Consider the following 288,358-nt stretch of genomic DNA (forward strand, 5'->3'; position numbering starts at 1 on the left):
CAGCAAACACATTTCTTCCATTTGCAACAACTTGATTACTTTTAGCCAAACTTTACAACTAGTTGTTATGAAAATTGCTGCAAAGAGATTTGCCTTTAGTCTAAGTGATAATGTCTGGTGTGCATTATCAGAAATGAATGGACTTTATACACCAATGGCTGCAGTATGTGGATTAAAAACTGATATTACTGGGTGATAATGCACACCTAAAATAGAAGTTACAGTCACATAGCCCAAAAGTTCTTTCATATTGAGCTGGCCTAATTGCCACTTGGTACAAAAGAAACTCAAAACACAGGATGACATTCTTTATTTCGCAGTTCATCACAACAGCAAGACATGAGTCGAGAGAGCAGTGGTTTTATTGTTTAAATATCCTGTTTGGTGAATTTGATAATTTTAAAGACTGGGATGCAACAGTAGAAAGAGTAGAACAAAAGAAGGAGGATATAATACACAAGGAGGTGACACCAGAGGAATTGAATGATTTAGACTAGGCTTGTTTTCTGCAAATTTAACTTTTGCTTCATCACATTCCCTCTTAAATTACGCTTTGCTTAACTTCTCATGAGAATCAGCAAATGCCACTTTCCTACACTACTGCAGAGCAAGGTGGGTCCACTTTTTGTGAAAATTATTTAATAAAAAAAAAAAAAAAACATGATTAAAGTACTAATTGTCACGGTGCCTCTGTCAGGATCCTCCCCCCTCCCCTCTCTGCTTGGCCTAATTCTGCGCAGCTGCCGCCACTCATCTCATCAGACTGCCATACCTTCTTAAGGAGCTCTAGGACCAGCATTCAACGCGAGTTCGTTGCCCCTAATGGTGCATGTTCAAGCCTCCCGTGAATCTTGTCTGATTATCCTCTGCCTCTCGCCTCATGCCTTTGTCCTGTTCCAGGAAAAACCCTAACCCACGAGTGAGCGGTCAAGCGGATGTGTCTAGTAACTTCCATCCACACTCACCTCCTGCAGTGGAATGCTGTTGGATTTCACGGCTCCTCTCACGCCACGTTCTGGTTCCTCAAGCGGTGCCTCCTGTCCTCGTCTGGTCTCGTATCCACGGACTCCCTCCAGCCACGTCGCCTCTCTGCCGTACCAAGACTACATCACCAGCTGAATCAATAAACCCACTTCTTACCATAACTCACCTCTTGTCATCCTTCCGGGTTCCAGCATCTGGGTCTGCCTAGCCTAGCCAGCCATGACACTAATAAATGATTTAATTTTTGTTTACTGTTCAAGCGATCATTGGGGAAATTGGGATAATGCTCTTCAAGGTGTGCATTTTCAGAAAATTATTGGACTTCACAACTCGTTGGGCATTATCCCTTAATCTACACCCTGCAGCCAATCAGGATCAAGTATTCACCCGGACCACAATATAAATCAGTTTTAACGCAGGTACATGCTTTATTTTCATGTCTTTCACGTCTTTACAGCAAATCCATCTTCTATTTCTCTTTGTCAGTCTCTTCCAGTCTCCAGTGGGTTTTAACAGTTTTTATCGTAAGAATTATAAAGTAGACAGAGAAGTACAGGTAACATTACAACAATCAATACAAAATAAAGTCCTGTTCTAGTTAGGGAAGTATAAATCAATTCTACCTAAACCTACAGATAATGGTAAAAGCTAAAGTACATTTTCTGTATAATAGAACTTGAGTTAAATTTATTCCTGACTGTAAAACAATTAAGTCTTGGTAACTTGCTGTAATAAACAATCCAATGTTCAAGTACTTTTGAAAATTTTATTACAAAGCATATGCATTTAAAATACCTTAAATGACTTAAAAGAAATAAAATGTTCAACAGAACTTTGTATTTTTATACAGTTTTTGTTACATTTTTTTAGATATCTGTATCCAACAAATACATGTTAGTTACCAAGAACCCAGTTAATATTTCATATATACACAAAAATGCTTTAAGCAACATATATCGACTTTGACACAAAAGGTCCTTTTAAGCTTTATGTTTGGTTTGTCGTCCACATAGCCATTGCTTTCTTTCAAGTCCGAGTCCTCATTCTCCGTGGTGCTGGTCGGGGTGTCCCACTACTGGAGTTTGGCTGAACACACCCAGAGGTGACGCAGACACCTGGAGATCCCCTCAGACCTGCATGGCCCCTGAGTCCAGGCTGGCCTACGTGTCCCCTCTCACCTGGTTTGCCAGGTTGGCCATCAAAAGCTCTACCGGGGCGGCCACGCTGACCTGGGATCAAAGTGAAAATGAAAAGACTTTGGTTAGGACTGTTTTAAGAGTTTTCATGGGAACTTCCAGAAAAAAGTAATTCCACTCTTTGGCAAATCACGCAAACCTTCAACAGTGAAAACCTTTATTTTCCTGGAAATTATATGCAGACTTCAGACAAGCTGTGACTCAAGTCCAGACATTTTCTAAAGCAGAATGATGCTCTGCCATTCAGGTGGATCCTGATTTATGCCTCATTTTGACTAATTTAAACAAGAGGATGTTGAGTATCAAATGTACCCAATGGTCCTTGATCTCCAGTGTAGCCAAGAATGCTGTAACCCTTGGCTCCTTTGTCACCCCGCTCTCCTCTGCTACCTGCAATCCACAAAGACAAAATACTCTCAGCAGAAACGTTGCCAGCTTTGAAACCCTGTATCACAGTCGTGCAGATATATCGTATCCAAATAACCGTAGTACAATCTCCAAATGTCAGTCAGATCTGAGTTAAAATAAAATTTAAAAAAATTTGGATGTAAGTTTGCAGTTGTAACAGATCCAAATCCAGCAATAATCAAGAAAGAAAAGCAGTATAAAAGCTGATAAAAGAGAAACGCCGACCTAATTGAACTATTTTCTTTTCAAACATATATATATATATAATTTATTTATTTTTTTGCTTTCTTCCAAGTATGTAAAAGGGGCTTTCGGTTCTCTTTTATTCCCTAGTATAAAATCCTGTGTAAAAACTGAAAATGAAAAGAAATAGGGGACTAAAAAAAAAATTTTGCAAAGAGTTGACAAACAGCTCCCAAGGTTTAGTATTTTAAGGTGAAAAAAATCGGATAGATTTAGAAAACACATAACTAGAACTTACTGAAAACAAGTTTTGCAGGTTTTTAAAACTGCATTTTCCAAATTTGCTTCTGAAATATGAGACTTTGGATGTTAAAAGACACAGGTTGACACATTATTTATCAAATGTGGAAAAGTTTAAAATTATTTTTCTATGGCTACAGTTCATTTTAGGCTAATATTGGAAAGTTTGTGATATTTGTTGATTCCAAAACCAAGACACTTCTCAGCTAATGAAAAATAATTTCATTCCTTAACAATTTTCCAATATCAGCAGCTTTAAAACAAAAGTGCTCCACACAAATGGCATCTTTGTAGATCTTTTCCAAATAATGGAAATAGGAGAAGAAAAAAGATTAGTAAGGATCTTGTGTGTTCTTCCATTGCTGCTTCCCAAAACAACCCTGTGGGAGTTGCTGTTTTTAGGATCTATTACTATGAATTCGTTGCTCATGTTTTTCACACCTAGTTCTCCTTGGCGGCCTGGCTCTCCAGCTTCTCCATAGAATCCTGGTGGACCCATTTCTCCATCAACACCATCAATACCAGGCTCCCCCTGACAATAAGTCAAGACGCAAATGTTCTTATTTCACCCAAAAACCTTGAAATGTTTTACTTCTATACAGGTGTTTACTTTTCTAAGGAAATATAGTGAAGTTCAAAATAGCTTACTTCAGACCAACTCGTTACAAAAATGAGTGAATTAAGTTTAAAAGAAAGGAAACATTGTTCTGTATTGGTGCATCACTCTCTCTGGCAGTGACAGCTAAATCAGAGTTACTGACCATAATCTAATAAAGTGGAATATTTTCATTTTGTAATGGCTTCAAGAAAAAACACAGTCTCTGATTAGGAGCTGTGGAACATGAACTCGTTCTACATTGTGTAGTAATGTGGAAAAGGCTTTCCAGCCCAAGACAGCCAAAAATCAGTCAACACAGACCAAGTGTCTAGTCTGATGCTACTTATTTGTCCTCATGGAAATGTGGAAAAAGATGGTTTTCATTCCAACATTTCTGTCAAATACTTCAGCTTTCTCAGTCTAATCCAGACCCTCACAATATGTTTGCATGTTGCTAAGCCAGTGAGCACACACTGAGCAATTTATGTATGTACAGCACTCAGACTATGGTGTGGTTCCAAAGGTTTGCAGAGAATGGAGAAAGAAAATGTCTTCATAGTCATTCTGATGCATCTAAAACATCTAAGCTGTAGAACTCACAGGAGGTCCTGGCTGTCCTTTCTGTCCCGGAGGACCCGGGGCACCCATGGGAACGTCTCCATAAAGAGGACAAACAGCAGCACATGTTCTTTTCACTGAGTTTGCAAAGGTGGACATCTGCTCCAGAACCACTTTTTTACAGACTTCGATCACATGCTCAGCTGGGAGTGTCTGGCCCTGTGGAAGAAATCGTCACCACATCCATCACTGAAGGTGACCTTGCTGAAGGACGTCGCATGCTGAAGCTTCAGCTGCAACCCAAAGTAGAGTGAGAGAGTAAAGCAAGACGTGTTTCCTGAGGAGTGCTTAGAGTTAACAGCCACACTAAATGGAATTTTGTTGATTTCCTCTTTCATAGAGATACATAAAAATGTGATGAAAATCGTGTTTTTTTGTGCTTTTAACACGTTCCTAGATTTATCTCATAATGGAGGACAGATATAAAGAAAATTAAGCCTAAAACTGCATTTCTGAGCTACCTGCTCCACTCAATTCTGATGCATCCACTTGGAGACGACTAGATCCATGTATGTCTTCGTTTTCCTTATCTGAACTGGCATCTGGCTCAAAACTGTACGCTGGATAGCTCCAATATTGCTCACATTCTTGTTGTACCGCTATTGTTAGGTTGGTGGTGTGAGGGGCTGTAAACAAATCTCCAAGGGAAATTTCCAATGAACTCCTGCCACGCCACAGAAACTATGTCTCAAAAAATGACATAAGTTTGATTTTGGCTAAAATTATTTAATAAAGTCATAATTAAAAGACCACTGGGAACAGTTTTAAAATAGACCAAAAGATGATCATAGTGGGACTTTTATGGAATATCTACTAAAAGATTGTTGCAACTAGCATTTTTTTAAGGCAAATTTCAGATTTGTCACTTCCTTGACAAAAAACATTAAAAATTGATGAAACAGCATTTATGCAATAGACAAAAGAAACTTTACTCCTAGAAGTGATTTAAAAATATATATATTGTTTTTTTCTGATATTATTGGTCAATATTAACTTACTGGAGGGCCTGGGAGCCCTTGAAACCCATCCGGTCCACCTTCACCTCGGACTCCCTTTAGTCCAACTGGACCAAAACGACCAGTTGGGCCTGCAGGGCCACGCTTTCCTCGTCCTCCCTGAGGACCTTGCTCTCCTCTGTCTCCAATCTGCATTGTCAAGAGGGTAACAAGTTATATTACATCACATAGATGAGAATAGAGCACAACTGACAGAATTGTATAAAAGGAAGTAACGTGATGTTGTTAGGTATGAAAACTGAAAGTTATGAGATTCACGTGGGCCTGCTCTGACAGCATATAAATGTCTTGTGTAAAACAAAATGGGAATCTTTTATGTCAGTTTCAAAACAAAAACCAAATCTGGAACATACCATTTGAGAAATATGCAAGATTCTTTTTCGGACAGTGGTGGGAGTTACCGTTCTTATCGCATCTGCAGATGCCCTGAATATGCAAAGAATGCTATTTGATGGGCTTATATTAAATTTTCCCAACTATTGACTCTGAAAACACACTGGAACACGAGGAGGATATTTCAACTGATATAAAAGCAGAAATCCAAAATCTACAAACATGCCTGACTGCTCATGTTAATAACACAGTTCATTGCAGTTATCATGTTTGGTCGAAAAAGGCCTAAATGACTGATGTATTTGTTTATTCTTCCTAAGGGATTCATAATACATTTTACAATTTGGGCCATGCATGTTCTGTTTGCAGGAGATCTTTTTATTTTTTCAAATAGAGTTAACAATTGTTTAATACATAAACAATTGTTAAATACATAAACAATTGTGCACTGTGACTGAATCCCAACTTACCCTTCCTTTGGGTCCTTTAACTCCTTTTTCCCCCTGTAAAAATAAAAGGAGTCTTGTTAAAAAAAATCAAAAAAATGACAGGAAGATGAGCACTGAAGTTTGGACTTGGCTGTACCTGTGCACCCTTGGCTCCTTTTATGCCCTGGATTCCTGTTTCACCCTGTGCAAGGCAAATCAAATGCAAATAATTTGAGATAAATTCCCTGCAAGTTGTGAGATGGACTTTCACAGATGTGCTTTTTACTTACTAAGAAGAAAAGCATGTATTAGATCAAAAAAAAGTGTTCAGATTCATACGGAATGTGATGATAATGCAAAACATTTGTCTAAAACAATATTTTTTTTTCTTGACCTGATAGGAACCTAATGTCATTGCAGCAACTGTTTAATATAAATTTTCTAAAAAGAAAAAAGCTTTTTTTTGGATATTAATGACAAGTAGCTAGCAGACAATGACTAATATTTAAGAAAATTAGCTACATGTCAGTCTTAAAAGTTAAAGTAAAGTAATAGACGTTCATTTGCAATCAGGGCTTGAAACATTCACTTTCATTCCATTAAATATGGACGTGTGGCTACAACCCCTCAGTAGCAGACTAAAGACGTGCTTTGTGTTTTTTACTGTCAATGCTGCTGCAGTCAGGCGACTGCCTGTTTATTCTCCAGCAAACGTTTAACTTGAAACATGTGATTGCCATTAATAAAGGGTGCATTTTAGCCAAGACCACTGCGGTTTCCAAGTCTTAATCCGTTTGTTTTGATAAAGAGAAGTAATAAATGGAAAAGCAAAGTGTAAGAATAATAGTTTCAAAATGAGCACCAACTCTCCTCTGAAAGTTCAAAATCCAGTGTTTTTGTCTTTTTCTCACATCTGCACTGTTTAAAAGTCACAAAAAGAAACTTTAAATCGTTGATGTGACATAATTTCTATTATTAGAATCAAAATTGGTCGGAGTTTCTTTTTATCATGATGTCCACACAAAAAGTGAGTTTTTTACGTGACATTTTTATGCTTTTAAGATGTGCATTTGACTTAATTTATTGGAATATCAATAAAATCGAAAGAGTTTCAAATTGTGGCCTTCTTCTTCATTGCAGCTGATTTGTGGTAGAGATTCAAATTATACCGTCGAAAACATGTCACATGATCTATTCTAAGCCTATAATATCATGGAGCAGGGGAATGTCACTTCATATCCAGAAGTGAAGTTGGTAAAAGTCTTTCAGCCACTTCTTTTTTTAACTACTTGTTTCTTTCAAAATACCAGCTGAAAAAGATTGTACTACTTCACTATAATTACATCTGTCAAGTATGGCTCTGTTACAATTTTCTGTATTTTTAATCAGTCATTTTCTGAATAAAGTTGTGTTTTTGTTCTTTTTGGGGATTTTTCCCTGAAACTTTACTACTTATTTTTGCTCTAAATTTGTGCATTTTGCTGTTGTATTTGTTTAAATGTAGACCTACACTGATCTGATCAAGTATCTGTAGTTTTCTTAAGCTTGGTTCTTGTTACATATGTAGAATCGTAAGGAGATATTCAGCGCATGTTACCATCTACCCGGCATAACACATGAGGACACTAGCTCTAGTGCAAGACTCTTATAGATGACAAAACAATGATATTTTTCTTCTGCTTCTGTTTAGAATTTTTTTCCAACAGATTTGTCTGCTGCCGCCGGGGGATAACTGCTTTGTTCTTAAGAACTAGACTTTGTTTCCAAACCAGGAAAAAGTCTTTGTTTGGCACTGGAACACAACCATAGTTCTGCTTGGCTCAATGACACAGCAAAAAATCCCCCAATTGCCACAGTAATTGTGCCATAAAATGGTCCTTTTGCTCTTATTTTATATCTCTAACGGGTAATATGTGTAGGATAGGATGTATTACCTTTGTTCCAGGTTTTCCAGGCACACCCACGTGACCCTGTAAAAAGACGACATTTTCTGATAACTTGTAGACAAATGTATCTGGGGCTTAGAAGACCTAAGAAAGTTCATTTGGCGCACTTACAGTAGGCCCAGGTGGGCCAATAAATCCAGGTCTTCCTGGCTTCCCTGCTGAACCCTTGTAGCCTCTTGGGCCCTTGAAAATAATAGCCAGTCTAAAGGGACTGCATTGTTCCTGTTATTTATCTTTAAGATGGCAAACTTTTTCACGATTCAAATATGTTGTGTTCCTAACTTCAGCTGTTGAGATGTCTAAATATTTGACTTACAGTTCGACCTTGGGGACCCATTTCTCCTGTTGACCCCTGGGCACCTTTTTCCCCCTGTAAAAGACAAGTGGCAATAAAGGAAACTGCCAAAGTAACTCAATTGCACACTTTTTGGGGGTTTAAAATGAACCTTGGCTCCACTTTGTCCGTGCTTTCCAATGGGGCCTTGTGGTCCTTGATAAGCCTGCAAGCAAATGATGACATTTACAATCCTTTGCCAAAATTTAACACAAATTTGTAACTATGAGCTGTCAATACCTCTATTCCGGGATCACCATCTCTGCCAGGCAAACCTGGATCTCCCAGAATACCCTGTACGTGCAGTTAGTATTACAATAATTAGCAAATTTGAGTGCTCTTTTACTAATGTTGTACTACATCCGCAGTAAATTACTTTTGCTCCAATAGTGCCAATTCTGCCCACTGGTCCAGGGACACCCTAGTTTTTAGAAGAAAACACAAATAACATAAAAATTCACTTTAAAATCAACTGTGTTTTAATTAAGTTATAAAATGGCACTCTTCTGTGGTTTTTACCGGCTGTCCTTTCTCTCCAGAAGCTCCCCTTTCTCCAGGATCCCCCACAATGCCCTGCAAAACCATTACATGTGACATTTCAAACCAAATTTTAATCATACCTCAACATGCAGCGTACAGAAAAGACTTTTCTGAAATAAAAGGTGTTCTTCAACACATAAGAACGGTTTATTGAATTAGTACAGACTCGTCTTTAATTTGTCAACTTTTGGTGTTACAGTTAAATCCTTCAGATGTCAGAAAAAAATCCACCCACGTGATCAAATGCTGTGAAGGTGAATGCCACTAAAGAGTTATTATAATAGTTTTAACCCTCCGGTCGTGTTCGCATTCAGCCCCCTACTTTAGTGTTCCCGGTCAAAATTGACCGGTCTGTTTTAACTGGTCTTAAATTAGCACACAAAAAAAATTTCACCACCAATTTTTTTATTAAACATTCTTTAGTTGAGAAAAACATTTAAAAGTAGTGTCTAACGACAATTTGTAGATGTAAACATTAAATAACATCAGTGAAAATACAATTGGGCACTAAAATGAACTACAAAATGAACATATAATACAAAAAATAAATGGAAAACCAAACACCAAACTCAACAGGGTGTGTGTGGGTATGTGTGTGTGTGTGTGTGTGTGTTTGTGTGTGTATTCATGCACATGAGTGGCATGTGACACTCAGGTCAGAGTGGGCCTTGCAAACATAAGCATTACATTTGCAGCATGTCAGGCTCGTTTTGATGTCTCTAGGGGCACAGAGGCCACAACGCTTCCTTTTCTGGCAACACTCCAGCTAAAATCAACAGACCTATGTAGGCTTGGAGGTCTACCAGGTCGATTTCTCTCCAGGTGTCCCCAAACACACGCTTCCCCTCCAGATTTGTCATCTCAAGTATAATTCCCTCAATGGACTCTGGTAAAAAGAGTTGGAAGCTGGACTTGATGTCATCCACACGAGATGCTGCATAACGCGTTGGTCCTGGTGTCATCTTTATGATGTTTTCCACTCTCGCTCTACCTCCTCGGTCCTGGGGGGATGATGACCAGAGCAAGTGTCCACTTTTGGACTGAAATGTTTCCTCAGGTGCCTGTTCTTCAGGTGCCTTTCCCTCTCCATCTGTTGACTGGTCAGTCTCCTCAGAGTCTGGTTCAAAATCTGTGATGTCTTCCAATTCCGAGACATCCTCCTCTATCTCTGGTTCAATTTCAGTGCCCTCTTCATCATGCCCAAGAACCTGGACCAGAACCTCTTCCACAGAAAAACGCTTCAGTCGTCTACTCATTGTGCTCAGAGTAAAAGGAATGCAAGGCAAACATCGAGCTATATATAGTATGGGGTTGTGTAAAGATGATACATTGATTAGTCTGGAAGGTGTGGTTCACGTGTGATAGGTACAGAAGCGTGGGAAAGAAATGGGTTCACATAAAAGACACCTGTCTAGTCTGTGTAAACATATGATACATTGATTAGTCTGGAAAGTGTGGTTCACGTGTGATAGGTACAGAAGCGTGGGAAAGAAATGGGTTCAAAAGACACCTGTCTAGTCTGTGTAAACATATGATACATTGTATCATTAGGAAGTTGGTTCACGTGAGAGGATCGGCACATAAGCAGAAAGACATGTGTACCCACAAAAGAAATTGTGTGTGTGTGTGTGTGTGCGTGTGTGTGTGTGTGTGTGGGGGTGGGTGTGTGTGTGTGTGTGTGTGTGTTAGAGAGTGTGTGTGTGTGTGTGTGTGTGAGAGAGTGTGTGAGTGAGCTGGGGCAGTGTGTATGGGGATGTTTTCTGTATGTTGAATGAATTTACTCTGGATACCCATTCATTTCCTATGACGGTCACTTTTGACCGGGAACACCACAGGTGTAACAAGGTTGATTAAAACACTCAAAATTGAATGAAATAGGTGATCATCACTTTTATATGTTCAAGTACACAGTGTGAAGGATATCATAAGGTCTTGAGGTAATCAGATGTAAAACATAATATTTATGAGTATTATAAGTTGTAAAACGGTCAGATTTGACCCGAACACGACAGGAGGGTTTAATAAAGCTTGAGCACATCTAAAATGAGCTTTTTGCCATTCCTCACTTGACGATGCAACAAGGGGTCAAACAATGACCCACCTGCTTTCCTCTTGGTCCCGCCCGACCTGTTGCACCAGTGGGCCCCGTTTGGCCCTATAATACAAAAAGTGTATAAAAGAAACCGTTACCAGTAATTAAGAATTATTTTAAACCTAAAAGTTAATGAGTCAAAGCAAAAATAACGACACAAGGACCTTAATGCCTTGAAATCCAGGAATCCCTCCATATCCTTTGACACCTTTAGTACCCTTCAAGAAAACCAAAACCTTATCAGTATTATTCAATGGTTTAAAAAATACTTCTCCATTCTCTCTATAGTATTTACAATTTCTCCTGGTCTTCCCGTTTCTCCAATGTCTCCATGAGGTCCTCGAACTCCCTTTGATTATAGAAAAAATGTCATATTTATTGATGCAAATTAAAATGAAAAATGATGCTAAAACTGTGCAACTTCAATAACTTTCTGAAAGTTCTGAATCAAAGCCAGCGTTACCTTGAATCCTGCTGCCCCCTTCAGTCCTTTCAGTCCCTTTGGACCTCTGTCACCCTATAAACACAACAGTTTCCATAATATTCATATTATTGTTTTTTGCTGGACTGTTTTTTGCTTAACAAACAGATCAGCCAAATTACCACTTGGCCCCAAGGTCCTCTCATCCCTTTCTCGCCTCTGATTCCCTGTTCACCCTACGAACATGTGTACAAGAGGTTTTTATTAATGTTGTTGAGCAAGACTGAAAAGTGACACCAGCCATTTTCACACAGCTGTTGAAGGATAAACATCCAATTCAGGCGCCTTTTATTCTGCTTCAGCTTCTCTGATGTCTTCATTTACAACACAGACAAGAGACAGACATTCCCATTTATTTAACATTTTCACACACGAAAATATGTCACAAAAAAGGCCAGTTCCATCCAATGCAAGAATGTATAAGAGCTGATGTAAGGTATAGCTTTTTATTTAGCAATAAAAAAAGTCCTAAGACAGTTTGGATATTTATAATGGAGTACACGTCTACTCAAAACTCCAACGACAAGCAAAGCTTTTTCGGCATTCCATGATGATCTGAATTTAAACCAGCCATACCTACTTCAACTTAAAAACAGGTCACAAGCTTTAAAAACACTGATTAGAACATAATTACTTTTTGGTTTAATGCATGACAAGTCAACCAGTTTTACACTGCACAGAGATGCACCAGAAACTGTACAGAGTGGCTTTTTAAAGGCGGCTATTGATAACATTTTGTTGGCCAAAAAGATTACCTTTGGTCCAGTTTCACCAATGTTGCCATAGTCTCCTGTGTTTCCCCGGATTCCCTGAAAAAATAACAATCAGGATTTGAATGTTGCAGGCGTAGATGTGTAAGGCCAAAGTCTTGAAATGAGTTTCATAAGAAATTGTTATGCCATTCGAAGAGATTTGGCGTTATTCATCAGAAAAAAGGAAATTCTGTACAGAAGAAAAGCAACAAAAGGAAATACTTTTATATTTCCATAAATCAAGTCAGCATTTGTGCATGATATCCAATCATTTTTGTCAGACTAGTCAGTTACATTATTCTTTTTCTCTTTTATTTAATTTTATTCAATTTTGTTTTATTTTATTTGCACATCCTTTGTAGATCATTTGGTGAGTCTAGATTGCCCCTAGGTGTGAATGTAAGTGTGAGGCCCTGTGATGGACTACCAGACCGTCCAGGGTGTGTCCTGGCTTTTCCCAACAGTATCTGGGATAGGCTCCAGCAACTCTGTGACTCCAAAAGGATCAAAGTGGGTTTAAAAGATGGATTAATGGATGGCATTCATGCTCCACACTTAACTGTCTTGACTCCAATAATGCAATTGCATCACTGGGCTCTTCATTTGGACACCTTCCCAACAATCGGTGTTTTGTTGAGTCAGCCTCAACAGTGTGTTCTAGTTGCCCAGAACTACCCCTACCTTATCTGCTCCCATACCTCAAGCTACTGTATATATAATAGTCCTCTTTCATTAAAACCAAAAGTTAAGTTACCTTTTATGGAGTTTTGTACTCACCTGACACTGCCCCATATTGCATAAATTCTCTTTTTCATCACTAAAGCTAGCAGCAGTGTCAGACATGTTATCAATTACCTGCTTTAAGCTTGTTCCTATAATACTCAGCTCTCTAGGCAGAGAGATGATTTTCTTTCAAACCACACAGAACCATACTCCAGTGAGTGCAGCTCTCCATCTACATTCCCAGCCCTCTGCAACCAAGTCTGTGTGTTTAAGCTTTTCCCTGTCACAGGCCATTTCTACAGAGTTCTTACAGGGAAGTGTGAGGTCCACGAAAGACACAATCTTCTGCATATAGGATGTTCTGACTCAGACCACAACACCATATCTGGGGTTAAGTTTGTGGTGGCAATATTTAGAGGAACTATGAGCTTGAGTCCTAAGTCTGCTCCAAACTGCTGGTCTATAGTTTCATCCAACTGACCAGTAGCTGTTGTTTTCTAGGACATAGTTTCTGCAGAGTGGTAAAAGTTCATTAGAAATTTGACTCTAAGTTAGTGAAGAGCAAGCCTGCCCCCACTTCCTGTCACCCATTTGTTTACACGCTCTCCCCCTAGCTCACAGACCCTCACACCCCCAACTTATTACAGGTGCAACAAAAATGGCAAGCAATGTCGGAGCTATCCAGCCGTACCGTTTTGAGCCAGATGCCAGCTCGGACGAGGAAAAGGAAAGTTAATGTATCTAGTCGTCAGCAAGAGGAAAAACTCAGAAATGCAATTTTCAGTTTACTTTTCTTAATACATTTCCTCCATCATTTCAAAAATACCACGAGAACATGTTAAGAACAGCTAAAACAGAATTTTTCTTGGAGCCGGTCTTCAAGTGAATCTGCCTCTGAACACAACAAACATGATAGCCTGTCGCCTGGGGACATGGAATATCTGGGGACATGGAACATTATCATAACTATAAATTGGATAAAGTCATACTTTTTGCTTTAATTTAGTGTTCTGTAGTATAACTAGATAATTAGATCGAACTTTTACAGATCGAACTATTACAGAAAATGACTGTAAGGTCAAGATGCATTTGTTTAAAAAGCTGTTTCTGATTAAAATGGGCTTAAATTAATTAAAAGTAAAACAATTTCTTACTTCAAATCTGATGGTTTATGTATTTTTATACTATTTGGTCGAACAATATTTTTTTTAAAGTGTCTTGTTGTTTATATGATGGAATTTACACTTGCAGCTTTTTTTAAATCAGAATCTTATTAGTCACTTAAGTGAAAAGTAGGCAGAAAGCCTTCTTTATAAAAACAACAACAACATGGATCAAAATTAATTTACACAGATGTTGACTCCTTCAGTAGTAAATGCAAAACTGTTTTCCACTGGCCTGCATTACACCGAGCCCTCAGACAAATTTAAAGAGGCCAGAAGGCCTTTAGTTTGTTGGTTTATTTGACAATCTCACCTAACGGTGTATGTCAACCATAGTCAGCTAGGCAGAGGTTAACCTCAGAGATGGCATGACCATGAACTTTACAACATTTTTGAGGCAGGAAAACTCAGGCAAACGAAGGACCACCCACCACCTGAAATGGGCAATCCACATATCTGTGCCAGCAAATGCCCTCCTTGGATGCCAGTAGAGAAAGAGATAAACAATTCAAACCTTTTTGAATCCTGAGCTGGCAAAGGGCCAAAACCCCAACCAGTTACATGTGACAGATGTTTGCTCTCAGATGAGTTACAGCTGCAATTCAAGACATGAACATGCAGCATTTACAGTTCTGGAAAAATGCTTTGGGTATGTGTTGGTCTTGAGGTCCACATGTGTTTCCTGGTGCAGATTCGGGGATTTCTCTTAGCTCCAGGGTAAGTTGCATGCCAAACCATTAAACATGAATTAAATGTTCTGAAAAATATCCATGTTTTTGAACACATTTTTCCTGTTTTTAGGGTTTTCGGGATGTGGCCAACAGTGATAACTGCTGAGCATCAAAGGAATTAAGGAGGTATAAATGATGACATGGGCATTTTCATGTCTGCAACCCCAGAAGGGGAAAGATGAGAGAGTTTATGTTAATTTACTTTTGTTTGTGGATCTGTCAACTTTAGCTGAGTATTCTTTTAAGGGTCAAAGGGTTTTGTTGTTTAACATCAATACAGTATTCTTTAGGCAAACTCATGTAGATTATGTACAAAAGAAATGCAAAAACAAGACTTCTAAATGGGTTTAGGAGGGTTAAACAGTTACTGAACTCTTGGGAGAGTATAGCTGTTGCTTAACCACTTGGTTTTCCTATGTATGGGATTCATTACTACTGGCTCCCCTTTTTTCCAAGTGGAAAAGCAAAACCATTAGAAATCTTGTGAACTTCAGCCAGTTTGAGTTAAATCTTATATTCTAAACCAGCAGGGCATGTGTTTTAAAACAGATGTGGTTCCCCCACAGCTACAAAAATAAATTGTGTCACATCAACGTAAGGTTGAGTTTATCTTGGATCCTTCCCAAATCTTCAAAAAAATGGACAGAAGAGTGTTCAAAGTATCAAAGGAGTCCCTTGGACACTGTTGCCAGGAGCTCCTGCTTCCAGATCTGTTTACATCCTGCCCTGTCTCAGTTGCTGCTGTCTCACATGGCGACACCCACCTACAAGTCATCTTAATGTTCATGTTGAGAATGTCAGACCAGTCTATTTATTTACCCAACTGCCTTGTCTTCCTGGGTCACCTGTATTTCCTGGAAGACCCCGGTGACCCTGCAGAAAAGAAAATGTCAGCACAACCACAGCTTGGGTTTGTATTCGTGTTAATCAAATTCCTTCCATAGGTACACTCACCTTTGTCCCAGGGGGGCCCTGAATGCCAGGTTGTCCATGCAAACATTTGCAAGATGCTCTTCGACCTGTTAAACCTATTTCTGCATACCCTCCACACTGCCATAAACATACAAGGATCAGGATGGCTGGGAATCTTCCTATTCCATAAAAAGCGGTTGATAAGTTGGTGACTCACTGCACTGGAAAGCTCACAGCAGCCTTCGGAATAGGCCTGCTCTGGGTCACAGGACACTTTCATCTGCTGGAGATCCACCTAAAAGTAAAAGAATATGCATGAAAATTTAAAGCTGTGTCAAATCAGAGGAAAATGTATGTCTTAGTTTTGACGTACCAAAGTTGAGCGGTCTCCTATAGCCCTCTTGACAATGGAAGTATATCCTTGGCGAATGACAGGTCTTGGCCCATCAACAGGCTCCACTCTTACCTCCTCACAGTCTATCAGCAGCCTCACCTGCCTGCCCTTCACACTCAGAGCCAGCTTATGCCACCCTCCATCAAATAACTTTTCCATGCCGTGAAAAGACCGCAACATGTGACTCCCATGGGGACTGGTGTAGAAAAAGTCTAACAAGCGTGTGTTGCTGTGGAAACGCAAGCCAACTTTCTCTTGTCCCTGTGGGTCGCTGACTTCCCACAGATTCCATGATGTCTGAGCAGTGTCATTTGTCACCTTAAATGTTGCAATGATGGAGTATTCGGAGGGAAGTCCGTCTGGATAAACATCCCTGTGACACAAAGCATAGATTCAGGGAGCTGAATAACTTTAAACAAAACCTTCTCTGTTAGAGTTGAGGGCATTTGTGAGGACATACAAGACATAAGTGAACTCTATTATATATTTTGGCTTTGTTTCAGGAAAACAAATATTTTGGGAAATTTGTTTTCACATGAACTTTAAATTTGAAAAGTATTTGTATGTTATTAAAAAGCTTATCAGATTTCTGCAATATTTAAAAATGAACAAATAAACTCCAGTTATGTATTTTTGCCTGTCAATAAATGACACTACAGTCAACCAGAAAAAGCTAACAAAAGATACAGCCACTGAGGAAAAATTCTCAGCTAAAGGTTAAAAGGTTTAAAGCTGGGGAGAGCCAAACAAACAAGCAGAAACTTTAACAGTTTGTCAGTCTGCACAAAGTATACAAAAACACACACAAATAAGCATATATCCTCTTTTATCTCTTCATCTTCAATTGAAATTAAAGTAAAATTTGAGTGCACTCAGAGGTCAAAGGATGGGATTCTCAAAGTAATATTCAAACTTTTCCCAGTATCTGATGTCATTATAGCATGTCAAATGTTAAGGTTTGTGTTAAAACAAATTGAAAAAGACTAGACATTAAAATGTTTTTGTGACAAAGTAAATTTTTTTTTAGCTAACACAGTAGCTTTACTGTAATAAGAAGAACAATAAGCTAAAAGAACGAAACCTTTGGTTTCTGGAGGAAAAATAGAGAAAGTTTTTATTGTATTTGAAAACCTGAAAAGGCAAAAAATTAAACAAAATGAATCAAACTTTTACTGCTTCCTTAAACATATAATTTATAATCAAAAGAGGAGTAAACACTTCACTGTACTGCCAGTCTTAAAATATTCTTCTTTTCCATCCACTCTGTCCACACCTTTCATAATCCAGGTGTATGAATGACTTTAGCTCACATTCTTCCACTATTACATAACAATGACAACTGTTGAAACAGTTTTATTTAAATGCCATTTTAGTTATTTTATTCATTCTTAATTCATCTTTTCATTACACAAAAGACTCATTTGTTCATGAAACATTTTCACAACTTTAGCACATTACGTTTTTAATAATGTGTTGAAAAAACACAATTGCAATGTGTTGGATGGTTGCACTCTTAATTGGAATGCAATCAGTCACATGGTGGATGTCCTGCAACAGATGTAAATGCTTGAAATTGGATCCCTTCTTTTTTTCTTTGCTATTTTTATGTTTTTCAAGGTATTCCACTCCTGGAACAACATATGCTAAAATTAGATCTTGAAAATTATCCAACAATTTTCTTAGAAAATAAATTCAGGTCATTTAGGGAAAAAAATCTTTAAGCTAGAAAAATTACATTAATTTTAAAATAATTAAATATTACTAAAACATTGAAATGCTATACCATCAAAAATCTACTTTTGACAAATACCAATACCAGACAATTTTGTCTGACTATAGAGATTGTGGGTTAGTGCCTTGTATCTGTACCCGTGGCAGCTTTAGTTCTCAATAAATACATTTTCTGTTATAAGGGTCAGTGGCTCTTGTTTGAATGTGTACCTCACAGCCTTTTGTAGCTGGATGGAGGGGTTTACACGATAGGCAACAGCCTCTGGTTGCGATCCATCCACTCTCCTCACGCCAGTTGCCTCAGGCACATGAAACTCCTCCAGCAGATCAAAGCCTTGCAGCACAAAATCAATTTACTTTGACATCGCATCCATCATGCATCAAAGGAGGTGAACTTCTTCAGAATTTTATTCACATCTTTACACATGATCTCAACACAGTTATTATATTGTTATCCATCAAAAACAACTACCATGACATTTCTCCGTGAATTTAGCTTTTTGTGTTCAAAACTCTGAATTCTTTGTGTTGCAGTTTAAATTAGATTTGTGGTCTGAGAAATATTAAATAATCCTATGTAACCATTCATATCATAGATGCATACATTTCTGAGACCAATATCTCATTTCTATGATCCAAACTTCCCTCAAAACCCATTGTATAGAACTTGGTTTGTGTTTTCTGTCCTTTAGTGGATTCTCATACCACTAGGAGCAGTGGAAAGGCTTTTACTAATCGTTTCAAAAGAACAGCTTCCATGAAATAAAAAAAAAATACTTTTGCCGGGAAAATGTTTTGCAAATTTTAGAACTTTATGGTGACTATAACTCATCTATTGTTCTTAATTATTTATAAAACAACTTGCTGTATTGATTAAAAATGCTAAATTTGTTGATAGCTAATCATTTATAATGCAGTAACACCATGTTAAAATGTGTGGATCAAATTTGAGACACTGGGTGAATAAGATCCTTTTTTTGAACAATCATGTCAATGTTTTTGCATCTTGAACTAACATTGTTGTGAGCAAAAACTCACCAAATCACCCAACGTATCCTAATTTATACTGTCTATATCTCATAGAAATTACATGGCTAATATTTAGGGATTTAATCAAAGGGTTTAAAAAACATCTTTATTTAAAAAAAAAAACTAATTTATTCCTATTCTTTCATGTGGTGGGCTTTACAGCAGCTTTTTTGTTTGTTTGTTTCTTTCTTTCTTTTTTGCTTTCCTCATTCAATTAAACACATTTTGTTGTTGTGAAACACAGTCAATGTAGATTAAATTGACTGGTTTAATAAAAATGAACACTTTGTTTTTTTAAGATCTCAACGGCTTATCTCCTTGGGTAAATTCAGCAATGGCCTAAAAGTGGTCCCACCTAAACTGACAGAAAAATAAAATAAAAATACCACTGCTGTCAGCATAGTGAGAAACGCAGGGATGAAAAGCACTGACATCTGCTGGTCCTACTCTATTAGTGCAGTCAGTGTTTGTGCTAAAAGTAATAAACCCCATAAAGACCAAGTATCCTCTTAACCCTTGTGCTATCCTATGGGGTCAAGATGAGCATTGACGTGTTCTCCCTACCATGACAAAGGTGGATAAAGGTGAAGAGGATTTCATGTAATCCATGAAAACCAATGAAGATCACAAATCATTAAAGAAAAAAGTTCAACACACTGTCTTGTGGGGTCTAGATGACCCAACTCCCAATGTTAAAGTGCCTAGGATAGCACAAGGGTTAACAAACAAAATGCATATGTTTATTAAGTATGAAGTGCTTTTGAAACCCAATAGAAATATAGCAGGGTGCTTACCGGTAACTGTACACATTGCAAGACAATAAGAATACAAAGGAACTTACTGGGCAACGTCTGGGCCCGAGTCAGTCCCAGGTTGAAAATGAGGGCTGCAATCGCCAGCACTTCTTTGAAGGGTGGCATTCTTGATTTATGTAAACCCAAGAGCTATGGTTGCCTGTGATGCAAAAGTCCAATAAATCAGTCAAACTGGATGAAGATTGATTAGGACTTTTTTTTGTTTCTTTTTTTTTATTTTAGAAAAGAGAAGTCTTGGAACAAATATAATAAATGCAATAAAAACATAGATACAAAAGATAGTAGAATACTAATTTAAAAAAATACACAATGCTATTGTTTAAAAACGAAAATTGTGGTTTATATGAAATGCTTAAAAATCAGAAGCTTACAGAGTTATTATTTATTGCAACATCTGTCTCATGTATCATTGTTAGGGAAATAGACTATATTTGAGGCATTCTGTTTGCCTCAGATCTAGGGTGGTGGGGCTTTTTATGTCAAAATATTTCTTTGACTAATAACTAATAATGACAGGTGAAGTGCTATTACACGTTTTTTGTAGACCCCAGACATAACAGGGTGTCTTTTGCCATCTCTCTAAAATATATATATATATATATATATATATATATATATATATATATATATATATATATATATATATATATATATATATATACACATTTATACACATTTAACAAGCAAGTCCACTGAAATGCTTCTCTTAATTTGTCAATTGTTTCAAATATGTTTGAGCACTGCAAAATTTAACCTAAGATTAAATGAGCAAAAGTGTCAAACCCTGAGAGAACTAACAAATATTTTCAATACTCTAAATTGTTTGGTCATTTTTCTTGTCATTTTCCCAAATGTTATGAACTCTTGCAGGTGTTCACTAACATCATTGGGCGCTCTTACAGGTCTGCGTGTCAAATTAGCTCAATCCTAACTCAAACTATAAGAATACCATACATTTCTGAACTTGTTCTTTTTTGTTAGGGAGACAAATTAAAACATATTTTTTTACTTAATATCTATTTTATTTAACATACCTTGGGCAATAATTTCAAAAAAAGTTTTCTTTGACTCAAAGGGATGCATTTATTTTATGTCCTTAATGAATACAAATAAGTCATCCAGCTGCTGCAATGACAGTATCAGCTTAAAAATCTTATCTGATAGAAACACATTATTTACCTACCTTAAATATGTTTAAACCTATAGAAAAACTGCTGGAATTACTCACATATTCCTGAAAAATCCCAGACCTCCTGCTGAAGGATCTTTTTCAGTTACTTCTGTGAAGATATACTCCACTTTAAAGTGACATCCAGTGCAAGTGGGGCTGAACAGGAGGCCCATTCTGACCCCTGAGCTCCGCTCCACCTGCAGATCCTGAGGGGATTTGTGTCTTCCCATAGGCCAGTTATGCTGACATTCAGGGACATGTTAGTAATTCTAGAGCTTTGACATCAACTGAAGACATGAAAAATGAAAAAAGGCGACAAGAACAAAGTGCAAAGTAATTGGATCTGGTCTAAATTAAATAAGTTACTCAAAACACTTCGTAGAAAGTTTTTAAATATTACATTTTGCAGAATAATTTTAATTTTTTAAGTGAAATTTAAAAAAAAAACTTAAAACGGTCACATAGTTTGAGTCTATGTTGAGTCCATGCTGTATTTCACAGTCAAACACAAGATCCTGTGCAAACATTCCAGCAAGACTAGATCAGCAGTTTCAGAAGAACTTGCAGGGGAAAAGAATATTGAAAACTAAAAGCATTACAAAAGAAGCATAAACACAAGTAATGAATTTAAAAACAGCTGAAGTAAAGAAACACGAGACAACAATGTAGTCGCCAGCATTTTCCGGAGGCTTTCTGCAAGCAGGTTTATTACAAAGTAGTTTTACAGTAACAATTTCAGCTCTACCCAAATTAACCATACATTGACATGAACACAGAGAATGGCTACATGGAGTGGCACTTCATGAAGGCCACACATTGCAGAGCAGAGGTGGATCTGAGGAAGGGCTGCAGCGGCTGACAGACAAACATGACTTGAAAGCTTCAGGATTACACGGTTTCTGCTACTCTCTTCTAAAAAGGAGATTTTCCAAGGTTTCTGCAGTGCTTACAAGGGCTTATTTTAGCATATTGCATTGCACATTAAATGCAAGTTGGTAGTATAACATACCACTTAAATAGGTAATTGCAGTGCAACTCCACACATCAAAAACTTAAATTACAGTACGTCCAGTAACTCTCCAAGCGTTAGCCTGTGAACTGTCCTTCATTAGTGTGATGAAATGTTAATTAACAGTTCAACAGGGTCATTCCTAGATTTTCTAGTGTTTATGAAAAATCGACAGGATTCACATAAATAAAATAAAATACAATAAAAAAACATTTTGATATTTTCACACAAAAATAATGTACATGAAAAAAATACAGAAGGCCTTTGACATTCCATTCTCACTTAACGTAAAATCATTTTGCCTCTTAACAGAATAATTTACATCTTTGCAACAATTTAAATAACACTCAGAACATTTGCAGTTTTTCAGTTAGACATCTCCAGTGTCTATTTTTTTATTGGGGTGCAATTAGCTCTTGGGCTGCTTGTCTTAAGGCCGCTTGGATACCTTGGCCAGTTTGCTTGTGGGAGTGGATCTTCTTTGGGGAGTGGGAATTTTGGAGGGTTTCCCTCCTTGCTGGCGAGCAGAGGATCGAGGCGTCCCTCGAGCGGACTCACCGACTGTCTCAGATGCATCAGAGCACACAGACTGGATATCTGAGATGTCAAAATCGGAGGCATCACTTCCTCTGCGACTGCTTCCTCTGCTTCCGGCTTTACTTCCTGGTCGGCTTGAACTTTTCTTGGGCTCTACAAACAAATTCCCAAATTGATTACAAGCTATGACCAAAAAACGCTTAAAGGAATCTTTAAAGCCCCCACACCGATCATCTCACGATCTATTTGGAATCGTTCTCAGTGGTCTTTATATCATGATTATGCTGTTTTTAGCCAAAATAAAATAAAATAAAAAACCTGTCTTGTTTTTCAGGAGTTCGTTAGAAATTCGCTGTTGTAGGAAGAGGCGAGGATCGACCCAACCCCCTTCCCCTCCCCGTTCTAGAGTGGAGCGGAGCAGAATACGAAGCTTGTGGCCCCTCCAAGCATATTTTCTACATCACAAATAAGCACTTTAATAAATAACTTTTTTTGTCCACTCCATAAACATGAAAATAATGGCAATATAATTACTCTTGATCATAAATAGAAATATTTGTATCTATACATATTGTACCTTACATGACACATTGAATCCAATTAAATGTGAAATTAGTCAGAAAAAATGTCTTTAGTTGCACAATAGAGAGTGGGAAGAAGCAAATTTATATTATCTTACCCTCATTATACTTTACTTAGCTTTTTTAACTTATTTTTTACACAGTTGTTTTATTCTGTCGGTTTGTAACTTATAATTAAAGAGCAACTTATATGCATATCACAGGACAAGTATCAAAATGGAGTGCTTGTTAAATTTATTTGAATAACGAAATACTTAATATGCAATTTTAAGCTTAATTTCATTCAAATAACAGTATGTCCTCCATCATTAAAAAATGTTACAACACTAGGTGAAAAACACAATTTTCATCCGTGTGGGTCTTTAAACCTGCAGCAATGCTGTTATTAAAAATAAAAATCTAAAAATTATGCTCACCTCCCGCCATTTGTGTTCGAGCTTTCAGCACAGCAGCGTTGATCAAGGTTCCCTCCTCAGCCGACTGAAACCCTTTCCCCGATAAATAACCAGGAAGACGCAGTTTGCTGCCCTGTACTGTTGTGCTCTGTAAAAGACAGACCGTAAAGTACTTGGATAGTTTTTTTTTCTCTTTCACAAAAAAATAAGATTTACTTTTTAATGTGTGGAGGACTGAAACTGCCATTACAATAAATATTAACAAGAACAAAAAAATTCAGGGGGGTTTGAGAATGATGTAAAATATTTTTAAGAAAAAGAGGAAATGATTTCTATTAGAAATAAGACAAAAATGATGGAATCCCAGACAAATGATCAGAATAAAATCAACTTCAACAAACACAAGATTATGAATAAAATCAATTTTAACAAACACAAGATTAGATAAATAAAATAATTTTAGGTTAATACTGTATTCTGTATTAACTGATTCCCGAAATTCTGTAGTTTTTACTGGCCATTTTCTATACCATTTTTTTTTATTTCTTGTCAGTTTTAATCCTCCATAGTGAGACACAACAGCCAGGACCCAGTGTGACATTGTTAGTTTTAGATTGGACAGAAATCTGAAGACATTTTACAACATGTAAGCATGTTAGTGTGTGATAGTTAGCATTTGTATAAAGTCTGGCATAACATGTTAATGTGAAGCTGGAAGCTCTTCTAAGCAGACATAGACCTTTAAGTTTAAAACTTTAACTGAAATCTGCATTTGTCAAACTTGTTAGAGTGAGTCAGACATGCAGTTAAAACTAAAATGTAGGAAAACACTTAAAATCCTGACATATTTCTTTATGCTTATGTGTTAATTTGATGCTCTGTAGCAGATTTCCGTTGTGTTACATGACTGGAAGGTTGCTCGTCATGTGCTGGTTATGACTATACCTCAGAGGATGAACCTTGGCTTTCAAAGGACTCTGATGATTTAAGAGGAGTGGAGGGTTTGCTGTTTGTAAGCCATGGCTTATCATAATTGCGGGTTATGTGTTGGGGAGTCTGAGGAACAACGGCAAATCAAAACACATGGATTCACAAATCAAAAACTACATGGAATACTAGATGGAGAAAGAAAAAAAGCAGAAAAATAATCAACAGGATGATGAACTTAACAGAGTCAGGTACATGAGACCAGAACAGGGAGGGATTGCTTGAGAGTGCAGCACTAATCTGTGGAGAGGCTGGAATCTCTCGAACCTTGGCTGTGTTGGTTGTTGCTTGGTTCACCGGGATGAGGCAACTCTGACTGGAGGTGGATCTATTGGGAGAGGCTCCCCTGGACGACGGCCGAGACCTGCGTCCTCTGTAGCGGAAGCTTGCCATCACCTGCGTAGTTCCTTCTGGGAGGATGAATTTCTCTCGTAGTTCTACATTGGTCCGGCCTTTTGCTGAAAAAAAAAAAAGTCCAAATGAGCCAAACAGCATAAAAATACTAACTTTGGTGATGAGATGGTGATAATGGTGATGATGATAATGGCACTTTATTTTTCCTGTCAAGTCTGGATTTTCCTAATAATTTCACATTTTAATGACCCACTCCAATGAAAATCATGTTTTTGTTATTTTTTGTGGCTTTTTTCTTGAAACGGAGGGCATATTTAAAATTACATTTCTGAGTATTTCTTTATTAAAATTCTTGTGAATCAGGAGCAGTAGAAAAAGATGTAACAGTGATGTGGGTGCTAAGATCAGCAAGCCACAAACTCCCAGCTCCATACCATTCTGATGCATCCACTTGCAGACACCAATCCCTTAATGTCTTTGTTTTCCTGAGCTGGAATCTGGCTCAAAACTGTACGGCTGGATAGCTCCAATATTGATCCCCTTTTTTATGCACCGCCAATGTTAGATTGGAGCTGTGAGGGGCTGTAGGGTAGCCGATGGGATGCCCTTGCAGTCCTTCCCACAACTGGAAGGGAAATTTCTAATGGACTACTGCTGCTCTGCAGAAACGATTTCCTGGATAACAATAGAGTTTTTGGGCCTAAAAACTGCACAATCATAATACCACCGGGAATGCTTTGAAAATAGAGCAAAAGCTGATTGGAGTGGGTCCTGAACAAATCAATACCATCTAAAGACCTAATTCCACCAAAAAGACATTTAATTAAATCAAATACATATTCCCTCTCTATTCTAAAATTATAATACAATCTATATCTTGGAAATAAAGATATTTCCAAGATAGAATTCTGAGTGCCAAGTTCCAAAGGATTTCCAGGAAACTACTCAGTAAACATGGTTGAAATTATTAGGATGCAGACTTAAATAAAGTGCTAACACGCTGTGATGATCTTCTTTTTATTAAAAAATAATTTAAAAATATTTTTGTCCGTACTGTCTTCTCTCTTCTTCTATAGTAAGCACCATAATAGTATGTCCTGAAGAATGTAATGACTAAAACTGTCCACTTTTTTTAAAATCATAAATATATACAAACATACAATAGTTATGGTTTTACTAAAAAAAATCATGCGATTATAAAAAACAACACTGTTAGATAAAGTAAAAAGTGAAATAAGTATAGTATTAACTCTACGTAGTAGTATAAAAATACAGCATTTTTCTTTAGCAAGGACTGTGGTTTACATGTGTTCTTCTAATGTAAACAGAAAGTCTCCTCAGAGACTTTAAATGCAATCTACCTGGTAACTTCAGAAAGATGCTTCAACCCTTAATACATGCTGAGAAAAAAGAAAGCAGCTTTTGTTCCTATGAAGTCTAAAACACTCGTGCCTCAGTGAGAATGACAGCGGTTGATGTGACTAAGACCAACAACTGCATGCATGAAAAGCAGCCACAGCTGTGTGAAGGCGAATTGTGAGCGCGGCCTCCGTCTGCCAGTGCCATTTTCTCACAATGAGCGCTCACGCAAAGCCACGCTGCGCCAATCGGACACACCAGGACCAACAAAAGCAGCACACACTCAAATGTGCAGACAGACATACCACTGGTGGGTTCATGGAGCAAGGAGAGAAAGTGTGATATTTGCCAACCTATAGGAGACTGAGTAATTGAAGAGTTTGATTCCGAGCGCAACATTTTGCTCCCGTAGTGATGAACTAGAAGAAACAGTATCAGGTTCAGCAGGAGGGTTTAGCAAGAGAGACAGAAAGGGATTATTGAGACAGAAGACAGCAGAAGGGCAGACTGCTAAAGCTTTTGCAGAAGAGGGAACACTGATTTTCCTGTCTGCAGGTACAAACATAATAATTAGTGATTCTCAATATTGAAAAAAACATTCCTAAAAGATAATTTGAGGCTTTTATACCTTTTTTTATATGTTAAAAGTATGGATAATAAAGTTATTTAATATGTATTCTCAAATCCTTTGAGCTTGTTTCTTTGAACTCACCACGACAGGGGTCGTTCTTTACCAAGAACTCATCCAGAGCCATCCAGCCTCCTCCTACTCGCACCATCACCGTGCTGCGCAAAATTCGCACAAGGCGCAATTGCTGAGAGTCTCCAAACTGCAACAGGGGAGGTAAACAGAGAGGGTAAGACAAGAACTTTGACCTTTCCATAAATGTGCTCTTACTGCAGACTAAGAGCTGTGCAAAACCAGAATCCAGAAATTAATTCAGATTATTGTATTAGGATTTTTTATGTCCTTGTGTCAAATAATGTAATTTCATAATTTTCCTGTTGGGTCTTTAAGGTTACTTTTCTGGTTTCTAAATTGCACTGATCAGACATTAAACACACCATAGAGTTCCACACAAAACATTAATTGGGTTATTTTTATAGACATGATTTGTAATTAGGTTTCTGTTTTTTGAGGGAGTGCAGCTCCCTTTTATTATTGTTATCATGACTATGTTATTATTTTGTTATTATTTATTTAACATTAATATTATTTATCTAAAACACACAGTCAGTCAATGTGGAGCCTGGATGACTTTCTACCATGATTAAAAATATTAATGTAATTATTATGTATCTTGTAAAAAGTGTTAGTTACATAATTTTCCTTTTTGGATTATTGTTAAGGTGAAATGTATCTACTTGTTACAATTTGAAATCAGAATTTAAATTTATCGTAAAGCTGGGCAGTAAAACATCCACAGCTTTGAATACTGGACACCAATTTAAAAAAAAAAGTCTATTTGTTTATTTTGATTATACAAATCTATACAACAAATAGGGTTTAAGACAAGAAAACAGCGGTGGACACATGATTACACCACTAGAGGGCACTAGTGTGTAACTATATGCCCACATTTAATCAACCACAAACAAGAACACAGCAAATTATTGATTAAAATGACTCAAGCTTGATGGAAGAGATGAGACGTGTATCAGCCAGTTGGATGTGACCATGAGAAAACAAACATCAGTTGCACGTGACAATCACAGCAGCATGCTTTCGGTCAAAAACGTATTTACATCATGATCAGGCACATCAATCTTTTGCAATCTTTGTTGCACGTTTCTACAGCTATGACCAGAACACTCGAGATGCATTGAGAATGATGCAGATCAAATGCGGCTGGCTGTAGCCACACACTGAGAACAATATGAGGAGATGGTTCGAGTCTTCTCTGTCTAAGCCACCACAGTGCAACATGTAGACAAACACTGATGACCCTCTGCTGACGTTCTGAATTATGGTGCTCTTTAAACTGGTCTTGCACTTGTATGATTATCAAAATGATTTAATGCAACTGGTGGTTTCTAGTGATCAGATACATTTAAGGTGATGATGATCTGAATAGAGGCAGAACAAACAATAACCATTTACCAGAATACAGCTTTCCAAAACTGCAACGTGTAGGTGGGGGGTAAGATTTTGATTTTCCCTGTTTGCTACTGTCTCATCGCCGATTAAGGAGTCATGTAAGCAGTGAACCAGACCAAACTGTCAAAAGAGTTATTTCAAATTCAATTTACAGGAAACATTATTGCAAAGTAGTACATAATAGTATTCCTGTCCCCTTCTCACGGACAGGATCAGAAATCCTCTTAGGGCAACATGCAGTATGTAAGGAAGCATTACCTCCACACAGGAAAAGCAACTTTACTGGAACCATTAAGACTCCCCAACTTTAAAAATGAACTGATCAGTAAAGTAGCTGACACGCACATCTGGGTTTTGTCAAAGTAAATAATAAAACCAAAGCACAAGGCAAGCACACCAAACGCATCATTATGTGCTTAACAAGCCTGCAAAAAAATAAAGCATGGCTGAAATGATGCTGGCAAGCCAACATTGTCATTTCTGAAACTCAAAAGCAGATAGATATAGATTTGTAAAGTTTTTTTTTACATTAAAAAACCTGAAAATTGTTCTGTTATGACAAAAAAACAAAACTAAATATGTTAAACTAAACATTGTTTTTTTTCAAACAATTTACATTAAAATTTCTAACACTAATCAAACAAAGCATTGGATGAAAAATGTAGATGATGCCTTGTAAGTCTTGTTTAGAGAGTGGGGCATTATTGGATTCTACCTTTGAGTTCCAGTCTAAAAAAAGAAGGCAGGACTTTGTGCAAAAAGTGTTAGCTGGACAGCAAACATGGTAAATGCAGAGGGAAGCAAGGATTGCAAGGACCAAAGAATAAAGAGAAGGACATTCATGAGTACCTGGTTTCCAAGGTAGAACTGGTGGTGTGGAAAAACAGCAAGAAACACATGAAAAGGTTAGCATATATCGTCACAGTACATTAACACTTACCTTCAGAGTCATCTTTCAGTAAAACCAACACTTTTTATAAAACAAAAAAAAAAATGATTAGCTCTTACCCTGTATTTGTTTGCTCCAATTTGCTCTACCTGGAATCGCTTTGGACATTTGCACTTTGCCACTTGGCGTGTAACCTAAAAATACAAAAATCTAGTAAACTTGATCGCTTGTTAAGTAATAAAACTATTTAGAAAACTGTATGTGGTACCTCATCTTCAATCTTGTCAGCATCTGTTAGTGGCTTGTAAGCATCTTTGTTGGGATGTAGCGCAGCTACAAACTCGTAATAGTCAATGTATCCGTCACCGTCTCGATCAAAAATGTCTGCCACAGCGCTCATCTCCAGACGACTGGTAGGAAATTCTGTGGAGGAGTCGCAATTAATCCCTGGTTTACTCTGCTGAGTGGTCAGTTTGTGTGCTGGACACTTACTTGATGACAAGATACCCTCTATGAACTCCTGCCGGGTCACTTTGCCATCTTGATCTTTGTCAATGCGGCGGAAGAAGTCCATGACCCGAGACTTTTTATGGTTCATCCATCGCATGTAGCGCTTTCGCCACACATCAAAGTCAAAGTTGGCAAATTCCTTTAACTACAAACACAAGAAATGAAGGCGGTTATGGAGTTACAAACAAGAGCCTGAACATCCAATGAAACTGAAAGACAAGTTTACCTCCTCCAGTCTGTCCAAAGCATCATTCAGTTTCCTCCTTCTGTCCAAAGCCAAAAGCCACACATGCTGCCATTTGGAGACCAGCAGGTTGACCCGTGGGTTCTTGGTTTCTATGGGAGTTTGTGTTGTTGACGCATACATTGCTTGAGTGGGAGAGCGTTTTCCTGTAGTGAAAGACATCAAAGTTACCAAGAGGAAAAAATTATTTCATCCCAGGTGTCAAACTGAGTAAAGCAAGGATGTTGCATCACCCTGCAGTGACTCAGCACTTGGCCAAATGGCTCGGGGCCTGATTGGTAAGAGGAAATTTGTGGGATACATACTTCCAGTTCTTCCTTTGTTGAGCACAGGAATCTGAGACTGGATCGGTGGCTCTGCAGCTGCCTTCCTTTTGTGTGTTTTGGTGATTTTATCAACGTCTGGTTGCTTCCTGGTCATTTCTTCCATGAAGACCTTCGGATCAGAAGATCAAGTACTAGTTTTAAAATAGCCACAAAACCCCCTGGAGTTTTAGGCAGTTTTTTCTGTGTTTTGACTTCACCTGATGCTCTGCTATAAGGGTTTTGATCTCTTCAATTTCCTGAGGCAGTATCTCCATGTCTTTATTGCTGATGTTGGCCTCGGCCCACTGCAGCCAATTGAGAAGAGTCTCCAGCAGCTCCTGCGTGGCTAACAGTTCTTTGAGGGCCAAATTCAGTCGTTGCTGGTGTTGCCTGGCCCATGCCTGCACCTGAAACAAGGCATCAAACACGGTACTCAAACCAAAAACAAGCAGAACAATCCTGAAAAAACAAAAAAAAACTGTCACAAACCTCTTCAAAGCGGGCTTTAATAATGGTGTTCCAGTGCTTGATGGTTGTGATGGAGTCTGGATGGCAGATGCTAATAATGGCCTCCCCCATGCTAGTCGCTTTATTCACAGATACTCGCTTTTCCTCCAACTTTTTCATGAACTCCTTCAAAAAACAAAAGAAAATAAGTTTTTTTTTCTATTTGGATCATCTTCAACAGCATAAAAAGTAATATAGCTCATGCTTGTTTTAATAACTGAGCAAGGCAGGCTTATTTCAGTCAGATGAGATCATAGGTAAGAAAAATATCTACTGGACAGCAATTTTGGCACAAAGGATGATAGGGGAGACAAGCAGAGCTATGACTCTTTATTCACGGGAAAGACCTAATTACAAAGGAATGCTGCCATGTTTCGTTTATTTTGTCAAATTAAAAGCTGTCAAACATGCAATTTCAGTAAGAAATGTATTTCATTTTTTTATATCAAACGGAAAAAAAATCTTTAACCTTTACCTTATGTTGTTCGATTTGCCCCAGCAATGTTTCCTCTTCATCAGGCAGACTGCCATGGAAACGCAAACTCTGCTCTGCTTCAGCTAACCACTCCAGCAGGATATGAACTGTGGAGTGGAACTCCTCTGCCTGCAGCCAGAAGACACATAGCAGTCAGGTTTGCAGCAAATGTATCTTCCATCTGATGAGGCTCTGCAGTACCTGGCACAGGGCCTGCTCCAGTCGGCCCTGCTTGGACACAGAGAGGTTGCACACTGTCTCCCAGCGAGTGCTTAGCTCCTGCATTTGGACCTTAACCCATGAGGAGTCATCGTGAGTGTTTTCTATCAGCTCCCTCGCTGAGCGTTTGAGAGCCTGCACGCCGACTGTCCGCTTTCCCAGCTCCTTTTGGAAAACCTGACATGATAAGATACAAATCTGGGTTCAAAAGCTGCCATCCCTGATGACACCAAATAAAATGGTTATCCCAAATTTTCTGTTTATTTTCAGGTGTAAAAATGAATAACAAATACTATAAAAACCATTATGGAAAAAAAAGACATATATGTTGCTTGTCTGGAGTTTTACAGTTTCACTTTACTTTCTTACAGGCATCTTTAATGCACAAACCCATGAAAGTATAGACTTTCAAAGAGAAGCTAATACAACAGCATATGTTTTGTTGTTTAGTTTTGGTCTTTTTATTATGATTATGCCGTTTTTACCTTGCATCGTTTTTTAAAACACAGTGTCTGCAGAGCGATAGTAGTTCTTTAAAACTCGCCTCTGAATTGTGGGTGGGACTGTTGGTGTGGGGCAACCCCCCCTTCCCATCACCCATAACTGAGCTATCTGTTTACATGCTCTCACGCTAGCTTCCAGCCCATTCCAACCCCAATTTAACATTAACAAAAACAAAAATGGCGAGTACTGTTGAAGCTATCCAGCTGTAAAGTTTTGAACCGGATGTCAGCTCGGTCAAGGAAAATAAAGACGGTTATAGATCTAGTCTCCTACAAGTGGATTTATCAGAATAGAGAGGAGCAACAAATACGCTCTTTATCAAACAGCTTTTTTTTCCCGTCTGCTTCAGATTCAGAACAATTTGCATAAAGAAATACTCAGAAATGCAATTTAAGCCTAATTGTCTCAATATGTGTTATCCATCTACTGAAAAAGGCCATAAAACACCAAAAACCCAGTTTTCATCTGAGTTGGTCTTCAAGAAAATTAGCTAAAAAAATGATGAAGGCTGTGGGAACTTTGGCTCAGTAAGTCTTCCTACCTTGTGGTTGTCTATCAAATGAAGAACCAGGTCTATGTCTCCATGGACGGGCTGGTCTTCAGCAAGCTGGGGCTCCACTTTGTAAAGCCAGTCGATGAGAGCCTGGAGAGCGTCTGTAAACTGACCGGAGAAGAGCAAGGCCTCCTCCAGCTTGTTTTGTCTGCCAGACAGAACATTTAAAAGTTCTTTAAGAGTTTGAAAGAGCCTTAAAAGTAATCTGTCTGGGTGTGGCGTGTCCTCACCTTTCAACTGACTTGCCACAAACAGTGTCCCATTTGTCTCTCAGCTCACACAGCATGTCATCCAGCTTCTGATGGTCATCTCGCAGCGAGGTCTTGTCTTTCAGAGCTCGTCCTGTTCGAGCAGTGGTGTCATACACAGAGTGCTTGCTGCCCAGAGCCTTCTGGAATTCCTGTTATCCAAAGGAAATGATGTCAGCCATGAACCATGTACAACTGTTAAACACATTTAACTAAAGTTGGCATGTCAACAAGTAAATTCATTTGATTTTGTGTCTGTTAGGTGTTCTGTGAGGGAAACCCCCAAAGCCATTGCTTCCTGAAGATTAAACGTATCCGATCTCTGATAGATTTGGTTCATCCGAGGATTATGACAGCCTAAACCCAATCTCTCTCCATAACACTGCAAACATAACCAGGGGGAAGAGTGACACCAGCAAATGACTGGTTCATATATTCTGAAGACATCAGTGTTGCCTTTAAAAGTTTTTCTCATTAGTGTAAAATAAAGAGAGGCTTCATTTTTTTAACACATTAACACAATTTTAAAGTGTATTATAATGTTCATTCATCACAAAAAAATTTTTTTGATCCAATCTGATTATTCGTCTAAAAACCTGCGCTCTGGACGTGTGTGTGTGTGAGTTCTCACATTGTTATGTCACAAAGTCAAGTAAAACCCTTCAAGGAAGAGTTTGCACTACCAGCACCGCCCCCAGGCTAACACACACACAAACACACCCACACACAAACACACACACAAACACCTACTTTACCAACCACCATGCATATTATAAAAAGGAACCATAAGAATAATTCATAAAGTAGGATCTTATGAAAATTTTACTCTACAATTCAAAATGAATAAAAGTTACAGATACAATAAAATATAATACAATGCAAATATATTTATAAACCTAAAAAAGCTGCTTTCACAGAAACAAAAAAACTGTTTACAGAAAGTGAAGAGGAATTTTAATAAGAAAAAAAAGACAAAACAAAAAAAAACAAGCTTGTGTAGGGATAACATAAAAAAGTCTGTGTTTTGTAGCCTGTGGGGGTTGAAGCTGTGAAATATCATTGAGGAAATTACGGACAGAATACAATGAATATACGTTTCTTGTCAAAAAAGACGTGATATTCCAATTTCCATTAAAAAATGTGAACATGATATTAAATTCTGTTACCTTGTGCTGAGCCAGCTGAGTCTTGATTTTGTCTGGATCGTTGGCAATTTCCACTTCAGAGTCCAGAGTTCTCTCAGACTCATCCAACCACTCCATCAGTTTGTTGAAGGTTTCGTGAAACTAATCAAAATAACAAAACATTTTAGTTTTTTACAAGGTGCATCACAGCTCTACTCTTCTCTCACACAAATTAGGCTTTCAGGCTTAAAGAACAGAATTATCCAAATCAAAATAATTTACAATGCAGGAAGCAGAATACCAAATGCCCATATCATGCTGTTCCCTGGGGTTTCTGATATTTATTTGTTTTTTTTAATTCTTGTAAATGTTTGTTTGTGACAGAGGATAAATATGCACAGAGTTGTACCTGCTTCGTCCTCTTTCTGGCGTCATCCAGCAGACGGCCTCGCTCCACAGACTTTTGCACCAGCTTCTCCCAGCGGCCCTGAACGCTGAGCAGCAGGTTCTTGATCAGAACCACATCCTTCTTCTGGCTGAAGTACTTTAGATGTGTTCCTGCTTTGTCCAGCTCAATAATGTGCTCTCTGTGGGAGTTCACCTCCGTCACAAACATCTGCACAAATAAACATTAAAGTTAGAAATAAGAGTTGCAAAAAAAACAAGACTTTTTATAAACAAATAAGATAATTATTCAGTACGCCTGATTATCATCAACAGATAATTTCCTTTCAAATGCTTTGCAGACATCTTGGCAGCACAAATATTACCTTATGTTCATCAATCTGAAACAAGATAGTCTCCAAAATGAGGGAAGCAGGGGAGACCATGTTCAGGGTCTGCTCTGCCTGAGTGAGCCAGACCATAAAGTCCTGGAGGGAATTATGAAAATCTGTGGCCAACTTTAACGCTTCTTCTAGTTTGTTCTGTGGACACAAAGCACAGAGAAAGAAGGTGATAAGTATCAAAAAGCTCCATGTTGTGGTGCACAGAAGCTGCCTGGTGAGTGGAGGATAACATCTCTGGAGAGGCTGATGGCCGTGATGAGGTTTTAATTGGAAAAAAAGAGGCATCCACACGGAAATACTTCCGTTCATCAGAGCCAAGGCCAGTGGCTCATCACAGAGGAGTAAACACTTCTTCCTCCCTTTCATTAATTCTAAATCTTAACTTAGAAATTTTGAAGTGTATTTAATTTTTCTTTCATGTTTGTGTTGAATAAGACAAAAAATTAAAAAAATCTGATGTTACAAACATCTTACAACATATTGCAGTTATGCCTAAAATTCCTTTCCACATCACTTCAGCTCTTGCACTCAGATGGAAAAAAATATCAGCTTGAAATAATAAATGGTTGAAAACAGCATTATTTTTACTAAGAGTATCACATTTAAGCAGCTGGCCAGCAACAGGATTTATCTGACTTTTAATTCCAGGAATCATGGCCAAAGTAAACAAGCACCAAAAGCAAAATTTTCAGCAAAGACTGAAACTGTCAGAATAAAAAAGTCCATATCTGGAGTGAGAGAAGAAAAAGGCAGTAAGGGTTTTTTTTCTCCTAAGAAATATATCAATTTATCTAATTTGTCATAAAGAAAGAAAATGTTATTTTAGGGTTTTCTTGTGTAGCTCTTTCTTTAACTTCAGCATTTGTCAGTTTTTTTGAAGGAGCTTTTGTTCCACTTTCAGAGCTGCTTAAACAATTATTTACAGTGTGACCACATCCTGTGTGTCACTCCACATATACGGGGCGTTCAGGAGATGATGGGACAAGGTTTAAGGGTTTGTCAGAGACCCCTCACAGAGAAGCGGTAAATCATTAGGAACAGTGAAAACCCTACATCATCTCGCTTCCTACCTTCCTCTCAGCCACTTTGGCCTGTACTGCTTCCCATTTCTCCTTCAGATTTGTGAGGTCTTGCTCTGTGGTGCTGTCTGAGCTCTCAGGTGTCAGTGCAAGCAGTTGGGTGCCCTTGTTGAGCAGCTCCTGATAGAGCTCCTCCTTGGCCTCGAGGGCGGAACACAACTCCTGTGACAGGAAAAAACAATGCATAAAGTAATTCCTAAATGATAAGTAACTTGTTCAGTTGGACTTTAAAGACCCACTTCAATGAAAGTTGTGTTTTTGAAGTTTTTAACTTTTTCTTGTAGCTTTTTTCTGATAATAGAGGACATGCAGAAAAGTAATTAAGATTAAAACTGTTGTCTGAGCTGGCATGTGGCTCAAAACTGTACAGCTGGACCGACATTGCTTGACATCTTTGTTACACTGTTAATGTTAGCTTAGAGTTGTGAGGAGCTGTAAGCTAGTGGGAAACAAAATGAAGCGAATGAAAACAAACTCCTGCCACTCTGCAGAAACCATGTCCACTGGGAATGCTTTTACATTAGATCAATATATGATCGCAGTGAGTGCAGTCAGTCCAAGTTTGGTCCAAAAACGGTGAAAAAATGTGCAAAGTAGAACATGTGGAGGTCAGAGAAGCATGTTTCCCACAAGCCTTTAAACAACAGTCATTAGTTTGATAAAAGTTCCAATAAAGTCTCAGTTTAGAGTTTCATTAACTGTAACCACTGCTGCTTCTGAAGAGAGTTCTTGTTCTCGTGTCCCCCTGACTGAGAGCAAAAACAAAGATGGGGAACATTCCTGGGCTCTTTGTAGCCAGACATGGCTGAATCCATTTGAAACGCCTACAGGGCTTTTTGTGATCTTCTGCATGGAAGTGTAGGTTTTGAATTTTGTAGTGTCATTTAATTTTCACACTTTGGATAAAACACAGAAAAGACATCTCATTGCCAGCCTGCCATCTGCATTCATATTGTTAAACACATACCAGATGGGCGTTAAGCTGCTCCCGGGCTGTGTCTGGTAAGCCTCCCACAGCCTTTGATGCCAACAGCTGACGTTCTGTGTCTTTCAACCATTGCTGCATATCTTCTATCTCACCATGGAAACCCTGGGCCTGCAACACAATGCAACCTGGGTCAGGACAAAAGGTGTCTCACACACACACTCATTGTTGGAAATCTGACACTCAGAGAGGAGCATATCTGAGCAATTAATTCCTTGAATTCTATTAGTTCTCTGAAATGGATGTCTGAGGTGTTGGGAAGTATAAAAGCAGAATGAACAATGACAACTGAATCATTGGGACTGTTAGAACCCTTCTGTGGGTCTTCAACTTGAAAATGGATGCTAATAATAGCTGAGGGAAAAGTGGAGTCAAAAGTTCCCTTCCTGCCCTCAGATCCAACATGTGGTGTCATAGATCCGTGTGAAACTCCACAGGATGCATGGGGGGATTTTTCAGGGTTTAAACTTTACAACTTTGACATGACATACCTATACGTATCCTGGGGAGGAACAAATGAGTCAAGGTTTTTTTAAACAATAACTATAAAACAGGTTGTTCAAATGTTGTGAAATGAATCCTCATGCCTGAAGGAGGGAAGACTCCAATTGTTGCTTCCTCTGCTCGGTCCTCTTCAAGATGGCTTTCCACCGCTGGTTCAGGTTCTCCAGTTTACTCTTCAAGCTGGAAGCTTCTTCTCCAGCACTAGACTCCACCAGTTCGTTACCTGCCTTGTTCACTGTCTCCACGGTTGCCTTATGAGCCATCACGTCGGCTTGAAGGATCTGCAAAAATACCAAGAAAATAAAACAACATAGTGCAGGTTTTGGAGGATCATGTCATAATATAGTTTCTTTTTTAGAAAATGCAAAGTCAAAAAGTGAATTATGTTCTAGTTGTGAACTGGAGAATGTTACTTTCTACAGTAACTGAATGCATCATCACTGCGGGATGAGAGTGTGCCACTAAATTAGCATTTTTAAACATCAAAGAAATATATACAGTATGTGAAATACTTTTAATTAAGACATCTAAATCTAATGCAAAGTTAACTTAACTAGAAGGAAGGGGATCAGTATTAACTGCCTGTAGAGGAATTCCATGTAATAAATGAAAATTAAAGGCCAAAAAACAGTGTAAATGGACAGGTTTTTTTTAGCTTGTGAAAGTATAGATGACATCCTGACTGCTCTCTGAAATTACATATGTTTTAGTAGAAGCAAAGAGCTGTACATTAAGCTCCAAAAAGACACAGTCTGGAAGAGGAGGTACAACAGAAATAATAGGGTCCCTCTAGGAGCTTAATTCTGTTTGTTTTGCATTAAAAAAATGTAAGCTAGAAAATTGCTCCAACTTATAAAAAATACCACTTTGTATAAGGATTGTAGGAGTAAACTATACATCAGCAGAGATTAATCTTCTCCAGTCTTGTCCCATTTTCAAGGATTACGTGAATGTATGCAACAGCTTGTTTGTTTACTAAAGCAGCTGTTTTCAACATGGCTAAAAGACACATCAAACAAGTGAATATTCGTCGTACGTTGTGCTTGGCGAGCTCGATCTCAATGGCTTTGGGGTCCCCTGCAGACTTTTTCTGTTCGCTGAGCATCTCCTCAGTGTGGCTCATCCAGGCCAGAACCTCATCCAGAGCATGCTGGAACTGGCCCAGAGCCAAAAGTCCTCCCTCTAGTTTGTGCTGGATCAATGACAGTTTGACCCATTAGACAGTGAAAGAATTTGACATAAACACATTTAAGATTTTAAAAAATGCATTTTTTTCTGAAACTATGTTAACATTTTTCACATTTTTTAAAAATTCCTGACCTGTCGGCTGATGATTTTTTCATCCAAGTTGTTCCACAGCATCTTGAGTTCGGCCATTGGATCTTGAATGGTGCACCGATCAGCCTCTTCTGTCACCTTCTTTAGCAGCAGGCCTGCTTGGTGGTTCAACCGCTCCATCTCAATCTGCAGCTGGTATGCCTCCCCTTTGAACTCCTGACAAACCAGAACAAGCGGTGGTAAACTCAGTCAGAAAAATATAAAGCAAACCTGCAAAAATGATCTTTGCCTTTAGTAGGTTATATTAGTCTTCAGTCAGATCAAAGGAAATGGGCCTTTTTTATGGACCTTTTGTAGCTAGACATAAAGAGAGTCTTTTGTTTCAGATAAAGCATTCAATATAAACACAGGTGGTGTTTCATATAGCTGCTTCGCCTGCTAACAATGTAGTGAAGATAAAGAACTGGGTCAGTGAACCATTACAGAAAGGGATTATCCTGCTTTCTGTGTTTGAAATGCCATCATATACTTAAATACAAACACACACACGGATGTACCTTGAGCTCTGCGATCTGCTGCTTGACCGTCTCCAGATCTGTGCCTACAGGGGACATTAAATCCAGTTTGCTCTCCAGAATATCCACCCAGTCGAACATCCCCTGTGAAGAAAACCATTGTTACTGACTAAAAAACAGGAGTCAAGTTTCAACTTGCACACTAAATCTAACAGCTTGTCAGCTTGTTTGTGCAGTTCACAAATTACATGAATAAAATTAATTTTATAGAGCGTTGAAGATGGATGTCATGTACTCAAACTAAATTCAACCAAATGCAAAGAAGACTTTTTCCCATATTATAAATAGATCTCTGAAAACATGCATATCAGCTTTAAATGTAAGACAAACATAAAGCAAGATTGTGGTTGGTGTTTATTGGGGCCGAATCGTATAAAGTTGCGAAGGTTGATGGCTCTGCGATCTGTTGTGTCATCTTGACGGCTTAAAAATAATTTGGCTCAGTGTGTTTAGTTTTTAAAGATGGTGTATGAGTCAGAATCTGCCATCACTATATTGAAAAAGGAACTACATCCAGGTTTCCGTGTTTGTTTAGTGTCCTGAACATCTGGCAGAAACATCTGTGTTATTTAAATTACCTGCAAGCCATCTTGAAACAGCACAGCAGCCTGCATGGCCTCTTCCAGTCTTTCTACTCTCTCCTTCCAAGTCTTACTGAGATTTTCCCATGCTGAATTGACCTGAAAACGACATTATACACACGTGCTAGCAAATGAACCCTGCAGAGTATGAGTAGGAGACATTTTTGCAGCAAATTGCATTTCATTATTTTGATTCACATCTTTTTTATGTTAAATGTTACCTCATCAATACTTTTCTTTATGACAGGTTTGTCAGGCTCCCCGCAGGCAGTCAAAAGCTCCGCCCCCTGATTTCTAACCACATCAAGGTCTTCTTGCAGCCCATCAAGCTCTTCCTTAAATCCCTAAAACATTTTAAAAAGCATTTTAATGAAAGAAAAGACAGAAAACTAGCTGATTCTTCAAGTTAATCTGAATTTAAATCACTCCACCTCCACAAATTCCTGTTGCTGCTTGACGACAGAAGGGTCCACCCCGGGTTCCTCCAGCTCCTTCAGCAAGTCCTGGCTGTCTTTGATGGTGGCGATGAGAGCACAGTGGTCACACCAGAACTTTTCTGCCAGGTCCATCACATCCAGGAGCTTCACCTCTCGCTCCTCAAGCAAGGCTTGAATATCACTCCATAGGAAGACCATTTGGTCCAGTTTGTCTTGTACGGCTGCTCATGGAAAAAATGTCATAAAAATGATAACTTAGATTTGGATAAGCAAAGCATTAAACAGAATCCTACTAAAAATATTTTTGGTCATGATGTCAGCACAATGGTCTCCAAACCTTTGGCTGATAGGTCCTTGTCTGGTCCTTCGGATCGTGCGATCATCTCTTCACCTCGCTGCTTCAGAGTCTCATAAGAAGGCTGTAACTTCTCCAGGTCCATAGAGACAGCCTTGTTTTCATTCATTTGCTCCTTAATCTTCTCTACTTCTACCGAAATGGAGGGAGGTTTGCGGAGCCGTTCAGCGATCCGCTCCAAGGATTCTATCATGGAGTCAATTTTATCATGGAACTGACAAAAAAAAAAGAATAGAAAATTACACACCTTCAATGCATATCTCATCAAACATCAAAAATAGCATACTGAAAATAAAACTTAATAGATTTTCATCCTTAAAAACTTTTTAATGCAAAAGTGTGTCATTATAGTAGACAATATGGGCTTCATAGCGTGTTCTCGCCTAGATCTCATTATTAGCTCCTGACCTGTGTGGATTTGGAGATGGCTTCATCCAGAGTTGCAGCTCTCTGAGTGACATCAGCTTTGAGTTTGGTGTATAGTTTGTCAGAAGCTGTGTATTTCTCTCTGATGGGTGCACCCTCCACTGGGCTAAGTTCAAGAAGCTGAGGCCCCGTCTTATTCATCTTGTCGATATGTGGCTTGTGCTCGGCGATCAGCTCTCTCATTTGCTGGAAAACAAATCAGGTTCTTTGTTGAAATCTTTTTTCATTTTGACAAAAGTCCCAAAAAGAAGCTGCCATGCTGGCTTCTTACTCTGAGCTCTTCTTGCTGTTGCCTGAGTGTATCAAACTCAATGGCAGGCGCAGGAAGCTGGCCAAAGGACCTTATGGTTTCCTGAAGCCATGGCCACAGCTCCTCATATGTCTCCCAAAACTGTGTGGCCAGAGACTGAGCACGCTCCAGCTGCAAGTAGCGCTCTGAATTCAGCTGACTGATGATGCCATATTTTTCCAAGATGGCCTCAGTCTTGGCCTGTTTAAAAAACAGGCACCACATTTAGCTTATGTGCACAATTTTTTTTAATATAAGTTATTGTTTCAGAATTTTAAGCCAATGTTTTTACCTTCAAAGCCTCTTTTTCCTCTGCGTTTTTGCTGCTCATGATCATCTTTCCTGTTTTTACAATCTCGTCCACAGCATCTTTGTGCCTCATGATGTCCATAGAGAAAACCTGTTAAACCAGTTGGGTCAGTTCAGTGAACACACACACAAAGACCCATACTCATGCTCCTGAAAGCAGACCTTTTGTGCTTGGAGTTGTGCCGTTGTCTGGTCCTGCTCTAGTCTGATTTCACCCATTGACAGCAGCTTTCTCTCAGCTTCAGTCAGCCATAAGAGCTCAGCATCTGCTGCTTCCTCAAACTATAGGAATACAGAATAAAAGTTTTATTTTTTAATGCAGTTCAACTAGGGGGAAAAAAAGCTCACTACACTTGCCTGCTGTGATTTGAGGATGTCAGCGTCGAGCTGGTCGACCTGCCAGGTGATGGCGTCGCACACAGCTCTATAGCGCTCGTTATCCTCTTTCATCAGCTTGTCCAAACCCTCTCGGGTGTGCCATGGGATCAGGTCCAGGAGGGAACCGCTCAACTCATTCAGCTTGTCCACCACTGGTTTTTGGTCCTTGGTTTCTTTCAGCAAGGCCTGAACAAGAAGGGAGATATTAGACAAACAAAAACACTAGTGAGTGATCATCTTTTAAAGTCCGTCTTTAGGAGTTAGGGAATTTTTTAAGCATAAAAAGCCTTGCCTTTTGCCTATTTTGAGAGTGAATGAGCTGCTCGCCAACAGGCTCCTGTTCAGCAAAAAGGCTTATCTCAGCTTCAGCTTTTTTCAGCCAGGCGCTCAGGTCCTCATGAGTGTGCTGCAGCTTGGAGGACAGACTCAAAACCCGCTCTAGGGTCTTCAAAACGCTGTCACTCATTGAGTTTATCTCAGCATACTTTGTTTTTATTCCATCCAGTTTTCCTTGAATGGTCAGAACTTCATCACCTGCAAACCAAAAAAACAAATAAATAAACAAATCAGTTTGGGTTGTGGGATATAAAATAACAATTTCTTGACATATTGGCAGATCTAAAAAATGTTTTATGAAAGTGTTTTTATACACAATGCATAATTTATTAAAGATAATTGCAATACATCCTAGCCATGTGAGGGCACACCCTTGTATCCATTAGGATTCAAGAAAACTGGAGGATAAGGTGTAAGTACAGTATTTCACTTCTTGTTTCCACTTAACATTGGAACCCTGGAGAACCCGCGGGGTCAAATTTAGCCACTGTTTTATTTAATTGCGTTTACTTTTTTATTTTATTGTTTTATTTTCCTGTTAATTTCTGCCACCCAAAATAAACAACAAAACAAAAATATGTCAAATTAACTTAATTTAAGTGCCCAAAATAAGATTGTTCTTGGATTCTCCAGAATAACTTCTTTTGAATTAAAGTGTTCAAGAAATCTTGGTTCTTTGACTAATATAACAAAGTATCCATTTCTGATCCAACATTTTACACATTTTACTCTTAGGATGACCTGAAAATTTTGCTTTTTATGATGCTAAGTTGAAGTTGAAGTTGAAGACTGTTGTTCTTTTAATGTGACTGCCTAGAAAACAACTATTAGTTGTATCTTTAAATTAGTTGAAGTTGGCTCATTAAAACACGAGGAAATAATGAAGACGAGCCTGTTGTTTGTTTCAGCAGCTCCACTCCATTAAAGATGGCTTGATCAACATTCTTCTTCTGGAACTCAATCTCGCTTTGAAGGGTCTGAAAAGAAAAACGTCGGTCACAGAGAAGAAAAAGGAGAAGATCCCGCACAAACAAAAGAAAGACTCAAAACGAAACAAACTGAAAGATGACTTATGTAAAGAAAAAGACAAAAACAAATCATGGATGGCCTGAGGGGAGCTTTGTACCCGTTGTTCTGCCAGTTGCTTTTCAAGCGTGTCTGTTTTGTAGTCCTCCACGGACACTTCGCTCAGCCTGGAGTGCACCTGGTTGAGCCAGTTCATGAGGGCCACCTCATCCTCTCCAAACAGCTGGGCGTTTGCCAGAGCCTGGTGCAGCATGTCTGCTTTCCTCCTGCATCGCTCCTGGAGCTCTATATAACCGGCCTGAATGTTTTCCAGTTTGCATTGAACAAACTCTTTATCGTCCACAGAGGTCACGGTTTTAAGCATCTGACCCAGACTGACAGCCTGAAACAGGTCTTTACTGTGATTCATAATCTCCTCCTCTAAAGCCTGACCATGGGGCGTGAGAAATGGAACAAAACAAACAAAAAAGACAAAATGTAAAACAGATAAAAATGGGAGATGATGACAACTCAAATTAAAAAGCAACAAATGACAAAAGTAGCATGAAATAAGCAGGGAAGAATCGAACAAAATCAAATTGCATCTAAACAAAATTGGTATTTTTTTACATGGAGCGTATTACCTTATGCTGAGAAATCTGATCCTCTAGCTTAGAAGTCTCAGTGCCAAGTGGCTCAGAGTTGGCGAGGTGTTTTTCTGTCGCTGCCAGCCATTCACTCAAAGGCTCCAGAGTCTCATGGAACTGCTGAGTGACCACTAAGATGCTTTCCAGCTGTCTTTGCCTACCACATGTGTAAAAGCACACAAAAGGGTTGGAGAGACATTACACTGAATTGTCATAAGAGAAAAAAGAAAACTTCCTGGAGGTTTGGGGTAAATTTTCTTTCACTAGATCTGATTTTCTGTGGTTTGACCATGTTGACAAAAATAGTCTGAGACGTTGAGAAGTGGTTTATTGTGAGTTCAATTAAAAGATGAGTCACCCCTTTGAAGGTCACTTCAGCGTTCGCAACACAAAATGATAAATTGCCTTAAAATCAATTTATGATAAAACATTTAATTTGTTATATTGCAAGTTCTCTCTATTTAACTTTAAATCTTCTTGTAATTCAAACACACTGTCATGAGCTCGGTCTCAAAGCTTGTAATTAAGAAACATAATAAATAAAACCCATCCCTGTTTTTTGTGGGACTTTGCAGAACATGTCCCCCCTTTTTAAGCCAACCTACAGGAAGGACGAGGCCTAAATAGATTTTTTTTTATTATTTGGCAGCTTTGCACAACAGAAAGACAGTGAAATTGTTAAAGACCGCGACAAAACCTGCTGACGAGCCAAACAAAAAGAAAAATAGACTTGAATAGTGTCACCAAGTCCTTTTTTTTAATGTGCGTGTTCTCAAAGAAACCCAAAAAAGTGACTGCTATATACATGCCTAAGTTTGTTTAAATTCCTTTCTAAGCTATACAAAACAGACAAGTGAAGTTTCCAAATAAAGACAAAAGGATAAATGTCATTAACTTTACAACTTTAGGCCACTGAAAGTATTTGTGTTTTAATACAGACCTGCTTTCAGCTTTCTTTAGCAGAGTGTCCCACCTCTGCCCTAGGCCTTCAATCTCTTTTGCAACCTTTTCCTTATCCACGGACTCTCCCAGTTCTGCAACCTTTCCGCCCTCTTTTTTTATGAGCTCTACGGTCGGCTTTCGGTCATCCAGCAGTCTCTGCAAGAGCTGTCAAAGGCAAACAAAGCCGCAGAGTTACGAGTGTTGTTGATTTGATCCCTTCGAAAAGGAAGTAAATCTAGCAGACACAAATTAGGTGCCCACCAGGCAATGACTGTCAATTAAATAAGATGAATGACAAAGCTAAAATTATTTGTAAACGTGTCGATTTGGTAACTGTTGGAAAAAAACTGTGTTTGATTGACTTCTTACCTTCTGCTCTTGTATCTGGGCCTTCACCACTTTGAACTCTGCGGACGGCGGTTTTTGGTTGGCTACAAGCTCTTCTGTGTCTGTCAGCCAGCTGAGCAGGGACTCGAGAGCATCCTGAAACCTCCCACAATGCAGCAGGGCTTCATGCAGCTGAGCAGATCGTTCAGCGATCTGCACAAAGTCAATTTTTGACTTAAATAATGAGATTCAATGATATGCGGAAGCATAAACACGTGACGATCAGGGGACCGTTGACCTTTTTATTGAGGGTATTCCATTTGAAGTTGGTGTCTTGTAGGTCGTCCTCGAGCTTCTTAGTGCTCGTGCCGTTAGCAGCGTTCTGGATGAGGCTCTGGCCAAGGGAGTTGATATCCTGAAGTTGCGTCTGTAGTGGTTCAATGTTCTCTTTCTGGAGAGCCTTAAGAATTTAAATGTGATATATATTAGTGGAAAGAAGATAGTTTTCTTTTAAAATCATGAGAAAGAAGAAGTAAAATGGAAAAGATTAAAATCTGTGCATTTACTAACAAATTTATAGACCTTAAGATCCATTAAGACAAAAATTGTGAATTGAACATGTTCTTGCGGCCTTTTTCTAATGATGGAGAACATTTATAAGAAAATTTGGCTCAAAATTGCTTTTTTTAGTATTTCTTTTTTTCAAATTGTTGTGAATCAGGAGCAGACATAAGTTAGCTCTTGTGACGCAGAAAATATGCTGGGGGGCCAAAAGCTTCCTGCTCTGAGCTTTCAATAATGGGGAGGGAAAAAGGGTTGGTGTTGCTTTGTGTCAATAATTACGCAAACAACTTACAATTTCTAATGAACTACAGCCATTCTGCAGAAACTATGTCCTAAAAATTAGATTTTTTGGCTAGAAATTATATTATCATGATTAAAAGGCCACTGGGAACACTTTGAAAATAGATCAAAAGATGATCAGAGTGGATCTTTATAGCAACTTTAACCAAATTTGTCATACAGATTATTTTTGATCTTAAAAATAAAAAAACACAAATGTGTGATTGTTCTGCATGTCATTTATGTCTATATTTTGCTTTTAAATGAAAAAGATTGTTCTTGATAAAGCATCCATTAAATTTTCAATCTTTGATCTCATAGTTCTTTTGGTAAAAATCCAGCTGATGCTACCTCCTCCATGATGTCAGGAGACCTTATAAACACACTTTATCAGCTAAAGTACAAGAAAAATTCCAGGCTGGACAGCCAGGTAACCTTGATTACATCCCTCTTGTAGCCAAAACTGTGACTTTTTGAGGTAAAACTAGCTTTGAAGGGATGTACTATAAACAGAAACATCCCAGAAACCGAACAGAGAAACATTCAGGAATGAAAGGAGTGGCTATTTTGGGGCACCTGTGAAAAGAAATAACCCGTGGGGTCCATTTCAGTGCAGGCTGCAATGGCACTCAGTAAAGCCTCAATGTCATGCTCCTCTGTGTGCTGGAATGTCTGTATGCTGTTAGGCAGACAAGCCTCCAGAGACTGCAGAAACTCCTCCAGCTCTTCCAAGTTGTATTTGGATGCTGCTTGTTGCGAGGTACATGGATTTGTTTGCTGGCAGCTGGCTGTGTGTAGAGTTACAGAGTTCCTGTGTGTCTCCGGCTGTGTCACCACCACACTAACCAACTCGCAGTCATCCTGAGGTGACACATCCTCAAACAGCTCTGCCGTGGAGAGCTCATCATAGTCGGTTAGAGTCCTGGATCGCCAGCCTGAACTGTCATTTTGAGTTCTGGCGGCCGACCCTGAAGGTGACCTCGCAGTGGAGTATTGATATTCTCCATTGCTTACAGTTTCCTTTTCATGCAGTTTCACAGTGGCAGATTCTTTGGGTTGTGGCTCCTGAACCAAACTGCTGCTGTGGTAAAGAGGCTGCTTCTCTTTTACAGGAGAGAAAGGAAAGTCCTCTTGCCCTGAGCTCAGTGACCGTCTCGTTTTCAGCTCCCCGGACGTGTGCATGGCCTCTGAGGATGACAGGCTTCGTGTGCCGGGGCCCGATCTTTTGTGGGGTTTGTGCCGGTCCCTCTCTACTGAGGGACTGTATAGCCCCGAGTCCTCTTCAGATGTCAGTGAGCTGGTTTTACTCTGTCCTCTCCTGCCATTGATCAGCCCAGGCCTCTCCACACTCCCTGAGCCCAGCGTCCCACTGCGGCTCACACACTCTCCCAAATTAGCCGGGGCAAAAGTCCGCCACGATCGCCGGTGATGGGTTTGTTCTTTCTTGTCTCCACCTTGAAGACGAGACTTCGGAAGCACAGTATCACTCACCCTCATGACATTCCCATTGAGTTTAAGCCCATCAAAGACTGCTCGCTCATCCAGTATGGCAGGCTTTCTGGTCTTAAGCTCGAATGAACTGGAAGCTGAGAGTCCCCCATTGACACACAAACTTCTGACCTCTAAAGTGCGGTATGTGTAAGGTAAAGTGCCTGTGAAGTGTCGAGAGGAGAGGCTGCCTTTGGAGCCCGAGTCTATCTGTTCATTAAGCCGGACCGTGTCATAAATTGACCTCTGTGGCACATAGCAGTCATCAATGTTCAGGTCCTCTTCCTCCCCCTTCCCAACACAGGAGGGGTTTTGTCTGAGGCAATCTGGTCTGCTTAGTGGTTTACCCATGATGAAACAACTGTCAGTGCTCAGGTCCAAGAAAAGATTAAAGATGGATGCAAATCCTTATGAGGTACAGCAGAAGTTGATCAAGAGCACTCAGAGCACGTTGTGAAGGAGCAGAACTTGTATGAGCAGCAGCTGTGTGAAAAGAAGTGTATTTCCGTTAGAAAATGACTAATTAACAAATGAACGATGAGCATTTTCCCTTGTTTTTGAAAAATAAATCCACAATTGATTTCAGGATTAAAAAAAACACATCCAAGTTCAGAGTGGAAAAAACAATCTGTGTAAAAACGACTTAAGACACCAATATGCCAAACTCAGAATAAAAAAGCCCCCAAAAATGTAAAACCTTTAAAACTCCACATAAAAACCAGGATTTATTAAGAAGAAAAAAATGTCAAAAAAAACTGCATAGGCTTAAAGCAGAACTTATCCCTCAACTCCAAAGTGATTTTCTTTTCCAGAAATCCTCGGGTCAGGGCAAAGTGAAAATATCCACAAACAAATCCAACAAGCAGCAGGCAGTTCGGAGGAGAGCTGGTACTCTTAGATAAACAAAAAAACCTGTCCTTCCTTTCCCATCGCTCTCCTCACACTGTCAGACACCCTCCTGGCAGAAGGCTTCAAGCCCCGCCCCCGCTCATTATTCCGACAACATCTGCCACAACTCCATTTGTGCTCAGAGCCGCTCCGGCACAAGTTGATTGGTGGACGCATGACCCTCTTTTCCCGTTTCTAATTCTCCCCTTATTTGTCCTCTGCGCGTATGACTTCACATCTGAGCCATTCTCTGCATCGTGACACAGTCACTAACTTTACTTCATTTTTCCCCTCAGAACAGGGGGTGCACAAAGCCTCCTCCAATTCAAACACACAAAATTATACTGACCGACAGGCAGCAGCGGCTCCCAGCAATGACATCATGCAATCCTGAAGACAGACTCACATTTTTGCTTTTATTCTCGCCTCAGCCTCTGTTTTCTTCTCGTGAATAGTTGCCTTGGACCCTGCAGATATCCTTAATTACTCTGGTATGCCGAAGGAGGCACAGGTCCCAGGTAATTTAACACCAGGGGCTCTGCCAAGTTCACGATGGGGCTTTAACGTCCAGCAACTTGGGCTGTAGAAGAATCAGTGGGATATGGGAGACCATGAAAGGACTTTATGGCTGTTTTTCTTTAGCTATCTGTAGCTTGCTGAGTACCTGGACTTCTTCCATTTCTTTGTACACTTGAACGTATTAAAGAATGGGGAAAAACTAAACCTGATAGTGTTTATGACATAATTAGATGCAATTTGGTTTAGTCAAGAAACCAAATCTCTTGGATTTCAAGGATATTTTGCTTTCTTTTTCTTTACCTTTCTCCTTTTTTTGTGTGCTTGTTTTTCGTATAAGCTTAAATGGTTGGATCTACTTGTCATTTCAGGACAAAGGATGTCATTTCAAGTCTAGAAAATGTATTCTTTACTATAAACAAAGGTAAATAAACCTCAGTAAATAACACACAAGTTTCCCCCCAAAAAAAGAATCAGAATGGATTAAGTGAGAATAGCACCACACAGGAACAAACAGTTTCAGAAAATATCACTAGTAATCAATGTTTTTCTATAGTTCTTTATTTATCACTAATCCTGATTTACCTGTTATTATTTATATGTGTGACTAACATAAGTGTCTATCAACACAAGCAGTTAACAACTGAAATATCATTACATTCAAATATTAGGGGAATACTTTAATGTCTCATAATATTAACCCTGGAGAACCAACAAGCCCAAAATGGCACCTCCTTTTTTTGTTACTTTTTTCCTATTATTCTGTTTTTATTTTTTTATTTTTTGGCTGCTGTTAACTGCTGCTTCCCAAGATGAACAAACAACAATCAAATGTATTTCATTCACTTTAGAAGCCCTGAAGAAATTTGTTGTTGGTTTCTCCTGTCTTAAAGACATTTCCTTTACTCAACATAAATTGAGTAAATCTGAAGTATGGTGTTGGAACTTTCTTCCAGTCAAAGGTTTAAGTCTGCATTGAAAACAAAAGTGACAAAAAGGCTATGAGCGGATTGTCGACAATACTGCCTTAAAGCCAGATGATTAACAGCTGGTTTACAGAAGTTTCATGTTTCATTTGGTTCATGGTTCCAGTGACACTCATCATCAATGGAGTAGTTAAAGTGTGATTCAGAGGGTGGAAACTCTTGATATAAACACTGAGGTCATGTCTGAACAGTAAGAAGAGACACCCACGCTACCCCCCCAGTAGTCACTAAACCTGCAAACACATACATGAAGATAAATACACAGCAGGTCGATCCAAACAAATTCAAGAACTCATCTGAAAAATAATTCAGAGAATGTCCCAAAATGATAAAACAACAGATGTAACAACAACAAGACATAAAACTCTGTCTTACTCTTTTAGTTTCAGTTAGTATAACTTGTTTATACCAATAAATACTAATAAGTGTTTTCCTAAATAGAATTAAAAAATATGGCTCAAAAAAGAAAAAAGTCATGGCAAAATCCTGATTTTTTTTTTTTTTTTACAATTATGCACCAGGGCTACCAATCGCCAAAGTGGACTTTAAAAAGAGCAGCTGACACCATCCACACACCCTCTCAACCCAGAGCTGTGGCAGGACAAAGACAAGGGTCTGCACCATGACAACATGCTGCTAAGCAACAATTGACATCAATCACTTCCTTAATAGTGAGCCCACAAACCAGTTTCTGCTTGATGGGCTGACACTTCCACCCCCAACTACTACACCAATGATATTTTAATCCAAGCATGTGACCCAGAGGTTAGGATGTGGCCCTCCTACATGAGTGCTGCACCCCTTAATTCACAAAAATCCCTTGACCTACATTTCAGGACAGACATTTGCCTGTACACAGCTGTTTACATTGTTCGGTAATACGATATAAAACGAGAAAAGAAGAAGCATTTCATAATATCACCTCTAAAAATGGGTTAATCTTCCTGCGGGGAACTCCAGAGGAGTATTTTTAAAGCTAAAAGCAAACATTTTTTTTTTGTTTTTGTTTTTAAATAATGTCAACAACACACCTCAGATTTAGAAACATGGTAGACAAAATCCAATGGGTATAAAACACAATATATGCATAGGGAGCCAGTTTGTCTAAAAATATTTGCCATAGTTAGTTCACAACAGACTAGCAATCATTACAATACACTGAACTGGCTAAATATATATTTGCATGCACTTTAGCAGATGCTTCAATTTTATAATCAGGTGCACTAAGTTGCTTTTAAGTCAGGAAGGTTAACGTTTACATGTTAAATCACAGGTCAGAAAACAGCTACATTAGTGCTTAGTGAGCAGGGCGGGGGCTTAGCCTCATCACTGAATCATATGACACCCTGCTGGCCACCACCTGGCTCTGAGAGTCTGCCCCACTTGCCCTATCATTGCATATGCACTCCAGCTCTTTTGTTAACAGCAGATGCCCTGAAAAACCCACAATCCCCAGAGGATTCCTGTGAATAAAGCAAGCACGCTGTGTGAAAGCCTGTTGGTAAGCAGCCTGTGTGTAATATATATGTTTATGATTAGAAAAACAAAGACCAAAAGAGGGAAAGTTTTAAGTTTGATCATTTAAACACCTAATTAGGTTTCTAAGAATTTTAATTGGCTTGCATATATAGGAGGAAAATAATGTTTAAGATGAGTATTTCATGTTATGTTTTTCAAAAAAATATTTTCTTTTTACTCTTACTAACATGAATAAATGCTAAAAAACATTTTTTATTAAAGATGACGTGAAAACAAAAGTTAAATATTCAGATAATGAAAAGGATAATTGAAGTTTTGAGCATTGTGTGAGAACAAAGAAAACATAACTATTTTTTAATAATGATGCTTGAAGTCTCACTCCAACCATCTTTTGAGCTATTTTAAGTGTTCCCAGTGGTTAAGCCAAAATCAAAAAAAAACTTTTGGTTTTCTAGAACATAATTTCTGCAGAGAGGCAATGGTCCATCAGAAATTTGCCTCTGAATTGTGTCTGGGATTGTTGGTGCAGTGCAACCCCGCCTTGTGGCCCACCCAGTGTATTTTCTATGTCACAAATACACTTGTTTTAAAACGGCATCTTTTCGTCTACTCCTGATTCACAATGATTTGAATAAAAAATACTCATAAATTCAATTTTAAGCTTAATTTTCTTAATAATTGATAAAAAGAAATGCCACATGAACATGTAAAAAACACAGAAAACGCGATTTTCTTTGGAGTGGGTCTTTAAAGTAAGCTAACAAAAGACTCAAATAGATTCCTTGAGAGAGCAGCATATCAAGTTTTAAAAAATGGCAACTGCTGTGCCATACATGCTCCCACTGTTGCATGATGGTTTAATCCAGTCATCTCCAGTCATCTCTTTCTCACCAATGACGTGAAAACAAAGCATCACACTGGGGTAGTCATACCTTAAAAGCCTCCAGCTGTTGGTTGATTACTTCTGTCTCCATGCCAACCGCCTCCTGCGATGCTTCCTTGTCCACAGCTGTGCACAGTTTATCTTCCACGTGATGAAGTTTGTCATACAGCTCCCCCAGCTTGGTGAGAGTACTCTTCACTTGGGCTTCTCTTCCCTGGGCTCGGTCCAAGAGTTTGCTGCACTGCTTATTCAGAGCATCTAGATCTCGTTTCAGGCCCATCAGATCAGGAGAGGATTCAGTCTCCAACATCTTCCTACAGCTGTCTCGAGCATTGATTGTGTTGGCCATCAACTCTTGTAGCTTTGCCACAAATTTTTGTACATTGTCTTGTTGCTGTTTGAGTGTAGTTAAGTCCAAATCGACTGGAGGCATGTTATCTAGTTCATCATCCAGCTCTGTAAAACAGGTGAACATCTCCCGGATGCTGTTCTGAAACTGTCCAATCCCCTGCAGTTTACTTTCTAATTCTTGGCATGTTTCTTCAAGCTTTTTGTTGAGGCTCCTGTAATCCTTTTCTACACTGTCTGACTGCAGTAAGAGGTCAGTCACTCCCTCTGCATCTGGGACATCTACAACAAGGTCCCTGGCCAAAGTCTTCATGTGCTCCACTTGGTTCTGGACTCCTTCTAAGCTCTTCTGCTGGGCCTTCATGTTGGCCAAGTTTTTGTTGCTGTGCGCCTGAACTCCCATTGATTCATAAGAATTCAACTGTTTCTTAGCCCCCTCAAGCTGTCCTTTTGCCTCCCTGAGGGCTTCACTAAACTCTTTAATGGTGACAGAGATTTTCTCCAGGGATTCCCTTTTGCTTTGTAGACCCTCGCCTAATTTCTCCACTCTTCTGTTGATGTTTTCCTTCTCTTCTTTTACTGCATCAGTGTCTGTGTTGGCCAGTTCAGTCAGGCTCTCCACATCTGCATTCAGTTGGTCCACCAACCCCCTGTGCTTGTCAATGTCCCTCTGAAGCGCTTTCACCTGAGACATTGAGTTTTCCGTTCGAACAAGATCAAGCACAAGTTTAATTTGGTCCACACTAGCTTCACAGTCTTGAATCCAAGAGCTAAGTTTCTCTGCATGCTCCTGATACTTCTGAGATCGCAGCAGAGCAGTTCTGAGCTTGTCCCCATGCTCTGCAGAGCTTTTCTTTACTTCATCCCAGCTGGTGGAGAGCGTAGTGAGCTGTCCCTGCAGTGCCAACTTTTCTGCACCATCAGTGTTCTGTAGAAGCCTCTCTCCTTCACCAACGATTCTGTTGTAAGCCTCTTCCTTCAGAACCCTCTGTAGCTTACTGTGCTCCTCTATGGTTTGTTGGAGAACATCCACCTTGGCAGAGATGGGCTGGTGCTCAGATTGATGACAAAGCATCTTACCCAGCCATGACTCAAAGTCTTTGGAGGTCTTATGGAACTGCTGAGAGCTGGCGAAGGTTAGGTTCAGCTGCTTGATTCGTTTGGCTGCCAGAGAAAAACAGGATTATTAGTTAGGGAAATATTTTCTCCTAAAATTATATTATTGCTGATTTCTTTGAATGGGAAAACTTAGTCTAAAAATGCTTTTAATCTGACAGCTCAAAGTAAAGTGCTACACTTTGAAATTTAAAACCATAGGGAGCTGTTTTGACTCAAAACTAATTAAAATTCATTATTATACCAAGGTGAAAGGCCAACCTGCTTTGTCTTCTAGCTGTTTTATAGGCTTGCTGACACTTTCCAGCTGCCTGGCCAAGTCTGCTTTAAGATAGTCCTCAGTCACCATCGCTGAGAGCTCCGCATTGATGGCTTCAGCCTGCTTCAGCTTCTTCAGTTCCTCTTTCAGCTGCGCTGAGATGTTTTGAGCATCCTCCAGCTGTTTCCTCACAACATCAGGCTGAGTGCTGCTAGCATGATGGTTGTTAAGCTGATTCTCCAGCTGGTTGGCAGTGTGACTCAAGCTCTTTAGCAACTCTTGAAACTGCCCAGTCTTCACTACCCCCTGATCAATGAGGCTATCTCGCTGGTCCAGCTGACCCGTGAGGCCTTGCCACTTCTGAGCGACAGCAGCAAGCTGCTCCTTCACCAGCTTTCCACTTGAAGGCTCCTGGTCGACTGAAGACCTCAAAATGGCTGAAGCTGCTTCCTCAAGTTGCTCATATTGAGATTTGCGACTCTTGAATTCATTCTGCAGGATCTGTGGTAAAAACCGAAGGGCAAATATGAGTTATTTATATGAGTATTTATTCAAATACTCAAAAAGAGTTTCTGCTCTGCAGAAACTGTCCTAGAAAACAACAATTTTTGGGGGGCTGAAAGCTGCATAATCATAACTACAAGAACCACTGGGAACATGTTTAAAATAGAGCAAAAGATGATCGGAGTGTGTCTTTAACAATACATCCTTGTAGACGACACAAACCTGAACTTGTTGCTTCTGCATTTTAAGCATGTTTGGGTCGACAGACAGCGGTCCAAGCACACTCATCATCAGCTCCTTTTCTGAAAGCCACTGACAAAGCTGCTTCTCAGTTGTTTGAAAGACGTCCAGGTTTTTGTTGGACTGTTCCAGGTGCAGCTTCCTCTCTTCCACAGAGCCATTGACCTCTGCCCAGGCAGTATCTGATCAACAGGCAGAGCAATCACACCATTCTGTATTAGTCAGCACCAACAGCTTTCTGCTTCCTGTCACTTTGTTGCTCTCCCACTGCGAGATGACAACATTGCAAATGTGTAACATGGTGAAGCAAAGAGGCAACGCTCAGATATGCTTACATTCTGTTACAGGATACAACAAACTTCATGTTTTAGTTAAACCTTTAATCATGCGACATGTTTCTTAGGTCAGTGGACTTCAACATACTTGGTAAAATTTCAGTTAATCAAATTAACTGGGCGCCATCTGAAGCCAACGTCTTACTGCATACCTATTTCAGCCAGCATCTGCTTCCATTTTGCTGCCTCAGGGGAGTTGGGATGGGTGCTAATCAAGCCCAGAAGCCTCTCTCTGAGCTTCAGGAGCTGCTCCTGCTTCTGCTTCATGCCATCTTCAAATGACTGAAGAAAAAAAAGGGATTTAAGTTGAATTCAGTCATTTTCATCTGCATTTCATTAAATGAAGAGAAAGGTCAGCAAGAACAGCACTTTTGGAACACAACTTGATCCATAGTCCATTAGGTCAGCAACACCAGTGTTGTACCTTCTGCTGCTCAAGCTGTGTTTTCACAGATTTTTTTTCGGTGGCTGCATCGTTCCAGGACGCTGCCGTGTTTTTCATGCCCTTCAGCCATGTCATCATGTCCTCTGTCTCCTTTTGGACCTCTTTGACCTCCTGTAGCAGATTACTCATCTGCTCAGCTCGGCTCTTCAGAGTTTCCCCGAGCTTTGCATATCCTTCGCTGACAAATGTCATGTTCTGCTGGATTACCATCAGCTCTAAGGACAGCCCAAAAAAGGTTTAGTCAAGCTTTAACTGTAACTGCAACATCATCAATATGAATGAATGAATGAATGAATGAATGAATGAATGAATGAATGAATGAATGAATGAATGAATGAATGAATGAATGAATGAATGAATGAATGAATGAATGAATGAATGAATCAGCTTAATTACAGATTCAAGGTCCATTTGCCACAAAATACAAAAAATATATAAAAGAATATGTTGTTGTTTTAAAAGAAAACTTCACACTTAAAGTAAAAAAAGAACAATGAACAATACAATTATTTGGTATTATTTTAAGGGGGAAATGTTATACTTCTTTAGGTGCAAACTATGTAAATTACTTTACCTATAAGGCAGAAACAATGTTTCCTTAAGTCAAGAGGGTGAAATGATGTTTTCCATTTCATTTACTGCAACTTTTCTATATGTTCAAATGTGGTCCTGTAAGTTTTCTTTTCTTTGTATCTATTTTTTTTATTCCTGATATTTTCATTTTTGAAAATATGACAAACATTTTAATGAATATGTATATGACAATAATTATAATTAATGGATTCAATGGGACGTGTGTGCTGTGCTGAATGTATACGTGCAAATATATCTATTTATTATTGGGAGCAATTATAATGTCAAGATGACAGCATAATTGTTTATTATTTATTTTAACTATCAATTAATGAATTAACATCTTAAAATAGTTATCTAAATATTTCTATTTTTATTTTTATTTTAGTTTTTTTTTTTTTTCTTTTTTAAGCTGATTGAAATCAATCAATTAGTTAATCATTGTCTAACGAAAATGTGCACATGCAGTAAATATGTGACTATAATCCGAGCATGCTCCCATGGTTATTTGGAAAACTGCATTGATTGTAAATTACAAACTGAACAAAGTGCTGCCACAAGTCATCACGTGCAATGTTTGGCACCGAACAATTAACATCTGCACTTGGTTACCTTTATTGGTTAGGTAGATATGACTTGCTGGGTCACCACCATTAGTAAGAGCTGATGCAAAGACACAAGACAAAACGTCACGAGCATTGGTAGCAGATTTATTTACAATCACTGATCGTTAGTGGTGATGCAGTCTTGATTAAGCCGTGTGGCGGTGGATGTTTACCTGATTTGTTGAGGATCTTAGCCTTAGCGGGGAATGTGATAAAAGTGATGAGGCTGCACAGAGCTGATCCTTTCGAGTTCAGGTCCTGAACAGCAGGGCCTTTGGATGTCCACTCCTCCAAAAGCCCCTGATGAGGGAAGAATCTCGTAAAAACAGTGAATGTAGGAACAGGAATTACTCTTAGAATATGAGCTTTGAAGGATTTCTTAAAATATATGCAAAGTTTTCTTAAGAAGGGGATGCTTTGAGAAATGTATTGGGAGGAAAGAACTCGGTCTGCTCTCCTCCTACTCATGTGCTGTAAATACTTTCACCATTTATCTGTTAATCCCAGGAATAGAAAGCAGTTTGGGACGGTGGACAGTTTAGGGAGGACTACTATCTATTAAAACATGCACACTTCTATCTGTTCAAGCAAATGTCAAAGGTGTAAAGCATCATCTGCGACTTCTGTTCCAGCATTTTAAGCTCTGTTAGAAGGAGAGCAGGGATAACACTGTCTCTACTGTAAACCTTTTATAAGGCCCATAACTCACATTAACCGTGTGCAGGTCCTTTTCCAGGTTTTTCTCACTGCTGCTTGGCAGAACTGCAGGCACTTTTTTATTGGTCTCTTCCAGCCACTGGTTGAGCTCGGTGGCTGCACATCTGAACTCTCCCAGCTGGTCTTGACAGGATGACAGCTCTTCCTCTCTGCACAAGACAGCCAAATCGGTTAAATCATGCCTTCATCTGTACAATAAAATCAATATAAACAAGCAAATTAAGATTCATATTTCATCCTCTGACTTACTTTTCCTTGGCGGTGTCCTTGAAAGTGTTGAAAATGCCAGAGAGATGGTCCAACTTGCTTTGAAGTGTTGTTTTATTTCCATCAGAATTTAAACCAGACAACTCCTTGGACAAATGCTGCAGCTTCTCCATATCATTTCCACATCCGGACATATCTTCTTTAATGCTCTACAATCAGATCAAAATATACAGCTACATGTAATTAAAAAATAAAAATGATCGTATATATTATAGGTTGTTTGAATTATACTTGCCTGCATTAGCTGAGACATTTCACTAAAGGTTTTCCCCGGTCCATCTGTTTCATGCAGTTCCCTCATACGCTTCTCTACAACGTGGTGAACTTTCTCTGCAGTGTTCTCAAACTGCTCGACCTTTTCTTTCACTTCTTCCAGCTGGGAAATCTTCTGTTTGTGCTTATCGCAAGCATCAGAGAAGCGCTGCGAGAGGGCGTCCATCTTGGACTGCAGAGCTACGGCTGAGGAAGGATCAGCCGTCTCTGCAAACTTCCTCACCTTTTCTTTCATGGTTAAGATACTGCTCTGTCGACCTGCTATATCTTGCTCCAAAGCCTAGAACAAGTTTAAAAAAAAGATTTGTAATGTAGTTTGTAGAGAATGTTGTTGTTTTTTTTAAATCACTTTGATAAACAAAAGAAATCGCACCACTTTTTTACTGAGAATATCTCCAAGAACAGCAGAGTCCAAGGGTATGGACTCATTCTCTTTCAAACTGGCCTCGACTCCCTCCATCCATCCCATCATCTCATGCAAACCATCCTGCACACTCATGGAGCGAGTCAAGGTAACGTGCAGCTTCTCATTTCGATCACTCACACACTTGGAGAGGTTGTCATAGCGTTCCACAATGTCGTCTGCAGCAAACACAGATAACATAAAAACATAAATGCATTTATCTCTCCATCTGCTAAACAGGTATGGGTATGTCAAAAGATAGCAAAAACTGTGCCTTTTATGCTTTTACTGTCTAATCACAAAAGAAAGTCATAAACGTTGCAGATGATTTCATGCCAGCAACTAACTTTTATGGGATGTGTCTTCTATAAACAGATGTTTGAATTGCAACATTTTTACATAAATTTTAAATTTAATTCACCAAAGAAATTCCTTTAAATTCCGTGATGAGCATCACATGTGATGCAAAACTTCCTGAGACCTTCAGTAAACAGAATATGGTGAGTTTTATTTTCCCTCACCTACTATCTCCTGGATCTCGTCTTGATTGCTCAACAGGTTTCCTTCACATGTTACCAAGGACTCTGCAGTTTTGCGTAGCGTCTCAACAGCAGTTTGATGTCCCATCATCTGACCTTGCAAAGCCTAAAGATGTGCAAACAAAAAGTCCAAAAAGCTGAAAATGAGGTAATAGCATGACCTCTTGTCATGAGGAAAATGTATTTTACTTGTGGAACAGATAAAATAATTAAGATAAATTGTAACTGTCTACTTCGTTTGCAGAGAGGCCTATGATTTCAGCTCTGAGTTGTAATCTAAGCTGTTGGAACAGTGTTTCCTGTTTGGTTCACATTTACTTTTTATCTGTACTGTAAGTAACTACCTCCCTACAAAAAAATGCTGGAAATAGCTGCGGCCAAAAGCTTTGACAAAGACAGCTCTATCACACAGTTCATTTATCATTAAGTTAGAGCGTGCAAGCTAAAAATAACCTATTTCAATATGTTTTGCACGCAGAAGAGAATTTCAAAGTAGAGCTTCAAACAGTTTTGCTGGATTTCTTTCCATGTTTGTTTTAAGTCAGATCTATGGTGTCATGGTTATAGAAAGCTGTTGTAATCCAAGTTCTGCATGAGTCTGCTGATTACATTTGGATAAGAATAATTTATAATAGAATAAACATGGAGTAGATTTAATTATTTTGCCTTTCAGAATGAAGGGAAACGAATCACTGAAATGTGGAAAAAGCTAAAGATTAAAATCTGTGCATTTAACCACAAACATATGGATATAAACCTGCTTTTTTTCTTACCTTGGTCTCCTCAAGCTGCTTCTGTAGCATCTGTGGGTCAGCTGCTATGGCTTCTGATTGCTGCTTTCTTGCCTCATCCTCTGAGTTGTTGAGCCACTTCAGAAGGTCAGTGCTTGTGTCATCATATTTTTTGTATTTGTCCACAACTTCCCTGAGGTTGTTGCCAAGCGTGTTGCACTAAAATGGACAAAATAATCATAAAACACCATTGGAATCCTAAACTGTCTATTGAAGAAGATGCATTTCAGTGCTGCCATCCAGTGGCCAAGTCAAAAACTGCTTGTCGGCTATAAAACAAATACCTGAGAATGAAGAGTTTTGTATCGATTTGCAGCTGAATCCAGTTTTTCCTTGACAGCAGAGCACGCCCCTGAAGTGTCTATGTGCAGTAGAGGATTGTTGGGATCAGCCAAACCACAGGCTTTAGCTGCATCCAACACTTTCTGTCCAGAAATTGTGATGAAGCGAAGGTCCCCTTTGTGGGAAATCACATCCTCTGAGAAGCTTTTCTGTTGCTGGAGCTTATCAGTCAGGATATTGAGGGATGCTGACGGAGCGCCAAGCTCCTCCATCTCTCGATCAGCCTCACTCAACCAGCCTTCAAACTCCTCACAGTCGTCCTTGAATTTCTTCAGCTCCTCCTGGACGCACTGCACCTGCTTCATCTGCTGTTCTGCCTGAGTCAGCGAGGCCTCGTAGCGCTCCTGCAGGTCCTCAACGTTCTTCTGCAGAGCCTCCTTCTCCTCAGAGGACAGGACGTTGGCTTGTTTGTCAAGCAGGGCCTGAGTGGAGCGAGTGGCCATAATCAGATTCTGCTGCTGGGACAGAATCTCCTGATGGCGTGCCTGTGGAAAAAAAATTGTCACACTTTTATCCATTACTGCTTTAAAAATTTATAATAACAAGAAAATCAGTATTTTGAAAATACATGGATTTTTGTAATCAAATTAACAGATGTAGGGGTTGGAATAGTTGCCAAGTTTTTTCAGTTTCTACAGTTTTTCTGATCCATTCTTTGAGGTATTTATTTAAACTTATTAAACTTAAAGCATTATAATCTTATAATCTTTAAAAAAGTACTTTTTTTTGATAATACCTTTATTTTGCTATACTGGTCATCAAGATCCAGGCCTGACTCGTTCTGGCGTCTGTTCTTTCCAGCTAAATCAGTTTCGGAGGTCTGCATTGCATTTCCATTGGCATCATCATGCTCGTCTATGAGCCCCTTGGCTGATGTTTCCTCCGGCAGGTTTCCATTCTCTTTACTTATATGGTCAGTGTGATCCTGACTGCTCTGGTTTTCGTTCCCTATGTTGGATATCCAGTCCAGGAGACCTTCAATTTTATTCTTATTTTCTTCAAGTCGTTCCACAGCTGCAGCCTGCAAACAGGCCGCACATCAGGATCAATGATTTACTGTTCCAAATAATATCACTTTCAAATGTTTTACATATTTTTTGCAGGTGAAAGTAATAAGAACCTTTTCGCTCTCCTGTTTTATGGTTGTTGTAACAATTTTTTCCAAGTCTTTCTTGGACTCCTCCGCCTGCTGGTTTATGAGGCTGGCTTTGCTTTTAGCCTCTTCCAACTTGCTCTCAATAATGGCGATCTGATCTGGTGTCATCTTATTGCGGTTCTCCTCCAAATATTTTTTAGAGCTGCTGATTACCTCGTTTAAGGCACTGGCATTTGTCAGTACGTCTTTCTGCAGAGCCTTGAAGAAAAAAAAAAGGATCTTGACTGATGGAAGCTTTATTTTAAGTAAAGAAAATGAATTAGTGCCAAACCTGATGCTCCTGCTGGTACTGCTGCAGGTCTGGGATGCACTCAATGCTTTTAGCCTCCTGTTTGTGGCCAATCAGACGATTCTCTGTCAGCGTGAGACTGTCACACATGTCCTCCAGCTTATCTGTAAACTCCTTGTGTTTCGCCGAAAAAGACTGACAAAAACAAACAAAAAAAAAAGAAAACTTAAAACCAAACAAAATTGGTTAAATTTTCATACATATTGTGTAAAATCAACAACATAGCAGTTGAAGATTTTTCTAAAACATTTAAGTAACATGCATTGTTAAATTAAAACTCAGTATGCTGTAAACATGCTGTTATGCATCTATATTGAGAAAGTCCTTTTTGTCCGATATCTACTGTTCAGAGGAATCCTGAGGCCTGCAGGGGGTAAGCAGCACAAAACAAAGGTTAGTTTGCAGCAGCTATCACACAGACAAAAAACATGCAATTACCGGTATGTCATTTCTAAAAATATTTGCACCTATACTCACATTTTAACGACAAAATTGAAGGTGTCAATTAATTCAGTTTAAAAGTTTTGTAATTTAGACTGATTTTATCCAAATAGTTACAAACCCACTTTTACTTTCAATATAATTTTACTTTGTTTATACATTTAATGAAAGAGCTTAATAGATAAGCATGGGACTCTTTCCCAACTAAAAGATTTTTCATCATTCACATCTATACTTTATCAATTAATTTCATAAAGTAAATAAAGATGTGCCCTGCGACAGACTGGCAAACTGTCCAGGGCATCCCCTGCCTTCGCCCACAAGCGGCCGAGATAGGCTCCGGCAGCCCTGTGACCCCGAAAGGGATAACACGGCAGAAGATGACTGAATAAATGAAATTAAGATGTTTGATTTTTTTTTCCTAGCATATGTACACTATATCCAAGTAGGGAGAGTGCAAAAAAAAACCACATATTAGTTGTTTAGACACAAATTTTTCCTCTAGTGTTTCTACCCTGTCTTATATTTCTGACAGACTTTTTTAGACTCCCTGAAGTTTTGCCAAACTCCTGCTCTTTTTAGAATGAACACAAGGCAGACCTCCTGGTTTTCATCCTTAGTGTTCAACGCGACATCCAAGGCGCTCCTCTGTGCCATGATCCTTTCCGTCTGCTCCCTGAGTGCCCGCTGTGTGCTGGTGAGGAACTTAAGGAGGTAGCTGCTCTGAGCTGGACTCAGAAATTGAGCGTTTTCAGAAATGAAGCACTGGATGTCAAATGTGACGTCCTCCAACTTAAGCCTGGCTTCTTTGAGAAGTTTCTCCTCTGTGTCCTTTGGGAATAAAAGATGGAAGAGTTCTGAGTATGCCTTACTAGATTCTTTCTTGAAATGTAGAAAACAAAATAAAACCTTGTTCTGGTGGTTCAGATGTCTTTGTGGGTCCTCATCACATGTTTTTAGGTTCACATCCCACAAATCAGAGGCTCTTTGAATCGATTTTCTGAGGTTGTTGAGGTCAATCCGATGTTTTTGGTATTCTGATTCTAAGTATGCCTGAAAATACAGAAGATAAAGTAAAAACGAGACTCTTTTTTTACATTGTACTATTTTTTTTAACTATCTGAAGAGACAGACCCGTCCTTCATCCATTGCTTGAACGAGGGACGTCTTCTTCTCTGCACACATCTGTGAGACAGCAGTGAAGTTTGGCTCTAAGTGCCGATACGCCAAGGCCAAATCTTTGTGAACTTGAACGGGAAGATCCTCATCAGCGGAATTTAGGAGCTGTTTGGCTTTATCCACATCTGCTATCAGAACATCACCCACTCTAGAGAGTTCAGACTCCAAGACCTGGGCATATTTGGAGGAAAAACTACTTAGCAAAAAAAAAAAAAGAAGAAATTTAAAAGAAATTTGTTAACCCCTAACCTGACATTCTTCTAGATAGATCTGCAGTTCTTCCATATTCTTGCTTATAGTTTCTTGCGATGAAAGGTCTTTCCTTAGATCTTCTAACGCATCAGCGTGATCTTGAAGTTTCCCTGTACATTCCAGGTAATCCTGGATTGTAAACTGAAAATAAAAAGTTTGTCTGAAACTGTGGAACAGGAGTGGCTTAGTTACTATCTTTTATTGTTTTACCTTTTCTGAGAAGTCAGAAACATGAGCGGATGTTCTGTGAACTGTTGCAGCAACATAATGGGCTCTAGACTTTTCTTCTGCAGCCTCCTCTTCTTCCTCTAAGCTCTCCTCCTGAATGCTCTCTAAAGTGTGCCAGCGCTCCTCCATGGAGCTGGTTCCCAGGCCACTGCTCAGTGAGTCCATCATTTCCTGAAGGACTGAGAAATCTTGGCCTGAGGAAACAGTCTGGAAAAGCTGCAGGAATCGCTGCTGGAAATTTGGAGCATCCAGATGTTCTGCATCCTCCTGACACACAAGTTGGGAGTTTTCCTTGTTTTTGCTGTTTGAATCGAAGGTGTTCTGGCTCTCGATAACCGAGGAAAGACACAAAGAACTGCTGTCCACAACACCACCAGGTGCATTACTCTTCTGAGAATCAAGAAGCTCTAGATCATCTCTGTCCTTATGCAAAACACTGTCTTTGAGTAGATTTTCATTACAATCCTCTGAAACTATCTGTGAAGAATTAGAATGTGATTCTGAGGAGGTACCTGTAGATGCATTGCAGCTTTCTGAAAGGACATTTGCAGCCACCTGAGAATGGTCAGAAAAGCTTTCATCTACTTTTTTTAAATCTGCCTGGCAGGAAGACCCTGCATTTTCTTCTGTTATTGGATGTCTAAAGGAAATGTCTGGTGGATCAGAGCACAGTGCATTTCCATTATCATTGCTCGTCTCCTGCCATGATGCAAAGTTCTTCCCAGAATCACCAAAAACCTCACAAGTGCCACCATGTTGTCTTGGAAGGGAAAGACTCTCATTCTGAAATTCAGAATAATTTCTTTTACTGTTTGAACCCACAAAATCTTCATCAGTCTGTATTGAATCCGTCATATCACATCGCATGTGACTGATGTCTTCTGCATTCAGGTTACTGAGAGCAGTTGGTGACTGAGATGAAGAAAGAAGCTGAGGAGGAGTTAAAATTTCAATCTGAGCGTTCTGAAAACAGCAAGGCTTTGGTTCAACGATGAAGTCGGCTCTCAAAAGAGGCCCCGGTTGCTGAGGTGAGGCAATTCTATTGCTATTTTCCGTACAGCGTATGTCATAGTTGCTACAATCCTCTAATGGAGACATGACTCCATCTGCATGTAAACCCCAGGAGCAGGAGGAGCACTCTCCACTCCTAGCTGGATCTCCATCCAAAGATGAGCGAGCATCACTTCTGTCAGTTTCTGTATTGTTTTTTGCACACATATCATTATGGAATGATGGGACCACAAAAAGACCAGCATCCAATCCATCAGTGAGAACATCATCAGTGGGGGGGCTGCTTGACTGGCATGAGGGGAAAGCAGAGGTGATGTGTTGACTTTGTGTGTCAGAACAGACATAAGGGGTTAATACCGACTCTGTCAAAGCAGAACTGTCTACCAAAGTTCCGCTGATGCCAGCTCCTCCTGTCAGGTCCTCACTGATTATGAGCATTGAGGTACCATTCACGGCCTGAGGACAACAGTCTGCTGGTGTCTCGCTCCAAGAGGACGGTGAGTTCATTTCATGCTGATGAGAGTGATGCTCACGGTCTGTTCTGGTTTCTGACTTTTTCTCGTTGTCTATATCTGCACTCTCTGAGTACTCTTTGGGTGAATCAAGGAACATGACAGCAACTTTCCTTTCAGGCGGCTCCTGCACATTTTCGGCTTTATGAAAATGAGGTAAGAATATCCTGCCGCCCTCCGAAGTGAATGCAAAGGTGTTTCCATGGGAATAAACGCTGTTTTGAGGATCAATGTTATTGTTTTCAGATGATACAATAGGAAATAGATCACTACTTTGATTGCATGGAAACGTAGATAAGTTTTGTAGTATTTTAGTTGGGTTTGACCGATTCAGACCACATGCTGTCTCCTCCTCAGCCTTTAAAATGCACATTTCTTCAACTAACTGTGGCTCATCCAGCTCAGGGGCAAACTTTACATCCACTGCTCTCCTGTTAAAAGCTTCTGTGAAGTCACAATATCCCTCAGGATCTTTGTCTGAAGGACATCCTGCTGCCCTTTGGCCATACATAGATGGAACAGAGTAATCAGATGGGCTTTCTTTCTCCTTTAGGTGATCAAAGGACAAAAACTCAGTCTGACTGTTATCCACCCTCACTGATTTACTAAAGTACGGTTTCTGAAGGGAAGATGTAAATGATGACTCAGAATCAATCACATCACATTGTGACTTCATGGAGAATTTTGAAGATCCTGATATCTCTGGAGATGATTGACCATCAAGGCTGAAACGGTTTTCAAACTCAAATTCTGATTCATTTTTGTATTTTTTCTGTTCTGAATAATTTAAGCTATTCCAGTTGGAACTGTCTTTTGATTGGCCTTCATCTTGCACCATGGGTTCTATTGTATTTACACTGCCTCCATTATCCAGCACGTCAGCTGTAAAAGGCTTTGCATCAAACCTTTTGGTTTTAGTGCTTACAGAGGAAAAACTGTGTGGCTCAAATAAAAGATGTGAGTTTTCATCAAATGTCATGTTAACGTTGTCCTTAAAAACATCATCTGAATAAAAAGTGTTCTCTATTCCTCTGTTGAGGTGTGAAAGCATCTTCACACCAGTGGGCTTCAAGTCTTCAAGAAAAGCCTGAGCCACTCGAGTCAAATGACTGTCGAGGATTAGCACCCTCTGAGCCGACTTTAGATCGATGTAACTATTGATCATCAGGTGTGAAATGAACAACTGCTCTACCTCTGTGGGAGTGGGTTTACTCACCTCTGCACCCTCAGAACTACACTGCCATCCCTCAACCGATACGTTTTTATGTATGAGCCAAGATGAAAACTTTTCATTAAGGTCATTAATATCAGGAAGCTCATCAGGAATCTCAAGAGATTTCAGCACCTCTGCTGCGTGAGCGTCGATGAAACCATTGTGAACAGCAGTAGTGAAATCCATCACCTCTGAATACTCTGGAATATAAAACGCTGCCATTTTTACTGGATTACTCAATAGTCCACTGCTGATCACATTGATTTGTTTATCATGCTGGAGGGAAGTGATCATGGTTTGATCAGACTTTGGCAAAACAAGCCCCAAAAACTGCTGCTGGTGTCCCAAAACAGTGAGCCAGCAGCTGCAACTCATCAAATCACACTGAACAGCTGCATCCACCCTCAAATTAACACCCCCTTGAGAGCTTTCCTCTAACACATTTCTATCTTTTTCTCTACCTACACCTATCTGACCTGAAAGCTGCCTTGATGGGATTTTCTGATCCTTTAGGCCAACATTTACAGCCCTTAAAGTCTTTACATTTCTCTCTGGTTCATTCGATTTAGGCCTGCTGAGGCAGGTTAGTATCATTCCTTCAATGTCACAAGGTTCCAACTGCTTTTCAAGAAGAAAAAGGTTTTCATCAAAACCATGATTTATCTTCTGTCTCTGGAGTATTTCAACATACAGAGAAGCGGGAATGAGACTGCACTCAAAAGCTTTGTCCAGGGTCAGTGTGTCTCCTGTGTACCACACATCCACACCATCTGCCTCCTCACTGATCTCTATGACCTTAATGACCAGTTCTTCACATTCAAATCCTTTCCTTGCTGCTGCCACGTCGGACAGGGACACAGAAGAAATGTGCAAACTTTGTATGCATTTGTCTGCTTCGTACTGTGAAGGGTGCTTTGGTGCAGACTGGTACATGACATTTTTTTCACGGTCCATATGGTCATTTGTCCCAGACAGAGAGGGGTTGGGGGTCATGATGGACTCTGGGAAAGCGGCCCACGTTACTTCATCCATCAAGCATTGGGTCGTTTTGAAGCCCTGCAGAAAAATGTAAAATGTCAAGTTACTTGACAAGCTTTGACTTGATAAAACAAAATATTTCAAAGCAAGACAAAATGTATACTCACCATCATACAAACATGAGCATGTTAAAAGTTTGTGCAGGAGAGCAAGAATATGACAGGATTGCATCAGGAAAAGGAACACACAACACTGTTAAAGCTGTCATGCACCTGAGACTGCAGGATCCAGCGTCTTGCAAAAAGAGTGTAGTTAGTCAGATGGCACAGGTAATGCCGTCACAGTAAACCACATGAAGCTCAAGGAGTCTTTTTCATCTTTTTTCAAACCAAATGCAAGTCAAGCATGTTTACAGCATACTTTTTGAGTTGTAACTAGGCTGAAGGTACAAGGCAAAACTATCCAGGAGGTTCATGGTTAGTCATGCAATAAAACATCAGGGGGTCTACGAAGGGCCCAACCTCATCTGCAGAGTTTGTCTGATCGGAGCATTGCTGGCAAAGTTCGCTGTAAGCCTCACTCAGAGCCGCCAGTTGCTCCTCTGCCTTCGTTCTATCTTCTTCTGTCATTCTGTAAGAGGAAAAATAAAAACTGCAGAATGGAAATATATTTAAGAAGCTCGTCAGAGCAAAGACACTTACTTTTCACCGTGTTTGTTGAGCATCATTTGCGTGCCCTTGAGCGCTTCTGCAACTTGCTCTTTTTTGGCAACCATTTCCTCAACGGACACCTAAACCCAAAAATCCTGATGAGTTCATATCATACACAGCAGAATAGCTCCAGCCATGTTTTATTACCATTTTTATGATTTGCATACAAAAACATAAAGTATATAAACACACATAGGAATTGATGCTTGTAAATAGTGATGCATCTTCTTGCAACTGCAAGAAATAAATCAATGTAGCAAAATTTATAGATTAATTGAAACAAACAAAAAAGTTAAAACTATTAAAACTGCTTTGTAACCAACAAAATGCTTGATTTTTACAGTCAGAATTTGATTTTGAGTTTTGCTTATAATCTTTTTATTTGCTTCATTTCACAGCAAAGTGTTAACATATTTTACATGAATTTCAGTAACTGTTTGTAGCAAAAATCCATAAAGAGGAACCAAAATAGGTTCTAAACAAAGTAATAAACTGAATAGTTGCCACTATTGAATGTACAATGAATACAATTTAAGAATTAACTAAACAAATGAAAAATGTCAAGTTGCTTTCGGATTTTCTTTATATTTTACATTTTTAAGTGTAGTTTTTACACGCAGGGCAGAAAATTTGGAGATAATGTAAAAAGAAGGGGAAGAAACTTGTTTTTTTAAAACATGTTTTTTAGGAGAATACTGGCTTTTTATGATAACTTTGACTGCTTTAATAAATGGAATCAGAATAATAATCAGTATCTCCAATGTAAAAATATCCACGTCATATGCAAATACTATGTTTTGGGGCCAACGAATTCACAAATAAAAGTGCAGTTCCTGAAACGTGAGTGCTTGTGCCACATATGGTTCTTTTGTTATGTATTATTGTTCTGATACAATAAATGTATAATTAAGTGTTTAAAGGGGAAATAAATAAATTAGAATTTCTCCTCACAGTAAAATATATTTAAAGTCAAAGGTAGAGAAAGATTTTATTAGAAATCACACACTATGACAGAAAAAGATCTTTATATTTGGATTTCTAGAGGACATATAGGCTCTGACAACATCATAAACTACTGGGCATATGAACTCATTTATTACCTTGGGCTTATTTGAAGCATCTGTGTTGGCATTAGTATCTTTCAGGGCTTTTGCATCATTGTTCACGGTTCGTTTCACATCGGACATCCAGTGTAACAGCTTGCTAACCTTATCACCATGCTCTCTCTTCTCCTCATCAACAGATCTCTAGAATCAAAACAAGTGGGTTTTAACATGACTATCAGCTCTTCAGTAAAAGCTCAGATACTTAATGTCATCATCTTACAACAACGAAGACAAAATGATCAGTTACATCAACCTAACAATAGTAGAAATAATTGGAAAAAACAACAAGAGATTTCATCTGCAGGATTTACTTTAATACTCTCAGTAACTATATATTTAATTGTTTATTTATATGCCCAAACATAATGAAACGTTGATTTGGCTCCAAATCCATGAAGTTTTGTAGCCTCCAGTAACCTTAAACCAGTGTGGCAGTCAAACACGCTCCGTTCAAGCGCCTCTTTAAAAGTCATTCTCCTCTTGGTCTTTGGACAGCTGAGGGCCTTGGTGTGATGCTTTTCATCTTTGAGACTACTGGCAATAACTTTGTCAACAAGGCCCCTCTGAATGGCTTCCTCAGGTGAGACCCTGTCATGAGTAACGGGGTCTATGGGCCCCCCAGTCAGCAGCTGAAATTCAATACAGCGGAAAGCAGCATTCTTAGGGAAGAGATTTTCCTGGGCAGCCTGGGAAACTGTCAAAGTCTTCCCAGTCAAAGGGTCAACAATGCCATTATATGCCTGCTCAAAGGGTTGAAGTTGCTGATTTAATCCCTCATCCACAAGACCTCTTTTGAGAGCATCACAGAGGGAAAGTTTTTCCCCAGACGATGGGTCACAAATGCCACCAGTGCAGGCCTGAGACTCCAAAAGTCGTAGGGCAGTGGCTCTGTCTGTGAGCCCCTGCTGAAATCCCTGCAGGATGGAGAGCCTCTTCTTTTGAGTGACATCCCATAAACCAGCAATGGTGCTGTTTACATCTTCCACAATGACCATCCTGGAGAAAATAATGTCAACAATCTCGTAGATACTTAAAGCTCCGCTGCGATAGCTTTCAAGCTCAGACGCTTCCAGAAACCGCTGACTTAGAGCAGACTCAAGACAAATCTGACGACCACTTCTGTTATCTGTGATGATGTGACACAGATTTCCACTGGGGTCAGTTATGGGCTTTTCCTGCCATTCACTTTCCAACCTAGACAGAGACAAATATGTCTTCTTGTCAATGTGCTTTCCTTTAAAGGCTTCGTGTGTTGACATTTCAGATCCGCAGCTGCTGTTCACAACTGACACTTTATGAGGACTGAGTGGAGATGTGCTCGTTAGGTGCCTCTCACCAAATGGGGTGAGAAACACTCCGCCATCAACGTCATACAAACATGTCTTGAGTACTTCAGAGTAGTATGCTTTCTGTCCAGTGTCAGGGTTGTGGAAGCCTCTGGGGTTACTCACCGGATCATAGAGACTCTGCAGAATCTCTTTGCTCAAAAGACCCTGCTCTACTGCAATGCAAGCTGGCACCCTGGTATGAGTCTCAGGGTTTATCAACCCCCCTGTTGCTACCTGCACTTCGAGAATCTGTCAAGAATCCTTTCCTCCATTGCTTGAAAGACAGACAGCATTCTCCCTTTATGCACGTAGCCCCTCACAGCTTTCTCTGCCTCAATCAGTTTATCTTTCATGCATGCATCAATGATTCCCATCTCCACAGCCTCAGCAACTGAGTGTATTTGTCCTGTGGCCAAGTCTGCTAGACTCCCTGTTGCAGCTTGAGCCTCTAGAAACTCAAGTGCATACGTCTTTGCGAGGAACCCCTTTTCAGCAGCTTCTATGAAGGAAATTTTTTTCTTGCTTGACTCTACATAAACTCCAGTGATGGCAGTTGGTTTGTCAATGGGCTGAACAAGCAAAGCTTCCACCTCTGCCGGTGTGATAAAGCCCATCTCTAACTTTCTCAAAATCTCTTCATCTACGAGTTGATATTTGATCAGGTACTGAATGTTTGTGCTCCATTTGACTTCTGGTAGCTTTTGGGAAGTGGCTTCAACGTGTTTGGTTCCAAAGTTTGCTGTACTCTTATCTAATGAGCTCACACTTTCGTGGATCTCTATGGTTTGATACATTCTCGTCTTGCTGATGTTAGTTCTGTTTGTTTGCTGGTCTGTTAGTCCACAGAGTGACATGTATCCATGCGAGGAGACGGATGCAGGCTGACTTGATGTGATGTCACTCTTGTAAGTTGTTTGTCGGACGTCTTTTGGTTGAAGTGTGGGAGTTTGATAGATAGAGTCCTCTTTCTGGACTTGCTTTTTTTCCTCCAGAACATTTCTTCTCTCCGTTGTTGTTGTCTGTGGATGTAAGATGGGTAAACCTTTTAGGTTCAGTGTTAAAGTCATCATAGAATGTAGGTTAAGCATGTAAGTCAAATATGGCAGCAACCATCATTGTTTGGTGTATTAATACATAAGCAACTTCATTCATACCTTTTTCATTTTAAGTTTTTCGTCTTCCATGATGGACTTTGCAGTTTTACTGACGGGCGCCGTTTTCTTTGCCATGAGAACATCTGTCTTGCTGTTTGTAACGTTCTGATGACCTTTCAGCCCTTCCACGTTGACGGATGAAAGGGCCTCCTGAAGACTTTTCACTTCTCTTGCATATAATTCTATTTGCTCCCGCAGAACTCTCACTTCGTTTTCTTTAAGTGTCAGTTTACGCTCGCTCTCTGCCACCAGCTTTTCAAACTTTGTTATCTCAAATGTTTGCTGGTTACTGAAGCTTTGCAGGGCAGCAATTTTTGAGCTGAGTTGAAGTTTTTCATTCTCAAGTTGGGCGATATCTGACTTTGCTTTTGACAAATCTTGTGCAAGTATTGTTTTTTCTTCCTGCAGCTTCTCCTGTTTCATTTGCAACTCTTGGTCTACTTGTTTTGATTCCACTGTGGTTTGGTGCACCATTTTTGTCAAATGCACATCTTGTTTAAAATAATTGTTCAGCATCAAAGCTAATTCTGCACCACTGGACTGTTTGCTTTCTCTTATGATCTCAGATTGCAGTAAGGTTAGTTTTTTCTCCACCTCTGTCTGCATGAGCCAGAGCTGCTTTTCGTAGCCCTCTTTTTGGAGTTCGAGTTTACCCTTTAGTTCCTCCAGCATCATCTTGCACTTGTCCAGTTGTAGCTCCATCTGCTGGGATTTCAGCTGAAGAGCAGAGTTTTCTCTTTGCTTTTGCTCTGTGTCTGCTTGGGCTCGTTGCAGATTCTCCTTCAGTGTTTTGACCTCAGATCCCAACAAGGCGTTTTTGTCTAACATATCAGATTTCTTCTTCTTCAGGATTATGTTCTCGTGGTGTAGATTTGATCGGGATTTCTCAGTACTGGATGTCAATTCTTTGACAGCCAGACTGGTTCTCTGAAGCTCAGTCTCTAGTTGTTGGATTTTGAATTCTTTTGATTTTCTTTCTTGAGTCTCTCGAATCAGTTCCTCTTTTGATTTTTGCAGAGAGGAGCTCAGTTCAGAGATTTTGGCATTCAAGCTGTCAGCTTTTCTTTCTGCTACTTTCTTATCATTCTGAAGAGTGTGGATTTCTTTCTTTAGGTTTTCAGCTACTTTCTCTGAATTACTGGATAAACCTTTTAAACTGTTCTTATGACTAAAAAGCTCATCTTCTAACATGTTAACTTTGTTCAGAAGCTTTTGACTTTCATTTGATTGCTTTTGCAGCTCTGCATTTTTATTCTTTAGCATCTCATTTAAATTATTTATCTCTTCCTTTTGCATGTGGATCTTCTGGTTTGCTGCATTCTTCTCTAAAAGGAAAGAGCTGACCTGCAACTTCAGAGATGCTATTTCCTGCTCGTAATTTGAAATGTTTGAATTAAGGGATTTGATTTTTTGCTGCAGCTCGTTTATCTTCTTTGAATCGTCGCTGTAATCTTGAAGCCTCAGCTGAAGCTCATGAGTGGTGTGAGATCTTTTGTTCAATTCGTCCTCAATAATTCTGACTTGTGACTTGGTACCCTCTACTTGAGACTTGAGGATTTTGATCTGCTGATCTTTGCTCTCGACTTCCATCGACACCTGATCAAGTTTAGCTCGCGCATTCTTTAGGTTCTGCTCCAACTCCAAATTTAATTTTTTCAGCTCATCATTTTTTCTTTGCAGCTGATTTGCAACCAAATCACTTTTTTGAAGTTCTCCCTCAAGGTTTTTACACTTGAGCTTAAGCGACTGCTCAGATCTCTTCATCGTGGCGTTTTCTTCTGTAGACGTCTGGAGCTGTTGTTTCCAGTTCTCTAAATCACTCCTTAAAGACCTGATCTTTTGTTCAGAAAGTGATCTCTCTTTTTCCAGTGACTCCATCTGGATCTGGAGGCCTCTGATTTCACTGTCAGATGAGACGTTCATCCTCGTCAGCTCATTGCACTTGTACTTCAGCTGATCTATTACGGCCTGTTTGGAGGCAGCTTCTTCCTCCAGGTTGTTTATTTTGTAGCTGTTTTCTTGCTCAGCGGAGCTTTTCTTCTGCAGCTCTCCTTGGGTCATTTTCAGCTGCTCTTTCACACCTTCAACTTCAGTGCTCTGGAAGAAAACGCTCTGCTCCAAGGAGGACTTTGCTCTTTGAAGAGAGCGGATTTCTTCTTGAAGTTCGCTCACAGACTTCTTGGTGTTTACTGTTTCCTGCTGGAGATCATCTGATTTCTGCCTGAACTGCATCCTTTCACTCTCCATGTCCATCTGGAGCTTCTTTAGCCTGTTGTTGCTATCGTCTAACAGTTTTTTATAACTTTGAGCCTTCTCTTCTGCCATCTCTGCTTTTTTCTGAACAACAACAAGTTCCTCTAGCTTCTGCTGCAGGACATCCTGCATTTCAGCCAGCGATGACTTGAGTTCACTATCTTTTGTTGGCTGGCTAAGTCCAGTCGGCTGCAGACTGTTTTTAGCCTGAAGTTGACTATGAAACTCTTCTTCAGCTGCAAAGCTGCCATCCTCCTCAGCAATTATTCTCTGGTGTTTCTGTGTACTTTGAACTTGGTCATCAGTTTCTTTCTTCAGGAGGTCCTCGAGTTTCTTCTGAGTCAAAGACCATGTGGCCTCTGCTTGTTCGATCTGTACTTTTGCGTGCTTTAACTCCTGCTCTGTGGCCGTTTTGTCTTTCAACGCAATCTCTAACTTGGTGTGATACTGATTAAGGTCATGCTCAAGCTGTGCCTTCTGAAAGTTTAGATCATGTATGGTTTTGCTTTGTGTTTCCAGCTCTCCTTCCAGCTGTTCCACGCGAGCTTGCTTTTCAGTGAGCAAGGATTCCTGCTCCTCAACTTGCTGCTTTAGTCGTCTAATCTCTAAGTCCCCTGTGGTTTTCAGGAGCTCCATGCTTTCTGCCTTTTTCACATTCTCTGCTCTCTCAAATGCTTTTCTGTTCTAAAAGGCAAAAAACACAAGTCATCCACGGACTCAAAATCATGAGAAAATGGCAAAATAAATGAAAAAAACTTTTCAAGAGTTTTTAATTAAATAAACAAAACTAAGGAAAAAATGTAACACTAAAAAAGTAATCATTATCAAACAACATTTTTAAACAATAAAACTCTTGAAAAGTCTTTTGGATTTTTTGTGCCTTTGCTTTTCCTTTTCTGCAAAGGAATCCATTAGCAATATTCCCCCTGCATGCCACCTTCACCAGCAAGGAATGACCACCCATGCAGACTTTTGCTCTTATGTGTGATTCCTTTGCTTCTCTGCTACAAATCCTCTTCACCCATCATCAGCTGATGGGTCCAAAAGCAGCAGGAGATAAAGAGCAAAACTACACTTTATACTAGTAAACCCTGTTGATAGCAGCAAAGAAGACCTTTAAATCATGCAACATGTGAAAATTACATCCCAAAAAACAGCAACAAAATAAAACACAGAAATTAAAATAAAAAATTAGGTAATTCAAACCTAAAGTTTACCTCTTCATCTTCAGCTCTTTTGAGTGTTTCGCTGGCAAACTTCACATACTGTGTGATGAGAGTCACAAGAGCAGTGTAGCGGGTTCGCAGATCCATAAACTGATCCATAAACCAAACAAAACGTCTGTCACTGAATATGCTCCATTCTGCCACAACACTGAAAACAAACATGGTTGCAGTCGGAACGCTGTTTTTACCTCCTGCTGGATGGCATCTGAGGAACTCTGCATCCTGCGTTTCTTTAGGGGAGATTTGTGTTGCGAGTCCACCATTGCTCTAAATGTCATCAGCTGAAGTTCATAATCCTAATTTATACAGAATAAGATTAGATCTTACTTCTTTTATTTATTTTAAATGTTCCCTTTGAAAATAGTTGAAAAACAAAGGTACCTTAATAGCACATGAATATTGCTCTGAGTACTTCTGACACATGTCGATCTTGCTCTGTTTTTGTTCAATTTCAGAAACAAGCACCTGCAAAAAATACAAATGTTAATGTCTTGTACAAAACGCCTTTGTGAATCAGTGCTGTGTTACCTTTTGCTTGTTCAGCAGCTCAGCCAGAGCCTTGCTGTCATCGGGTTTGTTTTCTTGGGCCTTCAGCTGGGCTGTTTCCAGTTCTCTAATCCATTCATCAACACTGCTGTAGGACTCTCTGTAGTGCTTCAGTAATTTACTAATTCCATCCAGATCTCGAAGCCTATAAAAAGTAAAAAATACATTTCTATGTGCAAAATCCGCAAAAAATATAATTGATAAATGATTTTAGCAGTAAAAGTAAACAGAAGCTGCAATGACCTGCCGTCAATCTGTGAGTGAATGCTCTGCCACCTCTCACTCAGCTGATCAGCCTTCTCCTTGTGCCAGTCGAGGTCGAAGTCGCGCTCGTTGTGGGCCTTAAACATGCGATCACTGATGACCCGAGCTTTCTGCAGCTCGTCCTCCATGTCGTGGAATACTTCCTGCCTCTCATCAATCTCTGCACGCCATTGCTATGATAACACATAGAATCGTTACTCCTTCAACTTAGAACTGCAAAAGAGCTGATCCATCTATAAACATCTTTATGGTGTTACCTTAAGTGTAGAAATTACGCTTTCAATGGATCTGATGTCTGAGTTCATGGCGTCCTCCTCGTAGAGTTTCGACTCGTACGTCTTAACATGAGTCTCTGCGTTCTGGCTGTGCTTCACCACTAAACTCACTGTTTTCAGTCTGCAGAAAGCAGGAAGCATATCTTTTTACCTCCAATCTTTAAACATATTTTTGTCTAAATTACCAGAAAAAGGCTTACTTGTCCATATAAATGGAAGACATGGAAGACACTTGGCCCATGTTCTGAAGGAGGGTAGAGAGTTCGGATGAAAGCATCGACACAGACGGAGAACCTGCAGCCTGCCTGAGGAAAAGGTCACACTTCCCCTTCAGGACGTCCAGATCCTCTTTCAGCCTCTCCAGCTCAGCCATCTTTCTCTGCAGAGACACATGTCAAATCAATGAAACAGATAACACCCTGGGGGATTAAATAAAACGAAAAGATGGCAGGATGCTCACCTCATGCTCTGTGATGCGCTGCAGACTCTGCTCCAAGTCGTCCCTCTCCAGCGGTGTGCGGATCTGTCTGATCAGGTGTTCCTCATGAGCCTCCAGATGCATACGGAAGTTGCGGATTTCTGAGATGTAATGATTGTTAACCGACTCCTCATGTTCCTCTGTTGATAAAAAATTCAGTAGATATTTTATTTTTATTTTATAAGTTGATTTTCATGACTTTTTACCATCTATTTCAATAAGATAAAGTCTTGAAAACCTACGCCATGATAAGAACCTGTTTAAGAAAATGGGAGGGGTTATTTTATGTAAATAACACATATTTGCCAAACAAATCAGCACACAAATGTCACTTTTTTACTACCACATCTCCTGTTTATCTGCATATTTGCATCCAAGTATAAACGTTACACTCACAGTAAAGTCAATCTCATCTTTCAAAGCTTAAAAAGATGCTGACTTAAAAATCTGAAATGCTTTGTTTGGAATGGAAGAAAAAGGAGGGAGGAATCTGAGCCTTGCCTCTCTCAGCAGATCTAAGGAGTTCTTGGTAGTACTCCTTGCAGCCTGCCACATCTCTTTCAAGCTGTGCACAATCAGCCACAGTGAACACCTCTGACTCCTCACTGTCCTCCAGGAACTCGTCAAAGTGGGACTGCAGGCTGCTCAGGACCTGCTGGTGCTCACCGGGCAGCATCGTCTTTATCTATAGTTCATAGGAAAGGGCAAAGGTGAAGCAGGAATTTGCATTCATTGGTTTTCTCTTTGGTCGGCCATATAACTGAGACTAATGATCACCAAAAAGGATCAGCTGGTAAATAATCACTGTCTAAAGAGAAATCGGATAGATAAACGTACCGAGGACACATTCCAGTTGCGGATTGCACGTATGTCTCCCATTAGATAGTGCCAAGACACCACACTTTTCATGTTGATGTGGGAGTGGTGCCACAAGGCCAAGACGTTCTGATACAGCTGCTCAGTTCTGCAGGAAATGTACAGTAAGTAACAAACTTGCCTTGATTAAAAAAAACTTTTCAAATGTGGTACATGTAGCCATGAATCTCACTTTGTTGCCATGTCAATAGCCTCTTTGTTAGGGGGTGGCACAGTAAAGCACACAGAGGGAACCATTGCCTCGTTCCCAGCTGGATTGATGACTTTCCACTTGGCTCTGTGAGAATTATTGGCCAAAACGCACTCATCGTCTTTGTAGATGGTAATCTAAAGGAGTTTAAGCAGAAAATTTAAATCCCTAAAAGGACTTTTCTTTTTTTTAAACTGTTTTGTCAGATAAGGCTGTACCTCTATCTGACGGTAGTCACAAATAGCTTTGACAGGAATGGAGCATCTAAGAGGACTCTCTGGGCTCCTGGGTCTGAGCTGAACAATGTTTTTGGCTCTACCCACCAACCCAGCAACAGTGCTGCGGTACTGAAGAAGCTGCTCTTTTTCATCCTGAAAACAGCCATTAAAACATAGATTTTCTTGAATTTTTTTACTTGTAACTTCCACTATAACCATCACACACTTGTGTTTACCATGGACTCTTGAATGAGATCTTCCAGTCTGTGTAGACTGCTTGATCGATCGCAGCTGTACTTTCTCTGAATGGAGTCTTGCAGATTTTTAAGGTAGTCCATGGACTCCTTGGCATCACTGAAAAACTGAATGAGACAAAAAGGGATGCTAGATGCGACAACACAAAAAAATGGCATGTTGTTGATAAACTGAAACAGTTGCAGGCACCTCAAAATAAACAGCGTTCTCCTTAAGGTGCTGTTCCACACATGAGCAGAGCTGTAAGATCCAACTCCACTGAGTCTGCAGCGCAGCTTTGTATGCCTGGAAAGAAAACCACAAAGGCAGACAGCCAGGAAATTACAACATGACATCATAATCTTTCAGAGTAATACCAGCTCTAAACACTAACTCTCATTCTGACTGCAGAACAGAAAGCGGGACTTACTTCAATCGTCAGCCTGGCAGGGTGGTTCTTGAACATGAGGCGCTCTGCCTTGTCCTGTACAGACTTGATGGCCTCCTCTTTTTCATCCAACTCCCTCATCAAATCCTTAGTAGACATACAACCCTTGTCTTTAAAAGCTGCACACAACTTTGATTGCAAAATAAAGTAAAACAAGAAAAAAAGAATGGTTCTTGTCTTTGCAAATGACATTTTTACTGAAAACCAGAACAACTCACAGCATGGTAGTCTCTCTTTTTGGAAATGCTGCTGTTGCGATCGCTCCAGTCAAAGGCCACCTCCTCTTCCTCCTTTTCATTCAGCCAGATCAATTCTTGAGTTGCTTGTGACACAAAGTCGTGCAAGTTCTCCAGGTTGTTTTGTCGTTCCCGTGAGCAGCTCTGAAGGAAAAGCACATTCATAAAGTCAAACTTCCAATGGAATCATTTTGAAATCAAAAGAAGAGGTGAACAGCTTGTTTACCAGCAGCCTTTCATACTGCCTCTCCAGTTTGTTAAGTTTGTCAGAGTAATTCAGCTTCAGGGGTAAAGTCATCTGAATCTGAAAATAATAACAAAAAAGGAAGGTGTTTCTTTTTTCTCAGTGTAAACTAAACTTTAATTCAGAGGAAGGGACAAACTTTAAAGTCAGCTTACCTCACTCAGCTTGGCATCTTTAAGACTCATCTGAAATTCTTCAATGGCTCTGTGAACGCCCTTATGGTTCTCCAAATGCATCTCCACGGTTGGCAAATCAGAGCCCCACTCTGACCGGTCGAGCTGCAGCTTTAACCCAGAAAAGAAACCATTTAATATCTGAGCACATGTAAACTTCAAATTAAGAATTTAAAAACTGCTGACCTGCATCTCCTCCACCCAGTTCAGGAGGTCCTGCACATATTTCATGTTGACTTCCTCCTCTGTCATGTTGGGGTCTGCCAATAAGGACTTCAGTAAAGGCTTACGGATCTGCATGTGTTTTAAATGCATCAGGCTGCCTGGCTCCATGCCCCCCCCACTTCCCATATAGCTCTGGACTGAAGAGGGCTGAAGACCGGGCGTCAAGGATGGGGTCAGACAGGGTGTAAGGCTTGAGGTAAAGGTGGACCCAGGTGTACTTAAGCCACTTGGAGTGAGTACTTGACCAATGCTGGAGGTCAGGCTTGAGTTGATGCTCTGGGAGAAGCCGGAGTTCAGGCTCTGTGTAATGCCGGAGATCATCATTTTGGTTTGCTCTGTAGACAGGGTGCGACTTTGGCTGTACACAGAGGAGCACTCGGCTCTCAGAGTCAGAAGATCATCCCGGAGTTTTGACACCCTGCAATAAACGAGATGAGGGGGTAGATGATGAGATATCCATACTTCATTTACTTCATTCATTGGACCTGTTTTCAGATTTAAAATGAAGGTCATTCAATAATTTAATAAAAGCAAGATTTAGAACATGAAATATAAAAGACAATTTACCTTTGAACAAGTTGATCTGCAAATGGAAACTTTCCATCTAGAAGAATTTGGATGTCCACTACTTGCTGTCTGAGAATATTTTCACACTCCACGAGATAGCTGGCAATCTCAGCCTCGTTCATGAACTGAATTCCGGATTCAAGACGTTTTGCATCCTTAAAGAAAATAAACAGAAAATTATCAATTAAAACTCAATGCAAAAAATGGGAGACAAGTTCTGTGTAGTCAAGGTGAACAAACTCACAGACTGCAGGGCTGTCCTTGCCAGAGCCAGCTTGTCCTCACCATTAACACAGTCCCGCTGGACTCTGTTGGCGATCTGCTGCAACATTTCAAGTCTAAAAAAGAATCACAAAGAAATACATTTTTGTTAAAAATTAATTAGTCAACCCTTAAGTCGAGGATCCGAACAATATTCTCACCTGGATCCATATGCAATGTTATTATTGAGAAAGATTGAGCTGTTAATTTGTAAAGGTTCAGTGAGGATGCTGTCACTGGAGCCAAAGCTGGTGTTAAAGCTGCTGTTACTGACGGTAGATGTCCTGCTCAGATAGGCCATCTTCCTTTACATGGTTAACTCGCAAGCTAACCCTCACCCTCCCTGTCTGAAACCCCTGTGGAACCAACTGCTGGAACAGCTTTATATTTATATAGTGTCATTTCCAGGACAGGGGCGTGCTAAGAATTCCACCGTAAAAAAAAAAAAAAAAAAATTCTTCCTCAGGGGATGAAAATTAAAGAACAGGCCCGGGCAAAGGTCTCTTTGCATAAAGTGTAAAAAGCAAAGGCAAACAACCTTAATTTCTGTTTCTCCAGGTTGTCATGCAGATGCTGTAAACTTGTTGAAAAGCAAAAAGGATATTGTCCAAACAACAAAATTCAAAATTATGAGGAAGCCTAGAAATAAGAGATGGCAACAGCATCAGTTAAAATGTAACACTGATTTTTTACTTCAAAAATTAAATCAAATGCATCAAATTATGTGGAGTCACCTTAAATGTCAGAATTCAAAAGAATAGATAATATTCTTCCTAAATATGTGCTCACTGCTGTTTATTGTCTGTTTGAGCTCAACAACACTGAGCTCATAAAACTGTGCTCACTGTTGGCAGATGTAATTAGGAGCGTGATAGCTTCTGCACACATCAGTAGCTCAGTAGGGGATTTCTGCAGAACACACCCTGAAGCAGCCCTGACCATTCATTGTCCGGTTACAGAAAAGACATTAGCAAGCTTGCAATATGATACTAATGCACTCCATCAGCACAACAAACCAGCTGACTCATGCAGCGCATTTGAGCATCAACTTCCAAACTTGCTTTTATCTTTTCATCTGAGTGTGTGTACAAACGGTTTGATTTTTTCTATCTTAAAATCAGCATGTCTGCAACTATATTCATTATAACCAAAAGACTGAACAGTGAGAAAAGGATCTGCCAGGTGAGAATAAAGCACTTAAGCATTGAGTCCCTCCACATACCTTTCCATCTCTGGCCGCAGGCTCTTCTCTCTTTCAAGCATGGCAACGATCAATTTACCCCATTCCTTCTCCACATCATTTGGATGATGACCCGGGGGCAGCTGAATACGTCCAAACTCGATCCACATCTGTCAGACACACCACAGGCTCACAATCTGTACAATACAGTGAACCATCGGAGCACAACCCTCCAGTTTTAGTGAAATACCTCCAGCATCTTGTAGAGATTCTGGATTTTTGTTTTCTCGTTTTCTTTTTGTGGAATTTCATGTTCTTTAAATTGAATATACTGTGTATAAAGTGCCTGGAAAAGAAAGTAGAAATAGAAATACAGAATCCATTGCAGAATAAATGTGTTGAATCAGAAAAATATTTGCTGTTTGTGGTGACAAACCTTTAGTTCTGCAGGGTTGTTGGGGAAGGATCTGTTTGACATTACAGCCACGTTGTGTTTAATCCACTGACTGAGGTATTTGATCATGTTCTGGTATTCCACCCATTTGATATCAACATCCTGTCCAATAAAAAAAGAACCTCCTGTCACAGATGTACCTAGAAAGTATTACTTTTTAACTAAAAGCCATTAACTTACATTAGGACTCACTCCATCAACACCATCGGGTACTTTGGGGAAGGCGTCATACAGTGTTGACACGTACGTGATGACAGATTTTTCATCTGGAGACTGAACGTCCATATCTGATGGGGGTAATAAAAAGGTCAAGAAAGAATCAGCTGACAGTGAGTTATGCTCATCCTAGAGCCAAATTCCAAGCTTCAAAGCTCATGATTTACAGAACCAAAACATGCTTGGGCTTTTACAGAGTTTTTAGAACCAAACCCGAGTGTGGATCCTACCCTCAGGGTCCAGCAATCTGGCCACACCCAACTGTTCAGCTACAGAAAAGGCCTGCTCCAAGTTCGAGCGATTGGTTTGTGCCGACACCCGACTCATGTCAACCAAATCTGGTCTGCAGAAATAAATATAAACCAGACGGTGAGCAACATTATTTAAGTTAAGAAATAAGAATAAGTTAAAGGAAAAGTCATCTAAATATATAGAAATCCTAGGCATCAATAAACAACTAAGGCTTATTAAATTCTAAAATCACGACTTTAATTTGAAAATTGAACAAAAGCTCATCCTCTATAAGTGTTAATACCTGTATTTATGGATGATAGCATTAAAAAGCCTTCCATCTCTCCAGGAAGTTGTAAAGTTATCACACCGTACGCCAACATAGCCATCTGTTATCTGCTTGGACCAGAGCAGCAGTCTCTCCTTGGCTGTCATGTCCTCAGACTCCCCTGTCACATGGATCTCTGAGATCTGTGAAAAAAAAGATTTTTTTATAAAAACGATCATATCTGTATCTATTTTAGTAAAAATGTACCCTAAATCCTTCTATAAATTTGATAGAATTTGGTGAAAAAGGTCTGGTAAAGAGGCAACAAAAAATCCAAATAAAACATTTTCACATCAGAACTGCTAAAAGGGTAGCAAAAGAAGCTAATTTATCATGTATGTGTATGTGTATGTGTATGTTTGTTATACAATACAAACAAAAAACAATATAAATACATAAATCAATCCACACACAACAATCAGCAGGTTTCTGTATGATTTGATAAGAACCAAGAGAAGGAATAACAGCTTAGAAACATCAAATTCATCTAAAAGCTTTTATAATGCATATTTCTGCTAGAAATGTATATATTCTTTCAATTTTTAGGTCCTTGAGTCTTAAATGACTTGTTATTATTTGATGTTCATTTAAATATTTCGTTTAGCTCTTGCAGCAGCAAATGCTGCAAAGTATCCCCAAATCATGAAAGAACCTCAGTCGTGTTTTACTATGGATCAAGTGTCCAAGCAGCTTCATTTAGTCACGTAACTACTGAAACAAATATGCTACAAACACATTAGTTTGCCTTAGAAATAAAAGCATAATAAGAAACAACAATTCTTCAACTATTTCACAGAAATGTATTAAGCTTTTGAGTCAAATATCATCTGCAACAAACCTCACTTTATACGCTCAGATCTCTCCCTATAGTTTAGAAAAGACATACATATTAATAAAAAGTGTTCAAATATTGAAGAACCATCATCTTCACGAAAAAAATGTGGTTTGAAAAATATGTTTAAATGATCATCAGATCCTTAAACATTTGGCAAGATCTAGTGGTCCAACAAAACCCACAAACAAAACCGTTACGTTTAGTAGTAAACAGAGGTGTAATAATCGACTTTTATTCCCACAATCCAACTACTAGATCAATCTGTCTGAAGCAGGTGAAAGTTGTTAATTGAATTGAATCAAATTGAACTATAACATTATAAAATCGTGTCTAAATGAAATAAATTATATCCACATTGGAAAATACCATTTGGATCCAGCCATCATTCCAGTCCAATGTGTGCAAACACTTTGAATTTTGCAAAGACCATACAGGGTGTGGTCACATGTCTAATAATGTTCCGTATGTATTATTTTAATGTGGAAAAAACAGAGGACTGACATTTAAAAATATTAAATGTGAATGGATATGTCATTAGTTCTTGTTTACTTGTTTGTTTGTACACAATTAATTTACTCTTAATTATCTTGCAAAACATACAAGGAATCTGGAAAACGTCACCTGCACTGTTCAGCACCCAGGTATTTATCTCTGAGTCACACTGGTTGATGTTTTGGCTATAAATTTTAAGGATCCATTTTAGGTGAATTGGATCTAATCAGATCGTTCAAAATGAACCAGTATCGGCTATCAATTATATCAACAACCTCAAATTATGACACGAATCAAATTGTTGTTAAATTGCCGCTTTACATTCCTAGTACTAAAGGTAAAGAGCGGTTTGTCCCTCTCAAGGCAAAGAGAATTCCTAAGATTTAGACTGAACAGATGCGTAGCCTTAAAAAAACACTCATAGGTGAGGTGAAATCTTTAAAATATTAGGCCTAAACTTGTAAAGACAGAAGAAACAAGTTCACATTCATTCTGTTCTGAAGTGATGGAAGCATCAGTTGCAGCAAGAATATTCATTATGTGTGCGGCCATTTAAAATAAATCGTTTTTGGTGTGCCATGATCTGGGGTTTTGTTGTTAGTCGGGTACAGATTTAGTACATTTGTGCTACAAGAATCCAACTACCTGAAAATATGGAATGGCTAGGATGGCCCTTCAATGGATTTTGTCTTCCTTGATGGGACAGTCAATTTCCAAATAATTGAACTAAAGTTTCTTTTACTTGTCTAACCTCTTCATTGTGTTTTGCATGTCAGCTGTTGCTCCACCTGGATGTATCCACCTTCCTCAACTGTGGTTCTCTGAGGAAAGTTCAGCTGCCTGCACTTTCTAATCAGTGGCTAATTAAGCTTTAGCTTCTCAGTCCTTGATGTCGGTGCACCCCTCATGCTCCCAAACCTTTTCTGCTGCTCCCACACTGAGGTTTGCTTGGCATTTGATTTTGTCTTATCTGTTACTTAGGATTTTGCAGTTTATCCCTCTTGTGAGGAGTTTTGTTTTTCTTAAATCCCTCTTTGTGGCGGTTTTCGTGTGATTTCTCTCTACACCTGGCTATTCCATTACAACAAAATTATGAAAGAGCAGCATCCCTTTGGTTACAACAAAAACAGATTATCTAAACACATCATCAAGAATTCTACAGCAAATATTTGGCATTTAATAAAACCAGAGTCAAAAAAATCATAATTGCGACCTTTATTTTTAAAGGCCAGCATATATTTCAACAAATGTCATTCTTATGTTTTACCACATTCATTTCCAGTCAATATTACTCACAGCGTAATATCACTGTTGGGATCTTTCCGACCATTCCTCGTTTTATTACCATAACAGCTGACATATTAACAGTTTTCTCTGCCAGGTTTTTAGCTTCAAAGGAAAAAAATAGTCAGCTGCATGTTAGGAATGTGTGATAAAGTTACATAATCAAACTACCCAACAGCTTTACAGCACATTATCCACTATAAGCAGGATAAAACCTCAAGTGGAGCTCCACAGGGTTTTTGGTGCCCAAATGACTGATGTTTGATAACTAATCCTACTTTAAATGACTCGAAGCATTTTTAACTTTTGACCCGTTAAATTGATTTTAATATGAAAATGCCAATTAGGAAGTCACAATCAAATGTTTTTATAGACGTTACACGCAACCATCTGATGACGACTCTGACGAAGAGGGAAGACTTCCGTTGAAACACGTCAGGTATGTGTCAAACATACCCCGTGTCTGATAACAAAAGAACCAATAAGTCAGTCTGCCAATTAGGAATATTTTCATCGTAATGATTCCATCTGCAGTTTTGTTTCAAAAGAAATGTCAACGATCAAACAAAGTGAAACAAGCAAGATTACAAGAAAGCAGATAAACTTCATTCAACAGATTCAGCTCATGTAAGGCAAAATCCATAATACCAGCATAAATGTCAGCTTTCAGTAACACAGCAGACACCCCGCAAACAAAAGCAACACCCAAGATCAAGAAAGACTTGGTGTTCCTGTCAGACAAATATATTTTTTTATGCTTTTAACATGCCTAGAGACACATTTGATCTAGTCCTTTCACCTCAAATTTTCCAATCACAAGCAAACCAAACAATAAGATGTAACTTATTACTAATAATTTACTAGAAATGTACTGTGCTTTCAGTACCAATCTGCTAAATTCAAACAAAATTAAAGACATAAACTGAAGCCTTGTTTATTTATATATGGTCGAAACATAACAAATAAAAAAATAACACTAAAAAATAAATTCCTACTAATGCACACCAGAGACTCTGATATCTACCTACACACCGTTAAGATCCATTTAGCCACATTTACACTGAAACAAACTTCCAATCACACCAGTGTTTGACACCTTAGTTTATATTTAAATAACAGGTTAAGAAACACCAAAAATTATTATTATTAAACTATTAAACAGAAATGCCTTCACGTGTGCATCATGTGTCAAATATATATTCTTTTCCCTAATCAATCATCCGATTGTCATGGACTCACAGTGACTGTAGTTACCAACAGGTAGTCAAGGATTTTTTTCTGGTCTCATTTATTGCCATTTCAGAGATATAACTGTTTTATATGAAAATGAGCGTTTAAAGAAATGAATTTCATTCAAGTTTTTATATGAAATCGTCCGCTACTCAAGTTAAGAAACAAAGATAAAGACAACAGACCCAAAATGAATCATTTTACCAAAGAATCAAACACTTCAGTCACACAATTGAACATAAATATAAATGTAATTTTTCTTCATCTAGCTTGCATTGAAATGTCACTACATGGATTCTAAGTCCAAATGGATCTAAATAAAAATAGCCAATAGCCAATAGTTTCTTTTACCTTGTGTTGTCTGTTAACACACTTAGCTGGAATGATCTCAGTGTAAGGGCAGCTGGTAAGAGTCATCCTTCTTTCTCTGCATGATCCAGATTCACATATAATCCTGGAGAACTTCTCCTCACTTGCAGTTCTGTCATTGCCTCTCGGGGTCTGCAATTTGTGCTCCACTGCTCCAAGACTGACCGTTCTCCTTAGCACCTTCCCTTCTTGCTTAGCTGGGGTAATCCTGGAAGTTGGGCTAACACCATGGAGCTCTCCTTCCACGCCAGATCTGCAACTTTCTGAGGTTTGTTGATCTGCAGACAAGTCTTTAGGACTGTATGCAGACCCTGAGCAGAGGGGCAGAACAGCTGCCTCTGTGAGGACATTAACTGGTCCAGCATGGACATCTTTGCTGATGCTTGCTTGTCTGAACGGTGAGTCTTTTTCCTGGTTTGCATGATTTCCTCTACAATCATCCTGAAAATCAGCACAGTTTCCAAGAGTCCCAGTGGAGATGAATGACCTTAAGTCCTCTGATTTCCGCTTTTTCCTCTGAAAGTAGCGACGACCTTTGAAGTCTTTTGATTGGGCTCTCAGTGGGAGCTTGTTGGAGCCAACATCATATTCCTCTTTAGGAGCCCGAACACAGCCCAAACTGTTTCCCATGGCTGTCAGACAACTAAAATCTTATTCTCCAACAAACATCCTAACTTCCAGAAGCAACCCATTTTTGACTATCCAGTAGGATCCAATTTTCTGAAGATGTACTCCTGATAGAAATCTAGAGTAAAACCGTGCAAGCAGCGCACAACAAGCTGAGCCGGCATGGCAGCCAGTTCACAAGCTCCCTACCCTCGGGAACAGACTTTGTCCTTTAGTTTTCCGGTCAGACTCTCTCACGATGAATTTCCCTCTTGCTCTCGCTCACGTCTCTCCGCTGACACTGGAATCTTTCCTGACCTTTGGAACATTTCTATGGCTGAGCTAATCCAGCACAAACACTATAAAAGCACACACCAGGATCACTGGCATGTTTGGAACTCTAAGCTGAGCAAGAACGTGAATTATTTGTTGACAGACCTGTTTTCAGGCTGTCATGACCATAAACAAACACGTCACTGCTACTTTTAACACCGTTTGTGGAAATAGCTTTTGAACTGGAAGTGGCTGGCAAGTGGAGGCGCATTAAAGTTTCAGTCAGGGACTTTAAAAACCTAAAACAGCACACAAAAGCAGAAAGGTTGAGCCAATCTGAGCACTTTTACTTTTGACTGTCAATCGAGCTTTTCACAATGGATGAGCCAGAGGTGGGGTTTCAGTCTTGTGGTTTAGGCAAATGCTATTACTTGAGCAGATCACCCTGACTGCAGCTTAAACGAATACAAATGCTCAAGAGAAGAAGTGAGTCATTGTAAAATCCCAGAACTTCTGCCAGAAAAAAAGGGCCCTGATGTAAAGTCCTTTCTCCTTTTTTACAGCACAAAAAAGTAAATAATTGGAGTTCGTCATTTAGTATAGAGCACAGCTCGGCTAACAATAACAAGTAGAGTAACTTGACTGCAAGAAGAATCGAAACTTCAACCGATGATGCTTTCTATGATGCGCCAGCAATGGAAGCAGTACCACCAGTAAGAATTGAGTTCCAACTTTGTTGCTTTGACTTTTAGCATGAATTACGATTAGGGAATAAAATGCATGAAGACGTTGTATTTATGTGTTTGGGTTGGTATCCAAATGGCAAAAAATAGCTCACAAATATATCGGATCTAATCAGAACTGAACAGCCAGACAAGTCAGACAAGTATGAAGAAAACACCAGTGAGGCATCATTCCATATCATGGTAGGCTTACTACATTTAAAAAAACGCGGCAGAACAGATTTATATATTTGTATTACAGTAAAAAACAGACAATCAACCAAAAAAAAGTCTTCAACTTCAAAAAAACGACTAAATGTGATGTTTTTGCTATTAAAATGAGAGCCAACCACTGAAAATGACAGAAATATTAATGCATGTATTCCAAAAATGTCTTTCTGTTCATACTTGCCAGTTTTCTGTATCTTTTACTATTCTATAAAGCAAGTGGTGTGTACTGTGACTCTGGAAAGAACATGTTCTCCTGAAGGGCCCTGCTGTCCTTCTGCAGCAAGAACAAACAGGTCCAGCTCCATCAGGTGCTTCGGGGCTTGCGTGAGACTGACAGCGGCAGGTGTTGGCATCATCACGGACGCCAGCTGTCAGCAAGTTTGATGGGGTTTTGCCTGGCCTCAACTGCTTTTTTTTTCTAAATCTGTTAATTTAATGAAGCTGGGAATCAAACTAGCCCATGCATGCTTTATAAGTGGTGACAGCAGTTTTCTGAAACAAAGCATTATTACCAATGAAAGTAAAAGTCAAAACTATTATGTCTCTAACGTAAGAATAGGTAGAAAAGAAAGAAAAATAAAGGTGCTGTGTGAGCAGTCGTTGACTCCATTGATCGCTGTTTGGATGTTTCTGGTATGCATGTACCAGCTAATTAACTTAACTTAATGATTTGTGCAACCGCAATAATAAGCATTGCCTGAGGGAATATTTTTCTAGATTTTTTTTGTTGTTGATTTATAAACCTTTTGGAGGATTTTTTTTTTAAAGTCTTTCAAGAATCTTGTTTTTAACCAAATATGAACAAAAACATCTACATTACTAAAGTGTGACTTCTGCACATCATTAATACTGCAAAACTTCTGCTTGCATATTAAACAAATTCAATGGAAAACACAAATCTAACATATTAAGACACATCTGTACAAAGGTTATTTCACATTCCACATGAAGTTGCTCAGTTTTGATGCCTAGTGGTTAAATATGTCATAAAAGCAAAAAACATCATGAATAATTGTTGCAAAAAAACAACATTATTATTATTACCTGAAAGTGCAAAATGATGGTCCAGATCAACCCCAAGGTCAGTTTTGGGTTTCCATCTGTGATGTCATCATTCCTGATATTTACAAGTTTGACCTGATGAGAGGAAAAAAAGCACAATTATCTTAAGTTTTAACCTTCATCACTCTTTTTTTTATTTCCCAAATAAATCTATTTATTCAGACTCGCATGTTAATAAATAAATCACCACAAGGTGGTGCCAAAGCTCCAATGTTTGCTTTGGGAACAAACTGAGTTGAACTCCAACTATTTCTGCTTCCAGCTGATGGAATCTGATAGAATGACATCAAGTATTCAGCTTCAAACAGCTTTCCTCTCTAGGGAAACCGGAATCAGTTGGCGTGGAGGGGTGTGGTCTAAAAAGTTGAATGATCTCACATGTGATGACAACAGTGGATGCATATGTGTGTCTGGTGCCAAAACAGCACTCATTTATGACATCTGTGAATCTTTTGTCTCCTGCTTTGCGTCACATCTGGCCTCAGCTCAACAAGGCTGTGTTCCTACAAAGCAAAGCAGGATTGTGGGGGCCATCATCAGATCTCCTTGAGTCCTGTAATTACTATTTTAAGTAACTGTAATACATTGTAAGGTCATAAAAATTATTTTTAAAGTATTTATTGTTGTTGGGAGGAATGATGGCGAACAGAGTCAACAGCCTTCCTCTGATTGTTGCTACATGATGTCATTCACTTTCGTTTGCTGCAATATGACTGTGGACTGTTGACTAAGGTGTGGCCTCTAAACTCAATGCAGCTGCACACAATAATTTTGAGTGCTTATGTAAACAGTTTGGAGATTTTGCTTCTAATTTGCAAAAGATGGTTTGTTTGTTTTTCTTTTTGTCCACTTCTGATGTGATTTTTAACATAACGGATCAAAATAGGTTTGAGAACAGAAAATGTTGTTTAAGATGATTACCTGCCGCCTCTTTAAATAATCCAGGGCAATTTGGACATTTTGGAGTCTGTGGAAACGCATCCTTCCTCTTTCCCGAGGCTGTGGATGTTGACAGAGACGATCAGTCATGAATGCGATTTGGAACATGACAGGACATAGATAGAGGATATAGGGCATGCTTCTTACCCACTGATCTTTGACAGTAAAAGTGTCAATACTGCAACTATGCACAGGCTGAAACCCCACCAACAAAAGGAACCATTTTCAGTTCTTTCAAAGTTTGTGCAAACTGCCAATGTATTGCAAAAAACCACCATAGCACAATGTTTTTTTTTTCACACATTTTCATCTCTCCACATTATCTGTCTGCATGATGAGAAAATGAATGAGACCTGAAAGAAAAAGCAGCTCTGAGATTAAATTCCCGTTGCCATCGATGATCATAGAGTGCTGTAATATATGATCTCCTGTGGCAAATGGGTCTGAACGGTCGGAGGCCACAGCATGAGGTAATGGAATGGAAAGTGCATTCAAGCCAGGGTGCAGCAGCAGCAGCAGCAGAGGAGTTCAGCTGCATCCAGCCGTCTCAGTCATCTCAGGAGCAAAGCAAAAGCCTCTGGTCAAACCAGCCCTTTTATTCTATTTCCTGCCATCATCCTACCTTCAGTCTTTAGCTAATTGTAAAAACTATTAAATGAACAAAAAAGTTGAAAGTGAAGCCCTGCAAAGCTAATGAAATGGTGTGTGTGCATTTTCCAAATACCCCCATAAAATTTAGCTCTTAAAGACCCATTCCCTTAAAAAAAACGTGTTTTTGGTGTTTTTATCATATTCTTGTGATAATTGTTTGATGATGGAAAAAATATATGGACATATATAAAGAAGCATAAGCTTAAAATTGAATTTCTGAATATGTTTTTATTGAAAATGTTTGGAGGATTTAGATGAAGACGAAAAAATACTATTTGAAAAAGTGGGTATTTGTCAGGTAGAAATATGCTGGCCAGACCACAAATTCCTCGCTCCGCTCCATTTTGATGCATCCATTTGCAGACTGCTAGATCCATGTACGTCTTCCTCGTCCGAGCTAGTATTTGGCTCTAAACTGTACACCTGGATAGCTCCACCATTGCTTGCCATTTTTTGGGGGGCGAACAAGGGGCTGTAAGCTAGTGGGAGAGTATGTAAACAGATAGCTCTCAGTTATGTCTGACAGGAGGGGGGGCAGGCTTACTACGGGCCAATGGAGAGTTTTTGATGAACTACTACCACTTTGTAAAAACTATGTCTTAAAAAAACGACAAAGTTTGTTTTTTTGGCTAGAAATGGCATAATCATAATTAAAAGACCATTTGGACCACTTTTAAATTAGATCAAACAATGATTGGATGGGTCTTTAAAGAGAACCCTTGGGAGGGAATTACGTCATAATAATATTTAACTCTATTGGTACTAAAAATATAGATTAGGTCACCACCAAAAAGAAAACTACAATTAAGCTCAGCTTTGCAGAAGTGAAAACATGGAAAAAGGGAAGAAATATACAGTAATCCTTCTAAAAATACCTCCTCCAGCAGTTTTTCTAATCACATGTTGGAATTGCTTTTCTCCTCTTTTAAGTGACCACAGCAAACTCAAAATTAGTCTTTTGCTTAAAAAGGATGAGGGGCAAGCCACACGTACCCCCTTATCATCATCCACTGTGTCTCCATGCTGCTCAACTGCACATGCTTCTGTCCCACTCACCAACCGCAAAGTCTTCAGAAAATCACGCTCCCTTGGCTTTACCAGCGAAAGGGGGAACACATGGGGAAAAAGGGGAGACATGGACACACATACAGCGGCCAAATCATAAGGAAGTTAGACAATGGACAGAAAGCAGTCAAAGAAAGAAGAGGAGGAAAAGTGAGATGTAAACTGAAAACAGACAGATAGTTAAGAGTATGAAAGTCAGACAAACGCATCAACAGCTGGGGGTTGTTGTACAGTATCCAGTCCACAATGCAAAATGAGATTACTTCAATAGGCAGGTTATTAAAAAAAAAAAAATTCAATGGGATGAGAATTGCACATAACTGCACATAACATGAGGTCAATAATATGTATGGTATTCGTAGCAGTAACCAATCCTCCAAATACAACTGTTTTCCTAGTCAATCCATCAGTGTATGAATCCATAAAACTGATATACAATTATTTATACTCAAAATTTAAGAAATAACCAATTTTTTGCATTTTTTTTTATATTGTACTTGTGTTGTGTTTAATTTTTCAAGAGGTTAACTATACAAAATATCATTGTAGTAATCTTTTCTGTTTTAAAAGTCACAGTTTTTTCTAGCATGAACATACAGATTTTAATGTGAAAAAATACTAATTTCTCATTGTTTTGTAACAGCAATAAGTTAAAAAGGAGCTCACACAACCTCTGGTTATGCAAGACATCAGGAAAACTTGTGATGTGCGAAATTAGCGATCACCGTTGATATGACAAAACAACAAATACATCATTTCCATTTACTGCAACAGTACTATTTAATAAGAGTTAACATAACTTAAATGGTACTCCGAATGACCCATGCCTGCGTAGGAGATGGGGATCTAACAAAAAAAGGGGCTTCATCCGATTGGTGAAATGCATAAAGTGCTTTATTTGATTTGTTAAATACTTCAAGCTGACCATGAGATTGTTTTTACATTCAAGGTAACCATTTATCACAGTTTACGCCGTCTGTTGCAATATACATATTGCACAAGCTGATATTACATTTTCAATTTATTGTGCATATACCCAGATGATATCTGTTAACTTCTATCTTGCAATAACAGAAGATATTTCCAGCTAAAACACAATTTCTTGTTTAATAACAGCTTTGATGAGTTATTGGGATGAAAAGCTTATTATTGTCTATGTGTCATTACTTGATGGAAACCTTAGTGGATGACCACATAGATTGATTTCACCTGTTATTAGCTTTCCTCTATGTGCTTGGTGACTTTATTCTTTAACGTAACTCTTTGTGATCTCACCCGGTATAGGCTAAACCTGTGTAACCTTAGATTTTGATGCCTGACTGCAATCACGAACAAAACTTGGAAAAACCCATAAAGAAATGTGAGCTCCATCAGTGTTTTGGGTGCAGTGTCACTAATCACATTGGCATTCATCACGGAAGAGAATTGAAATAAGAAAAAATGATATTTTGAGGGCTTTAATAAAAAGAGGGATGGGAAAAAACAACAGATTTCATCACAGATGGTAAAATCCCAGGAATCCCTCCCCACCCCCATGACTAACTGTGCACATACCATGACTTACATACAGTGGGAGTGAAAGGAAAAGGGCCCAGTGAATGACACTAAATAATCACCTAAATAAGAAATAATCCCTCCATTTTATGAGTACCACATTAGATCTAACGTGAAAGATATGGCTGAACAGGAATCTACAATAAACCTCAATGTGAAGCTCCACAAACGTCGTCAGAGTTTTATGTGGAGAAGCCTGAGTTTCATCACATTACGAAACATCTCAAGCAACAAAAAAGCAAAAACTCACCAGTGTATCTCCAGACAAAACCTCCAGCAGTGAGATCAGGTTATGTCCATCACGTAAGTCTTCGTACAAGTCGTTGATATGCTTTCGCACCTGCAGCCACGACAAGATAGATAAAAATCATAATTGACCTACAAATTTTGAATTAATATTAATTTAAATGGTCTATTTTTAGCTGAAATGTCATCAATTTATTGTACTTTTTCTATGTTTCCTTAATATTAATGCACCCTTTACTCAATATGCATTTAATTTAGGATATTCTTGGCTGCTAATACATAAAAAAATATTAATATGTGATCATAGTTCATTTTAACTATTACTTCTGCAAAACACTACAAATATTTTCTGCTTTGCTGTCTTTTTTCTCCTCCTCTAGAAGGGAATGCGTATTGCTCAGCAGCTTGCAGGTTAGCACTGTAGCACCTCATCAAAACACTTGAGCAAGTCACTTAACAACTGCATCCTCCATGCATGTCCGTTTCTCATTACTGTCCTAAATACCTCTCTTCTGAAATCACACGAGAGCCCAGTGGCCTGCTTTCACACAGGGCTTTCAGCACTGTAATCCCAGATAACAGCCACAGCTGTGAAGCCAAAATAGACCGGCACCTTTATGTTACCGAGCCACAAAGGCATTTCCCGCACTGTTACTCAGCACTTTTGATATTTCAGCAAAATCTGCAAAATTCCTCTGTATACTCTATGACATGTTACTGTTTTGTGTAGAATATCTGTTTGCAGCTTTCATAAATCAGTTTGTTTTTTTCTTCAGAATAAAAACATTAGCTTACATAATGCAAAAGTGTGAGCTCCAGTGAGCGTGTCATCAGTGGAGGACATGCAAATTCATAGGGCTGCACATAACCTTCCAACATAAATGCTTCTTATTCTTAAACGTCAAACACAGACAGTAAAATCCCAGATCCAAAGACACCACACAGATTAAACACCACACAGATTAAATGAGGACTGCTAAAAAGTGTATTTTAATCAGATCTGTAGAGGCCATGAACTGCTGTTTCACACCACAGCACTTCATATGTATGTCTATTTCTTACATTTTTCTTTGTAACATTTAGTTTTAAACAAACACATTCATCACAAGTGTGTGTTTTTTATGCCGTGCAATAAACCAATTTCTGAAATCAACAAACCGAGCCTGAACAAAACTTCTTTGACGGCTGGAGGACTCACTGCTGAGATTGACGGAAGAATTCTTAAAACTGCCATCATAGTTTCAGTCACCTGAAACTGGATGGTATGAGACTACATGGTTTCTAAGTTGACAATACCATCCAGTTTCAGGTCTGACTCCTCCCCCACGAGCACATATAAACCAGCTTTTTCACCAGCTATTTCAGAATTGACAAAGCCTTTTGGACAAGAGGTGAAACTTCTTCAACTTTAAAAACCAAGTCCAGATGACAGCCCTTAAACCTACTACTATGATGGAATCAACCTGGATGAATGAGAGTCTTCATAGACATCTTAAAACTGCCCTTGTTCCTTTGCCTACGTGATCTGAAATGAGCTTTCATTTAGTTGCTTGCATGTCATGTAAATGTCACATTGAGTCAATCAAAATGCATGAAAGTATTATAAATAACAATATTTTCTACTTCTGCTGAGCTGTGACCAAAACCTCTTTTCTACAACATTATTGTTCTGCATACATTTTCAGATTCAAGATAGAAACATTCCAGTGAGTGAACACACAGGACCAGAACAAACCGGACTGTGTCTGCACCTAAAACATACTCTATCTCCGACAGAGAAGAAGACCACAAACCTGCTCATTTAAGAGCAAAATAAGAGAAAAGGGACGGAATAAAAATATTTCATAATGGTATTCCAAATAGACATGATAGATAGATGTGTATCTCTACTTGACTATATTTGTACAGACTCTATTTGCTTTCTTTTTGAGCAAAGAAAAGGACTTGTTAGGACACATGCCGTGCACAAGCTTTTAGCTAACAACCCTGAATCCTGCTTCTGACGGTTAAAGTTCCCGAAAAATGCATGTTCATGCAAAATGAACAGCGTCACTAAACTGAAAGTTTCTCACCTGCCTCAAAACCACACATTTAGTAATGATGCATCCAATGACTCGTGTTCCTTCTTGCCCTCTCTCCTAAATCACTTCATAAAATTCCACAGTCATCAAATGCCAAAATAATCATTTTAATTTCTCCCTTAAAAAAAGAACTTGTTTCTGCAACAAAACCTTGCACAAATGTGAGGGTAAATGTCTGTTAACAAGCTTCAGTCATTTTCATTAGGAAATTGTAACATGTTAGGACTTTCCAAGGTGGTTTTGAATGACGTTCAAAAACTGGTTTTAACAGTTGGGAAAGAACAAAATATCACAGTTTCTACAGTTGTTAAGATTCCTGTAACATATCAGTTTATATATATATATATATATATATATATATATATATAAAGGTTTTCTTACCTTTAATAGATGCTGGTTTATCCATTTTGTAAAGGTCTTCTTCTGCACTCTGTCTCTTTCATCTGCACAAGATAGAATAAGAAAAAGGTTACCCTTCATACCAAAGAGATGAATGGACAGATTAACTTCCATCCATTTATTGTTATATTTAACTGCTGTGCTGTAGTTGTACGAAGGAAAACTTAAAGTTTCTTTTGACATTTGTACCAATTCACTTTTTAACTAAAGATTTACTTTCACATTTTTAATACTATTTTAAAATAATTTCACATAAATTGCCCACTGAAATGCTGGTTTGCAGACCAGATTATTGAAGATACTTGTTTGATATGATGAGTCTTGATAATTCGGTGGTCTAAATGTTTGGCTCAATCCTTTGTTTGACCTTTATGAAAAAATGGATCTTAAAATATTAGTCTTGAAAGCTGTCAGCAAGCAGAAAATGTTCTAGGTGCATTCAAGACACCATCAGTTTCTGTGTAAACATGCCAATCCAATACCTGCTTTATTCTGACTACATGCTAGCATGATCATGACTGACACATGACCATGTACATCACTTCCTGATGTGTCTATCATCTGATGCCACTACATATCATAAAAATATGGCCAAAAATATTATATTGGCTTCAAATTCGTTGAGTCAATTCAAAGACAAGAGAAACTAAACTTTGTGCCTATTCCAATGTTTCCATTGTTTTTCATTTCTTCGCATCCTTGCAAATCCTGTTACTTATGATCAAGCCCTCATGCTTCATTCCAAAATTTAAAGCCAACAAAGAACCACTAAAATCACCATTCTTGGCTGGTTTTAAGAGGAAGGGATTTACTGTCAACTTTATGTCATTTGTCATTTGTTGACTGCCTGAAAACGTTTTAATTTCTCTAACTTCATTTTTCATTCATAAGAACCTGTTTTTATAAGCCTTGTGCAGTGGTTTTTTTAGCAGGTGAGTGGCCTTATGAGTGGATCCACCAAAAATCTTGCTTTTCTCAACCATTTCTGGACCAACAGAGTTGGCCAGAACAAACTCCAGACACTGTGGCTGCACCTATTCAGGCTTCACCTTTCAGATTATGGGTGAAGGCAGAGATGATTGGTCCAGTATATGTCTGTCTATGCTTGTGACACAGATGGAACCAGATTGCAAGGGAAAGCAATTGTTAAGCAAAACAAAATGTCTGCCAAATGTTTTAGTACATATTCTTTTGTCAATCAGAGCTGTGACTCATTTCCCTGCTTCCATCTCTTCCACATGAAAAATGTTCTCCTCTTTCAGGAATTATTGAGAATTGAAACTGTCACTCTCAAAATCAATTAACTAGTAACCTTATTGCTACTGCCGTTAACATTCAGTGACCACAGTTACAAATCTACCATGAGATCACCTCCTGCCTTTTCCAATCTATGGATCAGAGAACTCAGTTAGTTGTATATCTGACCTGCTAGTAATGACCAAGCACAGACGCATGACCAATCGTTTAAGGAAGCCAGAAGATAAAAACTGACCCATGCAACACAGTAGAGTTACCAGATGGGCTCTATGATCCCTCTCAGACGTAAAAAGGTACTTCATCTTGTGCGCCATCTCCTGAGGGTCTGGCAGGACAATTAAGCTCCAGGTAGACAGATATAACGTGGATCAGCGAGTGAACTGACTGAAACAGCCTCTCTGCTCTCGCCTTCCTGTCTGACAGCCTCTGAGGCAGCGTAACTCCCTCTCATCTCACATCCAGAGCGAGTCCTGTCAGGTTTTCCATTGCTACATGCTAATTTCTGTTTCCATGGTTTTGCTATTTATCTAGCAGCAACTCCTAAAATCCCAGAAGGAAAAAAACCTCCTGGGTTTGAAACACATCCAAAGAGTAAGCATTTTCTTAAGTAAAAGCTAGTTTTTAAAATGTATTTTATTATAATAAATACAAGCACCAGAAATGTTGCACAATAAATGTCCCACAAAATATTTTAAAAAATCTGTCTCTGGAAAACCATAACTGCTCTCGGCAAACACCAAAGATCTGCCAACAGTTTTTTTGCAATAAAACAGTTAATAATTGTTAGTCCCAAACTCAAATCGTTGATGAGTTTTATGCTGAATCCTTCATTTCCAGGGAAACAGGACTGAGAGCTCCGCCTCTGTATTCTCTGCAGATTCTTTCATGTAGTTCGTCTCAAAATAGCCCAAGTGGCTGAGAATGGGAAAGTGGGTTAGTCTGGCAATCATTCTGCTCTAATGTCAGTAAAACATTTGGTTAAATGTGTCCTTCCAGTTGTCCAAGTGAGCTTATATAAGAATAGACAGTCTATGTACTAAAAAGACAATGAAAGTTGTCATACAATTTTGCTGTCATCCCTGATGCACCGGTATTTGCATGTGCCTGAATTTACTGTGCAGCTTAAATCTCTGAGGAGCAAAGGAGTGCAGATTGAAGGACAACACAACTGTTTAATCTCAGCTCCCTACTGCAGCATTGATAGATATTTCTCCTAAAAAAAACTGATTAACAAAGACAGGAAGTCCAGTCTGTCAGAGCAAAGGTCAGAAACTAAAAAAGGAGAATTATCACCAAGGAGTCAAACAGAGCAATGTTTTACCCTTAAGGACATTATCAAACCAGTAAGAATGAGACTGATTCATAAATGTTAACTAACTTCTTTACTAATCTAGCAAAGAAAGTGGATAAAATATATTTTGACAAGTAAGCTGTGTACCTGTAACTCCCAAAAACCTTTAGGTGAGCAAAAGATAGAGCGCCCTCTTGGGGATATTTGACAATAAAAAAGACGTGGTGAATGAACAAACTGCTTTGGGAAATTTACATTAATGATAGAAAATAATTATTTTAATTTAGAATGGGTTCCGTAAACAGAAACAATGGCAGATTTTGTGCGGTCATACACAAACAACCCCCTCTGATTGCACAACTAAATAAGATTAGCCAATCACATTCACCAATGAAATCTTAGAAACTGGGCGATAATGCAGTCTGGACTTTACCTGTCTCTCCTTATGTCCAATTCCTTTGACAGAGTCAATACGTCTGCTAAGATGCACAGTAACGAAAAACAAAACTTTTCATTAATATTCAAATAATGATAATTTAACCTCAAGTTATTTAGATTTACCGTAATTTGTAAATAAACAACTTCAAGTTTAATTTAGTTAAAAGGGAAATCATTAGGGAGTGAATTTTAGCTCACGCAAAGAGCAAATGAGAGTCCATACCTAAAAGAAAAAAGTAACACCTTAAACTAGAATGAAAATGCTTTTTAAAGATCTAGAAAATAATAGTCGACTACAAATCTGTTTGAATAAAAAGCCAAAAATCCTGCACTAACCCCTGTTCAATCTTTTACAACAATGAGATACAAAGAGTTTCAACTATGATGTGACTTATCAATAACATAATGTTTTCACATTAAAATATTATTTTGGTTTTTACTGATAAATTCCCTCTAAAGTTAATTATGCAGACTATAATGTATCCACAAAACACAAGGTTACTTGCTGTTACATTTTAAGATTAACAGCATTCTTATTTGACGCTAATATTTGAGGGACTTCTTTTCACAATTCACAAGTGCAGAATCAGCATCAAAGGTTGAGTCTGATCTCTGACTTAACTAAACACAAAACCACATTTTTTTCACTTAAAATAACTGATTTATCAAACACAAATAAAAGTAAACGGACTTCTTCATGTAAGTTTACTTAATTTCGAGTGCTTCTGACAGTGATGCCACTCTGAAGTGAAAATCACTGATAACAGTGGAAGTTTTAAACAGAGATCCTTTAGGTCTGCAGAGTCCCTGAGACTGCACCATAGAGGTCCAACAGACGGCCTCGGAAACTTATTTGAACTCACTTGCAGAGCACATGTGCATCCCTATAAATAGACACTACCCTAAACCATGCTGCTGCTGCTGCTGCTGTTGCTGCATGCAATCTGTGCCATAACATTTCCCAACATGCAACAAGAGACAAGTGTTCTTAATCATACTTCCATTAGAACTAAATTTACCCACCTTTTTTTCAAACCCTAACTCTTTCATAAAGATTTTTAATTTTTAATTTTTAATTGGGTAAGTATTCAAATAGACACAATGCTTTATACAAGATGTGGGATAGAAAACGTCCTGACATTTCCATTCAAAATAAGACAGAAAGTAAATATGCATTTTTCTATAGCAGCATATGGCACAAAAGAAGAAGAGAAGAGCAGAGTAAAAACTCAGAGCAATCAAAAATCCTCTCCGCTTAATCCTCTTGACCTTGTATTGCAGGGAAATAAAAACACACATGCAGACTTAACTGATAAGCCTTTAACCTTCCAACCAACGACAAGGACGCTAAATATCCTTGCTACACAGCTCTCATTTTGCATGTCTTGTGTCACAACTGAATATGTTTTGTTTTGAAAGCTAGAGAGCAGAGGTTTTAAAGTGTTGCAGCTCTGACAGAAAAGCTTAACTGCTTGGAAACCAACAATGGCAAGAGAAATCGCCCTGGTTTAAGTCACTGTCAAATAATAACCAGGGATAGGATTTTATGTGAGACTTGCATTTGATAGAAAAGTTTATGAAAACCAGGAAGAAAAGTTACAAACTACTGGAAAAAATGACAGTAAATGACAGTAGAATAGTGTTCACAGCCACAATAAAAACACAATTCTTACTTTGCACAGCTTCAGTATTCTAGCAGCTCTTTGTGCAAACACTGGCTTATTGAAGATGGAAGACAATGCAGGTCAAGGTGTACAAATCTTGCACATTGGATCATGATTTAGAGGAATTTATTCAACTGGACTGAAATTTAAGAGGATTAGGCCAAAACCGTGTTTGATTAAAAACAAATACTGTTTTAATACCAGCTTAAAGCAGAGGCGACACAACTTCTGCCATTTTTACTTAAAGTGTTATGCTTTCCACCCATAATGTTCAGTATGATCATTCTTATCTAATATGTGTTAATATTTTAACCCTTTTTTAATTGTTTCATGAATTAAAACACTTGGCAGCAGTTCCGTCTAAATTGAAGCAAAGCTGCATTTAAGCTAGTAGAGCTGGTTGTCTGTAGTTGAAACAGGTCGAAAAGTGTCACAAAAACTCCAAAATCTTTGTTTTATTCCACAAACATGATGCAAAGAGGAGTTTAAAAGCACCCAAGAGTCAGTGCAATATTATCTTTTAAGTGTGACAGCACAGTATAATTACACGCTGGACATGTGTGTTATGAGCCACTGCTGCAAATAAATGCTTTCCTGAAGTTTAAACCTTTAAATTACCATCAAACTGTGGATGTGGCAAACATAACTAACAACATTTTGCAAACGTTCTATCTATAAGAGCAATTTTAAGTGACACACTTTGAGATAAATGAAGTATTAGTCAAAAAGTAGCTTGATCAATACTACAAGAAATTAAATAACTAAGAGTTAATGACACATTCACGACCCTGGACCACTCACTGCTGGCAGAACCTTAAGGTGATTAACACCATCCTTCCCACCTGTATTACAACCATTGACTGTATACAAGAACTGGACTAGGGCTGCACGATATGAGGAAAACTTGCGATATGCGATATTAGTGATCAATATTGCGATAACGATAAATTTGCGGTAAATAAACAATTAGAAAAATAAACAAAAACATCATTCCCATTTCATTGCAACAGTTTAAAAATTATACTCCAAATGACCCTCATCGACATGGGGGACAAACGTCAGGGTGGCTAACCCTGGTCCTCAAGAGCCTCAACCCTGTCTGTTTTCCAATTCTCCCTAGACTGCTCGATAATGATAACCAAAATCAGGTGTGTTCAGTCAATCAGGATGTGAAATTACTTGAGTCAGCCAATCAACAGCAAGCTGGTTAAGGAGAGCTGGAAAACAGGCAGGGTTGAGGCTCTTCAGGACCAGGGTTAACATAATAGGCCTCCATCTGATTGGTCAACAATGGGAAGGCGTCCATCTGATTGGTCAAAGCATAAAGGGATTTATTTGATTCGTTAAATGCTTCAAGCTGCTAGAAGATTGTTAACACATTTTGGGTTTGCGATTTATTGCGATATTCGCCGTCTTTTGCGATATGCATATTGCAGAGCTGGATATTGCGATAACGATAAATTTGCGGTATATTGTGCAGGCCTAAACTGGACATAGCGATCCCACCCCCCTCACGTTCCAAACAGGAAGTGCCTGCTGGCTCCAGGAAGCCAAAATCCCATAAACTTCTATTGAGAAATAAACTGGTATTACTCAGTCATTCTATTTGTCAGAATAACCATTCTTGTCCTGATACCTCTTTTAACATGTTCTTGCTAATCCTAGTTTTTTTTTCATAATACTTTTGCTTTATTGCAAGTTATAAACTGACCCAACAGATGCCTGAGTAAAAGCATGTGCTGCCTGCTAGCATCACCTCTAACGTTTGGTTGACAGATTCTCATGCGCCAGAAGAGATGTAAACTTCAAACATGCTCACTCCTGATTGGTGATAGTAGTTGCCATTGAAATATTGACTCAGACCACTTGGACCAACCACTGTCGTCTTACTTTCAAGATGGCAACAACCATATTGCGGTAAAATACCGACTGAATTGGCTTCATTTTTTTGGAGCTGGAGGTAAGGCAGTATCTGTGAGTGACGTCACACGCGCTCAGTCCAGCACTCTTATACAGTCAATGGCAGCCTATTAAAACAGACTTCACTCAGATCTCAGCCAGAGAATCTTCTCCACTGCTAAAGCCTCTGTCTGGTCTCAGTGGTGGTGTGACCATGCTGCCTTCTTGACAACAAATTTACGCGCACCCCTTGACTGTACGGATTTTTGGATCTCATGGAGAGAAAGATCATTTGTCATTTTATCATAACTCCCCATCTCCCTTAATGCATTTAGGGTTTTGCAATTGCTCCAGTTCTGGCTACAATCTCCTGGTAGAGGTTCCTGTTCTGTGTTAGAACATTTTAGACATCTCTTTCAACAGCTTCTGGACATAAGAATCACCTTTTGTGTTTGCTTCCAGTAGCATATTATAAAATTCTATTAGATCATTCTTGAACAGTGTATTATTTGGGTCCACTCATTTCACATCCAGAAGATCCTGTTAAATGTGACTATACACGTATTATATGAAGGCTCAAAGTCCTTCATTTATTTACTTCCATTTGCCACCTTCACCTAAGAACTTTTGATCAAGTAGTACAGACTACTTCAATGTACAGACCTTTCATAGAAGCTGTGATCTCATATATTTTATTTGACATTGTAAATGTTGAACCCATTAAGAAACTTAACGTGAAAAAGGAATATAATAGGGGAAAATATAGTAGCATTAGAGACATTGAAACAAAAAGTGACAGGAAAAAAAAGTAGACAAATGATTATATCAAAGCTCCAGTTTATAAAGAATCTCATAAATGCTTAAAATGCTAGTTTTTCTATATTCTATAAGACAAGGATTTCTTTTGTGTTTGTTTGTTTTTTTGCAATAGGTTTTGTGATTTCAAATTTTTCATCTAATATACCTGCTTAGCCCCGTGTAGTGTAATATAATTACTAACATTTTTTTTATTCCTGCAATGAATAATCTTTTTTAAAAAATCATTTTACATTCTTGCTTAGTCCTGTTTGGGGTCACAGAGGTAGCTGAAGCCTATTTTTTGTAATTAAAGCCGTGTTGTTGTTGTTTTGGGGTTTTTTGCTCTCTTTTTTTTCTTTGTCTTATTTGCGGTTTGGTGTCCCACTTTCTATGTGTTATGACTTCTATTTTAATCAACTGAGTGTGACATTATCAACTGAGAGAGATTAAGTAACAGATTTACTAAATGTCAAAAACGTTTTGCAGAATCACATTACTAGTTATGCAAATGTGTTTAGATTTACTTTTTATAGCTCAGGTAATGAAATAAACTAACCAGAAGACCCCACATTCACTACATATTTATGGCAGAGCAGACAAAGGAAATCTGTTTCCCACTGCTCATGTGGGACCACTTCCCATCATCCATTGCATTTGGCTGAAATGGTGACATGCACAAAGGCTGCAGTGCATGAGTCAGGGATGGGACACCAAGACTCACAGATGATCTCATGTCAGAGGAGCTAAGTAGAGCTGTGGTATGAGGTTCAGTCATTCTAGTTTCCCCATCACCATGACAGCACATAAATACAACAGTGAACAGGCATCACACTCTGGTTCAGAGTCACAACACAGCCTGGCAGCTAAATGACAAATTTTAGGAATTTTAAACTAACATAAACAAATTCACAATCTAGTTTTTTTAAAGAAACGCAGATTTTCATTTTTGTCATAACTGATCATTATCATGGCATTTAAATCTGCTTTGATTATGCAACTGAGACTCAAGGAAACACTGTTGTAAATATTTTAACTCTATATTAAAAAATGATTTCCTATTTTGTTCCATCTTGGTAAAAAAATAAACTACAGGAAAATTATCACAAACGATGTTTCAAGAAGCAGAAATTTAGACAAAAATCTGACAAAAAACTGCAATGAAACCACGAAAGCAGCTGCTTTCCTGACAGATGTTGCGATTATGGACATGAATAATGTCCATGATAAAAATAAACTCTAGCTAATTATACCAAGTGCATATTTATTTTTCTATTTGTGCCAATAAAAACCAAAAAGCATAAGAACTTTAAACAAAAATTCAGTGCAGAATTATGGTTGTTGGGTGTTATTTCTCTCCTGTTGTGTAAGTCTGCTTCAGGCTTAGACTGAAAGTGTCCCGGAGTGATCATCTGACACCTCCACATACCTTCACTGGTTCTGATAGCATCCCTGTAACAGCAGGGTTATACATTAGTCTTATGTTATTTGTTGTATCATTTTAAGCAGATTAGCTAATCTCCTGGTTTCATCTGCCGGCTGCTTCCAAACAACGTCAGTCAAGAGGTTGGTACATATTCATATTTCAATCTGACACAGGAAGAAGTCTTGGAGGCTTCTCCCAGAAAAACAAAGTATCTTTTGTCCCACAACAAAAACCCGTCTCAGCCAACCTGCTGTGTACGCATGGAGCAGTGGGTCTTTTGAATGTGATGAGTGGGCTGTCAGCATGGAGCATGGAGCAGGGAGGTGGGGCTGGGCCCACAGGGGTGGACAAAGCCAGTGACTGTGCAAAAAAAAAAAGAAACATACAATGCTGCCTAACCCTCCACTCTGTTCAATCATGCAAAAATGGACAGGCGTGCGTTAGCAGTATAAAGATGTTTCTGGGTAACAGAGGTTTTCCCTTTGAGTTGTGAGGCAGCACAGATAGAAACACAGAAAGACCACGCCCTGTGACAAAGCAGGACGGCGCCTGAGCTGCTTCATGCTGGTTAATTGTGTTGCATGCTAGCCCAGTCTATTCATGACATTTTACTACACTGAAAAGATGGATAGAACCTAATGGAGGATTTAATCTGAATATATATATATTCTTATATATATATATATATATATATATATATAACAACTATAGTTACATTCCTGGCAAGCGGTTTTTAGGCAATGTGCCACCTTAGAAAACCAAATGAAGCTTGAAAAAAGCTGACTAAACCACCAAAAGTCTAATCCATTAAAGCTGATGACAGAAGATGATCAAGTGTTGGGAAACTGACTGCTCCTTCAGGCTCTGCTTGATCTCACAGAGCAGCGGCGCAGAAAGCCGGTCTTTAACTCATTCCTGAGGTTTACAGCACCTTTTCAGGAAAGTCTGCATTGAATAAGACTATATAGCTGTTTTAAACATTGTTCAACACCTCCCATGACTGAAATGACTTATATCTAGTTACATGGTAAAGGTCAGGAAGAAGTCTGTAACACAGCACATGACCATCACTCCAACAAACCCCTCACAGCTTTTCACTCTTTGTGTTTTTCACATAATCTATTTTTATTACACATTTTGGTTAAGAAATTAACAACTCGGCTAATAAATCATAAACCTTTTGTCTGCATGGAGTTTATAAGAAATTTGCAGTTTCTTAAGAGAATGACCTAATTCTCCATTTTGATTTGGAAATCTACAAACAAACAGCTTCGTTTACTTGCCTGTTTGCTTAGTTACTGTTGATTATTTACAGAAAAAAAATGTGTCCCATTGATCCTCTGAGCATCACATGGTGAAAGGCTTGGAGCTCTACATGGTAGAGACCAGGACAAACGAAACGTAAGACACCAGCTCCCTATAGACAAAGGGACTGCTGAAAAGAGTCACTCCTGAGCCTCTGATGTACTCATTTATAACAAAGAGCACGGATTTTTCTCCAAAAATCTTCAAAGAAAATCCATTAAAATGTAACTTTTTGAAACTTCAGACAGTTAACCATTTCCCTTTTGTCCAATAACTTAACTAACTGGTAAATAAATGTTAAAAAATCATCTCACTTTATCAAAACTTGGACGAATCTTTTCTTATGGACACAAACAACACTTAACCGTTTAACATCTGAATTTATTTCCAGCTATGAAAAAATAAGAATTTCACTTTTGTTTTTACTTTCAACTACATTTAGGTAATTTTAGAGCCAAATGGGTTTGCTGCATATTTGCGACAACAGGCAAGAATCAGAAGGTGTAATAATTTTTGTTTTGCTTAAGTAAAGCTAAAAAATGACTAAAAATGTATAATTTAAGCTCATGTTAGCGACACTTTGGATGTCTTGGAAAGAAACAAAAAGTCATTATTGATGAGTTTTTGTACATTTATAGTATGTTGGCTATTCATTTGGCAAAAACCAGTAGTTAGCTGAAAACAAAAGGAAATAAAGTCTTACCCTTTCTGGAAAAATTCATGGTTTTGACAGGAGTTGGCGTGGAGCTAAAATCTCCTAGAATCAACTTTTTCCTGCAGTATCTGAGTGCAAACTGGCTGACAACACTTTTAAGAGAAAGCTTTGTTTGTCAGAGCTCCACCGTTACACAGCCACATATTCCAAGTTATGCTGCATCATATGATCCCATTAGAGTCATGGCAGCGCCTTCAAGCCTTTTTAGCACAGCTGACTGGAACTGTTGGCCACAGCACTCAACAGCTGAGAGTTCACGCTCGGGCAGGGCATGCTCCACGCCGTTCGGCTCTTTATTGTTCTGCTCTTTTAGTGTATGGCCACACATGACGGGGGGGGGGGACACAAAGAGTTAAAACTGCTGCTGTCAGTTTGAATTCTGCTCTGCTGGATCTCCACTGGCCTGGCTTGGAGGCACTCTAAAGCTCTACCTGTCACAGAGACTCAAAGGGGACCTTATCTTAATTTTGGTGAATTGAGTCCAATTTTACATTAATTCACAAAAAATACACACAAGATATACCAAAAAATCACTTGATTAAATTTGACTCAAAATTACAGCTCCTAACTGACTTTTACATGTTTTCATGTCACGTGACAGTCTACAGGAGTCTGACAGAAAAATAATGGACTAATTTCTTACAAACCTCTTGTCATAACAATCATTATAATTAAAGCCTTTGTCTCCTCCACTGTTTACCACAGCCTAATTGTGATGTCATGCAGGAAATGGACTCAGCTTTTCCACTGCTTGGATCAAGACCCCCGCAGAGGAAGAGGGGGCTGACATTAATTGAACTGTCATGCACTGATTTCGCTCCCGTCTAACTAAAGCGGATCTAACCGATCTGGATCCTACCTTTGTATTTTTCCAATACATCCTCATAGGCCTGGAGGTATTCCTGTTCGTCCGAGAGCACGTAGCCAAGCGGCGCACAATAAGCCATAACCTGCGCTTGACTGGACATTCACCAGCGACGGACAGGGGACACTGTGAGCGAGCGTGTGCGTGCGTTTCTGTTCATGTGTGCGCGCGTTTCTGTTCATGTGTGCGTGCTGGGAAGTCGAGAGTGATCGGCGCTCCTGTCACATTGAAGGAGACGCCCTAAGTCCCGCCCACGTCTGCCCCCTGACCAATCAGCGACCAGTCTGGGAGGAAGCGCAGCTGGATGGACACTGAGAAATAAATGTTTGAATATTGAAAATCGAAAATTGTGTGTGTGTGTTTTTCACTCAAACTAATTTAAATAAAGATAAATTTAAATGAAGAAAAAAATATATTTTTTAAAGAATGATCAAATGTTAGAATATTTTCCCAAAAGTTTACCTGCTAATCCTAACATTTGTATAGAAATCCAGTTTATTGCGTCATAACGTCAGCTGTCACGGACCCCATCAACTTCGTTGGAAAAATCACGCACGGACATTTACAACCCTCAATGTTCTTGTGTCAAAGTGTCATTATAAAACAATTAAGTGCAATAAAAGTAACTTGAAAGCGAGTATAAAATGAGTTTTAGGTCATATAACCAGCAACTCTATAAAGCAATATCAGGGATTGTTTCGGATTATCAGAATGAGTTGGTGAAAAAAACAATAAAGGCACCAAGATTGAAGATCTGAAGAGTTCTGTTGCATTAGCTGTACCATCACGTGCGCCACAAACAATACGTGGACTCATGTCCAATCTGTGGTTTTTCTCAAAAACACTTGACAAAGGTGAGCCCTTCTCACCTGCGATCCTAAGCACAGCTCTCTCTGCCGGATCCAGCACAGATCTGCCATGGATCTTCCTCTTGGACCGCTCATGTCTGGGAAGGTTCCAAGGTAAAGTGTCACCGGGTGCCGGAGATGCCGATCCGGATTTAAAGCTGCAGTCCTCGTCGTCCGAGACATCCGCCGAGGAAGACATGGAGCAGAGCAGGGAAGGGTTCCCCGAACTGGAGCTCTGGCAGACAAAAGAAAACCAGCGGGGTCTTGGTTAGATGCGGACAAACAGCGCGGATCGGATGGTTTTGTCACAATGGCACATCAGCGTGCGTAATCAGCGCGCGCGTTAGGTGTGACCGGAGCCATTTGTTCCAAGTAACCCAAACCATTAAAAAAAAGAGAGAGATTTAGCAAAAAAAGACGTGGAAGCGATAGAGTCTGGCTCCCCCGCCAGGTCAGAAATAAGACTTACCACTGAATACATGGAGAGCTGTCTGATGGAAGAAGAAAACAATCAAAGTAATAATCCTATCGATTACTCGCCACCTTTCAGTGACATGTTTGATGAGATGGCACGCCCTTTAGGGGATGTTCCGGCGGCGCACGGCTCCGGTATCAGATCATTAGGAGCTGATGAGAGGATGCTGCTGTCGAGTCAGAGCCAGACTGTGATGGGAGCGCAGACTGCATGCAGCTCCGCGTCATACCCCACAGCCAACAACAGCAGCTCCAGCGGTGTCTGACGGCGGGATTACAGCGCCATCCCTCCATTATAAAACACAGTGGGTGGACTGCTGACTAAAAACCCCGGGGTTATCAGGAGGTTTCTCACGCATGGCAAACCTTAAATTCCTTAAACAACCCACCTTTGGAACTAAAAAACTGTCAGATTTGTTCATATTTTATTGTAATTTATCTTAGGGATATAAGATATGTTAAATTTTCCTACACCTACTCCACTTTGCTTCTGTAATTACCTGCTGCACCCTAGCTGACACTCCTGAGATTGAGCAACTAAGCAAATATGACTAAAGACCTCCGTGTGGAAAAGGGCGCGACAAAATACCTGAACGATGACTTCCGGTTTGTGATAAATACGCATTTTAATGCATCCAGGGGGAAGTTGATTATACATATCTTTTTTTGTTTGGGGGGGGGGGGGGGGGGGTGAAAGTCTTTATCTGAAAGGCTCAGGGGATTTTAGGGTTAAATTGTAAGCTTTAGAGCTGATAAAAGCTGCAGCGTGCTGGTAAGATGAGCAGAGAGAGCTGTGTCATCCTTCCACCACTCTTGATCAGGACAAAAAGCCTGCCTTTTCAAGAAAGCTTAATCTCTGATCTAAAGTCTATTTTTAGAGGTTTTTTTGTTTAAATGGGAAAGTGGGTCAGAAAATATAATAATAGTCTTGCTTGAAAAAAGCGTACTTATTCTCATACACTATTCTCATACACAATAAAACAATGTCTACATCAAGGAGTGTTGTGAAGTATCATAAATATATAAGTAGTTACCATAAAAAGTACATGTTAAGTTTATAATATAATGAATGAAAGGGTTCTTTATTATCTGCTATCCTCATTGTCGCTGTAAGTTGGTGTGATTTTTTTAAACATTTATAACAACAAAGTAAAATATAAAAACAATATTTACCAACAAAGTACAACACCCATAAAACACTTAAAATGCTCAATTTCAAAAAGGTAATTTGAAGTAGACATGTCTGCAGTTGTAACATTAGATATCGACTTTTTAAAACTTCCTGTCAAGCCCATTCGCTGACTATATTGATAGCAGGAAAGCTCAGATGTGTTATCTTCAGGTCTAATGCAGGAACTGCGCAGATCAATAGCTTGAGTTCAACACTTAGTTCCAACATCATACAGGACTTGAGACACCAGGACAAAAAGGCAAGTTTTCAAATCACTGTAAACCTTCTGCAGCACCTAAAAAGAATTAAAAGAAAAAAAGGTTTGCTAGAAACATTCTAAATAATAAAATGAGACAGAAAGAGAAACACGTTTGGTTGTTTTGTGGAAAAACTGATGAAATACTGACAGAATGTGAACATTCAGAACACAAACAGAGGAGGTCACACCTAATGTTTAGTGGGGCCCTGCGCTTTCTCATCCTAATGTTCCTGCAGTCGGGTAATCTCCTTTTTGAAAGGAAATACAATCAATCTTTGTGATTAGTGTTGTACTGACCTTCTCCTTAGTTTACTTTTCGACTCCACAATGTGAGCTTAAAGGAACTGAGGGCTGACAGTGTTCAGTAAGCTCAGGGTGGCAGAGGAAAAGTAAAGGGAACCTCCTTAAATATATAAACAACAATCAAAGCTCAAGAAAATCCCAATATTAGTGGTATAAACTTTACAGTTGATAAGATATGCAATTAAATCTGATGCTGTATAGCGTACTTGACATTTATGTAACAGTAGTTTACAAAAACTTCATCCCTAAATATGATTCTAGGTCCATTTGTAGGATAAATAATTCAGTTTTCCAAACTAAATCTATGTGAAATGTTTTAAAAGGTTTTAACTTTTTATCATTTTTTGTTTGTTTCTTTAGATGTAAAACCAATAAACAAAGCTCCAAAAATATTTAAATTTGTGTTTGGTAAATTATTTTTCTGTTGCATATAGGCTCTGGTCAATTTATAATGAGTGCAAGCCATAATACTGAATTCTGCTGCTCATTTCATAATGCTAACAGGAAAACAGACAACAGCATATAACAAGAAGCATTCTAACAACAAAAAATAATCAACCAAACACAAATTAGTGTACTTTTTGTTTACTTTTTAAATGACGATATACAAAGTTTGGCTCCATAAGACATTATGAGACGTGCCCTAAAAATAAACACCTGCCCTGTTTTCTCCAGCAAGTTAATCCTAACCAGCTTCAAAGGCATCCAGATGTCCCTGTGGAGGCAAACGTACACCATCACTTTGTCATCAGCTTTAATGGTGGCAGCAGTTCAGGTGGGATACCTACAGCTTTACGGGTGGGGGTGACTTGCACAGACTGGTAGAAGTCTGCTGGGACTCTCTTCTTCACTTTGCGTTTTCGGAGAGTTGAGGATGAGTCTGCTTCGCTCTCAGGAACCTCCACCAGGCTGGGTTTTTCCTCGATCACTCGAGAGTGCACACTCCTTCTTAAGTGACGTGGACTGTGCCTGAAACCCTTTAAACATCAACAAATGCCTGACTTTAAGTGCGTTTGAAGAGATTTTGAAAATGCATTTTGACTAAATTCAATTGTAAAAGACCCAGCATTTATTTGATAAAGTTGTGCAACAACAAAATGACTTACTGAGGAAAAAATGTTAGGTAAAATGAAACAAAGGACATTTTTCTGTGCATATTTGATCATATATATTCTTAATTAAAAAATATATGGAAACAAAATGTAATGCATGTTTTAACCACCTGGTTTTATAGAAACATCCAAATTCCAAATTATCTTATATTTGTTTGAAGACTTTAGGGTTGTTTGCAGAAAGATATAAAGTACAAAGTCTTCACAGTCTTATTACAAAGTTCACCAATAAAATTTTAAATCTCTGTCACTGCAGCATTGCAAAGTCAAAGTTTGAATATTATGGGTAACAAAACAGAGTCAGCTAATTTAAATCATGGTAAACGACAACAACTAAAATCATTTCAGAGCATCCTCTTTCTCATTCAAGTGACATAAAAGAACCGGCAAGCCATCTCAACTACAGGACTCTTTCAGTAAATAATTGATGACGTTTATTTAAAGGTTTTAGATTAAAATATAAAACCTCCCTAAAAGACCTGTCACAGGGCTCTATCATGCTTTATAGTTTATTTTAGTTACTAGTATAGTGAATTGTTCATGCTTTTGGCATGGTCTTACACAGACTGGATATTTTAAATGTTCCGTGTTTTATTTTGAAATCGAGTTGCGTCAAACGGAAACAGCTAAAATAATGTCAGCAGTGATCGAAACGACAATCACTGTGATGAGCAGAAATACTTAACAATAAATCTAAAGGGTTTTTCTTACAATTTTATGGCTAAAACTATCTTGGGGAAAAAAGCTAAATCCCCTACATTACTTTTTAATAACATATGCGCACTGCGCACACACAGTACCCAAAAATAGAAATGCATTCTTAAGTTAAAGTCAAGAATAGTTAAGGGTTAAAAGGAATCAAAACATGGCAATAATGACACCTGAAAGCAATGACAATAAGTTCCCCCTACCTCTGATCGAAAATGATGCGTTCTCAGACCAACTATAGGAGAGACAGCATATGTTAAACTGGGATTAAACATAATGACATTTTGAACCATGAAATATCGTGTCTTCAAACACAATCATGATTTATTCATTTGGCAGCCTCAAGCTGCAGATGTCAAATAGCATTTAAATGGGCTGTCAGTCAATTTAAATCAGAGGGAAACGCAGGAGAAGCGGCTGGCCTGCGCCACGACTCACCGCGACTCCTGGAGCGCCCGCCGGAAAGAACCGATTTTATTGGATGCTTCCCATCGCGAAGCCTCCGATGCCAGCAGCAGAAAAACAAAATAGTCGCAATAGTCCCAATTAAAAGCAGCAGCAAGAGCAGCACATACTGGATACTGTACGGCCTGAGCAGCACCAAAAACGCCGCAGCGATCATCATAGGGTGTAGATATGGAACAGATCCTCTGCTGCACCACTTAGAGCTCCAGATGAGGATGAAGAGGCTCGCTGACACACTTGAAGCATCACACAGCCAAAGACGTGGAGCGTCCAGAGTCAAAAAGGACAACCCAGACCACTGATAGCACTATTGTGAGGTACAATGCATGACTCAGCACAGACGCACGTTCCCTTATTTATTTATTTATTTCACCGAGGGCAAAGGAGAGTCAGCAGATTTATCCCAGCCTGCATCGCAGTAATCTGCTGCCCGGTCTCTCTTCCCTGCAATAGGAAAGAAATGGCTGCAGGAGGTGCGTCTAGATCTGCAATTACTAATGGTTTTACAGCCCCCACCTCACTAATGTGCTTAGTGGGAGATGTGATTTTTATTTATTTAAAAAAGATGTCTTTATTGTTTTTATAAAAGGAAATCATTTTTATATTTCAAGTAAGAAATGGGGACAAAAAATAGTCAGATTTGTGAAAATCATTCAAATTGTTCAACAATACTATAGAAAAATTAAAAATAAATACAATGCTTGCAAAACGTACCAATCAATTCCAAAAACTCGAAGAAAGAACAACTATCTCATTTATTTTACCGTTTAATGAACATTAACTCCAACAACGGGGTCATAAATAGATCATGCGTTAATCATTCCGTCCGTAAAAGCTAGGACACGGGGGGTGGGGTGCTCTGATATTCGTTTCAGTCGGAAAATGTAAAGGAACCCCGCCCGTCTGGCCAAAGCACGTACAAAACAAGCGCGTCTTCTCCCGTGACGTAGTAGACCAGACTAGCTGCTGCATTCACTAACATTTGGGACGTTGAAGAAAGCTTGACCCAACGACGGCAAGAGAAGTCAGCAAGAAGAGGAGTTGGTAAAAAAAAAAAGAAAAGTGATTAAATTGTTTTATTTTTTATTTAAGCTTTCACTTGTCGTAGTTTCTGGTGTGTCGATTGCATACCACTCAACTGAAGTGAAACAAACATCTGACAGCTAAACCAATGTTAGCTTAGTGGTGATCGACATGCATGGCGGGCTATTAGCTTGCTGTTTTGTGTTTTTTAAAGTTTCTAATAAACTTATTATTCAGCCTGTGTTTAATCTTCGACGGAACCTTGAGCTAGGTTGACTGGCCTAATGATAATTTAACCTTTACGTAATTTTCGTGCAAAATTGCAACGATACAGTCGACAAACAGTGTCTGAAAATTAATTTTACACATGGGAAATCCAGTCCTTGAATGCAACATTTTGGCGCTTTCGTTCTTCTTCTGTCTTCCATGAGGCAGCTCTTAACCCAATAATGCCACCACTGGTTTAAATGTGTACTGCAATACCTTTCTAAATGATAGCCTTTATTAAAACATTGTATGGCTTCATGGAGACAAATATATCGCTTCTCTTTAAACTTGTGGGCTGCAATTTAATGTTTGCTGCGTCATTCAAACTTAGCATTTATATTGAATATGCATGTTTAAAGTTAGCTGCAGATTCCAGGTGCATCATGTTTTTCTTTTTTCCCCCAGAAACAATGGCTTCTCCAAATCAAGCACAGGAAGATGAGGTGGAAGAAGTGGAGTTTGTCTCAGTAAGTGACATTTACACACATTTCTAGTTTACATAACAGACAATAACAATAAAGTTTTAATTATTTGTGTTTCCAATTCAAGCGACTAAATTTAAAAGTAAAATAAATAAATAAATAAATGTTTGCAGAAATGGAAAAAACTTATTGGCTACTTGGAATTTGGAGTGTGATGGCCCTGATAATGATACATCGCACTACATTTCAATGCATTTCGACTAAATTGATCATAAACTGTATGATGCAGCAACAAATTTTTACCCATTTGAGATATCAATGATAGAAAGATGTCTCTGTATGCTAATAAAAACCTTTTATTTTAATACTAAAGTATGAAGTTCCGTTACCTCCTGGCTTTAGGTTGCAAAGGTTGGATCTCAATAGTACTTTAATGCTTTATCCATGCTCAGAATTCAAACTAATCATAATCTGGACTATGATGTTTGAATACAGTCTGATGCATTGCTTTTTATGTCCTTCAGGAGGGGCCTCTTAGACCAGTATTAGATTGCATTGATCTGTTGAGCGATAGTGATGAAGAGGGATGTTCATCACTGCCAGTCTTGGTTTGTGATTAAACATATTGTCTGCTTCATAAAAGAAGTATCTTTCACAAGGATCTTCATTCTTTTACAAAATCCTCTTTTTTTCTTTTCTTTCATTGATAGACTGAGGACAAAATTAGCCAGCACAAAGCGCACGTCACATCTACGCTGGACAGACTGGCTCACCAGGTGGCTTTGGAGAAAAAGGAGAGAGCAAAGAAATGTAGAGCATTCAAGGTATTGAACGTTATTATCTTTTCTCTTTCTTGTTTATTTAAGCTTAATTTCTTGAAAGCAAAATTTGGTCAACAGCAAAACACATTTCTGTTTGTAATTTTTCTACACATTAGTTCACCTAGAAACAGTGAATCTGGTTATGTTTGCAACAGAGCCCCCTGGTGGTGTGAAACCAGACTTTTTAGAATGAACAGGTTTAGTCATTTCAATATCAAAGTGTTGAAATTACCATGGGCTTCATTTCCTGAAGGTCTTTGTTTTTTCTTCTTTTAGGAGAAGCAGATTTTACAAAAAGCTCACGGACAGCAGGAGCTGGCTGTGAGTTCTGCCAACCGAGTTAATCAAGACGCAAGGCGCTGCGTGGAAATGTGGCTGAAAATGCCAGGTGACATCTATGTTTTTGTCTTTCTTTAGTGTAAATTAAATTTAAAGATAAATCAGTCTTGTAGATGACAGATTCATGGTTTCTGAAAGATGTGTCTGTTCCTTCAGGTGTTAAACCCGGGCTGATCAGTGCTGGTTCAGGTAGAAGACCCCCCTCCTCTTCCTTCCCAAAGAACAGCTTGACAAGACAGACGTGTCCTGTGATCAACTGTGGGCGTGTCTATGACAACGCTTCGCTGCTTGACGGACATTTAAAAAGGTCAACGAGTTGTGCTTGTGCTGCTGTTGATTTGCAGAGACTGGTGCATTCTAATCCAACCCTGGCTGAGTAAAGCTGTGTGTGCAGGTTTGACCATTCTCCATGTGACCCAGAGATCAGCCTCAGAGGAAGTCCATTCGAGCAGTTCGCCTGTGTGGCGTGCAGTCAACATTTTCCGTCCAAAGATGCATGGAGGCGGCATGTGGAGACAAAGGTTGGAGCACTTTTCCCTAAAATACAATCAGGATCATCTTGTTTCAGTTTAACAGAGATAAGTTATCCTCAACAATAAACATAATAAGAGTTTTTGAAAAGCCCCTATTAGCAACAAAGACTATCTGCTTAAACCTGAAATGAAACACCTTTACCTCTAGAGATCAATGGATTATTTTGGTTCTCTTCTTTTAAAAAAACTGAATTTAATCAGTGGTGGGTTGGAAAAAGCCTCAACACTCGAGTTAGAAGCATATCCATCAATAAAAAGATTTGAGTTTTGAGTCGTATTTTTTTCAAAGTTTCGATTAACAGAGGCTTTCAGATTCTCAGAGCATTTATGCAGCGAGGTGGTACGTCCTTAAAGACTTCAATAAAAAATGTGTTTTATGATGATCTTGTAGCATTTTTCTCATGATGAAGAACATATATAAGAAGAAAAATTAAGCTCAAAAGGGCTTTTATTAGTATTTTTTTATTCAAATAATTGAGAACCAGGAGTAGACGATCAAATGGTATTTTCCTCCACTCTGTTTCATCCACTTCCAGATAACTAGATTCATGTCTGTCTTTGTTTTCCTCTTGTTCCAAACTGTACGGCTGGATAGCTCCAATGTTGCCGGCTTCCCAACCCTGGTCTCCGCGGCACACTGTCCTGCATTTTTTCAATCCAACCCTCCTGAAACACACCGGCCTTTGTTGACTGTCATTGTCAGGCTTCTGCAGAACCTGTTGATGATCATGTGTGCATAAGCCGAGCAACATGGGAAAACATGCAGGACTGTGTGTCCCGAGGACCAGGGCTGGGTAAACACTGACGTAGAGGAAGAGCTCTCATTTATGGGTGATGGGAAGGGGGGGTTGCTCCGCACCAACAGTACCGCCCACATTCTGATGAACTACTGCCGCTCTGCAGAAACTGTCCTAGAAAACGACACAGATTTTTAAAAAATTTGGCTGAAAATGGCATAATTGTAATTGGAATACCACCGGGGAGGCTTTTACAATGGATCAAAAGATGATTGGAGTCGATCTTTAAAACGTCTGAAATGTAAATAAACACAAAAATGCATAAAATAACATTAAATTGTCAGAAATTCTGTGTAGAAAGTTATATTTTCTATCACTTTAACAGGATATCATCTTTAGCTCGCTCATTGAAGAAAAAAACAGACACTACAGAGTCTAAACACCTGAATCTTTGCTGTGAAAACTTCTAAAACCAATATTCTAGTTTGATCAATTCTGCTAAATCTTTGAAAGTAACATTTTAATTGTTGTATATTGTCACATAAAGGATCATTTTTCACCCAAACCTTTTTTCTTTCAAGCAATAATAATGAAACAACACATCGTTTTCTATACATTTAGCATGGCACGTGTCTTTCTCCTGACACTTCTACACGGATCTTTCATGACTTACTTCCATTTTTGGTCAGTTGTGAAGATGTTTGTTTGGTCTTTTTTGTGAGTCTAAATGTGAGTCTTCACTGTTGGATAACTAGGCCTCCTCGTCCAGCTCTGACGGTCACAGTGGAGATCAGACCTATCAGCGGATCGTGTGCTTCGCCTGCCCCGCCTGCTACCTGCTCTTCAACCTTCGAGACGAGTGTCTTCAGCACATGTCGGCCAGAAACCACTTCACACATTCATTTGCTCTGAAAGGTGAAGTGGATGACAGTCCGCAGGATAGATAAATGCTCAAACATTTTGGCAAAAACGCATCTTTTAAAGGAAATGTTCTTTGTTTTCTTTAACTTAAAGAAAGCAAAGAAGCAGCAATGCCGGTTCCTGTCCCTCAGCATGTAAAGAATCGTCTCATCGCTTTGTGCAAGGATACGGCATTCACCGTGCGCTGCTCTTTATGCCACAAAGTACTGACATCACACCAAGCGGCTCAAGCTCACTTTAAGTAGGTTCCAGTGTCAAAGATCTCTGTGGATCAGAGGTTTTTTTTTTGGTACTAATTTCCCCTATTTTTTTCTTTTCCAGTGTGCACTGCAGGCAAGGCTGCGCCGTGGCCAAGGCAGAGAAAACGGTAGTGGAAGTCATGAAGCAGCTCCTGGTAAAGGGACAGTGCACCGTCTGCTCTAAAGTCTTTTTCACCAAAGCTGAGATGGAGAAGCACACAGAATCGACGCAGCATGACGTTGAGGTCAATCAAACGGTGGTACAAGCTCTTCTTCAGTACGGCAGGTTCCATAGAGCACAGCAGGAGCAGAGGCGTTCCTTTCAAAAAAGACCCCGGGAGGAGAAGGATCGGGGTGAGGATTCGGTCAAGCAGCGGAGGTTGACTCCAGGTGTGCATTCCAGCAGTAGCAGAACCTCGGAGACCGCGTGGTTCTGCGAGTGCGGCCTGCAGTTCCCGGAGGAGGGTGTGGCCACCAAGCATCTTCTGGCCGTGAACCAGATTTTCCACCTGTGTGGCGTGTGCAGCAAACTCATGGGAGAGTCTTCCATCGCCAGCCTTCACATGAGCCGCTTCCATGGCGGAGCGCACCTCTCCAACTTCCTGTACTTCTGCAGGAAGTGCAACGTTGAAATGCCGCGATTCGAAGACATCCTGTCTCATGTGTCCGACGTTCACAGAGGACACACCTACATCGCAGAGCAAGAAGTGCCTGACGATCTCCAGGCCAAACCCTCCACCAGCAGCGAAGCCGCCACGTCCTCTTCCGGCAGATCCAAGGTCCAGCAGAACACCGTCGAGACGTCGTCCTCCGTGGCACGCGGCCTCACCTGGATGTGCAGGATGTGCGAGGACGTCTTCGACTCGGAAGTTGCCATCCGCAAACACTGCAGTGACATCAGCAGCCACAGCTTTCAGAGGTTTATCTGTGGACACTGTCCCCAAAAGTTCTTCAAGGAGTCCACCGTGAGAAGACACTGCACGAACGAGCACGGCGGGGACATAAAGAGTTGGTACTTTTGCGGCCTCTGCGACAGCATGCAGATGGATTCTGAGGCCGAGCTCCTGGAGCATTACCGGAGCCTTCACAGCAGGGATTACTGCTGCATGGACGACGCCGACGTTCTCCAACCGGCTGCTGCGATGCTTCCTCTGGACTGTCCCTGCATGTCTTCAGAAGGCAACAAGGAAACAGTGACGGGGGTTTATACCAGATGCATGAAAGAGTTGGCTGCAGAGGGGAAATGCCAGTACGTGTGTCCTCCCTGCAGCGTGTCCGTGCCAACGTACGCGCAGATCAAGACTCACGTGCACACAAAGCACCCCAGCCTGAACCTGGACAAGACATTTGAAGTACAATGCAACATGTGTCACCAGAGTTATATGGGTGTTCCAGGTTTCCATAAACACTATCATCACTGTCACTGCACGCTAGAGCCCTGCAGGAGCTCCAGGAAGAGCTCAGAGGCAGAGCCCACTCGTGTGGAGGTCAAAGCACACAAACGCCGTAAGTTCACCAAAGGAGGCTGACTTTAGCGTTTGTGTTTGGAGACTGCAGCACTTTTGATTCCAGTTTTTCATGATTCACAGAGATCCAGGATGAAACTCTGGGGAAGTTTCTGAAAGACGATCAGATCAACAACGAAAGAGATGAAACTGCCATGGGTAAACATTTACAGTAACGTGTCATGAATAAACATGACGGAGTTGAAGTAATTCTATCAGTTTGAAAAACCATATGTTTGATCCGATTAAAAAATCAGTTTTGTTGTCTGTTGCAGAGACCTCTGATGATGAGATGAAACACGCTCTGCCTGTAAGTGCAGAAGAAGCCAGAGAGTCAGCAGGTCTGTTTTCACAACAAAAAAAAAAACAACCTTTTTTTCAAAAGCTATAATAAAAAAGCAGTAATTATTAGTTTAGTACAAACTGTATATTTTAAAATGTAAAAAGTTTAGAGATTGGTATTTTTTATAGATCATTGTTTTTGTAAAATGAGCCAACATGTCAAAAAGATTTGAATGTTAAGACCTACTACAATGAAAATGTTTTTTTTCCAACATGTCTTCTAATGATGGAAACGCATATTAAGAAAATTAAGCTCAAATTTGCATTTGTAAAAAAATAAAAAGTCATATTTGTGTTGTTGAAACTGCACTGGGCGGCCCACAAGCTCCCTGCTTCTAGCGCTCCGAAAGGGAAAGGGGGCGGAGTTGCTCCGTGCCAGTGGTCCCGCCCACAATTCAGCTCTGCAGAAACTATGTCCTAAGAAAAACAACACAGGCTTTTTTTGTATTTTGACTAAAAGCAGCATAAACGGGATTAAAAGATCACTTTGAAAATAGCTTCAAAGATGATCGGAGTGGGTCTTTAAAATGGCCTCTGCTGTTTTTATGTTGTTTTATAATGGAGTGTCATTTTCAACTTTTTTTTTTTTCTTGTTTTTCTTTCCCGCAGAGTTGGAGGAAGCTCTTCAGAGAAGTCTTGTGGAGTTCTAAGTGCTTTCTAAATGAAGTAGTTCCTGTTGTTCACCTGTCACGTTGACCTTTTTTACTCAAGGTCATTGTTTTCAGAAGTTATAAATAAAAGTCATGAATTATTTGAATTGATTTACTTCCTTTAGCAGCCAAAGTCAGCAGTTCTTGGGGCAGACAGTGGGTTTTAAAGCTAGTTAGAAGCTGAGGGTTTATAAAAAGTCAGACGTTCTAAACATTGAAGCTATGTGTCACGTGTTCACACACACACACACACACACACACACAGGATTGTGGTGACACAGCTAGATGCCTGGGCTGACCTCGTGACCGCAGACCAACCGCTCCTCCACCTCTCTGGTTTCACTACAGACGTGAGGATTCTCTTTACCGGCTGCTCAGACGTCAGAAATGAATGAGCAGAAATTGTATTTTTTCTACAGAAAAGTTTGTATGAAACATCATTACATGAGTTCAACTTAAAGAAAAAGGTTTTTTGTGTAAAAGTGTGAGTGAATAACAGGGACAGAACGGTTTTCCTAAAAAGTACTCTCTGTGAAAATATTTTTCTTTAATAAAGATATAATAACGGAGCATGACGTTTGGTCATTGAATGTTACATTTGATTATTTTGTTCGGAGAACAGAAAAAAAAAACAGTTTGGAGACCTGTTGGTTGGTAAAATAGATGGAATCTATCTTTGTGGCTTGAAGCAATAGAGATAATGGTAACAAGCACCTGTCACCTCATCAGCGCCCCCTAAAGGTGGTTTTGTTACATTGTGTCTTTGCTTTTTTCTTTTAACTAAAATGATGAAAAAGTGCCACTTGTACAAATTGATGAGAGTTGCAAATGTCATGTTTAACAAACCTGTATGAACTCTGCAAAAATATTATTCAAATCATGCAGAAAACAGTTATTGGACAATACTATTATTTTATATTTACTTGATGTATTCGTCTTTTAGTTTATTTTTATTTTCTAATCAATTTATGACAATTGTTTTTTTGCCTCCTAATTATATAAAAGTTCCAGAAAAAATAAGCTTTCTCTCCCCCTGTTCCCTTTTATCTCCCAGATATAAAATCTTGTGTAAAATAAAATCTGTTGTTTTATGGAAATTCAAATAAAGCATTTTAAAGCTAAAGCGCTCCTCACTCAGAGCCCCCTGTTGGAGCCCCCTGTCTGGGTTGGAGCCTCCTCTCTGGGTTCCTCGGGAAGTTTCTGTGAGGAGGAGGAAGAGGAGGAAGCTGAAGCCCATGTTAGGAAATGTTGTCCCAGGGGCGCTGCTGCCTGTAGCCTGAGGAATTACTGGTCAGGCGGAGAGCTTAAAGCGCCGCTCACTCTTTGGATTGACTGATCGGACTACAGAAACTCGGCACTGCAGCACTAATTATTATGGCTCAGGCGAAAATCCAGGCGAAGATGAACGAAGCGGTCTGCAGCAAGTTCAGCAGGACACTGTCCATGGCTGATCGCTCCGGAAGACTGCTGGAAACTCTGGATCAGCTGGAAATCAGGTACAATAACGGGCCTCGCCATGCGCGTCTTCTTTGGAGGTGCTCTCGTTCGTTTGACACTGTGGCGTAACTTTAACAACTGAACGTGATTGGAAGGAAAAAGAAAAGCTGTTTTTTTTTGACGGATGTTTGTTTTTGTCAGGGTGGAGGCTTTAAGAGAAACAGCATCCGCCCTGGAGCAGGAAAGAGAAGGCATCCTGGAAATGATTCAATCCATCCAGAACAGTCAAGAAATGCGTAACATCTGTGCGGGTGAGGCTGCTAATTCTCTCCCACAACTTACATAAGAGCACAAGTCATCCGCTGCTTAATACCAGTGAAGAGTGGCTTAACTTTCCAGTAATCTTAATTCCTGTTTTTTGCTACTTTGATCCTGTGGTGATAAAAGGAAAACTTTGCGTGATGGTCAAGAAACTGAAAAGAACAATGTGCTCCACCCAAAATGCATCACATGTCTCACCCATAGAGGTCCCATTTCACCTCTGTGTCTTTCTATTAAACCCTCTAAAAGGAACACACTATACTTCTGAGTCCAACATAGCAAGTTTACTACAAGATATAAACTTTTTTTCATGGTATAAGTAGAAAGAAAAATTCTGTTCTTTTCATGGTACCATATTATATTTACATATTCAACATAAGTCCACACATTTTCATGAATAGAAAGGAACAAAAAAAATGAAATTCTTGTTATATTTCTGCCCCTATATCAAATCTTAAAGACCCACTCAGGAAAATTGTGTTTTTGGTGTTTTTAACATGTTGTTGTGGTGTTTTTCTCAAAATGCAGGACATATAGAAAGAAAATTCAGCTCATATTTCCATTTCGGTGTATTTCTTTATTCAAATTGCAAAAGCAAAAATGCCATTTGAAAAAGCTTGTAGGTTTGACGTAGAAGCTAATACAGCAGACCACAAACGTCCTGCTCTTCTCTGCTCCATTCTGATGCATCCACTTGCGGACAAATAGATCCATGTAGGTCTTTTGTTTTCCTCATCCGAGTTGGCTTCCGGCTCAAAGCTGGACGGATGGATATCTCCATTCTTGCAGGCCATTTGAGTTGCATCAGTAATGTTACGTTGGGGTTATAAAGGGCTGTAAATTTGCAGGAGAGCGTTTAAACACATAGATGTCCGGAAGCAAGGGTGGGCTTACTCCACGCCTACGGCCCCACCTACAACTTAGAGGCAGATTTCTAATGAATTCCTGCCGCTCTGCAGAAATTATGTCCTAGAAAATGACACAGGATTTTTTTATTTGGGCTAAAAATGGTATAACTATAATTACAAAACCACTCGGAACACTTTGGAAATAGATCAAAAGACGATTTATTAACATAAAATACATCAAAATAAATGAAATGAGTCAAAAACAGGTTAATAATAATATTTTTTATGACAAATTAAAGCTCTAATTTCCTTTTCTTCTGCAGGAGAAAGGGAAGAGTTGAGCTTAACTGCGAACCGTCTGATGGGCCGGACTCTGACGGTGGAGATCTCCGTTGGCACCATTAGAAACCCCCAGCAGGAGGAGGCCCTGCGGAAAGCCACATCCATGATTGACGAAATCGTAAAAAAGTTGCTGGTCGACATGGAAGGCGGTCGGCAGCAGCTGATGGCGCTGCACGCCGCCTGCGTGACCGAAGCACCGCCTGTCCCCATCGATCAGAAGTTCCAGGTTGTGGTGATCAGCTGCTCTTTGGAGGACCAGAAGAAGATCAAACAGAGGCTGGAGACGCTGGTGAGGAATGTGGAAAACGCTGAAAAGAACATCAAAATTATGGATCATCAAAAACTGGAGAGTGCAAAAACCAACTGCAGTAGTTAATAATCATCACCAAAGCATGAAGGGTGTTTTTGAATTCCACTTTACCTCACAAAGGAGAGCTGCACAAGCATGACTCTTAGGGATCCATGCATTGTAACCAACCCTGAAAAGTACACTGGTACACATTTTTTTTGTAAAAAGGTCAATTTTTACTTTAAATTTTACTACACCGACATAGCTAAAGGGCACACAGTTCACAATGTATGTTCATCAATAAGCCCAAGAAAGAACAAATACAGATGCATCACAGATTGAAGTTCAACCTTTTGAAGACAATATATAATTTTGAGCACATTTTGCAGCAATTCAGTGCTCTGACATATGAGGTGATTGACAATGCAACAACCAGTATTTTACCAATACTGTGATCGTTAACGTTGAAAATAAAATTACAAACATGTCAAATGAAACCACCTGACAGGAAGTTCGTGGAATTTATCTCAGTTGTAGAAAGACTTTTTATTTGTCTTACAGTTTTAGTTGAAAGGATTTTTGACACAAACTCTGTACGCCTTCATCTTCTGCTGTTTTTTTTTTTGTTACATTTTTATGAAACACAAAGAAAGAAAGTCAATAAAAACTGTGAGAAGCCTCTGAATATGCAGTTTCTTGTTTTCACAAATGGGGAATCCTCCTTTATTTTGTCATTTGGTTTGATAAGAACCTAAAAGCACATGTACAGTTCATAAAATTGCACAAGTCAATGCTTACAATTGGGAGAAAATATTAAAAGTTGTTTCACCATCATGTATGTAGTAGCACAAGGAAAATATGAAACTTAAAAAAAATTGTGATGATGGGACAAAAGCATTCAAAAAGAAAAGAAGGTTCTGTAGCAATTTTGAAATATGTTAAAGTAAATCAGTTTGATTAATTTAATATTATTTAGAACAGAATTATAAATAATAATGGATTGGATTTATGTGCGCTTTTCCAGACCCTCAAAGCGCTTCCGTTGTGTCCATTATTCATTCACTCTTCATTCATGGTAGAGGTGTGGCTGCTAGTATGCAGGGCTTTCTGACCATCACCGGGATCATTCATGCACATTCATGCTGGTAGGCAGTAGCGTCAAGGGTCTTGCCCAAGGACCCCCACTGAGTCATGGTAATTGCTCGCCATTGTTTATATTTATGTATCATTGTTTATTCCCCTCCTGCATGGCAGCCTTCTACCTTACCAACTGAGCTACCCAGCTTGTTATGAGAAATAGGAGCTATGTGGTGGCACAGTGGTTAGTGCTGTCACAATGGGTGGTTTAAATCTTGCCTGGGTCCTTTCTGTGTGGACTTTGCATGTACTCCTGGTGCATGTGTGGGTCCAACAACATGCTCAAAGGTTAAATGGCCTGTCTAAATTGCCCCCTGGTGTGCATGTGAGTGTGTGTGGTTGTGTGACCCTGGAACAGACTGGTGACCTGTTCAGGGTGTACCCTACCATCACCCAATAGTAGCTGGGTCCAGCAGCCCCAGCTTCCTGTGTTGTTTGGTCCAACAGATCAAATGTCACATTTGCTAATGGAAACACAGATGCCACACCCTTTTAACTAAAGCGAACCAAACTTGTGAGAAACCTCAGAATATTTAGAAAACAGGAAAATATGCTGTCATTACCCGAGAACTTTGTAGCAGAGGAAGAACATCCTGCTCCGGATGTTCACACAGCCGAGATGATAAAGCAAGAATACTTTGAATGATTTAGGATGCAGCACTCAGAGTGGGAGAACGGAGTGTCTTTAACCCTTGTGCTATCCTAGGCACTTTAAAATTGGGAGTGGGGTCATCTAGACCCCACTAGACAGTGCACTGAACCGTTTTTCTTCAATGATTTGTGATCTTCACTGTTGTCCATGAATCACATAAAATCCTCTCCACCTTTATCATGGTAGGGAGAACTCATCAAAGTAAGGGTGGGGTCATAGGATAGCACAAGGGTTACAGTGCAGCACATAATAGTATTTTAATCAATAGTAAGTGTTGTCCATTATGTTATCCAGCCAGTATATGCATTACTTTTCAGACAACCAGAACCAAACAGTTGCAGCTTTAGGGCTGGAGTCTTCACTGCTTTTGTCCATCTTTAGGAATAGCTCTGCTCTAAAGCAGAAAATCAAATAAAAAACTGTAAAAATATAAAAAAACATTGTCTTTAGTGATCTATCTAAATGTGCAATTATGCCAAATGTGATTATGTATGCAGGACATGAAACGGGCTTATTTAGATGCATTAAAGAAATGGACTGAATTATTTTGTCAAAAAAATAACAATTGTGCTTGCTTTAGTGTTAATATGACTCCAAGAAAACAACACCTCAAAACTCCCCATAATACAAAGAAAAACTGTAAAAATGTCACTCCCACGCAGATGAATCTTCCTATCAAGACGGTGCAAATGCAGTCATCACAGTATTTTTAATAAATAACTGGATTTCTTAACACATAAGATGTAAAAAGTTCAATATGTGTTGTACTTAGAAAGAAATGTTGATAAAAGAGCCTTACTTTTTATTTAGTACATAAATGTAGGCAGTTTGCAAAAGGGCTTTTGTTGTTCTGCTGATAAAATTTTACATTTACAAGAGGAAATCCAGGAAAAAGGTTTTTCACTGACACAAACTTACTCCTAAAGGGGGTTTCAGATTTTAAGATTCAGATTATAATCCAGGAAGAGTTAGCCATAAAAAACACACACAAGAAGAATTCAAGAGTTTTTTATTTGTCTGATTGCCATCAAATAGTCTCTCACATCCCACCAGCAGGCGCCCACTTTGTGTGACAGACCTCAGGCTGATGCAGAATTCGGAAAAGAAAATTCAAGATGTGTCGAGTATATTATTAAAGTGAAAACATGCCGCTGTCTGTGTCAGTTTGAAACGCGTGGAATTCATCTAAGCCGTTAAGTATACAATTAAAAAGAAAAAAAAGCACAAAAAAGATTAAAACACCTGAGTAGAAGCACATAGGAATGGCTAAATTCATTTGCAGGTTTTTTTTTTTTTTTTAGGTTAAAATGTAATAATATTGATAAAGTGCGATAAATCCATTCAGTCAAAAATGTTAAAGTAAACACTGAGATTTAAATACAGATGGACTTTCTGGGTGTTTGAGGCATAAAATGTGAACGAATGAAGAAAACAAGGCAATGGTGAAACATTCTCTGAAGAGAAAAGAAGGCTTGCATGCAGTGCAGGAGTATCTTGGTTGTATTTACCTCAGAAAAAATACCGCCAACACAGAACCGGATTTAATGGGAAACAGTTCCAATAACTGTGGAACAGGTTCTAAGCACCTTTTCCTTCCTTCAAAAAAAGAAAAAAAGAAAAGAAACGGCTTATCTGCATATGAACTATGACATTCATGTTTCTTAACTATTTAAACAGTTATCATCATGAATGAAGAAATCGTTAGTGTCCCACATAATCACATATGTCGTTGTGTTTGGTTAGTTAGATGTGAATTACTCCAGTTGGAAGAAAAAAAGGACATTTGAGGCAAAAAAAGGCATAACAGCTACAGTTTGCAGCTGAGACTATGACTACATTTGATCAATCTTTTTCTTCCAACATCCACTCTAGTAATATTCAGTCCTGATGGTCTCTTTTTTTTAATACCTTTCGTTTACATTCTGCTTTGATTTTTATGCCACAAGCACTGACGTTTGCACTTTCAGATTTCTGTTTTTACCCTTTCTTTACCATCAAAAGGTAATAGTGACACCTTTCATTTAAAAAAAAACATCACTCAGAAACACACCCATGAGTTTACACTGTTACCAATAGTTCAATGGAAGAAATTACAAGGAAATACATGTAAACAACTGCGATAAATGTGGATTTATGATGGGAGCATTGTTTAAATGAAGATATCTCACAAAGTAAAAAGAGAAAATGAGTCAAACTGTTTTTGTTTAGGCAAGTAATGATACTTGGTAACACATTCTGTACATTTCATTACATCCAATTCACCGCAGTCTTTATGCACAATCACAGCCAAGGAAAACGACATTTGGCACCAATTCTCCATCAATGCTGTTGGGCTCCATACAAAAATACTCATAGGGACAGATTTGTCTCAAACTCTTTAGGGTTGGACCATATTCTAATAGGCAATACAAAAATATGGTACAAAACGGTCTGCAACTCTTAACAATCCATGCAAACATATTGCACAAACACAGCAATGAGTGACGGTCAAAAACTACAGATGGGAGCTAATACTTCCACGAGTGCAAATCTTACTTTTTTTTCTTTTTAAACAGATTTCAGTCCGTTTATGGAAGCAGAAATGTTTGTGGCTGCGTTTCTTTATTTTTAAAGACCCACTTCAAATTAAACTGTGTATTTAGGTGTTTTTAACATGTTCTTGTGGCATTTGTCAGATGATGGAGGACATATACAAAGAAAATGAATTATTTCTTCATTCAAATCCTTATGAATCAGGAGCAGACGAAAAAATACTGTTTGAAAAAGATCATGTTTGTGACGAAGAAAACACGCTGGGGGGGCCAAAAGCTCCCTGCTCCAAGATCTCAGCAACAGCGAAGGGAAGGGGAGGCGGGGTTGTTCCACTCTAGCAGTCCCACCCACAACTCAGAAGCAAATTTCTAATGAACTCCTGCCGATGTCCTAGAAACCGACAAAGGTTTTTTGATTTGGGATAAAAACGGCAAAATCCTAACTAAAATCCACTGGGAATGCTTTTTAATAATGATGATGATGATCGGAGTGGGTCTTTAAAAACTAACTGCGGATGCAGCCACAAAGGTTTCATTGATGAAAACTTCAGTGAGGGAGAGCAATTTAGAACACAGATTACTGGGCCTTGCAGAAAAGCAGTTACATACATTTGTTCCAGTTTGTGTGGACTTTGGTACCACCATCATCATAGCAATGGCTGATCAAGTTAAAATCCCCCCCCCAAAAAAAAAAAGGTCAGTCATTCATGGATTTCTCTAAAGAAGGCTGCAGCTTCCAAAGGGATTTTTACCCTTCTTGGTCCTTTGCTTATTGGGCCGCAAAGAGATGACCTCTCTGCCGTTGCTGGAGTTCTGATTGCAGACGTTACTACTGGATGTGTTAAAAACACCTTTGAAAGTAAAGTAAAACAGAAAACAGCAGAAGTGGTCACTGTAGCTATGCTGTCAAAGGAAAAGAATGAAATGCTGCTCTGATAAAGCCCTCTCACCTATTTTATTGCTGGTAGTGTGGATCACCTCCGTCTCCTCTGCGGTTTGCTGTTTCAGTCTCTGAAGATACTTGTCAGCTAAGTATCTAAAAACTGAAAAGCACGAAGAACAAAAAAAAAAAAAAAGAGTCAGGAATGACCGATGCTTGAATTAGAGTATTTTTTCCTGGTTTTTCCACCCACCCTCAGTCACGTTTAAGTCCTCTTTCACTGAAGTACGGTAAAACCTCAGCTTAAGTCTTTTAGCCAAAGCCTCTGCTTCCTCGCTAAAAGCAAAAAACAAAACAAAACAACAACGATTAACTGTCAGGTTAAAAAGCTATCAGATGTTTTACTCTCATTCATAATAAACGGCTTTACTTTTTTATCACAGTCTCTTCCAGGAGGTCGATTTTGTTTTGGACCAGAACTGTGGGAACATCTCCGACCTCTGCTTCCACTTTCTCCTTCCAGGTCTGGATGGACTGAAACGATTCCCTGTCAGTTGTTGAAAAGACCAGCACACATGCTTGGGCACCTGAGAGGCACAAAGCAAACTCATGACGTGATGTCAATCCTCTGAGACCTCCAAGTTGAACTACATTGCAAAGTGGCTTTCACCCATTTACTTAAAAAAAAAAAAAAGCAGCTGTTCAGTTTGGTCCAAAGAGATGTAGACACAAGTACCTTTTTTATTGGAGATCAGTGATCAAAAACAGAAATATTTCAGTTATTTCCTTGGTGGGATCTTACCTCGATAGTATGCCTTAGTGATGGCGTCGAACTCCTCCTGTCCAGCTGTGTCCCACAGCAACAGTCGGACATCTTCTCCGTTTACGCTACAAGAACAACGCAAGAGGGCCCACAGCTGACCTTTCTACAATCCTGCAGAGATCTGAACATTTTTCCAAAACCGGAACACACTTCACTTACGCAATCTGCCTCTCCAGGAAGTCCACTCCAATGGTCTTCTTGTAGTCCTTGGTGAAAATGCCCTTGCAGTAACGCTGGATCATGCTGGACTTGCCAACGGCTCCGTTGCCGACCACCACCACTTTGATGGCCACTTCCATGTCTTCTTCCAACATTGTGGCGATGTCGGGTCGATTTCCTGGCTTAGGCTTTGTGGTTTCAGAGACAGAACTTCAACATATGTGGCAACTGAAAAAGATTTAGGACAACTGTTTAGATTTTAGGAGGAATGTTGGTGCATTTGGTACTATGTCTATATATACTTAGGTAGAGATTGTTTTGTAGATATTTATACACCATGTACATTTACACAGTAAAAAACATTAAAACTAGGTTCCATTGTCGTTGCTTGCTATAATGATTTTTTGGTACGTGTGTGTTTTTTTTTTTTTTTTACTTATGCTGGTTTTAGGAAATCTAAAACAAGAGCTGATTATGTTATTGGTGTTACAGTCTAAATTGCAGAAAAGATCAGACTTTAACATTTTAAAATTTGAAATCTTTTTCCTGTTTGGCACATACTTTTAAAATATTTAAAAGTTATTTTTTTAAACATTTTCTTGTGCAAAAACAAACACTGGGAGGATAGGTTTGTTATAGAATAACATCAATATTTGAAATAAAGCCATATCAAAGCTCACGCTGAAACAAAAAAACAAAACAAAAAAATTATACTATTAGACACATCAAGAACCAAAACTACATTACAAAAAGAGACTAAAAACTGAACATTAAAACTCTGATTCTTTTGCAAAACCCAAAAAGAAAATGTCCCTGTGGTTCACTAAAGGGAAAGACAGTGATTTACTTCCCAGAATTCCTAACTAAACGCTCTGAAAACTAATGACACCCCGTCAGAGTAGAACAATGATTTCTGCATGAATAAAACATCTATGTAAATATTTGTCCTTTCAAAGTAAAAGAAGAGCAGAAGGCTTAACCAGTTTCTGTTTAGAGGGCTAAAACATACATTTTAAACACTTTATGCACAGAAAATAATAGTTGTAAAAATAATATGGAATCAGAGTGAAGCGCCTGTGCAGCGTTTCTTCTTCCACTAGTTCTGAAGAGAGCAAACTCTACATGGCAATGGGTTTATGTGTGTAGTCAGTGCAATTTTAAAAAATAAATAAAAAAACATATTGTGGCAAAGCTGTGGACACTGACAAGCTGCTGCGTGGTTGTGCTGTCTACCAGCCTGCATTACACTGACTCACATGTGTTATTCATCATCTTCTATAAATAAGCATTAGTCATTACACAATTAAATTAGAGTATAAAAGCAACAATAAAAAAAAAACTTCTTTAATGCATGAATGTAGACTATCATTCATAAGTATGTTTTTTTTAAAATAATAAACTTACACTGTAAAGCTGCGTTTTACTGAGAAAGCAAACTAATTCCATTTGGATTTGAATAAATTTCAACTTCTTTTACAAATTTGCATTCCAAAATCTGTTTTGTTTGGTTATGACAAAATGTTTTTACATAGTTGGTGTTTTAACTGAAGAAAGTGGAAAAATTATGGGGGGAAAAAACATCGTCTTATATTAAAAACAAAATAAACTGTTGCTTTCGCCCCAATTCTGCATTTGACAAAAAAATGTGTTTCAATTCTTTATTTTTTTAAACCCCAGTCCTAACATTTAGATGATCATTTTCGTTTCTCCCGTTCATTTTAGGCCTTTTCCTTCATTTTGAATTTGCATACCAGCTTTTATATGTGTAGACTAGGACTGCACAAGAAATCCCAAATTTATTGTTATCGCAAAATCAAGCTGTGCAATATGCATATCGCAAAAGTCAGCGAAAATTGCGATAAATGGTTACCTTAAATGTGCTAAACCAATCTTATGGCAGCTTGAAGTATTTAAAGAATCAAATAAATCCTTTTTTGCATTTGATCAACCGGATGGACCCAGTTTATGTTAGATGCTCGCCTTCTATGTAGACGAGGGTCATTTGGAAAATAATTGAAGGTATGTTGACTCTGATTTAAACGAAACTGTAGCGGTGAAATAGAAATGATGTTATTAGTGGTGTTGCTATTTTTTTCATGTATCGCAATTATATCATCGTTGCAATATTGATTATTGATATCGCATATCGCAAGTTTTCCTCATATCTTGCAGCCCTAGTGTAGACTGATCTGTATTGAGCATTTGTTTGATTTTAGACCTATCAATTACACTAAGGTCTAGTTCTGTTATTTACTTTTTTTCTTTAATATCTGAGGGAATTTTCTTTGAAACTGCAATATTATATCTGATTTTCAGTGTTCATGTCACTTCATCCACTTCCAGAATACTTCAGGCCTGAAGAAAGTGCACTTAGTTGAAGAGAACCACAGCTATTTAGGTCATTCTGGTGGTCAAATGTTTACAGTGTCAAGACATTTCTTATGGAGGACCAAGCATCTAAAAAATGTCCATCCTCCTAAAGATTTACAACTCCTTCATGATCCAGGCCTCAGATATAGTTGAGTATTTTCGGACAGAAAACAGTTCTGGGCCACTGGGCTAAGTCGATGTTAGCCAAAGCCATGTCAGCATTAATGGTTCAGTCGTTAAGTGTAAGGGAACCCGTCTCCTACATTTCTTTTCCCAGATTGTTCCTCTCTGCCTGGTCTTGGTCGAACCTGTTGAACAGCTGGCAGGAGGATCTGTAAAGTAGCGAACAGCTGTTGCTGCTGTCCGACCAGACCAGGCTTCCTTCCAGCAACACTGGACAAACTACGAGCTACCTCAAAGAAAACAGTACATTCTTACCTGTAAAACCACCTTACAACATTTGACCTCATTCCCAAAAGTCAAATATCTGCATCATTCGTCCGGGTTAAGAAGAGACGCCAGTCACTCTGCTGCTAATTGCCTAGCTAAGGTTAGCTAAATTTCCAAAGGGAAATCCCTCCTTCCTGGTCGTGAAAACTGCACAGATCAAGTTCTATAAGTTCAGATCTTACTAATAAAAGGCACGCAGGGTTTGAAGTTACAACAAATGTAACTTTTTATACATGCATATAAATAGATTGACTGCACTGCAAGCTAATGTTCCAGCTATCTGTGTTGAGAATGGGAAGAGGATCTGGCAACTGCTGGCTCGCTCGCTAATTTTTGTTGCTAAGCAGCAGATTCCAAAGAGTGGAAGTGCAGGACAAGAGAACTAACTCAGACCGTGTTCTTTGCAGAGGGCGGAGAGCTCGACGCTTGGGTTGAGTTGAGTTTGTAGCCCCCGATTCATCAGTTAAAGGAAAGATTAAGGGTAACTAAGAATATTAAAATTACCCCAATACATTTCCTGTGTATAAACTGCTCGAATTCATTAATATTATTAACACACAGCGAAGCTACGAAACGGAAGCAAAGTTATGTCGTACGGGTGCCTGGGATCATCTCAAAGTCACGACTTTCACTTAAAACTTCCATCAAACAAAAACTAATACCTAATCTCAGTATTGTTTTGAACATATTGATTTTAGTTATTCAGTCATTTATTTAAACTATTATCAATTGTGTTGGTGAATACGTAAACTAAACTACATATTTGAATACTCCCTTTTGTACTTTAAGAATTGGACTCATCCACGGGTGACGATTTTATTTTATTATGACAACGTGTCGGTCCACATTTAGTTTTAAAGGATACAGATATCAGGAGAATGCAGATGGAAATCAGCCTGTTGTTTTTTTAATGTTCAATAAATTTGCAATGTTCTTTTCCTCACAGAAAAATGTTCAAATATTTGCAAAAATCAATTTAAAAATACGGAATTTGAGGAAAAAAAAACTATTACACTGAAAAAAACAATAAACAGCAACCTTTCCTTTTTAATTTTACATTTTTAACGTTTGTTTATCTCATGCATAGACTGAAAAAAAGAAGAGAAAAAAAATGACTACAGTCACAGTTAGTCTATGGTTTATCCACACTTTTCCAAGCGGGCGAACAAGTGCAAGTAAACAAGCGTCCCTTGTGTTACGTCATCACGTCACGTTTTTCTCGCCGTAATTTTTTTTACCGCGATTGTTGAACGTCCCACTTTGTTTGGCGGGATTCACCTAGAAGGAAGGAGAATATTTCGCAGTTTATTTTCTGCAAATTAACGAGTGAGTAAAATCGGTGAAGTATCAACTTACGAGCAAATAAACACATTGAGCTGTGTTCAAAGTTTTACTGCCACATGTTGTTAAGCGAGCTTATTTTTTTTGGTAGCTTATTCTTGCAAGTTAGGCCTTGTCTTTGTTGTCGTTATACCATACGTTATTTGCATTAGTTTTGATGAACAGTAGTTTTATTTAACAAGAATTAACTCGAAACAGTTTATTGTATTATATTTATTTTTAGTTTTAATGCCTGCCTTCGTGTATTCTTGTGTGTTGCACTAACCCAACTGTCCAGCTGACAGCTTTGGTTTCTTTTTACCCATCAGGCATCATGCAGTTTCAAAGGAGACACAGGAAGCTGGGCACCAACCCTCAGTCAGAGCTGTACCTGCAGCCTCTGCAGTTTTATGGGGAGCCTCCTCTGGAGAACATCTCTCTCGCAGAATTTGAGACATTTGCTGTGGAAAGATTAAAATGTAAGGCCAAGAAGATGTCGCACTAAACTCATGACTCTGAAGCTGCATGTTCTATTTAGAAATGTTATTTAAGATTGTCACAGATATTTGTAATCTGTTTACTGCAGTGCTAAAGACAGTTGAGAATTTGGGGGTCAGCTATGTGAAACATAGTAGTCAGTACAAACTGAAGATGGATAATGAGCTGAGGCTGCTGCACTTTCCTTACAGACCAGACACTGTAAGTATGAGTTTTAAATGGCATCAAATTGTTCAAGTCTTAACAGTTTATTACATGCCAATCAAATTTATTGAAACAGTTTTTGTAAGTTTCTTCAGCCACAACCTTTTTTTGTAGCTCTTGTAGGTTTCATGTCAATAGCTGCCTTGACAATAAATGTGACATTACATTTTTCATTTGTAAATTATTTCTTTTTCAACGAAATGTAGACTTTTTTTTTTACATATTTATATAAACTATAAGGTGTGAATGTCTGAATTCCATCACTGCTCCCTGCCAAATATTACGTCACCAATTTCCTGAAGTAAAAAGTTAATAAGTATGAATATTTCATGAAATGATTTATGAATCCACTGTGATCTGATGATTAAAAAATACATCAATTTAAATAAATGTCACAGGAAAAACCATTCAAATGCAATGCGTTGTGATGAACGCACTAAGCAGTAAAGGAAGTCTGTTTCAATTTAAATGTCAGTGGAGTTCATAAAGTTTATGCTATTGAAGGAAAAGTTGAGTCTATGTTATCCTGATTTCTGGGTATTCAACAGCTAGTTTTATTCACTGAGTGTCTTTAAATCACTTTCTAAGAATGACAAGAAACCTCTGACTGGACCGAGCGAATTTGAGAAACGACGGAAGGACCACATCTCCCACTTTATTCTCAGACTAGCTTACTGCCAGACGTAAGTTTTACTTTCCATATAAAATGAAAACATTTTACTTTTGTAATGTAGGTTATTATCTAATAAATATTTTTCCCCGGTTGTGTCTTAAAGGGAAGATCTGAGGCGCTGGTTTATACAGCAGGAAGTGGATCTTTTTCGCTACCGCTTTACTGATCTACCGCCACAACAAAAGCTTGAATTTCTTCACAAGAACAATCTAAAATATAACACAGTAAGATATATATATTTTTTTGTAAACCAACTTTATTTGTAATGAAGCAGCCCGCTGAGGTCTAAAAAGGCCAAAGACGGAGTGGTTGATTTTGGTTTAGGTGATTTTTGTGAATATGCTTTTATTGGTTATTAGAAACAGGAGGAAGAATATGGCAGAATTAAAATAAATGTACAATAAAGTCGTATTAAAAAAAAAAAAGACGTGGATGAACGCAGCATTGAGTTTTCTGAGTGTGTGTTTGCTGAAAGAGGCTGAGCATCACACGCTGTTCCTAAAAAAAAATCAAATCTGTTTTGATCTGTGCCATTATCTTAAATTTTTGCCTTAAGATAAAATTTGGAAAAGTCTTTTCTGAGATGGGTCAGAAGTACAACATGGACTCAAAAACCCAGTCTGGACATTTTTATGTTGGTTAGAAGGTGTTTTCTTTGCATGGTTTTGATTCTTCAGTTTGAAAACCTGTTGGATCAAGAGTTTGGAAAATATTTAGACCAAATATAAGTTTAATATCTTAAAGCTGAGGCTGTTCAGCTTAAAGACCCACTCCAATGAGAATCGTGTTTTTAGCATGTTCTTGTAGCATTTCTCTCATAGTGGAGGATGTGTTTAACCCTTGTGCTATCTTAGATGACCCCACCCTTACATTGACATGTTCTCCCTACCTTGACAAAGGTGGATAAAGGTGGAAAGATTTCATGTAATCCATGGACACCAATGAGGATCACAAATCATTGAAGAAAAAAGGTTCAGCGCACTGTCTAGTGGGTCTAAATGACCCCACTCCCAATGTTAAAGTGCCTAGGATAGCACAAGGGATAAACTCATTTAATCTTCTGAGTATTTCTGTATTCCAACGGCGTTGGATCTGGCGCAGATGAAAACCGGATGTTTGAAAAAGCTCGGACTTATGCCTCTGATATTGCTCACCAGGTTTTTTCGCTGCTTATGTTAGCTTGGGCTTCCCTACTGGGATGCTATTGCAATATTTAAAAATATAGTTGGAGTGGTACTTTATTTTGGAGTGTTCTTCTATTGTTTTGTCACTAGATGGAGCTATTTGATAACAGCAAAAGGACCAACAATAATGACGCCACTCTTTTTGGAAGTGCAACGATTCCCTGATTTACAGCTGCTGTGAAATAACTCAAAATATGTAAATTGATGATATCATAATTTTATTGTGTGTAGCAGGGTGTTTGCACATCACTGCATAAATTGACGACAACAGCAAGGCAAAAGATTTACATGAAGCATAAAGGTTCATCTGTATTGTTGGAAAACTTTTTTGCAGTTAAGCGACAAAGAGAAGAATGAGCTGAGTGACAAACTCCTGATGTCGAGTTACTCCGTCAGTGGAGTCACCGTGGAGAAGCTCGAGTTCTACAAGGTCAGTTATGAAGGAAATGACTACATTAAAAGATCATTTTTTGTTTGGAATCTTTTTTTTTTTTTTTACAATAGTCAAAAATAAACAAAAGAAGTCTTACAGTTTAAGGTGGAAAATGTCGCCATTTGTTTTGTTTGAGATAAATTGGAGGAAATGATGGAGATGAATAATTACTGCATCAAAGGTTAAAGAATACTCTACTAATCCTGATGCTTATTTGGATTTTTAAATGTCTATTTTTCTTTAGGTTCCTTTTCAAGATGCCCTTGATTTAGTGCGATCTCGAAAAGTGTATCTAAAAGCTGGATTTGCATTCGTCCCTCAACAAGACATCGTTACCATCGTCCTCAACGATTTCCGCACGCGCCTCTCCAAAGCTCTGGCGGTAAGTGATCAAAACTGCTCTTTAGTTTACAAACAATTATGAAAGTTTTTGAATAAATCTGGAACAAATGAGACAAAAGCAAATATGTGTTTGTAGTTAGATTTTCCATCCTGTCGCACATCTTTAAAAGACTGGAAACTCGCCAACAAATTAGTGCCAGAATAATTACTCCAAGTGCTTTTTAGATTTTGTTTAGCTTTAACACAACTTCACATTATATTTGTGTCTAGTGTGTTTGTTTTTTCTGCTTACGGAGAGGCTGTTTCCAAAAAGACAGGGTTTTGAATTGCTGCTGTTGTCTTTAGTGCCCTGAGGGGACCTGGAAAGCTCAGGGTTCGAATGAAAGCAAAAAGTGCCCAAATGACATAAAATGTCTGAAGGCGATATCGGGGACAACTGCTGTTGTTACTCCCCCCTCCAGGCCTGGTTGCTTTAAAGCTGTGGCATGTTTGTCTGGGATGACATCATGTCTGAATGTTTGTGCATTGTGCTAAAAGCCCCCAGAGGATATGAAATCACGTGCTTCTGTACGAGTGAGGAGTCCAGACGGCAGCTTATCTGCAGAATCGTTTGGTCCAATTGAGCAGACGTCTCCTGGTTCTGATTTTTAAAGCATATAAATGGAAAACATAGAAAAACTGAGTTGTTTCCTGATGATTGATTGAAAGGTGCAGGATTAGCCAGGAGATTGGAGGAGAACAGGGAAACCTTATTATCAACCTGTGATTTGTCCATCTGATTTCATTGCCAGCCGCCCGCCATCTTTGTCTTCTGCTGCTGCTTTCCCAGCCTCTGGGTTTGTATGGGTCGTGAACATTTTTGGAAATTGAAAATGCAAATTTTAGGTCCTTGAAAAGTTTGTGAAAAAATAATATCTTCTGTAAAGTTTTGAAAAAGTCATAAAATCTTAATATTTTGGATGCAAAAAAGCGTAAAAAAAAGGTTTAACTTGAGATTTGAATTTAAGTTGTGGCAGAAGTTCAATCTTACGCTATCGGTGACGGGAATTGAAAGCAGGTCGAGTTGTCATCAGTTCAGCGCGTGACGCTTTCAACTTGCTATCAGACATGGATTGTGAAATGTCACGGAATGCTGGGAAATGTAGCTTTAACAACAAGTGGCTTTTCAAGGAGAAGTAGCGACTGTGGCTAAGGAAAGACCCTGACCAGAGAGACGTGCAAAATGCAGACTTTGCTCCAAGTCCTTCGACATTAGCAGCATGAGAGAACCGGGCTGGTGAGCCACATGAAAGGGAAGAAACCGCTACGAACGCTGCAGAAGCCAGTCGGTCAGAGAATCTTCAGCTGTAGTTTGTACATAGAAACTACGAGCTCTTTCATACGTCATATTCTTTATACGTGTCCTTCATGACAAAAATGCTACAAGTTCATGTTAAAAACACCAAATACACAATTTTCAATGGAGAGTTTCTGCTCTTACTGTTAAAGATCTATTGGATGATCTGTTGGTTTGTGGAAGTGTATTAATTATAAGAAAAAAAAAAAGCTTGAATGTGTCAAACATGTACTTACTTCAAATTTACTTAAAGTTTTCTGTGTGTGCTGTGTACCGTTATATATCCTGATTGGCTGTACACCATTGTCGATCTTTGTTCTGTCTCCTGTACAGAATGCGTTCATTTTGCCAAATATACATAAATCTTTTGAACGCCAGCAGATCTTTGTTTTTATTCCATAATTCTAGGCTTATATTTCAACAAAGGTTTGAACTTAGAGAGTCTAAACAAGAGAGAAAAGTGTAACAATGTTAATATCTCTCTGAAAAGAGGAAAAAAAAGCATAAAACGTGTTGTTAGGGGTTTTACTGCCTTAAAACATTGATATAAATTGTAAAAAGTAAAGTTGACCACTTCACAGATTTCCCATATTTCAAGTTATTGTTAGAATGCAACTCCCGCGATAAACCACAGTAACCAAAAATAAAAGCATTTTGGATTTTTAACGCCACTAATTTGTACCTGCTGCATCTCAGTTGGGTCCTGTGGGTTTCTGGAAACGGTCCCTCGTGTCTGAGTGAAGCTGGGGGTCAGCAGCCTATTTCAGGGCCACATTAGGACCCACCCGGGGCTTAAAGCGGCACTCTTGCTGTAAGGCTAACCTCCATAGTGCCGTGTAACTTAACATGATAGCAACATGTTGGAAATCCCCCTGTCTGTACTGTTCTGCAGAAAACCTATTAACAGACATATTTACAGCAAAAATTATAAAGTCCCCACTGTATTACAGTCAATTCCACAAAACCATTTATGTTTGTATAATGTTGAGCTCTTCCTGTATGGACTCAGTAATCCGTATATTTTCACGTCATATTCATGACGGGCTGCTTCTGTGTACCCAACATGTTTTTGGTTGTTGGGTTGTAACCAGAGCAATGCTGTGCATCAGTGTTTTCACACTGACTGTTGGTGGTCTATATGGATACTAACGCTGCTTCAGAGAGCCCAGTGCTGTCTGCGGAGAAACACTTCCTCATTGTGGAATTTTAGTGTCTTTTTCTCCTCAAATACAATTACAGAGCCACAACTAAACCAAAGAAATGCACTTTGCTTTACTAACAGACCATTAACTGTTAAAATGCAATTATTCTCTAAAAAATAACTTTTTGCTTGTTGTGGCTTTGCACTGCTGCACCGTACATATTTAAGAGGTTTTGAAGGTTGAGTTAAAACTTGTAATTTTTAGGATTTCAGTTCAAAGTGGACTTTTTTAGACTGACTAGAAGCTGAATCCATGCAGACACAAACTGGATGGCTTCAGTTAAACACATTAAGGTGATGTTGGTGTTAAATTTGCTTGCAGAAGTCGTAACGGTCTGTTTTGAAAGGTCAGGCAGCCAAACGGCAGCGTGAGCACCGGCCGGCTGTTCCGATTGATTTAGCGAAAAGGCCGATCCTTACAATTTTCTGCGAGTACCGTAATCCGTCAGGTTGGACTTGATCAGCGGTGTTAAGCTTTTCTAATCTTTGACCAGCACTATCTACCATTACTCATTTGTTGTCACAGCTGACGGCCCGCTCACTACCAGCAGTGCATTCAGATGAACGCCTCCACCCACTCCTGAACCACCTCAGGTCAGTCGCACCACAAAAGACCTTTCCCTGAATCTATAGCTTCTCTGCAATATATGTATATTTTTGCTGATGCAATACCTTGTCTTTTATTTTTTATACTTAGTTATTCATGGTTGTTTTGTTAGTTTAAAAAACATTTTCTTTTATTAGAAATAATTCCACAAAAGAGTGAGCGCTCGTCTTTAGTGAGAAAATCTTTGATCACGTTTTTTTGATGAAACCTTTACACAGATTTTTATATTGTGCCATTTGAAAAACTAATGCTGGGAAACTCCAGTGTTGACCCCCAGGCGAAAAAAAAAGGTTTGCATCATTTAACTCGAAGCAAAACAGGCACAATAATGCAAAAACAGGGCTGCATGTTAATAGGTTTATCTCCATGGCCTCGTTTCTAAATTATAGAAAGCCAACATTTTAATTAGAAATTAAATTAATTTCAAAGCCATACTGATATGTTGCTGAAGTAATTGAATACTTTTGCAAATATTCTTGAAGCTTCCCTAATAAAAAGCTCCCTCCTAATCCCGAGTCATGCTGAGTATTGATCTGTCTTACCATTTCAGTGGTTGAAAGTAAGCCAAGGAAAATCAGAAGTTCCACCAAGGAGGTCGCAGCTCTCTTCCTATGAGACCTTTACTATTCAACTGTTTAATTAGATTCTGAATATTTTGTTCACCGGTTTTAGATCCAACAGCTTTTACAAATGTATTTTGCAAAGAGCACTTAGCTTCGTCTCTTGGCTCTTTTCAAGTAGACATCGGGGGGACGGCGCTTTGGGGGATCATGTGTACTGAAATGTGACACACACTTTGGTTTAGATGATTTGGACTTTCCCAAAGCAATTACCAGCTTGGCATTCTGGGTAAATGTGCAAATGAAGACTAGTCTCAGATGTTTGTGTATTTTAATTGCCATTGGGTGTTGCTGTTGGAGAGCTAAAACGGCCAAACGGATATGATTTTTTATTTTGTTTGTTCTACTCATATTACCTAAAATGAACTGGCCTCTGGAGGCCCAACTTAAAAAATCTGCTAAACACCTTTAAACATCAAATGTCTTCATTAATAAACTTTACTTTTTCATTTAATCTCATTCAAACTTTAAGTTCCCCTAAAGGAAAAAAGAAACTGGATGAAAACAGTTGTTTTTGCTCGCAGCAGTACTTAAATGCATAAAATAATGTATTCCAGCCTTAATCGATGAGCTCAGAATAATTCATTGTGTTTATATTGCTAAAAATAAAGGTCAAAACATGAATATATGAGCAGTGGAGTTATTGATCTTTTGTTTTCTTTGATTTATATTTCAGGGCGAAACATTTTCTATTACAACCATTATCCAGATTTTTAAAACAGTGTTTTACAAGCAGATGGTACATTTTCATTTTCCTTATATTAGGAGGGAAAAGGTCTGAATGTATTTGTTTAAAAAATAAAAGATTTATACTTAGATTTGTTATTATTACATCAAAGTGTAACACGTTAAGACCCATGACTTACATGTGAGGACTTTAGGAGGAAACTCGGATGTTTTTATATTGGCAATAAGCACAAATGTGTTCTTGATGGTATTGTTGTTTTTTTTTTTAATGTCTACTCCTAGCCACGCATATCTTGGACAAGACTACAGCATCCAGAAGAATGTTGGGAAAATCTCCTTGGAGCAAATTGATTCTGTAAGTTGTTTGTGATTTATCTGTTAATATCATTCAATTCTGCTTTGGTGTTGGATGTGAAAACTAAGCGGAGACATTCACTGAGGATTAGGTCATGTGTCTCTGCTTTGGTGACATTTCATGTCTTTGGTTTTTCAAGCTGGGTAAATTATTTCCATGCACAAATAAAGATCTGTATATATTAGAACATGCTGATCGCCTACAGGGCTTTTCTGCATTTAGCTTTCAGGAAAGTCCTTCCCGCTCTGCATGAGGCAGCTCCACCAGGCGCTCAGAGAGAACCACCATCTCCGACATGGAGGACGCATGCAGTACGGGCTCTTCCTCAAAGGAATCGGCATCTCTCTGGAACAGGCGCTGCAGTTCTGGAGGTCAGAGTTCATACGGGGCAAAGTGGATGCGGACAAGGTAATTTTAACAACCCATAGACACGTTAAACATGTGACTGTAGATCATTGGAAAACTAAATTCAATGATTTTTTTCTTCTTCCTAAAAGATTACGTAAACATCTGCAGAGAAAAAGCTTATTTATGTGTTAAAGATTACAATTAAATCAAGTAATCACAATAGATTGTCCTGTAATTAAACACAGAGAAAGAATAGAATCAAATGACATTTAGATTTACCGGGAAATCAGAGCATCAACATAATTGAATGGACGAGTGGGCAGGAAAGTAAATCAGCATAAATGCAGAAGGTGATTGAATTGGAGGAGTGCAGAGGAGAAACAAGGTGCTGCTTCTGATGTCAAAGTAGAGTGTTGGATGGAGTCTGTGCCCAGGGTTGGAGGGGGTTTGGAAGAAAGAGCAGATGGCACCCAGTCACCTTCTCAACAGAGGTGATGGTGCAGCACAGCCAGCTTTTGTCCAACAACACACCGGAACGTCACGGAGGAGAGGATGGACAATGCTGTTAACTTCAGGGGTTTCTGAGAGGAGAGCTGGAAGTCCTGCCCTTGCTTTTTAGTGATGAGATGAGAGGGTCGCAAAAAGACCTTAATCCAGTTTAAATGCGCTTTGGTCAGCCTGCGTTTATGAGGACAGAGGTGTGTTCTTACACGGAGATTTCTGGAAGCCCCTGCAATGATTTCCGTTACAGACTCGTGTCAGTTTTTTGCCCTCCAAAGACCATAAATGCAATACTTCAGATCAATTGGTAAGAACTTGTTCAAAGTCTTGGCAGCTTTACATCCAGAATCATTTTTTTTATATTAAATTCTAGGTTTTTTTCTTCTTTAAACCCAATTTAGAATTGCTTTATCTCCCAGTGGTCTGAGATTCTGGATCTCCTGAGTGCTTTTCAGATCCTTTCGTTGGTGTTTTATTGATGAGGGGCTTCTCTCAACAAAGCATTGCACATGTTTGAAAAAGGGTCACTGGTTTTACATGAATCTATAATGAGGCCATCAGAGACCACAGATCTGAGTGAAAGTGGGAGGCGGTAAACAAAACATGCTCACAATAAGGAAAAAAAGAAAAGGCTTTTTTAGTCGAGTCCTGCTTTACACTAAAGAACGTGTATTTAATTTAACCTCCATGTATTTCAGTGAAACAGCTTCATTTCATCAAGTATAGAATACATGTTTTTCTCTGTGAATCATCTTGTTGGAGCTGCTAACTTAGTTTAAGTTAATGTACATGGATAAAACATCTGAGCTTCTAAATTTTAATGTATTTTCCGATTGATTGTAAACATAATTACTTCTAAATGATCCAATTGGTTGGAATGTATTCATTTTTTCAAAAAGAAGGATATCAAACACTAAAGACCTTCTTGATTATATTTAAAGTGTCTCAAGTTAAAGCACAGTGTAGTTGCCATTTAATTAGATTATATCTGACAACATAAATCTCAGTTTAGTGATATTTACCTTTAACATTTAGTAAAAATTAGATATTAAAGAGGTTTCATGAAAGGGAAAACACTTTTCACTTTAATAAAGACATTTGACAGTTATGTCTGCAGTTCTCTTGGTAGGATTTTACATCCAAAGAAAGATTCTGCAGAGACTTCTGTTTCAAAAAGTTTTTTAACACCTTTCCAATTTTCCAAGTTCTGCTAAAGTGAAGGAGGAGAAACTAGGATATTGGAGTATCCCATGACTTACCGTCTCTAAATGATTTTTTTTTTAACCGTGCTCTGAATAGCCCATAAACTCAGTTAAAGCTAACCGTTGTGACTTCTTAAATGAATAAAACATCGTGCCCATTATATGATCAGTCCACCGATTTAATTAAATTCAATCCAGAGTAGATCAACTTTGCTCTATACCACTTCTGTGATATTAGTTTAGTAGTTGTGTGATCATCCATCATTGTCAGCGGTTTGGGAGTCGTGCTGCAGCTCTAGTTATTGACTTTAACTTGGTTGGGATTTAGATAAAGTGACTGAGGACAATAGTCTGCGTTTACAGCACAGATCTGCTGCAGCTGGGATAGAAAATGTCCTCCTAGTATTTTCAAAATATTACTTTTTAAAAAAAAAAATTACTTTTGAATTTGGGTCATTCTTAAAAAAGAGAAACAGCTGAAATAGCATTTTGAGTCTCCAAGTTGTTCAGTTTGGTTGTTTTTGTGGGTTTTTTGCTCGCATACAGTAAAGAAAAGATTATACTTGTTTAACTTTTGTTTAAGTCCCAGTCCGATCATCTTTTGATCTATTTTCAAAGCGTTCTCAGTGGTCTTTTAATTATGATAATGCTTTTTATAGCCAAAATGAAAAAAAAAAATCTTTCCATTTTCTAGGACATAGTTTCTGGAGAGCAGCAGTACCGGTAGTTCATTAGAAATTTTTTTTTCAAAGTTCTGGGTGGGACCGTTGGCCAGCGGAAGCCCGCCCCCACTTTCCGTCACCCATCTGTTTACTTGTTGTCCCGCTAGCTCACAGCTCCACACATCCCAACACTGACATTATTTTGTCTGCTCCTGATTCGCAAGATTTGAATAAGAAAATACTCAGGAATACAATTTTGAGCTTAACTTGTTTTAAATATATGCGGTGTCCTGTCAGAGAAACACCTTATGTACCCAGGTAGCTACTGAACAGAATTAAAAACAGTGCAGAAGTGCGCGATACGAGTTCCCATGTTTTTTTGTGTTCCCTAAATGCTAAATTTTGGTATGACACACCTCGCATGTGGCACGACCTTCGACACTGAAAAAGCCAAAATGCTTCCAAACGTTAGCTTTAAGCGACGCCAGGCGCGGTCGGATCGCTCCGTCTGCAGGGTCAGCCATGTTTGTGTGCTCCAGCTGAAAAACCTGCTGTTCCTTTAGGTTCTGCTTAATTCTTTTGTGTTAAATCCCATCCATTTTTTGATTCTCAAGTTAAAAATTGAAGAAACCAATCATCAATTGATGGATTGATATCCACCCACCTTAACCTAAATCTGCATCAAATATGTTTACATCTGTTTTTTCCCCCCAGTGACTGGAGTTTCACAAAAAAATCTTATATTATATATTGGAAATGTTTGTTCTTTAAGAGACATTGTTAACCAAATTTCAAAACCTCAAACCTTTGGAAAAGAATGAAACTTTTCTACCCATTTATTTATTTTTTGTTCTTTTTACAAAATGTTTTCTTTCTTTCTAAGAAATCTAAAATAGTTGTGATGCTGTTTTTGCTCTCACATATCCCAGGCTCTTTTGATGCAGCACATTCAAAGCTGTACGTCTTGCTTTTGTATATAATTATAATTTTCATTTTTCACTAGGGAATCCCTTTGTAACCCCATTCTTTTAAAACTTTCATTCAGTTCACGTTGCAGCACCTTGTTTCCTTTTCTACTTTGTAATTGTGGTCCTTGTGATTACTTTAAATAGGTCAGCATGGGGCCAATCTGCCCTAAATCTATCATTCATTAGGGGCTTTTACATCAACAGGAGGCTTTTTTTGTCAATAAAACTCTTTGAGCACATACTGTAAATCTACCTTTAGAGAAAAGAAAATTAAGTAAAGAAAATAGTAAAGTGTGCTTTGAATCAAACAGAAAAAAACCTTGTAACCGTCGTTGCCGTGTTGTAACTCCCAGAGCCGGTGTGATGCTACGTCTTCCAGCAGCACAGTGCTGACCAGCTCACAGTGATGCATGTGTTGTGTCAGCGACTGCACTCTGGCTTTGCCGCGCTCATTAGTATGCAGCAAGCAAGAAGTAAGAAGATGGAAGGCAGCGATGCCGAAAGGGAGGCCCGGAGGAAGAGGCAATGTAATCTTAGACTAGAGGGCCAGAGAAAATTGATGGAATCAACTTGATCTATTCATTCTTTCTGCCACAGAAGTTAGCCTGTTCATTTGGAGGATTGTGTGTTTGCAGCTCATTGTGGTGTGCTGTTGCCTCGGGGTACGACTTCTGTTCAGCTGCTTGTTTTACAGATGTCAGATTTAAGTCAATTAATTTCCACTAAATGACAGTTTTTCACATCAGAGCTCTGGAGCATAGAGTCTAAAATGGCTGAACACTGATATTGCTGTTCCTACTGTGACATTCACCTTGTTTTCATTCATTGACAGCATTATTCCTTACTTCTTGAGATTTGAGGTTGAATATTTTGATGGATGGGGTTTTATTCTTTCTATTTCTTTGCAAAACAATTTCTCCTCTTTCTGATTTCATCTTTTTGTGCTGCTGTCATTTTATCTGTACGATGAGATCAAAATGTTTTTTTTTGTATTACCTGAGATGTTCTATTCACCCAATGTCACTATATTTAACCGTGGCACACTTTTGCAGGTCAAAAAGTTAAACTTTATTTCAACTTTGTCTTTGAATAACTTTAGTTATCATTTTTATGTCTACATAATGCATATTAAACAGCCTTGAGTGCCATTGAATTTCATGTTTTGCCTTTAATAGTGTGAGAGGATGTAAATCAAGAAATATCTTCTTAAATCCTTTTGAAGATCTTCAGAATTAATATTTGATTTATAAGAGTTAAGAAAGACCTGATGGGGTTTTAAACTGCCACTGCAGCTTGTCATGTTAGCAGGTTCAAGGGTTTTATTGCAACATTAATATGAAATGGTGTCTGTGATTGTGCTCTGCCTTTGTGAGAGCGCTCTGGCTGAATTTTACTGAGAGTTTTAAGAGGCAGAGTTACTAAAATACATTTTAATGGTTTAAGATGATTACTACGTAATTAAAATAAAAGTTTGCCCTTTATAAAACCGTTGCCATCATAAAAATGTGATGTTTTTTAGTTTTATATTGAGGAGTGATCTGCTATTTGTTTTAAGTTCAGGGTGTCACTTTTTTGTTGTTGTTGAAATTTCTAATTAATAAACCGGTTTATTTTTAATCATTTATAAAGCTAACTAAGCAGGAAATAAAATCCACTAATACTTTTTTTCTGAGTAAAGAGTTTTTGCACTGATTTCGATAAGCAGACAAAAACATCACTACAGGAAAACGTCATCATGGTGTGAAATATTTTTAATAAACAGTTCATGTTGGAAAAGTCCCAACACCAGTAAAAATACAAGACTTCTTATGAATTGAATTGACTTTTGAAAAATTCTACCAAAATTTATAATAATCAGGGAAAATGTCCCCAAACCATGATACTACCACCATCACATTTGAAAAATGGAACGTGTGGGAATTTTAAATGGAGAAGTTCGTCTTTTTGTTTGGGTAAGCAAACTGTTTTGGGGTTTCCTTGAGCAAGCTACAAAATTAACACACTTTCTATGAGGTAAGGTGACTGTTGATAAGAAACAGATGCATAAATACAAATCTAAAAAAAAATAAAAAATCTGGATACGCCATTTAGTTTTACGTTTGATATGTCTATTTTAAATACGATTTGGTCCGAGTACGACTCTTACTCATCTTTAAATACAAAATGTTCCCCAAAGATACATCACAGCCCAGGGTTACAGGCATATACACCGGGTCCCGAAACATCAATTCAACTGAGTGAGCGTGTGCTTTCAGCCTCATGTATTAAACTAAAACTAAAATTTTTAGAATGTTATTGATCAATTGGAAGGGAAATTATTTTAAGCAAAGCCCTGTTATGTAGTAATAATAATAATAAAAGCGGATAACAGTGATGTCGGGCGGCCTTTTTTGTTGCCAGAACAGCTGATCGAATAAACAATGCTCTGGATCCAGAAGTGCTGGGGGAAAAAGTAGACCTCCCTCTTATTAGGTGTAAAATAAATAAATAAAAGTCCATGCTCGTCTAAAGAGACAAGGGAATCATGAAACAAAATAATAAAAACCAGAGCAGGAGGCGGAGGGATCCCCACTTACCTGCTGCCACTGCGCTCCCGTCTGCCCGCCGGTCAATGGCGGCAGGCGGTGGCAGCCCCGTGACCCCGAAAGGGATATAGCGGCTTAAGAAAACAGATGGGGGGGGGGGGGATAAAAAACAAACAAACAAGAAAGCATAAGTAGGGTAACTGGTGGCCGACTCGATCGATGGTTAAAAAAGAGAAAATTAAAAAAAAGAAAGTTAGTTGGATATTCTGATCCTACTGATGTTATTTTTTGTATTTTTTATTTAATTTGATCTTTTTTACCGCAGCAACAGTCGGCTGCTGGTTATTCTAGTTTAGCTCCGATTTAACTCAACTGCTTTTGTTTAGTTATCCGTCCTGGGAGAGGATCCCTCCTTCATGTAGACATCCCTGAGGCTTTTTTAAGGAGTTTTTCCTTACTGAGAAGGAGGATCTAAGTTTAGTCTGTTTAGTTTAGCCATTACCTATTGAATTTTATAACTTCATATTCATTATGATTTCATGTTTACTATACATTTACTGGTATGAAGCCTATTGAGCGACTATTGTTTTAATATTGGGCTACATAAATAAATTCATTTTCATCGGGTACCAGATGCGTCCAAAGTTTAGTGAGTTTTTGAGTACTGTATGTGGCGGAGGTCAAGCTTTTGCTCAAAGGCACAGTAAAAAAGAATTACAAAAAAGAATATGGTCCTTGCAGACCATATGCTGCGGGCCATAATAAATTAAAAATAAATAGGAATTTAACTGGTCAGAACTCTTCAGAAACGCCTTTGTTTGCTTTTTAAGCTCATGAGCATCAGTCGATCTGATCTGAACTACCGTATCTTCCGGAGTATAAGTCGCTGCGAAGTATAAGTCGCACCAGCCCAAAAATGCATTATAAAGTAGAAAAAAAACACAGAAGTCGCACTGGACTAAAAGTCGCATTTTGACGGGAAATTTATTTGACAAAATCTGAGACCAAGAACTAATAACTTGCACTACCTCATATGACACAATCATAGCAGACTGTCCTTTCATGAAGCATCATTGGCCAACTAATACTCTGTTTTCATCCTGTGTTTGTAGAAACAGTTGTCATTTTTATTGCATTTCTGAATCTATGAAATCATTGGAAAATAGAATATTATGTTTTTAGCCTTCAAGATCTTACTGTAAAAAAAGGTTTGCTGATTCTCTGAGTCACTTAACATCCTCTTAACACTTAACATACCTCATACATCAAATTGACCCAGGAACATCATCTCTGTTCCTCACAAATGAACATAACAGGAGGGTTAACAATGTATTTATTTCAATTTAGTTCTAATTCGCTGCGGAGTATAAGTCGCAACCCTTGCCAAACTATGAAAAAAAGGGCGACTTATAGTCCGGAAAATACAGTATTTCCTTACTTCTTTTTAGGACACCTTCCATTTAATTTAGTAACATACCTAAAACCAAATAAAAACTAAGGCAAAGTATCATTATCTAATATCGTGAAATTGGTTCTAAATTTTCTGATGTTTCTGATTATATTTGACAAAAGTTGAGAAACTTTTTTTTTTAGCACCCTTTGCAACTATTCCCATATTAAACTGCTTTCATTGTGGAAGCTGTTTGCAGTGGGTTAAAAAGGGGTGTAGGACAATAGACTGAAGCACAGACTGATGACCTAATTAAGGTAATTTCACAGACTCACGTGTTGCCGCACCTGTACAGCAGGTCCTCTTTAATAGCTCTATATTTCATGGAGCAGGACACCCTGTCAAAGCAGACCTGATGTACGGCGATGTCCGTTTTCACCCCAACCTTGCCCCTCTGCTGCTCTCATCCTCACGTCTGGCGTCTCTTCTGCTCATTTTTGTCTTCGCAGTTTGATAAAGCATATGCTTATGGCATCCGTCACATGTACGGCAAAGAAGGCAAGCGAGCGGACTACACGCCGTACAGTTGCATGAAGGTGATTTTATCAAACCCACCCAGTCAAGGGGACCATCATGGTGAGTATTTAGCTTCTCTGCCAACTATTAAAACATTCTAAAAACAAAAATTGTTACCGTTTTCTGTGTTCTTGCATTTTTTTTTCGTGCCTTTGGTCTTGTATGTTATCGGATAGTTAAATTAGTTCTTTTATTTTGGTAGGATGTCCGTTCCGCCACAGCGACCCAGAGCTGCTAAAGCAGAAGCTTCAGTTTTACAAGGTGTCTCCCAGCAGTATAACACAGGTGGGGCCATCATCTCTATGCTAATGCTGTCTGTTTGTTCCACTTCCCCTGTGGCCACCACAGCCATCCTGCTCTCTGCTCAGAACATCTTGGTTGTTACGTTTTATCTCCAACACCATCAAAGTCGCCCAAAACAAAATGGGATTTTTCTCAATAAATCTGTTTTGATCAAATATTTGTTTAGCCACAGTTCTGATCAAGCTCTGCTTTAATGTTAATGGTTTTAACTAAAATTGCTGCCAAAGTTGCGCCATGTAATTTTAGGAAATATTAACGTAAAAAACAGGTCCAAACCACTCTGAGAGCTCTCCCTTCACTGAGGATGCAGGAGAACGAACACCAGGCTGAAAACCAAACCACATGGAGTCCAAAACAAGCAGATTTCCATTTACTGGACAAAAGGAAAATATTATTTTATTGGGCAGATTATAATTATGTATTATTTTTCCTTCTGCACTGGCTTCGTTATGGAATAAAAACGTGCTGGTTGTATCTAAGCAACAGCTGATGTGATGATGCTGAACTTTCTTGGTTTAAACTGAGACTGTAGTTCACTAAGCATTGATTACCTTTTGATGTAAACAATCCCTCTTAACATCGTGTCATTCGGTTTGCATTAGTCCTCTAAACTCCTCATAGGATGATATCACAGTGCTCTTTTTAAATGACCCATAATTCTGCATTCTGATCCTCGTCAGGCCTTCCTAGTTTGTGCGTTTTATTTGCTGGTGCCTTCACGTTCCCCATGCAAATGAAGGAAGACTATTTGATTTAATAGCCATAAAAATCAACATCATCTTGATGCTGGAAGAGATGATTTTACTTCTAAGGATTTTCCCCTCTCTTCCCTAATGAATAATATTTCCCACATAGACCAAAGGACGTTGTCAAAACGACTTAATTCTGGTGCTTTGGTGATGTAGCTTTCAAATGTCTCACCTGCATTGACTGCTGGAAGGCTGCACAAAATCCAAAATCCCCCAAAACAGGTGGATCCCTGCTGCCACGTTCCAATGATATTTGTCCTTCTTTTATGAGGGAAAAATGTAAATTGAATTGACAGAACAGCTGGTGTTTGTGTCTCATACTGCTCTAAAACTAAAATAAAACAGCAATATCTGCCTGAGACTGCTTAACTCATTACTTATCTAACAGCAGCCTTGCAGCAGAGAGTGCTGGAGGCCGTCGTACAGTGATGCAGGGAATTATTGAAGAACCAAAGGTAGACTAAAAGAGCTCCTGATCCAGCAAGAGCTGCAGACTTTGCTTTTTCTGATGATTCAGCTTCAGAAAAGGAGCCAAGTAAACCACAGGTGTGGAATTACTGTGTAAATGCTGCTGAAGGAGGCCAGGACTGTGCAAAAGACCAAAAGTCCAGTCAGTTTACCTTTGAGAAAGTCACAAGGCAAGGCACATTTCTTGTACAAAGTCATTATGTGCTTTACATAAAACATTAATAGAAACAATTAAAAGTAATAAAAGTATGATTAATAAAACAAAATTGAAAGAAAGTTCTAACAAACTTTCTGCTGGAGTTGACTCAGACTACAAATACATCAACACATGATGCATTTTAGATTTGTTATATTTGAAATGATTTCCTTTAGGGTATTTTTTCAGCTCTCATTATGACTCATCGCTGCCAAAACCCCAAACTGGAATGGAGTGGAGCAGGGAACATGTGGCCCACCCAGAGTGTTTTCTGCGTCTCAAATATGCTCTTTTTTAAGCAGCCTTTTCTTGTCTGCCCCTGATTCACAACGATTTAAATAAAGTAATACTCAGAAATGAAATTTTAAGCTTCATTTTCTTTATATACGTCCTCCATCAGAAAAATGTTGCAAGAAAACCTTAAAAACACCAAAAACATGATTATCGGAGTGGGTCTCTAAACTGAACAAAAGTGGGCTTTTTATTACTCCAAAAAATAAAATTTGACATTAAAAACAAACTTTTTGATTCCTTCTTTCAGAAACACAAGAACTGGATATTACATCTTGTACGTGAACTTCAGCGTCATTAGCTTTGAGCCCAGCTCTGTCTCTGTTTTTAGGCTCGTTGGACATTGAGTGCAGACTTCAGGGTCCTCTGAACACACTATTTAAGGAGCATTATTTTACCTTTGTTGCAGATAATGGAGCTGGTCAAAGGAATGCATTTTCAGCTGGCATGCCAGAAATACTTCGAGGTGACACATAATGTAAGTATGGCCCATTTTTATCGTTGTTACCGTGGCTACCTGTGCTGCAGGGTTCAGTTAACATCTAATGCGTGGCGACACCCAGAATTACTGAATTCATCATTAGCTGACTGTTATAGCTGCTTAATGTTTATAGATTCATAATGACTCTCCGGTGTATTTTATGTCGTGAGGAAATCTATAAGCAAGAAGTGAACCTCGGTGTATCCTGTGGCTGCAATTCCATTTGTGCCTGAAAATGTTTTTCAGATGATTGTTTTTACACCTTTTTGCATATTTTGTCGTGTCTGCCCGAACTGATGCGAGTGCCTAAAACTACATTAAAAAATACACTTTGATTTTAGATTATTAGAGAAATATTTGATCTTGAAATTGAATAAAACCTCTAAATACATGCTATTTTTTAAAATACTGCAGGTCCTCGTTTATTGAGGGAGTTATGTTCTAAAAATAACCTCCATCATTAGCTTTATTTTTTACAAATATTGTTAAAGGTTTAATACTGTGAGACTCCTCTCTGAGACTTCTCTCAGACAAATATTAATATTTCCTCTCTTATTCAAATGTTTAAAGTTCAAACCTTCGTTAAAAAAAAGTCCAGTATTATAGAATGAAAGCAAAGATTTGCTAACAATTGAATGTTTATTTAAATATTGCAAACTGAACGCGTTCTGTACACGAGACACCACACGTATGGGACTGATTGACAATGGTCTACAGCCAATCAGGATGCAGGACAGAATCCGCTGTTAAAAAAACAATTACAAGTGCACCAAAACTCTGCTAAAGGTGAATTGTGATATAGCGAGGGACCACTGTTAGAAATATGTTGACAGACCACAGAAAACTAAAAGGAAAGAACTTGCTCTATGATAAAGAAGCAAATCTAACTTAGTGTTTTTGGATCTGGTCAAAACAAAGAACAAAACCTTAGAAGAGTACCAGAACTCTGGATATTTCTGTAATCCTGCATTTGGTTATTTTTCTTGCCTCTAATGGCAATAACTGTTGAAGGGACAATGTAGTCATGACTTGATTAACTGCACATGAAGCTTAATGAATAGTTTGTGGTTCAATTGTTTGCTTACAAGAACTTCACATACATTAATTTAGATTATGCATGCAGTCACTTGAGAAATGTTGTCTGCAGTCGCGTAGAAGAGAAGTTCATTTGCTTCGACAGGCAAAGTGTTCCTGCAGATTCTTATCTCATTGTCATGATGCTAATAACTTAAAGACCTGTAGGATTTTACACAGCGTGTTCCATAGAGAAGACCTGGGAAAGTGGCGGCAATCGTTACCTCAGACTCACTGCAGAATCGCTTCAGTCCCACACAGAAAAGCAGATTGAGGGAAATTCAAAGTCTGTATAATTATCCTCATTTAAAACCTGTAATTCACAGTCGTTTCAAAAGGGGCTAAAAAACAAACAGAATTTGCTCAGTCACAATAGTTTTAAAGACGCTCTAATCGTTTTTATTTTTATTTTCAGCAGTGGTCTTTTAATTACGGTTATGCCGTTTCTAGCCCCCAAAAAACAGCTGTTTTTCGAGAACATAATTTCTGCAGGGCAGCAGTTGTTCATCAAAAGTTCATCTCTGACTTGTGGGCGGGACCGTTGGTGGAGAGCAACCCCGCCCCCTTCCCCCTCCTCGATGCAAAAATGGCGAGCAATATCGGAGCTATCGAGCTGTACAGTTTTGATTTTCTAATTTTGAACAGTGGGGTTTTAAAGAAAGTTATGAAAATAAATTGTAAACAAATCTTTTATCCTTTCTACACACTTTAAAAACCATGAAACGGTTTACTAAAATCCTAAAAATGCTTCTTAATAAGTTGAAAGCCCAAAACAGTTTGAGGTTTCCATTGGTTTGACTTTCTCTGTCCTGAAAGGACATTTCATGTGACAGCTTTTGCACTCGTGTCACACTTCTGGAGGTGACTTACCTTACAAACGAAGCCGTGAAAACCCGTTAAGTCAAATAAGTCTGTGCAAGAGTTCTCATCTTCCTCCATAAGTGAGACAATCATCTTCTAAAAGGTGACATTCCATGAAATCAGTCAGTCAACCTGCCACTTCTGTGACAGCCCATAGTTAGAATCCTCCGCTGACCTTCCTCTCCTGTTTTTTTTTTTTTTTTCTGTTTCTTTACGAGCAGGTGGAGGACTCTTCTTTCTCACTCAGTCACCCCAACCAGTACTTTATAGAGAGCCAGAAAGCTTTAGGTGGAGGCAAGGATCCAAAGAGGGATGTGGACGTTCCTCAGAAGGTGCAGGAAACCTCTCAGCATTTGGCAGAGACGGCTGAGGACCTGGAAGCTCTTTTTAAAGATGGCTGATTTCTCTCACTACATGGAGAAATCCTCCACCTTTTTCTATTGGAGATGGTTACATACTGTCTTCAAGCCTCTTGCATCACATTTGAATTATGCTTTTTCTTTTTTTTTAAGATTTTTTTTTTATATTCACCTTGTCAGATTGGAGCCTCCTGTAAAACTTGTAATAAACACATATTTAGCTCCTTTGCTTTCGCTGTGGACTGAACTCGCAGGGCTTAAATCTGGTCTCTGTTTGGATGGAGTTTGGCTTTTGGGGGAAACCGTAAACATTTCCTTGCTGTCCCCAAAACAATGTCTTTGTATTTGATGGCAGCTTAATGGATAAATGCTGACAGGAGGATGGATGAAAAAATAAACCATTTCCACAGTTGTATTACTCTGCCTTGGAATATTGCCTCATAATGCACAATGCAATTTATTCAAAGCAAATGAGGTGGCGAGATATTTCCCCCTCTCTCTGTCTGGCCCGTCTGCTTAATAATTTCCCAGAAATGGTGGCAAAAGTTGAGATTGCGTTGCTCCTGCAGTGCAAGACGGACTGTTTCTCTTATTTGGGTGTTATATTTATGTGCATGTCGAAACACTACATCATTCAGGCTGCACTTGCATCCACGTGTGGCAGCGCCGGAGAATCAGAGTCCCACATTCCTGCACGGAAATTGGGTCTTAAAATCCAGTCATGGTGCTTGACATGAAGAGGATTTATCCAGTATAATAAGACAACTGGATAACTGAAGGCGGGCGGCTGTCAGCAAGATACTTCTTGATGTTCAATATTTGGTAAAGCATGACTACATTTGACACCGCTGCCCCCCCCCTCGACAGTCTGAAGCCACGGATGTCCAAGACCATTTCTGCAGATGGATTTACAGTCATTAGCAGTGAACTGGCTTTACATTGCGCAGCTTTCTTATCCGCCACTCGTCTGACGGACTACAGGTGATGTGAGATTCTTAAAGAGAGCTCTCACAGGAGCTGATGCCCGGCGTGTTCCATGAAGCCGTTGGGAGGTTAATGTTGCAGCTTGCTGATTTTTCAAATCTGCAGCCAGTAGGTGTTGCAGAATCCATTAACTTTGTCGAACCACAAAAATGTGCTGCTTTAATTGTGCGATGGCTGAATCCGTGGAGTGCAGGTGCAGCATAAAAACAGTGAAGCAACGATTACGCTGGCTCGTGTGCACATTTCTGTTCATTCAGAGATGCCTCCCTTTGTCCTCATCTTTTTATTTCATGCATGTTTGATAAATCGCCTCACTGAGTGGAAATTTGGACATTTTGTTTGTGCATTTTGCTTTGCAACACCATTTAATACATGAGAGCTTTTTTAGAGCTAGTAAAGCAAATGCTACCAAAGTGGTTTTTGTTTTTATTTCCCTTCAAAGGAACAAAAACACAATTGTAAAAAAAAAAGCAAAAATGAATCCAGCAGATGCTGAGGGGAGGAGCTTCTGGACAACCACACAAAACATTAAAAGGCAGATTTTCTTTTCCCCATAAAAAGGAAACATAGGAAATATTCTGGACTGAAAACTGTTAAACTATTACCCCATTCCTCCATCTAAAAAACATTTTCTTATTGAAAATTCATAATTTAAATTGTTTTTTTGACCCTCTACCTCAAAGTCACTTTTCTAATTTTGATTATTGTCTTGCTAAAACATACTTTCCAATGAAATAAGTTATGATGGAAAGAAAAGAATAAACATTAAACCCATCCGCTTTGCTTTGGGGGCTTTTAGGCCTCGCTGATAAATCTGATATTTACTAAAAATGGATTTCTGGTTGTGAAAAGACCCGTCAATCACAACTAGGTGTTATCATATAAGGTTTCCCTGCACACTCACCTTTCTGACTGTTTTCCATTAGTCTAAATATGGAGATCCTCCATGTTCCATTACTGTCTCCAGGTGACACAGGTATTGATCGTAACACCAGATGTGAGCATCAGTTACACCATGTCAGCGCTTTGAACAATTATTGAAAAAGTGCATTTGTTGCTGAAACATGAAGTGTCATATTTGTCTCTTAATGTCTGTTTCATAAAAAAAAAAAGGAGATATCAAACCGAGTAGACTGGATGTGTTGTCAGATGTTTTTTTTCATAAAGATCTATTACAACCCCAAAATTAGCCAGTAGCAGTGACAGCTCTGTTGAAGACAACCTCCCTGCGGCTTTCCCCTCTTAGTTTCCCCCTTGGGTGTCGTCTGCGTAGCCTGATGGACGCCCGAGTGTCTGCTTATGTGATTTACATTGCTCCCAAACTCTGAGTTTCACCTGCAGCCATGATGTCACTTCATGTTGGTCTTCATATTGAACAAAAGCTTTGAGTGCGGCGGATGTTAAAAAATAGAACTAGGCGGGCTTCATTGTAGCCAGAGCAACAATGTGCAACCAACACCCAGAGTGTAAAGTTATTCACACGTCACCGTATGTCGTTTTGCACTGGAAAAAATGTCCTCAAAATAAGTTTTAAAAAAAATACATAGAAAACAATGTTTTTCCTTGTTTTAGTAAAAAATGTATTAGTGGAACTATAAGATTTGTCTTCTTAAAATAACTAGTGATGTTCTGCTCTTTTAAGACCAAAATAAATTAGATATACTGCTCTGATAATTAGAAAATATGTCTTAAAATAACCATCTATTGTATAAAAAAAAGTTTTAAATCTTTAAAGTAGGTATACTTACATTTTCCCCCAAAAAATATAAATTTTTTATTCACAGCAGTCCAACAATCCTTATTTCTAGACTGATCAAAATAAGATTAGATGTACACATTTTGTGATAAAGTTGTAAAATTAGATATAAATCAGTAGTGAAAAACACTTGTGTTTATTTGATTAAAGTAGAGGATGCAGAGGACAGAGTTAGATGGAGGAAGCTGATTTGCTGTGGCGACCCCTGAAGGGAAAAGCTGAAAGTAAAAGAAGACTTAAAATAAAATGTTTTTTAAGATCAAATGATTCAACAAGATATTCAAGATCTCAAAACAAGTTCTCACATCTTACCGAAAAGGTACTGGTAAGGTAGTTTTGCCTTACATTAAGTACAAAACAACATTTAAACTAAAAACCAGACAAAAAATACTATCTTGTGTTTTTGCTGTGTGGGTGAAGACTTTGAGAAATTAAAATATATTTTAAAATGTATAGATTTCATTTAAAGGTTTTCTGCTTCAAATATAAAGTGACATGAATGCTGTTGAAAGCCCTTTTTTTATGAATGAAAAAGCTGATCTGTGTGTCCGACTTTGACACAAGTTGTCAAGGTTACAGCATCCTCATATTTGGGATTTGGCCCTGGGATGACATAAACTCAGAGTGGCAGTTCTCTGCAGCCATTCTGAGTCTATTTAGTTGACAAACTGATAAATAAATCGGAGGCAGCCTGGGATTTTAGAGTCAACCTAATCTGCTAAAGTTCAATTACAGATTCTTGTGTATTACCGGTAGTTCAATGAAAAAAGTTCAATGAAAAAAGGATCTCTGTGAGTGCCACCTTTTCCTTGCACTTTGCTTTTCATCAGCTTAATCGTAGCAGATCAGCGCTGTGGAATGGTGAAAGAGGGTTATTTATGTGTTTTTGTTGCTTTAGCTTTCAATGACCAAATTTCAGAGATTTCTAAAACTCTCAAAGATGTCCTGGTGGAGGCCATGAAATGTTTTCTAAAACTTGATCTCTAAGCCAAGTTTGTCAGTTGCTTAGTTCTGTTTTTTTTTATATAAATTGTAAGGAATGACCTCCTGATCTCCACATTTTTTATTTAGTAACTCAAAAAGCAAGTAAGTCTGATCCCTTAAAGAACCGCTCTGTGAAAATTGTGTTTTTAACATGTTCTCGTGGCATTTTTCTCATGATGGAGGATACATATATAAAATTTAACTCAAAATTGAGTGTCTTAGTATTTGTTTATTCAACTTGTTGTGAATGAGGAGCAGGCGAAAAGTGCTGTTTGAAAAGGGCGTATGTGTGATGTAGAAAATATGCAGAGTGGACCACATGCTTGGCTCCATTCGGATGCACCCATTTGCAGAATAATAGATCCGTGTACGTCTTTGTTGTCCTCGTCTGAGGAGGAATCTGGCTCAAACGGTACGGCTGGATAGCTCTGACACTGCTCGCCATTTTTGTTGGACTGGTGATGTTAGGTAGTAAGTTAGTGAGAGAGTTCGTAAACAGAAAACTCTGTAATGGTTTACGGAAAATGGTGAACTCTGATGAAATTATGTACTAGAAAACAACAGGTATTATAAAGTGGGACTTTAAGATAAAACGATATGCAATCTTCTTCATTTTTAAGTAACATCTTCAGGTACTTAAATTTTCTGAATGATAATGAATAATACGGCTGCACAATCTTGTTTTTGGGGAGGTTGTTGGTATAGATTGATTGGTGATGGTCTTTTGCCACATTTTCCTGTAGTTGAAGGGATGATTCTCTGATATGGACTCATCTTCAGCAGTTTAGGCTCAGAATCACTGCTTTGATTGAAATGGTTTCTGTTGCTCCAGAGGAGGGAAAAAAAGGGAAAACAGTTAAATGGATTCTGTCAAACAAACTAAAATAATCTGCTGCAGATTGGGAAGCGTCAAAGGAGAGATGGAAAGACAAAAAAAAGCTTATTAATGGAGGGAAATGCTACAGCAGAGGTTGGAAGGTGGAATCCATAATAGTCCTAACAATCATCAACCAGCTGACTGTCCTGTTTTGCTGCAGGAGGGGAGGGTTTTTATTCATTGTGGCCTGTTTATGTGGCCTCGTGAGCTGACAGAGTAAGACGTTTGCACAGGTAGAACATGACCAAAAACCAAATTCAGATCATAAATTTCCTCTTGATACGAATAAATTGACCAAAGCTCATGACTCCCATCAGAAAAAAACACCACCAGACTGGCAGATACAAGAGTTATCCAGCTTGACTTCATGCCTCCTGGTAGCTCCAGAGGAGATAAAAGGCTGTTAAAATGCATTAATTCATTCATCATCAAGTCACAGTTCTCTTTTATTTTACACACCTCTCCCTCGATAACAAACAGCAACACAAAGGAGACCTCTAAATAAAATAGTATTTGGTAAAGAGCATCAATTTCTGATCGTCATCACATCTACTCCCACACAAGCTAAAGATTTATCGCCGCAAGAACTAACAAAGCTTTGGGCCGTTCAAGTTGACAAAGTATTTCCTCCATGGAATCACACCTGCTGCAGAACATTTATTAAAGAATAAATCATTTAAAGAATGATACGTTGGGGGGGGGGGGGGGGGGCATAGAAGGGGAGGAGGCAGACATCTCACTTTTCTCTCACAGCTGCATTGCTTAATCTTGGGGCTCACAGCCTTAGCAGTCCACAGGGAGAAGGAATTTTTTCGCTGTTCACTTGCATTTCTCTTTTCAGTCTCCAGCAGCTCTCACCTCGGAGAGAACTCCGAAGAACTCATAACTGTCTGAAAACTAATATTGGATCTGGAAAAGGCTTGGATTAGAAACTTCAGGACTAATAGGAGGTGCATTCACCAACAAATGGGTCACATTTTTGCAATTTTTCATGGTGGGTTGTCCTGCAGCAACATTGCTTGTTTCTGTTTCTGTTTTTGCTACTGGAAACCTGCAAATATGACCTTTTGTCAGTGCTTATTTTCGTATCAACATCATTTGTATTTTGAAGGTCTGCTTGATGTTTCCTCCCATTTACATCCAGTATCAAGGTCAGTGAGAAATGGAAGCAACGGAATGAAAGAGATGTTAATTAAAAAAAGTGAAAAGTACCTGAGAGAGCAATTTTGTGAAGATGTGGAATATTTTCCATTTACGTCAGAACGCCTCCGACTGCCAATCTGACAAAGTCCAATCCCAACATTTAGGGAATTTTGAAAAGACAAGAAAAGAATTTTGCGTTTAATTTTTTTTTTGTTGCATTACTTATTTAGAAGAAGATTTACACATTTTTTCCTTGTAAGTAGATGTTTCAAAGGTTTTCATGTAAAACAAAAGTATTTTTTTTAATTGACTACAAAGGAATTAATGTAAAAGCAAAATATATATATTTAGATAGATAGATGACTTTATTAATCCCACAATAGGGAAATTTCATTTATCTGTGGCAGCAAAAACGACATTCAGAAATAATCTATATAATATAAAATCAAAAAAGGACATCACAAATGATATTCATATTAAATAATTAAAAAATATTATGAAAATTATTATCAAAAATGAGATTCTTATTAAATAAATAAATAAATATTAAATATTAAAAAAATACAGCTGCAAAAGTGTAAAAAACATGTGGTCTGCAAAACACGAGATCAACTGTAAAAAACATGTAAAAACCCAACTTTTTTTTCTTCTTCAAAATACAGAAATAAGTAATGAAGTTCACACCAAAAACAAACAACTGTTCAGGAACAAAAACAATTGAAATGTGAAAAACAACAACTACAACAAAAGAAAATAAAGAAATGATTGAATGAAAAAGCCCCTGTGGGACCGTGGTGTGTCACTGTAACTCGGTGTTGTACAGTCTGATGGCTGTGGGGAGGAATGACCTGTGTCAGCGCTCCTTCTTGCACTGTGGGTGTAACAGTGTTGTGCTGAAGGAGCTGGTCAGCGCCTCTACAGTTTGGTGCAGAGGGTGGGAGGGGTTATCCATGATGGATGTTAGCTTAGCTAACATCCTCCTGTCTGCCACCTCCTCGATGGACTCAAGTGTGCAGCCCAGGACAAAGCCGGCTGTCTTAACCAGTTTGTTAAGCCTCCTCATGTCTCAGCCTGTACTGCCCCCCGCCCAGCACACAACTCCATAAAGGACCACTGAGGCCACCACAGTGTCATAAAAGGTCCTCAGCAGCTGTCTGCACACGCCGAATGACTTCAGTCTCCTCAGCAGGTGAAGGTGACTCTGACCCTTCCTGTACAGAGCATCCGTGTTGTTGGACCAGTCCAGTCTGTTGTTCAGGTGAACACCTAGATATTTAAATTTATATAGATACACCCAGATATTTAAATATTTAATTTTCCTGTCTCTCCTGCTCTTCTGAAACAATCTTCTTTTTCCCCTGTTGTTTTATGGTCCCAAGCAAGCTGCAGGAATGTAATCTGTCCTGCAAGTTCATGAATTTTTAAACTGTGTGGATGAAGTTTGATTTAAAAATAAGAAAACATAAGAAGTTCTCCGTCAGACAGGGCTGAACGGAACCACAGATACAGCTGAGCTCTCATCCTCCTAAAAACGTCAGTGTAAAATAAGCTCCAACTCCTGTCCAGATGTGGTCCATGTCACCTGGAAACTGAACACATAATTTAAGTCATTCCTGGACAGTGGTGAGCCGTGGTTGCATTCCTCATCTCAACAGACATGAGGATCTCCCGGTCCCGTTTGTCTCTCATTTATAGGATTTTATTATTTATTTGTTAAGTTTTAAACAGATTCATATCCTCTGACAGACACATGAAGTTGCTTTCATTGCAGTGCTCACTAATAATCTGTTAAACTTTTTTGTTTAGCAAAAATGCATCTTTTTGTTGAGGAATGAGTTTTCTTGTGATTTATGCAACTTTGCTGCTTTTTAAGAATGTTATTTTTATGTACCTTTACTGCCTTTTATGCCTTTTCTCTTTGTGTTTAATAGTTCAATGTCCATGTCTGTAATTTTTATTTGACTCAAAAATGCAGTCAGCTGCATTTATTTTTATTTTGACTGATAAAGCAGAAACACACTAACATCCACAGGCAGTCCAATCACTGTCTTGCACAGGACACCTCTTCAAAATTATAGTATTACTAGAAATGTAATGATCAGATATGACAAAAGCTTTGAAAACGTTAAGAGAAAGGGCAAACGTGCTAAAAACCAACAAAAACCATTGTATCAGGTTTTTTTATATTAAAAAAAAAAAAGATTTTGAACTTGTATCTTTAGTTGCATTTTATCCAAACTGTTTTGATTGCATTTGCAACGTGGGTTAAGTTATAACACTTAAATACTAAAAGATTAGCCATCACATTTAGCCTGTCAGCACTTTCCCCCCTCCATAATATGAATTGATATGAGTATTTGGTTTTAATGGCATGTTGGTGTTGAGTGCCCACTTGTTGTTAATTGTCATTCAGTGGAAAAAAGCCTATCCATGTGGGAATGTGACGTCTCTTTTGTTTGGCCATTTCTTTTCAGCCTCTCGTCTCACTGCAGTCCCCAAAACACAAAAATCTCAACATGAACTCGACCGCCAATCAACTCTCGAATTAACGGTCTGATGCTTTTGTTCTGCTTTGATGGATCACCTTGCTCTCAAGCTGAAAAACTATTTGCTCTTTCATGTGCTTTTAAAGGAAAAATATAGTTGAAGCAAAACAAAACCTAATTTGGAGGGCATTCAGGAGTCTGAAAGTTGACAGCTAGATCACCGTTTTTGCTGGACGTATGCATTCAGCTGTCATGGTGTGATGCTGTGGCAGAAAGGAAGCCATAAAAAAAGTACATCTAAAGTACTGGAAGTGATTCTTTCTGGAGTTAATGGGACTCTATTTCCGTTCTATTTATAAAATCGTTCCAAAAATAGTTCTTTATTATCTTAGAAGACAAAAAGTTAAACTTTTTGTTTTTGTTTTAGGATCTCCGATACCATTTTTTCATCTAAAATTTGATTTATTGGTGTATCCCAAACATTAATTGTAGATAACACAACAACAACAGAAGTCGCACAGATTTATCAAACTCATTTCATAAATAAAGAAATGAATTAATTAAAAAAAGAAAAATTAGTGAATCTACGAAATGTAAGAAGATGCTTAACAGCATAATTACTCATAATCAAAAATTTAGATTTTTGCAGTAATGCATAAAAAAACATTAGATTAATTAAATATAGTAATTATGAACTAAAGTCAAGTAGAGTTTGACTTATTGCTTGAAAAGGAGAAGGAAGAAGCAAACCTATATAATCCCACCCAACCTGTTTGTGTTTTTTGCAGATGCCGTACTGATTTAGATTTATTTTAAGTGGGTTGCAAACTGTAACCCATTTATTTGTCTCTACTGAGACAAATAATAAAATGTGAGGATTCTTCCTTTTTTTGCAATCCCTTTAAACTTTGACAGAAAAGGTGCATCAGACCAAGTGCAAATATTATGAAATATGTTCATAAACTTGCTTTTACCTGCTCCTTTGCAGAAGAGAAAAAATACCTTTCAAGAAAGGACTTGCTTCAGAGAGCAGCTTCAGTTTTCCTTCAGACGTGACTAAAACGCTTCACCAAAAAGGTGTTGTGGTTCTAAAACGCTGTTTAATCTGTAACAAATGGCAACCTACTTTTTGCGAGACATGCTTTGCACCCCACTAGCGCTATATCTGTGAAGACACTTTGTTAACCATGTGACTTCATTAGTCAAACACATTCTTGGCGCAATTTAAACAGAGCAACCCAACGTGACAGAGCAGATCATCTCACGGAGAGCAGTCTAATGAAGTTCTGAGGCGTGCCTTTGTGCAGAATAAAAGCCTGTTTTGACCAGACATGATAGCCTGCTTGTGGCAGAAACAAGCTAATGTTTTTAGAGAGCAACTCCAGCCACACATGGCTTGGATTCCGCCCCACTTTAACCAGAGAGGCAGCATAAAAATATTCAAAATGCATTTGCAACTCTCACTGCACATCGTTTTATCTCAAGGGCAGGAGTGCTTGAGGAGGCCCTTTTGGAAAGCAGCGTTCATAAGCCCACATTCTCTCCTCTGGCTGATGGAGCAGCTGTCTAAACAGAGCTGGGTTTGTTCAGGTACTTGCTCGTGACTGGAAGATCTGCTTTGTTTGGGTTACAATCATGAAGTGCTTCAGCATCGCTGAGCAGTTTCAGTCATTTGCCTAAAACCTGACCCACTTTGATGTTTTTGCATCTCCAATATTTAGATCAGGTGATTATCAGGGAGACGAATGCTATGCTGTCAGACGGTTGTGTGAGTCACGCTTCAAATAAAGTCAACAAATGTGAGAATCGGAGGTGGATGCTTTGTTTGGATTTAAGAAATTTATTCCCAGCAAAATTGATGAGAAAGGATGAACGTTTCTATCAAATCCTTGTTAAATTTCCATGTGTCTACAGTGGGAGACCAAAATTTTACATTTAAATAAACATTCTGATAAATGTTTTTCCTTTTTTTGCCCCCAAAACCAATCAGAAAATGGCTTGCAGATTATTTTTGGTCAAGAGTCCAGCTGCAACCTCTGCTTATTTAAAGGCTGTGCCACACAGCCAAACTGTACCAAAAGTCTTGCGTCAATTACGTAGATTTAACTTGAAGTGTGCGCCGTATATGTCATATATAAGTCATATATCAGTGGTGCATGCGTGAAAAGTCTGTTAGATATACATAGGACGGTCGTAGAAAGCCACAAATTTGCATACGCATCTCGCAAATATTATGCACAATTGTGTAAGATTTTGTGTGTAAACTACGTAAAATACACATAAACTGCGTAATTCTCAACTCACCTAAAATCTAGAACAGACATCTTCGAACATTGACGAATAACGAACGCAAGAAACACCTATGATTGAAGACCAAAATGCATGTAATGGCTGTGTGACACCGGCTTAATTTACTAATTTGATCTTTTCCCAAAACCCCAGACATTGCAATAAAACAGAACACATGATGAAAAAATTCACAAATCAAGTGTTTATTTACTCCTTTTTATGTACAAAATATGCATGAAAAGGACATTTTATACTTTTAAAGACAGTAAAATAATATCCAGCAGATGTAAAACAGAGCTAAACATTGTTGTCTACCAGCTGGGCAGCAAATGTTTTCCATTGGATATCTGTAGGAGGAGAAAGCAGAAATGAATTTATGTTGAAGGCACGACAGCAAATTGTTACAAGAGTGGCTTGTCATTTTGTGTGTGGATTGTTTAGTTTTGAATAAAAAAACAGATTTTCTCTGCCCATAAAAAAAGTAATCAGCTGAAAGAGTGATGGAATAGAGCACTAGTTAAATATATATATTTTTTCCCAATATAATTAAAAAAATAAATAGCTTTTTTTAAAGAAGCTAATATCTGGCTAATATAACAATTTCCTGATTGTCTGTGGATTTGCTGTAGCTTCATATTCAGCAGCCTGACAGGAAAATGTGATTATTGATTCTCCCATCCAGGTCTTGACAAGGCACCAAATGAATGTATTTCCCCAAACGTCGAGATTCTCCATTCAGTCAATATTATAATATGCGGTAGCATTCATGGGAAAAGCATGTATTCGTCTGTCTGAATTGATACTGATTAGAATGACAAATGACACCGGTGTCCTTGGTGTGTAGCTGTTCAAGTCACGAGTGTGAAGATTTTGGCTGGGTGCGCATCAAATGCTGTTTAGTAATTCCCCTTGATGCCCAAACTGTCTTTTTATGAATCCCCCAGTTATAATCTGTCAACAAGCGCCCAACATCCAGGGTGACGTTTCGCGTGGAGGTGCAGCTCTCAGCCAGAGACAATCAGCTCGTCCTTGAAATGAATACGGAGAGAAATAGACCCCTTCGTTTTCACCTAGACCTTTGCAAAACGAGCTTTTATTGTCTTGTTAAGAACAAATTGGCATGATTATTTGTGAAAATAAGAAACTCAGCATGGGAGGTACAAGCCATCATGTTGGTTCACACAGTTGCTGACAGAAATGGCAAGTACACAGTGTTGTTGCACATCTAGAGATGTCTTGTGCTCATGGAGCAAGTCTGAGCCCAGAAGCAGATGGTATTGTTGCTCGACTGCAGAAGGTGTAAGTCAGCTCAAGCTGTGCAAGCTCTATTTTCAAATGAAGATATGAGCTTCCAGTCTTAGGCTAATTTGCAGAAAAATATTGGCTACTTTTCTTCTTCAGTTTAGGTTTACATGAAACGATCCATCGCCATCACATAAGATTATAAGGCCGCTGTCAGTACGTTTTACGTTAGATGTGAAAAAATAAAACATATCCTGATTCAAAGTAATGTAATTTGCTTCCAGCAGTCTGAAATCCAATAAGTGGCAGAAATCCAACAAAGCATTACATTTAAATCCAAATTAAATGTTACGATCCATAATAATTCATGACCAGGTTCCCTTCAGTATAGAATCCTGTAAAAATGTGAAACCACACTGTGGTGTGTGACTTTTTGGCAAATCAATCATGCAGTGTGAACCCACTGCAACTGTAAAACTCCATCTCAGGACAACTGTGAAATCATGCAGTCTGAACTCTGCTTAATGCAATTTTATTCCAACTTTAAAAGTGACTCATCATGCAGGAACTCATCTCCTCTTATGCCCGAGCAGCAAAATTTCAAATTTAATTATGTTTTTTTTTTAAAAGTTGTATTTATTTGTTGTGTTGCCAAAAGTTTGTCTCAATGCTGCCACTAAGATTAAGTCTTTCTTTGAGTTTTAGAGCTTGGAGATTTTTGCAAATCTATTTCAGACAACTCGTAAAAATATGTTAAAATAATGAATGCCTGAATGATTCCCACTGGAATTCAACTTTTCGCCCCTTTGAGCGGCTAAAATATTTTAGTTGAAAATCAGATGCTTCAAAATTTTGCTCCTTTTGTTACTTTTACTCTCATGCACTTTTCATTCTTGTTAAATCTTGCAAAGCTTCAAAGCCATCATCAAAAACGATAAAATTGAGACCGACAAACTAAGAATTTTAATGCAATTTCAAAGTCTTTCATTTTGCAGTAAAATAGACACACAGCAGCTAAAGATTAAAGCTCAGTTTTACAGGTAGTAAGGATTAAGCGGTATACTCAGTACTTATAGAAAATACACTCTTAAGGCAAATGGAAACAAATGTGTTTGGTGCGGTTTTTTCCTGGCAGTTTCAAGATTCATCAACAAACTTTACAGTGGGAATTTTTATAATGTGCAGGAATGTGCTTAGGGTGCATAAATATAAATGTTACAGTCCTCAGCCAATTTGTTTGGTGCGAGCAAGTCTAATTATCTCAACTGGCTGCACCTCAGAAAGGATTAGAGAGATTTTGTGGCTTACCGACCACGTTTTCCCGTAGGAGGTCACCACTCCTGCTACTTTTCTTTTCTTTTTTCTATTTTTTTATACATACATTTCTTTTTGTGCTCAGCTTTCTTTTTATGTTCAAAATAAACATATAGAGATCTCATTACCAAACAGACATCATCACCTCCTCACCAACAGGTCACGTTTCCGTCTTTTCCCCCCACAGTTGGTGGTTTAATTTCTGCACACAATAAAATGAGTTTATGGTTACTTCTCCACAGAGACAGATGTATGCAAAGAGAGAATTAATAAAGTTAATTCATGTGCATATTATTATATTAAGGGTCTAGTCTGCATAAACAACATCACCAAAGGTGATAAACTTGGCAATCTAACAAAGCAAACAGCTTTTGAGCTTCATAGCGCTTCAGGCTGCAGGCCAGGCCAACCTGATGGACAAGAACCACGGCGAGAATGAACAGCAAGGAGACGTGAAGGCTGATTAAAAGAATTAAAAACATGAGTCAGTACTCTTTGTGGGGTAAATGAGAGACAGCAGTGAGTCTTTATTTAATCCCTTTTGTTTTTGAGTGTTAACTGACTTCTATCCGTTGGATTAGGCTTCAGAAATGCATAAAAATCTCTGACAGACGTTCAGATTTTAGTTTTTTGGCTAAAAAGTAAGTAACACAACTCCTCGGAATAGTTTCAAGTTCAGTTACATTTTCTTATAATCTCTGCGCTTTGCAGCAGAATTATTCTCATAACATAATCAACCTCGAATGAGAAAAATCTCTTTGTTTTTTTGCTGTTGAGAGAGAACAGACCTTGTTTCAGGAAAAAAAAATCTTATAAATAATCTTTTTTTTTTTTTTTAGAAAAAATGGCTTAGTGACTACAATTATTTTCTTAAAATAAGAATTATCTGTAAGACATTTTTTTCTACCCCATTGGTAGATTTTTTTGCTCATTTTAAAAAATCTAAACATATTTAAAACATAAAATGCAATAAATAAATAATTAAAAAACTAAAAACAAAAGGGGTTTATACAAATATACACCTTGGCTATCAGAAGACGTATAACCCATTATTGCAATAGTAAAACCTGTCCAACACTAAAGGCCTTTAGCTCTCATCTGTTTGCTCAGTTGTTGGACAGAACAAGTTGAGAAAAAGAAGACAAAAAAAAGAAAACCTATAGAATTTTGACATATTTCTCTGGGGCCTGTGTTTGCAGGGCATTGTGGAGGGAACCTTTGAGCACATACCAAGATTGTGTCTTGCATATTGATGAGTGAAGGTAGTCATTGATCCTTTGTGTGATGTTTTTTGTTCTCCTATAAGAAGAAGACAGTAAAGATTCTGCATCAGCTCAGTATTGATGGCGTGTTTGCTTCAGCTATGGGACAAAATGCTGAAATATCAAAAATCTGTAAAATTAAAGTATTTCCCTACTTTTAAATTATCAAATTATTTAAAACATTTTATGTTTTACAATAAAAAAATGTTATTCACATTAACCAAAGTTTTTAGTAGTTTGAATTTTACGTAAGATTTATTTGCAATGGTTAGATTTATTTTAAACAAAATAAATTCTAAGAAAGAACAAATTGACACAGATGACTCAAAAAAATAATTTCTAAAGATATATAAAAAAAAAAAAGTTATAATTGACCAAGACACGCAATTTTAATAAAATCTGAACATTCACAACTTCTTTTTTTGGTTACCTTTTTATAAAGATGTTTTTTCTTTGTAACTTTCTAAATGTTGCCACATTGAATTTTACACATAAAAGGAAAGGAAATAGTTTAAAGACATTGCAGTTCTCATCCACAGATAATACACAAATTTGTCAAAACAAATCTTCCGAGATGTTTTTGTGCTTAAAAGGTCAAAATTGTGAACTTCACTGTTACTCAAACTGTTATTTTTTTTCATAATTGTAATTATTTGTTCATTGTGCTTTGTTATCGGATCCACTGAAACCCCACTATTTTGCACAATTCAATATAAACAAACTGGTTTCAGGACAGCATCTGAATAATTTCTATATAAAACACTTTAAGGACCAAAAAATGTTTTGCTGTAATAATGTGATCCTTGTTTTTTTTTTTTTTTTTTTTTACTCACCTGCTTTATTCCCTATTGCTCTCACCAAATCTTTGATCATCTATAGGAAAGAACACAAACACTGTCATAAAATAGTCATCATTTCCATCAACTAAACATTCTGCATGCAATATAAAATGTACAAAAAACAATTATTCCAACAGTGTGAAAAAAGTAAACCAATTCAATGCATTAGAATTCACTTTTAAAATTGATTTATTTAGATCACTAATGTGATGTTTAGATTGCTGAACATTTTTGGTTAAAATGTTTTCACAGTTTAACTGAATTCCTGAAGAATCTAGTTAGAGATGTGAAGCGGGTCTTTAGTTTTGGGGTTAAAACGAGCAGGTTTACTTTTTTTTTTAAAGTGGAAGTTAGAATTTGGAGATTAAATTAGGATTACCATTAAGGTTACCTGTTTAGAGTTAAGTCTTCTTTTCAGTCCCGTGACCTACACTCTTAATCAGAGTCAGGCTTGAGCTGTGCTAATCACAAAGGAGAATTCAAAAGGGCGGAATTGACTTGAGCCTCGGTGTTTAAAGCACGGAGAATGCATCTTTCTCAGATTAAATGACAGAAATGCAAAGAAGAGGTTAGAAAAGACATTGAAAGGTTACAAATAGCAATTAAAAGATTTGTTTTTTTCATTGAAATACTTCCAGAGGTCAGGCACTGATATCAGATCCTCCTTTAGGAGGTTATTATGACAATACATGAGGGCTTCTTACCTCTTTAAACCCCGTATCAATGTCAGAGTCAATGTCTGTTTATTAAGACTTGAAAGAATGGATTAAGAAAAGAAGCTTATTAGTTTAGAAGTAGTTAACGGATGTTCAAAGATGATTAAAAAAGGAATACAAATGTAATTTTAAACTGATTTATTTGGGAAAGTTTTAAAAAAAAATTTATGAGACATGTTAACTGTAACCTGCAAGTGAGGTTTTGGACAAAAAACAGAAAAATACCAGTTTAGCCTTTCATTTACAGCTACTAAAGTCTTCCACACTGTTGAGGTTTATGTTATTTTTATTAAATGCTTCAAGTACAAATACAAGTTACACAAAAGACAAAGCACTATATTCAATAACAAAACAATGCCAGTGACTGCTTTTAACCCAGGGAAACACAAAAAAAGGCTTTTGCACGATCACAATTTCACATCATTTGGCATTTATCAAAGTTACAATAGAACCGAGGGCCTTTTTTTGACTGTGCTATCGATCATGATGATGACACATACATGTGAGTGGAAACTGAAATATGAAATATTTGTTGCATTTAAAAACCAATCACCCTTTTAAAGTGTTCCCAGCGGTCTTTTAAAGATGATTTTCGCCAAAATCATCAAATCTGTGTAGTTTTTAATGACATAGTTTCTGCAGAGTGGCAGTAGTTCATTAAGAATCTGCCTCTGAGTTTTGGGCAGGACTGAAGGGGGGTACAACCCCATCCCCCTTCCCGTCACCCATCTGTATACACTCTTTCACAACCCCAACCTAACTTTTATGGTGCAACTAAAATGGCAAGAAACATCGGAGCTATCCAGCCGTACAGTTTTGAACCAGATGCCAGCTGGGACAAGGAAAACAAAGACGTACATGGCCGTCTTCAAGTGAATGTATCGGAATGGAGCGGTGAAGGGGGCTTGTGGCCCACCCAGCATGTTTTCTACGTAACAAATACAATCTTTATCAAGTTTATTTTTTCATCTGCTCCTGATTCCCAACAATTTGAAGAAAGAAATACACAGAAATGCCATTTTAATCTTAATTTTCTTAGTAAATGTCCTTCATCATGAGAAAAATTGCACAATAATATGTTAAAAACATGATTTTCATCAGAGTGGGTCTTTAAGGGAAGTTTGTGTGGTTTTAAATGTGTTTTGCTGTAAGAATAATTGAGAATTAGCAAACAAAAAACCACGACGGAAGCAAAAGGTTTGCAGAAAACTCAACAAAGAGAATTGCAAAATTAAAGGAAATGTTATGTGTACTGTTTGAATGTAAAGGACAGCTGCATATTAGCCAAGTGTTTAAAGTATGTGCCGTATAAGCGCCGCTGTAGCTGCTGCATAATCAGCCCCCCCCCCCCTTTAGCTTTCAATCACATTCGGACTAAATGTCTCAAAGACCCACAAAAGGTATGTGATCAGACCATCTTCAATCTTTTACCTGTGCACTTCCAGGCTTCAGGTAGCGGGATGAAAGAAAAGTACAGGCTATAAAATATGATGTTACAGCTAAAAGTGTTCTCACATAGGGTTCCATAAATCGTGCATGAGCCCAATTGCTTGGCTGTCCTGGCCGCGGGCAGAGAAGCCATTTTTTTCTACTCAGCCATTATAGAAGGGAGCATTCTGCACTCTTTTTTTGTAGTTTACCATCCACCTATAAATGAAAAAGAGAATGGGCTTTTGCTTATATTACCAGGGTGCATCTTTTGTGCAGAAAAAAAAGATGTTTTCCTTATTGAGCTAACTATATACGTACTCCTATGGTCTGTCACGTTGAGCTTCATGTGGTTTGCAGTTAAGTCTGCATTATGGCTTATGCTAAGCTGCTTTGAGGAAGCTTACTCGTGACATGGGGCGTCATATAATTGACACCATGACTTTTGAGAACCGTGCTCGGAAATGTTTAGGGAAACACACCATGAATACCAAAGTCCCTCTGAAGTAGCTCTTCTTCGGAGTGAGCACACTATCCAAACAAAGCAGTCAAAGCACTATATGTTAAATGGAACCCAATCTGTAATCATTAAAATTACTTTTGTTGAGGAGGGGGGTAACACATTTTTAATACCAGATAAGGATGTTTGAATGCCATAAATGAGACTTAATTCTGTAAATAACACTTGAGAATATTGCAGGTTGCTTTCCTGTTCTTTGTAAGCATAACTTTATTGTCTTTCCATTGCCGCCACGAGTGGGACAGAAGATGAATGTCACATGACTTAATGAAGTATTAGAAAAAGTATGAGTAAAGTAGTAGTTCACATTTCTGGAGCACCTTTAGTATCTGCCATAGGGATTTTTTCTGTAGGAGCCTCTTGTCAGACGTAAAGTCGGCGCTTTGAGAGTGGCTCGGGTGACCGTCCATTCCTCCTCTGCAAAAACACATAAAGAGCTTTTATATGTCTGGCTGTGAAATTTAACAATGTTGATCACGCAAGAGAAAAAAGTTAGGGGAATAACACATGTCTTTGTCCACGAATAAACCAATACTGAGATCAGAGTCAGCAGCTCCTTCCTTAGAGCAAAAGGACATGAAGTTGGCTACCTCTGCTGTGTGAGACGTGGCTCTGCTTCAAATAAGAGAGCGTTTATGAAGCAGAAAATCAAATCATTGCCCCCCTGGTTTTGGTTTGGTCGGAGCTCTACACCCCAGCATTGCATTGACAATGAATGAGAGCACAAACTAGCAGGAGCACCCAGTTTTTCAACTCTTGGATGGGACATGGCAGCTCAATATTGAGCAGTGCGTGTTGAATCTACAAAGCTCTAATGAGTTAATTTTTCATGAATAATTTCAAGAAATAAACAAATTCTTCACTTATAAATGTAGAAAAGTACAATGAAAATCTGAAAAATCTCAATTTTTGTATTGATTGTAATATACTTAATTTTGCTTTGAAACCCTTTCAAGATTTTAGAAGCATTTTATAATTTTGTAGATTCAAAATGTTAAATGTTATACATTATTTTAAGTGAAAAATATTTTAATTTAATATTTTTATTTACAGATATTATTTTAAAATCAATATGTCCAAAAGTAGCCTCTAAATGCCCAATATTGATTTTCATATATGTTATTTTTTCTAATTTCACAGTGAACTTCATTTGCTAAATGTCTTACCAAAAATCGCAATTTCTGGAAAATGAATCAATAATATTACAAATTTAGAATAATTTATTTTGTATGGTTACGTATATATTTTACACTAATCTATAATTCATACATTTTCATATTTATTAAATATATTTTGTAGTTCTGAAAAAGCTGCATTTATAGGACCAAAAATGTAAAGAGATGAAAATAAAATACTTTGATTCCGTTGCAGCTTTAAGATATATTCAAAAATGAGGTTAGGAGTGGCCCTCTGAAATAAACTTTTAGGGCAAATACCCAACAGGCAAAACACTCCACCTTTCAGAACAGTCACAGTTTTAGTTTTATGTGATTGCACTGACTCATTTATATTTTCGGTAAAATGCAGATCACAGTCAGGCAGGTAGAAAGAGTGAAGCAAGCAGAAGGGCCCCCTCAGGTCAGGAAGACTTAGAGTGGGCTGTTTCTGCAGCTTTCTTTTTTTTTTTCCTTCCTTTGTCTCTTAGCAGGAGCAGCAGTCAGAGACACACAAGAATGTTTTTCAAAGCCCCACACTGTGCCTCCAATGTAAGTTTATTTCCTGCGATAACAGCATGCTTTCTCTTTTTTTAATCGCAGAAAATATCATATGCTGCTTTACATTCTCATAGAAATTATTAGCAAAAAACTGTTGTGCTGGTTGCTGCCATAGTTTTAGCTTACAGCTCTGATTCATGGACAACTCAAAAGAATGTGTGGGATTGAATATGAATGTAAAAATAGCTGAAAAATATAAACCACCCATGCTTTAGTTTTAACAGTGTTGTTTGGCTCCCACAGTACAAAACACTCTTCAGTGAGTGGCAGCACAAAAAAAATACGTTTATGGAAATGAGGGTGACTCATATCTGGGTGAGTGATCTTCATCTAATAAAATTCACTTTTTATCTGATAATTCAGTTATTCTTACCATAGTTGTTGTAGGATTCATCACTGGTTCCAAGTCCATAGGTATAATACTCTGAACTGCTACGGAAGACAGGGTTAAAACACAAGTTAAATATTGAATGTGTAGTGTTGATGCAAAAAACTAATGCAAACAAGCTTTGCCACTCCCATTTTAGCATCTCTTCATTGGCTCCCAGTTCGCTTACGCATTGATTTTAAAATTCTCCTATTTGTTTTTAAATGTCTCAATGGACTCGCCCCAAAATATCTGTCTGACCTGATTCAGGTGTACAATCCCCCCCGCTCCCTTAGGTCAACAAATCAGACACAGCTGGTCGTCTCGAAGACCAGGAGAAAACTGAGAGGTGACCGAGCCTTCTCAGTCTTCGGACCAAAAATCTGGAACGAATTGCCCCTGTACCTCAGACAGATAGACTCACTCAGTATTTTTAAATCTGCTCTTAAAACACATTTTTTCACTTTGGCTTTTAACTGAGTTGGAATCCGGACTTATTTTATGTGTTTTATGCTTTATATTTTCATGTGCTTTTATTATTTTTTGTATTGTTCAGCACTTTGGTGAACCTTGTTCTGTTTAAAGTGCTTTATAAATAAAGTTGAGTTGAGTTGAGTTGAGTTTACATTATTTCTAATAATAAATAATAGATGCAATACTTAAAAAAACATCAGCTAAAAAAAAATCACAATTGAAGAGTTTTTACACTATGATTTAATAATACTATCTGTGCAAATCGCTACTTAAATGTTTTTTTCTGCAATATTTTTTCTATTTTCAGAGGAACTGTACAAGGGTTTAAGCAAACAAAGTGAAATGGACCAAATTGTATTTAGTGTTTCCTTAATCCTACGTTCACACTGGGCTCGGAAACACTTCCGATAAAAAGTCTATGTTAACGCGCGTATATGCAAAATTTTGGCTATCCATGTTTTAAGGTCAATTTTTCGGCAAATTGCGCAGCCATTTAGTGCATGTTAAAAGTTACATCAGTTGACTTTTGACCAATCAGGGACTGTGAAAGAAGAAGCCTGGAGCAAGATTTACGAGATTTGCATCGCTGTGACATTTCGCACCAAACCTCTTCCAATTGTGAGGACATGCACCAGTTAAGTGGTAAATGGCGAATACTTGTACAGCGCTTTTCTACCTTGGTTGAAGGACCAAAGTGCTTTACAGTTACACTCCCGTTCACCCATTCGCACACACATTCACACACTTATGGCGGCTCCCTGGTGAACACTGGCGCCAACCGATAACCTCCAGAGTCAATGTGGGGTTCAGTGTCTTGCCCAATGACACTTCGACACATGGGTGGGTAAGGCAGAACCAAACCTGCGATCTCCTGATCAGAGATTGACAGCCCTACCATTGCACCAGTAGCAACAGTCCAGCATGAACACCGTATGCTAAAAGCGTGTTCAAGAATGCCTGCTGAGCATTTTCTTGAAAACGTCTCACATGTCTGGTTTTGAAAAAGGACGCTATCCATCACTACTAAGTCCAAATCTATGATTGTTCAAAGCTCAACAGGTTTAACTTTCAACGAGCATTCAATGGCCGCAGGTTTGTACAAAGAGCCTGAAATTGCACTTTAAAACTTGTGTAGTGACGCATAAACGCAAGAGTTTTAAATGTGGAAGCCCGATCATGCAGATATGCAATTACATAGACTCTTCATTGGAAGTGGTTGGTTGAATTTCAAGCCCGGTGTGAACGTAGCATCAGAATCAGCGGACTCACTTTGATCATGTGAATGGTAGAAGAGTTACGGTATGTCAAAGAGCGTGTGCTATTCAGGTGTCGCCGGTGACGTCTCCGGGGTTAAAGGGTTAATATGCTAAAATATGTCTTTGACAGTAAAGAACTAATTTTTTCTACGTTTATATGGTAGTTGTGTGTGTGTGTGTGTGCATTGACGGTACCTCTTTGCTTGACTGTTGTAGCTGTCATCATAGATTTCATAACTTTCATCATCATACTCCCCTCCGTATCCATCATCGTACCCCTGCAAGGAAAAAGGAAGCAAACATTGCAGGGACAAGTTAGAAAAAAAGCGACCACCTAGATGGTGTTTATATGCTTGAGAGCGCACAGATAGAGCCAGATGAAATGGCTGGCTGCGTGCTACATAAACCATTCAACTGTCAGACAGTCCTCTGTAGCGTCCAGGGGAGGCAAATAGGTAGACTCTAGCTTTAACCATGTGGAAACTGGCTGGTAGACGCCAATTTGAAGTGGCTCCATCTGCATGTTTGGATGTTTGAAGTCCCTGGCAATCCAAGGAAAAAACTCTGGGATTTATTCGTGTTTGTATTTCATTCTATGTTTTTCAGGGAATTGGCTCTTCGTCTTTTTTTTTTTTTTAAACCTTATTGCCTTGAAATGCAGAAATACAGGCAATTAACATGACTGTGGCAAACAAAAACAAGTGTTGAGATTTGGCACATTTCAGCAGTTAAAGAATTGAAGACAGAGAAGAAGAGCATCCATATATGTCTCATTTATATACACCCACATGCACACCCATCTTTACTCATATATATATAAATATACCTATACATACTCATATGCTTGCACATCCATGTATACAGATAGTCATATGTGCATGTGCAAAATGAAGGCCTTAGAATGATGACATTCGTTCAAAAACGTAAAAAAACGTTATTCAAACATAGTAGTAGTCGCTACCATCCATCTTTTCTAAAGAATATCCATTTTTAGTAGTAGTTCATGTAAATTTGTTTTCATTTTTGTATCCACTTGGCTACTGTTGGTTGTTTTGGTTTTAGCCAATTTAGAGTAATGATCTTGCCACCATCATTATGTAAAATATGACACTGGTCATTAAAAAAACAGGTCAATTTCAAAGATTCATTGTTGTAGAAATCTAGAAAGACTACAAGAGGATCCATAGGTGCAGTCGATCTGTCCTTGTTATTTTCTCTATCTTCTTTTTTAAGCTCCCAGTATATGGTCTGAAATGGCTCTTTTTAAATAAAAACTTTTCAAAATATTATTTTTTTCTTTCACATCTACTCAATTTTATCATAAAACGATGCTGCATTTCTGACGCTAAAAGTAGTTTTTTTTTTTTTTATAGTTTTGACGAAACATTTCTATCAAATCCTTACTGGGGTAAATAATCCTGTTCCAGATAGTTGGGTGTTTTACATTACAGCTGGGAACTTCTGGATAGGATTGCTCTTTTTTGTGTGCAAATTGTCATATAGTGTGCCATCAGAAGCAAGCTAATGAAATAACTACGTTGAAAAAGATCCATCCGACGGTGTACTCAGAGCAATATTCTATAATAATACAATTCAAAGCACTAAATTAGTTTCTCAGGCTTATTGCTAATAAAAAAAAAGTACACCATTTTTCATTTCTACGGCTAAATATAAAAGGACGAACACAATTTTTCTGTCTGTATCAGTTTTTTTTCAAATAAAGGAAATGAAAATGAGGAAAAAACAAAACAAATAAGCTGATGATAGATTTTTGAAAGATAGGCAGACAATACTGGTTTTTCATGTAACCAAATGAAGTCACAGGCATTTCATTAGGCCAGGACTTTCAGTCAGTTTGTCGATAAAAGAGGGGGCAAAACAGGTCACTTTGTATCAGTGTATCTGGGCAGAGATGAATGTAAAACAATCAATACTTAAATTCATAGATTTAGCTATTCAACTTGAGTCTATAATGCCTTTTATTGATTACAGTTCTTAGTGGAGCTTATCTCATTGTTGGAACTAATTCACGTTTGGGCCTTGAACTACAACAGGGGTCTCCGTTGATGTCAAATTGTTGCTGAGGAAACACAACAAACCAATTTGCTCTGTATGACCCACTCTGATGAAAAAAGTGTTTTTGGTGTGTTCTTGTGGCATTCTTTCTTTTGGAGAACACATATAAGGAAAAGTAAGCTCAAAATTGAATTTCGGAGTTTTTTTGAATTCAAACTGTCGTAAAACAGGAGCAGACAAAAAACGTCATTTCAAAAAGAGCCTCTTTGTGCGACTCAAAAATAGCTCCCTGCTCCACAACGGAGGGGGGGGGGGTTACTCCACACCAGCATCCAAAACTCAGATGCAAATTTCTAATGAACAAGTGCCGCCCTGCAGAGACTATGTCCTAGAAAATGACATATTTTTGAATTTTGAAAAAACTGCATAATCATGGATAAAAGACCGTGCTCTTAGAATAAATCAAGATAATTGTAATGGCTCAGCAAAGCTTTATAGCAGTTTTCAGAGAGGCATCTGCTGCAATACATGGTAAAACTAGAGGCATCTGGACTGTTTTTTATGTTTATGACTGTTTATAATGAAACTCAGTGAAAAAAGCACCTTAAAATTGAATTTCTTAGAATATGCACTAGTAGATAATTCTGTCTGTTTTAAAGTCATTCTCGAAAGTTTATTGTTCATGAAACACCATATAGCAAAACTGTCTAAAGTTTGTATTATATCAAGACAATCACCTCCACTTTTCCATTGCTTACAGAGATTCAATTAAAATTTAAATCTGTTTTCCAGAATAGTATTTTGGCTCTTATCACTTTTTTGTTTTCACTTGTATATTTCTAAAATATCTTTAAACAACACAGTTTCCCTGAGCTAATGCTCTCATCACAGCTGCTTCCATTTATGGCTGTGTTCTCTGAGCGATCAAGTTTTATGATCTGAGACAAGTGCTGAGATGACTGCCTTTTCTTGGACTGGATGTGAGGAAGCAAGAGGAAACCGATAAAAGCACAAAATGCCATTTCACCTCCTCTTTAAACTTTCCCTGATCTCTGTGTACAATTTTCGGTCTGTCATGTGTTACGTATGACCATTGATCTAGGCAATGGCCGGTGTATTACTCTTTTATTTCTGTTTACATTTGCAATCTATTACATTTCATGTCCTTCTAGGATTGTAAGATCTTTTGTGTGTGTGTGAGAGGATTTGATCCCCAGTCTCTGCCTCTAGCGTTCTCTTCTTACTCTCTTCTCTCACTCTTCACATTTTTTGCACTTTGGGTGGTGCAGACCATTGAATCTAATTTTAAATTCCATTTTTTAACAATTATTGGCTGGCCACCTTTGCTACAGCTCGGTGAAAATGTCAGGATTGCCTGTGTCAGATAACACTGTGAGAAAATCTCCATTGACCCCAAGATATGATAGTTATTGCTAAGAAATCATCACAGTTAAATTATAGTCATCATAAACAAACACAAAATAGTTGTTTTTTTAATGTATTGATTTAAAATTGCTGAGGAAAAATCAAATGAAGAACCTTTTCAAATTTTACTTCAAGTCACAGTTCGTGTTTTGCGATAATCTTTCAGTTTGACGTGGCAAAACTGTGTTTGTACTCTTGTGATTCAACCTGAAAGATCAAATAATTTACATTTGCCATAAAGTTTAATGTATTATTAAGCGATGAAGGACATGCTGCTGGCTCCTCACTTGTATTAGTCCAAGTTAACCAAACTTTGATTGTGAAAGTTAGGTGGAAAATTCTGCAAAATTGGAACAAAACTGCGAAACTGTCTCTCCTCATAAATTTGACTAAGTGTTAGATTTCAGTGTGTGGCGTTAACTATCAAGTTAAGTCAAAACAGATGCAGCAGGTGTCCACAGTGCAAATTATACACTCAGAGATGAAGGTCTGAACACACCCAGACACCTCAGCAAACTGACTTTCTCAACACCTCCACTAAAGTGCCAAAATTAAGTAAGTGCTTTGATTGCACAGCACCGTTTTTTCATCAGGTGTTAAGCAGGTAAGTTGAGACATGATTGCATTTGGGATGCAGCATGTCCATGTAAACAACAGACTTTAAGGGGAGCAATGAACACAAAATCCAGTAAAAGACAACCGGTGGGGGGGAAAAAAAGTGTTTTCACTGTAGCAAAGCAGAGTTGGATGCATAATCGAGCAGAAAGGGACGAAAACAAAACATCGCACAAGGGAAAAATGTCAGGGATATGGAACTTTTTTTGCTGTGCTAAAGTCGAACATCCTATATAGTGAATAGTTAAGTAAACAAAAGCTTTAAAGCACAAATGCTCAGGATTATCTGTCACTTCAGCGCTGCACTGATTTCTTTGTTTTTAGCTTTATCTTCATTTTTGATTTCTTTTGATTTTTTTTGTGTTCCTCTCTCAGGATTTCTGTTCAGCCTTTTGTATTTAGGTTATCCTGAGTATTTGTTCTACTTATTGCTCTGTTTGGAACTTGATTTTTGAGTTTATGTACTGATTTTTGCTCACAACTGGCTTCATATCCTGACCTCTGTTTTTGTCTTTGCCTTTGGTCTTGGATGGATTCTTGCTTCACAACACATGTGTACGCCTTGTTTCACTGCTTTATTTCCGTGTTCATTTGTTTATTTATCCACAGGGTTCAGTTTTGCGCTCTTTTACTTTGTCAACGCCAAAGCGTTCTGCCATGCTGACTGTGCAGGGCCTTTTGATTTCTTTTCAAAAAAAAAATCTAGATCTCTAAAGAAGGGATCATAAAAACAAACTTCTTTCAGGTCATCAAGTTTGACTGAGACCCAAAAAGCTTGGCAAAAACCAAGATCATGCAAAACAGGAAAAAAATGAAAGAATAACCTTATCCAGAATTAGAAGACATCAAAATGGGACAAAAAGCTTTAGAGAGTATAAATCTCTGTTAATCCATCTATCAAACTTTTTATAAAAGTACTTTTCATGTAAATAACACAAAATTTTACATACCCAAGTACAATAAAATACAAACACACACTATATCAAAATACAAAAGAAAATTATTACAGATTAAATAGAAACAGTGATCAAATGTAATAAATTGAAATGCTGTTGTCTATTAAAAAAAATCTAAGCAGGGAAAGGTAACAGTGGAGATAAAAATATATTAATATGAATAGATAAAAATGCTAAAAAACATAAAAAGATGGAAATACATAAATTAAATACACAAAAACAAGTTAGTGTAATAAAATAATGAATAAGGCAATGACTAAAATATATAAATCAAAGCACCTCCTGCTTATATTCAAAGCTTTATTAAAAATATCAACATACAGTCAGGACCATAAATATTTGGACAGAGACACATTTTTTCTAATTTAGTTTCTGTACATTACCACAGTAAAGGTACTTTAGAAACGATTTTTTTCAACAAATAACTTCTATACTAAACTGTCACATGATAACTTTAATCATCAATGTGAATAGAAGGCTTCAAATTGCGGAGATTAGCCCCGCCCACCGCGACCCGAGTAATTGGATTGAACGGGAGAAAATTTAAAATGATTATGAAAAACATACAAAGTACAGTCAGACAAATAGCAACTCAGGTGTATTTCACTGCTCTTCAGACTGGGCCCCTGCATCCTGACTCCGCTCTGCAGTGTTTTCTATTTTGAAGCCCGCGGTGCAGGTGTGTTTGTTCGGGAGAAGAGCATAGTGATAGGCAGTTGTTGTCACTCTTTTTTCTGTGGGTTTTAGAGAAACTCAAAATTGCAAGATGATTTGCACGTACAAAATGTAAATTTGGCAAGCTGTTTTACGTACGTGTAAATATTAAACCGCAACGTTATTGATGCACAGGTAGAGAAGAAGCGGAGTGACTTTTTAGCCAATCAGAATGCAGAACGCAATACACAATGCAAATCCGTGAAGTAGCGAAACTGTGAAAAGTAAACCGTGTTATAGCGAGGGATCACTGTATTGGGTTGAAAACCCTTTGTTGGCAATGACAGCCTGAAGTCTTGAACTCATGGACATCACCAGATGCTGGGTTTTCTCCTTCTGAATGCTCTGCCAGGCCTTTACTGCAGCGGCTTTCAGTTGCTGTTTGTTTGCCTTTCTGTCTGAAGTTTAGTCTTCAAAAAGTGAAGCCCAGACCATCACACTGCCTCCACCGTGTTTTACTGATGATGTAGTGTGCTTTGGATCATGAGCTTCTCCACGCCTTCTCCATACCTTTCTCTTGGCATCATTCTGGTAGAGGTGGATTTTGGTTTCATCTGTCCAAAGAATGTTTTTCCACAACTGTGCTGGCTTTTTTAGAGGCTTTTTAGCAAAGTCAAATCTAACCTTCCTATTCTTATGAGTGGCTTGCATCTTGCAGTGTACCCTCTGTATCTACTTTCATGCAGTCTTGTTTTTATGGTAGACTTGGATATTGATCCGCCTACCTCCTGGAGAGTGTTGTTCACTTGGTTGGCTGTTGTGAATGGGTTCCTTTTCACTATGGAAATGATTCTGCGATCATCCACCACTGTTGTCTTCTGTGGACGTCCAGGTCTTTTTGCGTTGCTGAGTTCACCAGTGCTTTCTTTCTTTCTCAGGATGTACCACACTGTTGATTTTGCCACTCCTAATACTGTGACAATTTCCTGCATGTTTTTTTTCTTTTTTCTCAGCTTAATGATGGCTCCTTTCACCTGCATGGAGAGCTCCTTTGACCGCATGTTGTCTGTTCACAGCAAAATCTTCAAAATGCAAGCACGAGTCCTCTAATCAACTCCAGGCCCTTTATCTGCTTCACTCATAATGACCTAACAAGGGAATTGCTCACACCTGCCCATGCAATAGCATGGAAGTCAATTGTCCAATTACTTACAAGCTCATGAAATGAAGGGATTGTGTTTAAAAAATGCTTTTTCTTCCCACATTTTTATACAATCTTTTTGTTCAACCCATTTTATTTAAAATTCACTGTGGTAATGTACAGAAACAAAATTAGAAAGAATGTGTCTCTGACCAAATATTTATGGTTTTGACTGTATATTTGTTGATTAAATATAGGTTTTCAAATCTTGAAATATGCAGAATCTTCCAGGACATTCTGGAGACTACTCCACAGATGAGGAACAAAAACGCAGCCTCACCGTGCATTTTGGTATTTGAAGAGGAAATTGTTAGCAAACCAGCACCTGGGAGTTCTGGGGGGGATTATAAGTAAAAGAGGGCTGAGACTATCAAGAAATTTAAAACTAACGAAAGAACCCTACACATCAATTCTGTAGAAGACAGGCAGCCAGTGCAAAGATTTTAAAATCTGAATAATGTGAGCGCATCTCCTAGTTCCTGTTAGGAGGTGAGCGGCTGAGCTCCGAGCTAACTCAAGTTTGTTATTAGACTGCTCTGGAAAGCCAGAATTTCCCTAAAATCCAGAATATTATGGAAATGTAACTTATTTAGGACTGGATAACAGAAATCCGCATGTATTTTTAAGCATCTGGTAAAAACAGGCAGGAGATGTATTGTTTTGAGTTTAATTATCCAACACTTTAAGCGGAAAGGTTGTAGGATTACTAGAAATGAAAAATGGTTGAAAAACCTTCAGGAGATTAAACAAACTTCGAATAGACAACCTTTAAACTGATACGAGATCTACACAAACGTGACCTTCATTGAGAAGTCAGGGGAAATCTTTAGGGGATTCTTCTTGCCAGCAAGCACAAACAAAGGCTCGAGCAAGTCTGAAATCAATCTTGTGCAAATATACAAAAAAAAATTGGCCTCATGTGGTAAACAATTGTCTTTAACATAGGAAAGTTTTGACTTTTCTTCAAGATTCCTACATTTGATATATAAATATTCAAAACCAAATCACAATCTGTATAAAAGTTTGAGGTAAAAATTGAATACGATGGATTTAAAATTCACAATTTTCTGAACACTTCCCAGCACCCACAAACTAAAGGTTTTGACATAATCAAACATCAAGTCCCGAAGGCGATTTAACAGAAATGATGGGGACAACATATTTTTTGTGGAATATCCTGGTTTTTTATGATATACAATACAGACCAAAAGTTTGGACACACCTGCTTTTTCAAATGAATGGTAAGGTGTGTCCAAACTTTTGGTCTGTAATGTATGTAGAACATTAATTCCTTTTTAGTGTTTTTTTTTAATGTCAGTAACAAGGTCATTTTATTCTTGAAGCCTAGCTATAGACATAGTGGAACAATCAGACTGAAACACACATCTGAATTTTTTTTTTTTTGCAATTTAATAACAAGGTGATATGTGAATAAATAAAACATGAATGATGAACCAGATGAGATGAGAAACCTGAAAGCTCAGATTGCCATTTAGACTTTTTCTTGTCACAGGTAATCATCCTGTCAGAGAGCAAACATTTTGAATGTGCCAGATCACTTTATTTACCAAGCTCACACCTTCATATAAACTGATCTGTACAAAAGCAAAGCCACATATTCAGTCAAATGTTTTATTCATGACAGAAGAGATGAGCCTCAGAAGACAAAATGTTCTTGCAAACAGCCTAACCTGAAAGTGAAGCAAGGCCAAAGTGTGTGCAGAACAGAAAACTCTGTTTTTCTCCTCAGGTATTTGTTGCATCTTGCTCATTTACAGAGATTTAGTGGGATTTCATGAGTCTCACTTTCGTTTTCATCATGATCTAATCCCCTTCTAATCCTTTCCAAGCTTGTAATTCAAAACGGAGCTCTTCAATGAGACCCACCAGTCTCCAATTCCCAATTACATTTAAAAATGGAAAAAATAAACATTTAGGAGAGAAACAATTAAAACCAGGTTTCAACAACACACTGTTTCTCTAAGTAGCAACAAAATAGATTCTAAACAGGTGGGTTATTTTAATATTGTATAGCACATACACTGTGACATGTCTACATGCCCTCATCTCCTGTATTATAATGCTTATTCCAACTATTTTTGTGCCTATGTGGCTCTATTTTTGAGGACATAAAATGAATCAATGTAAGTCAGGGATTATGTCAGGGATTAGCTAGTTCAGGGGATTTCCATTACTTTTCCTACCCGGCAGACTCAGACACATGTGTTTATTTGTAATTACTCTCCTAGCAACCCCAATCAAAAATTGGCCACACTGGACCACAGCTGTAAAGCAATCCATGGATTCATTTCAGATGGATTATAAGAAGTAGAGCATTCTGAAATGAAATGAAACTGAGTAAAATGGGAAGTACTGATAAAGTTACATATGAGTATAAAGCAAAGTTGTTAGAATTTATCTCTATGTATTTATCAACAACATTTCATTATGAGATGTGAAGATCAACCAAGAAGTGCTCAATGTTGCAGTTCCTCATGTGACCACTGGAAGCTGGCGTCCAAGTTGACTAATTTTTCTATCATCATTCATGTTGAGAATAATAACTTCCACTAAAAATAAATCAATGCACCGCACAGTTACACAAATGTATTAGATGTTTATTTTCTCTCTATTACAAATTATTTTTTCCTCAAAATCTACTTGTTTAAAATTTGATTAGAGTTTAAATTTGTGCACTCTCACTTGACCTTGTCCTACACACTAAACTCCAGCGGGGCTAGAAGTTCAGACTCTTCCTGGAAGGAGCTGTTCTCACTGGTCTTTGTCAGCTTATGAGAACCCGCTCGTTTTTGTGTGTTGGGGGGGGGGCTGATGCAGAGAGCGGAGGTTTTTAAAGGAATACTCAGAAATGCATGTACGGATCAAAATACCGCTTTGGGTTTCTTTTCATGAGTACTTAACATCATAACACAGTTAAAAGCTCAATAAATTGATTTTGCTAGGTATAGGTCCTTTAAAACCAGAGATTTTGGCCGTGTCGACTCACATTGAAGTGGCCACTTCCAATAAAAAGTCAATGTAAACGCACATAAACCCTTGTTTCAAGCTTCCGCGTTCAGAAGTCAGCCGTTTATGCATTGCTACGCAAGTTTTTTGTCTGGTTGCGGGCTCTACGTACAAATCCGGCATTCATTAAGTTCAACCAGTTGACTGCTAAAACTCCAGTGTTGAAGAGTTAGAATGGCTGCTGAAGCTTCATTTTTTTTAAATTATCCTATGGCTGACATCAGAAATGATGAGTCTAAAAACCTGATGTGACTCTTAGCTTTTGCAGCATTATGTTTAAAAATAAATTGAATTTTCAGATGTATAAACACAAGTTATAACAATTTCCTGAGGACAACTGGAGTTGTGACAAAAATGATCCACAGGATAAAGACACAGAGTCTGACATGGAGCGAATAAATCTATGGATTTTCATACTCGTAAATGTATTATCTTAAACAAAAAACATCTGTGGGTGATTACTATTGGCAGTGCTTAAAGACTTGAAGTTTCCAGAGGGAGACTAATGAGTTAATATGAAGCACTGAACATCTAAGTATATTTTAAGAGGCAGTGTAAACTGCAAACTAGCAAGGTCAGTTTGAGTGCAGAGGAAGAATGTTCAAGAAACACACAGACAAGCACAAAAATGCAAGAACTACCATCCGTTTTTTTAAGGGCGTTCCAACTTTTCGACAGGCTGTTCTTTCACAGCTGAGATCAGATGTATTGCTCAGTCTGAGAAAGTTCAAAGAATAACAAATCTTCTGTAGCTTTGCGTCTTTCTGCTGACCTCGCCATCACGCATCATCATGCACTCAGCTTCGACAGGCTACCACATGTAAATGGGTCAGCCTCTAATTAATGAGTCTTGATTCCTCCAGTTTGACACTCATCTGTAAAAACAATTAACACTGGTTCTCTTTAACAAGACAGAGGGCATAAATCAAATGTTAACACAACAGAGGAGAGGCTGTGCGCCTGCAATTAGGACAGTGACAAGCAAAGGCCCCTTAGCTCTGTGCTTCATTATCAATTGACAACCTGTATGTCCTTTGACAGTGACTGATCTTCATAGGGAGCCGCCTTTGAATGCCTCTCCTCACAGCAGAATGGGGGAGGAAAATGAGATTTGCAGGCCCTTTGTTTCAGTAAAAAATCCTGCGGTTCACTTCTTTCCACCTTACTCGCCATCCAGATTTTGTTCTGTTCACATATTCTGCTCTGAAAGTCAGTGTTTACATCAAAAATTTCAAAATAATTGCTTACAATCAGTGCATTTCAGTGGATTTCTTTTTTTTGTTTTGTGTGGAAAAATCCATTTTGATTTCAATCAAAAAAAACAGAAACTACATAAATTATTAAGCATTTTAATTTATCTTATTTTTGAAGCAAAGCTTTCAGTGCTTAGCATTCATCTATTCTGGTCCCAGATGATACCGCGGATTCCATTATTTACTCCACCTGAGCAGTTTTTGTCTTTTAAATAAACGAGTGGGGGTAAGGTGTCAGATATTTGTTTTACTAAACAGATGAGTTCTGAGTGAATAATTTCCATAATTAATAGAACAAATAATTATTCAGCTTCAGATCTGAAGCCATTGTAATATAAAATGGTCACAGCAGTTACAAATCCCATTCAAAAATTATTCATTTTCTGGAAGCATAGAGAATGCCATTAAGGTCCAGATAATAGTTCATATGCAGAGATGCTTTCCCTGTTTCAAAGGAATGTGCTTTTTGATTCTTTGCCCCACAGTTAAATCTAATTTTACTGTCAGATTCATGAAGCTATACTTTATTACATATTCTTCTTTTTTCCTTTCCTTGAGGTGTTACTTTTACAACAGATGGCTATGCAGCTTTGGACACACAAGGTGTATATTTGTATAAACTTCTTTTGTATTTGAGACCAAACTTCAGTTTTCTGTTTGTTTTTTTACATGGGCAGAAGACAGCGGAAGAATAGGATAATAAAGATAAGGGACATGGGTATAGGATAGGAAAACGAGGACATGAAATGGTTGGAAGGTGGTTTAAAAAAATCACGTTAGAAGGGGTAGGATTACAAACAAAAAGAGGCAACAAGTAGCTTGAGGCCTTATTATTACTTTTACACGTAGATGTTTACCAAAAAGGCTGGGCACACACTCATCCACGCACACTCAAATATAAAAAGGCATACCTTCAAACACGTGAGTACTGACGTACAGATCAACTCGCACGCAAATGCATATGTACACAAGCAAACATGATTTCAGCTTATGTTATTCCTGCACATGCACAGATATCTTGTTTGTGCAAAGGGTGCATCTGTCCTCAGGTGAGTGTATGTGTTCTAATGTGGATAATGATGTGACAGAATGTGAAAAGTAAAATAAACAAAGGCCAGGGAGTGCCCCCACACCAAGCCCCCAGTAGAAGGCAGGGTACGAGTGGCAGCTAGGTCCTCCCAGTCACCTCCATGGAGAAGCAGATTGAGGGAAGTAGGAGCCCCCAGCTCCAAAGACCTGGAGGCCAAAGGAGCACAGAGCACAAGCCCTCGATTAACCAGAGAACAGTCCTCCCACACGCCCAGGGGCCAGTGTGAGGCTGGTTTAATCACAGATTACCATTTACTGCAAAAATGTTGTGTATTTGCAAAACACATGTTTAAAAAAATAGATTCTGAATTTACATATTTGACGTAATGTCATGTACTTTTATAACTTTGAGAAGCCTTCTCTTAAGATCCTTTAAATAAAATGTACAAAGAAACTCTAATTTCACGATATGATGATAAGAAGAGTTAAACTGGTGTTTGAATAATTTTAAATACATGGATATGTGAATCGATGATTACTACATGTTGGTTACTTAGTGTAAATCATTAATGTTTACTGAAAAGATGTAAGAATTCTTTCTGAGGATAATCAATAAGCACTCAATTTTGTTACTTGAAAACTTGATGTGTAGGGATGATTTCTGGATTAATATGAAATTTTATTCCTATTATAATCAATGAGTAGTACATATCTGTTACATGATGTGTGATTCATGTTACTGTTTACTGAAATCATGAAAAAAGGTTTTCTAATGATAATCAACAATCAATAAGCACTTTATCTGATCAGAACCAGATTATGAAAACTATACAAAAGTATTAAATAAAATAACTCAGTAAGGGTGGGATAATATAAATTTGCTTCTTCTTTCTTCTTCTTTAAATCTAGCCACAGGGGTTGCAAGCCAGTTGCCTCTGTGCCGGTCCCAAGCCCGGATAAATAGAGAGGGTTGCGTCAGGAAGGGCATCCGGCGTAAAAATTGCCAAAATAACCATGCGAATCATCCACAACACTTTTGACATACCGGATCGGTCGAGGCCCGGGTTAACAACGACCGCCACCGATGCTGTTAACCTACAGGGTGTCGGTGGAAATTTGACTACTGTTGGTCGAAGAAAGAGGGGAGGCAGAAGGGTCCGTGGCCAGAGAGAGAAGGGAAAAGGCAGGAACATAGGTTTGAGAATAGGGACTCTTAACGTTGGCACAATGACAGGGAAAGGCAGAGAGCTGGCAGACATGATGGAGAGAAGGAAGGTAGATGTACTGTGTGTGCAGGAGACAAGGTGGAAGGGCAGCAAGGCACGTAGTATTGGAGGAGGATACAAACTGTTCTATCATGGTGTTGATAGGAAGAGAAACGGGGTAGGAGTGATTCTGAAGGGGGAGTTTGTAAACAGTGTTCTAGAGGTGAAAAGAGTCTCAGACAGGATGATGAGCCTAAAGTTAGAAATTGAAGGGGTGATGGTGAATGTAGTCAGTGGGTATGCGCCACAGGTTGGCTGTGAGTTAGAAGTGAAGGAGAGATTCTGGAGTGAGTTGGATGAGGTCATAGAGGGTATCCCCAGAGGAGAGAGAGTTGTTATTGGAGCAGACTTTAATGGGCATGTTGGTGAGGGCAACAGAGGTGATGAGGAGGTGATGGGCAGGTTTGGTGTGAAGGAAAGGAATCTGGAGGGACAGATGGTGGTGGACTTTGCGAAGAGGATGGAAATGGCTGTAGTCAACACTTACTTCCAGAAGAGAGAGGAACATAGAGTGACATACAGAAGTGGAGGTAGGAGTACTCAGGTGGACTACATCCTATGTAGACGAGGTCATTTGAGAGAGGTTAATGACTGCAAAGTGGTGGTAGGAGAGAGTGTAGCCAAACAGCACCGCATGGTGGTGTGTAAGATGACTCTGGAGGTCAGGAAGAAGAAGAGAGGGAAAACAGAAAAGAAGACCAAGTGGTGGAAGCTACAGAATGAAGAAACTTGTGAGGAATTTAGGCAGAAGTTGAGACAGGTCCTGGGTGGTCAGGATGAGCTTCCAGATGACTGGGAAACTACAGCAGAGATTATCAGGGAAACAGGTAGGAAAGTGCTAGGTGTGTCATCTGGAAAGAGGAAAGACGGTAAAGAGACTTGGTGGTGGAATGAGGAAGTACAGGAATGCGTCCAGAGGAAGAGGTTGGCTAAAAGGAAGTGGGATGTAGAAAGGACTGAGGAAGGTAGACAGGAGTATAAGGAAGCGCAGCGTAGAGTGAAGAGAGAGGTGGCAAAGGCCAAACAGAAAGCTTACGATGAGCTATATGACAGGTTAGACACAAAGGAAGGAGAAAAGGACTTGTACAGGCTAGCCAGACAGAGAGACAGAGATGGGAAGGACGTGCAACAGATAAGGGTGATTAAGGACAGAGATGGAAAGGTGCTAACAACCCAGGAGAGTGTACAGAAAAGATGGAAGGAGTATTTTGAGGAGCTGATGAACGTGGAAAATGACAGGGAAAGAAGGGAGGAAGAAGTGGTTGTTGTGGAGCAGGAAGTAGCAGAGATTGGAAAGGATGAGGTTAGGAAGGCTCTGAAAAGGATGAAGAGCGGAAAGGCCGTTGGTCCTGATGACGTACCTGTGGAGGTATGGAAGTGCTTAGGAGAGACAGCAGTGGAATTTCTAACGAGTTTTTTCAATAGGATTCTAGAGAGTGAGAAGATGCCTGAGGAATGGAGGAGAAGCGTTCTGGTTCCGATCTTTAAGAACAAGGGTGACACGCAGAACTGCAGCAACTATAGAGGAATAAAGTTGATGAGCCACACAATGAAGCTGTGGGAAAGAGTAGTGGAAGCCAGGCTTAGGAAAGAGGTGGAGATTTGTGAGCAGCAGTATGGTTTCATGCCCCGTAAGAGCACCACTGATGCCATTTTTGCTTTGAGAATGTTGATGGAAAAGTACAGAGAAGGTCAGAAGGAGCTGCATTGTGTGTTCGTAGATTTAGAGAAGGCGTATGACAGGGTGCCGAGGGAGGAGCTGTGGTACTGTATGAGGTCGTCTGGAGTGGCAGAGAAGTATGTCAGAGTAGTTCAGGACATGTATGAGAGAAGTATGACGGTGGTGAGATGTGCTGTAGGTCAGACAGAGGAGTTCAAGGTGGAGGTGGGACTACACCAAGGATCAGCTTTGAGTCCTTTTTTGTTTGCTATGCTGATGGACAGGCTGACAGACGAGGTAAGACAGGAATCTCCCTGGACAATGATGTTTGCGGATGACATTGTAATCTGCAGTGAGAGTAGAGAGCAGGTGGAGGAACAGCTAGAGAGGTGGAGGTTTGCTCTGGAAAGAAGAGGCATGAAGGTCAGTCGTAGTAAGACAGAATACATGTGTCTGAACGAGAGGGATCAAGGTAGAAGCGTTAGGTTACAGGGGGCTGAGGTGAAGAAGGTGCAGGAGTTTAAGTACTTGGGGTCAACAGTTCAGTGTGATGGGGAGTGTGGAAAAGAGGTGAAGAGGCGAGTGCAGGCAGGTTGGAGCGGGTGGAGGAAAGTGTCAGGAGTGTTGTGTGACAGAAGAGTGTCAGCAAGACTCAAAGGAAAGGTGTACAAGACAGTGGTGAGACCAGCTCTGCTCTATGGGTTAGAGACGGTAGCAGTGAGACAGAGACAAGAGGCTGAGATGGAGGTAGCGGAGATGAAGATGTTGAGGTTCTCCTTAGGAGTGACCAGGTTAGACAGGATAAGGAACGAGTACATCAGAGGGACGGCTCATGTTGCCTGTGTTAGCGACAAAGTCAGAGAAGCCAGACTGAGATGGTTTGGACATGTTCAGAGGAGGGATAGTGGATATATTGGTAGAAGGATGTTGGAGATGGAGCTGCCTGGCAGGAGGGCAAGAGGACGGCCAAAGAGGAGATACATGGATGTCTTGACAGAGGACATGAAGTTGGCTAATGTTAGGGTAGAAGATGTTCATGATAGAGTGAGGTGGAAAAGGATGATTCGCTGTGGCGACCCCTGATGGGAAAAGCCGAAAGAGAAAGAAGAATATAAATTTGCTTCTTCCTACTTCTTTTCTTGGAATAAATCAAACTCTACTTGACCTTAGTTTATAATTACTGTATTTAATGAATCAAATGTGACTTAAGTGTGTCTTTGTTTATTTATTTTGTGTTTTATCTTTGCATTTCATCATTTCTGTAAGGAGCTTCATAAATCTATATGATTTTTTCACATTGTATTGTCTACAAATAATGTTTGAAATAAACCAAACCCAATCCATCCATCCATCCATCCATCCATCCATCCATCCATCCATCCATCCATCCAGCCAGCCAGCCAGCCAGCCAGCCAGCCAGCCAACCAACCAACCAACCAACCAACCAATCTTTGTGTATGGATTTAATATTTGCCAGTTCATTGTCCTGCATTCAAACCTGACATCAAATCAGCCACTTACTTCCAACATCCAAATATCTTTAAGGGGAAAAAAAATTCAAGTGGTCTCATAAGAATAATTTACAAACGATAAAAACATTTACAGGTATTCAACCACTGTAGTAACCTGCCTACAAAAAGCAATCTACATTTTAGGGTGCAATGAAAAGCTGGCCACACTAATGTGAAAAAACACATCATGCTATATTAACATTTTCTTTTCTTGTAAAATTTAACTAAATTAAAAATTCAATTTTTCAGACAATACAGTGGTTGGTTGCTGAAATCCCAAACACATTTACTTTACTGGATGATAGTTGAGCTCTTTCATTTTATGATTTCAATGTAAAATTCATTCAAAGGCTGCCTGTTCATAAACAAGAGTGAAAAACTAAACCAGCATGAATATTTGTTATCCGTAATTACATAAAATTGAGCGATTTTGACAGAGTGCAATACAGAGTGCCCTGATTGTTTTTTTTCTTTACAATGTTAATTTCTGTAACAAGCATCAAAGGCAAATTATAAATTTTTCGGGGATAATTTAACATGTGATGAATAATCATCGTGCCTCAACTTAGATTCTGATTCTGTATGCAGACTCAAAACATGTCAGTAGCACTTCTCAGCATCCAAACTTCTATTTTTTCCATTTGCTTTTCTGTAATCAAGGTCATTGGTAAAATCTTCACATATTTATTCAAAATTGAAGCTCTGATAAGAAAAAACATCCCTGAATAAAAAGAAAAATCCCAAATGTTTCAGAGAAACCTGATAATCCCAGCCAGCTGAACCTAAAGCAGAAAATATAAATGTATAGCTATTTCCATGATGTTAAATTATTCAAACCCTCTCCCCGAATAAGCATTGTAACCCACTTCACTTCAGAGGGAGACACAAAAATGGTTACTGTCATAGTATCAGTTTTACCCTACACTTCACTACACTAAAATTAATACAGTGACATGACAGAGCCAATTTATCATGGTATTCTCCAGAGGGACGCATCACATTAAGACCTGCAAATGCAAAAGCAGAAACATGATGGACACCTTGGACTGTCATTCACTCAGGGAACACAAACGGAAAAATAAACGCAAATACATTTGTATGACAATTCCATACAACTGGGCTTGCCTGTGTAAAATCATCTATTGTAGAAGATGGAGAAACAATAATAACCTGAATGGAAAACTGCAGTGATATAACAGTAGCTGATGTGACAGTTTTGTTTATGGCTGACATTCTGGTTCTTCATTATTGTATTATTATCTCTGTTTCCTCTTCTATTTGGTGTTATTTAGTGCTCACATGGTGCTGAGAAACCTTTGCAAAACATGTGAAAATTCGTGGATGCCTCTTTAAAAGAGAAGTGAACTCCACATAGTCTGAAGGGTAACGCAATGTGGGCATTTCTTTCAGATGAACCACAATCCTCAGCAGAATTTCTTGTCTCTTTCCATGGCAAGTGTCTAGCTGGGCTGTGACAGCTCATAACTATATGGAGATGATAAAAGTACATGAAAATATTTACATTTGCTGATGCCAGAACTTTACAGTTTCCCTCCTTTTTTGTTCTTTCTAACTCATGGAAGCTAAAACAAAACCAAAACGGGTTTAGAAAACAGGCAAGGATTTGTGATGACATTTTTAAAAATGTTTACATTTTTGAGTTATCTAAGGAAAGCAAGAAACTCCCAGAAATTGTTAAATTACTTTATCTTAATTTGTGGTGAAAAACACAGTAAAATACTGCTTCCTAAGGATTATGGGATAAATAGAATCTCAAAGTGTACTGAAAGGGCTTTTAAAGAGGACATAGTAGTTGTTCCGTCCACTATACTTTATGAACCATTTGGAAGGTTAGAAATGTACAGAATTACTTCAGATTATTGTAGTTTTTTGTTTTTTTCTTCATGTTTGTACCGGTAAGCTTTTCTGTAGTTTTTATTAGATGTTGATCATCACCCTTATGTGTTTTCCACTTTAGTGCAGCACTTTTTCTCTTGAACAGATATTTAATAATTATTAAAAACAGGCTGATTTTACCTTTATCATGCTCTAATTCCTTTTTATTACTTTAGTGGATAAATCAATGGATAAAATCAAATTGATAAATCAATTTTTATATTTCTAACAGATTGCAAAAATTACTTTTATCAGTTGAGTTTAAAAGTAATCTTCCTTGACTCTTCTTATTCACGTTTAAAAAAATATGTGACCAAAAAAATAAAAACTTTACACGCAGCTGATGTACTTATATGACTGAAGTCTTTTTTGTTTTGAACCTTTTTTCACATATTTGGTGCAAGAAGGAAGTACATGTGGGGCAGACTCAAAGTAGGTCATTAAACAAGAATAAACCGTATGAATGAACACACGACTAAAGGTGTACTTTTGCACGGCAAAAATAACTAACCTTAATCTTTAATAATGCATGTTACATTATTTAAAGATGTACAGTGACATTAAAATGACAAAGTGATGAAGATATGGCATTATATTATTTTGGTTTTATGATTAATACTAACGTCTTTGTGTCTACCTTTGTGCATTTTTTAACAATACTGTCATCACCAAGGTTTGTTATATACCTTAATATGTCATTTTTTGTTGTTGTTTTGTTCCATACACACAAAAAAATTGTCTAAAAACGATGTGAATGTGTATCGAAAGATATTAACATTTAGATTGAAAACAAGGTACATGTATATGTTTATATACATACATGTTTATATAGGTGTGCATGGTAATATTGTCATGTCTCGTCAGTCTTATGTTTTGTCCTTAGTTGTGCACTTTTGGTCAATATCTGTCACTTCTGTTGTTACGTGTTGCACTTCCTGTTTTATTTTGTAATACTAACTCTCCTCTTGTTTCAGGCCTTGTTACTTCCTGCCCTGGTGTGTTTTACTACAGGTGTGATTGTCTAATCCTCCCTGACCGTGATTCCCTCTATTATGTTTTAAATAGTCTGAGACTCCCTTTGTCCCATACCAGTGTGTTTGGTCTTATCCTTTGCCACAGCACAAGCCTTTTCTTGAGATTGTAAGCTTTAAACTCTGTATCTGATTCCAGCCCTAAGTTCCGTCTTGAAATAGATGTGTGTGAGTGTAGATGTATGTAACATACACAACTTAATTATATTGGCTGTTAGGTCATTATACCTTAAATATGCTTCATTAAATTTAGTCCAAAAATATAATATCGAGCCAAAACAAAACCGTGACCCAAACATCCAAGTTTGAACCGACTTGTGAAAGAAGAGAAATGTTGATTCCCTAGTTGCAACTACAACTGCTGCTGAAAATATGTCTTGATGCTCCAAAAACAACAGCTTTTGGGTAAAAGGTCTGAACACTAAATTGAATTTTGGGTTTAAAAATGTCACAAAGTAATTTAAAAAAAAAGGACAAAGAGACCGAGAGTGTGAAACAAGAGTCACCTTTCTATAATCCTCTAACCTCTGTGCTTCAAGCCTCTTCCCCAAACTCCAATTACAAAAAGAAGAAATACCTGGCAGTTTTGGTTCTTAGGAAACACACAGGCTCTACATCAGAACTCAATTTGGATTGGAAATGAAACCGCGCTTGTGTGTTTCCCGCTGCAGACAGCCCAATCTTCAGCTGCTTGCCCACATGACTTTTTTTTCTGAGCAGGAAAGCTCTGAGGAAATAGATAAATAAAAGTGTTGCCTTTGTTCATTTGAAGTAAACTTGGAGCTAACCTTGTGTAGTTTATTCAAACTGACCTTGGGAAATTTCTGAGATCTAAAGTCGAGCGTACAGTACTTTCAGCTTGGACTTTGAATAAAACATGACAAGAAGCCTAGAGGATGTTTCAAAAACATCAGAGATCTTTGAGTCTTCATATCATGGCACCAAACAAACTTCTTAGTAAAGAATGTGACATTCCCTGCAGAAATGTAACATTTGAAACCATATACTAAATATTTTAAAAACATTTGTAAATAATGTATTTTTAAACCACCTGAGACTTAAATGTTAGTTCATAACATAGTTTTTTTTATCTCACCGTGCTGTCATCATATCTAAAATTTCAATGTCACTGTGCCCTTTTTGTAAAACCGATTAGTCCAGCCTTCTAGTTCACTCTGTTTTTAGCTTCTGCTCTTCAAATTCATTGGATTTCGTTTTTCTTTTTTTCAGCGCTGTGCTGCTCTCACCCCCTCTTTCAATTGCCTACATTATCTTCAGCCTTCATCTAGCCTTCTGCTCTGGTTGACACCCCTGCATCTAGAGTCCAGGGGTCCTATCTGTCTATCTGGAATTGTCCTTGATGAAAGAAATCAATTTCAAAATAAAGCTGTTTATCACAATCTAATGTAAGTGAGGAGATAACAGCAACTTAATTAACTAAACTAAATTAGACAACAAATCTGTCCTTTTTTTTTTAAAGACTGAGGAAAAACAGAGCGGCATAGTAAAGCAGTTTCAAGTCCATCTGCATTCTGACCTTGGTTTAGGATGAACAGATGGTGCGTAAGGCTTCCAGAATGTCTTCACTTTCTGTTTCAGTGTGGAATTTTCTACTCCAAAATGATCTATTGACTTTTTATATCATGTTTACAGTGTCCTTTTCAGAGAGTGCAACAAAAGTCAAGCTGCCCTGTTTCAAAAGATGCAAAGGGAGCACTAATGATTAATGTATCTCCAGAGAATGAACAAAAACTTTGCAACTTCAGTCACCTCAGAGTAAAAAAGCAGGCAGATATTCAATTTGTAAAAAAATAATAAATAAAAAAGACGAAGGACAAAACACATCCTGACCTGCTCAAAAAAACAAAAAACAAACAAACAAACAAACAGGTGATGAAGACTCCCAAAGAGAGTTATGGAGCATGAAAAATATTCCAGAGCTGCACAAAAAAGGTTTGCAGCCTGCTCACCTGAGCAGCAGGGGTGAAAACCAGATGCAGAATGTAGGTGTGAGCATTCACAGGAAACAAATCTCAACACACTAAGCAGGAAAAACGCATCTCAAAATAAAAAGGCTTAAAGTTATAAAAAAGGATTCCAAAACAATTTTTTTTAATTTAGGAAAACAAACAACTGAACTAACCAACAAAACTAACTCACACAATAAAATCACTTTACCACGTGCTTTCAACTGAGCAAAACAGCTCAAGATCTTAAAAAAGTTTACTTCTTACTTCTGTCACTGATTTAGTACATTAAAGTTTGGGTACAAATTTAAAAGATCTTCTTTCACTAAAGACTTTTCAGTTCTGCATTTGACCAAAGCAGCTTTTTAACATCCATCTCAGGGCTGCTGAATGTTTGAAAAGATAGATACAGAGCCAGCTCTTCTTTCTACTGTGAAGGAGCTCCCACTTGCAGACACCCTCTCTATCTTCAAAGACTTTGAATTTTTCCTTTTGTTTCTTGTCTCCTGCATTTCCATTTGTTCCTGCATCAGTTAAAACTTTTCTTGAGTTCATTACCATCTCTTTGTGCAGGGTTAATCACAAAAAATACGTTTAATTTCTTAATTTATTTAGCTAACTTTGCTCTTGGAATTAGCAACTAAACTGAAACAGAATCAAGCAATCTAGAGTAGATTGTAATAAACTAAAATAAAACTGTGTTGTAATTACATTTATTTTACTGTCATCCATTTGAAAACTTTTAATTTAATTTGCCTTTTCTAAGAAGTGTTCTTAGCTTTTAGTTGTGACCTGGCCTTGTCTAAATAACCCAAACTGAAATACTTTTTGGCTGTCATTTATCTGAATCGCTGTCAAGTTTTATCAGAACATGCGTACCTGCAATGTAAGAAATAACCTTTTCTGAGCTGTTTCAGTCACAATAATTGAAAAGCAGCTTTTCTGCCATTTAATAAGCTCTTAGAAAAAAACAGGCAATTAGCTGAGACACATCTTTTGTTATTTCTTTTTTTCTACAGAAAATGAGGTAAATAAATGAGAAAACACTGTTTACTGTTTGAGCCTCACCAAGCTCCCACTCTCTGTTAAACTATTCATGTATTCAACAGGTCCAGTCTAACTCCAACCTGCTCGTTAGTTTGATTTCAGACATCGTTCAAAAATAACACAATGTTCCAAGATAGAAATTTAGCTATTTTTCTTCTTTTTTTATTAGAATTCTAAAATAATATATATTAAAATGCTATTAAAGTAGTTTCAGCTCAAAGATTTGTGAGCAAAGTGTTGTTATAATGCAAAAATGCATTAAATTGGACCTTTTCTGAAGTCTTTTTCTAAAAAGTGAAGCACCAAAAAAATCTTCATCATTAATAGCGGCACAAATGTGGAACATCTTTTATCATATTGATAAATGCTTAGGTAAATATGCTAGCCATAAAGGTGTCACTACACAGTTTAATCACTACTGTTTAGTGAATTGCTGTGGTAAAAAAAAAAATCCGTTTAATTTTCTGTTCTGTCGCTTTAGATTTTTATTGAAAATGAACTCTATTCTGTGCGCTCACATGGAAAATGTACCCCACTGAGAGAAGTTAGAAAATGTGGCTGCTATAAATGAAGTTGATTTGGAGTCATTATAAAACATCATTTCTCCATGGCCCTAAAATCCCAGCGCGGCCTTGCCCTTTACATCCAGCGAGCCTCATCCACTGTACATCAAAGAGGATTAAACCAAGTCTCCAAACACTTCAAGTAAAATTAGTACCAGACAGACTTCTGTGCATGCAAAGAGGATTAAACTTACATAGTCGTCATATGATTCATGTGTGACTGCTAACAGCGGCGGCCTGTATCCTGCATTCCCTCCTGTCCCTCTGGCTCTTGCAGCTTGTGCTTCCCTTTTCAAAGCCGTCGTGGGAAGTTTGCTGTGTGTTGGTGTTGCTGTCCCCCGAGGAGCAGCAGCGCTTCTTCCTGTACCTCTGGGGCCCCTGGCGATACGAAGAAGAGACAAAACAGCAGCTAATCCAAAACTTTCTGACTGATATTTTTTGAAAAGTCAAATTTACACCTAAGTAGAAATGTTAATCATACAGAATCACAGAAAAAAACATTTAAAATGGATTTTTTTACATCTTCAAAAATTTCATTAAATTAGCATTTTTTACATTTTAGATAATTGCATTTCACTGCTTGTTGGAGCTGGCTTTAGCTTTTATCTTTATGCAAAAGCCCCATGCAGGAAGGCTGCAAAATGTTCAATGTGCATTATGTAAGCATGATAGTAAGTCTATAACCCATAGTTTAGATTATATAATCAACACATGAACTGGTGTCAATGCAGAGTAACAGGAACTGTAATGAATTTAGGTTAAAAACATTTTTAAAACAGCAGACGTAGTCATGCAGCCGTTGTGATCTGCTTTCCAAGCTTTTTTCTAATTTATTTTCCAGATCTTATTTTATGTTTGTTCCATAAATATAAACATTTTTCACTTTAGGTTCATAATTTTATGGTGTTTATTGCTTCAGCACAGGGAGAACATCTAGTGTTGATGAAGACTTTAAACTGGGAACATCCCATGTTACTGCTGGATTTAGCTCATCCACTCATGGTCTCTGAATTAGGCCAGGCTGTCAAACCACAATTCCCCCTCCTGAGGGACTACTTTCGCTCAGGTAGATTATGGACAGTTTGCTCCAATTTCACACAAGCAGCTGTATGCGTGTCTAAGTCAATTTTTTCTTCTTCTGATTTTCCTGGTCTTGCCTGGATTCTCAAATTCCCTTGAGCAGCAAGACGGGAAATGCAAAAATAAATAAATAAATAAAATAAAAAAATAATTCTAACTTACTGAAAAGAAAAGCTCCTTTGAATAACCTTATATGTCATAGTGAAGAGCAAAACCAACTAACTCGCCAATGTCACTGAGGATTTTACAATTTTGTTGACTTGCAGACATTTTCAATTGATAAAAACACCATCAATTATCTTATAACAAGGATACTTTAAATAATATTTAAGGGCAAGATCAGCCAAAATCTTAAATTGGTTGTTATTCTTAGGGTTTTTCCAGAAGCCTTGATGGAGCGGCGTGTTTTCACTCAGCTTTAAGCAGCTCCTCACCTTGTGGAAGCTGTGCTTGTTGGTCGCGAGCTCCTCCCGAGTGCGGTTCTGCCTCTGCTCGACTCATCTGAGCCGTTCAACAGGGATAACTCTCTCAACTGTTCCTGTCTGATCTCATCATTGTAGTCCTGGAGAGGCAGAATATAGTAGGTCTCAAACAGGAAAAATCAACAAGGACATTTATCTTCTAAAGGCAATAGCAGATCTAAGAGTAAAGTGAACTTGATTACCTCAGAAAACACACTGAGCATGGATAGTGAAAAACATTATGTGTTGCATGGGGTAATGTTTTAAATCAAAAGCATGGTCAAAAAAAAAAATACAAAAAATAAAATGAAATTCAAAACTTGTGAGAAAGAAATTCCCCAAAATATTTTTGAAAATATTAAAAAGAAAAATAGCAAAACTGTAATAGATGTTACAATGATCATCATATAATATATAGGGGACCAAACACATATTTTGAGATTACCCTATTAATTAAGATTAGTGGATCAAACTTAAAGAAGAAATTGAAAAACAAATACTTCAAAAGGAAATTCTTTCAAATATACTGCTATATGTGTAAAACCTAATGACATTTTTAAAAAAGAATAAAGAAATGTTCTTGTATTAATAGTAATTCTAAAAATATTACTATGAACAGAAAACAATCAAATGACCAACAATAAATGAATTGAAAAATAAACTAAAACAAGTTTATGTAATGGAAAAGCTGACCGCCTCCCTCCACAGTAGATGTCTGTAATCAGAGATGGAGAGGAGTGAAGGAATATTTAAAATTTTAAGCTTAAGGTTGTTTCAGGAAGAACCCAACGAAAAACTTTTTACAAATAAATGTTTATGCCTGTGTACATATAGGAAAAATGGAACCCTGGCTAAGATCTGACTCCTTTTGTCCTTTCTTGTCTTTTAATAAAGCTATGTATAAATACACGCCATGTTTGTTGGATGTTGTAATACCCTCTTGTTTGTTAAGTAGTTTAAGTGTTTTGTTTTGTTTTATGCTCTTGATTTTGTTTGTATTATTAAACTACAAAAAAAAACTAAAAGACTAAGATTTTATTAAAAGCATTCAGTGTGTCCTTAACAGTCTAGACAACTTTTTACAAGATCATTTTCATGCCCTTTCTTTCAAAATGTTTTCAAATATAATGCAGATTTTTACACAGAAGATAAGGGAGTAGACAAAGCAGCATTCATTATCTTGTCAGAGCTGACAGATAAACAGACGCACTTCAGGACAGCTACGATTTTTGGAGCCGCAGGGAAAAATAAATGTTGTGTGGAAAACACAGCTTTGGTGTCAGAATCAGAGTTTTCTGCATGTCCATGTTTTAGACAGTGATGCCAAAACCCTTTGTTTGCCTGTTTATACAATTTGACTTGGTCTAATGAAATCATAACATGAATGAAAAAGATGATAAAAATGATAAAATGATGTATTTTCCGGTACTCGTGTGCAATTATGTCTGCATGGTCCCATTAAACATAGGCAACTGCACTTATAATATGTTTGCAGTTATCATGTTTGAAATATATTTTTTATTACTTGAACTAAAGCAATAAACACTAGACATCAAATTAACAGAAGCAAAAAAAAAAAACAATTCTCTCTAAACGCGAGATAACATTTTTGTTTTGGTTTAAAGGGGAAAAGTAGAGCTTTTTACTGGGAGCTAATCATAAAAGCAACAAATTGGTTAAAGTTGGTTAAAGTTGACATTTGAGAGAGGTGTTAACTTGAGCATACAGAGATAATCCGCAGACTGTTTGCTCATAGAGATTAATTTACCATGGGCTCCTGCGCTCATGCTCTGTGCCCTTCACAGAGATAAACCTGGACTTTTCCAGGCCAGGACCCTGAAGCTCAGTTAAACCAATCACCTCTAGGTTCAGGTATATTTATATACTGCATAGAACTGAACGCAAACTGATTTAAAGCCTTTTTCACTGCAATTTTGTTTCTGTTTTATATCATAAAAGGGTGCTGGGGCTGAAACGCCAACCGTGATCCTATATTTTCTCATCTAATCTAGCCATGAACTCACGTCGGTTTTGCTTAGACATTCCAAACCAATATCACCTGGCTCATACAAACTGAAAAATGTTCCTTGAAAATAAATCACAAGGTTTATGTTTATAAAAACCCACTCTGACAAAAAAAAGTGTTTTAACTTGTTCTTGTGGCTTTTCTTTGATGATGGAGGACATATATTAAGAAAATAAGCTTAAAGCTGCATTTTAAAATATTTCTTTTTTCAAATTGATGTGAATCAGAAGCAGACAAAAAACTCAGTTTGAAAAAGAACTAATTTGTGAGAATAAATACAGTGAAGCACTTTCAGTGATTTTTTTTTTTTTCACAGCTTAAGTGTGAGGGTTCTGTTGCTGCATTTTTATTTTATTTTATGCTGTTTTGATCATGTTCTGAGTTGCCCTGTCTGTCACACCAGATTCATGTTCATCCACAGCTGGTCTTTATTTAGTTAATTGCCCTCAGTGTAAATATGTTTTTCAGTGCCTCAGTGTCAGGTCATCTGCTTTTTTGTGCTCTGCTAACTTTTTGTTGATCCCATGGTTCTGTCATGTTTCGGTTTGTTTATGAATTCTTTTACTTTCTGTCAACAACTGCTCTCCTGCATTTTGGGTCCTCCACCACCAGTTCCTGACATAATGCCACTGAAATCAGTCATTTTTGCATTTTTTATTTAGATGTGAAGGCAGAAGAAAAATAGTCACACAAACGGAGGATGAGAATCGACAGCTAGGTAAGAGAGCAGAAGCTAGATGAGGACCACAAGGCATCACTCAATGATTGAGGCTCGTATCTTGTTTTAATATGAATTCTGTTTCAAATGTTCAAAGATTGGGATAAAGCCCTCGCTCCCCGCTCAAACTCTTCCGCTTTTGTCTGGTTCTGGAAAAAAGTTGATTAGCCAAAATAAAATTTAGAGCATCTATCTGCCGGAGTTGAGAAAACATCTAGTACGAGGCATTAGGTTGACACTATATTCTAGAAAACAGCACACGTGTTTTGATTTAGGCTAGTTGTAATTAAAAGGCCATTACTTTAAAAAAAGATCAAAGGATGATCAGAGTGGGTCTTTAAATGGCGACTTATCGCTGTCACATGTAAACTGGTGATTGCTAGGCCTTGTTTGGTTTTCCCACCTTCACCCCCTCATGTGCATAGTTGCACATGAGGGAATACTGCATGTATGTCTCCAAGGAAGAGATACACAAGTAAATCTAAAAGCTCAAGAACAAGATCAAATTTTATTTTGCTTCAGCCACTTTAAGTGTTTTCTGGAGGATGGGTAAGGGAGAGGTCAGGGCTGAGATCAGCTTTTTAAACTAAAAGTATGCAGCTGACATTTTCTCAGCGTCTGCTCAGATGACAAATTCCTTCCAGCTTCATTGTTAGTAGACGGAAGCCCAACATTTTTATTCAGCATTTTTTTTTCTTTTGCATTGACATTTGTCTCTAACACAACCTCTTAGTATATTTTTAACCTTCATAACAATCTGTTAAGCTTTTTTTGACACAAGCTTTAAAAAAATCTGTGTTCCTATGTGTTAACTTTGTGTTCATATATTCTCTTTTCTTTTTATCTATTGATCAACTTTTTTTGTGCTAATTTCAAACAATTTAAATAATAACAGTAATTCTTAAAGCCCAAATATTACATGGGCTAAATGTATTCTGTTTTTTAGCAGCTCAATCTGCTTTCTGAACTACATATTTTATGCAAAGCAAACTATTGGTTGATGTGGTTTTTTTTTCGTTTTAATGAATTGTCTACTTTCTTACTGACCTGTATGTAAAGTAGACAACACATCATTTCCACTTTTCCATTTGGAAAAAGTCAAACCGCCCCTCCTTTTTTTATAGTTATTTATTTTTTTAAACTATTGTCTACGTCTACACATCACCTGAGATTGAATTTTTTAATCAGTCTAACAATGTGAAGTCATTTTCTCATGTTTTCAGGGTCTGTGGGAATTCAGGCAAGTAAAAGTTCTGCCAAATTATAAAGGTAAGACATTAACTTCTACAGACTACAGAGCTGAAGCACATTAAAATAAATCTCACTTTTACAGGTGACTGGAGCACATTGAAACCTTTATTCTCAGAGTAAACTGGAGAAAGAAGTGACTGTAGCACCGCATGGTCATTTGTTCAGCTACAGCTTCGATCTACATTTTCTGTGGCAGCCTGTAATTCCGAAGCAGCTGATGCTTTGTGCAGCATCTGTTGAGTTTAGCTGGGTTTCTGAGGCATAAAGTCACAGCAGCAGGGGTGGGTTGACTCCTGCAGCCGTAGATGCCCTCCTCAGGGGGACAACAAGATCGAATCTTTCATTTTTAGGAGAGAATCATGATTTCAGTTCAACTTTTCGCTGATACAGTTTTCATTTTTCACCAGAAAAGAAAAGGAAATTTTGAACACTAAAAGTAAATTTTTGGCTTATTCTGCACAACTAGAAATCGTGATTGTCCCCCTGTTATTTGTCTAGGACTGACTGTAACCACAATGACTGTGATGCTTTCTGGCTTAGGTTTGTTAAGCTAGAAGTAGAAATTAGTTTTTGATTGCAGCAATGATTAAAGAAGATTTTTTTTTCTCCTCCATATTTTCATAATTTTGCTGATTATGAATGCACAACTGTTTCCCAGTAATACCTTGACAGCATGAATCCAATAGGAAACAATTCGAAGAAAAAACAAACAGCAGGAAGTCTTTACCAGATTTAAGAAACATGTCAATCCAACAACTGTTGTTTGAGATTGTGTGTTTCCCTTACATATTCCTAAAGATCTTAGTGATGCATTGAACAAGACTGATTTCACTGAAGGGTCTGGAGTTTTTGTTGTTATTCATAGTGAAAAAGCCAGATAGGAAAATAACTAATAAACACAACATTTTTTTCTATTCCACCATTTTTACATCCAGCATTTCCGTTTGCAATTTCTAACAAGATCTTTTTATTAATCACCACTACGATGCATTTTTATTGAACATTGAACATTTTTATGAAGAACAAAATTTTAATGAACTGATTCCAAGTTTTTTTTTTTTTTTGCATCGTTTGGTTTTGCTGAAAGAACTTTCACAGGATTTTCTATTGAATGCATCCATTTGTGGAAGGAAAGGCTGTATAGTCACTGCTGAGCGTATCGAAACTATAAAATGTAATGTAACTATAAAATGTTACTATTAAGGTTGTACATTAACCTATTTCCCACTCAAAATCTTTTCTGGAAAAACACTAACTTAATTAAAACATTTCAGCTAAACAGTTAAAATAATTAATTGACTTCTTTAAAAAAAATGCTTTTGACAATACAGTTAATACTGTTTAATGTTTGATTCATTGACTGTATATGAGAAATGGAGCGAGTGAGGCTGACATCACACATTGAAAATCGCTTTCTTCCAGCTCAAACAAAATGAAGTACACTCAGTCTGCATTTATTGTGATATGGACGCCTACATGTTTGAGCCAGACGACATCAGTAAAATGATTGGTCTGACTCAATGTTACTGTGTCAACCACTCTCACCAATCGGAAGTGAGCTTGGTGGAAGCCACACCCCTACCACATGAAAGCAGGCTCGGGAGAATGTCAATCAAATGATTTGAACGTTCGACAAGAGACCACCTACTTTCATTGAGGCATTTGATTGGCCAGTTAGTAACTTAAATAACTTGAAACTATAGAAAAAAAACATTAAAATAAATAGATTACCTTGTAGTTGTTTATTTTTCTTTAGATGTCTATGGGATTTTAGCTTCTTGGAGCCCTTTGGCACTTCCGCCAATTGGGAGGATTCTCATTTAAATGGGTTGATTCAATAATTTGCATGAAACAAAGTTATGCACAGACTTTCAAGTTTTAAGGATTCCACTTTTTTCAAAAAGGTTTCTACTCATCCCAAGTGAAAACAGTCTTTAATGCCATTTTTTCTGAAAATGTAAACATGAACACAAAATCTTTAAGTTAAGTAATAAAGTGAAAATGTCATCAAAAAACCCTTAATTTACCTAACAAATCCTAACAGAATTCTTAAAAAAAAACACGTCAAACAATGAAACATGTCCAAAAAATGAAACCCTGAAAGTTTATTCTGAAGGATTCCAATATTTCTGGAACTGTAATTTATTTTGTTGGCATTCATGTGGTCTGTGCTGGTGCAGAGGCAGTATCATCCTCCTCCAGACCCAGAGTGTATTCAGAGCTCTGGCTCTGGAAGTAGCATAAGCTTAATAAAGTAGCTCCACACAACTCTTTTATTAGGCTTGCCACATTTGCAAGCTTGATTAATATTTACAGCTTAGCCTTAGCGAGAGTACACACCATGCACAATAATTACTGCAAAGTTCTTAAGGCTATTAGTTGCTGGAGTCTCACAAGTAGTTTCATACTGCACTTTAATTGCAGAATACATTATTTTTCCTTTATGACAAAGCATGCGCGATGTGGAGAGTGAGGAAAAGCTTCATGGCTATATATTATTCTTATGTAAGCAAACCAGGAACATTGTAAACTCTGTTAACAAGCTTGGTGGAGAAATGATCTAATAACTTGTGTGCAGAAATAAAAATGGTGTTTGGGGGATGGAAGCTGGTAAAGAAATAAACTTACTGGAACTAGAAATTTTTTAATTTCCTCCAAGGCGTGACTCATGCGGGAATAGGCCTCTCCTGGTGGAGCAAAGACTTCAATTAAAACGTGCAGATCGTTGCTCAGATGGGCGTATTTGGCATCCCCGCCTTTCCGTAATTCTTCTTCCTGTAAAAATGGGACAGGGAGTGAATGAATTTAAACATTTATTTTGCAACTATTTGAATCAAGTTGTAATCAATCTCCTAATTACTATTCCCACACCTGAGACAGAAGAAATGTAAATTTATATGGATGGTTTTTCACCCATAATCAAAAGTAATTTGCATTTCTTAATTGTAATTTTAAAATTGCATTCTAAATTGCAAAATGGTTTTTCATATTCTAAGTCTGAATCGCATATTGAATTGTCAATTGCAAAATGCCTTTTCAAATTGCAAACTGAATTGTCAATTGAGATTTGCAAAGCAACTTTTATATAATGGTTATTTTTTTAGGACGCACTAAACTAAAATGAGTCCAAAATAATTAGAAAATACTTTTTTTTTATTATTTTGCTGCTATTGACACTATCATTGGTGGATATATTACTGCCTCTTCAACAAATGCAGTGGTGTCATGAAAAGACCCAGGAAAGCAGCAGAAGGTGAAAGAAACGGCTAAATTAACGCTTGTAGAGATGTAAAATGAAGAAGCACACAAAACGGAAACTAAAACACCTTAACTACAAGTGCATATGCTAATGAGCAGGATGCTAAACTTTGCAGAAAAAGTTAGTGAGAAATCCTGACAGATAACAAATTAGGGGCAAAACCTTTGTGACCTTTGTGTGCACAGACTAAAGGATGCAAGAGATGTAAAACTCAAAGACACATCTGTCTAAAAAACAAAAAGAGTAAAACTCGACCACATGGTGTGATTAGCATTCTATTTTGTTGCTAAACAGCATCAGTATCCATCAATGTTTTGGTGCAAATACTACATTTTCAAACAAGACAAAAAAAGTGTTACAATTTTGAATGAATACATCACTCTACTTGAACTCTAGTTGTTAAACTCCTGATGTTGCACTTTTTATTTTTATTTATTTACTTTTTTTTTTGCAGTCAAAGCAGTTGATGGGAACTGAATGCACTGCTTATTTTAGAATATTGCAGTGGCTCCAGAGAGAGAGAGAGAGAGAGAGAGAGAGAAAATGTAAAAAAATCTGGTTAATATGCTTTTGTATATCTTAAATTTCATGTATTTCCTTTCATCAGTGCAAAAAAAAAAAAAAAAAAAAAGAAAGGTGATATGTTTAAAAAAATTACTTTACCTGTGCACACAACGGTGCATTTAAAGTTAAACCCAAAACATTACTAACAAACTTCAATTTTCTTAAAAGCGATCCAGTGGTTTCATAAAAAAAAATGCAGAAATGTTTTTACGACTCTAGTAATGCTTTGTTTGACATGTCACGTTTGACAGGTCACGTTTAGAAAATCCGCAGAAAGCAAAACAAGTGCAATCACCTTTGACTCCCCTTAATCTGCCGAATCATGCCTGAGGCTTCATTCAGACTTGAAGCGCATAAAGCTCCTAAAGCCCGGGGCCACAGCCAACTGTGTTTTAAAATAAACACTTTACTGTTACATCGATTTATCCTCAGTAATCCGAATTATGTCTGAGGTTTGCATCGAACCTTAGGTGCTATTCCCAAGGACAGCTTGATGGTAGCTGCTAAGAAAAGTTGGAGAGCCATTCATGCGCTTTCATAAAGCAGATCGGTCCTTGTCCTTGCATCACAAAACTGTTTCCCTCCTCTGGGAGAGGTTGCTGTTAATTAAATAGTAGCAGCACCTCAGCACTCTTTACTTGCTCGGTCAGGTAGTTATAGATTAGCTCAAAACTTGCACCTCCATGTTTTCCTTGTAGTTGCACTTTGCTGCAGACTTTTTGCACATGCAAAGCTTCTTTGTAGCTTAGAACAGCAAAAGGTTTGTCTGTTCAGTGAACTGAAGCATTTTAGTCACACGCAGCTTAAGAGAATTTAGGAAAATGCAAAAGAAAAATAAATTTCCCTTATCTTCTTTGGTTTAATTAGGTTTAAACAAACATTACTTTGTTCCTGTGGCAAACTGGTGTTAAACACAACATGAGTTTTTATTATCTTTTTGGGATGTGGTTGTAATTTTTCAGAGACAGGCAGAGCGGGGTGCTAACAGGGTTGTGATTGTAGCCCAATTTTAGAGTAATAAAAAGTGTTTTCTAACATCCCAGGGGTAAACAGGTGTTTGCCATCATAGCTGGCATTTAGAAGACTTTTCTAATTGTTGTTTTTTAACTACACGCTAGCCTTTAATGAATCTTCATCACTAACGAGTGACAGTAATTAAAGTAGGGAGTGGAGTTTTAAAACATCAGTGGATGATGTTAATTTATGACAGCCAACTAATTAATAGTAATGTTTCTGATCTGAGGATAAGTCTGAGGATAAGAGCAGAACACAACAGGATTTATTGCATCCTCCTCCTATCTGTAGGTCAGGGCTGACATTGTTTTCAAATCACAAACACTTGCAAACATTTGCCCTGACACATCTGTGTCACTGAAGTGCTATTAAAAATGTACAACTGTGTGCCTCAGCATCTTAACCTGATTACTTCTGCACCAAGTGGGCCAAACAAAAGGCTGTTGGGCTGTTTTCCATATGAATTTTCCAAAGCTGAAATCTGAGCATCCTGCTAGATGGACGTAGCCTCTCGAGGATTTGAACCTGGCTCCAGAAACCTGAGTTGATGATGTGTTTTTGCTTGTAATTGAACTCTGGATGTGTCTTTTCGGTGCTGCTGCATTGCCAGCTGGCTCGAACAGCAGTAAACCTCTCACTCGTGACCTCTGGGTGTCAGTCTCATCACAAAACCTTCAGGCTAGTTCGGATGCTGCTCCAGATCAATAAAACAAACTGAAAACTCTAAGCCAAAACAGTATGTTGCTACTGCTGATAAAAACTGAGTGTCAATGTGTTAGCCTGAACACAAATTGATATGCAGGAGATGAATAAAGTCATAAAAACTGTGCTCTTATTTTAAAATGATCTGTTGAACAGAATTGAGTTATGTTTAAGTGCAGAAAAAAAAACAATAGGCTTTTTACTTTGAGTTGTCAAGAAATATACAATATATATAATAATATTAAACTGCATGATATTGTCTTTTTGCATAAATTGTTTTTTGTGGTAAGAAAATTATGAAGTATAAATGCAGTGATACACTGACAGGTTCACTCCTGACCACAAACAAAAGTAAATATATTGGTCACATTACATTTTTTTGCCCTTTGAAATTTTTGTAAACTTGATTTCAGTACTAATTTAATACTTGGTTTGCAATTGTATTACTTTCAATAAAAAGTAATAAATCAAAGGGGAACATTTTTAAGGATCATTGACTTTAGTTGAGGTTTCTTGTTTATTTTTTGTTTTATTTTGGTTGTGAAAAATTGTGTTTTGGGTTTTGCTTAAATAAAAATACTTAAATTATACTAGAAAATTTCATATGTTGTTTTATTAGAAGAGAATGGTTTGCTTTACAGCTAGAAAAGGTAATACATCCTCTTGTATTTTAGTTAAACTAAGCTGCACGCATTTCTACAGCACTCTGAAACTGCAGCAGTAAAGTTTGCATCATTAAGTCAAAGTGAAGTCAGTGTCAGTGTCATCCTGTTGTTTTGTTGCTAAAATAATATTTGGCAGTTAATGAATTTTTTTTATAAATTAATTCAATTTCTTGTATGAAATTTATCAAGCAATTATGAGTAGAGAATAACTGATTTGTATAGGGGAAAAAAGTAGCCAAACTTTAAGTACTGATGATACTTAACCCTACGATTCCATGTTTCTGTTGACTTTTGCTGACTTGAGGAAAAGCACAAATGATATATACATAAATAAATAATCTAAGTATTTGTGATTAGGTTGAAATATGATATGTTAAATGTACAAATGTAAGCGTGTGATTTTGGCCTTAAAGTAATTCAACTTTAAAAAAAACTTTGAAATTTCTTGAGCTTTTTTTTATTTTCATTATTTCAATTTAAACTTTTTTTATTTCTCAGGGACACAGCAGATTAAAAGCTTTCCATGCAATGAGCCTGAATTAGCTAAGTGGTTGTTTTTCATCTCCGGACAGATTTAAAAATTGTCTACCTAAAAAGCTAAAATACACCAATTAAAGACATATTTTAAAATCACAAAAAAAGTTATTTTAAAAATTAACACTCTTTTATGTTCACAAGTTGCAGGTTTTGTCCTAAATGCTTTCCAGTAAAATTGATGACCCATTTCTGAAGGTGCTGTATGGATAGAAAATAGTCAGATTTGTGATTGTCTGATCCTCGATTTGTAACTCCTACAATACATCTTGTACATCACGGTATACTTGAAAAAGTGGGAAAAATGTCAAGTTTCTACTAGATATTATTCACAATCTGAGTTCAAAGTGGCTAATTAGGAAAACTCTGATGACCTAGCATTTTAGCAGCATTTAAATGCATCATCTATGGACAAATCCGGAGGTGTGAAAAGAGTCTCACAGCCTGTCCTGCACCTGTAACTCCAATTGGTGTGTAAATATGGTTTTGTGTGCGTGTATCAGGCATTCAGTGCTTACTATTTAAAGATTTCTATGCATAGGAGCTGTGGTTAGTTTTAAGCGGAAATTTCAAGTTGTTTTCTATTTGTGTGCTTTTGATATTTGTTTGTATGTGAATACACAGTTACACACAAAATGTTTTGTATGAATTGAAAAACAAGTATTATGCACACACAAATCTAGTGAGACTATTTTTTCTACATAGCACAGCTGCATGAACAGTGTTAACTTCCATCTTATACACTTGCCTTATACAACGCTTACTCTGCATTGCTTGTGGTCAGGGTCAGAAAGTATCTTCCTTAAAATTATGTTTGAATTGTTTGGAAGCCGAACAACTGGAATATCAATGGCAGTGTAAAGAAAACAGGCAGAAGCATACAGTGCTAATCCACAATGAATGAGGTTTTCCTGCATACAAATCAAAGGGGAACATTTTTAAGGATCATTGACTTTAGTTGAGGTTTCTTGTTTATTTTTTGTTTTATTTTGGTTGTGAAAAATTGTGTTTTGGGTTTTGCTCCTCCCTCATATCACATTCACACCACGAGTTTTCATTCATCACATCTAGTTTTAGCTTGCTAATTACTGTCAGTGTTTTTAAAAAGCTCTTAGGATTTGGGATTTAATTAGGGATCCTCTTTTTTAAACCTGCCATTATTTTTGATTTAGTCAAGTTCCAATCCAGTTTGGTGTTTTAAATGATATTTTAGTTATTTAGTGATTTAACATTGTCCTCTTTTGTTTTATTTTGCCAACCACAGTTATGAAGGATGGCAAAGTTGGACAAAAATGATAAGCAGTAAGACAAGAAAAACGCCACAATTTTTGCTTTGCAGTTTAAATGACAGAAAATACATGAAAAAGATAACTTCAAATGTATCTGATAACCATACTTCCTTAGTCAACACTCACTTTAACCCCTCATTTCATTGTTGATTTTTTTCTCTAAAATAATCAATTACATCATTTTTAAAGCTGCAATAAATTCCCTCTATTATGTTATCATCTGCCTCTGCTTGACATATTGAAACATAGCTAAAGTTTCACTGAAGAGCTGGTAACTCTGCACTTCTTTTTCATGTCAAGATGTCCAAATCAGAGATTACAGTAATAATAGCAACGCAAATCAATATCGCTTCTCCAACAACTGTTATAGTCTTTGACTCAGAAAAGCTGTCTGTGCTCACTTTTTAGCTTCAGGGGATCCCAAGTCAGAGAGATAAATGACTCAGGCAGAGAGATCAATTACTTTGCATTCATAATTGACTATTACAGAAGATGCTATTAAACAAGACGAAAAAAAAACACACTACAGTTTTGCCTACATGTATTTGTCAAGTGGAAGCTATTAATTCTTGTGAACATTGCTGATCTCAGTCACTCCTCAGTGGTTTCGTGGAAATATTCCTCCGTGCTTTGGCGGAATCCTTTTATTTCTATGAAGACTTCTCTTGGAGGAACACATGAGAGTGCGAAGAAAAACATTTTTACAACACAAATCAATATATCTCACCTTTTCTTTATCCCTCATAGACCCTTTGCCAAGGATGGACATCTTCACTCCCGTCTCCTCTTGTAATCTTTTCATAGAATTTCCCCGTGGTCCCAGCAGCTTCCCCACAAAGTTAAACTATGACATAAAAGGGATTTGGGGAAGTTATTTGTACTGCCAGCGTTAAGGTAGAACACCAATCATATTTTGAAAAACAAATACTTCCAAATTTGTTAGCAGCATGCAGGAATTCAGACGTTCTGGGAAAAAGGTTAAACATAAAAGACACCTTCCATCTAATAGTCAGTTATTGAAAGAATAATCTCATGTTCCACTTGCTGCTCATCATGAGGTAAACCTGTAATGCAACCAGTAATAAATCAATATCATTGCACTTGTGTTTAGCACATTAAAGGTGAATGTTCTCATCTGCGTTTCAGAATGACACATGTGTCTCTTTCTAGCTCGGGCTGCACCCTTGACACCTGTGCATTCTATTGACATTTGGGATCATCTGATTGGATTCAAAAAGGGGGGAGGAAAAAGAAAGAGAGCATGGACCCATACTAATAACGCTGCTGAAACATCGCTGAGACGGTTCCAGAGGTCAGTGCTGAGATAAAGTCAGAAATAATGAGTTTCTTCCCAGTGGGAAATTAAGTAATACTATCCAGATGACAAACCATCAGATTCACGCCTCAGGGTTCTGACTATCATTTCTCTCTCACCGTGCACCAGCTAGTGTTCATATTGAGAAAAGTATCGCAGTGGGTTGATACTGGCAGCATACCCCCAAGATTAACAGTGATTAATCCAAACAGTAAAACACATAGCTATAGTCAAATGTGTCATTTTAAAGAAAATATGGAAGCACACAAAGAAAGTCTATAAATGTATTCTAGCTTACCAAAGCATGTTCAATAATTAGGGTCAGATCCTTCTATTGTGATTTTTTTTTTTTTTTTTTTTTGCATGGTCCACCTTCAGAGCTGAACAGGTGGTCATCTGCCCACTACAGCACACTCAGCCCAGCCCTTAAATCACATTAACCTTTCCAGAAAGCTCCCACTCCCACTGAGCCTGAGCAGCTAATAACTAACTGCCAGCTGCGCCTGCCTGCTGCAATTCAACGCCTCAAAGTGCACGCTCATCTTATTTCATTAACATCACAAAAGAAATCTGAAACCAGGCCTAAACATTTGATGAAACAAACAAACAAAAAAAAAAAACGGACAAAAAATACCAAGCAAGGGCAAGGTCATCACTGTCCTTGACCGTCCTCTAACTGATGAAGGCACCTTTATATAGATGCCTTCTCACTAGAGCAGCTATGACAGGACTCTTGGAGCTGGCAGGGAGCTGGAGAGCAGATGGCTGCTGCAGCAGCTCAGGATTGGGAGCATCAGGAAGGCGCTCGCTGGGTGATAGAAGAAGAGTGGCCTGTTTTCATTAAGCTAATGAATGTCTGGAGCCTCTCTGCTACTCCACGGTGAGCAATTTGAGCTTCAGACAGGGGTAAAGTTTTGTGTTAAATGAGGTTTGAAATGGTGCTGGGTACCCCCTACAGTCTCCACAGGGATAACTGTACAGACTTTAAATGGAAGGGTGATGCGAATGTTGCAACTGTTCACAAAGCCATTTGAAAAAAAACAAGTTTTATTACAAAAAACAGGGTGCTGATTTATTTAATTTACTTTGACTATTTTTTTTCAGGAGGAAACAACTTTAACTTTAAAAAAAAAAGTTATGTTCTGATGGTAAATGAGAGGTGGAAGTTGATTTAAATTGAATTAATTTAAATTTGACGCTAAAGGAACTAAGCTCTCGCCCCAAAACATGGTTGAGGTGAGAAACGTAATCAGTATGAAAACAGAACAACAAATAAAATGTAATAAAAGCAGAAAATGCCAACAAAGAGTTTTTCTTTGAAATGTCACATCAACAATTCCATTTGCAGCATTTTTCATTAAGGTGCAAATTTGCTGACAAAACTGATGAATGAGCCGCTCAGTCTTTTTCCTGTTTTGTAAATGTGCTTGTATATGTTTTATATTAAAAAAAGAGCCTCAACAGATTCAACATTTAGGTTTTGTTTACAAGTTTATGTAAAAAGGCTTGCTGAAGCGCATCTGGAAGAAAATTGAAGTCTTTGGGGGAACGTACCACAAAAGTTACCTGGACCAACGTAACTGTTATTACTTATTTAGCTGCCTATCAAAAAAATAATGGCTTGGGAAAAATTGAAAACGTTTTGTGGAGAATATCATTATTTTTATTGATTTATGACATTAAATTAGGAGCCTAATGTTTTTCTTGCTCAAATTTATTAAAAATAAAAAAGTAACACAAACCTGTCTCTCTGTGAGCTAAAGTCATCAGACAATTGAAGTTTTATATTTTTCACTTTAAAATCCTTCTTCAATCATGTTTTGATTTATTTTCAAAGCATTCCCTGTGGTATTTTAATAATGATTATGCTGTTTTTAGCCTAAAATTCTAGGACATAGTTTCTGTAGAGCAGCAGGAGCTCATTAGAAATGTATCTCTTAGTTGTGGGCGGACTGTGGAAGTAAGCCTCTGCTGATATCTAATAATCCCATTGTTTACAGTCTCTCCTGCTAGTTTACAGCCCCTCACAACCCCAACCCAACATTAGCGGTGCAACAAAAATGGCGAGCTATCCAGCCGTACAGTTTTGAGTCGAATTCCAGCTCAGATGAGGAAAACCAAAACCCACATGAATCTATTCATCTGCAAGTGGATCCATGGAAAATGGAGCGAAGTAGGGAGCTTATGGCCGTCTGGCTGTAGAACCTGCTGTACGTCACTGCTACAGACTTTTTCACACTGCATTTTTTCTGCTCCTGATTGAAAAAGATCTGAATAAAAAAATATGCAAAAATGCAATTTTAAGCTTGAGTTTCTTCATATATGTCCTCAAGAACATGTTAGAAAATGTTTTTTTTTTACTTAGAGTGGGTTTCCAAAACAAATTAAACTGCATCTTTCTATGGAAATGTCTCATTTGCTGCCTTGTTGATTGTTGAATATCAAACACATGAAACTTTCAGCTTAGACTTTTGGAGCTAAGATTTGCATGAAACTATAGAAATTATGTTTAGACCAAAACTGACTCTTACACCTCTGATATAAGAGGTTATGTGGCAGATGCAATAACATTTTTCTAGGGGTAAAACAATTCAATTTAACCAATATTTAATGATTGAGCACTTTTAATTTTTAAAACTGAAAATTAGAAATATAATTTACCATTTTACAGAAAAACAATCCATTCCCATAAGACCTATAAATAAATAAAATGGTATGATTAGGCAGTCAGGCGTAGTTGCAGTGTGTGACAGTGAGCTAACAGCTTCACCTTTCTGTGATTTCTCATGGAATACATTTATAAAGATACGTGAATAAAATGCATTTCCAGATGCTGCATTTAATTTTAAAACTATGTTGAATAAAGGCTGCACATAGGTTTTTACATTTACATGCATCTATATTTTTCAGTGCCAGAAATATCACCTGTTTCACCCCCAAATTCCTGTTTCCCACACACCACAACTCTTCACCTTTGCTAAGTAATCACTGACTAACACTGCTGACTACATGGATTCTGAGGAACTTTTGTTAAAAGTTGCATTTGTCTGAAGATTTTGGGAGGAGAGTGAGTAGTTTAAAAGAATAGTTATACTTAAAATGTTTGAATTAATCACAAAGAATCAATATTTTATATAATATTCCATCAGTGGAATTTTCCTTCTTTACCTTTCCATCAATTGTAAATGTATCTGTCTCATTAAGTTAGTCAATCCTGTGAATGCAGCTTTTGAAAATTAAAATGTGAGAAAAATAAACAGGCATTAATTCAAAACTTTCCCTAAACATGCCATTAAGACCAAAAATATAAATTTTTTGTTATTTTATTTTGTGGCTTTTTTGTCAATAGACTTGTGTTAATGTAGCCTGTCCATGCTGACATTGGAGAAAAGGCGAGGTGGACTCTAAATGGGTCATCAGTCCATCACAGGGCTACAATGAAAACAACCATAGACATTTTATAAAAACACAACTTCCAGCCACCAGTCAACCAAACACACATGTGGTTGGCTAGACACGGTTGCAATTACATCCCATGAGCAACATTTGACATGCAAACAGGTAATCAAAATAATTTCTTTTTGCAAAATGTTTGCTGGATTAGATATTCTACAAGGGAGCATTTTTTGATGTTTCATATTAATAACAGTAATTTGATCCAATATTCTTTGTTTTAAACACATTGAAAAGCGGCAGAATCATCCTCCATAAACTATTTTATTTTTTAAAGATATGTATTCTAATCATTCTAATCAATTATTGCAAATCAAAGCTCCTTTCCTCAGCTAGACATTTATAGCTCTAGCAGCTCCAAAAAGAAATCAAGAGCATTTTTGCCTTAACTTGTATTGGACTGCTTTAAGAGACACACAATGCAGCAAAACCCTGCAAACATTATGCCCATTCTCTTTTGAGCAGGGACACAATGTGCTATGACTAGAAACCCTTTTAACACAAAGAGACATTTTATCCTTATCATATCTCACGAGCAGCATTGTGCTGTACAAATGCATCACACAAGCACTAACTCAGTATGATCCAGACGCAAAAAAAATGAGATATCATCATCCAAGTGGTTAGTTTCAATTCATCCTCTCATCCCACACTTCTATTTTTTCAACCAAATTCAGTACTTATCTAAGCAGAACACCTGTCCACCGGTTAGGCCTTTCTTTGGGATGCTGATGCATTCAGCAGCCAAACACAGAATTTCTGGACGATGGAGATGCAGCTGCATTATTTAAAGGTCACAATAATTCACGGCTGATAAGCTTAAAAATGTGTCTTTGGTGCAGGGAAAACACAATCTATGTACTTTCCAATTTTAAATTAAATCCACTGAAAAGCAGTTTACAAAAAAATTAAAGTAGCTTGGTTTGTTGCAGGAAAGCTTTTAAAAATACCACACATCAGATTTTTGTTTGCCACACCCAGTTTGTTATATTTGCAAGGCAGTAAAGTTGTAAATATTTTATTTTCATTTCCACTTTTTTTTGGCACTAAAATGTATTCACTGCCAAAACAATCCAATGACTGACGAATTTTGAAAATATGAGGATAAACTAAAAGAAAACACTTTCCATATGTAATATAACACCATGGCACATTCCAGCTGTTCTAAAGAATTGTTAAAAATGTGTAAAAAGTTTTGGAATAATTTTTACCAAATCCAAAATGTCTTTAATTTTCTTGTTAATGACAGGAGAATAGAATAGAATAGAATAGAATATACGCTTTATTAATCCCGAAAGAAATTCAAAAGGAGGAAAGGAATGGTGATTTGTTTACCTCTTGTTTTATTTATTTGTAAGCTTTAAACAAAAGCAGAGTCACTCTGTAACTTTAATACCATTCCAAATCAATCACAGGAGATAATTGAATCGGTTAGTTCAAAAGGGGCCCAAGTCCACAATTTTTCAAAATAGAGATATTATATGTTCTATGGTTTTCAAGGGAAAAGCTATCTGAATATGTGCAAAAAAGTCCCAAGTCTGTTGTAATGTATTGACTATGCTTGACATTTAAAATGCATTAAGTGCAAAATTCCTGGACTTGGGCCTCTCTTGCATGGGTTTTGCTTTATCCCATAGATGACAGCACTAGTTATCCAATATGTTAGCGCCCCTGTTTAATTCAAGAAGGGCCCAAGTCCAGAGTCTTTAGTTTGCTAGTCCTCGGAAATTATAAAAGTGAGGTGCTTCATGTTATAGCATTTGTAAGCTATGAACTGGTGCTAAATCTGGGTAAAGTATCAATCATTTGGTGTAGCCTCCCTTTAAGCTATGAAATTAAAATCATTTCCTGGAAAAACAAACCTCTCGGTCTTGGGCCCCTTTTGAACTAACCGATTCAGTTTACACAGTTTTATTTTAAAAACAGCAGCTTCAAATGTTTGGAAAAAGTCAAAAGGTGCTTCTCGCTGTGGCTCTTTTTGCTAATGGTCATGGTAGTTGTTAGGTTTGAATGACATAGTCAACCCATCTCCTGACAAAACGCAGTAGGGTGCATCTAAAAGCAGAAATGAGTACAGAACAACAATGGTTGGCGGGAGATCACAAAGCTGTGGGGTGTTGTTGCTGGGATGTTGGTTGCCAGATACATTGTGGCAGTGTGGTGCACTGGAGATCTTGTCGGGTCGGCAATCAGAGCTGCATTTGGCAGAATGCCATGTGGGACATTAGGCAGGCAGAGCATGAAGAGTTTTCTATTAGTGCTGTTTCATCTGTTTGAAAACATGAAACACTGAACAAACTACCCAGGAGTGTATCAAAGAACCAGCCTACACATCTTTAGATACAAATAAAAGAGACTAATATGAAAAAATGATGCATTTTAATGATAACAAAACAATTTGCTGTCTTAAAGACCCACTCCAATGAAAATTGTGTTTTTAACATATTTTTGTGGGATTTTTCTGATGATGGAGACCATATAATAAGCGGAAAATTGCATTGAATATTTCTTTATTCAAATCGTTGTGAATGCCGTTTAAAGAGCGTATTTGTGACATTGAAATTACCGGTACGCAGAGCGAGTCACAAGGTAATGGGAATGGGGGGCGGGATAGCTCTATGTCAACAGTCCCACTCTCAACTCAGAGAGTTCCTAATAAACTCTTGCTGCTCTGCAGAAACTATGTCCTGGAAGACGACACAGTTTTTGTTGTTGTCAAATCATAATTAAAAGACCACCTTGAATGCTTTTGAAGAGCACAAAAGATGGTTGGAGTGGCTCTTTAATGATCTTAACTACTTTCACTGACACAGATTACCTAATGTTTATGTGTTAAATCCATAGATTTGGAACCTGCACTTAGTCTTGTAGATCCAAATATTATTATTCATGTCTTGTATTTCTTTATAACAATAAATGAGTAGAGGTCTATAGAGTGAAAACCTGTCAATGTGCTGCACAGACTGATGGCTTTATAACTGCTTATTTCAAATGAACCTTTCATGAGCGAGATTTTTGAATCTCAAATCAGGGGATGACTTTTTTTAGGTATCCATTCAATTATTATGCGATTAATTACTATTCAGCGAGACGGCAGCTGTTAGTTGAAGTGCGCTCCGTTGGGTGGCTGAGAAAAAAAAAAAGATTTGTGACTTATAGCACTTTGTTGTGCCACCACTGACAGAAATTCACAGTGAATATAACTGAGTAGAAGACACAAAGCAAAATATGCAGAAATTCCACTTCTAAGAAAAATGGGAACTAATTAGTCAGTGATTCTCCTGCTATGGCTGGATGCTGTCACAGTACAAAGCCACAATAGAAAGATATGTGAGAAGGAATTTCTGCTTGCACCTGGGTTTAGCAGGAAAACCATGGTCTGAATGTGTGAGTGAATGTGTGTGTGACTGGGTGAATGGGACTGTGACTGTAAAGCGCTTTGTCCTTGTAGGAAGAAAGGCGCTATATAAGTATACGCCATTTTAGCAGGAAGAAAACTGCATTTTCTTGAATATGGTCTGTTCCAGTCCTTTTTTCCCCCCCAGTAATGTCCTATTTATTTTTATCATTGTTTTTTGAAGATTGTGTGCTTCAAAGTACTTCCTCATGAGGACAATTATCATTAACTGAAAGTGCAGTGCTACCAAAGCATTTAAGACAACTACTCTGCAGTCTTATTGGGTGCTGACAGTGCAATTACCTCACACAAGGTGTTGCTGCTCTCTCCCAATGGACTAAAGCTCCGCTTTTTTTATATTGATGGAAATGGAAGCACTCAATTTAGTTTATTAAACAGCTATTTTAGGCTCTGCTTTTTAAAAGTCACTCTATATCCCTAGTTTTGTCATTTTGGATCTATGAGAATTAGTTGGTTTTGTTTTTCAAGGTTTTTATTCTTGGTTCCTTTGTTCACATCAAATTTTTGATTGCATGAAAATGCGTATTTCTTCACTGTACCGTAAAAAATTATAATTGATAATTCTCACATATATTGTACAGCTGTGATTATGTAACTACGAAAAATATATCAACTCGATGCAATAAGGTTTTTTAAGATCCCATCACTTCTCAATCTTGGAGGTGTTGAAGTCATGGGGACAAACTTGCTGCTGTTTGTAAGATTTTTAAAGCAGTAGTGCAGGGTGGCGTGGGATAACATGTTCTTAAACACATATATTTTATTCACATTTTTAAAAATAGGAGACTATTTACAAATCTCTTATAGAAAGAAAAAAAAGGTTTTAAAATTGCTATAGATATAACAGGATGTATTTGAAAAGATCAAAACACCAAAATATCAGTAAAACTCAAATGTTGTGCACTCTTCACACACACATATATATAAATATTTAGAGTGAGAGTGAAAAGACAGATATGTTTTGAATAAGAACATGTATGTTCCAGACTATGTACAATAATTTTGGGGGTGTTTTCTACTATATAGCTTAAGTTCATTTGATATAATCAGTACTAGAACTGTTTTTTCACAGCTTACTTTCTTACTAATATTTACTCATAAGTAATTATTTGGAGTACTTTTAACCTGTACTTGATTTATAAAATGTATGATTTGAAAGAAAAAATATTTTGGTTCCTTAATCCATCTCTGATTGTGTTTAAGTTTATTCAATAAATTATTTCAGTTTTTGTCCTCTAATGATCCAGTTTGCTCCATTTAGGATCCCCACAACCCTTTTTCCTAACAGCCTTTAGCGCTGAAGCTCACATTTTTTCTTCTTCAACCATCTAATGGAGAAGGACAAGTAAGAAAAAGAAAACAATAATTATAAATGATTTTTTTATGATTTAAACTCCTAAAGGTAATTTTAATTTATTTAACTCAAATCCTATATTTCTAACACTCCATTGCCACAACCACTTGACCTTTTATTATAATTTTCAAATTATGTTGGAATTTTACCTTGGAATTTTACTCATTGTTATCAACAGTACATTTCTAAAAATGTAAAAAATATATTTATATGGTGTATTATTTATGTATTATTTTTGCAACATTTATTCAGGGAGAAATCATGAAGAATAAAGCCAAGGTTATCTTCTCTTTTTTTCACAGACCGACCTCGGATTGCTTTTTTTTACAGGGGATTTTAAAGCCAATGGAATGGAGAGAAAGAGTTCCTGGGCAAATCTTAATCACTTACTCAAGATCGACCTGGAGGATAAGAAAACATAATTGACTTCAGCAGAGGCCATAGTTGGACTCTCTGGACTAAAGCACAGCCTGTCCCAGGGCTTTGCACAAGAAATAACCAAGTAGCCAGAGAAAGCCAGCGATGCATGGATCTATGGATGATATAATGTTGGTGAGATAGGCTTCATATGATTTTCAGAGGACATGGCGAATTTTTACTGTTCATGTTAAAAAGTTCAATAAACTTTTATTCTATTCTATTCTATTCTATTGGAACTGAATGGACTATGACAATACTGTCATCTTCAGAAGAAACAAGAAGCGAGTTTATTCTCCAGGACATTTCATAGCTCATAAAAACACGAGCCCTTCGACCTGCTGCACATATCAAGTGCACTAAACATTGTAACACAGAATGAATCAAAAATATAACAGTGAAAGCATCATCAAATATTGTCAGAGATGGATGTTACAGAGTTTCTGAAGACGTGGAAAACTACATTTCTTTCCAAGTCCAACTACGATCATATTTTGTGTTTTTTCTAAAAGCGTTCACAGTGGGTTTTTTTGTTATGATTATGCTGTTTATAACCATTGTTTTCTAATACAGTCTCTGAAGTACGATGGAGTATTAGGGCCACAAATAAAAGTAATATTACGAGATTTTAAGTAGTACATCTACGACTTTAAATCTTGTAAATTTGCTATTTTAAATCTCATTAATTTACCACTTTTTTCTGGTTAGTTTATAATTTCAAATCTTGTAAATTTACAAGATCAAGGTCAAAGTGAGCATACAGTGCAGCAGCAAGTGAATGCTGTGCAGCAAAGAAGAGCAACTAAACTCAATTTAACAGGTTAGCTGAATGTTTACTGACAATGTTACAAATGTTAGAAAGCTCTTTTGTTTAATTTAAGGTTTATTAATGTTTTATTTATTGATGAAGACATCAGTATCTCTGCAGCTGTCCACTTCCATCCTTTCTTCCTCCACGAAAGACCAGATCTCTCAGTCTGTGTGACGCTTCCATTTGAAGAGGCACACTTCTCAGCTCACCTTTATATGCTAATATAACAGACTATTTTCATTCTTTTTATTGTTTTGTATTGAAATGAGACACTTCCCTTGGAAGAGCGAACGTATGTGATACCATTTTCACTCCCCTGTTCCTTGTACGCATGACAGTTACATGACGTAAAGTGACAAATGGACTTCTGGGTATGTGAATGATGAAGTCAGAACAAAGTAGCGGTCCTTTACACCCAAACATGTCTCTGAGCTCCTTATTTTACATATGAAACTCCGCTTTACCGACACCGATCCCCAGAAAGCCAGCTAAACTAGTAATTAGATATTTAATCATCAAATGGTTCAGAATTTCTTTTTTAAACCTATCCGAAAGTAAAGCTTCACAAAACGCTGCACATCTTTAATCTTCAAGCATGGCTCAGATACACAGACAATTTGGGTGTTTCTTCTTGTTAATTAATGATTTTTTCCCCCGTAAATATACAACTCTTTTTCTTGTAAATTTACGTGTTTTAAAGTCGTAAATTTACACATTTACGCCTTTAAAGCCTATGACTTTTAAAGTAATAAATATATGACTTTATTCTCGTAATTTAACAGGTATGACTTTTTTCTCTTAAATTTAGGACTTTAAAGTCATAATTTAAAAAATGTGGTAGTTTGTAAACTAGCCCTAATACTCAGTTGTACTGCAGACTGCCAGCAGTTCAATTTGCCTCTGAGTTGTGGGCAGACCGTTGGCGCAGAGTTAGCCCACCCCTACTTCCCGTCATCCATCTGTTTACACGCTTTCTAGTAGCTTACAGCCTCTAACATTACCTGTGCAACAAAAATGGCAACCAACGTGAGAGCTACCCAGCTATATGTTTTGAGCCTGATACAGGTCTGATGAGGGAAACAAAGATGTACATGAATCTAGTCGTCTACAAGTGGATGCATCAGAATGGAGAGGAGTAGGAAGCTTTGGCTTGCTACTGTATTTTCTACAGCACAACTACAAGCTTTTTCCAAGGTTATTATTTTGCCTGCTCCTACTGTAGATCATAATGATTTGATTATATAAATATAGAAATGCTATAAGCCTAATTTTCTTTATTGATGTCCTCCAGTATGATGAAATTAACACAGGAACATGTTAAAATCCCAGATTTTCATCGGAGTGGGTCTAAAACAAAGAAATATTTTGTCTGAGGTATTGCCAAAGAAAATAAATAAAGGGAGAAATGTTACTGAATGACACTAATCAGCACCTCTTCTGGTTTCAGGATTCAACTGAAGAAATTTATTGACACCCATCATAATCCTTAACAAAACCAGTGCCCAATCGTAGCCTTAACCTAACCTCCACTCACTCTGGCCCTGAAAGTAGTTACAAAGCCTCAAATCCTTACACAGCACACACAAATACTGTACATCATACCCCTGAAAGACAGGATCTTCATGTATTGTGCATACATTTGTAAAGATCATGAAAGATTCCTTCGCTACATTACAAATAACCTTTTCTTGTTTTGCTTTTCTCTCGTGTGCTGCTGTTTAGCTGCTTGAAGGAGACGCCTCATTAGGCAACATTTCAGACTTTGTCAGTAATGACACTGCATATCCAGCGAGCACCGTGTCACACTGTGATTTATGATCACTATTCTACACTCCTGCCCTTGGGTGCTTTAGTCTACGGAAAACTTTGGATTTTGATGACTGCATCAAAATAAACAGAAGCTGTTCAACAGCTCTGTGAGAGCCAGATTGAAGCCTAGAGGGATTTATCAGAACAGGTGCAGTTCAGACAACAAAAAATATCCATCTCGCCACTAAAAAGACTAAAACAGTGTCACACACAAACACAATCTGCATACTTCCTGATAGGTACTGCCTTGCAGCTACATTGTTGGAATGTTCTGTAAACATTGAACAGAGATGCAACGACAGATGACGTTTCTTACCTTTGGATACTGTCGGACTGGAATGAGAACTCTCTCTGAGAGCTTGATGTTTTTATTGCTGATGATGTCCAGATATTTCTTCACATCACCATCTTTTCTCAGTTCATCTCCGTCATACTTCTCAATCTCTGCAATCAAATACAAAAAGGACAAATCATTGCTTTTGTAGACAAAGCACGAGTCTGTTAGCCTGTTTTAGAAATAACTGTTGCATGGCATGTAAACTGCATCAATTAGGGCTCATTAGGAAACAAATAACACTTTGCTTTTGCACGATTTAAACCAGCTGATTGTCCTAAATCTTCTTGAATAACCTCGATTTGAACATTTAATAATGCTGGTATGTCATCTTAGGTCTACCTTTGTTATTGTTGATCTATTCATTTTGCTCAAACTAACAAAAGATGATGTACTTCACTATTAGATGACCCCTTTTCCATCCGAACAGTCAGATCCCAACACAGCACAAAACTTAAGAAAATAAAATGCACATCAAGAGGAATGATATCTGATAAAACGTATTTGGAGGAGTAAAGATTAAATCTGTGCAATTACTGCTAATTGGTTTTTTTTTACCTTGGAAACTGTGAGATGGATCACAGCTTTGGTCTAATTTCTAAGATTATTGTGTAAACTTGCAAACTGAAAAGGAAGATAGATGCAGTCTTCTCACATTGCAGACAATTTATCAGTTAGAAAGAAACAGAAAAGTCCCTGAAAATGTCGGAAGAGAGATTTAACAATACTCCTTTTCTTTTAGAATTTTCTATTGTCATTCAAGCTACAAATGAGCTAAAGTCAATCTGTCACTGCCAATTTAATATCTGAATTTATAACTTGTGCTTTCAGCACCAAATCCCTTTACATTCCTTCATTTGAGTAAGTCGACAATAAAAAAAATACATTTCAAAATCTGTGATAAAATCAGTGTAAAAAGTCATGGTATTTGATTTGATTTGACTTCAGACCCAACTCTTTATCATTTCAGTTTTCACCCTACCTTGTTAAGGAAAGGAAAAATGAATAACATCTGAATGTCCTTAAGTCTCTTATTTTGGTAGAAAATTCTACTTAATAAATGTAAAAATTGAAGCAAATATGGTACTATGGGTTTCCAGTTCTCTCTGTATGTTTAGGTTAACATATGGATGATTCATTGTGACTTGATAGGATAATGAAAAATTAAGCCAAAGAGAAACATCTCTGTGATTATGATTTTAAATGTAAATTATGTCATTAAAATTACTCTAAATTATATGTTGACATATTAGTACTTATACATACTACACAGGATATGAAAATGTTAAATATGAAAAGTTCCTTCTTTTTTACATAGACATTACAAAAGTAATTTTAGGCTTAGTAATTAGGAAAATAGATAATTTGTTTATTTTTCAAAATAAAAATAAACAAATTTTTATAAGTTATTTTGTTGAGTTCCAAATGTCATAAATACTGTTTTTTTCTTTTAAATAACCATGTACCTGCAGTCTGCAGCTATTGGGTCCTTAAACAGCAGCCCTACAAACTGAGAATTAAAGTGACCGATGTCCATAAAAGAAGAAGAAGGCTGTTAACATTTATCACCAAGTTTTCAGTCAGCTTCTTCAGCTTATAATACAACTGGAAACTACATTTGACAGGAATGGAAGAGGTCGTGTCGAGTTCTGAAAGACCAATTAATCTTTCTGCAAGAAGCATTTGGGGTTTGTAAGAGGGTTCAGCTGAGTACAGAGTGTGGGTGTGCTGTACTAATGTGCATAAGCACTCAATAAATACAGCTTTAATGGACGACTCACCTGAAAAAGTTTTTATTCAAAACACAGTAAATATATCTAAAGTCGCTTGGGGCATTTTTCTTGATTCAAACTATGAAGAGGAAAAAGTTGGAAAAGAACGTGTTGACTGCATTTATAAAAACCTGTGAGGACTTTTCCATGTATGCTGCTGTGAATCACTGTGGATCCTTCTTGCTTTGGGCTTGTGCTAAAGGCAGAGAACATGCCAAAATTGAAATACATGTAAACATCATCTGGATAAATCTGAGAGTGGAAAGATGATGGATCCCAACATATTTGTTATTAGGAACTGGCAATACAGGGTTAAACGTTTCTCTTCCTAAACTCCAAAAAAATCTAATTCTGTTTAAGGCATTTTTTTTAAGTACAGCATTAGAATATTATAAAGATACAATGAGGAGCAATCTTAACAAATATTGCATTTCCCAACTGAAGATATTGTACCAGTAGAACAAAATGTGTGCTAAACAATGTGACTAATGTTGCTAACTGCAAGAAGAATTTCCTGGAAGCTTCCTCTTAAACTCACAGGTAAACAGGTTAAAAAAAACGCTCTGACCTTTATTCAACATCATCACATCTCTTTATCAGAGCCTTCACAGGAGAAGTGTCTTCACAAAGCTGGAGCTTCAGCGATATGCCTTTTACAAAACAGCTCCTTGTCAGTGGAGAAAGTCAGATGCAATCAGTGTAAAACAAATGAATGTGTGCCTTTAAAAACTTGCCTTTGAATACAACAGGCAGATACAATGCAATTCAGAAAGCCGCAAACGCGAAGAGTCTACAGGAAAAGCGATTTTAACTACAGCTTTGTTAGTCAGCCTCTTTGTTCCAAGTGATCAAAGTGCACTGAATACTATGGCTTTCCGGACTCTCAGACTTGGCAGCGTTTGCGTTAATTGCACTTTGTTTTAGCTCTGTAAAAGAAATGAAAAGAAAAAATATCTAAATATTGATTCACTTTCCAGACTTGCTCAGGTTTATGAACTTTGAATCCAAAAATGTTTGTATTAAAGTATACAAAAATCTCCTCATGCATGTGAGCTTTTGTCGGTATAAGGACCCACTCCAATCATCTTTTGGACCATTTTCAAAGCGCTTTCAGTGGTCTTCTAATTGTGATTTTGCTGTTATTAAACAAAATTTTACAAACCTGTGTGGTTTTCAAGGACAATGTCTGCAGAGCGACATGAGTTTATCATAGATGTGAGGGGGACTCTTAGTGTCAAGCAATCCCGTCCCCTCTTCCCATCACCCATAACTAAGAGATATCTGTTTACTCACGCTCACATCAGCTTACAGCCCCTCACACCTACAACCTAATACTGGTGCAAAAATATAGTTAGCAACATTGGAGCTATCCACTCGTACAGTTTTGAGCCAAATGGCATCTTGGATGTGGAAAATGAAGACGTACATGGATCTACAAGTAATTGCATCAAAATGGAGCAGAGCAGGGAGCTTGAGGTGTATTTTCTATGTTTATAATCTTTTTCAAACTACATTTTTTGCCTGCTCCTTATTGACAATTTGAATAAAGAAATAATTAACAATAGAATTTTGAGCTTACTTTTTGTGATAAACGTGATCAAAAAAACAAGGACACAAGGACATTTTAAAAACACTCAAAATGCAACTTTCATCGGAGAGGGTAGAAAACAATCTACGAAGCGAAACTGGTAGCTGTAATAATACCCAGAGAAAATATTTGTTCCTTTTGAATGTTTAGTCTTCTATTGTGGCTTTAATGGAATTTAGTTTGTGATTGGTCAGGAGTTTTTTCTAAAGTTCTTCTTACAGTGGCAAAAATAATTTGGATGAATCAAACAGCTTATGTGGTGGAGTTGGGTCATAAATTTGTCAGATCTAAAGAGACAATACATTACATTAATTAATTTAATCTTCAGTTATTTCCCATGACATAGATCGGTCAAATCTGCACTCTGCTGCACTCACAAAGACATTTTATGAGCTAATGCGGAGCTTAAACTCGACTGCAGCTCACCGCTCCCCCAGGGGATGGGTCAAACGTGGAGAACAAATTTCGCACACCTAGGTGTGTGACAGATAGTGGGACTTTATCTTTATCTTTATCTTAAAGCTGCACATTATTACAGCCTGTGCAGCAAACTCCAGCAATCCTGGGAAAGGAAGTCGACACACACAGCAACCTTATGGTTTGTTAAACTCTGTTCACCTTTAGAGCATAAAAATGTCCAAAAAAAGAGAAAGCCGTAAACGACCTACGAACTGTGGGAGAAGAAAGAAATGCTGCACAACATTCACTCAGGCCTGTGTGCTGGATTTTGGCCCGGTGCTTGTTTTGGCTTTAGTTCATGGCAAATCAATAAGTGTATGGGATTATTTGTTGATATCAGACTTCTTTATTTTTATTTACACAACAGCTGACAAGTCGATGCTAAAATCGTTAAATGTTGCCCTGTGAGAAGCTAAAACAGCTGTGATCATTTTGTTCTGTTTACTTGAATGCAATATTTAATTATTCATTAATTTATTTCAGCTTTAAATAGTTGATCAATAGTAACAACCTCACAGAATGAAAAAAAAGAAAGTGTTCAGTGTAATTCCTCCCCACATGGTATCAAAACTGTAACAATAGCACTAACAGAGCACGCAGGCGACACAATGAGCCATGAGCCTTGTAATTAGCTTTGGTCCTCTCAGTCTGAACCAATAACAGGGTTGACAATAAAGGCCTTTCTTTCGTTAAGGAAAACACTGTTTACCTGCTTTTAACCAAAATAAACAGAGGTTTGAAAAGTTTAAAAAAGCTTATTGAGACTAGCATGGAGCATGGAGGTCAAAACTATTTTTTATTCAATATGTAACAAATTATATATATATATATATATATATATATATATATATATATATATATATATATATATATATATATATATATATATATATATATATATATATATATATATATATATATATATATATACATCCTCCCCTTCTGACACGAAGGGGAAGGATGGTTGCTTCCGCAAGATGCGTTAATTTTGATAATGCACACTTCTTCAGCCATTAACCCGCTTATACCATGGTCACTTACTAAATAAATACACATTCAATCAATTTAGTACTTTATTCTTGTTCTTCTTTCGGTTTGGATCGCTTTTTTCACAAAAAACTGACTTTTTTGGGCTTGTGTTGTATTGACCCTGTGCAACGCAAACCTAGGGACAATCCAGAGTAACCAATTAACCTATGAAGCATGTTTTTAGAGGGGGGGAGGAAGCTGGAGTCCACGGAGAAAACTCAAACATGCACAGGGAGAACATTCAAACTCCTAACAGAAAAGTCCCCCATTGATGATTGTATTTCAGGTCCCCCAGCCAGGACTTGAATCGGTGCCTTCTAGCTCTATCCACTGGACCGGGATCTTGTCTAAAATAAATAAATCCACCCATATATCAGTTGTGTATCAAAACAGTTATGTATTTTTTTTTATGTATTTGTGGCCTCAGATGACTCCACCAGAAGCAGTCTTAAAGTTTAAAAGAAATTCACAGTTGCAGCAGCTTAAGATTGTTTTTTATTACTTATAAAGTGTAAATAAAATGAGCTGAAAAAGCATGTCGAACACAGTACAACACAGAGCTTTAGGGTGAAGCCCGTCAGGAAACAAAACATTATAAACTATTTTACTATGTAAGTAAAAGAAAAAAACAACTTTTGGGCTGCAAACGTGTTACTCTCTGCTCTTGGGCTGTTTTGAAAGGTCAAAACTGGTCCAAAAACAAACTTAGACTTCTTACTCTTTAAAGAAAATAAATGTGCTGGTTGTTCCTCATACACAGCTCCGTCCACTTTCATAACTGAATCTTTTGGCCAGAGAAGGTAGAATAGTGGTACAACAATGACATGATAGAAGGCAAGGCAAGGCAAGGCAAGTTTATTTGTATAGCACAATTCATACACAAAGTAATTCAAGGTGCTTCACAAAACAAAAAATGCATTAAAATCACAATACATCATAGAAATAATCAACATAAAATTTACTTTAAAAGAAAAGAAAAAAAAAATTTGAAAACTGATTTAAAAATAAAGGAAGGAAAGGAAAGAAAAGTGCAGATAGGACCTTTCAGTCATATACACGGCTAAACAGAAATGTTTTAAGTCTAGATTTGAACATGAGCACAGAAGAGGCCTGTCTTACGACTTCAGGGAGGCTGTTCCAGATTTTAGCTGCAGAATATTGAAACGCTGATTCCCCTTGTTTAGTTCTGACTCTGGGAATCAACAGGAGGCCGGCCCCTGAGGTCCTCAGAGTACGAGATGGTTCATATGGCACTAACATGTCAGAGATGTACTTTGGTGCTCGGCCATGGAGAGACTTGTACACAAGCAGAGCTGCTTTGAAGTCTATTCTTTCAGGTACAGGGAGCCAGTGCAGAGACCTGAGCACAGGACTAATGTGATCATACTTCCTGGTTCTGGTCAGGACTCGAGCAGCAGCATTCTGGATGTACTGAAGCTGTTTTACAGCTCGTTTGGAGAGGCCGGTGAGCAGGCCGTTACAGTAGTCTAACCTACTGGAGACAAATGCATGAATAAGTATCTCCAGGTCTGGCTTTGACACTATGTTTTTGATTTTGGCAATGTTTTTCAGATGATAAAATGCCGCTGATGTTACTGACTTGATATGGCTGTTAAAGTTCAGGTCAGAGTCCATGATTACCCCTAGATTTCTGACTTGATTTGAGGGTTTAAGAGACAGAGAATGAAGGTAGCTGCTGAGACTTTCTCTTTGTTTCTGTGGGCCAAAAATAATAACTTCGGTCTTGTTTGAGTTTAGCTGGAGAAAGTTGTTCTGCATCCACGCACTGATCTGTTGGAGGCAGTGGCTGAGTGAATCCACCGGCCCATATTCACCTGTTGTCAGTGACACATAGATCTGAGTATCATCTGCATAGTTGTGATAAGATATGTTATTACTGCGTATTAACTGCCCTAGTGGCAGCATGTAGAGGTTGAACAGAAGAGGTCCCAGGATCGATCCCTGGGGCACACCACAAGTCAAGGCCATGTAGTCTGAGACACAACTCCCAATTTCAACAAAATATTTCCTGTCTTCTAGAAAAGACTTGAGCCAACTTAGGGCAGATCCAGAGATGCCAACCCAGTCTTGGAGTCTGTGCAAAAGGATCCCATGATCAACAGTATCAAAGGCAGCACTCAGGTCTAGCAGGATTAAGACAGTGACTTTGCCATCATCAGTGTTCAGGCGGATGTCGCTGGTTACCTTGATAAGAGCAGTTTCTGTGCTATGATGGGGTCTAAAACCTGACTGGAAAACATCAAATGAATTGTTTAATAAGAGAAAATCAGTGAGCTGTTGGTAGACAACTTTTTCAAGGACTTTTCCTAAAAATGGCAGATTAGAGATAGGTCTGTAATTATTCAGTACAGTGGGATCAAGACCGTTTTTCTTCAGGAGAGGTTTAATGACTGCAGTTTTTAATGCCTCTGGAAATATTCCAGATTGAAGAGACATGTTAACTATTTGAGTAATTGATGGCAACACACTGTTCAGGACAGACTTTAGAAATCTAGTGGGTAACACATCAAGGCAGCATGTAGACGAGCTCAGACGGGTGATGGTCTCTTGGACAGTTTGGTCAGTGACAGGTACAAAGTGAGTAGAAAGAATCCAGAATAAAAAAGAACTGATTATATTTTACATTTAATCTTTTTAACTTTTTTACAATTTAAAGGTTTTTAATTAAATCTAAAACCCAATATGATCACTGGTTATTTATTTTATTAAGACAGGAATGAGAACACTTCTGCGTGAAAATGCATAATTGTTTAGCTTTAAGCTTTAAGTCAAATTATTTTCTCTGGATTTTCTTGTCAATCACAAATATTTACTTAAACAAAAACACTTATCACCACTTTTTAAATATTATGAACAAAGAAAAAAAGTTAATTCTGCAGATGTTTGACAAAAAAAGTGATGCATTAGGTAAAATTCAGTTTGTGCAGAGAAATAAAGCAGGCCTGGGTTATTCAAACTTTCTTTTCTTGAGAGGTTAGCATAAGAAGAAAACAATAGTTGTGTGATCTAAATTAAAAGAGTCATTAATTCCTCCTGATCACAGAAAATGTTTCCCAAACATTTATTGACCTGGTTTTTAGTTCACAACCTTTTCAATTGGGGACATGTCAGTAGTGTGTCAATTGAAAAAGGACACTAGACTTCAGGAAAAGTCTTTTATTAAGTCTTTTGGAAGGCAAATTAACTTTATAGGGGGAAAAAAATCATTGAAATTGCAGTTAAAAATTTTATTTACAATATGGAAAATGGAATAGATTAAATAAACCAAAATGGCAGTTTCTTTTGTTATACTTTCTATTTGCTTTGATGGGCAACACGGGTTACACACTGACGTAACAAAAAAGCTTGCAGTGTGGGCGTTCTCTATGCCTTTTTTCTGATTTCCAGTCAGGTTTTTTCTTGTCTGTCTCAATTCTACTGCTTTAGCTCATCCACTCATTTCTCTTGCTGAAATGCCCGTAACCTTGGAATTTAATCCTCTCCGACCTCTGCACTCATTAGTAAATACTTTCGGCTAAATCCAGAAAAAGCTGATTTACGGTCTCTTTCCTAAAATGGTAATTTTATGTCTGAGTGCTGTCTTTCTGTCACTGTTAACCACAGGTCAATGCTGGATCCTAAACACACTGTGCTGAATGTTAGCGTGGAAAAGAAACATAAAAAAACAACAACAAAAAACAGCCTTTTTAAAGTTTTAAGGTACAACTCAACACACAAATATGACTGATATCTTCAAATAAAATGCAAATAGAATGTAAGTTTTTGCATTTTTATAATTGTAGAGATCATTATACACACATTGCTCAGCAACAAGACCAACTGCAGTGACAATAAAAGTGCATTGGATTTTAATTGAAGTGAGTCACATCAACAGTGTTTAAATGGGTCCTTCTCTTTTAACTCTCCTCTATAAACCATATCCTTTTGTATTTGCTTTATAGTGCTTTCTCTTTTCACTTTTCTAACAGCAGCTCACGGTAGTTCTCTCTCTATTTTCCATATATTCTTAACCTTTCACGGAAGCTCTGTTTTCAAAAGAACAATGACAAAAAAGAAGGCAACTGGCAGTACAGCTACAAGAAGATCCTTTTAAGCTAGAAAAAAAATCAGCTGAAAACCATTTAAAGTGACTCCTGAAAGAGATAATGTCAAACATTTGAAAATTGGCTTAACAGTTAGTGTTCCTAGGGGTGTGACGATAACCCCATCACCGCGTCACCGCGATATATATAGATATATATATATATACAGTATATATATACACAAAAGAAGTCTGATGAACTAAAATGAGACATTTTATAACTCCTAAAGTGAAATGTGAAAGATGACTTGTGATAGAAAAAAAGGCATATTGCGATGTAACACAGATACAAATTCTTCAGCAGCCAGAGCTTCCCTTTTTTGTCCATCACATCCTTTCTTTCTGCCTCCCTGTCTTCTCATTAGGAATCCCTTTGGCTTTTATACCTAGCACGTTGTCGAGTCTTACCAAGAAAACCTCTGGGATCTATTAAGAGCTTGCCTTTCTTGTTTCTGTCTTCCACCCACTATTAAAAAGACCCACTGTGTTCTTTATTCAAAGGAAACTAAAAGCACACCCAACAGCTGCCTGTTCTGTCGGTCTCTGCAGCCATTAGGCTCACACCATACTGACAGTAACTGAGTTTGTTTCCCTGAAGGAAATAGTGTTGGTGGGAATAGGGGGGGATTAGCACCAACAAACCGAAAGGAACTTACAGACAATGTTATCTTGAAAAAGGTTTTGGAAAATTCCCAATGTTTGACTTCTTCCTGATAGATCAAAATGATGCAGGAACCTTGAGATTTGCAGAAAAAGAAAGATAAAAATGAAAATGTCATTCTGGACATTTAATTTAAACAAAAGGTTTTCACATCAGGATAGTTTACTGCAGTAACACTAAATAAATTGGGAGACGTTAACCAAGACTGTTGTAAATCCATATTTTGTGGTTTATTGTGTATAATGTGAATAATGAAGGATGGCATTGTATTCTGCTCAATGATAAATCGCCCCTGAATCTATAACAAGTGAATGCATTTTATCTTGTTGTCCACCAATAAGCATGATGCTGCATTTTTACGCTGCAAAGATGGATGGGAGAGCTCTGTGACAGTGGATCACAGAAAGAGCTTTCTTGTGCTGCCTGTTTCTTTCTATATGCTCTGTGCTGATGTGGGAAACATGATTGACTGCTCTGATTGGTATCTGTTGTGGATGATGTGAAAAGTTGAAGTTTCAGAGGTGATCTTGAAACGAGATTCTCTAACTTTATCAGGGAAATGCTGCAAATTTTCTCAGCAACTATTGAATATCCACACTGGAATGTGATGTTAATTAGGGCTAAGTGACATTCAAGTGTGCTAATGAAAAACTCAAAGAAGAAAAAAGGGGGCATTTTAGTTTGCACATATTTTATTGGAATTTTGGCTGTGTGAGTCAACACTGACTGAAAAAGTATTCTGTGTAACAGATGATCTACACCCCAGCAAGTGGCAAAGGCCATACTGTGAGGTGTTTCATCAACACATTTCAACAGTAGTGCTTAAGGGGCTGGAAAATCAGAGCACAGCAACCCTCAGAACCGTTAGAATATGAACACAGCACAGTTCTTCCATAAATACATAAACAAAATGGTAAAACTTGTCTGCTTTTCTTGATTAAGAAATGTAAACTAAACTAATCTGCCTAGTAAAATCACATGATCAATTCAACAAAATATATGGTAAAGTACAGGAAAAAAGTGTATTTAGTTTCTGCAATGTTTTTTTTCTAGCAAAATGTAATTATATTTGTGTCACATTTCTTTATCCCAACGCTTTGTGTGGACTTTGATTATTGGAAGCTTCATGTCCATTCCAGAAATGCCAAAGTTACTAACTTTCAAATTAGTATCTGTGCGTGCTTTGGGCTAGTGTGCTTCCTCTTGAAGTATTATATTCTTTGAATATAAATGAACACATGCACAATGAGGATCTTTGGCGGAACATTATTGTATTCTGCTGTACATTTTTCTAAAAAATACAGACAGCAGATATTCAGTTGAATAATCTGCAGTTCTTTCTGGTGCACTTTTGTTAGTTCACATACATCCAAAATTAACAATTAAAGAGATACCCTGCAGTAATTGTGTGTGTTGGCGTATTATTTTATGAACTTTTAAAGAAAGGTTTATAAGAAAAACAGTTGTCTTTACACCAAAACCATGAAAAAATAGTCTAAAAAAGAGACATGGACTGCAACGAATCAATACAACAACAAAATTCTATACGAATAAATAAAAAAAAACAACATAAGAAACAGCAATTCAAACATATAAAAAAGGCTTGTATATTGTGATTGAACATGATTTATCTTGTATATTTGAACGTTTTATTTCTTTCTATTGTAAACGTGCATCTAAAAAATATTTGCAAACGATTCTTACAAGAAAAGCAGCCACTATGTTTTCACTGAGAGCTTGATCCATCCCGTCACTCTGCTAAAGTGTTGCACTTTTGCCTGCAGCACCTAGAAGCTCTTTCACTGAACATGCTGGCTTTTTTTCTCAACTTCAGTCATGCATTTTTCTCCTTTTAACCTCAACTTTCTTTGCTCAGAAAATCTGTCGAGTTCTGGACTGAAGCTAAAAAAGTGCAGTTGAGGGCAATTACTCCAAGAAGCACAAAAGGACAAAGAAATATGTGTCAAAATCTCCACAAACCTCTCTGTACTGGACTGAATTGAAGATGCTTTGAGACTAACAGAACGGGGACTGGTGCCCAGCAATCTGCAGCGTATGCAGCAGATTGTAGACAAAAAGAAAGAAAGAAAAACCTGACTTACCTTCTGCCAGTAAACGCACCGCGTGCACAAAAGAGGGATCCAGGCTGTTTTTCTCTGCCACCAGTTCAGGTAAACACTTATCTGGATGCATTCTGATCACAGCTCTTCAGCAGCGGAGCAGGTGTGTGATCACTGGAGTGCTGAACGTCGGAGTGCAGCTGTACCTTCTTCCCCTCTTGCCTAACAGTGGCTGCAGTTGCTTTTATTGAATAACAACAGAGGGGAAACGCCCAGAAAAAAACCACACACCTCAAAACGTCCAAAATACCTGACCAGAGGCTGAGCAGTGACTCAGAGGTGTGAGCCCATCCCGGCTGCAGCTGCCTCTTGTCGGCAACCCGCCAGACTCCCGGGCATCGCTGCGCGCGTCCCCGCCCCTTTCACACGATTGGCCACGTTGAAGAATCAGTGCTGATGAAAAGCTGAGGAGTTCCCTACTGAGGGTAATGCAACACACAAGTTCGTCTTATTAGCACCACCAGCCTGAGAGTTCAGCACGTCCAAGAGGAAAATGTGGTTTTAATCTGAAATAAATGAACCAAGTAACAAATACAGAGTGAGTGCATCCAAAATGAACTTGTCAATTCGATTATTTAAGATTAAAGTGAAAACTTGCAGTTTAATTAATGTCACGCAACAACTAACCTCTTACAACACTCGGCTGTGTCCAGACAAGCCAGACTGTCCGCTGGTGTCAATAATCCACATCAGGGTGATCCGCAGAGCCGCGGCTCTGTTTGTGTCGCTGTCCATGGTGCTGATCTGATTTGAGACTCACAGAAGCTCGTTTTTTCTCATTAGGTTTTGCCTTCCAGAGTTCAAAGTTCTCGGAGATAGGAAGAGTTTCTTTATTTAATTGATTTATCTTCTATTGTTCTTCCTTGTTGACATTTTGTTTCACTGCAGATTTTCACTTCAAATAAATAAATAAACATCCATCTTTTCATCTGTCTTCTAATCCAGTTTTATCCATTTCAGTATCAAGGGCTGCTCGAGCCTATCCTGGCCACTATTGGGCGAAGGCAGGGTTCACCCTCGACAGGTCGCCAGTCTGACGCACATTCACACACCCATGCACACTTGCATTCACACTTAAGGACAATTTAGACCTATGAAGCATGTTTTTTGACAGTGGGAGGAAGCCGGAGTCCCTGGAGAAAACCCAGGCATGCATGGGGATAGCTTGCAAACTTCTCACAGAATGGTCCTCCATTTGTGATTCTGTTTCAGGTCCCCCAGCCGGGACTTGACCCTTCTTGCTGTGAGGCAAGAGTACTAAAATAAAGGGGGGAAAAAACAGACAAAGTTATCAAAGAATCAATTGTCTGTTATGATGCTGCATTTTGGATAAGGCAATTTTCAGCTTCTTCTTACTATTATACATCATCTCAAAAAACTAAGCAAAAATCAAGCAAACACTGTGACATGTTTAAAAAATACGAGAGGACTTGAGTCGCATTTGTGTTTCATGAAGAGACTTGAGCCTTGAATTGAGACCTAAGGTTTGGGTCCTGATAGCAAAGTTTATTTGTTTATTCTTTTTTTGGCAACATAATCTCTCAGTCAGGTGTAAAAATCAAAGCTTTCTTTAAATGATTTTGAACTGGAAATGCACAAGCTGTATATAGATATAGACTTATATATAGAAATATAGACTATAGACCTCAGACCTCACTTGGACTTGCACAAAGGGACTTTCGAGCATTTCTGGGAAGAGATGTAATAATATTTGTGTCTCATCTAAAATGTTTCCTTGCTCTCCAACATTATTGATATTAACTCGAATCTAAAAGCCATTTCCTGCACAGCGTGCCGGCTGCTTTCCTTCCTCCTAAAATGCATTTTATCAGATGAGGCTATAGAACCATCAACACTAGCTATACTTGACCTTTACAGTTGCTTCTCTGTGAACTAATCAGTAGAAATAGAAACACATAAATAATAAAGTTTGGATCTAATTATTTTGTTGTTATTTATAACATTGCTTATCCTATAATTGAAGGTGTTGTATTGCATTTATCAACGGCAAAAGGGTTTTGACAATTGTTTAAAATACATTCAAAACCCCTTTTTAAATACTGAAAGCTCGATGTTTTGCATTGAAATTTTATTGACATTTTGTTTAAATAGATTCAGGTGAGTCTTTTGTCCTAAGTCATATTAGGAATGCAGTTTTAGAACAAGGCACAGTTGCTGGAAAATAAGATCTTCTTTCTTTGCAGATTTCTCCAAATCTTATTTATCCTTATCATAATGATTGTAAAGTGTATAGCATATTGACACTATATTGGAGTCAAATTACTACATTTATTTGCACTGATTTAAAGAAAACATAATGTTTTATAAACTTAACTTGCAAAAGTCCACTTATTTATCACATGTTCAAGTATCTGCATGTCTACATTTGCATGTTGTGATTTGTAGTTTACTATTTATGCTTTATAAAACATTTTACCTTAAATTTGATTAGAACTTTAATGTTTTGCATTTTTGATCATCTGCTAAAAAGCCAATGGATGTGTTTTTTTTTTTTTGTTATACCTATAAATACTGATTTATTTTTTTATTGTACTTTTTGTTAGTTTCCATCCAGGCTTGAGCCTTTTTTGGCAGTCAAAAGGCAAGTTACTTTATGCACAAGTAACCAGTCGATTACAAAATTGAAAATAGAATCAAATGAGACAAGTACTGATGCATGTTTACAGCATCAAGTCACCTCTAGGTTTGAGACGCCTTTTTTATAGTTTGAAAATAGTGCAACCAGAAAGATCTGCAGAGAGAGAACAAGAAAACTTTGTTCACCATCATCCCCTGGTAAGTGAGAGCTCATTATTTGAAGACATGACACTTCTTTTCATTTTCATGCTCTTTTTAAAAATCAATAGCATTGTCTGTAAATTGAGGACTAACTTTGTTTTCCTGCTTGACGGCCTATAACAATGAGCTAGAAAATGTTGGCCAGCATCATATTTGCATTTCATGCTTACTGAACCTTCACTGATTTGATTTCAGTCAGCAAACTAATTTATGTAAAAAATGGGAGTGATACTGCTGTTGCTGATGATGCTCACTATCTCAGTTATTGTGTTTTAATGCTACAACTGTATTAAGTGTCTGACTGCGTTGACCACATCATACAAACCTAAAATAAACAAATAAAGGCACAAAATTCTATTTTCTTTTATTTTTTGCAATGACTTTAAATAATAGGACAAAATAAACATGTATGGGAGTATAAAAAATAAATTGAAATTTACATATTGTATGCATCTTTATGCTACAAATTGTATTTGGTAGAGCAAATATTAAGCAACCAAATATAGAAATTAAATGGTTTTCTACTACCCTCTGCTGGCGCATGATCCACGTTACAGTTATGAGGAGAAATTATTCATTCAGTGTTTTAATATTCGATGTAATTATTAGGACTTCAGTTTTATTTATTTGTTTAACTTTTTTTTAAATTGTTTTTTAACCATTTAATATTCTCAACTGGTGTGGGCCTAAATGCAACTACCGGCTGCTGTATTTTGTGTTTACATTTATTTATTTGGTCCCGTCATCCTCATCCAGTTTTCCTTCGTAACTCATTTAGTTTAAAATGAATAAACATCTGTTAGTTTTTGCCCTCCCGCTTTAACAATGAACAGGATTTTACTTTGAAAAGTTCAGTTTTATGTAACGGGTTGCGTAAGACTTTTCTTCTGCGCGCACGAACGCCTGAGTCACGTGACATCGAGAGACTTTTTTTTGTTCTCTTTTGGTTGAAAGTCGGGCAGCTGGAAGGTAAGTAGACACCGAATGTGGTCTTCCTACATAAACAGTGTGATTTGATAAATACAAACATTTTGCTATAAAATATTTCAGATTTTAATTACATTAATTTCTTATACAAGACAAATGTCATTAACTAAAAGTTCTTAAGTGCAAAAGATCAATAAAGCAGGTGTGTGCGGTGTAAGAGTGCGTAAAGCATCAGGCAGGTTGCAAAGTTCATCATGAACTCTGGTTATCTTCAGTTTAACTACTCCTTTAATCTCTATTCAAAGGGGAAGATGTCAAAACCAGGTGCGTGTTCGGTGCAGCTTTAAATGATATCAGTTGTTGAGATTCTGGAATTTGAAGTCAGTTTAATGAAATAAGTCTAGCATCCAAAAAGTAATGTTTCATCAGAAATATTTGCATGCATACAGCACTGGGTGTATCCTAAAACCAGAAAACTCAGAGCTCTTTTTTTTTGAGTTATACATCATGCATTGGGCTTAAGGTTGTCTACTTGTTCCATAACAGGACTATGTCTGCAGTTTTGGTTGTTCATGGCGGGGCTTGGGCCATACCGGATGAGCTCGCTAAAGCCTCTGTAGATGGAGTGAAAGCTGCGGCACGCAAGGGATTTGTGGTGCTGAGAGATGATGGAAGGGCTTTGGAGGCTGTGGAAGCAGCTGTGAAAGCTTTGGAGGATAACATGGTGTTCAATGCAGGTAAGGGAAAGCAATGCCCGAAGGTTTTCTGCCCAGTTTCATTTACCAATATGGTGATGAAATGTTTACATAGAAAATACAGCCAATTCAAGCCATCCCTTCTTCCCTTCCCTTCTTCAGGGACCATCACTTTGAACCTTTTCTGTTTTGGGGTCTGGTCATGAATCACAACCAGAGGGGATTTCAATAATTCTGCAATCAGAAAAAAACATCAAATATAAGATGTTTAAATTAGTGTCTAGCTTTAGCTTTACTCTGCTGCAACCTACTGTTGTAGACACAGACCTTAAGCTCAAATGACCGACAGATTTTTGAAGGAACTTAGATTGAAACTTTATGGAAACAAGAATAAAAAAATAACATACATTTCTTGGAAACTGGAAAAAGGAGACAAAAGCCTTAAAACAGCTTTTCACCCTCAAAACAAAGACATTCATGTCTATTTGCTGATTGTAGGAAACGTGTTTTAATTTTGTGCACACTGGCTTCTTTGTCATATGAAAGAATTACGTTACTTTGTATATTCCATAAAAAAGCTACCCAAACAAGTAAAACCTGCATTTACTCCAAATTGCTTTATATTTATGTGTTTAAGAATAGTTCTCTATTTTAAATAAAAGAAATGGAAAAATTGATTGTGGAATTGAAATGTTTTGCACTGTTTGTGTGTTTTCTTTTCTCAAAGAAACCTTTTAGCTTTATATAAGAAGAAGTAATACATTTGTTGTTTGAATTTATGATTTGTTTCCTTTTATATTTAATGATTGGCATCTTGCCCAAGTCAGTGATTGACAAACACGAGGAAAACAAAAGCACACAATCCTTCAAATCTGTGTTGTTGAATATATTTTTTTTGTCATTACAATTGGGGTTTTAAAATACATTTTGAATGTCCAATGTCTTTCTGAAGTTTTACAACTGATATCTGTAAATCACTTGGATGACATAGGAAAGCGAAAAACAATGCAGCTTTGTCGCCTCCTGGTGGATATTATAAAAGTTGCACTCAAAATGAAACTGGATCTGTGGCGTTGACAGTAATATTATGCAGTCAATGATCTGTGGCCATTTATTAGGTTGCTTAGGTTGTTTTGAGCACCCAAGCTAGAGAAGATTTATTAATTCTTTTTCAGGTCATGGTGCCACATTAAACGTTGATGGAGAAGTGGAGCTGGATGCCATTATCATGGATGGAAGAACACTTAACTGTGGAGCTGTGTCTTCAGTGAAGAACATTCCTAACCCTGTATCACTGGCACGGGCAGTAATGGAGAAGGTTTGTCTATTTATTTTAGTTTTCTTCACTCAAATTCTAAGATTGTATGACTCTTTTATTTTATTTTATTTATAATACAGTTTTGCATTCAACTAACATCTGGATGTCTTTTCAAACTAAATTAAAGGTAATTATGAAGGAACAATGGATGAGGATGACAGACAAAAAAAAAATACATAAACACAAAGTGCAGCAGCCAGAAATTGCATTTTAAGGCATTGTTTATTACCACATTAAAAATCAAACTCTACTTGAAAAAGTATGATGCGGGAGCTCTTTTCTATATATATATTTGTTTTGTTACATGATTCCTGCCATGGAAAACCTCAGACTTCTCACGTCATGCTGACAGGAAGAGGTGCAAACCTGTTTGCAGAGAGTGTTGGCTTCAGCACCGTTACCACTCATGCACTGGTGTCTGAGTTTGAGAGGAAAGAATGGGAGTGCCACAAAACATATGCTGCTGGAGTACTGGAGGATTTTAACACTCAGTGGTATGCATTTGTTTCTTTTTCTAAACATGACTTTTCTTTTTCTATAAATGTAGATCTAAGCACCATGAATTCAGAAGAAATTAAAAATGCTGCATAAAGGTTGAAATCTACAAAAACATGTTTTTTTGTTCATAGTTTCCGAGTAAACTTTGGGAAAAGTTGATATATATATATATATATATATATATATATATATATATATATATATATATATATATATATATATATATATATATATATATATATATATATATATATATATATATATATATATGTTGTGCATATTTCTATTTACAGTTATTTTTCTTCAAAGCATTCAAATTACCTTCTGTATGCAGAAGAGACATTTGCTTATTTGTTTTTATCGGTCATTTCTAGCCTTGTAAAGTTCCATCGGTGACATCTTGTATCTTCTTTTTTTAATACATGTAAACTTTTGCTTTGTTTTAAACGCTGATCTAACTCTGAGCACATTTTCTTTTCTGTAGTACAAATGCAATACTTTTTGGAGTTCAGCTGATTTCTTAACTCATGAGCCCTATCTCTATCTTTTCCAAACAGATTATCAGTAAAGTCACAAAAGGTGGTATGGAAACAAAAGAGGTGAATTATACAAATTGTATGTGTTCTTTTTCTGTCACAAGGACTCATGATACAGTTGGAGCGGTGGCTGTTGACAGTTCTGGCAATGTTGCATGTGCCACATCGACTGGAGGGATAAGGAATAAGATGGTTGGGCGAGTAGGAGATTCATCTATCATTGGTATGGCTGCATATATATCCCTTGTGCTATCCTAGGCACTTTAACATTGGGGGTTGGGTCATCTGGACCCACTAGACAGTGCGCTGAACCTTTTTTCTTCAATGATTTGTGATCTTCACTGGTGTCCATGGATTACATGAAATCTTTCCACCTTTATCCACCTTTGTCATGGTAGGGATAACACGTCAATGTAAGGGTGGGGTCATCTAAGATAGCACAAGGGGGTTAAACATATTTTATACTAATATCTTATTAGATTTAAAAAAAAGGCTCAATTAAAAATTACAATGGAATGTCAAATCATCAGTTTGTCACTTTCAAAACTCTCTTCACACATTACACAAATGTGTTAAGCTTGTCCTCTTACCCCCCCCCCCCCCCCCACACACACACACACACACATATTAAGAATTAAGTTAGAACCAAAATTTCTGTTTGCTTTCTATGCTGTACACTAGGATGTGGAGCTTACGCAGACAACCTCAGCGGTGCGGTATCTTGTACCGGTCATGGAGAATCCATTCTCAAAGTCACGCTGGCCAAACTCATCCTCTCACATGTTGAACAAGGTATCCTTACAGTTAAACTCTTTAAAAACACACTAACTTGTAAACATTTTCCTTAAATTTAAATCCGTGGGGCCATTTTTAATCATGATATTTACTTTTTTGCAGTTACCCAGTGAATATGTTTAGCATAATGATATTGTTTTATACTGATTATCACGTTTTTTTTTTAAACATATTGGTGAATAATACAACCGATTCAACAGATGTGATTGATCTTCTCTTACAGGGAAGTCAGTAGCTGATGCCTCAGACTTGGCCCTACAGTACATGGGTGAACGTGTCCAGGGAGCTGGAGGTGTTATCACCGTTTCTCCATCAGGGAAGTGGGCTGCTACTTTTACCACACAGCGAATGGCTTGGGCTGCTGCAGAAAACGATGTGCTGTGGAGTGGACTGGACCCAAATGAAAGAAAGAAAGAGAATCTTAACTAATCACATTATTAGTCACTGCCTCTGACCGTAAATGTTTAATTCACAATGTTTAAATCAGTGAGCAGTCTTTAGCTTTTAGTTTATAGCTTTGGTTGAGAAAACAACGTTTATATTCAGACTCGAAACCATGGAGGACACTACCATCCAGTTTCAGGTCTGACTCCTCCCCCATGAGCGCATATATACCAGCTCTTCGACCAGCTAATTCAGAATTGACAAAGCCTCTTGGATAAGTGGTGAAACGTCTTCTAACTTTAAAACCAAGTCCAGATGACAACCCCTAAACCTACTACAATGGAACCAACCTGGATGAATGAGAGTCTTCATAGACATAGACATATTCAGTTACTTAATATATCACTTCAGTAGCATGTAAAGAAACATTTTATTTACACATGGAACATTTTCCAGTTTAGGCAAAAAGGTGTGAAATTATTGTGTTTATAAATATTTCTGAAGTGAATAGTGTGATAGAATGATAGTGTGAATTTTCAATAAATTGTATTCATTCTGCACATTTACAATGTCTGATTTATCCACAGTTATTTCAAATTTCACACCTTTTCCCCTGTAAACAACGGGGTACCGTTCAAATTTTTTATATATTTGGTGAACATAGATTAATAGAAACATCTAAGATGTAAATATTTTATATTTCTGGGACTTATTGATAATAGAAGAATATTCCTGGTTTGAATCCTGACAGGGTTTTTTTGTATGCACTTTCCACGTGCATGCATGGATTTTACGATTTATTTTATTTGTCGTTGTCATTAATAAGCAACGCAATTTCGTTTAGAGCATCGCACAATTACCCTAGTTATTTCCAGAGTTTGAAAAGCCAAATACATACCCAATGAATAAAATGAATAAATAACCAAAGTGCAACATCAGTACAAAAATACAGCAAGGACAATACAAAATAAGACATTCAATGTTACTCGGGTGTTGTAGTCAATGGCAGCTTGACGTTAATGTGCAGCAACGCAAAGTCCAGTTTGCTCCCATTCCAGGCTATAAGGGGTGGATCTAAATTACTCATTTGGAGTAAATGTGTATCATCTATTCTGGTCCTGCAACGGACTGACTGCTATGTTTAGGGAGATCCTCTTCCTATGATAGTTGGGACACACAATCTATCTGACGTGACCCACCCTTAGCCAAAAGTAGTACACTTGAAGCATATTTTACTAAGTATATTTGAATATAAGTATGGCATGTAGTCCATGCACATGCAATGTAGGATTTGTTCTACACTTACATTATACAGACAGAACATATGACATATAATGTAAACTTCCAGTATATACTGCCTCAATTTTAGTATAAACTAAGTATGCTTGTGGTACACCTAAAAAACCTTATCTACAGTATAGATAGATGGACTTGTATATGTAATATGTTACTTATGAATTATTTATTTCTTTTTTTGGGGGAAATTGGTGTACATCCAAATTTACATGGCACATTATTTCTACTCCAAAACGTGTTTTAAACATCTATTTTTTTATTTAAGTTAGAACATTTAAACGTATATGTCACCATGGCTTTAACAAGTACTTATTTAGTGTTGCTTGATTATGAGAATAAATTATATTCATGAAGAATAACCGTGCTTGAGACACTTAACCTGAATTTAAAATGAAAACTTTTCATTAGAAACCGCATAGAAAAAAATAAATTCGAGCCTAGGTAAATATGATTGACGGACACCTAAGAAAGTATTTCAAAATAATCGATAATTAAGTGCATTTGTACTTCGAGTGGATACAGTATGGAGAGTGGGTCGCAATGAGCACTATCGTAAACAGAAACCACGTGACAGGAATCGCTGGTTGTCAGGAGTTTTGCAGCAGCGCCACGAATGACGGCTAAGTCAGAGGAAGTTGCTTGGAGCAGCTGTGCTAGCATGTAACCTTTCACGAGTGAGTTGGAGCGTCGCTACAGCTGATAGGTGAGAGCCTAAAACACACTTAAATAGATCTGCTAAAATGTCTAGCTGCATGTACAGGGATGAGTGCACGTGGGCGTCGCCATCTAACGAAGTATCTGACAGCGCTCGGGCTAAAAACAAACTTGCTACATGAGGCCTGTGCTAAGCCTAATGCCTCAATGATTACCACTCAGCCCGTCTCACATATTTTACATCGAACGGTTTGTACGCTTTAATGCATAACTTTATGTTAAACTTTTATACCTAATGTTGCGTCCTGCAACTGTTAGTGCTAAAGATGCAGTTAAAATCTAAATAGACGTTTTATTATAACTTAAAAGTTGCTTCTTTAGCATGAAGTTAGCGTGATGCTAGCATCATGGTGGCGATTGCATCGAGTGCTGCATCGTTAGCTGAGCTGTTAGCACCTAATATGCACGACTTCTATTTAAAAGTGCATGCTTTTTTCTATGTAGTAACCTGTGTAAAGCAGTTCGTGAATAAGTTTAGAAACTGGCCATTTCACACCGTCACGTTCTTGAAGGAATTTCTCTGAAATTGTGTTTATCTTTGGCCTTTTCGGACTGCGTAGCCCCCACAGGACTTGATTTAAATCAGTTGGTAATCAACTGCCTCCTACCAGCTCTCCTCCTCCAGACTAGCAGTAGGAATAGTTGGATTAGCATAATAAAACACGTTTTAACATACTCTTGCATTTCGTGTTTGCCAACTGTTTGTGTTTCTTTAGGAAGGCAACGGCATTCATGGATATTGTGGACCCCCTAAGCCAGTTAATTCCCAGTGATCAGTTGGATGAGTCCCTGGTAATAGGTCAGAACTTGGAATCCGACGCCAGTAATGAGTTACGACCAGGATATAGACCTGAAGATTCCCTGAAGAACATGCTCAGTGACAAAGATCCCATGTTTGGATGTGCAAATACTCAGTTTAATCTGCTGGGCAATGAGGATCCTGCTTTTCAGATCGCGGATTCAGCAGGTATGTCCACAATACCAAATATGCCTACATTTTTGCTTGTAATTGTGGTTTCATTATATGTCTTGATGTCTGTTAAAGCAAAATTGCTTTATGTATTATGTAGTCATTATTTTTACTCACTGGTAAGTATTAAAAATCCCATGAAATCACAATAAGGTGGCAAAATCCTCACAGTGAACAGTTGTTCACGGTCCCATTATTTTTGTGACAATTCGTGATGATTCTGGATTTTTGATGTTTTCAGTAAATCATTTATATATATATTTATTTATTTTTAATCTCCCTGCAGGTCCAGACAGTGGTTCCACATCTAAAGACATCACAAGTGAGCTAAATGTTGCAGAAACCTCACCTCAAGTTAAATTCTTTAGCACAAAGACAGATACAGTGTGGTAATACTAACAACACAGTATTCTTTTGTAAAACAATTGAAGTGATAACAATTAGTTAAAGGTTTTCACAGTAGTTTGCATCTGTTGGAGGTAAAGCACTAATCTAATATTGGTAATAACATGACAAATGTGATGCAATAAAAACGTTGATATGATCAGCAAAAATTTAATCAGCAGATTACAAATTTTAGTACACGTGTAATGAAGCTGAAATGTTATCAGGAAAAGATTTTAATTAAATTCCGATCTGTTAGAATTGTACTTATTTACTTGTTTTGTTTTTACTTTACAGACTGCAGTGGCCCAAAGCCCAGAATGCCCACTAACTCCTTAATTCGAGGAAAACCAGGAAGAAAACCAGTCAACAGGCTACGCAAGTCCTTTCTTATTGAAAAAGGAGTTAAAGGGCCTAAGCTTAAGCAAGAGCTGGCTCTGGGAGGGCGCATCAACATTCATGATCTTGATAGTGGGTTATGGTTGTATCCAACAGTTGTGTTGAGGCGACTGACAGTCACAATTGGAGGATTTAAGATTGAGTTGCTTCCAGGACCTTCTTACATGCAAAGTGGCGATACCAACCTGTCGGGAAGCTTGGATGAGACCATTTATGAGTCTGATATTGGTTTGCCCATGCTTCCAGATGCAGTGGTCAGCGGACAAACCCCTATACCAGAAAGCATAGTGGAGATGGATGTTACTCACAAGAGTGCAGCTGATGAAGCCGCTCTTGGGCTGGGGCCATACGTGAACCCCAATGATGTGCAGACGTCCAACGGGACCTGTATGGAGAACCCATCCATACCAGAGAGAAAACCCGAAGATCCGAGTGTCCTGGGAAAACAAAAGCCGGTCGGTGTCAAACAGCCACACTGCAGTCACAATAACACAGCTGCTGTTTGTAGAAAAACTGACGACGAAGAAAAGCAGCACGCTGTAGTCAAAACATCCCCCAAAGCTAAGCAAGAACTGGCATCTAACAAGAACAAGGACTTAGTTCCATGTAAAACGATGAAGGACCACAAAGTGACTCAATTAAAGCCATCCAAAAGTATTGAACGAGGAGACCTGCACAAACTGAAATCCCTCAAGGATAAACTGGTTGTTTCATCCTTGAAAAGGCCTTCAGAAGTTGCTCAAAGCCAGCACGCTGCCAAAATGCAAAAGGTCCATGGCCCAGCTGACATTAAAGCGGGGCCAAAATCTCCAGTTTCTCCAACAAAGAAGATCCAAGTGTCTGGCAGCCGTCCTGGAGATCACCAGGGATCAGCCAAGTCAAATGCTCCCCACCACGTCTCCAAAGTTGAACCGGCTCACCACGCGCACAATCATCCGGGCAATTCTTTAAAAAAAACCCAAGAGGCAGGGAATGACGATTTTAAACTGAAAAAGCTGGAAAAGATTCTTCAAAGACAGAAAAGTAGAAACTCAAGAAGCATTTCTGTGGAGGAACCTCAACTTTTCGTTCCAGATAACGCTCCTGCTGTGAAGAAGGAAGCTGCCGAGGAGCAACCAGCGACCAGTGAGTGTGTCTGGGATGGCAACAACTGCTGTGGTCTGTGCAAAAAACACCACAACAACATGTAAGTGTCACTCCCTCTAAATATTTAAAGACCTGCTTCAATGAAAACCCGGTTTTTGCTGTTCTAAGATTATGAAGAGACATACATTAAGGAAACTAAGCTAAAAAACGCATTTCTTAGTATTTCTTTATTCAAATAGTTGTGAATCAGGAGCAGATGGAAAAAATACAGTTTGAAAAAGTTTGTATTTTTGATGTAGAAAATAGCCAAGCTTCCTGCTCTGCTCCATTCTGATGCATCCACTTGCAGACGACTACATCCATGCACGTCCTCGTTTTCCTTGTCTGAGCTGGCATCCGGCTCAGAATTGTACGACCAACTGGCTCCAATATTACTGACATTTGTGTTGAAATCACAATTTTAGGTTGGTTGTGTGTGGGGCTGAATGCTAGAGGGAGAGCACATAAACCAAACAAAATAGATTTGGGCTAAAAACAGCATAAACCTAATTAAAAGACCGCTGGGAGCACTTTTAAAATAACTCTGAAGATGATTGCAGTGGGGCTTTAAGTCGTTTTAAGATGGCATCATTGTTAAGACACACAAATCATAGCGTTTATCTGTTTTATGTCCTGCCACACTTGCATGTAAAGTGCAGCTTTAAAAATGTTGGGCTTTTATTGTGATTTATTCAGGTTTATGGTTGGTTGTGGTCGCTGTGACGACTGGTTCCATGGTGATTGCGTTGGTCTCGACTTGGCCAAAGTGCGCGAGATGGAGGAGGAGGACCAGATGTATGTGTGCTTGAAATGCTGTGAGGAGGAAAGCAAGAAGGTGGAGCCTGAACCCCAGACTGCTGCCAAGCCAGAGACTCAAGCAAAGACTCAGGTACACGATCACAAGCTGCCTCCTAGAGCCCACCCAGGATCCTCCCAGACTCCTCCACCAGGGGGGGTCAGACCTGTAGGAAATGTAAGTGGGATCTTATTGAATTCCACTAAGAAGCAAATGTTTGTTTTTGCCTTTAATGAGTTGTAATTCTTTATAAAAAATGTTTTGTTTCCTTCAGCTAACTCATCCTCTGATATTATTCATAGCCAGTGTTACCAACCTTACAACGGTTTGTTTCCTTTTTGCTTTTACTTTGGCGGTACAAAGGTGTCCACATGGGTTGGTGGTTGAGATGGTGCACACGTACTTTGACATGTCACATTAGAGCTTCACTCATATTTCAAATGAAGTACTGCTTTTATGATTTTTTTTCTGCTGTTTTACAATCTCCTTTTTTGCTCTTTCCTCGTTGAAACAGGATCCAGAAAGAAGACATTCCACAGGAGCCAGAGAGGTCGCTCAGAAAACAGGTGCAGAAACCAGCTGTTCGTGTAAAAGGAATAATCACCGTTCTTTTTTTATCACAGTGTGGAGCTGAAGATCCGACTGGGTTCTCTGAGTCATGCAGACGAAATAGAGTGAACCCCTTTTATAACTGCTGCAACTTAATTAAGTTGTACAGAAGATTATAAAATGCTTTATCTTCTTTAATTTGTTGTTTCTTTATTACATTCTTAAATTGTGGTCAAAGCCAAATGTCAAGATTTGATTGAAGTACAAGATAAGTTGATTAGAGTATAAGCATGATTGTCAGTACTGTCTTTAATGCTTGATTTAACGTGTTAGTTAGACTCACAACAGGTAAAAATGTTGTTTTGTTACGATTATGACAAAACAGTTTTTTTCTCCTCACAGGTGGTCAGCACAAACATGAGAGCAAAAGCAAGGCCACAGCTTTGGCTTCAAAAAAACCCGTGTCCGTGGAGGCGATTCGACGAAGTGTGCGAGATTCTCTGAAAGACATCCTCACCCAAAGGTCTGTAGTTAAGATGAATCATTTTGTCAGCATTTCAGAGCAGCTATTTTCTCCTGTGCTCATCACAACAGTTGGAAATCTTTCATTTCAGGTTAAAAGAGTCAGATTTACACATTTCAGTGGAGAGAGCCTCTGAGGTTGCCAAGAAGACTGAGAGAGAGCTGTTCCATCTCTTTAAAGACACTGATCACAAATACAAAAACAAGTACAGAAGTTTAATTTTCAACCTCAAAGATACAAAAAATAACGTGAGTATGACTTTTCTTCTTTTAAATTATAGTTTTCTTTTCTGGAAAAATGGCAATCTTTCTTTTCCTTTAAATCTTTGCAGGTCCTCTTTAAAAGGGTTCTCAAAGGAGAAATCTCTCCTGCTAATTTAATCCGTATGAGTCCAGAGGAGCTGGCCTCGAAGGAGTTAGCTGCCTGGCGACAAAGAGAAAACAGACACGTAAGTGACGCTCTTATGAGACTAATAGAAGAAGTGGCAATTTAACATTTAACTTACCTTTTTACAACGGACCAAAGAGACGCTGCTTTTGTCTAAATCAGTCTGCTTTAGGTTGATCATGCAGCCGCTGTGGTTTGATCTTGAAAACTGGTTGTTTAGTTTGACATCAAATTCAATTCCACCCAATTCTTCTTATTATGCACTTCTTATTAAGAAAAAGTAAAAAATTCTCACAAAATGTATTTGCTTTTCAGATTACTGCCACAACAGGGTTTATAGATAAACATTATATTAAATGTTATTTGTGATGAAACTTTTCACTTGAAATTGTTTGTAATTCACACTGATGACCTCAAACAGGGCATCTAATTCCTTAACTTAAATATTAAAAGTAACCATGTTTCTGAGGTGTGTTGTGTGCAGTTCATACAACTTTAGGGTTTTGCATTTTTCCTGTTCTGTGTGTGAAAGTCACTTCCTCTCTAAAATAAAATAAAAACTTCTTTTACAGACAATTGAGATGATTGAAAAAGAGCAGAGGGAGGTAGAGAGGCGACCCATCACTAAAATCACTCACAAAGGGGAAATTGAAATTGAGAGCCAGGAACCGTTGAAAGTAACGGAGCCGGTCGAGGTGAGGGTGAAGTCCTACAACTATTGTAACTAAGAGGGAACTGTGGGTAATGCCGACTGCTTTACAACCTTTTATTTTTTTTTTGTAGCTTGAGCTTCCTCCCGAAGTGACTGAAGTCCCAGCAGAAACTCCCAAAACTCCAGAGAAAAAAGCCGAACAGACCAAGAAAGAGAAGGACACTACAAGCCAGCACAAGTCTCACCTTTTTGACCTGCACTGCAAAATCTGCACAGGTAAAATTAGACAGTACGTCCTCTAAATTTTAGGGTCCGTAGATTGTGTCTTCGAGCTTTCTTTTTTTTCTCCCCACCCAGGCCGCATGGTCCCCCCAGCAGAAGAGGGACCAAGCAAAGCAGCCAAAGTTGCCACCACAGTGGTTCGGAGGCAGTCAACCAAATCCGAGGAGGGACAAGTTGCAAACCCCCCAGCAATCGACGATGACCTACACCTCTCTGTTTTAGAGGAGAGCTTCCGAAATGCCAAGTCAGGGCTTGATGCCAGGTAAGCAGCTCCGTCAGATATTCCCTTTAACTTCTTTAGCAGCTCATTAGGCTGCAGTTGCTGCATTACTGCTGTGGTTCGTCGCAGATCGGAGCACGCAAGTGGAAGGGATGGAGAGGCTGCTTTTCTTTTCAACCTGAAGCCGCTGTGGCGAGGATTCATTCACATGCACTCTGTGGCTAAACTTGTGACAAGAGCTTTTCCTGTTTCCGGAGTCTTGGACAGTTTGAAAGAGGTAAGAAAAAAAAAAACAGTTCTGCAAAATGTATTGCAGTTTTTATCTCTGTGTCGCCTACCAGCATTCTTCAAACAGAACCAAAGTGTCAGTCAGACTTGAGGTGTTTGTTGCGTTTACATACGGTAGTTAACATTTTAAAGTGTTGCAAGGTTAAAAAAAATCAGCAAATATACATTCTAGCCCTTTAACACTGGAGTTGGCAAAATAACACACACTCTTTGACCTACTGTTTTGTACACATCAGAATCGGCTGGTTTATGTTGATTGCGTCAACACCGCCACTATAAAGTGTTGCAAATCAATGCAAAACTTCTCGTTTCCTCTTCAGAATCTGTTGAAATTGTGTTAATTGCATAAACGGTTGAAGAGTTACAGTAATTCTGTGCCGGTGTTAAAGAGTTAAACAGTCAACAGTCCAGGTGGAACCATCAGAATAAATCTAAAAGATCCCTGGTTCTAAAAACTACTCATACATTAATGGTTTTTCATTGAGCTGGATTGTTTTCTCCCGTTTGTCTCAGGATCTCCCTGACAGCATCCAGGTTGGAGGCAGGATAAGTCCACAGACAGTGTGGGACTACCTAGAGAAGATTCGGGCAACTGGAACAAAAGTGAGTTTCAAGCAGCTGTTTCTAAAACTAAATATGCAAATAGAAAAATAGAAATAAATAAATAGAAACCCAGAGTTATAGGAATTTTAATGCATGGGGATGAAGGAAAAATAGAACATTGATTTTAAAGACCCACTCCACTGAAAGTAGTGGTTTTTGTTTTTTCACCATGCTCTTGTGGCTTTTTTTTATGATGGAGGACATATATTAAGAAAATTAAGCTCCAAATTGCATTTGAGTATTTCTTTATTCAAGTCGTCGTGAATGAGGAGAAGATGAAAAAGAGGAGTTTAAAAAACATTGTGTTTGTTAAAATATGATCGGTGGACCACAAGCTTCCTTCTCCGCTCCATTCTGATGCATCCACTTATAACCAAATAGATCCATGAACGTCTTTGTTTTCCTTGTCTGAGCTGGAATCTGCCTCAAAACTGAACGGCTGGATAACTCTGATGATGCTCTGCTAATATTAGGTTGGGGGTTGGAGGGCTGTAAGCTAGCAGGAGATGGTGTAAGCAGATAGCTCAGTTATGGGTGATAGGAAGGGAGGGGGGCCTTGCTCAGTGCCAACAGTCCAGCCCACAACTCAGAGGTAAATTTCTAATGAGGTCCTGCCGCTCTGCACAAACTCAGTCGTAGAAAATGACACAGGTTTATTATTTGGGCTAAAAACAGCACAATGACAATTAAAAGACCGCGGGGAACGCTTTTAACGTAGGAGCTGTAGCTCCAGTGTTGACGTTTTGACTGTTTATGCAATGACTGGAATTCCAACCGACTCTGAAGCTGAGAAAAGCAGCTTTGCACTGTTATGCATCACTTTATAATAATGTAGTAAATCAATTGCTTTTCTCGGCATCAGAATCCATTGGAATTACATTAGTTGCATATACAGTCGTAGAGTTGCGGTAGTTCAAAGAGCGCAGGGTATTTCCTGGGGTGTTCGTTGTTGATTAGATTGCGGAAACTTAGTATTTTACTTATGTTTGTTTTTATTTTCAGGAAGTTTGTTTGGTTCGCTTCACACCCGAAACGGAGGAAGATGAGATCTCCTACACCCTCCTTTATGCCTACTTCAGCAGTCGCAAGCGTTTTGGGGTAGTGTCCAATAACCTGAAACAAGTGAAGGACATGTACCTCATTCCTTTGGGCTCTGTGGAGAAAGTTCCTCATCAGCTTGTTCCCTTTGATGGACCAGGCAAGAAACACTCCTGATAACTATTTGTTCTTAGTGAATTATGTCATCATCTAATATGTTTTCCTTCTTTCTCTTTAAATTTGACAGGTTTGGAGAACAGCCGCCCCAATCTGCTGCTGGGACTCATAATTCGCCAAAGGCCAAAAAGGGAGTTTCTCCCAGTGGATGCGAATGAATCTGTAAAGATTGTTCCTGAAACCAAGCCCATCGCTGTTCCATCCAAATCTACCAGAGAAACAGAGGAGGAGGAGAAACATTTCCTGTCTTCCTTGATGCCTACCAACAAGAAAGATGTGGACAGGCCGCTGGACAGCACTGAAGACGAGTCGGTTGCCGAGTCTTTCGAAGAGCCACCTGGAGCAGAGGAGCCTGGCAGTCAGGAACCACTGAAACCCCTTCGCTTTCTCCCAGGTGTGTTGGTGGGCTGGGGTGGAAAGTTGCCACCCCTGCCAGACTTTAGCGATAAACCTGTGACCGCAGGAGATGACGTGGTGAAGATCAAACCTGCTTCGAAATCAAACGCCGTAGCTGAGAACTCCAAAGGTCCTACAGCTGCGGCTCCTCGCTTTGTCATCAAGAAGAAAGAAGCGAAACCTAATAAAGCCGAAGCTGAGGTAAAAGTTTCTGCTCCAAACAACTCTGTAGAAAAGGATCCTGCAGTAACGGTCCATCACGCATCCGTCACACTAAAGGATAAACCCCCAGATGTGTCAACTGAAGCATTCCTGGCAGGCTTGTCTGCCGCTGCAAGTGCTACTAAGAGTGGCGCTGCTGTCTCCGCAAACAGCGATGCTGGCCTTTTGTCTGAAAGTGAAAAACCCACTGAAGGAAATTCATCCTCAGAATCCCAGGCAGCTTTAGATCACACAAATAGCTCAAAGCCTCCTTTAAGTGGAATTCTGAAAAAATCTGCATATTCCTCTGTGCAGGAAGACAAAACAATGGTGCTGCACAAAGATAAAGCCAGCCTGCCAAATCCGTCAAGTCCTAAAGCGGTTCCTATGAGCAGCATTAAAAGTGAACCAGTGTTGCCTTTTCATCAAGGATATTTGCAGCTCTCCCAGGCAAGAACAAAAGACCAAAACCAGACTGCTTTGGCATCGTTTCTCACTAAAAAGAGCAATCCTGGGACAGGCCAGGCCGCCACTGCAGAAAAGCAAACACTGCATTGTGCTAAAGCTCAAGCAGAGGGCAGCACTGAAGCTTCTGGGCCCCAAAATGACCCCGGGACAGAACAGGGCGTCTCGGCTCACGACAGCGGACCTTTGCAGGAGCAGCTTCACAGGAGCGGCGAGGCCTCAGATGTTCTACCGTCTGACACCAGCTCCACCCCACAGACGGATGACCAGCAGTCGCAGAGCCAAGACAGCCAGTCTGAGCTTTCTGGTCAAAGCCCGCCTCTGGCCAAAGACTACAAACACCAACACGAGCAATACAGCGACCCGTGGGAGAGGCCGCACAACTCGGAAGACCGAGATCACTACGGGAGGCACAGCCACCACAGGGAGTCCCATCACGGCAAAAAAAGCCGGCACCACGACAGAGAGAAGAAGAACGACTATGGCCATGAAGACAAGCACAGGGACAGGAGCAGGCATCATGGACACTCGGATGACCGCCGCGGCGAGAGGAGGAAAGAGAGATACCACTGCGAAGATAACAGCAGCCGTCACAAGGACAGACACCATCACAGACGGGAATCCGATTATGAAAACGGACGAAGAAGTTACTCATAAAACCATTTTTTTTCTTTTTTGGGATAAAGACAGCTGTATTTTTATCTGTTATACATTCATATGCATCGCCATACAACTTCCACCTCTGAGTATGGACTGCTTATGCTTTGAGAGTGGAGAAGAGACTATTAACACTTTTTGTTTTTTAATTCCGACCAAGATAAAAACTCAACTTTCATTTAATCTTTTTATTGTAAATAGTTTTACACAAAGCTGCTGGTTTGATGACATTTCTAAGCCACCTGAAAAAAACAAAGGTGTATTTTAGTGGATGACTGAGAAAAACTTAAACTTGTGGCCTAAATGTACTGAACATATTTAAGGAAAACATTCAAACAGCAGCCGACTTTTGTTCTCAAATTACCTTCTTTTAATATTTTATATGCTTACTTTCCATTGAATGTACATTTTGACCTGTAATATACATTAGAGATAAGTGTGCCTTTGCACTTTGTGTTTGTGTACATTTGGTAATAAAACTAATCCTCTTTTTTTTTTTACTGTTGATCATAAAGAAATGATTTAGTAAATATGCTAAAACATAAAGGAGGAATGTTTGATTTACATTAAGGGGCTGAGTGGATCTTTAGGGGCAAAATAACAAAAAACAATCGTTATATTTGTCTGTGGGCATTGCATTTTTTTATTTAGGAAAAAAGCAACAAAACAAACACTATTTCAAAGAAAATAAAAATCAGTAAGTCAATGTTGCAGAAAACTAAGCTTGAGCAAATCGATATTTTAAAAAGTAAATTTTAAACTTTTTTTACACAAAATAATATCAAACTCTGAAGGACAAGCATGTTTTTTAAAGGCAGGACTAAAACTATCATCGCTACCTAGAAAAGGAAAATCTTCCAGAGGTTAAGGGTTACAGCTGTATTAGACAGTGTCCTCATAAATATTAAAGCCCTCACTATTTTTAAGAAAGTCCACCGGCCTGGTATCTCCAAACAGGTAAACATTTCTGACACTTCCCTCAAAGCCCTTTGAAAACATGCCAAAGGTGACAGCTGATGTGTTTTTGTGTAATTCAAAACTTCCAAAGTAAAGCAGACCTCCATAGTTCAAAGCTAAGTAACGCTCAAACGGGTCCACATCTTCCAAAAGCATCCCCTCACCGTTCAGGAACACACGGATAATTGTCTTGTTGAGAGCTAAGGACAGATTATACCATTTGTTGCAGCAGAGGGAAACAGACTTCAAAGTCAAAGGAAGGGAAAGTCTCTCTCCTAGATTGACAGCGATTTTCAGATGGCCCCTCTGGAGTCCAACGGCGAGGTAGTCGTCATCCTGGTGTTCAGCCTTTCCCATCCACATGATCAAACCCTCCTTGGAGTCTGCGCGGACACTAAAGGAGACCTGTGTGTGTTTCAAGTTCCTAGTGTTGATCCTCGGGTCTTTGTATTTCACATAAGAGTTTTCGACCAGTTTTAAAATGTCTGTGGAGGCTTGTGCATCGCAGAACGTTCCCCTCCGTCCTAAGGGGCACATGCACCTGTATGAGGTGGCCGTAGATGGAGCGCACAAAGAGCCGTGGCTGCAGGTATGGTTTGCACAGCTGACAGATTGGTTACACACCGGGCCGGTCCACAATGATGGACAAATGCATGTGAATGAGTCCACGCCCATTGATTTGCATTGACCTCCGTTTTGACACACCTTGTACCCACAGGCCGTCCCATCCCAGTCTCCAACATTTGCTCCACCAATGGCCCCCCTGTCCGTTAACTCCAGTTCCTGTTCATTCACTATTAATTCTCTCAAGCCACCAGTGAAGCTCACTGGGTCTGCTTCTGTTGCCCCGGGGGGGACTGAAGCCAGAGAGGACACGCCTCCGACAAATATATCCGTTTTCACATCAAGGGTGGTCAATCCTTTGGTGACATTTTCTCGAACCTGGATGCCATCTAGACTGAGGAAACCTTCATTCCCGATTCGCCCAGCCTCAACCGTGTGCCAGGTCCTGCCTCGTGAGTCCACCTTTTCAGCTGATTGCAGGATGTGGGTACCATCCCCAAGATTGTACCGTAATTGGACAAACCCAGACCTCAAGGAGATGCAGAAGAAATCACCTACAGGAGAAGAAGAAATGATCCTAATCAGTTGGGTTTTTGTTTCCGTGAAGTGCAATTTGTTTGAGAAAAATATAGTGCATCAAGTAAATCCTGGTTATAGCAGGATTTACTACAAGCTTGGTAATTGCAATGCTCTTTGGAAAGTCATTTTTAAACCCTAAAGAGCAACTGCTTAATTAAATAATGTTGTGCTTTGTGAAAGAATCAGAAATGGATTACAACCTGTTTCTGTGTATTTACCTTAAAACCAGGGCTGTAACGATTCCTATTAACAGTGATTCTATTCATATCATAATTTGTGGTTGATAATATGATTCATTGTCAATATTGTTTCATTTTGAAGGATCTGATTCACTGACCTAAAATGGATCCAGGACATCTTTAGTCAAAAATTCAACCAATGTGACTCAGAGAGAAATACCTGGTACTAAACAGTGCAGGTGAAGTTTTCCAGATTCTTTGTATTTCTTGCATAATAGTCGAGTGTAAATTAAATATGTGTACAAACAAACAAGAAATAATGACAAATCCATTCACATGTAACCCTTGTGCTATCCTAGGCACTTTAACATTAGGAGTGGGGTCATCTAGACCCACTAGACAGTGCTCTGAACCTTTTTTCTTCAATGATTTGTGATCTTCACTGGTGTCCATGGATTACATGAAATCTTTCCACCTTTATCCACCTTTTTCATGGTAGGGAGAACACGTTAATGTAAGGGGGGGTCATCTAAGATAGCACAAGGGTTAGTGTCATAACGTTCAGCCCACTGTTGTTTTATCACATCAAATTCTCAAATATCACATTCTAGCACACTGTATGGTCACATGTCTTTACTAAAATGATGGTTTGATCATTTTTTGCTGCCATCACCTGTTTAGTCTGCTGTGATGGACTTGGGCGTATTTAAGTTACGGTAAAATAAACCTATCATGCCTTAATCCAAGTGGTATTTTCCATTTTTTACTGATTTATGTCGCTTTGATCACACAGCTTGCCTCAGACAGATCGATCTGGTTAGATCAGTGGAATAGAAACCGATTCATCGATTAATTGTTGCACCCCTACTTATAAAATGTCATAAAAAAAAAAAACTGCAAGCATTCAAATTATGATTTATTTTGATCTTTTATGGAATGCTCAAAAATCGCAGCTTTAAAAAAACCCAAACGATTAGTTTTGTATTTTGTGTATTTTTGTGCAGATACGTAAATGAAAGAATGAATATTCAAATAAAAAAATCAATATATTATTATTTAGTTCTTTACTTCCAGAACAGAACTACATTTTGAAATTATTAGTCTCTAATAATTAAAAGCTCCAAAGTATTTATTTAAAAGAAACCAACTTTTACGATAAGTTTTGAAGACATCAGCAGATAGTTTAGATTCTTTTTGTTAAATTTCAAATATTTTGTTTATGAAAAAAAAAAAAAAAGAACAAGCTTTTGTTGAAAGGTTAAACATTTTTACCAGCTCTGGCACTGAGATGCTGTGCAGAGTAGAGGAGGATGCCATCGGATGATAGAGGCTGAAACTGCAGCTGCACCACGGTTCTGTGCCTGATACTCATGGGGGGGAACGACATCCATGATGACTGGTTGGAGCTGAAGAATGGATCGCTGATGGACACGGCTGCACGAGAATAACAATGCCGAATAGGTGAACATGTGTGTCCTTAAATGAATAAAAAACAAACAGAAAGATGCTGCAACGGCTGACAGGTTTGCAACCTTTCTCGCAGTAGAGCCCTGCAGTCCCCAGAGGGCACTGGCAGGTATATCCATTTGGCAGAGGGATGCAGGTGGAGCCGTGGGCACAAAGCGGAGGGGGGTTGTGTTCAAAATCACAAACGGACATGGTCTCACTACAGAGAGCTCCTTTCCACCCAAATGGACACTGGCAGCTGCAGACAGGAGCAGTCAAACATGGTGTGAGGCTTGCCAACGCTGCTGTTTCTTTTTGCTATACTTGGAACTGTGAAACCGACTCATGTTGAGGCTCTGAGAGGTTTGCATTCACACATTTAAGCTTATCTGTGTTTTCAAGTGAAGTCATTACGAAAAAAAAAAAAGGATACAAAGACGGTTCTCTTACTACACAGATGAGCCGGAATCCATGCATGTCCCCCCGTTGCTGCAGTTAACGTGAAGACAGGGGCTGACTCCACACTGACCCACGCTGCGCCCAAACGCTGGCTTTCCCAAATCCTGGAACTTTCCATCCCTTCTAGTTCGGAGCTGCACATCGAAAATGCACCCTTACAAAGAAACACACGCAGCTTTTAGAGTAATGTCCATCATTTACCTGGGGAAAAAGTGTGTGGACCCAGCATCTATAAAAAATTATTATCCCAGCACTCAGATTTTGTTCAACACTTGAAATTACACGACTTCATAAATTTTATAGAATCAGATCTTCGCAGGTTTTTACAACTCGCATTCAAGGTGCCAGGAATTTTTTTTTCAATCCAAGTTTTCCTTGCCAAACCATTATCCATCACCACTCTCATATTTATTTTCTCCTGTCATAATTCAATTTTATCAAGAAAATATTTGCTTTAGGCTGCACCTCCAGAGCACAGGGCTTTGTATAAATATAAGGGCCTGAACAGAACTCTGGTTGTCATCTGCACATGCAGATTCCTTTCTCTCTGCTGCATTAGTCATTGGCATAAACAGGATGCAGGGGAAATGTCATGCTCATTCATGAATATTCATAGCATGATGCTGTCTGCTTGGCAGACTCAAGTGATGGTTGTGCAGCAAACACAGACCGTTAAAAAAGTGAAGCGGATTCACTGGGGAGATTAGAAGAGATGGTTCATTTGATTTAGCAGAGCACACATCACATCTTGGAGGAGAGCACAGATACCCATGGAGGAGAGTCAAGGAGCTCTACTGTCAGAGAAAAGAAAACTTTCCTGGATAAAGCAGCTTCTTTCCAAAGCAACCAATTGATAAAAAAATTATCCTCCATATGATTCTGCAATGTTAAAAAAAAACAAAAAACTCAAGAATTAATTGAGTTCATCAACCCTACAGATATTTTAGCAAAAAAACAGCAGGTTTTTTTCTTTAATCAAAAAAGTTGATAAAAACAAACACTTCAGTTCATTTCAGTTTGTTTGATCAACAGCTTAGAGTGAGTCACCGATTTCTTTTCCCTCCCCCCCGAAGCAGAAGCACGGCTCCTTCCACCTTTCCATGGGGGAGTGTGGATCTGTTGATAACTGTGACTGAAGTGCATTATCAGTTTGTTCACTGCCAGCAATCATGATTAGGGCTCGAGGAAGGTCACACAGATCTGATTAGACGCTCATGAGTTCTCATTACCTCCTGAGTAGAAAGGTTACGGTTCCACCAGTGTGGCCCGGCTCAGGTAAGTGCTTCCCAGTACTGTGACAGTCCGATACAGCATGATGCTTTGGTGTGGCGGATTCGATTTGAAAGCTTTATTAGGTTAGCAGAAAAATGAAACTAGATGATAAATAAATAAAACTAGATGACAAATAAACACCCAAATCTCTCCAGACCTTATAAATAAAACACTTTTCTTCACCTGGAATGAATGCGCCATGACATTTTATAAACGCAAACCTCGTTTCCATACCATACAAAGCTGGTTATAATGACATTCATAGTTGTCATCATTATTGCTGTGGTTGTTTGCAGCACAGCTCTACAGATTAGCAGCTATAATAAATACTCTCCAAAATCTTACAAGGGGTCACTGGGGAGAGGCATAAATGATAATGACAAAGATTATTAGCAAGCATACTTGTTCAAGTGACTTTTCAGCAGAGGGATGCATTTACAGACAACTCACAGTATTGAGGGTAAAGCACTTCCAGATCATGAAATCCAGATCACATGAAATCAACTTTAAAGCTATTTTCTGACCTCCTACCCTGTCAAAATCTCACCCCCCCCCCATTTCATCACACACCTTTACCTTCTGCTTGCAAACAGACAGAGATCCTGAGAGAAACGTAAAGCCCCAGAGCTCTGTCTGTGGATAGTAGAGTTGGTCTGCAATAAAGGAGGAGAAGTCTTACCCTGAAAGCCATCACGGAACCTGGAGCCAAGTGGCAGGAGTTCAGGGGTGTACTCATTATATCCACCTACAAAGAGCTGGTCCAAAACACTGAGGCCCACTAAAGGTCCAGGAGAAAATCCCGCTCTGTTACGTTGCCCGTCAACCTGAGGGAGATATAAACGTCAATATTTAAGCTGGAGTCTTTCATCTGTTGGTGTCAGAGATGGAGCCCAGGGAGCCCAATTTATTTAACAATCTGCCAGAAGCTGACAAAATGCGTGACCCCAAATTTATCAGTCTGTGCCTGCTTAGAAGTCATGCTAGCTAATATACTCCCACGTTGTTTCCTCTGAGCAGGCTTCTTTAGGGCTTTAAGTCCCCCGGGATCCTTCACAAAAGTTCAAGCGGGTTTTTCAGCTGCTTCTGTCGGACTCCTGGACACTAAAGACCAGAACTCGCACCTGGACATGCCAGCATTTTCCAGGATTTTTCCATCAGCAACAGAATCAGTGAACTGTGGTGTTTCCATGGACTGTTTATGAGAACCTTTTGATATGTAAATGTAGTAAGTAACAAAAACATGAAGAATTAATTATAATATTGACCTAATGTCCTAAAATCTTCATATATTTTTCAAAGAAAAACAGAGGCCAAACATGCTACCAAAAAAATCTGAAAGTACAATTATCACAAAATTAAAACAAAAGAAAAACTGTGATATTTAGTAAACATAAATGACATTTTGAAAATAAAGACACATAACTGCCTATCAAATTTAGAAAAAAAAGTTTTTAAAATCAATAATTGACACAAAATTATCATGAAAAACACATTAGACACATAAAAACAATAAAATAATCTTTCAATAACAAGTAAAGTTAAACACTTTAATGATAATTTACATTATTCTGTTCCATCTTGCTCCCCAACTATAATGGAAAATACTTATAAATATACATGAAATCCGATATACATGTTACAAAAATGAGCGGTGCAAATCATTCATCAAAGTAGCATTAGAGCACACTTTTCATCTTTTATACTGTCAAAATGATTAAAACTACAAGATCAAATATCGAACTTTACTACCCCAATATAATTTAAAGCATGTAAATATTAATTGCTAAATAATGGAAATCATTTATAACAGGAGAAAATTCCCAGAATCTCAGAAGAACAGGACAATTTAAATCATCAATGGTACTAACCAACCTTCGGGAATTTTGTTTGTGTAACCAACAATGTAACAAAAACAATGTAAACATATTTTACATTTTAAAAACAGTTGCAAGCACATATGATTTAAGAATACAAGATACATACTAGCATGTATGAAGACAATTATGAGGACATTGATGATCACAACCAAAGATTGTAATTGTAAACATGGGTAGTGATAAATATATAAAAATACTGTTACCATTATTAATATTGTAATGAAGACTAACATGTTTATGATTGTTAGATTATAATTATTATATTTTATTATTATCCTGAAAAATTATAACATGAATGAGCTAATGTTCTGCATGCTCCATTTTAAACAAATTTTGGATTATTATTATTATTGTATTATTTTTGCTATTGTTTTTATTACTATAATAATAATACAATATTATTATAATAAAATTTAATAAAATAATATTAATTTTTATATTTTCACATTTCCTTTTGTGATATCTTATTGTTTGGCTTAAATGAGTGTTTTTTTTTTTGTTTTGTTTTTTACCACAATCCCCTCCAGCCTAGATCCTCTAAATTTACCATCCTATTTATTTTCCCACAATCCCCAACTTTGCTTTTGTTTATTCAATGGATCTGGGGATTCCAGATTCTGACTAAACATGCCTGATTTATGTATTATGTAACAATTTTGGGGAAAAAAAAAGAAAGAAAGAAACAGGCAAACAGGGAAGTATATCTCCAGGAGCAGGACGGTATCACCTCACCTTCAACCATCCAATTTTCTTGGACCTTCCAAAGGTGACAGTGTGGATGTTCAGACTGTAGTTAAGTCTATCACTGACGATGGTTGCAATTCCTGATCCAAGGTTGAATCTGTGCATAATCCTTTCACTCCGCAGTCCCAAAATGAGGAAGTCATCACCATTATTGCCTGAAAAGTGAACGAAAAACTGTCATTAAATGTCCTCAAAGCTTTGAGACAATTTAGTGCTAAAGAACCCAAACAGATAACCAAAAATGTGATGCATGTTCTACTTTCAGCACAACTTTTAAGCTTTAAAGGGTGATACAATATTGTTGCGTTGTATTTTTTTTTTACATGTAAAATTACAATGTAAGTTTTATTATATTGCTATTGTTCTTATAATTGCTAAATTTCAATCATTTGTACAGATCCAGTCACTGTTCTGAGAAGTGTGTCTGAGAGTCCACAGAGCTCTTGTATTGTTTTCCCTTCACTTTGATGAACTGTACTCCAAAGCAAAGCCTTTGCTGAGAGATCTGTAGGAACTCGTGATTTCATTCCTTTTTTTTTTAAATAAGATGCTGACAATGGCTCAGCAGCCACCTGCTCCTTAATCTGACTCAACTGAAAAGACTAAATTTAACATGATAGTGGCTGACAGTACCGCCGCACACACCCACATCTCAAAGTCGGTTTGATGCAATTAACTCGACTACTTCTAAGATACTCGGTTCATATTTTCATTTTAAGAAAGGAACACCAACGCACTTCTTTTGAAAGTCAAAAATAATAACCATCCGTCGTGAAAAAAAGTAAATGCTGGACTGTGGGCAACACTCATTACAGCCTTAAAATCTAGCAGGAAAGAAAATCCCAGGGGGAAGCTTCTGTACTGAAGAATCTCAGAAAAAAAGTGGTAGTCTATTAGACAGCACATTAACATACACAGCAGGTGAAGGAAATGGCAAAACACTTGTTTAAAATCCTTAATTAAGACTTCTCAATGAGTTTATCTGGTTTTTCTTTGCACCGCATTTCGTTGGCCTGTGGGGTTTTTCATGACGATGCTCACCTTGTCCTTTCAGCCCAGAAAACAGCATCAGGTTGTCTCTGACCGCAGATGAGTTGTTTGCAAGATTGAACTTAAGCTTGAACTCATAGAAGAAGCTGAGGCTCGGGATGGAGGAATAAGCCACAAAAGAAGTGTAACCAAACTCATCACTCCCAGTGAATCGAGCTCGTGATATATTTATGGCTGCAAAAAAATAAAATAAAAACAAACATTGATATGCATGTTTGAAAAGGAAGGTCAGCTTGACAAAAACCAGGTCTGGCTCATCATGTCTCCCAAAACTGTCTTACCAAGAGATGGCAGTATTGTCACATGTTGAAGACATGGTCTGGGTGAAAAACATGCATTTTCTTCTCTGATGCTATTAGATGATGACCTGTTTTCAAAAACTACCACCTCCTCACTCCTATTCTATTTTCATCAGGAGCTGTTTAGGATGGATTCTGTTATGCAGGCTTCACTTTGAATGCAATGTTCACAAGAGTGGCACAATAATCCCAATGATATTCAATTACATTCTTAAGTTTATTTGTTCAGAACACACAGTTAATTCAAATAGTGCTTATGCATCCGTTCTATCCGAGCAGAGTGATCCAATTGATTTTATACTGGAGACCTAATGTAAATATGCCTATGTTCCTTCAAAATTATATACTTCCATTTTCCTTCTTATCATTTCTTTTCCTCCACAGTTATGAGTGCTTAAATTTGCTTTTTTTTTCCTGTCTGGAAGAACCTTGCATGCTCCTTTGCCACCCTGGATGATAGCTAAGAGGGGTTCGGAGCATCCCTCTGCGTCTGCCCCACTCTGTTAGGCTGCTAAATTATTAATAAAGCGGCAAATGCTCCTGTTATTGTCTGCTCGAGCTGTATTTGCCCATTCCCTTATTGAAAAGAAACAATATTTTCAGCCTTATGTTCATTCTACGACCTGCAATTATAGTTCAGTGCAGGCAGTTCACACTGGCTGATGCTTAATGTAAATACAACTGTTATAATTGTTTTTCTGACAGGAAATATCTTTGACAACCTTGTAAGCTTTAGTTATAGTTATGATTTATTGCCTATTACTGTATTCCATTCAATTCTTTGAAAATGAATTATTTTCTGCAAAAACAAAATGATAAATTTACAGTAAAAACAAGAGCAAAAAAATGGCTACTTTCACTGACCTTTCTATACGCTGAATAAAATAACTTCACTGTAAAATACTGACACAGAATATTTGAAAAAAGATTACTTTGCAGAAAGAGCAAACTGCTATGGACCTTTTTGGAGAAAAAACAGGAAGCATCAAACTGTTTTTTTTTTCTTTATTCGCAAATAGTAACTCTAAAAACTTAAAGGTTAGAAGCATATCTGATGTATTTAAAAAAAAAAAAAAAAAAAAAATCTTTCAAATGATTGGATTTAGATTGTACAAACCCTCACATACCTTAAAACAATCCAGTATTTACAGCACCAAGAGGTACATTTGACATGAAAGGACTCAGAATTAGTTCTTTAAATCTTATGTTTTCTTTGCTTATTTAGGTCCCAAAGTCATAAAGTTTCACAAAATTACAGTAAAATGTGTCAAAATCATTGACATACTAAAAGTATGTTCCAATAAAAATGACTGTAGTTTCCTATTACACTGATTTGTGTTCCTGTCGTTTGAGTTGGCTTCCTCTACTAGTGAGTGTTGAAGGTCACCATTGGTTACAGTGCAAAGCCTCCAGACAGCTTCCATGAAATCTATGGATTGCACGCTGCCCTGTTAAAAATATTACATATCGCTTCCAATTTGCTGTAAATCTGTGGGCGCAAACAACAGGAACTGCAGAAATAAAAAAAACAAAAACAGTTGCGTGCAGCACCGTATCAAGAAATTATGACATACAGCTGCATATGAATGATGCATCTGTTGTTGCCAAAGAAAAGCTGGGAGAACAAAATGTCTTCTCACATATAAATTTGTACTGCATGCTGTTTTGCAATCTCAGTTCAAAAAAAGGTTAGCAAAAAATTGTAATTAAAGCATAAACAGAAGAAGCTTTAGATCGACTGTACACAATAAGTGTAGACACCATTAGGTCAAAAATATTGGAGGTAAAACACTGAAACTCTGCTGCAAAATAATTTTTTTTTATAGTTAATGCATATTAAATATATGTTAGTACCTAAATAACACATGGCAACATGTGAGGCCTGAAGTGACATTCATAATTCTTATGACATTTCCTGAGCTGATAAATTCTTTGATTCTTCAAACCATGCTATAACACCTAGCAACCCTGAACTTCTCAAAGGAACTTATGGAGGATCTAAAAACAAAGCTAGCTGAAACTTACAAAGCAGGGGAAGGCTATAGGAAGAAATCAAAGTGATTCCAGCTGGAAGCCTCTACAGTGAAATGCAATTACCAAACGTCAGTTAATAGAAACTGAAAGCTAAGACAAGACCTGGAAGAGAAGAACCCCTTTTGACAAAACTCTTCATACGCCTCAGCAGAGCTACAAGGAGGGGAACTAATAATCTGCAGTCTGCATGCAGTGAGTTATTAAAAATTAAGTCTAACCAACATCTGGCTAGGATTTAGTGGCCTACAAAAAAAAAACAAGACACAATCCTGAAAAGCAAATTGTGAGGAGTAATATAGTTCAGGGTGATACTGGGTGACTTGGACAAGCTTTGGGTGGACTTTTCAAATGTTCTGTTTATGCAATGCCTTTGAACTGGAAGCAATTTGTAAATAAGTCAAGTTTAAATCGTCTTTTTTGGGGTTTTTAACACGTTCTTCTGGCATATTTCTCATGATGGAGGAAATCAAATTAAGCTTTAAATTGCATTTCTGAGTATTTTTAATTCGGGTCGATTGTGTGTTTTAGCTTTGACGTCAATGCTATGTGGTTGGCGGGCCACAAGCTCCCTGCTCCGCTCCTTTCTGATGCATCCATCCATGTACGTCTTTGTTTTCCTCATCTGAGCTGGAATCTGGCTCAAAACTGTATGGCTGGATAGCTCTGATATTTTTTTTACCATTTTAAATGATAGCACTGAGTTTTACCGGCTAAAGACCCACTTCCATCAAATTTCGATTTAATATAAAATCATTCCCAGCGGTCTTTTAATTGGGATTATTCTGTTCCTAAGTAAAATTAAACAACTTGTGTCGTTTTTTAGGACATAGTTTCTGAAGAGCGGTAGGAGTTCATCTGAAACTTACCTTGTGGGCGAGACTGTTGGTACGCCACCAAACTTCTGCTGATATCCCATCATTCCTTTGTTTACACACTCTCCTGCTAGTTTCGAGACCCTCACAACCCCAAGCTAACATTAGTGGTGCCACAAAAATGGCGTGCAATATTGTAGCTATCCTTCCGTACCGTTTTATGTCAGATTCCACGTCGGAGGGGGGAAAATGAAGACGTTCATGGATCTAGTCGTCTGCCAGTGGGTACATGGGAAAGGAGCGGAGTTTGCCTACTCATATTTGTTGTAATGTCACAACTGAGAGCTTTTTCAAACAGTGGTTTTTATCTGCTCCTGATTCATCACGATTTGTTTGTCGGATAATAAAACACTCAAAAAAACTGTTTTAATCCTAAATTATTTCCTATTCATGAAAATAACGCTACATGAACACAATTAAAAAGAAACAACACCAGGATTTTCATTGGAGTGGGTCTGTAAGGGTAATCTGGTTTTAGACACCAACATGACTGTAGTTTGAACTTTTCCACAGACTCATCAAAAAGCCAAGTTTACATAATCTTTTCAGGATTGGCTGTAGATATGTTAATATTCCTTCTGTACAAAGATAATTCTCCTGCATGAGCTTGAGTTGGTTTGCACGCCGCAACTTGGAACACCATTCCTTTACAGGGAGCATTTGAAATTCAAATGAGCGTCACAGCAATTAGCTTTGTAATTCCTAAACAGGGCTAACGTTCATGACAAACTGTGAGACTAAATTGAGGAAAAAGGAGGTTGTTCTGCACTGACAACTTTCAAAGTTCGCTTTCAGCTTCCTTTATGTATCGATAACAAACATTAATTCTTAACAGGAATTATGGCCAAGTTTATACAAAGGTAAGTCATTAATAATTCTGTCTGAAGATGTTTTTAACATTCATTAATGTTTCATGAACTTAGCTTAAAAGGCCTTACAGCACATCAATTCATTTTCTAACTTTCCCTTTTATGTCTGTATACAGCTTGCTTATTTGTTGACTGCAAATACTTATTGAGAATTTGAAACATTAGAATATGGAAAATATATACTTTTATGTTGTAAATAAAACATTATTTAGCATGTCCTTGTAGTAAAGGTTTTATCTTTATCTCCACTACAAACATAAAGAGAGCCAGGCTGCTGTATAATCAGTGTTATTTGTGTGCTAAGGTGTCACAAAAAGAACAGAAAAAAGCCTTTAGAACCCCAGAGAGTGATCAGAATTGACTCTGATTTTATCTGATGTTTTCAGGATTAAAATTTAAATGTCAGCCATGTACTTGGTGTGAAACAGGAAGGTTAAATTTCTCAGTTTGGCAAGTGGATGCTGAGAGCCTGACAGGGGCTGTGGCATGGCTGAGCGGCTTATATGCCAAGCAACCTGCTGCTACAACAGTCAGTCTACTCAAGCAAAACCTTTCGTTTCAGAAAGCCGTGACCTGTGAAGCCCCTTTCTTATGGCACTGTGGTCGAAAAACTATGGACCTAGAATGACAGACTGTGCTATCGATTAAAAACATACCATTTACTGTTATCAAAATTTGCTTGTGCAACAACACTGCTGCTTGAATGAACAAGACTTGTTTCTAATCATGTTAGCAGCCTTCTGAGTCTGTAGAGTTCAGTGTTGATGTAATATGCTTGAGCACTGCATGTTAGCAGATGTTATATAAAAATTTCTCATGTTTTATTTTTGGAAATGTAACTATTTCAAAATACATATTTTTTTTACCATTATTTGTTTGTTGTGGTCAAATTTTTAGATTTTCTTGCCGTTTAAGTTCTAGAAAATAGTGTGAATAATACGAATAAAAGTTAACCTGTATTATTATGAGAGTATTGTGGAAGCTCGCTCATTCTTAATTTATTATACTTTCTGTGGATGTGGGCTGCAATAATACCTTCCTATAATAAAAAAGACAGAGTTTAATGTAAAACCTGTAAGAACCTTGTTTATTGTTTTATCAATAAGTGTGTCATTGCTGTAACTAGAACAAATCGCCTTGAAGGACTTTGCTTTTATGCATTCATCATTGCCACCCTTATTCTAAAAAACAAACAAATAAAATTAGAAATACGATTTTAAAAATATTCTCCATATTTTTTGCCAAGGTCGAACTAATACGAGTTTTTGGAAACATGAAAAACAAAACCATTTCTCCTATTTCAGCCCATAATTACAGAGAAAGTGAGACCTGCGAGTGTGTAAAAAAAAAAAAAAGAAACTTAAGATATCTCATAATACAATTAAATGTTTGATTACATAATTCTATTGTTAAAGAATGATAAAATCTACCATTTTGATGAATGTTTATCTTTAATAAATTCCTTTATTTTTTAGTAAACAACATACTCTGTTAAGAATGGTCTAATTTTTTTTTAAGTAATCAGCCTTTAAATATGTGTACTAACTCTACAATGTACTGCTCAGTTATTCTATGCATCACTTACGCTGGTCGCACAGCAGACCCTCTCTTCCATAAGGGCAGAGACAAACTGCCTCCAAAGGGGATTTGGGGATGCATGTGGCTCCATGACTGCAGGGGCTGCGCTCACAGGAGCTGAGTTGGCACAGCCGGCCTGTGTAAAGAGGGGGGCACTCGCAGAACCAGTCCTCAGCATCGCTAAATGTGCAGAGATATCAAAAGACATGGCTGTGTTAGTACAGTAGCTTTGACATGAACAAAAAGTACATACTGTGAGTTTTTAAGGAAGATGCTTGAAGCTGTCCAACTGATAATTATGGAGACGGTTTGAATAACTTTTTTTTTGTTTTTTAGTTAGACTTTCCAATCTCATTTTTTATAGATCTATCAGATTGGATTTTAGCTTGGACTTAACAAAAAGCAGCATTTAGGTTCTCTTTTTCAGATATTCTGTTAAGGATTTGCTGGTGTTTAGTTTTGTTGTATGACCCAATTTTCCCAGAGTCTGAGATATAGCTCCTGGGAGATCATAATTACCCTGAGAATTGCACAGTTCGACGGTGGGGTGAAATTGTTTGGATGTCTACCCCAGGGAACACTGGAAGCTACCTTAATTCATTCATAGATTACCAAACAAGCTTCATCATGTTTAGGGTCTTGGGGGGGCTGGCTGTCACCGGGTAAAAGCGGGACACCCTAAAGCCGGTACCAGTTCACCACAAGACCACACAACAACATAACGTGTTTTAAATGTTTTCCGATTCATAAGCAGCCTTAGAATTGTGGAGTATATTTTTTAGAATAATTACTACATACAGAAATGTTTCCTAAAAACTACTGGTGCTGTTGTTTTTTCCCTTGACATTTAGTCAAAATACTTTCAATAAGCTGAAACAACAAACTGGTTAAGGACTTGTGTTTTTGTGTCAATTGCAGATCAGCAAACAAAATGGATTATTAAACCTCTTATTGTCACAAAAACCATGAAAATCGCAGATCTACTGTCATCTTTTGGCTTTAATTTTCATGCATAAAAACAAAAGTGTAAGAAATGTTAAGACCCACTCTGATCTTCTTTAAAACTGTTTTCTAAGCTTTCCCAGTTTTCTTCTAATTATGATTATGCTGTTTTAGCCAAAATCAAAAAAGCTGTGTTGTTTTCTAGCACATAGTTTCTGCAAAGCAACAGGGGTTCATTAAAACTTATAAATCCATTGGTGCACAGCAATTCCACCCCCTTTCCCATCACCTATACCTTGGAGCACTTTTTTTACTCTTCCACTAGCTTACAGCCCCTCACACCCCCAACTTAACATATAAACAGTGCAGCAAAAATGGCGAGCAATATGGGAACCATCCAGCCGTACAGTTTGGATCCAGATACCAGCTCAGACGAGGAAAATAAATACATGCATGGATCTATTTTTTCCACAAGTGGATGCATCAGAATGGAGTGGGGCAGGAAGCTTTGGCCCACCAAGCATATTTTCTACATCGCAAATACAAACTTTTTCAAACGTCTGCTTCTGATTTACAACAGTGTATGTAAGGAATACATTGAAATGCAATTCGAGCTTAATTTTCTTTAAAGATGTCCCCCATAATCCCCCAAAATACCACAAGAACATGTTAGAAACACAGAAATAAATATAATTTTAAGTGGAGTGGGTCATTAAAATATGTGTCCATTTATTTGTTATCCTTTTTTACTGCTTTAACAAAGCTGGAGGGCAAACTGAGTGACAGCAAAGAAAGAAAAATATGTTCATGCTTGTAGCTAAAGCAGAGGCTTGTTGCTTTAGATCACTATATTTTATGGTTTCTACTTCTGCAAATTTTATTTGTGCGCTGTCTCCTCCGGCTTGGAAAGGACAGGTGATCCAACATGCAGGGCAGTATCCAAACAGGGACTTTATAAAGTGCTCTTAAGACATGCACAAGTCTGAAAGGTAAAGTATAAAATAGTAGAAGCATTGGTGGGATTTCAGACACATAAATTAATAATGTGTTTAGAGCTGCAGCATCGCAGGATGTATTTTGAGAAAATAGCTCCTACAAATGAAAAATTTACATTGTAGCATCAAAGTTGAAAATTGTTCGATAGGGCTGAAGTACTGAGACACAAAGGCACGTAGTATGTAATGCATAAAATATCTAGTGGATGATGATCATCAAATTGCTCCGTTTCAATCCATTTTAAAACCTCGTTTTCTATACACAGATGCATAATGTTGTTAACAGACCGATGAATTCTTATGCTTTCAAAGATGGGAAATGTCATGTAGATACTGAGCAACACAGGCACTGCTGTTTTTTACAGTCTCTGACAACCTGCAAGAGCAAGTCATGTTGATTTAGGGCTTCAAGTGCTGCTAATTTGTCCCTCGCGCTGTCACTTAGTGTTTGTGTTTAAATGCTAGTGACATATAAATTGCGTGGGTTTCCTCTGGAAGCTCCAGTTACCTCAAAGAGTCAAAATATATACAAGCTACCTGAAGTGGAGACTGCTAGGTGAGTTTATCCTCTATTTAAATAGAATAAAACAAATACACAAGAAGATTAATAGGTTTTTGCACATTTGTGTATATGCATGCAAAACTAGATTTGATCAAATATGTGAGGAAATGTAAAAATATCTTGTTTTTCTCCTCAGCTTTATTTAATGCTGATTTTTTTGTTTTGTTTAATACAATGAGGTGATCGCCTCAGAAAAGCCTTTTTATTTGTTCTGAAAACATTCAAACAATTTTTGTAGCAGCTTTCAGAGCTAACAAACTATCTCCCCTGAGAATAGGGGCCACTTCTTCTCTGCTGTACTCTGCAGCTCAGGGACTGAAGCATTCCTTTGCTGTCACTCCAGTCTTTAGTTCCCTGTGCAAATTTCTTGTTAAGAAGTTTTATTTGTCAGAAAAAAAAACCCTTTTAAGAAAAGAGGGATACATTAGGATTCTGAAAGAAAAACATCAGGCAAGTCATCAGAACATTTAGCCCTGGGCAACACCAAACCTTACAACCAGATAGAAAATAAAAACACATCGGGCAGTCATGTTGAAATGCAGAAAAATATTAAGGAGCAACCAAGCCAAAGTCCTAATCTGAATCTCACCTGCTCTGTGTTATAGTGTTGTGCAATAAGAACCTGGCATGTTCAGGCTGATATTTTTATATAATCTGGTTTATGCAACAACTTCTCTTTTGGTTATCAGCTGAAAAAGAACAACTTTTTATTTGAAATACCACAATATCAATCTTGCTTATATCTCAGAAAAATAAATTAACACTCCTAATTTATAATAATTTGCAAATAAATTCTAAAAAAAAAAAAAAGAAAGAGAATCCCTAAATCAATCATCTGAAACGTCATCGGAAACATGATGTCAAAGTGATTGATTTATGTGCGATTTAGTCTTCAGTTGCACCAAAAGTCTTTTAAAGTTGGAAACTTTTACAAGTTTTTAAAGCAGGATATGCTGCAAAGCTACTTGAGGAAAAAAACAGCCCGGAGCTACAAGACTATGCAAAAAACAGCAGGAAATAATTTACAGTTTGGTATTTTTTTATTAAATTATTTCTTCTTATCAGAAAAAAAAAAGTATGTGGCTATGAAGAGTAGAAAACCAGCTCTGACAAGAATAAGGCGACACTTAAGTATTTGACACCCATGGGATGACCTAAAATTTAAACTTTATGAATAATTAGACAAATATATAATTAATCAAATAACTAAATTGAAGTAGTATTACACATTTTTTGGCAATGTGTAATGTTCAGGTTTTCATTAGAAATAATTACAATAGGTGTTCTAACACCTCAGGACTTGTTAATGGGCTGCAATTATTCTCAGTTGAAGCGTTTATTCTATCACTTGTTGCTGGCATTATTCCGATAAAACAGATTAACATTTTTACTAAAAATGTACCATGTGAATTTAAAGTTGAAAAACTAAAATAATAAAATTAGTTGCTGGTAAATCTTCACTCATTTATCTTCAATTACAAGGAATTTGCAGTAATTTTCTTGGGGGGGGGGGGGGGGGTAAGAATGAGTTTCTAAAAGGTTTTTCTCAAGAGACAACTATATTTTCCTACTCAAAGATTCAGATAGAAAAAGCAGAGGATGTAATCAGTCAAAACAAGTATTTATTCTCAGGTTACTCGAGCAGAGAAGGAAATCCATGGCAGATGTCTCTCTGGCTCCTGATAGCTGTGGATGTTCAAAGCAATGAAAGGGACACTGTTGGAAACAGTTGGGTTTTAATTGCCCTAATCAGAAACTTGATGTGTGGGGTGACAAAAGGTTATTTTAATTTGCCTCAGGCAATCACTTTGATTACAAAATTGTAGTTTCAAATAGTAGTTTGCAGACCAATTTGAATATTTTAATCACAAATGCATGGAGCTGGAATCCACCTTGTCTCATGCCATTTAAAACTGCTCCGCCACAGCATACAAGCCTGATAAATTATTAAAGAAAATATACATATTTCATCTAATAAGTATTGGAAAAAATAATGAATAATTGACTGGTTGACCAGTGATACCACTGTGAGATGAAACTGCTCCTAACAGGTACGAATTTCTTAGATTTCATTGATGTGAGGTGTTTACAGAGCACAGCATCTCAATTTAATGCTGCAATGCAAACGGATCTCCCCTGCCTGATCTTCCACTATTCAGGCGCTATTTCTTGGATTAAAAGTAATTAGCCTTTTGTAAGAATAAAAAAATAATCCTTTCAGGGAACAACAATTCAACCCAAGAAATTGCAACATGTTATAAAATATGTTATAAATAGACAAAAGCCCTGGTGCACAAATACTAGCATCTTGCCAGCTGAGTCCTGAGCCAGTTGGACATAGATATGGGAAAAGACTATAATTCCTCATGTGGGTAGGGGTGGGAAGAAGGTGGTGGTGTGTGGGCGGCATATAGAAGGCGAGTACTTTTGCTACTCTATTATTTGTAATTAGAATTGGATTATGAGAAAAGACATGAGGTGGAATTTACACATGGCATTCACTCGATATAGTCAAGCTCCTGTTTGAGCAGATGACGGTTCGATATTTCTCTGACCCTCGCAAACATTTGCCTGGCAGGAAAGAAGAATGATCTGTGCAAAATGTCCATCTTGAAGTCTTTAGTAACATGCAAGCGTAGAAGCAAGCTCAAAGAAGGATGAGGCTCAAAGAAATACAGAGAATAAAATCCTTAGAATGAAAAATGAAGCACAAAGGAATTCTTTTGAAAGGTATAGAAAAGCATTTCTGCACAAGACTGGCCTCCAAATTGAGTTTAAATCCACAGTATACATCATATAACTGTCACAAAAATTACACCAACTTTTTTGTATTTCTTTTCATTTCTGAATGTTACTGTGTTTTTTTTTTAACTCTTTCAACTATGTTTTTGGTGTTTTTAACATGTTCTTGCTGTATTTTTCTCGTGATGGAGGACATTTAAAAAGAAAATTAAGCTTAAAATTGCATTTCTGAGTATTTCTTTATTCATCCATTGTGAATAAGTTACAGATGAAAAAATGCCATTTTAAAAGATCATAATTGTAATACAGAAAGTATGCTGGGTGGGCCACAAGCTCCCTTCTCTGCTCCATTCTGGATGACTAGATCCATGTGCGTCTTCATTTTCCTCATCCAATCCAGCTTTAAACTGTACCGCTGAAAAGCTCCAATATTGCTCCCCAATTTTGTTGCACCGGAAATGCTAGGTTGGGGGTGCGAGGGGCTGTAAGCTAGCAGGAGAGCCTGAAACGATGGATGGGAAGTGGGGGTGGGCATATTCCACACTAAGCGTCCTGCCCAAAACTCAGATGCGAATTCCAAATGAACTACTGCAGCTCTGGAGAAACTATACTCTATAAAATGACAGTTTTTTTTTTTTTTTTGGCAAAAAAACAGCATGATCTGAATTAAAAGCTTTTACAATAAATCCAAAGATGATTGAAGTGGGACTTTAAATACTTTTAGGGAAACTGTTAGTTAATTTACAACTAAGAGAGCATGTGGATTGTTTAAAAAGCTCTGAATCAAGCTCTGACATGAAATATGAAAAACAAAGAAAGGAGTATATAATAAGAAAAATAAATGACCAAGCAGCCAAAGAGCAAACGTATCAAAGCTTCCACTAAAACAAAAAAGATAGCTTTTTATTTTTCTGACAGTTAGTTTAAACTTTTGTGGTTTATAAATGACCAATCCACAAGACATGAAAGATATTACAGAAGTAGTTCAGTTCCAAAACCAATTGATTTCTTTTGATTATTGACAGTTATGGGGTTACTATAGCTCAATGAAGTTCATCTAATCAAAGTGCCAATCAGCAACAGGCTTTAAGAGCAGGTCATATGCCAGAGAGTCACTGAAAGTGATTGACGGGCTGTTTTAGGGAGGCAGGCTTCTTAATTAAAGCCCGCTGTGATGATTTGCCTCCCCCACTATTTGTTAGTTTGGTTAGCAGTCAATTCTTTTGTACTTTGTTTTAGTCTTGTTCTAGGTAAAATTTTAATTTAGGTAGATTAAACCACCAGATTGAAGTAGTTTACGGATTAAAAACTGCAACAATTTTATTCTAATTCCAAAATGACAAATTAATTGATAATAATGATAAATTATAACAGCAAGGATAATAGTTTTTCATCATATTAGATAAAAAAAACAACTCAAAATTCAAAAGTGTTGCTGTGTGCATATTTTTCACTATATACTGTAAAGATTTAAAGTGATAAAAAAAAGAAATCTCAGCCTGTTGGGAATTTTTGGATTATGTTTTAAGGCGAGCCAAAAGTGGCCGTCTCAGATGGTCTGAACATTTTTGTGCCTACAGAACATTTGGTTAGCTTGGCTTCTTCCTGCTTAACTTCTGCTGTTGAATCATTGTTTCCTCCGTGGCAGCAGCAAGCTATGTGAGATTTCATGCATTCCTGCAGGACAAAATAGGATAACAAGCAACATTTATTCTTTACAGACTTAAAGACTCACCGACTTAAAAAGAAAAGTTCAGACCTAAAAAATCCTATAATACTCATTCCCACAATTAAACAGCATCAACAAAACTAATTGATAGCAAAAAATGAACACAGACAAATAATTTAAATATTGAAAGCAGCAAAAAGGGGTACAGATGCTAATTTATTAATTATTGTACCTCTTTTCTTTTCAACAATATGTTTTTTTTTTTTTCAATGGAAAGCCAGTCCATTTTATAATTATTCCTTTTTAGGCCTACCAATTTTAAGGCCTGATCAAAATGAAAAAAAAGCAAAACAATCTGATCTCATCTTAATCAAACATTATTAAAAATGAATCGAATAATACGTACTTAACTACTGTTGGGCTTCTTCTAGTCCAGTATTATATAAACTCTGTTTAGATCTTCTAGCAATAATAATAAAATGCTTATTTATGGAAGAAATTCAGTCTTTTAAGCTTTTTACACTTTATCTAGTAATTATGCTAGTATGCCTTTTTTGTGTGCAAAAAGTACACCTTTTTAGCATTAAGCAGCAACACGTTTAGAATTTCTCTTAAAAAAAGATTTTTCATGAGAAATGCAATTCCTTGTTTCGCTTGAAATTATTGTTTTAAAATTGAGACTTCTAAACTAATTCAAATGTTAAATTAAATAAAAAATGGTCCCACTGCAGGATTTAAAAATCTGCATAAGAAATTCAACTCTGTCTCAAGCTCAAATGAGTAAAAAAGTATTTAAAAAAATCTAAGTAGCAGATCTTTAAGCAGAAACCTTGGCTTCAAATTAAATTCATAATCTGATTTTAAATTACACATTATGGGGAAACGTGTCAAAATTTGATCTGAGCTTGTAAATTGTATTACTAAGGGCACAACTGTGAATGTAAGAGGCACTTGAGCTCAACAAGTAATGAGCAGAAACCAGCACAAACCAGTTTTCAGTGAGTGAACAGCTGTGTCCAGCACCTACAAGTAACATCCATTACATGGAGGTGCTGTAACGTCATGCCTAATTGTGGAGATTTTGTCAGTTGAAATATTCTATCACCTCAAAACGACCTGCTAAAAGAAAATGAATTGATTTGGGTCTACGAGAAAACAGGTGAAAAAAAGGAACATTGTCCCTCACTGTTATTGATAAAAAGAAGACTGCATAACCAACGTTTTCAATGTACTTTTTCTGTTACTTTAGTTTAAGTTCAATTTGTTTTTTGCATGATGCAATACACAATTAAGGTGTTACACATTTATTCATCCATGCACACCTTACTTCATCATTAAATCCAGCAAAATTGATCATTTTCATCTAATGAATTCTCAATATAGACGGTCAAAATCCAATTCAGCCCTGTGACAGATTGGTGATTGGTGTTCAGGGGGGAGTACCTCGCCTTTGTGCAACAGTAGTTGGGTTAGCTCCAGTTGCCCCGTGACCCCAAAAGAGATTCAGCGGGTTCTTAAAACAGATGGATGGGAAATTCTATTCAATCTGGATTATTTAAAATAGTCTGAACTGTGTTTCATTATATGGCCTATTTTAGTCACTGAGTTTGCATCCAAATTCCCTCACTACTCAGTGAGGTGTTTGTTGGGGTGTCCAAATCAACAATTCCAAAATCCAGTCACCTGGAAATTTCCCAGGAGTCAACAGACTAATGTGCATCAATGCTCACAAGATTGGTAAAAAATAAACCACAATATGTTGGAACAATTTTTCATTTGAAAAATAACTATATGTAAATGTTCTTTTTATAAATCATCCAAGTTTTCATCTCCAGTACACGGTGGATTAATCCATAGTCTTCGTAAAATCTTTCTATTTATTAGGTTTTTACTTTGTCAAATGGGTGAGGCCATAAAAAAGTAGTAGTGAGCATGTATTTGAATTGCATAAAAATCAGGGCACTAGATAGTCCCACACTGTATAGTGTTTTAGGTGTTAGGGAGTAGTGAGGGAACTGAGACAGAGCCTAACAGATTTCAGGCACTGGCACAGTGTACCAGAAAGGTTGGTTTGGTAGCTGGCTTCAGGTGCATCATGGTGTTTCTCATCTTTCTTTTGACCACAGCTACATATTTTTACTGTTAGTGAGCGACAGATTGGCGACCTGTCCAGGGTGCCCCCTGCCTTTGCCCACAAGTGGCTGGGATAGGCTCCGGTAGCCCCGTGACCCAGAAAGGGAATAAACGGAAGTAGATGAATGAGTTATAAGTCCAATCAAACACTGTAACAGCATGGTTGCAAGAACCAGATTTTGGTACTGTTGGCAGTGTGGGCTAGTGTCCAGTTATACAGAAACATAAAATTAGCATCCCCATACAGAAGAGGGCAGCTCTAGAACTATATCTAGAATTTCCTGGCAGATGGCTGCCTTGACTGCGGAATTCAAAAACACAGTGAACCAACGGTAGCAGATGACACAACACCCCTAATCATCACTTAATGTGGAATCCTCACTCTGGACTTTAAACAACCTGAATTCTGTGCTTCATCACTTTTCCTCCAGACTCTGGGACCTTAATTTCCAAAAGAAAGACACTATTTAGTTTCATCTGAAAATAAGACTTTGGACCATTGAGCGTGAGTCCAATTCTTCGCAGTTGCAGTCTAGTTGAGCACATGTCTCGTATTCCTCTGTGTGTGGAAGCTCTTAATGCTCTCCCAAATTGGATTTGGCTTGACGGTTCTCTTGAAGCTGGAGTTGTTGCTCTTGCTGGAGCATTTTCTCCTTACTTTTTTCTTCCACTTAAGTTTCTGTTAATGTGCCTGGATACAGCACTCTGTGAACAACTAGCTTATTTAGCTAATTCTTTTGTGGCTTTTCTCCTTGTGAAGGGTGCTGATGACTCTTCTGAACATGTGTCAAGACAGCAGTCTTCCTCAAGACTGAATAAGTAATTCAGAAAAAAGGCTCAGGGAACCTCAGCAGGGGGTTGATTTGGTTTGATTTATTGGTTTATTTCATACAAGAAATAAAAATGAAATTGATTTATCAAACTCATTACAGACATATTGATATTTATTTATTAACAACATATTTTTACACATTTGTGTCATTTGAGCTGCATATGCAATGATAACTTTTGAAATGATGTGTCTATTTACAAAATCATTATAGTTCATCATTGTCATGTGATTTATTGATACTTGGCTGGAATTTTTTAATGAACCTGAATCTGTGTCGGTGAAGAATAAATGACTGATCAGAAGTTAAGAACCGAATAATGATAACTTAATTAAAGAAAAGTAAAAAATAAAAATAAAAGTTAAGTTAAGCAAAGAAAGGGTGGGATCATGTACATTTGCTTCCGCCCACTAACTTTCAAGCAAACTACTGAACTATTGACAATCTTAATATTTCATATTTTCATTGCGTCATGAACTATATGCAAAAGAGCGCATAGGTTTATGATTAAGAATAATAATTGAATTATTTAATAGTGCATGTGGATGAATGCATATTTTCCATTCAATTTTTAGGATTAATTATCCTGTGTTTGATACAACTTTACATACAAATTTCTGTTGCTTTTTTAGTTTATGTATTATTTCTGCTTTGATTACTTGAAATACACCATTTCCAATGCCAGTTCCAAAGTATGAAAAGCATTGATTAAACAAAAACAAAAAAAACAAAGACACATTTGATTTATTACATGTCATGATTATTAAGGTCAAGTTAAGCTGGACTTTTTGTTTGAAAAGGAGTGGGAAGAAGTGAACTTGTATAATCCCTCCCCCTACTGAGTGGGTTTGAGTTCATTAACTGATTGGGGTGTGACAGTATTTTCACTATTTATTTAATTATTTTTTATAATATTATACTTTTTTTGTTTTAGATGTACATGTTCATCATAATTTTATTGTCTTAAAATGAAATCTTACAGTAGATGAACTCCTTCACTACAGTCACTGTTATGTTGACCTGGTATCATAGGGAGAGTTGCAGGAAGCTTGATGGTGTTCCTGCAGCAGAAAACCTGACTGAGTAATCTAATGGACGCTGTTCAGACGGCAGTTATGATGTTTCTCACTGCGAAGACTTTTATATCTCTGTAACAATAATAATGTTACATTTTTTCCATAATCTTTTTTGTTGTGAATGAATAGTAAACTAATTGTTTATACAAGAAAAGGACCAAACATAAAAAATCCTCTATAAGTAAATCGTTTTAGCAGATGAGTCTGTGTGGGGTCTTTGTGAGCGCATAGGAAGGGTTTTCGCACACATTCATGCACTAAATGATGTAGCAAAGAACACTTCTCTGCTTATGACTGTTAGTCTATGTTCTTTAGAAGCAGAAGTGGTTCCTTTCATTGAAAGCTTTGGACTTGCGATCAAAACTTCATGTTTGTACGAGTTTCAGGTACTCTGAATTATCTGTGCATATACATACCATCACCGTGCAGACATGTTTTAACACTGATTTGGTTTAAAATCTTGGATGAGAAAGGCCACACTTGGTTGGTAAGCCAGACAAGCAACAGTGACTGAAATGACTACTTGTTATGACAAAGATTTGCAAACGAATACATAACACACAGAAACTGAAAGCAGATGGGCCACGGCAACAAAAGAACACAGCAGGTGTCATCCCTGTCAGCTTAGAACAGGAAACCGATGGCTGCAAATGACACTGGCTCACCACAGTGTGACAACAAAAGACTGGAAAACATTGGCTGCACTGATGAGTCTTGATTGCAGCTGCTGCATTCAGATAGCCACAATCCAGTAGGGGAAAAAAAAAATCACTGCTTAAAAAAATGATGTTCAAAGTAGGTGATCTTCCTTCCTTTATTCTGATGCTTTCCTTCATCTGGAGCTAGAATTCTTATATTTACACATTTGACCATCTTTTGTGTGGCTTAAAGATTATGTGCGTAATTACACTTCCAAATCTGTCCTATTGGTGGGACTATTGCGTTTGCAGCTGAGATAGGAAGGAAGAACAAATAAATTATTAAAGGATTTTTCTTTTTTTCCAGTCAGCGTGCCAAATTTCAAACCTTTTTTTTTTTTTACTACACAGTTGCAAGAGCTGCCAACGGCTTCAATGAAAGAGAAAAAGGAAGGAGATGAAGACAGAAAAAAACTGACAGCCTACACAGCCTCACTGCTTGGCTCACCAGCCTGTTAAATAATCCTACAGAAACAAACAACAAAAAATAAATGTATTTTTTTGCATTATAATGTATTTTATCTGAACTCTATGGCAAAGCCAGCTTATCTCTGATATAAAAATCAGTGTAATTGAATTGAGAGTGACATTACTTGTTGTTATCGCTATCTGTTTAGCCGTGAGAATTACAAAAAAAAATAAAGCTACAAGTAGCATTTAGCGGGCCCGAGCACGTGCGACCGCATGGCACGAGCGACCGCCCCGTGAGCAACGCCCTGCTCCAGCCATTCTCGTCGTTTTTTCTTGTCCATTCTGGAGCTCCAAGCTATTGTTAATACGACAGCAGCCTGGGGGGGGGGGGGGGGGGCTGTAATCTGTTGCCTTAAGGGACAAAGACTTTTGCATATAGCATGAAAAAAATTCAAGCAATGATGATAATTGCTATCACTGTCCCTAAGGATGAGAACAGAAGAACTCATTCAATTTCCACTACAATGTCTAGATGAGTGTCAGCTATGTCTGATAACTTGGCCAATTAGCTGGACCGGGATCTTGCAAAGTGCAGGTGGTTAACGTCCAGTGTGATGAGTCTGTGGACGGCAACAGTACAGCATAGCTTTTGGTTTCCACAAGAGAAGAACTTCTGACACATCTGCCCTAACAGACAACAACAAGAGGAGTTGAAATGTATAACACGGTGAAGGAGTTTTTGTGCAGAAAAAGGTACAATTAGAAAAGCTGGTAGCAGTGACTGCAGATGGGACTCCTGCTATGATCAATAGACAAACAGGTTTCATCACTCACTGTAAAGCTGACCCAGACTTTCCAAAATGTCTGCATTACTGCTGCGTCATTCACCAGCAGGCCTTATGTGCAGAAGTGATTGGCTCTGGACATATAATGACTCTTATTCTGAAAATCGTAAACAACCTCAGCTGCAAAGCAAAACAGCACAGGATTTTTAAGGTGCTATTGGAGGAGATGTCTGTTGAATATGGTGAATATGAACATTGTGAATCTGAACTTGCATTCTTGACTGACATTACTGGAAAACTAAACCACTTGATCTGCGAGCTGCAAGACAATGACAAAACTATTTTTTTTTGACCAGCCTGCCTGAGCCAGTGTTTTTCTTGTGGGGATCTTTTCTGCCAGGGCTTGTCAGCTTGGTCAGTGGATGTTGCTGCAGTTGTCTCCCTTGCTGGGACAGCTGGAGTTAAACACAGCAGCTCACGGCTCTGAAGTGGACCCCGTTGCTGTCCCAGTCTGGATGGGCACTGTGGCGATGTTCCAATGGCCAGGCTGGCTCCTGGTATAAAGAGATTCCCAAATACCATTTCCTAACCGCAGAGCCAAGGATGTGTTTACATGTTTAGGTCAAAAATGTGATGGACAGCTTCATGTTGTCTAAACATGCCACCCTGTTATTAATCCAGTTGATATGGTTCTCCATCTGTGTCTAGGTGATAGAAAAGCATTTTTTTTTATATTTAGAGCTCTAAGCAAACAAACAGTTGTCTATATAAAAGAGCTTTTACAATTGTGCACTTTTAGCAGGTCTCTGAGTTCATGTGACCAATGTATGGTGGATTTTCACAGACCTTGTTTAAAACTGAAGGTGAGAGAGACTTAGAGAAATGGCTTCATTGTTCTGGAGTACTTTGTTTCATCCACAGAAGAGTAGAATTGGTGATTGATTTTGAAAAGCTGCTGAAAAAAGTATCTTTTTCAAATTGCAATTTCTAACTTGGGTTTTACATTTTGTGTTCCATTTTTTGTGCTTTAATTGGGAAGCATTTGTTATTTGTTTGGTGTTTTTAAGGTTCTGCAAATATACACATCATTTTTTAGAGACATTTGTTATCAGTTGTGTTTGTTGATTTGTAGTTTAATTTCATTGGATGTATAGATGTCGTGTGGGGGGGAGGCTCGAGAGCAGGTAGGACCCAGGCGCAGAGACGGGAGGCAAACGGGTTCAGGGCAAGTGGGTTTATTTAACTAACAAAAAGCGCTGCAGAGCAGGATGACAAAACTAAAAACAAAAACTTACTGTGGCATGGCAAGGGACATGGACGCCAGACAAGAAGACGTGATCAACATGAGCAGAAGTTAATGGACCAGCACAGGAGGAAGGCATAGACAAGACTTATATACAGACAGGGCAGACAAGACACAGGTGAACACGATTAGGGCAGATGGGGACCAAAGGAAGTAAAACTCAAGAAACATGACAAGACAGGAAACCTTTCAAAATAAAACAGGAAACAGAACCAAACAAGACAGAACAAGAACTAAAGCGAAAAAAAAGACAACAAACTGAAACCATGACAATAGAAAGGAAAAGAAGTTCAAACATTGATTATAAAAAAGGATATAAGAGATAAAAAAAAGAAAAAGGAAAAGAAAAAAGATAAAATATTG

General features: G+C 38.0%; 11 protein-coding genes and 1 long non-coding RNA gene across 82 annotated transcripts in view; 6 read left to right on the top strand and 6 right to left on the bottom strand.

Moving 5' to 3' along the window:
* Positions 1-1,388: 1,388 nt before the first annotated feature.
* zmp:0000000760 (uncharacterized) lies at positions 1,389-21,070 on the bottom strand. Its single transcript, XM_011484554.2, has 27 exons — positions 20,936-21,070; positions 19,734-19,846; positions 18,074-18,197; positions 16,112-16,505; positions 15,956-16,033; positions 15,781-15,876; positions 15,646-15,699; positions 12,213-12,266; positions 11,580-11,633; positions 11,440-11,493; positions 11,272-11,325; positions 11,141-11,194; positions 10,986-11,039; positions 8,864-8,917; positions 8,721-8,765; positions 8,585-8,638; positions 8,457-8,510; positions 8,327-8,380; positions 8,122-8,193; positions 7,999-8,034; positions 6,222-6,266; positions 6,107-6,139; positions 5,286-5,432; positions 4,270-4,446; positions 3,513-3,603; positions 2,493-2,570; positions 1,389-2,213 (listed from the first exon to the last, which is right to left on the bottom strand). The coding sequence occupies exons 2-27, from the start codon at positions 19,810-19,812 to the stop codon at positions 2,011-2,013; spliced, it is 2,292 nt and encodes a 763-aa protein (XP_011482856.1). The 5' UTR covers positions 19,813-19,846; positions 20,936-21,070; the 3' UTR covers positions 1,389-2,010.
* Positions 21,071-21,544: 474 nt separating this feature from the next.
* Positions 21,545-113,731, bottom strand: dst (dystonin). Of its 50 annotated transcripts, none has more exons than XM_078932316.1 (105): positions 113,545-113,731; positions 113,310-113,341; positions 112,075-112,263; positions 109,101-109,314; positions 96,559-96,620; positions 94,101-94,190; positions 92,288-92,323; positions 90,563-90,640; positions 89,624-89,716; positions 82,514-82,680; positions 82,209-82,321; positions 81,943-82,049; positions 81,745-81,864; positions 81,559-81,654; positions 81,351-81,478; positions 80,112-80,205; positions 79,868-80,022; positions 79,262-79,718; positions 79,058-79,186; positions 78,885-78,962; positions 78,641-78,802; positions 78,405-78,509; positions 78,185-78,280; positions 77,977-78,102; positions 77,741-77,893; positions 77,505-77,659; positions 77,294-77,420; positions 76,958-77,141; positions 76,439-76,596; positions 76,179-76,357; positions 75,961-76,099; positions 75,683-75,876; positions 75,422-75,584; positions 75,275-75,358; positions 75,082-75,189; positions 74,885-74,983; positions 68,927-69,073; positions 67,818-67,906; positions 67,638-67,746; positions 63,385-67,194; positions 63,172-63,315; positions 62,878-63,093; positions 62,653-62,796; positions 62,344-62,574; positions 61,285-61,437; positions 60,978-61,211; positions 60,594-60,878; positions 59,800-60,342; positions 59,498-59,674; positions 58,707-58,830; positions 58,156-58,364; positions 57,745-58,062; positions 57,492-57,658; positions 57,235-57,391; positions 56,699-56,825; positions 56,533-56,583; positions 55,327-55,562; positions 55,055-55,184; positions 54,550-54,749; positions 53,826-54,324; positions 52,150-53,612; positions 45,316-45,477; positions 45,060-45,230; positions 44,689-44,855; positions 43,746-43,905; positions 43,223-43,549; positions 42,989-43,073; positions 42,053-42,294; positions 41,740-41,946; positions 41,545-41,664; positions 41,366-41,473; positions 41,056-41,274; positions 40,767-40,970; positions 40,341-40,572; positions 39,998-40,224; positions 39,788-39,910; positions 39,564-39,665; positions 38,968-39,069; positions 38,453-38,626; positions 38,169-38,324; positions 37,216-37,413; positions 36,611-36,739; positions 35,635-35,805; positions 34,547-34,702; positions 34,186-34,392; positions 33,819-33,938; positions 32,635-32,804; positions 32,393-32,552; positions 31,330-31,524; positions 31,129-31,257; positions 30,636-30,779; positions 30,365-30,553; positions 30,147-30,276; positions 29,824-29,987; positions 29,580-29,742; positions 29,356-29,510; positions 29,207-29,281; positions 29,048-29,065; positions 28,202-28,318; positions 26,813-26,930; positions 26,406-26,519; positions 24,571-24,845; positions 24,346-24,456; positions 23,422-23,548; positions 21,545-22,577 (listed from the first exon to the last, which is right to left on the bottom strand). In XM_078932316.1, exons 1-105 carry the CDS (start codon positions 113,729-113,731, stop codon positions 22,318-22,320), a joined length of 21,903 nt encoding a protein of 7,300 aa, XP_078788442.1. In that variant the 3' UTR covers positions 21,545-22,317. The 50 variants fall into 50 exon arrangements, with proteins under 50 accessions (XP_078788442.1, XP_078788440.1, XP_078788443.1 ...); XM_078932314.1 differs by having other exon boundaries at positions 26,454-26,519; positions 92,225-92,323; XM_078932317.1 differs by having other exon boundaries at positions 24,655-24,845; positions 92,225-92,323.
* On the bottom strand, positions 69,225-71,259 carry LOC144984201 (uncharacterized). The gene has a single exon (XM_078932362.1). The coding sequence runs from the start codon at positions 70,189-70,191 to the stop codon at positions 69,277-69,279; it is 915 nt and encodes a 304-aa protein (XP_078788488.1). The 5' UTR covers positions 70,192-71,259; the 3' UTR covers positions 69,225-69,276.
* A 17-nt stretch (positions 113,732-113,748) lies between the features above and the next one.
* Positions 113,749-121,940, top strand: znf451 (zinc finger protein 451). 8 transcript variants are annotated; one of them, XM_011484530.4, is made up of 13 exons: positions 113,749-113,888; positions 115,267-115,328; positions 115,808-115,891; positions 115,994-116,107; positions 116,381-116,492; positions 116,600-116,750; positions 116,838-116,964; positions 118,469-118,628; positions 118,728-118,875; positions 118,956-120,379; positions 120,463-120,537; positions 120,654-120,719; positions 121,330-121,940. In XM_011484530.4, the coding sequence occupies exons 2-13, from the start codon at positions 115,272-115,274 to the stop codon at positions 121,368-121,370; spliced, it is 2,559 nt and encodes an 852-aa protein (XP_011482832.1). In that variant the 5' UTR covers positions 113,749-113,888; positions 115,267-115,271; the 3' UTR covers positions 121,371-121,940. The 8 variants fall into 8 exon arrangements, with proteins under 8 accessions (XP_011482832.1, XP_011482836.1, XP_011482829.1 ...); XM_011484527.4 differs by lacking the exon at positions 113,749-113,888 and adding an exon at positions 114,017-114,044; XM_011484528.4 differs by lacking the exon at positions 113,749-113,888 and adding an exon at positions 114,484-114,615.
* Positions 121,941-122,552: 612 nt separating this feature from the next.
* bag2 (BCL2 associated athanogene 2) lies at positions 122,553-125,292 on the top strand. The gene is made up of 3 exons (XM_004077198.5): positions 122,553-122,866; positions 123,009-123,118; positions 124,300-125,292. Exons 1-3 carry the CDS (start codon positions 122,745-122,747, stop codon positions 124,692-124,694), a joined length of 627 nt encoding a protein of 208 aa, XP_004077246.1. The 5' UTR covers positions 122,553-122,744; the 3' UTR covers positions 124,695-125,292.
* Positions 125,293-127,388: 2,096 nt separating this feature from the next.
* rab23 (RAB23, member RAS oncogene family) lies at positions 127,389-133,972 on the bottom strand. Of its 2 annotated transcripts, none has more exons than XM_004077200.5 (7): positions 133,598-133,972; positions 130,790-131,017; positions 130,610-130,695; positions 130,238-130,394; positions 130,061-130,143; positions 129,878-129,970; positions 127,389-129,778 (listed from the first exon to the last, which is right to left on the bottom strand). In XM_004077200.5, exons 2-7 carry the CDS (start codon positions 130,942-130,944, stop codon positions 129,645-129,647), a joined length of 708 nt encoding a protein of 235 aa, XP_004077248.1. In that variant the 5' UTR covers positions 130,945-131,017; positions 133,598-133,972; the 3' UTR covers positions 127,389-129,644. The 2 variants fall into 2 exon arrangements, with proteins under 2 accessions (XP_004077248.1, XP_078788489.1); XM_078932363.1 differs by lacking the exon at positions 133,598-133,972 and adding an exon at positions 133,423-133,473.
* On the top strand, positions 133,967-156,441 carry prim2 (DNA primase subunit 2). Of its 2 annotated transcripts, none has more exons than XM_078932361.1 (14): positions 133,967-134,090; positions 135,259-135,408; positions 135,516-135,628; positions 136,220-136,314; positions 136,408-136,528; positions 137,823-137,918; positions 138,166-138,303; positions 141,327-141,394; positions 142,997-143,069; positions 143,292-143,477; positions 151,175-151,301; positions 151,444-151,526; positions 153,658-153,726; positions 155,886-156,441. In XM_078932361.1, the coding sequence occupies exons 2-14, from the start codon at positions 135,264-135,266 to the stop codon at positions 156,063-156,065; spliced, it is 1,494 nt and encodes a 497-aa protein (XP_078788487.1). In that variant the 5' UTR covers positions 133,967-134,090; positions 135,259-135,263; the 3' UTR covers positions 156,066-156,441. The 2 variants fall into 2 exon arrangements, with proteins under 2 accessions (XP_078788487.1, XP_011482857.1); XM_011484555.3 differs by lacking the exon at positions 133,967-134,090 and adding an exon at positions 134,801-134,935.
* A 10,282-nt stretch (positions 156,442-166,723) lies between these two features.
* khdrbs2 (KH domain containing, RNA binding, signal transduction associated 2) lies at positions 166,724-239,329 on the bottom strand. Of its 6 annotated transcripts, none has more exons than XR_013647925.1 (13): positions 238,979-239,329; positions 227,248-227,375; positions 215,082-215,198; positions 208,956-209,102; positions 202,306-202,433; positions 200,986-201,169; positions 177,871-177,953; positions 175,952-176,010; positions 174,184-174,280; positions 171,194-171,233; positions 170,329-170,397; positions 169,252-169,300; positions 166,724-166,889 (listed from the first exon to the last, which is right to left on the bottom strand). XR_013647925.1 is itself a non-coding variant. In XM_078932370.1 (9 exons), the coding sequence occupies exons 1-9, from the start codon at positions 239,067-239,069 to the stop codon at positions 174,186-174,188; spliced, it is 1,032 nt and encodes a 343-aa protein (XP_078788496.1). In that variant the 5' UTR covers positions 239,070-239,329; the 3' UTR covers positions 172,184-174,185. The 6 variants fall into 6 exon arrangements, 1 of the variants encoding a protein (XP_078788496.1); XR_013647924.1 differs by having other exon boundaries at positions 169,244-169,300; XR_013647923.1 differs by having other exon boundaries at positions 169,227-169,300.
* Positions 204,940-206,547, top strand: LOC144984202 (uncharacterized). The gene is made up of 3 exons (XR_013647928.1): positions 204,940-205,076; positions 206,300-206,345; positions 206,410-206,547. It is a non-coding gene; the product is annotated as an uncharacterized LOC144984202 (long non-coding RNA).
* Positions 239,330-243,017: 3,688 nt separating the features above from the next.
* On the top strand, positions 243,018-247,517 carry si:dkey-103j14.5 (isoaspartyl peptidase/L-asparaginase). The gene is made up of 7 exons (XM_078932371.1): positions 243,018-243,046; positions 243,269-243,459; positions 244,593-244,735; positions 245,066-245,229; positions 245,874-245,992; positions 246,451-246,561; positions 246,788-247,517. The coding sequence occupies exons 2-7, from the start codon at positions 243,273-243,275 to the stop codon at positions 246,991-246,993; spliced, it is 930 nt and encodes a 309-aa protein (XP_078788497.1). The 5' UTR covers positions 243,018-243,046; positions 243,269-243,272; the 3' UTR covers positions 246,994-247,517.
* Positions 247,518-248,774: 1,257 nt separating this feature from the next.
* On the top strand, positions 248,775-259,616 carry phf3 (PHD finger protein 3). 5 transcript variants are annotated; one of them, XM_020709665.3, is made up of 17 exons: positions 248,775-248,947; positions 249,675-249,925; positions 250,215-250,250; positions 250,610-251,897; positions 252,533-252,809; positions 252,907-252,957; positions 253,147-253,198; positions 253,584-253,704; positions 253,796-253,952; positions 254,036-254,152; positions 254,664-254,786; positions 254,875-255,019; positions 255,101-255,287; positions 255,375-255,522; positions 256,047-256,136; positions 257,139-257,334; positions 257,422-259,616. In XM_020709665.3, exons 2-17 carry the CDS (start codon positions 249,691-249,693, stop codon positions 259,068-259,070), a joined length of 4,872 nt encoding a protein of 1,623 aa, XP_020565324.1. In that variant the 5' UTR covers positions 248,775-248,947; positions 249,675-249,690; the 3' UTR covers positions 259,071-259,616. The 5 variants fall into 5 exon arrangements, with proteins under 5 accessions (XP_020565324.1, XP_078788495.1, XP_020565325.1 ...); XM_078932369.1 differs by having other exon boundaries at positions 248,797-248,947; positions 252,533-252,725; XM_078932367.1 differs by lacking the exon at positions 248,775-248,947 and adding an exon at positions 248,997-249,147.
* A 68-nt stretch (positions 259,617-259,684) lies between these two features.
* The window catches only part of eys (EGF-like photoreceptor maintenance factor), a 242,607-nt gene continuing 213,933 nt past the window's right edge, over positions 259,685-288,358 (bottom strand). For all 4 annotated transcript variants that reach the window (XM_078932365.1, XM_023963743.2, XM_078932366.1 and 1 more), the window contains 8 exons: positions 273,857-274,029; positions 268,189-268,371; positions 267,136-267,302; positions 265,206-265,350; positions 263,246-263,408; positions 262,882-263,054; positions 262,622-262,783; positions 259,685-261,145 (listed from right to left, as the gene is read on the bottom strand). In XM_078932365.1, the coding sequence (XP_078788491.1) occupies positions 259,953-261,145; positions 262,622-262,783; positions 262,882-263,054; positions 263,246-263,408; positions 265,206-265,350; positions 267,136-267,302; positions 268,189-268,371; positions 273,857-274,029 (2,359 nt within the window). In that variant the 3' untranslated portion in view covers positions 259,685-259,952. The remainder of the gene's footprint in view (positions 261,146-262,621; positions 262,784-262,881; positions 263,055-263,245; positions 263,409-265,205; positions 265,351-267,135; positions 267,303-268,188; positions 268,372-273,856; positions 274,030-288,358) is intronic.

The sequence above is a fragment of the Oryzias latipes genome, chromosome 15 (assembly GCF_053564925.1).
Source record: "Oryzias latipes strain Hd-rR chromosome 15, Olatipes_Hd-rR_3.1".
Lineage (NCBI taxonomy): Eukaryota > Metazoa > Chordata > Actinopteri > Beloniformes > Adrianichthyidae > Oryzias > Oryzias latipes.

What these genes read in the sequence shown, in the direction of transcription:
- rab23 (XM_004077200.5), bottom strand. Translation starts at nt 130,944, where the DNA reads ATGTTGGAAGAAGACATGGAAGTGGCCATCAAAGTGGTGGTGGTCGGC. An exon ending in TTCCTGGAGAGGCAGATTGC is followed by an intron (nt 130,696 to 130,789) that starts GTAAGTGAAGTG and finishes TTGTTCTTGTAG; the next exon opens with CGTAAACGGAGAAGATGTCC. An exon ending in GGACTTAAACGTGACTGAGG is followed by an intron (nt 129,971 to 130,060) that starts GTGGGTGGAAAA and finishes CGTGCTTTTCAG; the next exon opens with TTTTTAGATACTTAGCTGAC.
- phf3 (XM_020709665.3), top strand. Translation starts at nt 249,691, where the DNA reads ATGGATATTGTGGACCCCCTAAGCCAGTTAATTCCCAGTGATCAGTTG. An exon ending in CACATCTAAAGACATCACAA is followed by an intron (nt 250,251 to 250,609) that starts GTGAGCTAAATG and finishes TTTACTTTACAG; the next exon opens with ACTGCAGTGGCCCAAAGCCC. An exon ending in TCTTGGACAGTTTGAAAGAG is followed by an intron (nt 255,523 to 256,046) that starts GTAAGAAAAAAA and finishes CGTTTGTCTCAG; the next exon opens with GATCTCCCTGACAGCATCCA.
- zmp:0000000760 (XM_011484554.2), bottom strand. Translation starts at nt 19,812, where the DNA reads ATGCCACCCTTCAAAGAAGTGCTGGCGATTGCAGCCCTCATTTTCAAC. An exon ending in CTGGAAAACCTGGAACAAAG is followed by an intron (nt 6,267 to 7,998) that starts GTAATACATCCT and finishes TGCCTTGCACAG; the next exon opens with GGTGAAACAGGAATCCAGGG. An exon ending in AGGCCGCCAAGGAGAACTAG is followed by an intron (nt 2,571 to 3,512) that starts GTGTGAAAAACA and finishes TGTGGATTGCAG; the next exon opens with GTAGCAGAGGAGAGCGGGGT.
- si:dkey-103j14.5 (XM_078932371.1), top strand. Translation starts at nt 243,273, where the DNA reads ATGTCTGCAGTTTTGGTTGTTCATGGCGGGGCTTGGGCCATACCGGAT. An exon ending in GAGGATTTTAACACTCAGTG is followed by an intron (nt 245,230 to 245,873) that starts GTATGCATTTGT and finishes TTCTGTCACAAG; the next exon opens with GACTCATGATACAGTTGGAG. An exon ending in CCTCTCACATGTTGAACAAG is followed by an intron (nt 246,562 to 246,787) that starts GTATCCTTACAG and finishes CTTCTCTTACAG; the next exon opens with GGAAGTCAGTAGCTGATGCC.
- khdrbs2 (XM_078932370.1), bottom strand. Translation starts at nt 239,069, where the DNA reads ATGCATCCAGATAAGTGTTTACCTGAACTGGTGGCAGAGAAAAACAGC. An exon ending in ATGAATCATATGACGACTAT is followed by an intron (nt 177,954 to 200,985) that starts GTAAGTTTAATC and finishes TTTTCCTTGCAG; the next exon opens with GGGTACGATGATGGATACGG. An exon ending in TGAATCCTACAACAACTATG is followed by an intron (nt 174,281 to 175,951) that starts GTAAGAATAACT and finishes GTGTTTTTGCAG; the next exon opens with AGGAGGAATGGACGGTCACC.
- znf451 (XM_011484527.4), top strand. An exon ending in AAGAAGTGGAGTTTGTCTCA is followed by an intron (nt 115,329 to 115,807) that starts GTAAGTGACATT and finishes TATGTCCTTCAG; the next exon opens with GAGGGGCCTCTTAGACCAGT. An exon ending in GTTCATCACTGCCAGTCTTG is followed by an intron (nt 115,892 to 115,993) that starts GTTTGTGATTAA and finishes TTTCATTGATAG; the next exon opens with ACTGAGGACAAAATTAGCCA.
- dst (XM_078932313.1), bottom strand. Translation starts at nt 113,731, where the DNA reads ATGATGATCGCTGCGGCGTTTTTGGTGCTGCTCAGGCCGTACAGTATC. An exon ending in TAAACCAGCATCTATTAAAG is followed by an intron (nt 94,191 to 96,558) that starts GTAAGAAAACCT and finishes TCGTGGCTGCAG; the next exon opens with GTGCGAAAGCATATCAACGA. An exon ending in AGACAAACTCTGCAGATGAG is followed by an intron (nt 67,195 to 67,637) that starts GTTGGGCCCTTC and finishes ATTTTTCTGCAG; the next exon opens with GGCTTCAAAACGACCCAATG.
- LOC144984201 (XM_078932362.1), bottom strand. Translation starts at nt 70,191, where the DNA reads ATGTCAACACACGAAGCCTTTAAAGGAAAGCACATTGACAAGAAGACA.
- bag2 (XM_004077198.5), top strand. Translation starts at nt 122,745, where the DNA reads ATGGCTCAGGCGAAAATCCAGGCGAAGATGAACGAAGCGGTCTGCAGC. An exon ending in CTGGATCAGCTGGAAATCAG is followed by an intron (nt 122,867 to 123,008) that starts GTACAATAACGG and finishes TGTTTTTGTCAG; the next exon opens with GGTGGAGGCTTTAAGAGAAA. An exon ending in AATGCGTAACATCTGTGCGG is followed by an intron (nt 123,119 to 124,299) that starts GTGAGGCTGCTA and finishes TTTCTTCTGCAG; the next exon opens with GAGAAAGGGAAGAGTTGAGC.
- prim2 (XM_078932361.1), top strand. Translation starts at nt 135,264, where the DNA reads ATGCAGTTTCAAAGGAGACACAGGAAGCTGGGCACCAACCCTCAGTCA. An exon ending in CCACTCCTGAACCACCTCAG is followed by an intron (nt 141,395 to 142,996) that starts GTCAGTCGCACC and finishes GTCTACTCCTAG; the next exon opens with CCACGCATATCTTGGACAAG. An exon ending in CCTTGGAGCAAATTGATTCT is followed by an intron (nt 143,070 to 143,291) that starts GTAAGTTGTTTG and finishes TTCTGCATTTAG; the next exon opens with CTTTCAGGAAAGTCCTTCCC.